Below are 254,413 nucleotides of genomic sequence, written 5' to 3' on the forward strand. Positions count from 1 at the left end.
GATGCTCCTAGCTGAGGCACATATTGGTTTTTATCTTATATCCCACTGTGTCTGTATCTGTTGCAGGGCTCTGTACTGGTCATCAAACCCAGAGCAAACATGCCATGCTGAACAAGCAGATGGAGATGGAGATTCAGTATCCTGAGAGTTGGATAGATACATAAAGTGTAATAAATTTCATCAGTCCACTGGTCTTCTGAAGAGCGTTACGTCATTGCTTATAGAAAGTGTGTGTGGCTTCTTCTGCCACTAGAGGGCAGGATGCACATCTCTATCTGTGGTGAACTGCTGACTGAAACAACTACATGTATTCTCATCTGTCTGGCAGTGATGGAGAGTAACTAACTAGGTTTACTCACTTACTGTGCTTAATGTAAGGACAATTTCAAGTTACCTGAGCAATGGAAATATTGTACTTTTTACTCCTCTACTTTAATTAATCTGTCAGCTGTAGTTACTTTTCATATTTAGATTTGACAAAAACATGAAGAACCTCTAAAATCTTTGTTATAAAACTGCCAACAGTGTGTTATAATTAGTTAAAATTAGCTCCACATCAATCAGCTACAGTAGAATTTGATGTATGAAATGTTTTAAAGTATGTAATATGTAATAAGTATGTTTTATTTAGTGTATAATCACCTGACAATAAAAATTATCTTAGTATGGGCTGCTTATATCTACATAGGGAGCAGGTCCTTGTCCACAAAATCAGCTATATGCACTGCCATGTTATTACAGTGGCTGAGAATGGTCAACCCAAACACTGGCTCTAGATAGGGCCATTCACATTTTCTTGTCGATATCAGCCCCTCCATGACAAGCATCGTCAGAAAAACACTGATATTTAGCATGAAACTGCTTCATTCAGTGTTTGTAGCGGTTTAAATCACCAAGTCTGTTTGTTTTGAAGAGGAGGAGACCTCTGCAGGTAATATGGCTCCCAGTACAACCTACCGAACATCTGGATCTTAATTTGTTAGAGGAAAAAAAACTGAGCACACATAAGCAGATTCTGGGCTAGTCACCCTTCAGTGAGCCCACCAGCTTTTGAGTTTCAGTTTGTTGCAGTTTGCAGTCCTCACCACCAGATGTCACTACACTGCTCCATTTAGTAAAGGGTCTAAATACTTCTGCCACCGGATGTGTCAAAAGAAAAGCTAAAGAAATAAGATTTGGTGCAATGCTGTTTTTAGTTTAGTCATGACAGATGGGAAAATGTCCAGTTACCATCAAATATAAATTTCCCACAAGGCAAATGTGCTTTAGTTTTAACAACACAACACAAGTTGACATGTTCATACTTTTATCCATCACTACCAACACTGATGGTGTGGCAGTTATATACCTAACGTGAACTGTTCTGGTGAGACAATAACATTGATGATGATGATGATGATGATGATGATGATTAGGTTCCTTTGGTCTCTTGTGTGTAGAAACAAACAGGACCGGAAGCTGGGCTGTACTGAAATTGGAAGATGGGGTAACACTGACCTGTGTAAGAAATGTGGCCTTATTACAGCTAGGAGACACCTGGATGGACAGTGCTGGGTGATGGACTGATATAGCCATTGTTCCTCTGGCCTGTGTGAGAGGATACAGCAGGCCAACACAGTCAAGACCTCAGTTGACCACAGGGAGGCAGCAACATGCACTAAATCTCATGCCAGACAACACTAGAGGAAGAGGGCATCCACCTATGTGAGTATATTTAGCATGAATCTGCATTGAACTTTGCCGTTACATTTAGTCACATTGGCACCGTGGCTCAGAGTATATTTGGTTGCCAAAACTAAAGACAAGATCTGCCCAAACAAATCTGAATCATACGTGACAAAGGGGAAGTGCCTGTATTGCAAAACAGTTTTTTTTTTAATTTTTAAAGAGAATGTGACACTGCAGTCATACTGTATATTTGCCAACATATTGATTGTTAAGAGTGGGCCCTCAAAGCCAAACGCCTCGCCCAAAACCCTCTGATGTCATAGTCAGCCATTGTGGACTGGTCAACAGTGAATGTCAGTCAGATTGAAAGTCATTGAGCATTACACAACAGATTCTCTTTACTCTTTTGTACTCTGAGCAGCATGACCCGAGAACACCTCTACACTCCGGACCTTTGATGATGATTGTTTTTTTCTGAAGTGACCCAAAAAAGCAACAATTACGTCTCTTAACGATTGTATACTTTGTTTCTCCTTCAGAAAAGGAGCGGCAGGCTACACCTGGGTGCTTCAGGTCAATGTGACTTCCACTCCAGTCTCTCTAAACACAAAAGTGCACAGGCACAAGGGTGCAAGTGCACTCACAAGATCACATGTTCAGGTGCATATGAAACCCTCTCTGTCACCCACACCTACAGTCTGAAGTGACAAAAGTTATCAGATCAATCATAATTAAATTATTGATTACATAAATAAATATATTTCCCCCCCTTTTTCTTCCACCAATTGGAAAAATAAGTTTTTTTTACACAACACATCCACGCCTTGCCACTACTGGGTGTCAAAACAAACTGGTTGCTATGAATGCAGAGAGGTGGATACCAGGAGGAAAATACACTAAAATTTACAACTTAAAAAAATAAAACCCATCTCCATCAACAACAGTCTGACATACCAGACAGTCGGCGGTCTGTGGAGGATGAAATGTTGTTACATGGTGAATATTTTGTGATACAAACAGATGTTTTTTGTTTTAATTGAAGTGATTACTGTGGGGATGCTGGCAGCAGTGAGAGGGGAGGTACATGCATAGAACATTCTGTATGTAGCTCCTCTCTCTGTCCTTAAGTTACACCAGTGAAGAAAATATGAAGTCTGAAGGAGTAAAAACATTCAAAACACCAATTACAGGTAGATACACCAAAATATGTTTTATTAATTTAACACAACAATTTGAAGCACAGGGGGAAATGCACATGTATACATTCCTTTAACATTTAATAATCACTTATTAAAGGGGCAATCCAGCATGACGATGGTTAGAAAAAGATCATGCTCTGGCTTTAAATGCCTAGTGTTGGGGCCAAAATCCCTGCTGGAGTGGCAGGAATCTGTAAAAAACTATCATTTTTCATGCCACTATCTCAACAGGAAAAGCAATGTTTTTCCACTAAAATAACAACCGTGTTTTGTGGTAGTTTCCTTGTTGGAAGCACAGCAATAGGTTGCTACAAAACAACGTGTTTGGTGCCTAGAAAGCCGCTGGAAACACAGCAATGACTCGCTAAATCACAACCAGCTTGGTTGTTTATTTTGGTCTCAAACATTGGTCTGCAGCTTGGCAAGATCTCACCCAGGTCATCCATCCGCCCCTCAACCTCACAGTGACAAAGTCAGATCAAACACTACATCCCTTTAGAAATGTTGATGTGATACAATGTGCAAATTAAACATAGTCATGGTTCGCAGAAATGTACAATGCTATCATTTTCTTCTGGCGACTGAGCTGGTTGTCAGTGTCTTTTTTGACTCATGAAGAGTTTTGTTAGTCTGAGAAAATAACCCAGTTGATATCATCTGAGTTTGGAGCTTGAAAGAAGCGGACTTGCACCAGGCAAGAAAGCTCTAATGAAGGGATGCAAGATAGTTGCATTACAGGACACGCAGTATACAATGTGTTGAAGCTTGAGAATATCTGAAACTCTGCTTTTTCTTTTGTGACCTTTCTTTTTAAATCTGTTTCTTGCGAGTCATTTTGAAAATGATCATCAGAGTAACTCATTAACTCAATGTCGTACTTGTTTATGTTTTGATTATCAGCCTGAAATTTATTCCTGATTCAGTGTGAATAAGCCCTGGCTGATTGTACACCGAATTTTGGTCACTGCTTTATGTTTTTGAGTAAACAATTTTTCACCGAAACATCACCTGGCAGCTTCCCCACCCGTAATTACAGCCTCACATAGATAACATGCAGAGAAAATGCATACTGATAAAACCAAGCTGTGCTAATCTCACTTATTATCAGGTCAAAATGATCAAATCATTCAGTAGAGATTTGTGCAGTAAAGTATATAAATTAGATCCTATTTCACTTTCCAGATGACTGCATTAGCATGATGATGACCCACATTGCTCACAGTGTTGGTAGTGTTTAATTGTACGCATTAAGCTGCAGAGTAATTTCACTTAGAGTGAAACCACATGAATGATAGTAAAGCTTGTGCCCTCTAACACCCACTACATTAGACAGACTGTAGCACGCAGTCATGTTACTGAAGGACTCTCTGCTACAGAATGTTTCACTTCTTAATAATTACATAGTTGCTAAGAACCTCCTGTTTCGTTCTGATAACTGCAAGGCAACAGACTGTAACTGCAGTTGGTGGTTCCAGGTACAAGACGGAGATGTCAGATGACTCAGGCACAGTCTGCTCAAGAGGGCAACACCCCACACCAGTGCAGTAACTGCCTTCTGCTGGAAAAGCACAGCAGCACCCATCCTGAGTACAAAAGGGGCTCATGGCTGATAGAGAGATAACACACATCATCAAAGATTACCACTGCAGGAATGAAGAATTCACATAATGAACAATCCCAGCCAGGGCCATATCTGAAGTCATGAGTCCAGGTCCAGACCAGGCAGGGGACAATGTGAAAATATCATGCCCTGATTATCCTGGCCAAGATAATAACAATAAATTATATTATCACGATCGTCATCACAATATGCTTAAAACTGAAACATACTGGAATCACTTTACCTTACATTCTGTTAAGAAACAAATATTTTATTGCATCATCGATAGAACACACATCTTTTTTAGTGAACATCCTTTTCAATGAAACAAACTCAAACAGTCTTAGAGATCCAGGCTTTGCAGTAATTGCATCATATTTTTCAATATGAAACATCCCAAAGCTTGATTAAGATCTTTGCATTGCTTTAGGTTAGTGCCCACACATTTTCACCTTGACCTTGTCACATATCACCACGTAGTTGTGGACTTTCCACGTCAACATGTAACGTGCAAGGTAGCCTGAGTGCATCTGTTGTTGACGTTCTTGGACGTCGTGTCAACTTAAGCCTATTACATGCATTGTGCTTTATCAAAATACTCTTCCGTTTTTACAGGAAATGTACAGTTTGGATACAGTCTCTTTCAAAATAAATGTACTACATGCTGCAACACTACGAATTAATGTGTTTTTTCTTCAACAAGTGCATGTAGTTATCATTTAGCCAACACACACATGGTTACATTTAAAAAAAAGTCACAGTTTGTGAACACCAGCCTCCTGGGTGAAAGTCTATTATTGTTGGACCCATCCAGCCTTCCCACCTGCCCTACTTGGACTTTTTTACCCCTTAATTTACATTGTTCCCTGGTAGTGTTGCACGGTATACTGGTACTAAAATAGTACCGCGGTACTAGAGTATTCCAAACGGTACTATACTGCATTTGGAAAATACCGGTACTTTGAAATTGATTCAATTCATTAATTTAGTTAATTTATTTTACTCATTTATGCACACAAACACCTTTCTTGTTCCTATTGGAGCACAGATTGCACAAGTGGTGTGTATCACAACACCGTATCAACATCCGCAGCTGGCACACGTGAAAAAAGACAAGAGAAAGTCTGCCTCGCAAAGGGAGACAACACGAGACAACACAAACTTGGTGGAACATTTGAGTTACCAAACCATGACGTCCATACCGAGGTACTTACCGAACCATGATTTTTTTGGTACCGTTACACTCCTACTATTTATTGTTATACAACAGTTAGTTCCGGCCCTGCAATCTGATTGGTCGAGAGACAGTAAAACCGTGACAATATTGGAGTACAACATCACGGTTATTTCACTGTGTATGTATCACTCTGCCTCACAGCTGATTGCAATCAACAATCAAATCAAAACTGACGGTTAGTGTCAGTTAGGTCAGCAGTTGTGTTGTAGGCTAATTAATTTATCCACTGTCAAACAGCCAAAAATATGGATTTATTTCCTAAAATAAGTTTTTAATGGAACTATAAAAGGTCATCAGAGGAAGATGAGGGAGAGGAGAAGCTGAATCCATCTGAGCACACATCCAGGTTTGTCAGTGTTTCATCAGCGGAGCTCAATGACTTGGAGAAAAGCAACATACTGTCAGATCAGAAGGCAGAGTCGGCTGTGCCTGTGAAGCGACAGTCCACCATGCAGTCACCAGAGACTTATTTCACCGGCTGCACAATTAATGGAAACGTGCAGATAAATGTGTATAGACAGTAAGTGCCTGGCGCACCATGTCTGCATTACATAGCAACGGTGACAGCGGAGTCCTGAGGGAACTATTTTTGTTGGCGGAAGACAAATAAAATGCTTAAATTATCTATTTTGTCCTCATTTTTCAACATTTCTTAATCAGCCTTGCTTATTTAACTGTTGAACTGTTGTATAAAAGCAATGTCACACTCGAGCTCGTGATGTTGTACTGTGATATCATCACGTGTGTGATATTGCTTAATTCTAAAGGTTTGTATCCAAAAGGACTTTTCCTTAGGAAAAGTACCAAAGAGTACCGAAAAGTATCGAAATTCATATTGGTATTGGTACCGAAACAAAGATTTTGGTATCGTGACAACACTATTCCCTGGCCACATTTCCCCCTGACAGCGATGGCACCCAGGGGCATCTCATGCCGATGAAAAAAGGTCGGCTATTTTCGTTGGTGTCTGACGCAGAAGTCACTGCCCAAGCACTGGTATTCGATGACCTTGGAATGAGACCCGGTTGGTGCGTACCTGTCTTGTTCCTTTCCTGTTAGTTGCCCAGCAGTCTCTTTGGGTGCCGCTATTCATGATTATCTTGGTGATGGAAATCCACTATGCTCAAGTCCCTGTGAGTGCTGTTTGTATCACAATCGACAATAAAATTGTATATCATCCCATCCCTGGTCCAGACTGAAATACCCTAACAACTATAGGATGAGGTGCTGTGTAATTTGGACAATTTTTGATGCAGCATGATTGCAAGTGGCTGCAATAACACGGACAACATCAATGGTAGTTATTGCCTTGATCCAAAATGTTGTCTGTTTTCACAGTAAGTCATGTGCTCTTGAGTCAACTGTAATGCCATATTTTTAGTATAAACACACAAACAATCAAAGAAACATCACTGCACATACACACATGACAATATACATTACACAACACAGATTGACTCTAGAGTTACTGAGAATGGCATTTCTCTTTTTAACTCATTTTGTAAGTTAACCTTCAAATTCTTGTCTTGACTGACGTCTGAATCACAAGCTACTGTGGATTAAAGGTAAAACAGTTGACTTTAGCATCTGTGAGAGGTAACGCAAATGATAATCACACGAATACTTATACTAATACTATAATATTATACCATATACTTAATACTGTACTATGCTAAAAGGTATTCATGTGTGTTTAAGGTTCCACCATATAGGCCTTGTTGGCATACCAACAATATAATCACTAAACACATTACTGTTAACACATGAAGCCATAATGTTTGGATGTTTGTTTTTGTGTGTCCTTTCATTATTTCACTTTGGAGGCTGGTATAGACATCAGTTATTAACTCATTATGCAGCAATAATGTCATTGTCAATCACGTTTCCAACAAAAACATATTTGAGAACGAAAAAGCTGAATTTAATATTCGTCTCTAAATATTTGAATAAAACACCACATAAAACATTTTAGAGGCTTTTAACATAACATTCAAAACTATTTGAATGTGAATTTTTCCTTTCCCTTTCACTTCCTCATCTGCTCCACTATATTCTTTAACTGAGTAAAGTGGTATAACAGTATTTCTTGAATGCAAACTATATGAAGAGTTTGTCATTGGAAGAATCTGTGTATAAAACAGCTCAATAGCAAGATCTGCTAACAGTTTAAAAAACCTGCTGTAATTCTCCTTCAGTGAACGATGTCTTGCTGGTGGAGAAGACACAATGTGAGGACTGACTGGGATCTGCGAGTCTTATAAAGCACTTGTGGAGCATCTAAATATAGTCAGACATGACTCAACGCTGAACTTGTCATTTAATGGGCACATTGCTTGTTTTTTTTCCACTGGGCTGCTCAGTTGCTAAGGCAACCAATGATGCATTGTCACAAGCGTTATGGCAGGAAATGTAAACTCCAAAGATGTGAAATTGTATCTGTTTTTCTTTTTTTTTCTTGGTTGAGTCTAGATTTGAAGACTGTCCCTTTTCTGTATGGTGCGTCTAATGTTTTCGCTTCTTTGGATCCCGACTCAAAATCAATCAATTTCATAATGGGTGATAGCAAACAGAGAGGAGTGCCTGTGAGGTTAAAAACATTATTAAGGTCTACGTCAGAAAAGCTCCTTCAGCAGATCTCACTGTTGACAGAGCCATTAATCGCTCCTTTCTTTCAGAGATGTGTGTGTGGAAGGTGTCATTCCTTTTCTTTGGCCATCACTTTGTACTGTACAAGCATCACAATACTAGGAAGCAATCATGGCAAAGTATTTGCTTGTTAAGTTTGAATTTGTAATAATTTGAAAACACATTTCGGACACTGTATATAGGCTGTTAAAAAAGCTGTTATCATGTCAACAATTTCTAAAGTAGAGTTGGCGAATATTTGTGTTTATCTTCCTCAGGTGCATTTGTCAAGTGCTGTATCTCAGGCAGAAATTATCTGGGTTTGATTAAAACCAAGTAATGTGTAAAAAACTGCCCCATTCTGCCATTTCTTATTACCCTGAGTGGCATTAGGACATCTCTCTGTTTATCAGACAGTGCCAGAGGTTTAGGTAATATCTCATCAGTGCAATGAATTCACAAATTTTGAAAATTACACATTCACCCCAAAGGGTGGCGAACTTAATCGTTTTTTCCCTAATCTTAATTTCATAAAATATTTCAGGCACTGACACATTTTCATTTGCCTGAAACCAGACAGAACTGTCAGCTCGTTACACCCCATTTCCATCTTCAGTCTGACGTTCACTTTAACCAATTTCCGTGGGGGAGGGTGATTTTGATTTTTTCACTACAAACCAAATCTGCCTAAATCTAACGTCATTTTAAGTCCACATCGATGTGAAGCTATGGAAGTAAAAACAAATTATACTGTCGGGAGATGTTGAGAAGACGTGCCGATTTAGAACGGCCTCTGTAGCAGTGTTTATCTTGTCTGTCCTCCTGAGACCCAAACTTTTGTTTGGCATGCTTTTTTTAATTTCTTCTAGGTATTTGGGATCAGCAAGACCCGTTAAATATAGAAAACTAAACATTGTCAATGATAACTAAGTCCTAATGTCTTGAAACGAGTACTTACTAAATAGCAGTGTCTTAGCTTGTTACTGTTGCTAAAATTGGTCAAATTTGTTGCCAGATCAGGGTGTTGGTGGCTTAGTGGATAGAGCGGGTATGGCAAGCCGTTTGAGCATTTATTCCATATCCTTGATATCAGGTGTCAGTGTCGTTCACTAGTTCGATCATTGTCAGCACTAGATGGACATCTGGTCACACTAGTTAGACATTTTGTCCAACTAGTTGAACAAAGAGTCTTACTAGTCACTCTTTTTCAGCAACTAGTGACACTTCTGTCAAACTAGTAACAACTTAAGCCTGACTAGTGAAGCCACAGAGCCATACTAGTGGCACCAAAATCCAAACTAGTCAGCTTTTGGCCCACTGGGCTGAACTAGTAATGCTTAAAGTCTTACTAGTGAACTAGTGAGCTGCAAAAGCTCTGACTTGTTAACTAGTAGCAGCTATTCACCTCACTAGTTTGCTAGTAACCTCAAGTTTTTTACACTAGTTACACATGTAAGAGCCAAAATCATCACTAGTGTGACTAATAAGGATTTACACCTTACTAGTTAAACTAGAAAAAGTCTCATTGACCTTACTAGCTAACTAGTGGGGCTTAAAATGTTTACTAGTTGAACTAGTGGAAGCTGAAATACTCACTAGTTATACTAGTAACACCTTATTGAGCTCACTAGTTAACTAGTGAGATCTAAAATGTTTACTAGTTGAACTAGTGACGCTGACATGCTTACTAGTTGAAGTGTATTTTGACTTTTCTAGTTAACTAGTGAGGCAAAACACGTTACTAGTTATACTAGTGGAAGCCAAAATGTGCACTAGTCACACTAGTGACACCAAATGCTAATTAGGGGGCAGAATAGGATTATAAATGGATTCATCTTATTGGTTCTCCAACAAGAATATCACCCAGGGGAACTTAACCCTTTAAAGCCTGGGGAACTTTTAAGTGTAATTGCCAGCTCCTTGGTAACTATAAATGCAGAGTAAAGCGAACTATCAGGGACAATGAAACCAAAACAGTGAAACCTCAGACGTATGTCTTTGTTTCCTATTGTGAATGAGTATAAAAATAAAAAAGCAACTCTGCTTCTTTCCTTTCATGGTCACACAAGTATTTTATCAATAAAAATCCAAGAAACATTCGATCATAGTCTCATTAAAAAAATAAATAAATAAAAGCCCACTGGTAATTAAATATTCTTGATGAACTACTGCACTGCACACACACACACACACACACACACACACACACACACGCACACACACACACACACACCGTCCTGCAGTGCTGGACATGAAACGAAACGAGGATTCCCACTAGTGTTAGTAGTAACACTAGTTTACTAGTTGCAGTGGTGCTACTAGTAGAACTAGTGACACAAGTAGTATTACTGCAACTGGTAAACTAGTGTCACTAGTGCTACTAGTGCTACTAGTAGCACTAGTGACACTAGTGCTACTTGTGCTACTAGTAGCACTAGTGGCACTAGTAGTATTACTGCAACTGGTAAAACTAGTACCACTAGTGCTACTAGTAGCAGTAGTAACACTAGTTTGCAGTTGCGGTGGTGCTACTAGTAGCACTAGTGGCACTAGTAGTATTACTGCAACTGGTAAACTAGTGCCATTAGTGCTACTAGTAGCAGTAGTAACACTAGTTTGCAGTTTGTGGTGCTACTAGTAGCACTAGTGACACTAGCACTAGTGTAACAAGAAGTATTACTGCAACTGGTAAACTAGTGTTACAATACACAGAAGACACAGACCACAAAAGAATACAGGGGAAAAAAGACCTGATATGCTACATAAAATGACACAAATAGACAATGGACAGCACAGACATAAAACAGAAACACAGTTTCCACATTTAATAGCCTATGTCCTCCTGGATGTAGACTAAGGGACCCTGTTGGGGTTTATTTCTCCACAACAACCGACTGACATTATCCCGCTTATCAAACGGCCTACGAGTGAAATAATTAATTTGATACATAATGGTGATCAAAACAGGACTTTTATCGATTTATAAATTGCATAGCCTAGGCTACAATTGTATTCATTTAGCGTAACTGCAGGTCCGGTCACTTTTCCGCTGTTCTGATCCTGGCTGTTTTGAGATAGCACGTAGGCCTACCCTAATGCTGTCAATGTTCACAGTGTGACACCTGCTGGGCTTTTTTTTTAAAATCTCCACTTTTGATATAACATTGAAGTTTCTCATAATTGAGAGCAGGCTCCACAGTGCACGGTAACTGAAGAAAACTTTCTTTTTCAAAATAGTCATGGTGCGTTATGATATCAGCTGCATATTAATATTTCTTCTTTTTTGAATTTATTTATTTATTTAGGCTATTATTTATTTGTTTATTTTTAAATCAAACTGTTAAAGATCTGTTTGATTTTCATCTGTGCACTATATTTACAGCATGAACTCATTAAATTAATTGCATTTTATAATAACACAATAAAATAAATGTACACATCTCCTGCAACCACTGCTGCTCAAAGTCAATATCCAGAGCTGGCACTTTAAGGCTTTTCAGCACTCATTTGAATACTGACCAATAAAAGTCTTTATCCTGCCTATTTAATTTGCATGCAGTTTACTAGTGGAACATGTTGACTTCTAAGTGGCACCTGCAACTCTACTGGCTGTGTGTTGCATTTAACATGTTAACTAGTGATGGTAGTGACAACATTTTAAACTTCATCTGTAAACTAGTGGGGTTCAAAAAGTTCCACTAGTTGACTAGTAAGATGCATAATGTCTACTAGTTATGCTAGTGGGTGTCTTTTTCCTAACTTGTCAACTAGTGAAGTTCAAAAACTGCCACTAGTCGACTAGTAAGACCCAAATTGGCCACTAGTAACACTAGTTGGTGTCTTTTCGACTTCACTAGTCAACTAGTTACACATGTCCTCTTACTAGTTAACATGTTAGGTCCAAAAAGATTCACTAGTTGACTAGTGACACTCTTTCCGTGGCTCACTAGTTAACTAGTGGATGCTATTTGTTGTCACTAGTCAGATTCTGCACTGAATATGTAAAGACTTTGACCAAACCTGTTGGAAGTTTTTCTTACATGTAAGGCTATTCCTTGAACTAGTAACGGTTTCCTCAGCACTAGTGGGCAACTGTGCACAGCAAGTGAGACATTTCTTTTACATGTGAGACTTTTTGTCGCACTAGTTGACATCTTCACCACACAAGTAGATATCCTCATCTTACTAGTACAACAAAGCTGCTTACTAGTTAACATGTGCATGTCACTAGTTAACTAGTGAATGCTGCTACTGCCATACATGTTAAACAAGTGAAATTTTATCACAGTACTAGTTGTACTAGTTGGATGAACATGATGACTAGTAAGCAGCTTTGTTGAACTAGTAATATGAACATGCCAACTAGTGTGATGAAGATGTCAACTAGTGCGACAAAAAGTCCAACATGTTAAAAAAATGCCTCACTTGCTGTGCGCAGTTGTTCACTAGTACTGAGCAAGGCTTTACTAGTTCAAGGAAAGGCATCACGTCTAAGAAGAATGTCCAACATGTTTGGTCAAAGCCTTTACATGTTCTGTGCAGAATCTGACTAGTGACAACAAATAGCATCCACTAGTTAACTAGTGAGCCACGGAAAGAGTGTCACTAGTTAACTAGTGAATCTTTTTGGACCTAACTTGTTAACTAGTAAGAGGACATGTGTAACTAGTTGACTAGTGAAGTCGAAAAGACACAAACTAGTGTTACTAGTGGCCAATTTTGTCTTACTAGTCGACTAGTGGCAGGTTTTGAACCACAATAGTCGACTAGTAAGGTCAAATTGTCTTCTACTTGTGTAACTAGAAAACGTTTTGGATTCTACTAGTCACCTAGTGAGCACTTTTAGCATCACTAGTTTGTTAGTAGAGTCTAACGAGACCTCAGCTAGTTGACTAGTCACAGTTTTGCCTTGACAAGTTAACATGTAAGATGAAGCATGCTGCCACTAGTTAACTAGTTGCATTCCTCAGCTCAACATGTTAACTAGTTAAAAGAAGTGGGTGGAGTAACGACAAAATCCTGTGTCCTGATTCGTAGGTATCTTTTATTTTGAACTGGAGAGCAAATAGGAAGCCTGTCACTAGTGTGACTAGTGCACATTTTGGCTTCCACTAGTACAACTAGTAACGTGTTTTGCCTCACTAGTTAACTAGAAAAGTCAAAATACACTTCAACTAGTAAGCATGTCAGCGTCACTAGTTCAACTAGTAAACATTTTAGATCTCACTAGTTAACTAGTGAGCTCAATAAGGTGTTACTAGTATAACTAGTGAGTATTTCAGCTTCCACTAGTTCAACTAGTAAACATTTTAAGCCCCACTAGTTAACTAGTAAGGTCAATGAGACTTTTTCTAGTTTAACTAGTAAGGTATAAATCCTTACTAGTCACACTAGTGATGATTTTGGCTCTTACATGTGTAACTGGTGTAAAAAACTTGAGGTTACTAGCAAACTAGTGAGGTGAATAGCTGCTACTAGTTAACAAGTCAGAGCTTTTGCAGCTCACTAGTTCACTAGTAAGACTTTAAGCATTACTAGTTCAGCCCAGTGGGCCACTAGTCTGTCAAAAAGCTGACTAGTTTGGATTTTGGTGCCACTAGTATGGCTCTGTGGCTTCACTAGTCAGGCTTAAGTTGTTACTAGTTTGACAAAAGTGTCACTAGTTGCTGAAAAAGAGTGACTAGTAAGACTCTTTGTTCAACTAGTTGGACAAAATGTCTAACTAGTGTGACCAGATGTCCAACTAGTGCTGACAATGATCGAACTAGTGAACGACACTGACACCTGATATCAAGGATATGGAATAAATGCTCAAACGGCTTGCCATGTGCAAAGGCTCAGTCCTTGCTGCAGCGGCCGCGGATTTGGTTCTGGCCTGTAGCCCTTTGCTGCGTCTCGTTCCCTCTCTCTCTCCCCAACTTCACACTATGTTGTCCTATCATTAAAGGCAAGAAAAGCCCAAACAATAATATAACAAAAACAATTTGTTGCCACATAAAACTAAGAACATTATTAATCATAAATAAACAAGTTTCAACCATAAAATTTTATCACCTTTTGGACCTTGTCCACTTTTGTGTTGGGATCGGCTGCAGCAGCTGACTGACCTGGCAGAGATGGCTGCCATCTTGTTTCTATATGGATTAGTAAATTGTGGTTTTTACTACCACTGGATGGCACAAGAAAGTGTCCATGAAGGAGGACAACAGGTCTAGGTCAAGTAGAATAAAGTATAAGGTCAAGTAAACCCAAAATGTGATGTCCTCATATGACCGCTCAGGGTGTCAGGAGGATATAATGCTGCCATTGTTGTTATTACTCAATTACTCAATACTTGACAACAATTTCACAACAGTGTTAGTCCCGCCCATGGCGCTGATTGGCTATCATTAGTCCCCCTGAGGCGCTTTTTGGTCGTTTTCTTAATTTTAAATGAGAAACTGCTGTTTCATGTGACAATTCCAGACTAATCCGTCAACTTAAACTCAGTGGGGTTTGGTGGATTCAAAGGTTTGGACCCAGGCAAACAATTTTTGGGAAATTAAGCTCATTGTTGTGACATTCCGGCATAAAAAATGACTGACGATCCCACGGGGGGAACTACAGTTTAGGCACGAAAACAGTGTGACATTTTCGTCACAGATTGCTCCAGACAGTTACTTCAAAAAGTTTGGGAGAAGTTGTGGGCTCTGATTGGTGTCCGCTGGTATGCAGCTTCACGCTATGTGTTTTTGCGCAAGTTCCAGTAAATGACAGCAGCTCCACCAGTATGAGTGTGCATGCTGCAGCTGACCCTGAGGTCGTCAGATGAAAGCTGCCTCTGCAGACGGGGGGAACACCCTCAGTTTCATTAGTCCGAATACTGTGTGCCAAAAATAACTCAATGACCTAAAGGAGTTCTCTGTTCTTATTCTGTTTATCACTTCATTCTCTCATCTCAACCCCATTTTTTTTTCAGTACAGAAAGGAGTAAAAGAAAAATAATACATTGTACACCACTGAAAATATTGAAGTGGTAATGTCAACCACAAGCCACACAAACAGGAAAGTGACAACAAACTTGTAGGATGTTGTTTTATTATGTTGTTGTGTTGAGCAAAAACATGTTATTATCTAAAATGATACATTATACACATTATAATGATAATGTTGTGCTTATTTATGTATCATCTTGTATTAATTATGACATATTAAGTCATAATCACAACCACTCTGGTGGTTTTCACATGCTCTGGAGGAGCTACTACAGCAAAAGATGTAAATTACAGTTTCCTCCAAGACACAGTGAACTCCTCAGATGGAATGAGACCAGAAGCGTTTAGTGCTGAAGGTGACACAACACTTTGTGGTCCATACTTCTCCTTCCCATTCGTAAACGTGAGCCCCAACATGTGTGCCAGCTCAATCTGTTCCTCCTTCCTGATGTCAAAGATGGAGGCCCAGACAGGGTGGGGGAGGACAGGCTAATTGAAAACAGATGAGGGGAAGTGATGTTTGTCTTCGTCAGACTCTTGGTTTTCCTCCCAACTTTTTTGTTTTTTAATCTCCTTTCCCTGACTCATTAAGGCGCTGTTACTGTACAAAAACTGTTTTTTTTCGCAGTAAATCACCCTCAGAGCTCTGAGAGCCCCATTGGCTGGTTTACAGTTTGGGTAAAATATCCGTGGCAAAGACGTTGCTATGAGTGACCAAACACGGGATATCGCTGTGAAATCTGATGAGTAATGTCAATGCTGTCTTTGAGGAAATCCAGACACTTTTACTCATGTGAGAAAATGCCCATGTCTGCCAAGCTACAGTTGTTTTAGCCACTGTTAGAGGTCTTGACTCACTGACTATCAGGCAGATAGTCAGGCAGATAGTGTCTGCTGCTTATATAGGAAATGTTTCCTGATGATTACAATGGTCTTGTGGTCATGTAGTCAAAGTCTACGGTTGCCCAACCGCAGCTGAGTGGCAGCGGAGACAAGAGATTGTCATTATCATGGATGGCAAAGTCAGCTCATACACCATGCCACTTTAGATACCTTAATATGATACATATGAAACATGCAGATTTAAGGTATTAGTGACTTGCCGAAATGTACAAACTTTTTCTTCTGAAGACTGGGCTGCTATTCTAGCATTGGCAACAAATAAAACTTGGCATAAGTTCAGTCTGGAAAGACTTTCTTTATGCTATATCCATTCACAATTCTCTCCATATCCCACTCCCACCACTCCCACCACTTCCACCAATCAGCTGACTTTGGGTGTTCCCAATCAAACTTTGCCACGATCTCCTTCAGCCATTCATGCTGCTGCTGCCAAACTTTAAATCTGTTCTCCTCTCTGCTCCTGTCAGCTGTCATTTCAGGTGGAATCGTCGGGATACTCCTCCACCCCATTCACCTCCAGTCACCTTATCCAAAGCCCAGGACAAGTTCATAGAAGCCCACTCCTTTTCATGGCCAGATCCTCAGCTCCCTCTTCATCTCATCTCTTCACCACAATTACCAACCCCCAGCTTCCAGACTCCATAGGAAGGGAACCCTAATCTACTATGTCTTTCCCACCCTCCTGGAATAGATGACATCACAATGGGGACTTTTCACATTTCTCATACTTATGTGCCAGTGGCGGCTGCTGGTCTTTCAAACAGCAGAAGCTCACTTTAAGTTTACATCATAACATTTGTCATATTTTAACGAGGCAGTAACTTATAAAAGGAACATTTAATTGAAGCTGTTTTTCAACCACACTCATGCCATAGAACCACAGCAAAACACACCTCAAAGATTTTCAGATGGGTCTGAAAATGAGCTATATATTTCCATAAGCCATAGCTCACACTCACAATTATCCGCATGGGACTGAGCTCGAAATGTGACGATGCTGGTATGTATTTCAAAAGCGCTGTCAATCACAAAGGGGTTCAGCCTTTTAGACAATTCCTCCAATCATCATGCAGACACTTAGCGTCCTCTCCTGCCTACCGCTCCATTAGGTCCCATGGAAGCTGAGCCTCCCTGGAAGTGACGATTGCGTCGCATTTATCCAATGACTGTCTCGCTTTGCTGCATGAAAAAAACCTGCTCAGCGCTGTCTCATAGGAATGCTTGGAGGCTCCGCGTCCACCGTGTTGACACGAGAATGTATGACAGGGGGTCGCGTTTGAAAACTGGTGATAAACAGCTGACGTTTGAACATCATAGTCATGATGTTAAACGCATCCTAGTGCACGTTTAATGCAATGTAAATTGCTATTTTAATGTAAATTCAATAATGCATATTTGACCATTTCTTCTATGAAATTTTAGGGGAAGTTCAGCCTCCCTTGTTGTCTCAGAGCAATCGCCCCTGTTATGTGCACATGTTAATAAATATTCTTTTCTCTTAGAACAAGTCTCTCCTGATTGAATTGCCTACACTGCAGAGCATCCCAAAAAAGGAAGATAATAAACACAATAAAACATGTTTCACTGTCAGCGAAGCATTTCAGAGATGAAGATGAAATGTTGCTAAAAGTTTAGCCCTCGGCTAACCATAACTTAAGGCTCACTGCTGTGGCTACATGTTCACATTCATTTAGTTAATGTTAGCTAGAGCTTTGAATCACAGTGGGTCCACCTAGTCTCTATATACAGACTCTACATTCAGTGAATGTAGAGTCTGTAGGCTAAGCCGGAGATCTTGCCTCTGGAAGAAGAGCGGAAGAGCCCTGGTTTTCGTTTGTAGGCTGTTTGTAGTCCGCGTGATATTGACCAATCACATTTGAGCTGGCTGCAGTTGTTGCCAGGTTAAACGGTCCGTGCAGTGAAATAACGAGGCGGAACATAATTGACTCTGAATCCATCGCAATGTTTCAGCATATTTACTTACATATAAACGGAAGTCGGAAATGGAAATTCACCTCCTCCGCCCAAATCAAACCGGAATGCCAAAAAATCGGGGGTCTGCCCCCGAGGCCGTATCACCGTCTGCCGGAAGTCAGACGCCGAATACAGCCGATGGGTTCTGAGAATGCAGACCACCTAGCCGGGAGGAGAGCAGGCAGCAACTCCGGAAACATATTTTGACTTCCTACCTCTTACATGTATTGACTGATGGCATGCATAAATGGACTGCAGAAGCGCTTTTCTAGTCTTCTGACCACTCAAAGCACTTTTACACTACATGTCACATTCACCCATTCACACACACATTCACACACTGGTGGCCGAGGCTACCATACATGGTGCCACCTGCTACTCAGTAACCATTCACACACACTCACACACCGATAGAACAGCCATCAGGAGCAATTTGGGGTTCAGTATCTTGCTCAAGGATACTTCAACATGCGGACTGGAAGAGCAGGAAATTGAGCCTCCAATCTTCCATTTAGTGGACGATCTGCTTTGCCTCTGAGCCACAGCCGTCCACTTACACACTCTCTTTTTTTTTCTTCTAAAAAAGTTTATCAGTGTTTTTAGCGTTATTATTTTTGAGACACATTTTCGGGTCTAATAAACAGCATCTTGTATATTTAATGACCAGCAGAGAAGTGAAGAACAGACATGAAGTGTCCTTGTGAGTGTGTGTGTCCATGGATAATATTACATAAGAGGTCACATTCATACACATTTCCTCTCCTTGTTTATTTACTCATTATCCACACCTAACATTAGAATGTGTCGAGAGCTCAGAAACATAAAGATGACGGACAAAGCTGCACTTGACATTTAAAAAAATGTTCTTCAGGCGTTAATCTGTGCGGTCAAGGGCCACTTTCATGTTTGTTTAAGTGGGAACACCTTATTTATTTATGATGTTACTTTTGTACTGAACACAAATGCTTGTTTCTTTAGCTCTGCATCCCACTTTTGATTGTCAGGATTGTGACGGCTTTGACAGCTCCACAATTGGCTGAGCGTATTACAAAACAGGGAGTCATTCTCGTTACACTTTTACTGCTCTCTAAAATGCTATAGGTGAGAGCTCCACCCTACATGTGATGCAAAACATTTCCATTTAGGACAAAGATCCTCTCAACGTTATATCATTCACTTGAAGGTGAATAAAAATCTGTTGTTACACCCAGGTCCTATAACTCGTAACAGGTTGGATGTGTTGTAAATAGATGTTCCTTACGTAACTACCTGAGCATCATACTGATAAGTGTCAAACTAAAAAAACACCCTCTTTAAATTGTAAGAGACCTGAGGGTTTTAATTCAAAGTGGAATACTTTTCTGTTGTGTCCTGTTTAAGTTTTATTGTAACACATGGACTTTATGTGGAAGGGTTAGCAAAATGTTTCCATATGTGAAATACTGAACTTTTCCGACATGTGAATTTAGTCAATTCACAACACACAGCATCATAAGTTATATATACAGGATGATCCTTAAACATAAATACTCAAGCAAAATTATCAAGAATTCTTTTTTAAAAAACAGGCCACAAGGCTGCCCGATAAAATAAGAGCGGAGATGAGAAAGGCGCTCAGAAAGGTGGATACACCATATATAGAATGAAATAATAAATCATCCCTGCTCAGTGATAAACATCTTCAAACATGAATTTTTCATAGGCTGAGAAAACAACCCTATTTTCTTTTAACATTATGGGCACTTAGTTTATTAAGCTTTATTAAACTAGTAAACATAGTTTATTAAAGGTACAGTTCACACACACACACACACACACACACCAAAAAGATCGGTACTTCCTCCACCTATGCATTAGCTTAAAACCATGATCAGCTTAGCTTAAAATCATAATTAAAGGTAATTTCTCACCTGGAGAGCCGATCTCCAGAGCTATGACTCACCAGGCAATATCTTTTTGAACATTGTCTTTATAATGAGGGGATTAGGGGTCGTTTATCTCGGGATACAACAGCGAATCTTCCTTCATCCATTTTTTGTCACACAGGAGACAGCAACAGCTACAGAGTTCTCTTTATACATTGGTGGTGAGGAGAGGAGTCAAGCTGCCACAGGAGCAGAGACAAAGAGCTGCTATGGGAGCTGGTGTGTACAAGCAGAGAGCGAGTGAGGGAGAATGCATTTAATTCTGGGGAAGGCGAGGCTAGAAATAGGATAGTGGCATAAAGTGCGTCCAGGAGTGCCAGTGTGGGGTTGTACATTGAAAATAATAGGGGCATATTGTTTTATGCGTGGCATTCACTGCCGGTGTGTTTTGGCCTTTACTGAAGATACTCCACAGACCTTGTTGTGAGCAGTTTCATGTAGGAACTATTTTCTTTCTACCAAACTATATACCAAACACCAGCTGTAACACCACGCAGAAGGAAGCGTGCATCTACTGCTAGCTCACCGAGCACCACTGAGTGAGCTAATGTTACAGTTCGGCCAAGTAGGGTGCCATTAATGTTTACATCTTGCGCTGTCACAGGCATGAGCCTCTTGTCCATGAGTAGATGCACTCTTCCTTCTGTGCAGTTATAGGTTGGCGGGTGTGGTTCAGTAGAAAGAAAATAGTTCCTGCATGAAACTGCTCACAACAAGGTCTGTGGATTATCTTGGGTCATGATTTCTGGAAAGAGACATTGCTTTTTAGTGTGTCAGTTTTTTTTCCTTATTTTTTGTGCTTTTTTTGTGGCACTTTGAGCACCACAAGTTAAGTGCCATCTAGTTCCATTATATTTGAGAGAAGGCAGACATCTGTATGGCCGATATCTCCAACACTGTGCAACACACACCAAAACAGCCTAGATTGATTAATAACACTATAGGTAAGAGGAAAAATATCCATTTTTGACTTGGGGGTGAACTGTCTCTTTAAGAGATGGGACAGTTTTGTCAACCCATAATCACTTTATCCTTTAGTTTTTCTGAATAGTTAAAAATCACATCTTTTTCTTCCCCACAAATTTCTGTTAGTTGTTATTCAGGTGTGACCTGACATATTGTCAGCAACAACATTGCACTGTTTTTCTACTAACATTTATCATTTGTGTTTAGTTACCTGGAATGTTCAGTTTGATATACTGTATTTCATTTAAACTTCATATTCAGTGATAACTATAAATAAGCCCAAGTTCACACCGCTTAACACTTATTCTGTGAGTCTGTATCCTGCAAGAAAACCATGTGGGAAAAACAGTGCAATTTGCCCTCAAATTAGATGAACTATCCAAAAGCCTCCAACAACTCAGGGAGAGCTTTCACTCTCACTTTCACAGTGACACATTCTTTTATAATTTCACTTTTACCCTTTTAGATATCAGTGTTTTGTTGACATCAACATCCTCCCAACCCTGTTTCATCTCCGATGAGATGAGAGTAATACTGGTCATCTTTACGTTGTAGACAGTCAGAACTCTGCTAATCTGTGGAAACAGATTGCAAACTGTCAAGCTGTACATGAAAACTTCTTCTGTCTTCTGATTTATGAGGATTTATTTTGCACCCAAATCTGTGATTATGGTTCTAGAAGATTCCCACAACTTAGCCCAACCCCTGCCTTCGGGTATCTCACATTTTTTCTTATCAGTTTAGTCGAGACTGTAACTGCAGCTGTACAACTTTGACATTTACTGCCACTCCCACTGATGTTAGCAACGATGCTAATGCTAACCCGGAAGAAGGATGCTGGTATGTAGTGTGAAGCCTAATTTCAAGTCATATTGGTAATCAGTTCACCTGTATACGGTATTATGTAACTGTGTAACTGTGCCTTGATTTACCAAGTCCATGTTTTGGTTGTGCCCTGAAAATAATGTGATTTTGATCCAAAGAAAACAGAACAGTGCACATTAGAAAAATATTTTATTTTTTCACTTCAATACAAGTTCCCAAAATCATCAAAATGTTCACATTTTCAGACATTTCAACAGGTATATTGCTTAGAATATATACATGAAACACTACATGTTTGTGTCCACTTTTTCTCTTAAATATTATATTACACAAAGTGCATCTTACACAGTACGCCCATACTGTCAAGAGAGTAACTTTACAGCAACTGGATGAAATTCAGCATGTGAACAAACATCAGTCCCCACTGTTTCAGGTTTCAGTAAGTGTCTCCATCCTTGATCCTCGGCCACAGCATCATGGTCCAGTTTTACCATAGAGATACAGTTTATTTTTTCTCTGCTGTACATTTTCCCCACTGCATAATACTATAACTGTAGTTTTCTTTAGTGGATTTTCAAGTGGCTCTGCAACTCAGCAAATGTGCCATCCAGGATCCAGTGCAATACCAACAGTGGTGAAGTAATGGTGACACAGTCAAGCAAGTGGAGTTCACTGTGTTGTTAAAGTAATCTACATACACATATGTGGACATATCGTCATATTTCTAAAAGTTATTTAACCCAAGATCCACTGCCCACACCCTTAAATATATATTAAAAGTTATCTACACAGAATTTTCCAGTCTTTAGATACTGTGAATAAATTATCTGATGGGAGGCCACCTCTCCCATCATAATCCGACAAAGAGAAACCTGAGAAGTTTGTGAGCCCGAAGGCCCTCAGTAGAGTTTCATTACAACGTGCAACAACATCTCCATATGAATCAGACATTTGTACTTATATATATTATTTATATTTTTGTTACTTAGTTAAAAAGTCTCTGGTAATATCAACATTATCCACTGGATCCATACTGACCATGTCCATCAGTTACTGAAATGTGAGACACAATAAATAAATGAAACCAAGTGAAGAAAATAAGGTCAATGGTTGATTTTGAATAAATTATCTTCCTTCTCCTAGTTCTTCACTGGACATCTTGAACCTACACATTCAATGCGTAACTCTGGAAACGTTTCCTACATATCTGGCGGAACCACACCCAGTAGAGGAGCATCATGAGCAGCCAGTAGCATATGTATGCTACGCAGCCAAAGACAAGAAACCTGGTCTCCATTATCTTAGCTGGACTAGACCAATCCAGTTTACTCTCCTTGTAGATTGTGTAAAAAAGCCCACCCAATAAAATGGCCGACCACACTGACAGAGGCAGGAGGGGCATGTAGTTCCCTACAATCTTACGCCTGCCTGACGTCCCCCAGCTGCTCTTGTTCATGGTGATTATGGCAAAGTACTTGGCAGGCAGCAGGCTGGTCATGTACAAAGCAGAGTACAGGGACATAAACACCATCACCATGTCTCTGCGCAGGATGCAGGCGTAAGCCGCTTTCACCAGCCCGATCAGCTGGATGCAGCACAGGATCCAGAGGATGTCCCACAGCGTGCCCGTCCAAAACAGCTGGATGATGGTAGCGGTGACAAAGAAGGGGAAAATACCTGAGACGATGGACTCGTAGGTCATCCAGAGGTGGTGCTTGTGCCACCACATTGCATTGTAGAGCCACTCGCGGAAGTAGGACTTCGTCCAGCGGGTCTGCTGGTTGAGCCAGCGCAGGAACTGAGCGGGTGTCTCTGTGTAGCATTTGGAGCGTGCTGTGTATCTGAAGGGGAAAAATAAGATCTATGAAACCTTTGTCATTATAGCAAAGATGACATCACTAAAAGTATTGTGTCTGATGCCATTCCTGTGCACAATATAATGACAATAACGTTGCACTAAGGTTTAATGATGTATGGTTAAACATTTTGATCCGAACTATCTGACATTTCCACTGTGCTTATTTCATGTTCTGTGCTGCTTTGCTTGCATCTTTGATACACCACATCTACTAGCACAAAAGCTAAGCAATGTACTGCTTTATGTACTAGATGTGGGAGGTTTCTACCCGGAAGCTATTGTAAACAAACATTATGATTTGGTCTGTTGATAAGCTTCTTACTTTGTAGCGTAGCCCATGCTCAGCATTCGGTTGGTTAGATGTCTGTCGTCCCCAAATGTGCAGTGAGTTCCCAAAAACTTCTGATTATACCAGGACTCCAGAAACTGCTGCAGCAGGTCGTTCCTGTACAGACCTTCACAGAGTAAGAAAGAAATCTTAGTTACAATGAGCTCCAGCAGTGCAGGAGAGCCATGACAACCACTGCTTGACCTGCTTTGACCCGTATCATTGAAAAAAGTCTTTCTCCTTACCCAGTGGACCACTTATGCAGGACACGCAGTTGAAGAAGGACTGGCAGGACCTTTCGATGTTGAAAGCCATCCAGTACCTCAGACTGCTCATGAAGCTGATGTAAGAGTCTTTTAGGTTGAGGATCATCACATCTCCTCCCACGGCACCATACTTGTGGTTACTCTCCAGCACTTTACACAGCTCCTCCGTGGCCAGAGGGTCCAGCTTGGTGTCTGAGTCACACACCTGAGGGGGAAGGAGAGTAACATCATTAAAAATGTGCACATTTCCATAAAATCATGTTAACTGACAGAAGCATGAGGAATATGAGCACCTGAAGAAAAATAAATACCTGTATATAGTCAACTGATGGCCCGAGTGCTTTAAACGCTGTGTACATCACTTCTCGCTTGCCGCCCCACTTCTGCATGATGCACACGCACCTCCTGTTCTGGATCAGGTGCTCTACCTCTTTTCGCTGTGGATCTTCACCCACAGGATAATCAGCATCCCCTCCTGGGCCCATAGCCATCTCCACATCCTGCTGGGCCTGGGTGGGGTCCCATGTATGGTAGTTTTTCTTCCACACATAACAGCCAGGGTCTTGGTCTGCAAACACCTCCCTGAACATTTCCATCATATATCGGTCATCATCTGAGTTCCCGTCTATCACCATGATGATGCGCAGCAGCTCAGGAGGATACTTGAGGGCCCTGATGGAGTTGAGGCACTCCCTCAGGTACTCAGGGTCCTCCTGGTAGGCTGATATGGTGAAGCCGATGGTTTTGGTAAAGGAGCAGGGCTTTGTGCGAGATTTCATTCGCCGGTGCTCGATGAAGGCGAAGAAGCTCTGGACCAACACGTGGAGTGAGAGGAGCAGTCCATAAAAGCCAAAGGAGATGATCCCATACATGGATGTCGCCAGCTGGAAACCATCAACGTAGGCCCACACCATCACGCCCAGGACCACCAGAGCAAAGGTGAAAGTGAAGATGGCACGGACTACTGTGCCCAGCTTCTTTAATAAAGGCTTCAGCTCCATTGTGTTTATTTACCTAAGAGACACAAAGACAGCACATACATGGTTTATACATACATAAAGAAGTTTCCACACAGACACAGACACTCACTGCGGTTTAGGGTGTATTAAATGCAGTTAGTTGTTTTATGTGAACTGTTGTAAGACATGTTAACAAGCTATAGAAGCTGGAAAATAATACAGCTACCAGGCATACGCTATTAGTCTAAAATCCTCTGTGCCAAGACAGTTAAACCCAGCGCCCCATTGTATAGAAACACATGTACAGTACAGGTGATATAATAACAGTAGGCTAATACAGAGGCTATAATATAAGATTGAATACGTAAACATAATTTAAAAATTAAATTTAAAGTTATTAATGTACATATTCTAATGTATTCAGTGATATCCATATTATATCATTATTTAAAACATGTAAGAATATTAAATAATCTTTTATAAATGCTTGTACATGTACAAATGACAAAATGATACATATGATAAAAAAAATAAGTTAGCTGACCAAAACAGTTATTATATAAAGCAAGAAGAAAACTGGGGTTAATCAATTGACTAAATTAAGCATAAATAATAAATAAACAGCCTTAAAGAGTAAATATAATGTGGAAAAGCATCAGTCATCTTACTACCAGCAACATCTGACATCTGTTTTAATTCAAATATATTATTTAAATCATATCCTCTTCCATGACTTGCTATGATTCTACAGAAATGATTTTGTTTATATTTAAATTACAGCCTATCAGTAGTAATTACGATGTAACTGTGCTTTATTTATGAGTAATTATCCAGCAAAACAACTAAAAAAAGAACACATGACAGTTATTTTTAACATTACCTGATGTCAGCTTCTCCTGGCTTTAAATCTGCGATACATCCACTCGGCGTTCCTCCTGTGTGGCAACTTGGCGTGGAGTTTGTTGGCTTTTTAAGCTACTAGGTTTGAACTCGGGATGGAGCCATGTGCGCGCTTTTATGTCCTGTGGATTTATCAATTACGCGCGCCCCCGCTGACTCAGTCGTGCGTCAGGAGGAGGAAGGCGGTGGTCCCGCTGTCTGAGGAGAACATCTGTACGGCTGCTTTGTTTTCTCTTTACCATAGAGATGTTAGGTGTGTGACCTCTAGCAAGGCTGTTCCCTAAAAAAACAGGAGGTTCCCAAACTTAGCGGTGGCTCATGACTGTGTGAGCTTCAGATAGACTCAGTGGAGACGGAGCGACACACATTTGTGTTGGGACCTCTCGGAGGACTTCTGGGGTTAAGTACTGTGAGGTTCGCTCTTATCTTGACCACAGTTTCCCTTTTACAGGCAACTTAAATTACTTCAGATATGTTAGTTACGCCATTTTATTATCATTTTAGTGTCCAGCCAGCTGCAGCTTAGAGATGTATGGGTGCACAAAACTGTAAAAATCGCAGTAGTTGTTGACGACAGCAAGTACATTTACGTATGTGCTGCACTGAGGGACTCAACTTCTTACTTGAATCAGTCAAACAATCAGTTTTATTTATAAAGCCCAATATCACAAATCACAATTTGCCTCACAGAGCTTTACAGCATACGACATCCCTCTGTCCTTAGGACCGTCCTGAGTACCTGAGTATCTCCACTTTATACTTCCACTTCAGTTTAGAGGGCAATATAGTACTTTTTACTCTACTGCGGATTATTAATACAAAATATAATCAACTTATACATTGTAATATGATATGATAATATGATATATCATAGGTCAAGTGGTCCAGTAGTGGGGCCCCTGGGGTGGAGGGGCCCATAGAGAGAACAGGAAATATAGGAAATATACCCGTGTTCAAAGATAAATGATAACAAAAAGCATATTGTTAGTGTAAAAGCGGTGCCATTTGCTATACATGTACTCAAATAGGCACTCCCATCTGCATCATGGTTTCTTTTTTCTTTCTTTTTTTTGTTGAAGTATGCTTTTTCTATGAAAGCTATAAAATCTATAAATATGCTATGAAACTATCCAATTAAATGATTCATTTCTTATTGTCTTTGATATTTTTTTCAGATATGCAGTGATGATTGCTGGGTAATATGTATGTTGATGTTGTCCGATGTCTATTTGTGTCAAGATAATACATGCGCAATAGTGTGCACTGGGGCCCGTCGTAACTTCCGTACACCACTGATTTAGCACCACTTTTATCGGCTGCAACATTCAGTTCAATTCAATTCAAACTTAATTTCAGACTCACCTGAGGGTCTTTAGCAAAAACAGGACATACAAGATAAAAGCACCACAATTTATTATTCAGTCAATGAACACATTAAAGTCATGATTAATGCATCACTAATTATCTTTCAATAAAACAATGTATATATTGTTCTGAAATGGATCATTCTGCTTATTTAGTACTTGTGTTTTGTTCTGACCTTTTTGTACTTTTACCTCTGAATGCAGGGCAATGACCTCACTATTTTTTTCACTGAGGTGTGGCCATGTTTATTAAATAATTAAAGCTCTAAATACTTCCTCCACCTCTGGCATTGGAAGTGTTGAAGTTATTCTGTTTTGCCACAAACTGTGCAGGCACTGAACAGAATGTCAGGTATTCAGTCACATTACCCTTGAGAGAGAAAAGATAAATAACCTCAGAGGCTGCGATCAAGCCTCCACACAAGTGGGATGCTGCCCTCTGCTGGCTCTTGTCTGACACTGCAGAAGCCAAAAAAAATAGTAATAAAGTAGGGAAAAGTGGGTCTTTTTACTTGGGAAATCTAACTAGAGTCAAAGCTGCTGTCACAGAGTCTTGTGTCTGTTATATACGACTAATCTGTGACTGATGAAGACTAAAGCTGCCCCCTTTCTGGTTCACTGAGTTGCTGCCACTGTCCTAACTTAACCATGATTACATCCCTGGAGACTTACTTTACAGGGAAATCTGTTGACCGCTCATGAGGGTCCACACCCTTAGCCACAGGAGCTGGTCCCAGCCGTCAACACGCTTCATGTCAGACCCAAATAGAAGCCACCAGGCAGCTGATGTCATGTGTGGGGGCTGAGCCAGTCAGTGTGTTCAGGGACGGTAAACTGCATGTGTTCTTATATGTGGGCTTTCTGCGTGACATCTGTGTGTTCTCATTAATGTGCTTTACAGCAGTGTATGCTTTTGTGCCACTTCAATTCATCATCTCCAATAAGTTCTCATCATTTATTATTAGCAGATAGCGTAAGGTGTTTAAATTGAATCTTTTTATATACCATTATTATTTATTTGTTACTCTGTCAATCAGCATGTCAGCTGTTTTCCTTTGTTTTCCGTTTTAAAGCTCCATCTTTATGAAAAGGTCGTGGCTAAGCTGCTGGTTTCTTCCGACGCGTCACCGGCTAATCATGGCAGTCGCTGAGGGATAAACTGGATTGGTTTGTGGCCACATGAAGAACACGTACTGTAAAGGACCCTTTTACCAAACTGCTATAACTTCTAAGTAGCTCATAAACACAGTTTGTGGAATTCTGTAGGATTCAAAACATGCAGATCTGTGTTGCCAGAGTCAACATCTTGTCCAAGGCCATGTTTTCAAAAATAAGAAAGTGCAACATCCAGCTTCATGGCAATAAGAGCTATTTTTTGCACACGGGCTATGAGTCCTCGTTAGGCCTCTTTATTCGGTGGTCAAGTGAATGCCTAGTGACTCACCCCGCCGCTCCGTGCCACACCCAAGCGACCAAAATCCACTTAAATCACTTGAACATTTTGTGATCGAGTATTCTTGTATGTGCACCTGATACTCTTGCTAATTGCCAGTTTGTGACCCTGAGAGGTTACAGAGCAGGCAGGGAGTCAGTGTCTTACAGTACGTACACTTCCTCCTCAAAACTCACAGCTCTGGTTGTTGATGTCAAACTGTGCCAACATGCAGGCTGAGCTACAGCTAAAAAAAGTAGTAGGATAGTCAACTGTCTAAGTACCACATTTGTTGCAGACAGTGCTCCATAATCAGAGATTATGGAGTGTGGCCAGAGTGTGCAACATGCTTTACAGTTTCAACCCACAGAGAGCAGTGTAGCAGCTTTTTTTTTTTTTTTTTTTTTGCCCTTTGTGATTTACGGTTGGCTGACGGTAAATGTCAGGTTTGTTCCTCAACTGCTCTGTGTTCTGCCGAGGCATCTATGAGCAAGAAACATGTCTGCCTATTCATTTTAAAGTCATTCTGACTCAGAGCTCGTAGAGTCAAACACTGTGACAGCATGGGAGGTAGCTAGCTCTGTATATTACACCCTGAGATACTGAGATAGATGCCATTTGATTTACAGCCACGCTCACCAAAGCTCTGAATTATGGTGCTGAGCACAAGTGGCTTTCAGACACACTTGTTTCAGACACCTGCAGAGCAAAACACCTGTCTGGCACTCTACTGTAATGTAAAGTCTGAATGTGGAAGAAGAAATGGGCAGAATTTTAAAGGAATGTGTTTAAAATAGATATTAAAGTATGTATTGAGCAATTTGTAATTTCTATTTTACTGGATTTAATTTGTAACAAAATAAGAGCTTGTATTTGCATATTTGAAATATTAAAAATTCATTGTTTCAAGCTGGGTAGGCAGTTTAATTTGGGAGTCACTGGGCAAAAATCTGATGGTAAACCTCAGGCATTTTGTAATTCAAGTGGTCTGAGAGAGCACTGTATCATGTCTCTGTGTTTGGAAACAGTGACAACCTGAGGTACTTATATCTGTAGGGGCAATGCTTCAGCTGCTAGGAGGTAGGTGCAAAGATTAATTAAAATGTATCCGGATACTTGTGTTTACACCTCAGATCCATGCATCACCATAGCAAGTGCATGAAATCTAGTTACTAAACCAGCAGAGAGTTAGCTTAAGGTCACTGATGGATGGTTTAAAAGGTTAGCTAAGAGATGATATAACATTTGAAGAACTGGCCACACGTAATGGGTAACTGTTTCAAAAAATAACCTATAATTAAAGCTGGAGTAGGCAGTTTTATTTTGGAGTCATTGTACAAAAAACCATAATAAACTTTGAGAGTATTGTAATTCATGTGGGGAGAAAACTAGATTCCTGCAGCTCCTCTTGGCTCTGTTTTCAGGCTTTTGAAAACCTACCTTGTGACAGGAGAATGGCCAATCACGGGTCATTTTCAGAAAACAGCTGTCAATCATGTCAATGACTGCTCATGAACTGCAGTCAAACTATAAAACTAGGCAGCGTTGATCAAATATGACTCAAGATTCTGTTCCTGCATTGCCTCAAATGTTTTTAGAAACATATTTTAGTGTACTCTTTAGCTGCAAGGTAAGGTTTATGACCTGGCTGCCATGTTGAAAACAGTCAAAGAGGAATGTGGCTTGTAAATGATTCTGTTTGCCACCTCAGAACTACACCTGAGTTCAAAGAAGAACTCACATTAAATTAAAAATGGTGCCATTTGCTACAGGCTATATGCCCTCATTTTCTTTTCTTCTTCACAAAATAGTGAGCAGCAATCTAAGAAAATGTATGCTTATAAAATAAGATACACCTTTATTGATCCCACAACTGAGAAATTCTACATGAACTAGAAAAAACATGAATAAACTATATATACATATACATACGTAGTACAAGTCCAGCAAGCAGTCATGCCTTTTAAACATAAAAGCAGCAGTAAGAAAGGACAAGAGTGAAATAAACAAGTGGAAAAAGTAGCAGAGCTCCCTAAATTAGATTCCCTTGGCTTTTTTTTTATGAACAGGTGCCAGTGGTGTGTGTGGGCGCCTTATAACTAGTAACTAGTGTGCACTAGGGCCCGTGGTAACAACCTTATGCTACTGCAGAGGAGCATGTTTTGTTCCTGACTCATGTACTGTCAGGATGCAGTGACAGGAATAAATACAATAACTTCTTGGTCATATGTGCTTAAAAAGTTTCCTGCTGTAGCTTTAATGTGTCATTTTATTCTCCAGTAAGACACATTTTTATCCCCAGGTTTAAACTGTAGAAAAAAACTGTACAACAACAAGACTAATCACAGTCTTTGGCTAAATGAATCACATGACATGTCCTGTCAGGTCCAAAACACAGTTATTGTGTTCCCTTAGATGAAGGGTCAGCAACCTTTACTATCAAAAGAGCCATCTTTGGCCAAAAAAGCTTTCAAATAATCTGCCTGGAGACGCAAAACATATCTAAGCCTTATACAGTAGGTCTAAATTCACCCATCAACGTTACTCGTAAGTTTAAATGAGCATTTATTAATATGTTTTACCACAAGGTGGCAACTCTGCAGTGGGCTATATATGATTGTTGGGTACTTTAACTTTGCAGGGTTGGCAGTAAAAGCAAACACATATATCCACACACTGTTAAATAGTTTTCTGCCAAAGTCACAGGGAGCCACTGAAGAGGGGCAAAAGAGCCGCATGTGGGTCTGGAGCCACAGGTTGCCAACCCTGCTCTGACTGCAGTGTTAGCAGGTCGGCTACACAAAGAGGAATACATTTTTTATTTTGTAGTTGGCACTGGGGGGAAGGGAGGGTAATTATTTTGTACTGTTTCATACTCTGCTGTGATAGAACTGTTTGTGTCTTGCATTCGTTCAATTGGTTGCTTGTAAAGTAGTTTTAAGAAATGTATTTTAACTGGCTGTTCACTCAGTCAGTCACTCAGTCAGTCAGTGGTGGCTTTGACTGACAGACACCACCCAGCATGCACCCCTGAATCTGCAGCCTCCCACCTCCCAGATATCCTGATTGGCTACTTGAAATCTATGCTGTAGGGAATAGCAGAGCGTTTCTCATATCAGTATTGTACTTTGATACATTTAATGAGCAAGTATTTGTAATTGCTTTTGTGTCCATCTCTGTGTAGCAGCAGTCACTGTTGTGGATGTGGGAGGCACATGTCTTTCTCCTCACACAGGATGTTATATTCTTAGATAATTGCTGTTATTCTCATTCTAAGGACTCACTTATAGATCTGTAAAAACCACACTGTACACACAACACATCATATAGCTGACTTTACTGCCAGTTCACATATGAATCCTTTGATATCTTCACAGCTCAGCCAGATGCCATAGTGTTCTTGATCCAGGAAATGTAATTGCAAACTTTTGTGTACACCCCGGGCTTCTTTCTCAGAGCGCAGCCATGCCCCCAGGACACAACTCCCTGAAGTTTTCCATCACACACCATGGGACCCCCAGAGTCACCCTGAAGATAAAAAAAGTTAATTATTTTAACTCCTTTATATCAAGACGCAGAAACAGTTTGTGGAACAGCAGCTATCTGTATTACCTGACAGGAGTCCTTCCCTCCCTCCAGGAAGCCAGCACAGATCATGTTTTCAGTGATTTGGAAAGGATATGCATTAAAGCAGGTGTCATCGCTCAGGAGAGGGGCGTCCAGGCACTGCAGCTTAGCAGGGAACCTCGCTGAGAAACAGAAAAAGAGTGTTTTTAGCCCTGGTAGGATGATGCTTTAAGAACAACTGATATCCCAGACCTGGACCTTACTTTCTATTAGAACAAAGTTTGGTCTAACGTACTGCTACAACTTATTTTCATGTGTTTCGGGAACGTCCTCCAATGGCCAGATTCTGGGATAATGGTTGTCTCTAACCTCTCTGGTATATGTGAGATCAGCGTACCTCATTTGTTTGTTTTACTCATTTGAAATGATCTGTTTAAGCTGGACTTGACACTGATCAAAAAGAGGGTGTTAGCCAGGTTTTCAGCAGCACAAAAAGTGGTTGCTATGATAGAGATGTGGAGCTCAGTATTTTGTCCGGAGTTGGTGGACAATCATTTTTGTTTTTTTGTTTCTAAACTTCTGTCTCTGCACTAATATTTCTTTTCTTTTAGACACTTATCATGTGCATCACTGTTACTCATTACAAAAATGACCTTTTTCATTGCTACATGCTGTACAATGAATATCAATTAAAAAAGGATCACAAAAATGAAAAAGCTTTTATGTAAAATAATTGGATGAAATTGCATTTTTGGAGCTTTCCCACACAGTCAGATATCCTCTGACACTCACAGCCGTCATTGCTGGGACGAAGACTCCCCCATCCAGAGATCTGACACATTGTCCCGTCACTGGCACACTTTGTAGGGAGCGTAGCGGGGCGCACGTAGTTGTTCAGAGTGGCAGGCCGACTCAGTTTGATCAGCATGATGTCGCTGTCCTGTGTGCGGGAGTTGTAGTCAGGGTGGCGGATGAACTTGGCGGACATGATGTGCTGCTCGGTCCCCTCAGCTTCCCAGATGTCGTGCTCTCCCAGCCGGATTTCTACATCTGACCTGGAAGGAATAAATCCATCTTTAAGGTGACTTTGTGCTCTTGCTGCTTAAAGGAAAATTTTGGTTTGGGTTATCTTCCTTACTTTGTCTTGCAGTGGGCAGCAGAGAGCACCCACTCATCTGACAGAAGAGTCCCGCCACAGAAGTTGTACCCAGTGAAGAGAGACACTTGGTAGGGCACAGAATGTTTTGGACACTCATACCCTCCGACAATCTTGTTATCGTCCCTCAGGCCAACTGCAGCATAAGAATAAAGAAATGACAGAAACAGGAAAATGATGTGATCAATTTCACACAAGTCTGTGGCACAATTCAATGCCCCAATACAAATTCTGTACAATACCTGCCCCTCCGAGGAGAGCTAGAAGAATGAACAGCTTCATGCCTACTGTCTGTCTGTCAGCCCGGCAGATTAATGTGCCCTCACCCTCTTAGTTTCAGGTATTTTAGTCCTCTTATCTCCTTTCTCTCAAGGTCTTCTATCGTCAGAGGTACACCTCAAACACCAAACATGTGTTACATTACCCAGAGCACTGAGTTTAATGTACAGTAAAACACAGGAAAACAAACTGGGGGGAAAAATGCCTGGATGACAAAACTATCTGAACTGCAAACACTAACATGTGGAATTCCCCTCTGTCAGTATGCGTTCAGTCAGAATGGTTTTAATTAGATTTGAGGTCATAGCTCTCTTGTAAGTTTGAGCTCATTCAGTATGTTTTCCATAAAACTATGTCACTATGGCAATGTTTTTCTTTGCATTAGACAGTCACACATGCGGGACGTGAGACGTGCGCTGCCTTCAAGTGAACTACAAAGTGACACTTGGCTCTTGTGGATGTTGAGTAAGACTTGGTATGTGGGTGTAATCCATGTGGTTTAAGATGCTCCGAGCCAGAGAAAATTCCTGCTATAGCAAATGTGCCAGTTTTTTAACATCCAGGGAGCCAAGAATACCTAAAACAAGAATTCAACTTGTAGTATTTTACTATTGTAATGTTCTGCTTATACAAGACCGGCTGTCTGCTTATCAGCAAGCTGCTGGGAAAATGCAGTTCATGGCTGTGTTGCAATATGTGATATGAAAGTGTTCATATTTTCACCTTTTGCATTGCTCAATCTTTACATCATCCTAACATAGGGGAATCTGAAATGGTTGGAAAATGTTACAGTGTCAGCATTTTCAGTTTCCTCTATGTTGCGGTTCAGAGTCATTTCTTGACACTAAAAGCATTTATATCTTTATTTATTTTAGTTAATTATAACTGACACAGAATGTGATGCTATTTTTGTCTGTTATACAAATGTGCAGGTTTGGGAGCCATGTAAACACTTTCAGTAAGTTAAAAAAAGAAATTCCCTGTATAAAGCAGAACTTTCTCAGACAGGTTGATTTTACAGTCCTGTTTTGAAATTCAGTCTCGTCAACCGCTTGGGAAACCAACGTATCTTTTTCCTCTACCTCACTGGCTCGGGTATGAAACATTCAAAGGAAACCAGCACTCTTACTGTTTCAACACAGTGAAACTGCATATCATTGCTGACTGAGTCAATGGTTCAGAGTGGAGACACGCTGAGAGGTAAGAGGCTCCGTTACTCATGTATGAGCATAGGTGTTTATCAGCACCAGACAGGAAAACATTTAAATGTGAGGGTACATTTAACCAAACCCTGTGATTATACACTTAAGGCTAAAATATAACGCATTCCCATCCAGCTCAGGCAAGTTCTCCCCCCGTCATTACTGTGTGGCACACTCACGTCTGCCTCATTCCTTTAACAACCTGCATATCATTGCTTGTATTCTTTGATTACAATCAAGTGCAACAACTTGGCACATTCTGCCGCGAAACGTATTATGTCTACTCCTGTGTGTAGCTTTCACCAGACCTACAATCATGTTATGTTTTCATTTAACGGGAACACCACCCAAATTAAAATCTCTTTCAAAGCCAGAAACCAGAGAAGGACGTCTCAAGTAAGTCTCTTGTGATGTCATCAAGTATAAAGTCTGACGCTGCTCCATAGACAATAAATGGGAGACATGAGATTTGTGGAGTCACAGAATGTTTTTCTTTTTTATACCCAGATGAGCTTTTTTTGATAGCTTGTTTGCAACCATGTGACTATTATGACGTGCAAAAATCCATATAATGCGTGAACAGGATATAGAGGAAAGTGACTACATAAAAAGGTTGAATGAACCGGCAGGCAGCAGGTATTGTCAGGAAACTAAAACTCATGTTGGATGTGATCCATACAGAACAGAGGAAAGTGATTTTTCTATCAACCTGACCACTTTGCCCAATGTGAACACAATCTTTGTTACAAATTACCTCCATTCTAGCCTCATTCATGAACAAGACCCCAAGATACTAGAACTCCCTCGCTTGGGCCAGTAACTCTCCCCCAACCTGAAGGGAGCAATCCACCATTTCTCAGCAGAGAACCATGGCCTCAGACTTGGAGGTGCTGGCTCTCATCCCGACTGCTTCACACTTGGCTGCAAACCACCACAGTGCATGCTGGAGGTCACGGTGTGATGAAGCCAACAGAACTACATCATATCATTAACAGAGACGAAGCACAGCCCTGGCGAAGACAACGTGTTTGACTTAGTGCAAAGTCTGTGGACACAGCTCTCACTTTGGCTATACAAGAACCAGATAGCTGGACCCTGGATCCTATGCCTTCTCCAAGTTCATAGTGCACATGTAGACTAGATGGGCAACCCCTCCAGCAGCCATGCAGGGGTTAAGAGCTGGTCCACTGTTCCATGACCAGGATGGAATCGGCATTGCTCCTCCTGAATCTGAGGTTCGACAGTCAGTTGGAGCCTCCTCTCCAGCACCCTGGAAAAAACTTCCCCAGGGAGGCTGAGCAGTGTCATACCCCTATAATTGGAGCACAGTGTCCAGAGCCTTCAGCATCTCACCTCAGCGACCTGTGCCAGGGATATGGACGAGAGTTCCCCCAAGTCTTCAGGCTCTGCCTCCTCCATGGGGGATGCTGCAAGCTACATTAGCTACCTTATTAGCTTATTAGCTACTATTGTCTCCCCACTAGCTCAACTTCTCACAGCGGTATAAAGTGCCATTAAAGATTTGGATCATGACTGAAAACATGGAGAAGTTGTCACAGCACATTGTAATTGCATCTGAATTAGGTTATGATTAACACAACTTTAACATTTAAGTTTGACATTAGCTGACTGCGCTCCTCCAGAATGAAGATGTAAGTTTTTGATCCACATCTGCTGCTGTTTCTCAGCAAGTATTTTTTTTTTTTTGCTTCCCCCCTTTATGTCCTACTATATTGTATTTTATTATTATTTATTTTAAAGTGGCCCTTTTTTTCACAGTTGTAAATCTTATGCATTTGTGCAGTGTTAGCAGTCTTTGCCTCCAGTTACCAGTTTCCCTCCATCTGAATATCGCACTGATGAATGACATCATATGCAAAGACACTATAGTAGCGTTCTCAGTCCTGAAGAAGAAAATATACCCATATACTAAGAACATTCTCCTGGCTGCTCTCAATGTCATCTTTAGCACATTTCCCAATTTGTTGTCTATGGAGCAGCTCCAGACTTTATACTCAGTGACATCACAGATTAGACTTTTAGCACTGTAGTTATTGGGTTTGGGAGAGAGTTGTTCGTGTTTAGTAATATTTTTGGACTGTCTTATACTATTGGAACAGCATGTATGAATTTAGAAAATGGGTGTAGACCTCGTTCCCCTTTAAGTTTTCAATTAACACAAGGCTACAGGACATTTCAGTGGGCATTTATTAGAGAAAACTAAATTGCCAAAATCGTTAAAATCTGCAACAAATACCAAAAGTCCCTGAGCTAATTGCTTGGAAACAACTTTGATAGTCTCACATATGATACCCAGATGCCTGTTTTAGTTGCACATGTGCAAAGCAGTATTCGGGATATGATCAGTTGGCTGAATTAAGAATTGAGATAAATGCTTTATTACAATCTAAAAATGCCATTGACCTAAAATAATAGCACAGCTAGTTTCCCCCTCTGCATTTTCACCCTAACCCTTAGTTACAGTATATAAAAAGAGATCAAAACTTCCACTGATTTCACCATCTGGTGCTCCCTGGTTAATAACTTCCGGTTTCCCTAATCCCGTTCCACTGTACCTCAAAATACCCTCTGACAGACAGAGAAAGCTCTGTGTCAAAGCTGTATGACTTATGCACTGCCAGGCTTGTTTGCTGTCAGACACAGCCCAGGCTGATTATTCATATCCCTTAGGTCTGCTGAGGGGGACCAGGCATTGTGGTTGAAAGTAGGGACGAATGTAAGGAAGTGGTTTAGGTTATTGAGGTTCTGCTTTTTTTCACTGTGTGTGGTGTATTTCATGGAAAAAAACGTCACTCAGCCATAGGGGCAAAGCCGTTGGCAGTGGTTTCGGCTTGAAAAACAAAATTCCTGACCTCTCCGCACCCGTGAGACACAGGTTTGATTTCCAGTCAGCACCGCAACAAGATCAACAAACCTTTGAGGTTTGAGGACGCAGCAGATTCCCACTATTTGTGTCTTTGTGACAGTGTTACTGGAGTCTAGAAGTTTCAACACAACAGCTGGTATAACTGCGTTGCACAAAAGGAGTTGTGGATTTAGAAATGTTGTGAGCTCAGTGTTTTGCACTCCTCAGCGACGAAAAATACTGGGTGTATTACAGTGACACTGGGAGCAGGAGTATGTCATTAGTACCACACTGTCCCACACACAGACACAAACAGACATGCATACATTTTAGCTGTGCCTTTCAGGTTGCTCCCCCACCCTCCCAGCTGCTGTAGTGAATAATAAACCCCCAAACTCTAACTGTGTATATCACCCTCTACTAAAACCAAATTCCCTTTAAACCTCCACTAGTTGTTTTACACACCCAAATTGGTATTTGTGCGGCACACACATAATTGCACGTTTGGTTGGTAAATCAAGAACTCTGGCAAGCCCTGGGCTCTGAAGGCTTCCCTCAAACTATAGCCTTGGGATAGCTATTAATATCCCCTACAGACACCAGCAAAATGCTCTGCCTTTAAGTCCTGCTATGAGACTATACAGGAGAAAATTCAAAAAACACATTTACGCACAGAAATAAAAAGCAAAGGATGTATTCCTCAAAACCAAATCAAACAAAGTAGTCATACTGTCTAGACTTCAGTTAAAACAGTAATGCCATTTAGTGTTGCAAATAGAGCTGAACAGTTCACTGCAGATTGAAAGTGAGCAATGAGGAAAGTAAGTGGGTCAGCATATTTTTAAACTGTTTCCTGTAGTTTGAATGAATTGTTTTTAGTCCTGGTGTAAAATATTTCTCAGTGGGGACAAGTATTCAAATGCTGAATATTTATGTATCCAAAAAAAAAGGGGGCAATGATAACAGACACGAGTCCTCCCACACACTCAAATAAGGGTGTTGCTGAACTCATGCAGAGACTGAGAGCGTATACAGAGACACATGCAGTGTCTCTCACTCTTTCACTCTCTCTCTCCTTCCTTCCTCCCCCTCACATCTGGGATATTGGCAGGACATAGTTCCTGTGTGGTGTGTGTGTACATTAGTGGGGGACTCAGCTTTTTAGGGTTGGGTAGGCTTTAGCAGCCCACACGATGTGAATGTGATCAGTTCAAGATTTTTAGCCTCATTGTTTTTCATTGTGGGAAAAACTGTTGTAGTGTAGATCACCAAAGCCTCTGAGATGCTCCTTATTTAGAATCTGATTTACCTGTTTTTAAGTAAATTATTCAAAGGGATCACTCTCTGTTTTTTCTATTGTGCACTCAAGGAAATAACTATCAAACTATTAATGTTAAAGATTCACTATGCAGGATTTCCCAAGGAAACAATGTATAAACTCATACAGACATAATTCCTCCAAGTCATCACTTATGACCCACAAGAAGTGTGTATATTCTTATTTTCTTCTTATTTTCTGTGTTTGGTTTTTTATGGCTGTGTCCCCATCAGCTCTCAGGTGAGCTTGGGCAACTTGGTTTCAATCCAGAGTTGTCAAATACTGGCACTTGGGCAGTGATAAGCCGTCCTTTCACATCAGCATGACCTGCAGCCAGTTGCCGTTATTGTGTGGTGGCACCCAGCGGCGTCAGGGGGAAACATGACAGGACACCAATGCCAGTTAAGGGGGCGAAAAGTTCAAGTGGGGCAAGTGGGAGGGGTGGTGGATGGATCCAACAACCATTGACTTTCATCTGGGAGGCCAGTATTCACTTCCTGTAAGATTGTTAAGCCAAACCTTGGTTTTTTTTTCCAAAACCTAACCACGTGCTTTTGTTGCCTAAACCCAACCACATGCGTATGTTGGCTAAATGTAACTATGTGCATTTGCTGTTGAAGGAAAATACGTCTAACTGTCACAGTGCATATTTTTTGATAGAGACCATATACAACCTGTACATTTCCCATAAAAATAGAGGTGTATTTTGAAAACAGACAATGCATGTTAGAGGCTGAAGTTGACACGGCCCCAAGAATGTCAACGACCAACACACCCAGGGTACCTTGCATGTCATATGTCGATGTGGAAAGTCAATGACCAAACGTCGATATGTGGGCTTTAAAAAAAGGTTGCAACCAGGTGCCAAACCGTAAGCAGCAGGCATCTCACAGGCACAGCACCAAAAAACGCAAGTATAGTGAGGTGAATTGCCACAAGAGAGTGAATCTGGGGTTGGCTCTTACTTTCACTTTCATTGGCGACCTCTTTACAAACAGTACCTGACAATCCTGCATAGTATACCTTTAAAAATGGCTCTTATCCGTGGGTAGATTACTAAACGAGCCTACTAGCCACAGGCTGAGGGGAGCAGAGTGTCAGAGGGCCTCCCTGGCCTTCATTTGCAAAATGCCACTCAAAACAATACGCCTTGATACCAACCGGAAAGAGACTCAAAATAACCACAAGGAGATACAAAGAGACCACAAAGAGATAAGGAACTGCAAAGACTTGCAAAACAACTACAAAAATGGGCAAAACAACCAAAAAGAGACACTAAACAACCACAAGGAGACAAAAAATTACTATAATGCTACATAAAATTACCCAAAATTGTGTTAAAGAGACACAAAGTTACCTCAGTAAGACACAAAATTATATCAGTAAGACACAAATGACTATAAAAAGAAGCACAGAACATCAACAAGGAGACACAAAATTACCTCAAACAGACACAACAAAACCACAAAGAGATGCAAAACTACCATTAAGTCTGTATGTCCTGCTCCTATGCAGGAGAGATGGTGGGGCCCCTTGCATATCTGTGCCCAGGGGCCCATTGTCTCACAATACGCCTATGCTTTTATCTGGTTTTTGCAACTTAACTTTGTATTTTTGGAAGGCAGTTTTGATTTGGCATATATTTTTTTGTGAATAGATTTATACTCTTACTGGAAAAAAATCTTTTAGTTTAACTTCCAGCAATTTTTTTGCCAACACATTCATGTCAGTGCCGACAAGTTTGCTTCTGTTGGCCAACCACTTATCAACATCTGTTTAAATACCTGTTGATAAAGTTTGCTTATCGAGATGCTGTACAAGGAGTCAAACTGAGTCACATACACTTAACAAGAACTCATCTTGCACACTGGTATTCTTGTCTCAGTGTCAACGTGTTCGCACGTGAAATGTGTGGAAACACAGATTGTGGAAACTGTCCATTCATCATGTTTTACAATTTTCCACTTAAAACTTCTGAAACAAAAAAAAAAAAAGAAGGAAAAGAAAAAAATTAGCTCAGGACCGTGTCATACAGATGTACGAATGTGTGGGTAGTGGATCAGAAAACCAACAGTAAAGAGGAACCATGTGGGAGGAAATATGACCATGAAGTCAATCTCAGATGAAACATTTCTTCCCCACTGAAAGGTAGGGCTGCACTCTGGGGACTCAGGGGGAAAATGATTTTCAGCCTCTCAAGCCAACACTCCCTCTTGTCCATGCTGCCATGTAAAGCCTGTTTAAACTGCATGAACTTACAGCAAGTTAGGATGTTTTTCAATTCCCTCAAATCTTCTGGTTTGGCTTGTTATTTGTTCAAAATAAAGTTTTTAACTCTTGTAATTATTCAGCTAATCTATAGGTTCATGTTGTTGTAAGGGATATCAGTTTCAGGGCTCTAAGAACTAGACTGGGATATATCTGGAGTACAAAAGCAGCAGGAATGTGCCAGGCAGGTTTTCAAAGACGAAATTGCTCAGATTTACAGCTCAGATATTGCTGAAGGGTGGGTACATAAATTCCCTTTTGTCTTAAGGTTGCAATCAGGTCTGCGGTTGTTTGCCTGTCCTGTTCTGTTGTGATACCTACACTTATGCACCTTTAGGCACATTCTGCCTGTAAATGTTAGATGTTTCAGGAATGCATGCTTCAGTGTAATGATGAGTGACCAAAAATATCCCATCCAATCCCAAGAAGTTCCTCTTTTAACTTCATGCAGCAATTTTGTTTCAAGTTACTACAGAAAATGACTAAGCTGCAAAAGTGGGAGACTCTGTAGTATATTTACGGTTTGACTACTGCCAGTCGTGTTTTGGCTTACTTTATTTCCATGTATGATAGCACCTGCACTTCAAACATGTTTCCAAATTTCAAAAGAGATCAGATTAATAGTGCAAAATATGATGCTGACAAATAAATGACAAAATACTCAGGGCTCTAGTTTTGCAGACCGGGCACGGCAGAGGCGCAGCGCACCTGCACTTCGCCAACTGGGTGTGGCCAGGCAGATTTTGCAAGTTTGGCACACTGTGCGCCCTATCGCAGCTACTCCTCTTTCCCACCTCCGTCCCTCCTACCGGCGCAAGTCGGAAAGAGGGAGGAGAAAAGGCATGGAGTGGATTTTACACACATCACACCAATCAAATGAGCCCCTCTCCTCGCCCTTAAATGTGCTGCACGAAGGCGTAATGAGAGTTTACTCAATTCGCCATTGCAGAAGAGAGCAGCAGTGTCGGATGGCCAAACTTCTCCCAGGAGGAAACTGATGCTTTGGCTGATGATGCAAAGGTAGCCTGGGAGGAGGTCACCACAATTGTAAATCAATGTTGCGTTTCTCTCGTGCGCACACGCTCTCTCTTTCTCTCTCGCAGTCTCACTCAGTTTCTTTTCTTTTGACTTTTCTAAGATGACAGATGCTGAATATATACTCCCTATCTGATGCTGTGGCTGTTTGTGGTTGGCTGAGAGGGATGTGAACTCATTAGTTTGCAGCTGTGTGTTGGGTTTCCATTACGCGTGCCAAACGTGCCAAACAGTGCCAATCCCCTTTGATCTGACATCAGATGTGACAGGACAGTCAATATAGAGATACATTTATGTAATGATTGCAGATAGTTGCATTGAATAGTGGTTTTTGGGTATTTATTGCATTGTAAATGTGCCTGATATTCTGGAAACCTGCCTGTGAGGTTTTGGTGATGTGTGCGCACTGTCTGCTGGTCAGCTAAACTTCGGCTTACACCGGCTGCGCTCCCCCTGCGCTGACAGTAGACATGGTTTCAGTTGGCGAGCTTTTAACCCACCTTCAGCGAAGCCTTTTGGCACGAAACTGTCACTGCACCAAGCTGGATCTGCTGGACACCTCCCCCTGCTGCGGCGCCACACCCATATCAGCGCACCTCGGTCTGCCAAACTACCAAACTGAGCGCGCCTCGGGTTGCGCTGCTCAAAACTAGCTCTGCGCGGGAACTAGAGCCCTCACTCTCTATCAGTCTGGTTTTAGGCCTATGCACAGTACAATATCTGCAACCTCCCTGGATCTAAATGATACTAAATGCACGAGCCCTTGATAGCAAAATATCTTGTGCTGTTCTGTTTATAGACTTGTCTAGGGTTTTTCACACCATTCGTTACTTTTAAAGAAGCATTCCCGTACTGGTTTTGATTCAGCTGCCTGTGGTTTGAAAACTACCTTTCTAACAGACTGAAAATGTGTAAGGATTGTTGATGTTCATTCCAATTATTTGAATATTACTAAAGGTGTCCCACAGGGCTCAATGTTAGGGCCAATATTGTTTTCAATTTACATAAATGATATTGCTTGTAAATTGCGTCTCTATGTATATGGCAGAGTTTTATATTGCTCTGCAACAACTGCACAATTGAATGTCTATGATTGTTGATTAATTTGCTCCAACTTCAATAACATAACCATAAGTTAGTACTTAACTCAGATAAAACCAAATGGATTCTGTTCACCAAAGCTACACATTCTGAATCTTTCAATATTCATTCTGCAAATGGCACATCCACTGAGAGAGTCCCACAGTGTAAATACCTTGGTACCTGGCTGGAAGTCAGTCTTAATTTTAACCACCATATTGAAATTCTGACTGCTAATTTGAGGACAATACTTGGCTTCTGTACAGAAGTAAGAACTATTTTTCAAACTATTTGTCAATAGAAAAATAATTCCAGAATCTGTGTTTTTGGATTATGGGGATGTTATATAAGGAAAAGCTACGGCCTCTCCACTGAAATCTCTGCCTGTTGTCTACGACTCAGCCCTGAGGTTCACAACAGGTGATTCTTATAGCACCAGTCACTGCCACCTTTACTGAAAGGTTGGCTGGCCACATTTGGCTGAGGCGAAAACAGCATTGGTATTTGTTCATTTATAAAGCTTTGATGCAGATGCCTCCACCCTATATTTCATCCTTTTAACTCTGACCTCACATAATCTGTGTACTCGCTCACAGAATAGGTTGTTGCTTCACATTCTCTTAATCAGAACTGAACTAGGAAGAATGTCATTCTCTTACAGTGCTCCTTATACATGGAATAATTTGCAAAAGATCTTAAACTTGGACACTCTGCCACCCTTAAGGCTGTTTAAATACCTTATTTCTGATCTTGTTTTAACTGAGTGTAAATGCTTTTAACTATACATCTTCACCACAACATGTTTATCACTCTGTATTTCTACTTTTAGTGATCATTTATTGCTGTTGTTGTTACTTGTTTTGTATGAGTTTATCTGTTTTAATTGATATGCATGAAGGTTCTTTGTTTGCTTATTGGTTGTTTTTAATGTCTTTGTTCATGCTTGGCATCACTGAAAATGAGGGGCTCCCTAATTTTTTTCCTGAGTGTTAATAAAGGTTTGAATGAATGAACCCAGCCAGCAATGCCACGTGGGGCCCATATGGGGTCATCATGGGTGGCAAATGTGGGCCCCATCATGGGCTTGCACCCAGGATCCACATGGGGGCCAACCGTGGATGCCCAGATGGGCTTTAAGTGGGATCTGTAAGGGTCTTATGTGGGTCCTAACTGGGCAATTCATGCAAGACCCATCTAGGCCCCACCTGCCCAAATGGGGTTAAAGTGGGATTGCACCCGGGATCCACATGGGGGCCAACCGTGGATGCCCAGATGGGTAATGTGTAAATAATTTAGTCATCTGACATTACCCCTATACAAATTCCAATAATGTGCTTCAAACAGATGAACTCTGACTGCAGGTTTGATTTGTTTGCAGGTTTGACTCTACAGAGGCACCGCTGTTTATGTGTCCAGCTTCAAGTGGACAGAGGCACAGAGGGAGTAGCCTGCTATTTTATGAAACTGCACGGCAACCCTAAATTATCGACAGATGCTTCTGTGCCTTTCTTATAGTGCCGCAGGGTGAAGGCATGGGACATTAAAAATATGTAACCTACTTGCTCAGATGTCGATTCAACACAGTGCAATCACGCTTAACCTCAAGCAAACGTGAGGTCAACCCACACAGTGAAAAACACATTACGCAGCAGGATCACTACTGCACATGAGAAGTCACAGCTCCACTCTTTCTCAAGTACTCATCTCAACAACCCACAATTTATGCATTTAGTTGTTTGGTTACTCTGTGTTTTCACTTTTGGACTTTCCCAAAGGACAAAGGCTCTATCGCTTGGAGAAGGCATGTCTCGGCAGGAGTTTTGCGTCAGACCTCAGATTAGGGATAAAAGCTGCTATTGAGACAGAAGCATGTATCACTCTGTATAACTAAATGTCTGTACATTATATACACATCCACAGTATGCATTTATGTAACCCACGCATATGTAACCCATCAATGAAGCCAGATCTGTGTTTTGATTTGGATTTACTTGAACTGCATTGCATATGGAGCCAAACTACAGACTACAGGCCTAGTACAAGAGGTTTAATAGTCTTCAAAGGAGGAGGGTGCGAGCATCTTGAGGTCCCGCCTCGATGCGAGCGATGACGTCACATATTTAAGGAGTCAGGGATCAGATCTCCACGGTTTCCACAGACTACTCAGACAGGTCCGGTGTAGCTTTTTGCAGCGGACGCATCCTCGCAGGACTGGCCCTTTTTAGGAAGGTACTGTACTTCTGTTATCCTCTGAAAACTTTTCACTCAGGGAAAAAAAGACAATAAAAGCATGTGATGAGGCTGCAGTTACATTGTATGTTCTGGCAAACATCTCAGTCTGGAATTTGAACCGCATCGTCTGAGAGCTGCTGCGCTTTGAAGTCTACAAAGGTCTTTGTGAGCAATTAACAATGCAAATACTGTCAACCTTTAATTAAGCCTAGATACGCAATATACAGCCCATATTCTGTATCTACAGAGTGTGGGAACACTTTCTGTTGTTCAGTAGTGGTTATAGTGTGGTTTCTAGAGTTCCCGTTTCATATGTGCGCTAAATTTCAGTCATTGTGAAAATTGGTGCGCTGTTTGCATGTATGTTTTTCAGCCTTAATATTAAGTTTCAAAGACACAGGCAGTTGGGAAACTTTCCTCTAAATGTTATTATTATTATGATCTGACTGTTGCCAGTCATGTCTGTGTGGACAGCATCTTCTATGAGGCTTTTTGCAGAATTGACATAAGTGAAGGGGGGGGTTGAAAAATTCACGGTTTGGCACATACAATTTCCATGTAATTACATATGAAATAAAGAAAAAGATATAAATCGAAAACATTGTGTTAGTTGGTGACAGTTTGCCAGCCATTTCCTCAAAGCCTGCTTAAAATTTGTCTGTGCTTCAATCAGTTTTAGAGATATGACTTTATTCCATTCAATTGCAGCCATATATGAAAGAGATTTTTTGCCCATTGAACTTATGGATCTAAAAAGAATAACATCTGTTGAGTTGGGTCTTGTTGAGTAGCTGTGATTGTCTCTGAAGCAGTAGTTGGGGATGGTTTTCAAGAGTGGACTTTAATGAAAGTGATTTAGGAAATCATTAATCTCATGCATCATTAGGGAGTGCTATTGACCTCTAGGTTAAATGTAAAAAGGTAATTTTATTTATTTTTTTTTATTGCAGCTCTCAAGACAATGATGGATCTAATGACCGCTACCCCTTTCTACCACATCAATGCAACAGATGCCACTGGAAGAAATGGCTCCTTGTATGAGGACGACGATGAGTATGACTATAAGGATGAGCATGCTGAGCTGAGACAGTCTCTCAACATCATGTCTCTCATTGTTTACTGCCTGGCCTTTGTTCTTGGTGTGCTCGGGAATGGAGTGGTTATCTGGGTGACCGGGTTCAAGATGAAGAAAACAGTGAACACAGTTTGGTTCCTCAACCTCGCTGTGGCCGACTTCCTCTTCACGGCATTCCTGCCCCTGAGTGTGACCTACACAGCTATGGATTTTCACTGGCCTTTCGGCAGATTCATGTGCAAACTGAACAGCACTATAAGCTTCCTGAACATGTTTGCCAGTGTCTACATTCTGGTGGTGATCAGTGTGGACAGATATGTGTCTGTGGTGTGGCCCGTCTGGGCCCAGAACCACCGAAGTGTGCAGAAGGCGTCCGGTGTGAGTCTGGGTGTTTGGATACTGGCTCTGATTCTCAGCGCTCCATACTTCATCTTCAGGGATACAGGACCATCGTATAACAATGACGACATCATCAACTGCTTCAACAACTTTGCCTTTTCTGATGACTATGAAACACCGTCTGTGAATCAGCTGCGACAGTTTCGTCATCAGGCCATGACCATCACCCGCTTCCTCCTGGGATTTGTTGTCCCCTTCACTGTCATTGTCTCCTGCTATGCTGTGATAATCCATCGTCTCAGAAGAAACCGCACCCTGGCCAGCCAGTCAAGTCGCCCCTTTAAGATCATCGCTGCAGTTATCACCACTTTTTTCCTGTGCTGGGCTCCTTATCACATCATGGCTTTAATTGAGTTGGTAAATCACATGGCTAATCATGCAAGCGAAACATTAGACCATGTCACTACTATTGGAGTCCCCATTGCAACCAGTCTGGCCTTTCTCAACAGTTGCCTGAACCCACTGCTGTATGTCTTCATGGGACAAGATTTCAAGGATAAAGTCCGCAAATCTATCCTGAATGTTTTGGAGACTGCCTTCCAGGAGGAGGTTTCTCGCTCTTATACCTACACAAACTCAATGGTGACCAGTCGGAGCAAAGAAAAGTCTGTTTCTGATGCTGAGGTATAAGGTCATCTATGACTTGATTAAACACATACTGTAACTGTACATAGCAAATGTAACTGTATATAACAAATAGCTTTCATTGTTTTTTATTCAGGAATCCTCACGATGATCTGTATACATTATCTGAAACTGAAACTTTTCAACTGTTACCATTTGACTGATATGAGTTTTTAATGATGACAACTTCAGCGATAGTAATTACAATCTGGCAGAGCAGACAGATGGTGATAATACACAATAATCTGTAGATCCATTTGTGACTTATTTGTGGGATAAAGCATTTTGGAACCAGGAAAGGTGAAACGTTGTCATTCATTATAATAAAGCTTATTAATGTTGTGCTTCACAAGGAAAAAAAACAGTAGAGAAAAACATAAATACACACATGCAGACAAATTCACCCATAATGAATAACCTGTAGAGCCAGTGGCTACACTTATATTTTGAGTAACAGTGATGCCTCTCCACTTCACAGTCCTGTTTTTGACTGCACTTTTACTCAAAGCAGGACCTTCAGTCTGTAACATACTACACCTAGTGGATGTGTGCCATGTTTTTTTGACAGGAGAAACCAATCATGTGCAACACAAGCAACAGAAATATAAGATTTGGTTGGCAAAAGGAATTTAAAGCTTTCATGACAAATGTTGATTACTACAGTACATCCCCACCTGTATGGGACAGCAAAGAAAAAAACACCTAAACAAGTCTTAGTTGTTACCAGCCTGTGATTGTAGACTATATTAATAGTTAAAGAGGCCGGCACATTCCCTAAATAACTTAGTAATAGAGCTAGTTTGCCTTTCTTGCCATGGAATATTAAAGGCTGTAAACTAACATACTGAAGAGTAATGATAAAGACTTTACAGTGTGAAATAGTATCACTGAACCACTGCACGAACAGGCTTAATTCAACCCAACCACTGATCCCATTATGTCTGTACATGACAAACCCAGGCACATGACAGTGACCACAAAGGCCATCTCTGGGTGCATACGAAGAAAAAGTGAAGTGAGCAGTTACACCATCCACCTACCACCTCATTTTGTCTGAAATCACCCTGTAATCTTTTTTCTTATGCCGCCTGTCATGAGGTTACACCATAGAAACTAATTTAACTGTCTTTATACTGCTACATGTCAACTGCATGCTTTGGTATACATGAGCTTTTTACATTTGTTATTCAGCAAAAGGGCAGGCTAATGTAAGCCTAATACATACCTTTATAGTGACGGTAAGATTATTATGTGTAAAGCTGCATTGTATACTTGGCTTCGTTTGTGATTGCTGTTGTTTGTTGTTTGTTTGTTTTTATGAGTACACGCATAATGCTGTGCCATAATCAGAGAATTTTAATTTTAATCATGTTTCTACAGTTTTTTGCTTGTGTGTTCATTTGTTTGTTGATTAATCTTCCAGCTTCCTTTTCAATTTTCACTCAATTGGGCACATGTTCTATTTAAAAAAAATACTTTACACAACTTTACAAATGCCCAAGGTGACAAAGTGTCTTGTTTTGGCTGAGAAATGGAAACAAAAACCAAAGATACTCGGTTTACTGTTAAAAAAACACCAAACATTTACATTTTAGAAGCTAGAATCTGTAAATATTTGTTACTTACGCTCGAAAAATAATTAAAAGATCAGTCAGTTATCGATAAACTCTATAAGTAGAGACAAATGGCACAGTTATTCCATGTCCTGTATGACTTTGGTGTATGTGATATATTGTGATATAAAATGAAACTCTCTATAAAAGCTTTATTCTTATGTAAACAATGTAAATGATGTGATTGTTTCGATCTTTTTTTCGAGCCAGAGTCAATAAATGATGATATTATGATGGTGCTGACTGTTATTGTGGTTCTTGCCGTTACCATAACTTCCTTATTCAAATCATTTTTGGACTTTTTTCCCACTCGTGATGCACATTTCATAATCACCACATACTTTCACAAAAAAACTGTGCCTGGAATCTCCCTCTCTTGTATATATACAGTATATACAGAAAGACAGACACATACACAGCTCATCTGGTGTTACACGTAGCTAACAAGTAGTAAATACAGACTTGGCCAGCAGAGAGAGCTGTTTTACACATCAGCTGCTTCTCAGATGGAGACAGAAAACTTCAGAGGGAGAAAAAAAACCTGCAGCTCACTGTGAATGATTTGTAGCCATAAATAGTGCAAACAGATTTGTAGCACTGTTTGCAGCATTAAATGCATTCCAGACAGTAGACAGGAAGTGTGTAAATCATTTGTGATTATGTGTAAATATTTTGAATAGGCTTTTAGTGCCAGAGTCAGTAATTATCAGTAGCTTTATATCATATTATTCTTATAAATTCAGTTGGGTTTATATTTAAAACGTTTACACTCTTTATATATGAAGAAAACATAAAATGTTTAGACCCCTCTGTATCCTCTCACAATGTAATTCTAATGGTGTGAGTCACTGTCAGCTTTTGATAGGATCTTTAAGACATTTGTGGAACAATACTCTGAAGAACAGTCAACTTCTACTGTGGGAATGTTTTATTCAAGGCCATAATGAATACACCTCCTCTTGGCTTTGTTTTCAGGCTTTAGAAAATCTTGCCTATCACAGGAGTCTTTGGTCAAACACAGATCATTTTAAAGACGTGGCATTTAAATTGGCTATTCTACAAATGCAGAGGCGCATGCACGTCCCTTTATATGGTGAAAGCTTGATCCAATGATGCAGAATCCTGCAGAAAAAGTTGCTATTTCAGCATTGGCAGCAACTGCTTACACTGCAAGGCAACCTAGAAAAAGTAAGACAGATTTATCAAAAAGTCTAAAAGACAGTCTGACAGTAAGCAAAACAAAAAACATGTCAATATTGCTTAAGCATTTCATGTTGCTGATAGTTTAGCCTACTGTTAACAGCAGCCAAAAGCTCATAGCTGCAGTGCGGAGTTCATGTTTATGTAGCAGATGTTAGCGAGAGCCTCAAATCATAGTGTGTCCTCTGCCTCATTTCCCATCACTACAGACCCACCTTGCTGGGAGGTAAGAGGGCAGCTCTGGAGAATGAACCCCAGTCAGCAACTACAGCAACACAAATCCAGCCAGCGCAAACCACAGCTCCAGTGGACCAAACAGCCCTGACACCCGATCAGCCAACAGGTTAGGCCCGGCTTTACTGTCGGCCACCTGGTTGCTGTGACACCGTGTGCTGGGGCTTTTGTGTTGGCCGAATTTGAGCCGCAACAGCAACAGACTGGAGGTCTGTCTTCGGAGCTGCCGTCTGCTCTCCTCCTGGGGAAGCAGTTCACAGTAACGGGGAGCAAGGCGGAGAGACTGTGGGGCAGCTAGCTTGCTTTTTCTTGTCTCACTTGTGGGCTGATAAACAGAGACAGAGAGGAAGCGGGGCTGGAGGGGCTGAGTGAATGCCCTGTGCACAGCTCTACAATGAAATAAGATGAAATGAATCAATGTATGGGAAACACTGGGTTACTGTAAGAAGCACCTGCATATGTCCATGGTTGTCTGGTGTGAGGGACTAAGGACAGAGAGGGGAGGGAGGTGAGCTGCAGGCAGAGGGTGTTTAGAAATTCTGGTTAGTCTGTTTGCTTGTGTTTAGGTTTTTGCTTTTCTAGATTTCTGTCCGTCCCAGCTTCAAAACTCCAGTAATATTTGGAAAAACGTCCACTTTTTGTCAGGGTTTTGGCTTTGCCTCTCCTTTGTGTTTCCTGTCTCATATTTGTTTTCAGTCTGTCTGTGTGTGTTTGCTGGGCGTGGCCTCCTGGTTTCCTCCTCCTGCCAGTCCTCCTGAGTGCCAGCAGCTGCTGAATCTGCACACCTGAACTCATCAACAATCAAGCCACTGCAGTATGAAACCTCCGGCTGAGACATCCAGACTCTGCCATATCATTCAGTCTCCTCTGTGGTACAGGCGTCAAGGCCGACTTCTAAGTTTTTGGACACCTTGTCTTATTGTGCTTTTTTGGGACCTCAATTCACACTTTGCTCTGTGTCTCAGATTCACCACGCCAGCTTCAACTATCAGCAGCCACGTCCAGCTTCGTCCTTGTCTTCTGCCTCTGGATGTGTACTGCTCTGTCTTTAGTTCTTCTGCCTGTTCTACTTGTTGCCATTATTTTCATTACTGAAATAATATTTGGACTTGTTTTCCACTCATAAAGTACATTTCATTATCACCACATAACTTCACTAAACTGTGCCTGAAATCTCCCTCTCTTGTATATAAAGAGGGACATGTGTGTCTATCACATACACAGCTCATCTGATATAAATAACTAACAATACTTGGCCAGCAGAGAGAGCTGTTTTACACATCAGCTGCTTCTCAGATCGAGACAGAAAACATCAGAGGGAGAAAACCTGCAGCTCACTGTGAATGATTTGCAGCCTTTAATGGTGTAAACAGATTCGTAGCACTGTTTGCAGTATTAAATGCATTCCAGACAGTAGTGAGGAAGTGTGTAAAACATCACTCGTGTGATTATGTATTAATATTAGAGCAGGTATTCAGTGCCAGAGGCAGTAATTATCAGTAGTTTTTATGTTCCGTTATTCTTATAAACTCAGTCGGGTAACATTTAAGTTGGATTTCTTAATGTTTTCAGTGAAATAGTATTTATGATTACTTATTTTTTAATTGTAATTCTAATTTTACTCTATTTATATGTGAAGGGAAAATGTTAAACACTTAATTCCAGATTAGATCCTTGATTTTTGAGCAGTTCAACCTTTTAATCATTTTTGGTGTGGCCCAAGAGAGGAGTGACTTTAGCTCCTCTCACGTTGTTTTCTCAATGATCTCACTTACTTTTAATGGGATTTTTTACACAGTTTTTTCATAAAAACAGCGAGGCAGATCTCTGAAAGCAGTCCTAGCAATCCATTCCCGATCATTCCACGTCTTGATGTATTTTTTGCCTATGTGTTGGCAACATTGCAAGACGAGTTTATGGCAAAACCTACGTACTACTTAATCATAACTTTTAGTGTACTTTATATACATAAAAGTATGAATTAAGTTTAACTAGTTTCCTAAAATGCACAATACATTTCTAAGTGTGTTAAAATACATTTAAATAATCCCAACAGGTAAAAACATTTACAATTATTCGCCAAAATGAATTAATAGAATCAGGAATAAGCTCAGAAAATCAGTACTTGTAAACCAGTCTCTTTTCAGTGTATTTTAAACAAGTATTGTTTTGCTATTTTGTCCTCAACACATTTAAGTCAAGGTTCAGCATATACTGCAGACCCATCCAGTTCACAAAAGGTACACCACCCAAGTGACATATGACAATCCTTTCCTTAATCAAGAGGGTGACTTTGTTGAAAGAAGCCAGAAGAGGTCCTCCAATGACTAAAAGGATTCCAGTCACCATTTCCTCGATGACGTTATCTTCAGGATTTATTGGCTTCATGCAAAAACACAAAAAAATCAATGAGCCCTGCTTACTGTGAACTAGTTTTCTTTGGATCATGTTAAATGATATGTGAAATTACCTTACACATCTTCATATATGCAGAAGCATTCTCCCTCATGTACCATGCCCTCCTCTCTTCCTTTGCTGCGATGCTGCCTAAACACATAAGCCGATAAACTTTAAAACACAGCAGTACCTCACCTTTAATTTTACAAAAATTTGAGCAAACATGTTTTTTTTTTTACTAGAGTGAACAAGGGTGAGCTGACCTTTCAGTCAAATGGCAGCCCAAAAAGCGAGTGCTTGAAACCACAAGATAGCAGCACATCCAGTAAAGAGACACGTTCATGTAACCTCTATCAGGCACATCATGCTCAGTAAAAGTACAGCGTGTACTCTTCCCCTCTATTCAAAAGCAGCTGCTATCTGCTGCCGAGTTTCCTCTCAGACAGACCCCAGTCAGTCAGAGTTTGAAACCATACATCAGGTATAAAAACTGTAAGCACAGGGACCCCCCAGGGCTGGGTGCTGAGCCCCCTGCTATAAGCACCCTTCACCTGTGACTGTGTGGCCTCCCAGACCAACACCAGCGTTATAAAATTTGCAGATGACACCGCAGTTATTGGGCTGGTTACTGGTGGGATAGAAACATTGTACAGAAGACAGGGGGCAGAACTGGTGGCCTGGTGTCAGGTAAATAATCCCTCCCTAACTGCAGATAAAACCAAGGAGATGACTGTTGATCTTAGGAGGAGGAAAGAGCAGCACATGCCACCACACAACACTGAGACAGAGGGAGAAAGGGTGAAATCCTTTGAATTCCTTGGCACCCACATCAAAAGGATCTCACCTGGTCTCACAACACACAACAGATCATCAAGAAATCCCAGCAGTGACTGTGCTTCTTAAGAAAGCTGAGGAAATTTGGCATGCCAACCCATATCCTCTGCAACTTTTACAGATGCACAGTTGAGAGTGTTCAGTCACTGTCTGGTGTGGAAACTGCACTGCTCAGGACAGAGGGACCCTCCAGCGTGTGATAAAAACTACACAGCTCATCTCAGGAGCAGCCTTTCCATTCATTCAGGACATTTACAACACCATGGTCATCAGGAGGGCCCACACCACCATCAAGGACAGCGCACACCCCAACCACAGTCTCATCACACTTCTGCCATCAGTCAGACGCTACAGGAGTGTGAAATCCAGGACAATATCCCATCACTCTCTCTGACTGCTCTCTTTTTTTTCTTTGCTCATTTCATTTTTTAAATCCAACTTTAATTCTAATTTTTTATTGTTTTGTGTGGACTCATTGTAAGGTGTACACTGCTGCTTTTACCGTGCATATGACAATAAACTTGTTCTTAACTTATCTATGTACAAGAAGCTCCTGATATAGAAGTCCATTCAACAAAAGAAATTCAGTGTTGTTGGAGTGTCAGCAAGTGAGCGTCAACCCGGTATGTTTAAAAAAATGGCTTCTAAATGAGTCGCTGTCAGAGGTAGAGTGTAAGTGCTAATGAAGTGGAGATTATGAGGGGAAAAACTCCTCTCGAGAACATTACCTTTAAAGATATGTCGGCCTACTGTAAAGTTCCATACATTTTTTGACAAAAAAATGAGGCTCTGTAGTTGAACAGGGTAAGCATTTTAACTCATAGATATCATGAAACTTCCACATTTGATTATGTATGTTAAGCCAATATTTTATTTGGATGCAAGTTTTCTGAGATTTTATCCTTAAATATGGAAATGAGCCATTGTCTAATTAAATATGCACTTTTTTCACACATTTCCAGGGCAGAAAGATGAAATAAAATAAATTTAAATGTGTACCTTTTCATTGGCCCCCCCTTGGCCTTGGGACGGGGTAATCTGTACCCTTTGACCTCCTCTGACGGGGTGCCTGTGCAATAACATAGCAACTTTTTATGTCGGGGCTCCAAGACACTTGGATCACTACGTATGAGCATGTTGGAGATATTTTGTGGTTTCAATTTTATGTTCTTGGACGTTAGTCTCGGGCGCCGTCAGCCGATCTCCGCAAGGGATGTGAGGACTCTAAAACTTCACCAGGGCCTCCGTCGGCATATGGGTGAGTAGATAATGGCTGAATTGTCATTTTTGGGTGCACTATCCCTTTAAGCACGCATCAGTGATAACTAACCACAGTGGTGTCTTTCGAAATTTCAGAGGAAATAAGGTTAAATGTGAACAGGATGTACCAATACTTGTGCAACTGTCCTGACTGTTTGTCATATATAATATTTAATAATATGACCAAAAAAGATAAAATCTCACTCTAGAGACATCATCGTTCACCTGTCTTCAAGTGGATTGTGTTATGACAGAGGCTGATGTGACTTTCATGCAGGGGGAGGAGAAGGGACATTAGAATATGTAACCTACATGTTGTTGTTGTTGCATGCCAGACAAGGAAGCCAGGACCCAGTTGCAGAGTTAAGTTCAAAACAGTTTATTTACAAAGTAGCAACAAAAAAAATCAGTTCACAGAAAAATACGAGCAAACGAAGTATCAACCAAAAACTCTTTCTGAGGGAAAGTAACAACAGAAAAGGCTAAACAGAAAATCACCATTAACATGGGAAAAAGAGCAAGAACAAACGGGATTCAGTCTGGAGGGGGAGGTCTCGGGAGGAAAGCCACACTTGCTGGCCCACCTGGTAGTTGGGCACGGGAACCCGATGTCGGTCCGCTATGCGTCGGTTGCGCTCAGCCGTTCTCTAACGCTGCTCTGGTTTCCCGCCACACGCGTCTGACACGGCGGAACTGGGCTTGGACGGAGGGAACTGCTGCGTCGGATTCTTGGCTCGGAAACAAAGGGGGTTGGTAGCCGGTGTTGATCATGAAGGGTTAGCCCGTTCAGTCTGCCCATTGGACTGTGGGTGATAGCCGGAAGAGAGGCTGGAGATGGTTCCCAGGGCCTGACAGAAAGCCTTCCACACTTGCGAGGTGAACTGAGGTCCGCGGTCCGACACGATGTCCTGGGGGATTCCATGCAACCTGAAGACATGTGTGACTAACAAGTTAGCGGTTTCCAAGGCGGTGGGGAGTATAGGGAGGGGGACAAAATGTACCGCCTTGGAGAAACGGTCAACCACCGTAAGTATGGCATTGTTACCTTCAGAGGGGAGCAGTCCGGTAACGAAGTCCACTGTGATGTGTGACCAGGGACGTGGAGGGATGGGCAAGGGTTGCAGGAGCCCCACTGGGGGTCGGTGCGAGGGCTTGCTGCGCGCGCACACTGTGCACGCAGTGATGAAGATCCGGACGTCAGAAGCCATGGACGGCCACCAGAAACGCTGCTGGATGAGGGCCAGAGTGCGGTGGACCCCCGGATGGCAGGCTATCTTGGACGTGTGCCCCCAGGAGAGCACTGATGACCTGGCAGACTGTGGCACCAACAACCGACCCGGTGGACATCCGCCAGGAACCATCTGTCCCTGAAGGGCTTCCTGAACTTCCTGTTCGACCCGCCAGTGGACCTCCCCCAGCACACACTCGGGATCCAGGATGGTCTCCTTAGAGGGCTCCCTCCCCTCCAGGGCGAACTGATGGGAGAGTGCGTCCGGCTTGATGTTCCGAGACCCAGGGCGGTAGGTGATCGTGAACTGGAACCTGCCCAGGAACAGGGCCCAGCGGGCCTGCCGTGAGTTCAGGCGGCGGGCAGTGCGGAGGTAGGCGAGATCCGTCCATACAATGAAGGGTTGAGCAGTCCCCTCCAGCCATTGTCGCCATTCCTGCAATGCCAGCACCACCGCGAGGAGTTCTCGGTTCCCCGCGTCGTAGTTGCGTTCAGCGGGAGTGAGGCGGTGTGAGAAGAAGACGCAGGGGTGGAGCTTGTTGTCTGAGGGTAGGCGTTGGGAGAGGACGGCCCTGAGCCCGGAGTCCGAGGCATCAACCTCGACCACGAACTGCCGCTCAGGATCTGGGTGCACAAGAACAGGGGCATTAACAAACACGTTCTTAAGATTCTCAAAAGCAGACTGTTCAACAGGAGACCAGGCAAAACTGAGTTTGGATGACGTGAGGCAAGTGAGTGGGGCCGCCAGGTGGCTGTAGTTCCTTACGAATCTGCGGTAGAAATTTGCAAACCCCAGGAAGCGCCGCAGCTGCTTGCGGGTGGTGGGAGCCGGCCAGTCCTTCACAGCCTCCACCTTGGAGGGATCCGCCTGCAGCTGCCCCCTCTCGACCACAAAACCCAAAAAACTTACAGATGGTACATGAAATACATACTTTTCTGCTTTGACATACAACTTGTTTTCTAACAATCTTTTCAAAACATCTCGTACATGGGACACGTGTTCTTCCATAGAGCTTGAGAAAATCAGGATATCGTCTAAGTAAACAAAAACAGTTTTGTTGAGTAGATCTCGTAGTACATCGTTAACTGGGCATTGGAAAACGGCAGGAGCGTTTGTGAGTCCGAAAGGCATGACTAGGTATTCAAAGTGACCTAAGTGGGTGTTAAATGCTGTTTTCCATTCATCCCCTTCTCTAATCCTGATGAGGTGATAGGCGTTTCTGAGATCCAGTTTGGAGAAGACGCAGGCGGTGTGTAGGGGGCTGAAGGCGGAGTCAATCAGGGGGAGTGGATACTTGTTTTTGACTGTGATTTCGTTTAGACCAGTGTAATCTATGCATGGACGCAGGGATTTGTCTAAGGCCAGCTGCCACGGACTCTGTAATGTATTTTTCCATGGCCTCACGCTTGGGTTTGGACAGATGAAAAAGTCTTTTGGTGAGGAGAGAGGCACCAGGAAGCAAATCTATGGCGCAGTCGTGAGGTCTAGGGGGGGGCAGTGAGGAGGCAGAGGTTTTGCTGAAAACTTGTTGTAGGTCATGGTAGTCAGGGGGTACATTAGATAGATCGATTACCTCAAGTGCTGGGGATGGGTCTGTAGGTCTGGCTGGCAGGGTGGAGTGGAGGCAGTGGGCGTGGAAGTGGAGACTCCAGTTACGGATGGTGGCAGTGGACCAATCAACGTGGGGGTTGTGAAGCTTGAGCCAAGGGATTCCCAGAATGACAGAGTTCAGAGGTGATGAGATAACATACAGTTCTAGGTGCTCATGATGGTTGCTGGAGAGTACTAATTTCAGTGGTTCAGTTTTATGTGTAACCAGTTCTAATAGCTGGCCGTCTACGGCGTGTACCTCCTTGGGGGAGGACAGTTCATATATGGGAATGTCATAAGTCTTCACAAAGTTACTGTCAATAAAACTATCGTCAGCACCAGAGTCCACCAGCACCTGGACTGGAACCGAGTGTTTGAGTCCGTGAATCATACCTGGTACTTGGATTCTCGAGGCAGAGGAGGAAGAGATGCGGCTCACCAGAGTCCGCCCCTTCTACTGGTGAGCCTTGTCTTTTGGTACCTCTGGGCAGCGGGAGACGAAGTGGCCCCCTTGGCTGCAGTAGAGACACAGCTTGTCTCGCATCCTGCGTTGTCTCTCTGCCGGGGTGAGGCGGGCCCGTCCCAGTTGCATGGGCTCGTCGGCAGGTGGCAGACGTGGCTCGTGAGCGTAGTAGGTGGTGTCAGGAAGTCCCGGGGTGGAGTCTGGTGAGCTGGGTTGGGTGCCGGAGGGAAGCCGCCTCTTCTTCATTTCCTGACGTTCTCTAGCCCTTTCTCTTATCCTATTATCAAGGCGGATGGCTAGATCAATAAGGGAGTTGAGTGAATTACACTCCTCCCAAACCGCCAGTTCGTCCTTTAATTCCCCTGCCAACCCCTTAAGAAAAATGGCCTGAAGAGCCAAATCTCCCCCACCCGCTCTCAGCCGCTAAAACGCAGAAATTTACAGCATATTCTGACACTGAAAGACGACCCTGTTGCAGATCAAGTAACTGGCTTACAGCCTGTCTACCCTTTACCGGGTGATCGAAAACTCGTTTCATCTCATCTGTGAATTGGTGGTAATCATTGATTAGCTCGTGCTGTTGTGAGGAGACAGCTAAGGACCAAGCTGCTGCCTGTCCGGTGAGCAAACTCATAACAAAGGCTACTTTAGCTTGAGGAGTGGCATAAGTGTGGGGTTGTTGATTAAATACCAAATTACACTGGTGTAGAAATTGTGAGCAGGTCCCTAAATCTCCGGAATACCTGGCTGGTATGGGGATATATGGCTCGCGAGCTTGAGCTACTGGGCCGGTTGGCTGGTCGTCGGCTGGGTGGTGAGCAGCAGAACCAGGAGAGGGAGCGAGTCGGTCTTTCAGTGCTGCCATCTGACCGTGGTGGCGAGCTGCTGCAGGTGTTCCATCACCTGCCTCAGGGACGACTCATGTTGATTCACCATGGCAGCTTGTGATGAGAGTACATGTACAAACTGTCCGACTCTGCTGGGTCCATGCTGGCTGGATTATTCTGTTGCATGCCAGACAAGGAAGCCAGGACCCAGTTGCAGAATTAAGTTCAAAAACAGTTTATTTACAAAGTAGCAACAAAAAAATCAGTTCACAGAAAAATACGAGCAAACAAAGTATCAACCAAAAACTCTTTCTGAGGGAAAAGTAACAACAGAAAAGGCTAAACAGAAAATCACCATTAACATGGGAAAAAGAGCAAGAACAAAAGTGCAACAAAAAGAGTGACAAGGCACAAAAACTCACTAAACCTGGAGACCAACACTGGAGCATAAACACGTGGCGGGAGGCAGGAGATCACTGAGAGCACGAGCGTAATGCTAGGGCAAAGAGAATAATCCAGCACTGGAGACAAAGAGAGTGTGGCTTAAGAAGCCGGCTAATTAGGCAGAACGAGCTGCAGGTGTGCCGGGAGCCCAGTGCTCCCGGAGATCGCCCCGCCCCTCGGCACTCACTCTGCAGGGAGAGGGAGAGAAGGATCAGATAGGAGCAAACACAATTGCACAGAAAATCAGGACCACAACAGCTGTTGTTGATTCACACATTCAACGCATACCAACAACACTGGCAAACTGTTATTGTACAGCAGGCACTGCTCCAAAGATTGTCATGTAGTACTGTAGCCTACTGTACGTATGCATTAATATTCTAAATGTCGGTGTACCAAATAAAATTCAAGAGAAAAAATAAAATAAAATTCTGTGCATGCTGCCTGTAGCTCCGTCTCAGTGTGGGCGGTGACGTCATAACTGCCAGCAGATTACCCTATATTAATCTGTCAATTTCATGACTGCTGCTGCTACAGATTCATCCTTAACTGATTGGAGAGATTTGTGAATGGTATGTGGCCTTTGTTATTACTTCTTTTTTTTTTTTCAAGATTAATCCAAGGCAGTTGTTTAAAACAATGACGATGATACAATTATCTGATTTTGGGAAAAGAGACATTTTCCCCTGGATTTAAATAATAAAGCAATTTATTAAAATTAATTAAATTACATAAACCAGGTTGTTTTAGAGAGCTTGTTGCTTTTCTGATGAAATAATGACTTTTAAAAAGAAAACCCAGTTAGGTTTCCGTTAATTGAAACCTTTGATAAAGCTTTTGGTTCTTAAATTGTATTCCTTTTTTACACTTGAGTCTAATTTGATGGGCATTTTTATTATATTATATGGCAATGCCCTGTCAATAGTTTGATAGAATGATATAGAAACAAAATAAGTTCAGAAGTTAAAAAATAAGACTGAGAACTGACAGTAAACAAGGTTCAGAGTCATTTCATTTAAATGCTAGTTCAGACAGTTAAGTCCGGCATAAAATAAGTCTAAACAAGCACTGTTTATAAGGGTAACAGCACCACCAGACACATATTTGCAGAATGGTCACATCATAATTGTTTCTGTGGATTTTGTTGTTTTTTTAGCAGGCACTGAACCAAGAAGTAATCACATCTGAGCTGACAACAGTGCTCTCAGTCACCACTGAGGAACTCCACTGCTAAAACCCACTGATACGGTCAGTAAGAACTGTGATTTAGTGTCAGTTATTCAGTTTGAATAGACTGTGTTTAATATTCGTTCATAAATGTACTACAAATTTAAGTATTTATTTAAGGTTAATGAGTGCATCTTGCAGTGCATTAAGTGAGCGACAGAGTCAGCAACAAATTACTGGTGTACAAACATTAATTATACTCTCAGACAGGAGAGATTATATAGAGATGTTGCTGAAAATGTAAAACTTTCCAATTTGAATTATGTCTTTGTGAGCAGCATCTTCCTCACTCTATTCTAGTCTATTGCATCATCATATCATTAGGTAATGTTCAGAGGAAAAAAGGGAAAATCCTTCATTGTCATCATTGTTTCCTTGTGGTGTCATTGCAGATCTAAAGACAATGATGGAGTTGACTGCTATCCCTTCGTATCACTATAACCCAACAGATGTACAGTATCTGGAGACAATGGCTCCATCTATTACAGTGACGATGAGTATGACTTTAAGGACGAGCATGCTGAGCTGAAACAGTCTCTCCTCACCATGATTGCCGTTGTTCACAGTCTGGTCTTTGTTCTTGGTGTGCTCGGGAATGGAGTGGTTATCTGGGTGACCGGGTTCAAGATGAAGAAAACAGTTAACACAGTTTGGCTCCTCAACCTCGCTGTGGCCGACTTCCTCTTCACAGCATTCCTGCCTCTGGGTGTGGTGACCATAGCTTTGGACCTCCACTGGCCTTTTGGCAAGTTCATGTGCAAACTGAACGGCGCCTTATACTATCTAAATATGTTTGCCAGTGTCTACATTCTGATGGTGATCAGTGTGGACAGATGTGTGTTAATTGTGTGGCCCGTCTGGGCCCGGAACCACAGAAGTGTACGTAAGGCGTACTGTGTGATTCTGGGTGTTTGGATACTGGCTCTGATTTTCAGCACTCCATACTTCATCTTCAAGGACACTCTATCATTCAACAATATAGGCGTCACTATCTGCTTTCATAGCTATGCCCTCTCTGATGACTATGAAACACCATCTGTGAATCAGCTGCAACATTTTCGTCATCAGGCCATGATCACCAGCCAATTCCTCCTGGGATTTGTTGTCCCCTTCACTGTCATAGTCTCCTGTTATGCTGTGATGATCCATTGAATCAGAAGAAACCACACCCTGGCCAGCCAGTCAAGTCGCCCTTTTAAGATCATCGCTGCAGTTATCACCACTTTTTTCTTGTGCTGGGCTCCTTATTACACCATGCTTTTAATTGTGATGGATCAATCCATATCTTCTCATCAAAGTGAAACATCCAGTGTTATCACAGTCTGGGCCCCTGTATTTACCTGCCTGGCTGTTCTCAACAGTTGCTTGAACCCTGTGCTGTATGTGTGCATGGGCCAAAATTTCAAAGATGATGTCCGTAAATCCATCCCAAAAACATTGGAGACAGCCTTTCAGGAAGAGGTTTCTAGCCCTCGCACTGACACAAAGTCAGTGCACACCAGTCAGAGCAAAGAGATGACAACTTGTGATACTGCAGTATAAGGCTGTCCGTGACATGACGAAACAAATACTGAAACTGTACATAGCAAATAATTTTGATACACATGTACATGTATACATCAAAATACTTCTTTTGCTTTTGTTTTGTTCGTAGAAGGACCTTCAATCTGAGCTGTAAACATCTCAGATTGAAGTATTTCAACCTGACTTTAGTTTGATGTAGTTTTACTGTATGGTTGGCTAACTGGTAGCAAAGAGTACAGCCTTTACACTGTATACCCAGAGCTCGCAGTCTGATAGAAGAAACTGGTGGTACATTAAGTTGTGATGCCTTTTGTGAGCTTTTGTGAGCTAAACCTTTGTTTGATAATATTTTAAACATTGTTAGTTTTCTTTTGTGTGTGTGTGTGTGTGTGTGTGTGTGTGTGTGTGGATATGTCTGATATGTCAGTGAACACATATTGTGCCATAATCAGAGAATTGTAATGTATAATATTCCTTGTTTTTCTACAGATGTTCACTGTCTATTAATCTGCCCTTTTTGTTTTGCTTATTAAAAAGTTCCTTATTGCATCACTTTGAGTCAAGTCAATTTTGTTTATATTGCCCATTATTACAAATTTGTCTCATGGGACTTTACAATCTGTAAAGTTTACGACATCCTACTTATGACCCTCTCTTTAAGTAGGTAACAAGCTTTGAATGAACCTGTTTCTTAGACCATATCTGTATAATAATACCAATATAAAAGATCCCAAGATGGCGCCTATTCAGTCCTATGGAATTGCACTTGGCACATACCCCAGAAAAGTTTCTAGCTCTATGTGGTATGTGGCCCACTGAATACGTAGCGTCTCTCCCACTGGCCTCATATGTGAGTTCCAGCTCGGCTCATAGACTTTACATTGTGATGACGACATGGATTTTTAACTTGCTTTTCCTGGCTTAAGTAAAGTTTTGTGAATATAAAACCTCCATGAATCAAAAATTAATATCAGAAAGAATCCTAACAGACCTTGTTTGCAGTTTAAGGTTTCCTGTCAACAATTTAACAAACGTTTCTTTTGTAATGATGGTCTATGGTGAAAATGCCTTTTGCAATACAGTGAGTGGCCACTGGGAAAAAGTTTATTGGGGCCTGTTTTAGAGTTGGGCTGAATTTTAGCTGCGCCATGCATTGTTTTGCCCAGAAGTGTACAGGGGGGAGCGAGGCCTGATCATAGCCCGATCAGCTGCTCCTGAGTGATAGCGGTGGAAATGAACTCCATGACTGTGCTTTATTTAGCCAAGAGGTGAGATGTACTGAGCGATGAGTAGGAGGCTGGGAACAAAGCCCTGAGGTACTCCATATTTCAAGACATGTTATTATCATTGGAGAATTTTAGTGGCCTGTACACGTGACAGCATGGTGATACAGCTATAATTTCCTCTTAATAATTCTCAAACTGGCAACTTTGACATTGGCTGTGGGGTCCCACAATGCTCAGTTTTAGGTCCTTGTTATTAAACCTACAGTACAGGCCAAAAGTTTGGACACACCTTCTCATTCAATGCGTTTTCTTTATTTTCATGACTATTTACATTGTAGATTCTCACTGAAGGCATCAAAACTATGAATGAACACATGTGGAGTTATGTACTTAACAAAAAAAGGTGAAATAACTGAAAACATGTTTTATATTCTAGTTTCTTCAAAATAGCCACCCTTTGCTCTGATTACTGCTTTGCACACTCTTGGCATTCTCTCCATGAGCTTCAAGAGGTAGTCACCTGAAATGGTTTCCACTTCACAGGTGTGCCTTATCAGGGTTAATTAGTGGAATTTCTTGCTTTATCAATGGGGTTGGGACCATCAGTTGTGTTGTGCAGAAGTCAGGTTAATACACAGCCGACAGCCCTATTGGACAACTGTTAAAATTCATATTATGGCAAGAACCAATCAGCTAACTAAAGAAAAACGAGTGGCCATCATTACTTTAAGAAATGAAGGTCAGTCAGTCCGGAAAATTGCAAAAACTTTAAATGTGTCCCCAAGTGGAGTCGCAAAAACCATCAAGCGCTACAACGAAACTGGCACACATGAGGACCGACCCAGGAAAGGAAGACCAAGAGTCACCTCTGCTTCTGAGGATAAGTTCATCCGAGTCACCAGCCTCAGAAATGGCAAGTTAACAGCAGCTCAGATCAGAGACCAGATGAATGCCACACAGAGTTCTAGCAGGAGACCCATCTCTAGAACAACTGTTAAGAGGAGACTGCGCCAATCAGGCCTTCATGGTCAAATAGCTGCTAGGAAACCACTGCTAAGGAGAGGCAACAAGCAGAAGAGATTTGTTTGGGCCAAGAAACACAAGGAATGGACATTAGACCAGTGGAAATCTGTGCTTTGGTCTGATGAGTCCAAATTTGAGATCTTTGGTTCCAACCGCCGTGTCTTTGTGAGACGCAGAAAAGGTGAACGGATGGATTCCACATGCCTGGTTCCCACTGTGAAGCATGGAGGAGGAGGTGTGATGGTGCTGGGGTGTTTTGCTGGTGACACTGTTGGGGATTTATTCAAAATTGAAGGCACACTGAACCAGCATGGCTACCACAGCATCCTGCAGCGACATGCCATCCCATCCGGTTTGCGTTTAGTTGGACGATCATTTATTTTTCAACAGGACAATGACCCCAAACACACCTCCAGGCTGTGTAAGGGCTATTTGACCAAGAAGGAGAGTGATGGAGTGCTGCGGCAGATGACCTGGCCTCCACAGTCACCGGACCTGAACCCAATCCAGATGGTTTGGGGTGAGCTGGACCGCAGAGTGAAGGCAAAGGGGCCAACAAGTGCTAAACACCTCTGGGAACTCCTTCAAGACTGTTGGAAAACCATTTCAGGTGACTACCTCTTGAAGCTCATGGAGAGAATGCCAAGAGTGTGCAAAGCAGTAATCAGAGCAAAGGGTGGCTATTTTGAAGAAACTAGAATATAAAACATGTTTTCAGTTATTTCACCTTTTTTTGTTAAGTACATAACTCCACATGTGTTCATTCATAGTTTTGATGCCTTCAGTGAGAATCTACAATGTAAATAGTCATGAAAATAAAGAAAACGCATTGAATGAGAAGGTGTGTCCAAACTTTTGGCCTGTACTGTATATATGCTGCCACATAGCTCCATCATACAGGCATACAATGTGGTTAACCATTATTATATGCTGATGATACCCAGTTATATATTTCACTTTGACATGATAATCTCAGCCCTATGAATGACCTTGTTAACTGTATCAGTGATATTTAATCAGATTAATTAGCTCATTACCAAAGTTAATTTCAACATTTCCTTTTAAAGGAAGTAGATTGTCATTTATCATGCATAATGCAGTAAGGTTAGTTTGAGAAGTTGATGTTATTTTGTTTCCCTGTTGTAATTGCGCTTAAAATAGATATATATATTACATAAAATTGAGTTTAGATTTTGTATGATTTTTTGGGGGCTTTTTTTTCACACAATGCCACATTAACTGTCTGATGTAATTGCCAAGTAAACTTTCTCCTGTCATTGCTTACACTTTATTTTGCATCCTCAACAAGCTTCCAACTTTTCTAACTATTTCTTCAGCTGCTTCTTCATACAAAGTTAAGCCAGCATTATTTGATGTTTTTGAGTAATACTAAAATGGTGTCAGGATTGTTTGTTGAAACTCTTTGCGCTTGCTCAAACATATTTCTCCATTTATGAGCAATAGCCATGTGCAATGGCATGATGGTAAAAAAAAACAGGATGCTGACAGACCGTAGACTATTTGTATGTTGTTAGTGAATTAAGAAGCTCATATCAACAAAGAAACATTTTTGTTTTGAAAAATGAGAAACATTTTTTACTCAAATACATGAATAGTCTAAATGTAAGTGTACACACAAGATGCAAAAGGAAAAGAAAGGAAAGAAAAACGAGTTTTATGTGTGCCCCCTGTGGCTCCACCTCAACGTGGGTGGTGACGTGACATAACTGCCCACAGATTAGCCTGCTTTTATCTCTCAGTTTCATTACTTTTCCCACATATTTATCCTTAGCCAGTTGGAGAGCTTTGAGAAAGGTATGTAACCTTTGTTATTCTTAGAGTTTGATATTTCTTATGTGAGATTAATCCATCAAGGTTTTGGGTCCATAATGATTTTTTAAAAAGAAAACACAATTTGTCAAATTTAAAAGCTTTTGTTCATCAAATTGCATTCTACTATTACGCATGTGTCAGACAACTTGGTGAAGTGAAGGCAGCAACTTATCAATATATGACACCGTGATAGTTCAGAACTATCTGAACAAACATCTTTCTGCAGTCCAGAGGAAGCCGCTTGCTGCTGCAAGCCAAGCTTGAGTTGTAGTTTATCAACAAGGTCTCCTACATACTAATTAAATATATTTCTCAACAAGCACATGATTAGATATTTGTATTTATATTGACCTGGCCAATCTCATGTATTATTGTTATTGTTGTCATTAGATCTGGAGAAGTGCATGAATTTTGTTTTATATTCCAGAGCTGCAAATTACTTTCATCACTTTGCTCATTCAAATAATTTTTTTAGTTCATTTCAAACAGTTGTCCTCACTTATGGATTCAAAATGTGCTGAAAATTAAGTATTAATTTAAGATTAATGAGTGCAACTTTCAGTGCATTAAATTAGAGACAGTAACACTCTAGATGAAGAAAAAATAATAATAATAACGCTTGCTTCAACTATGTTTGATTTTGTTAAACTTTAAATCAAGACTTGCAGAACTTAGAAACATTTTTTCAAAAACTTGGCAAGATAAATCTGTGATGTGAAAAATTATTCAGCAGAGGGGCATATATAGGATAGAATGGTAAAAAAGTAATACTGTATATTGCTTCTTCATGTTGCCTTTGCAGGTCTGAGGACAATGATGGAAAAGAACACTCCCCCTTCCTATCACATCAATACAACAGATGTGTCTGGAAAAAATGGCTCTAATTCTATCAACAAGTATGCTGAGCTGGGAAGCTCTCTCCACACTATGTCTCTCATTGTTTACTGCCTGGCCTTTGTTCTTGGTGTGCTCGGGAATGGAGTGGTTATCTGGGTGACCGGATTCAAGATGAAGAAAACAGTGAACACAGTTTGGTTCCTCAACCTCGCTGTGGCCGACTTCCTCTTCACAGCGTTTCTGCCCCTGAATGTGGCGTACCTGGTTTTGGATTTCCAAGGTTCTTTTGGTGAGTTCATATGCAAACTGAACAGCACATTAATCTCCCTGAACATGTTTGCCAGTGTCTACATTCTGATGGTGATCAGTGTGGACAGATATGTATCTGTGGTGTGGCCCATCTGGACCCAGATCCATCGAAATGTACACAAGGCATCGTTTGTCAGTCTGGGTGTTTGGATACTGGCTCTGATTCTCAGCACTCCATACTTCATCTTCAGGGACACTGAACCTTCACAAAACAATAAAGACATTATCCACTGCTTATACAGCCTTTTCCTCTGTAAAGATGATGAAACACTGTCTGTGAATCAGCTGCGACAGTTTCGTCATCAGGCCTTGACCATCACCCGCTTCCTAATGGGATTTGTTGTCCCCTTCACTGTCATTGTCTCCTGCTATGCTGTGGTAATCCATCGAATCAGAGAACACCCCATCCTGGCCAGGCAGTCAAATCGCCCCTTTAAGATCATCACTGCAGTTATCACCACTTTTTTCCTGTGCTGGGCTCCCTTTCACATCATGGCTTTAATTGAGTTAGTAAACTTCATACCTGCTTATCAAAGTGAAACATTATTCAATGTCACCACTATTGGGATCCCACTAACCACCGGCATGGCCTATATCAACAGCTGCTTGAACCCAGTGCTGTATGTGTTCATGGCCCAAGATTTCAAGGATAAAGTCCGCAAATCCATCATGAAAATATTAGAGACTGCATTTCAGGAAGAGGTTTCTGGCTCTCAAACTGACGCAAAGTCAGCGGACACCAGTCAGAGCAAAGAGACATCAGCTCATAATACTGCAGTATAAGACAGTCCATGACGTGAAAAAACAAATATTTAAACCATGCAACTACAGCCTGAGTATTTACAATCTCATGGAATTAGTCGATGGTTATATTAGACAATAAACTGTAATGCCTTTTGTGAGCTAAACCTTTGTTGGATAAGGTGGTAGTGGGATGTTTTTAATCATACAGAACAAATGGCCACAAGAGATCTGCACAGTGCTGTTGTTATTTGCTCCTTGAATTACAACAGTGCCTTCAGTCTGTACCATAACAGAGCTAAAGATGATTGTAAAATGTCATTTCCTAAACAAAAGGACTCAGCAGCTATTTCAAAATAGGTATTACGTGAGTTTAAGTTCAAATTTGTGTAACACAAGCTACAAAAATAGGGTTTTGTTGACAACGGGAGCTTTGTGTTTTTTTCCATCTGTCCCTTGCACAACAGATTTCAGTCACCATTTCCTTGCTTGTATGTGACAGCAAAGAAAACACGCAAACAGTACAAGCCCCATGTTATTTATATCTGTTCCAACTGTGAACAGATATAAAGATAGATCTTGTATTTTAATATTGGCACTATTTTTCATTTGGAGCTGAACTGTTAGTGTACGGAGCACCTGGAGCCCGTCAATCTACATTTTGTGTACCAATACCATGAGAAGTTAAGATGGACTGCTGGTTGATGAACATAATTGTTTTAATGTTTTGTGAGAGGAGGCTAATATATTCTAATCAGTCAATATGGAAGTCACTATGCACTTACAGTTTATGTTTATAATGTGGCATTCTTATAGTTTCCTTGTCTTAGGTAGGTAGAAAATTGTGAGATGTAGCAACCTGTCTGTAAAAGCTTTACTTAATATATTTGATTTTGTTTTTATTTGAATCATAGTTGAATATGATGATGCAATTTTTTCTTGTTCTAATTATTTTCCATTAAAAAAATGTACTTTGACTTCACTGTTTTCTGTCTGTGATGTTTATAATCACATCATAATGTCACAAAAGACTATTGGTGTGTCTCAAATCACATACTTCTGTTAGTACACTTCTATGTAGAATACAATGTGCACTATGTAGTCATTGGCGTAGTGCTCGAATTTCGACAGGGTAGTGTTGTCTCAAACCAAACACGGCCGTTGTGCACTCACCGGAAATGATGACCGCAAATTAGCTAGTTAGCAAACAAGCATTCGCATTATCATTTGTGGTACCAAATCATTACAGACTGCTAAATTAACCCAATAAATATACTGCTGGCTTATACCTGTCAACAGTATAGTGGTGATTAGTGCAAAAAACACATGTATTTGTACAATGTTCACGGTCGCACAGTCCTCAGACGCTATTTCTAGTTTGAAAAGTGGTCCCTCCCCTTTCGCTGCGTAGCCAAGATGGCGACCATTGAGGGTGAGAAGTGTCCATAGTTCCACACTCAACTTCTTGACCGTTTTGAGTGCACCATCCAGGTGCTCATAGTGCACTGCATTTTCTGTACTTCTCAGGGTGAAAGGACTTATGCACTCAAAATATTAAGTCTAAGTACAGAAGTAGGCGACAAAGCATTTGCCTGAAATCTCTTTCTCCAGTATTATGATGCATACTTTAGATACATGCAGTGTTGGGGAAACTACTTTGAAAGCAATGCTTTGCAAGCTGCTGATTAGTTTATCTTGAAAGAAGTTGATCTACAGCAAATCTAGTTTGGTTACAAAACAAATTGACAATGTATTTGTGATACAGTTTTCTAGCAAATTATTATGCAAAAAGCCACACACCAGCATAAATTGCCACTCTACTGAGTTAGTTTCAAAAAGCGCCCACTTGTTCACAGGTCATAAAACAAAAAAGTAAAATACATCAGGAAGCTGTCTGACTGACTGTGTGACACACATTTGACATTTAACCTGGCGAATTGTGAGTTCACTGAGGCTACTTTCACCTCCCTTGGTATGGTAGTGGGGCAGGGGCAGGTAAGGCCGGTACAGGCAAAGGTGGCCGCCATTCAGCAGTATCCAGTGCCCATAACCAAGATGGCGCTCATGTGGTTTTTAGAGCTGGTGGGGTATTATCTCAGTTTCTGTCTGAATTTTTCAACTGTGGTAGCTCCCCTGACAGATCTGTTGGAAGCTAGAGCACATTAGTGCATTAATGTACATTTAGTCAGAGTCGCAAGCAAGCTTTTGAAATTTTATATCTGTGTTGTGCTCTCCTCCTCCTGTCCTTATAGCGCCTTGCATGGATCTTCTATTCGAGCTACAGGTGGATGCCAGCGATGCAGGTGCAGGGGCTATGTTGCCTCAGTCTGATGAAAACTGTTGAGCATTCTGTGAATTTTCTCTCTAGGAAATTTAATTCGTAGCAGTTATATTTTTCTGTCATACAGAAGGAGACTCTTGCTCTTGTGGGGGCAACAATTTGGAGTTTAAGTTGACTCTGGTGTTCCTCTTGTTGTCTGCACAGACCATAACCCACTGACATTCTTTCACTCCTTGTGTTGCGCAAACCACCAATTAATGCGTTGGTTCCTCTTTTTGCAATCATACTAAGCTCGTAAACTGGTTGTAAAACAAGGAAATAATGATTAAAAGTAAATTGTACATAACCTACAGCTGAATAGCACCCTGTTACATTGTATACAGTAGTCGTAATCATTGTTGTTTGGTCATCTGTCGGGATTCACTAAAGGAACACAGTTTTTATGTGTGTGTGTGTGTGTGGGGGGGGGGGGGGGCGGGGGGCAGACTCCCATGCACTACATGGCTGTGTTGCTGGTGCTTCATCTTTTGTGTTGCAAGAGCTGAGAGGATGGCGTCAACTGATTGGGCCACAAGTGAACCTGGTGTGTGTGTGTGCTGGGGTAAATACCCCCTCCTTTGTCAGTATCACTCTGTCACGATCTGAGGACTGTGCCTGTTTTTTGTCTCTGTTATTCACATACACTGACACACATTCACACATGCTTTCATTACTGACTTACTGATGGTATACGTTGTATTATTAAATTCATGTTTTTGTTAATAAGGTATTATTCTTGGCAGCCAGCTCGTTTTGTCTCCTGTTTTTATCACAGCTTTTGAGCCAGGCTGTGACACAATTCTTGGAAAGTGCAAGGAATGTCACCTTTGGTTTTGTATACAATGTCCATCAGTCAGACACCTGCTTTCCAGAAACTAAAGACCAGGTGGGGGTACTGCACAGGTGATGCCTGCAGAGGTGGTTTACCAGCCGTCTCTTGGATGCCAAGAAGCACGAGCAACACTTGGTTCCCATTCCGCCCTCAGCACAAGACGACCTGACAAACTGAGAGTTCCCACAACACCTGTTGCAAGGAACACTACTGGGACAAGTGATCTCCCACATTGCGGTGCTCACAGAAGCATCCCTGAAAGGGTAGGGAGGGACCTGCCCGGGTAGAGCAGTAGGTGGCACGTGGCCTATAATGGACGTCCAACACATCAACCTCACCTCCTCAGTGACAGCTTACCGTCTCCGAACCATCGTTGGAAACGTGTTGGCTTATTAATATAAATTTTAGCTTGGGTCATTATTAGGTGGTAACCAGCTTCTAGCAGTGTGGACCACTCTGCAGAAGGAAGAATGGCAAGGCGTTCGGGTGTTGTTCACCAACAGTGGCTTTATTGCAGTCTTCACCACAAAACAATAAACACAGCCTTCTCATGAGGTTAAAACCTAGCCCTGAGCTCATCTACACACTTTATTCTGCTGACTATTATCACTCTTTGCCACCTGCCATCTTCACCATGACACCCCAAGACAGCCACTTCCCTTCATATACACAAAGCACACGTCACACCCTGTGCATTCACACCGGGCGTGAGTGAAGCGAATTACTCGCGCGTAAGGCACTTAACGAGTGCGAGTTTGGACGCTAGACCATTTTGTTAATTCGCGTTATCGCGTCATTCGCACGAGTAGCGGGGAAGCCGGCTGTCCTAACTGGAGTTAAGCTAGTGCTAACATTCATAGTACAACCATTCTGCAAACTAATTAAAGACACATATTTACAGAACTTACCAAGTAGACCAGTCTCCTCGGCGACTTTCACCCAAGCCTGCTCCTTTTTGTTGCGGTCTCTGTAGAGTAGACACGTAATATCATATAGCTCCGGGTAGCCGCACACCGCAGTGATAAGTTTCTCCTCCATCTCGGCATCAACAACTGGACGTCAGGTCATCAAGATGTCAGTGACGACCATGGCTGAGATAACCACCAACGCTGCTTTGTACCTGCTCTGGAAGTCCCAGATGCGTCGGAGGGCCAAACGTCGTCATTTTTGGGTTCACCCTATCCTGCAGAAGTGCATCCAACTCGGCAAGTTTCACCACCTCCTCCAGGAACTCAGTCTGGATGATAGCCGCTTTCAGCGGTACTTCAGGCTGACTGGGGCCCAGTTTGAGGACCTGTTGGCGAGGGTTGGCGCCACGATCTCCCGGCAGGACACCAACTACAGGCGCTCCATTTCAGCTGCGGAGCACCTGTCTATCTGTCTCCGGTGAGTAGCAGTTTATTGTTGTGTCAACAACTGGACGTCAGGCCGTCAAGACGTCACTGGCATCGGGAGAATCTCAACGCTGATTGGCTTTCGTGGCTCAGCATCACGCGAATTCGCCTCAAAAGTTCAATATTTTCAACTTGAGCGATGAGGCGATGGACGCGAATTTCGCGGATATTGCGCCGCGCCTACGCGTCTATTGCGTCCATCGCGTCGCACTAGACGTGTCTTTGCATTGACTTTGTACGTCATCTCGACGCTCGGTGTGAAAGCAGAGTTACAGGTTACCCACAAGGCCAACGCCCGTAAAGGGTACAAAGGGTGAGCTGGTAACACTTGGTTGCTTTGTGGCTGATAAAATAATTTGCGAACCAGCCCCGGGGGTTTAAATGAATTAGCCGACGCTATCTACTAAAGACAGTATTTTTTGCTAGCCAGCAATACGTCCGTGTTACAAAGCAAGCCAACCTCAGCTAACATTAGCCAGCTGAAACCACAATATCACAATATATTTCACATGCTAGTGTTTCCTCTAGCATTTAATTTGTGATATGAGGCACTGAATTTGATGTATTTACTGTTTATCAAACCCCAAATGAGACAAAATTTAGGTAGACGACGGCAGCTCCGGACCTTCAGTCAGGGTCTGTAACAGCTCAAATTAAGCCAGTGCAAACCTCAACAGTAAGTGAAGGTCCCTCCCCGGGCTGCAGCTGCAAAAATTTTATAACAGAAACACAGCATGTGTGGGCTCTGTGTTGTGGTGGGTGTTGGTCGTTTGTTGACATTGGCGGACTCCATCTCTTAGCTTATGTTACTGTTGCACACTGTGGCTGAGCTGAAAAGTGATGCAGCACATTGTTGGGAGAAGTTTGCCCCGAGGGCTTTCTGGGTTACTGAAGGTTATATTTCATCCCATTGTTTGGGAAATTAGACCCAGGTCCTAAACATTGAAGCTAATCCACAGGCTGCAGGCGACGGGGTAGAGAGTCGGGGTAGGTCTCAGTTCTTAAGTTATGTAACAATCCATTCACCCATTAGCAATAAAAAAGGATAAAGACATGAAAAATGTAACAGTACCTTAAACATATATCTCAGAGTCCTGTCTCATATTTATTACTGATTAAAATGGGTTTTTTTTTTGCAGATTTAATGTGATAAAATTACCAGTTTAATTAGCCTACTCACCAGAACTGGATACGCAATATACTTTTTGTTGTTGATGATCTTTATTATCATTGTTGTAGTCTGTCTTGATAAAATTAACAGAGGGAAGTGTTTTACATTTAAGTGTAGGCCAGGTCAAACAGAGATTCTCCATGCAATGTCCTGTAATGTGCAGAATTTGCAGAATCAGGTGCTTCTCAGACCGAGGACAGCAAACTTTTTGTGCTTTTAAAGGCTGGAAATTAATTTGAAATTAAAATAATAAAGTGTGCGGCAGTGCATTCTAGTTAGCAAAGTGGGTACCTCATTAGTCAGTTATGATTTTATTTGAATATTTCGAGAACAACTCAGTTACTGCCAATAGCTTTTCACACCCTGAATAGATAGTGTTCTGATAATCTCAGTTAGGTAACCTTTACAATAGATGTGTTGGTCTTATTAGTGGAACTGTTTGGACAGTTTGGGGGGAAACTAATGAAAATATTTAGATCCTCCTGTACAATTTAACAATGTAATCTTTAATGTGAAAAGTATTATTTAAATCCTCTGTCACCGTTAAATAAAAAAGAAGAGCCATTCAAAACTGTGAGTGAATTGTGCGAACATTTTAGCCAAGGCCATACTGTTGTGTAATTTGATTTGTTTGCCTGATATAAACTATCAGTCTTGTTTGGAGGGAAGGTTTTGTGCTTGACTAAACTTATGAGTAGTTTCTAAAGATATGTGTGTTTCTAAGTTTCAGAGGAAATAAGATAAACGGAGATGCTGACAGGAAGAAACTGTTCATAACCTAGACTTGTGAAATTCCCCTAATGCTTCTATTGATTCTAATAATTTCTCAGATATGCATATATTCTTACCTCAGATCTCTTTTGCTTGCAGGGATGGATTAACATTGGAAACGGTTATGTGAAGGGTAGCAAAAAGAGAGTGTCAAACTGCTTGGCAGCCCTCAATTAATGGGAAGTGCTGCAAATTCAAACAAGTTCAAACAGTAACATGGTGCAATTACACTCCACATCAAGCAAGTATAATCCACATCAATCCATGGTTGTCTAACAACCCATAATTTTAAGCATTGAAATTGTTTGGTTACTTGTTAATTTCTCTTTTAGGGATTCCCAAAGGACGGAGGCTCTACTGTGTGCTGTTTGAAAAAGGCAGAAAACTCAGAGCAAGAAATGTACTGTAATATATCTTGAAGCAAAGCAGCACTTACATTAGTTAGACATGGCGCAGGACTGAAGCTGACATTGGGGACACCGATGCCCTCAGTATTATCTCTGGAAATTTGAGGGCTGTAGCATTGTGGGGCAACACATTCTCACTCCAACCTCATCACATATCGATGTTTGGTCATGGACTTTCCACATCCAGATCTGATTTGCAAGGTACCACGAGTGTGTTGGTTGCTGACGTAGTGGGACGCCGTGTCAGCTTTGGCTTGTTACTTGCATTGTCTGTTCAAAATACATAGTTTTCACAGGAAATGTAGAGATTGCATACAGTCTCTTTCAAAATTAATGCGCTATGTTGGTACAACTTCCCGAATTGACACTTTTCTCCTTCAACAACAAACACACATGGTTACGTTTAGCCAACATTAGGCATGTGGTTGGGTTTAGGAAAAATGAACAAGGTCTGGCTGTACAGTTACAGGAAGCAAACACCAGCCTCCTGGGTGAAAGCCAGTGGCTGTTGGACCCATCCACCACCCCTCCCACCTGCCCACTTTGGACTTCGGCTGCCTTATTTTTGTTCTCGTCTCGTTCTTGTGTGTCTGACGCCGCAAGTCACTGCCCAAGTGTTGGATTTCAACAACTTCGGAGTGAGATGGGATTGTGTGAAAAAGTTTACATTCTGCAATTAGAAACACACGTGTGGTATTTTATTGATATATTTCAATTAAATTACTTTAGGCAAAATAAAATAAGATAAAACTTTATTTAGGCCTAGAAGGAAAATTTGGCAAATTGTAATAAAAATGGCTGAACAGTATTTATATCAGCCATGGTGGAGAAGAGGTTGACACAGCAACACAGTATCTAGAAAATGAAGATAACTGATCAGCTGACCAAGTTAATAATCTCTAACAAAATAAAAAGCTCATTGCACTCATGACCTCAGTGTTGCTAAAATCTTGGCTACGGCTCTGCTGAATGTCTGTACATTGGCCTACACTAAAATAGATGTTACCTAAATGTAACTCCAGTTCTATGAGTTCAAACTCACCATCATATTACTTTATTCCACTGAGGCACTGCCTTGGCACCCTATGACTGATTACTCGAGGCAATTCAGGTGGTAGCGTGCACAACCAAAGCACGTGCATGTGCTGCGTGAAGAGGGCTAAGAGGAGCATGGTCTTGATGACAAAACACCCAGGCCCACATGCTCCAGGGGCTCAGAGATGGTCCGGAGAGACCACCCAAAACCATCTTCTAAAACTGAGTCATTTTCTTGTTTTGCATCTGTCCAATGTAGTTGTTGCCCCACCATTTCCCACCTACCGATTACAGATCCTTACAGTACGTGTCTAATTCACAAAATATAAATAGGCCAATTCAAGAAAGACATAAATGACAACACACAAAAGAATTAACATTACAGAAATACACTGTATAGATAACCAGCAAATATTCATAATAATAATCACTGAAGAAAGTGGATTTGCCAAACAAATGGAATTTTTCATGAGAACGTTTGAGAATACATAATTTTTTGTTTTTTATGAATCATTACGTGTTACATGTGGACCAGTCTAAATGTGACGACAACATCACTGAGTATTCTTATCAGGAGCATGCTTTCATTATCCTGTCAGAGTTTTACTAGGGTTACGGCTGCTGCAGACATATCCTCATCCAACCGGCGAACTCTGAGAAAGGTAATGTTATCAATGTAAACCGGACTTTAAATTGAAGATGAAGCTATACCATGACAAACCCCTTACCTCTGAATTATATTTTTAAAAAATGCTTTTTATTTCAGAGAACTTAATGCTTTTCCTGTTTATTTTGTTTGTTTGTTTTGGTTTTTGTTGATGGAGATGGATTCTTATAGACCTAAAGGATGTTGAGTTACTGTTAAACTGATAATTAGGTCCATATACTTCATATACTGTACAGTAGTTTATATTAGCCTTTGTTTTGTTTAAGAAGGGGAAAGTGGTTTAATGTGAATAGATTCTGATGACCCATCTTTTCCAAAACTTGTATTCATTTCATGCATGTGTGTGTGTGTGTGTGTGTGTGTGTGTGTGTGTGTGTGTGTGAAAACAAACAAGTAATTTTTTTCATGCTGTCATTGCAGCTCTAAAGACAAAAATGGAGAAAATTACTGGTACCCCTTTCTATTACATCGATGCCATTGATGTATCCGATGCAAATGACTCTCTGTATGAAGACGACGGGTATGCTGAGCTCAGAAAGTCTCTCCACTCCATGTCTCTCGTTGTTTACTGCCTGGCCTTTGTTCTTGGTGTTCCTGGGAATGGAGTGGTTATCTGGGTGACCGGGTTCAAGATGAAGAAAACAGTGAACACAGTTTGGTTCCTCAACCTCGCTGTGGCCGACTTCCTCTTCACAGCATTCCTGCCCCTGAGTGTGGCGTACACAGCTTTGGATTTTCACTGGCCTTTCGGCAGCTTCATGTGCAAACTTCATGGTACTGTAAGCTCCCTGAACATGTTTGCCAGTGTCTACATTCTGGTGGTGATCAGTGTGGACAGATGTGTGTCTGTGGTGTGGCCCGTCTGGGCCCAGAACCACCGAAATGTGCAGAAGGCGTCATTTGTGAGTCTGGGTGTTTGGATACTGGCTCTGATTCTCAGCACTCCATACTTCATCTTCAGGGACACTGGTTCCTCAATGTACGATGACAACATCATCAACTGCTTCAACAACTTTGCATTTTCTGATGACTATGAAACACCGTCTGTGAATCAGCTGCAACAATTTCGTCATCAGGCCATGATCATCAGCCACTTCTTCCTGGGATTTGTTGTCCCCTTCACTGTCATTGTCTCCTGCTATGCTGTGATAATCCATCGAATCAGAAGAAACCGCACCCTGGCCAGCCAGTCAAGTCGCCCTTTTAAGATCATCGCTGCAGTTATCACCACTTTTTTCCTGTGCTGGACTCCTTATCACATCATGGCTTTAATTGAGGCAGTGAAATACATGCCTAACCATGCGAGTGAAACATTAGACCATGTTATCGTTATTGGTACTCCTTTTGCAAAGAGTCTGGCCTTTCTCAACAGCTGCCTGAACCCACTGCTGTATGTCTTCATGGGCCGAGATTTCAAAGACAGAGTTCATAAATCCATCCTGAATGTTTTGGAGATTGCCTTCCAGGAGGACATGTCTCGCGCTAACACCTACAAAAAGTCTGCGGTCACCAGTCGAAGCAAGTCAGTGCATGATGCTGTGGTATAAGATTATCAATAAATAAACAAATACTGTACAATTGAATAGCACGTAATTTTCACACATATGTAATTGTCAATAACATGCATGTTTTAGGGGTGTGAGTACCTACGTGGTATGAGCTAACAGTGATCTTATGGTAGCAGTTGTACAGTTTTCATTAGTTAGTTTGCCATTATTCCTCAACCCTTAGACAACATACAGTAAAACCACAGGAAATGAATGGCCCACTTATTCTTTGTTGAATGTGCAAATCAATACTGTGATATGTGACATACTTGTCTATAAAACTTAATTCTAATGTCTTTGATTGGTTATGGTTTAGTATAATCATTCATTTAACATAATGTATCACTGATACATAGGCCACTGTGGACACAGAGCGAGGGATGTTTGTATGTATCACACACACAACTCATCTATAACACCTCAGGAGTATTTACGGACTTGCCGGTCACAATATGTACATTTTGTTAGTGTTAGATTTTCTTTTTATCATTAAAGCCTTTTTCCAGTATATTCACTGATCAGCAGAGGGACATGTTTTACATCCTAAAGTTCAAGTCAGAGAGGTTCTGCATTCACACTCAAGCAATGTATGGCTGAAATATCAGTTGTGTGTGCTCCAGTTTTCTCTCCTTGTTTTTAAAAATGTAATTTCCGGCGGTGCCGGTGAACACATTTTTCTGAGCATGTGGGGGGAGTGATTTTGCTAAGTGCCAGGCTCATAAAATACATGGTTTGCTTATACTGATATGTTTGTTACAAAATGTTATGAGTATTTGTAAATATACAGGTAAATTTTGTCTGTAGCACGTACAGCTCTTGATTGTAATGAACGCAGTTGGGTGGATGGGGCGATGGCGCAGCCGAAAGAAACATGACGCTCACCTTTTAGGACTATGAGTGGACATTTAACAGCGGTACGGTTGGAATCTGACAAATTACATGTCATGTTAATACTGTTATTTTTGATTTACCCTAGTTTATTGTTTATATTACTATGGTTTATTTGCTTTTATTTTATCTGTTAGTATAAGTCAGCCCTTACCTTTTTTATTATTATTCTGTATGGTTTTATTCAGGGAGCTTCTACTTCTTTTCTTTTTCCATCTGATGTTGTTTGGTGTTGTTGGAACATTTGTATTCCAATAAACTTTAAGTCATGAAAAAATGTAATTTCCAGAATAGATATACATTTTACACTCTTTATTCATGGAGAAAAGAAGAACATGAAAACATTTTGATCTTCACAGTGTAGAGTATGAGATGTATTTTTGGACTAATGGCCCTTCTTAAACACACTAAAGATAGCAGCTGCGCTTCAGGTGCTTTTCTGTATTTTCAGAGGAGATCTGAGTAAAGTGTGAAACAGGATGCTGACAGAAAGGAACATGCAGGTAACCTAGATGTGTGCAAAATTACAAAATAAATTCGAATAAATTGCTAGGAAAAGATATAGTCTTACTTTACATCTATTTTGTTTGCAGGCATTGATCTTGATATGCAGCATAGTTTATACCTCGAGTAAGCGTGAGCTCGACCAACAAAGAGAAGAATATATTATGGTAGACATGAGGACGTGTCGCTGCTTTCACAGTTTTATTGAACAATGAATTTCCAGACAACGAGGCATGACATCACAGATCCTGTATGTCTTTGTAACAAAGGAAAACATTTAAGAATTAATGTACAGAAGAAGTTCAATTAATAACTAATCACATTTTAGGCTAAATAACAGCCTAATTATAATTGCAAAAAGTAAAAAGTGGACTTTTTACTTTTTTGCAAGTTTCTGACACTTGCAACACGAGGAATTTGTTAGAGGAAGTATTAAAGAAAAAAAACTTATAAATGTGGGAGGCATGTTACACGTGATCCAGCCTCGTGACGTGACATATCTCTGCAGTCTTATAAACCTGTCAGATCTTGACCACAGCTAAAAGTGCTGCACATCCTCATTCCACTTAAGAACTTTACGAAAGGTAAGGAAAGCTGCTGTTGTTATGTGTTATGCTCTGAATTTGAATCTGTGCAAGATTAATTAAAATAATAAAATAAAACAGACAAATAAAGGCATCTAATGTTTGCTATAGTTACCCTCATAAACACAAAACTGAAATTTAATATCATTGGCACTCACTCTAATGATTAATAAAGTCAGCTGACAGGAAATTAGTTGCTTTTCTACATGAACAAAGAATGTTGAAGATCAGTTTGTCAGGGAAGCTGCTGTCAAACTGATAAATAAAGGCTGTATCTACAAATCACAGGCCTACAATATCATCGCATTTTCTTCCTTTATGTACATTGAATTTCCTTTTTCATTTCCAGAAGCATGTGCTATGAATGAATGAAAGATTTTTTTTTTTCGAACACATGCAAAAAAACAACAAAACAAACAAACAAAACTAACAAAATTAAATTAAAAACATGCAAAAATGACCTTAAAGCACCATAAGCAATAAACCTAAACAATGTGTTACATGTCCGAAAAGGAGCCGGAAGAAGTTTACACAATAGGCAATTAAGCTTTATGCAGAGAGTTGTTAAATGTGAAATGAAATGAACCAAAAATACACACATACATATGCATATAACTAATGCATATGATTCATGATGATTTCATGCATGGGCTAATAAGGGATGCATGCATCACGATCAGTGGCGTATCAGCCAAAAGCCACTGGAATATGTGAGGGAGATAATATCCACTTCCTCCTCCTTAACCTATCTACCTGAAAATGAAATGTTAACATGAAGTTACCGCCTAGGACTGAAATTGCTATAAGATTAGTTTAAGTCATGTATAGATCTTATCTATCTGTTACCATTGCAGGTCTCAGGACAACGATGGCGATGAACGCTACTGCTTTCAATCACTCCTATCACATCAATGCAACACATGTGTCTGGAAAAAATGTTCCTATGTCTTCAGACAACTATGCTGAGCTGAGAAAGTCTCTCAACATCATGTCTGTCATTGTTTACTCCCTGGCCTGTGTTCTTGGTGTGCTCGGGAATGGAGTAGTTATCTGGGTGACCGGATTCAAGATGAAGAAAACAGTTAACACAGTTTGGTTTCTCAACCTCGCTGTGGCCGACTTCCTCTTCACAGCATTTCTGCCTCTGAGTATTGCGTACACAGCTTTGAAATTTCACTGGGCTTTCGGCAAGTTCATGTGCAAACTGGGCGGCGGATTGAACTTACTGAACATCTTTGCCAGTGTCTACATTCTGGTGGTGATCAGTGTGGACAGATGTGTGTCTGTGGTGTGGCCCGTCTGGGCCCAGAACCATCGCAATGTACGCAAGGCGTCATTTGTGAGTCTGGGTGTTTGGATACTGGCTCTGATTCTCAGCGCTCCATACTTCATCTTCAGGGACACTCTGTCATTCAGGAATGGCGTCACTATCTGCATCTACAACTTTGCCCTCTCTGATGACTATAAAACACCATCTGTGAATCAGCTGCGACAGTTTCGTCATCAGGCTGTGATCATTACACGCTTCATCCTGGGATTTGTTGTCCCCTTCACTGTCATTGTCTTCTGTTATGCTGTGATAATCCATCGAATCAGAAGAAACCGCACCCTGGCCAGCCAGTCAAGTCGCCCCTTTAAGATCATCGCTGCAGTGATCATCACTTTTTTCCTGTGCTGGGCTCCCTATCACATCATGGCTTTAATTGAGATGGTCTATCCCAATCCTGCTTCTCGCACTGAAACAATGGTCTATGCCTTTACTGTCGGTACTCCCCTAGTAACCAACCTGGCTTTTATCAACAGTTGCCTGAACCCACTGCTGTATGTGTTCATGGGCCAAGATTACAAGGATAAGGTCTGCAAATCCATCCTGAGTGTATTTGAAAGGGCCTTCCAGGAAGACGTTTCTTGCTCTCACACTGATTCAAAGTCAATGGACACCAGGCAGAGCGCTGAGATGTCAGCTCTTAATACCGAAGTATAAGGCTGTCAGTGACAGCCTTGAAGAAACAAATACTGAAAATGAGCAAATGATCTTCACAAATGTGACAGAATATAAAAAACTTATTTTGTTATAGAATATATCAGACTGTAAATTACCTTACAGAACAGATTTTACTGAATATAGATTTTACACAGTCAAGCTGATAGCAAGTTCATTTGTACAGCATTGTCCCCACCTCAAGCTACCCAACGTCCTTTACCACCAGGATGTGAGCAACATGGTACCCCCCACAGAAACCACCTCTTGGCTGATCTGCACTTTTTTGGGGGGGTGAGGTTTTGTATTGTCATTTCCTCTTTTAGTCTTTATGGTAATTTTCCCACTGTATATCTCCCTTTGTATCTCATGGTGCACCCTGGGTGCTTTTATAAACATTTTATTGCATATTTTTTATTTTTACTCAAGGACAATCAAATGCAAGTCTAATAAATACTCACTCTAGCTGCTTTGAGCTTAATATATTCATAAAGCAGCAATCGCTTGTTGGCTTAGTCTGGTCTTTTGGTTTTTGTTTGGCCCTAACTGGGTCAAAACTGAAAAGTCGGTTATTGATGCTGTGGTATGAAGTTATCCATGACATGAATAAACAAATGCTGTAAATGTACATAGCAAATAATTTTCACACATGTGCCTGTAAATACCAGATATGTGTTAGTGGAGTAATACCTCTATTGTTACTGTGACCAATCCCATGGTAGTAGCTGTAAGGTTTTCATGACATTGCTACATGAGTTTACCATCATTCCTGACCTCTTAGACAGCATACAGTAACACCACAGGAAAGGAATTGCCCACCTTTTCGTTGAATGACTGTGGATATGAATATTGGGATATGTAACATGAAGTTATCTGTAAAAGCTTATTCTCATGTATTTTATTGTATTTCTATTTGAATTATGAATGATGATAATGATTGTCATTGTAGTTTTTCTTGCTCTCATTATTTTCCATCATTAAAATATGATTTAAACATGTCTGTTTCCCATCCATGACACCTGATCTGATAACACCTCAAGAAAATTTATTCTAACTACCAAGTTGCCGATCACAGAATATACATGTTGTTATTGATCATCTGTCTTTCTTTATAATAATAACTGACCAGCAGAGAGACCTGTTTTACATCTCAAAGTGTATTTCAACTCAAAGGAAGTTCTCTATGCACCTTTAAGAAATGTGTGACTGACTTAGCTGCGTTATTCTTTCTGATGGTAAATGCTGCTGTGACTTTCTTGTAACATGATGCAGAGCAGTGACATTAAGGTAGTTACAATGGGCCCCAGTGCACCCTATTATGAAGGGCCCTAGTGCGCACTAGTTACAAGTTATGCACCTAAACTAGCTACCATATTTTCTTATCGTCTGGTCACATGATCAAATAGAGACTTGACAACTGATAAAGTCAACATACTGCACATATGACCCTGTAATCATGATCCCATATATGCAAATGACAAAAATATAGAAGAAAATAAGGAAGTATTCATTGAATTGAATAGTTTTATAGTTTATCTAGTGTGAGTGAGCATTTATTTTGTAACATATTTTGTTATATTCCTACTGACTATTTTACAAGACAAAAAACATAGAAAACATGATGGAGATAGATTTGCATCTCAGAGGCGTATCATCTTTAATTTAATGTGAGCTTTGCTTTGAGCACAGGCATATTTTTGAGGTGGCATTATTAATTACTCAATTGCCCCACTGCAACTGCCTCACTTGCACTGTCTATATTTATGCTCCTGATGCAAGGTGGAGAGAGGGGACATTAAATGATGTAGCCTACATGTTCAGGTGTTAATTTAAACAGGAAACCAAATAATCACACTAACCTCAAGCAAACATGAACTCAACCCACAAAGGAAAAACCCATTATGCAACACTGGTAAACATGAGACGTCACCACTTTCCACTGCTCAGTTATTTATCTCAACAACTGACAGATTTCTCTTTTCCAAAATGCAGATGCCCTTTAATGTGGCATTTGGAGATGTGGTCTACTCAGATGAGCTTGTTTTAAATACTGGGGCACCACAGGGCTGTGTGCTGGCACCACTGCTGTTTTCCATTCATACAAATAAAATGACTGCCCACAGCAATAATGTCAAGCTGTTTAAATATGCAGATGATACGGCTCTGGTTGTTCCTCTCCTGGAAGATAATGCCATGTATGAAGAGACTCACTTCAGCCAGGTCACTGCTCCTCAGGACTGGTGTCATGTAAGTAAACTGGAGATGAATGCAGTCGAAACAAAAGAACTTATGATTCAAATAGAACCAGATGAAACCAGTCATATCCTCCCTGTCATACTCAAAAATCAGCCTGTAGACAAAGTGGAACAATTTAAGTGCTTGGGCACAATTATTGATTAGACATTAAATTTTAATGGAAACTCAACTGGTGCCTGTTTTTAATCAGGAAGCTGGGGAGCTTCAGTGTTAGCCAGCACATACTTGAAATAGCATACAGAAGTCTGGTTAGCATTGTATTGTTAAACATTACAGCATGGTACAGCAACCTGAGTGCAAGGAGCAAAAACAAGCACTCCACTGTCGACATAAACACCTTTATTCCCTGCCATACAGGCAATGAACACAGAATGACTGTACTCTATCTATCTATCTATCTATCTATCTATCTATCTATCTATGAATCTATCTATCTATCTATCTATCTATCTATCTATCCATCTTAGCACGCTTCTACGTTTAAAGACTCAGTTGCCATTTTATTGGTAGCCTGTATTCAAATTTTGGGGCAATGAATAAATAAGATGAATCTTTATTGGTCATCAGGAGGGAAGTTTAGCAAATTGAATAACAATATTTAAGTATTAAATATTTCAGCCACTGTGGAGAAGGTTTTATACACAGCAAAACAGCATTTAGTCCTTCATGTTGCAAAATAAAATGTACAGAACAGTTAACCAAATGAAATAAAATAAATCAAATATGAAATAAAAGTGTTAAGATTTTATATTAATAGTCCTGTGTGTGCTTCTGATTAAAGCTGAGATGTATTCTATAGGCTATATAGATAGTTTATAAACCCACAGTCTAAACGAGGTCCTCCTTATTTATATTTTAAATGCTTTAGCAACAAATTCCCAAATAACATGGCATGACTTTAAAGATAAAAGACAGTTTAAATATTAAATTGATTAAGTTTATAATAATATTGTAGATAAAGTGATTTTAAAAGGTAAAAATTGAACTTCAGTTGAAGTTTATGATCAAACTCGTTGATTTGATTGTTTCAGCTGTTTTGTAGATTTTTATTTCAACGTTTCTGAAACTTGCAGCACAGTTTGTACTTGTTATAAAAGGCATTAAAAGAGGAACATTAAACGTGTTGGAGGTTTTCAGTGAGCTGCTGCGTGCGGCATATTGTTATGCCTCGATGGGACGGTGACGTCACCTACAGTACATCAGGAGTCTCACAGGTGCACGTGGCTCTCAGTCACCTGTCAGAGCCTGAGGGTTACTGTGCTACATCTTTATCTGGCTGACCAACTCTGAGAAGGGTACTGTTGCTCTATGTTATCCTTTCAGTTTGCACCAGATGAATCCGATGAGACTGTATAAGAAGAGAATAACACAATAAACTGGTGATTATAATAACTATCATTATTGTTATTACAATTTTATATTTTATTTTAAACTTTGTTTTTAGCTGATGAGTGAGAGGCTATCACTGTACAACGGCTCTGGTTTCCTGGTTCTGATGTGTTTGCGGTGCAAACACAGACTGTGTGTGTTACTGGGTTAGCTGCTGAGGGGCTGATGCTGCAGAGTGACTCATTCTTCAGTTTGGGTTGTTTGTGTGCTTTGTGCTACTGATTTAGCTGCTAACGAGAGTTTGACACTTCACAGCAGCTTGTTCTCTAGCTCAGGGGTCAAATATGTTACTGTGCTGCAGGCTTAGCTCCTAACAAGAGTCTGTGGCTTAACAGAGATCTTCAGGTCAGCTCCAGCTGCAAGAAATTAAACGATTTTGAAACCTAATATTATATTCTAAGCGTTTTTTTTCCAATTATTAAAAATCAGCTTGGTGGTTAATAACACATTTTTCTGTGGCGTGACTTTAATTTCCTGCAGTCTTGTGTGAATTTTTAGGCATCAATTTGTCTTATATTTAGATGTCTTTAATTAAATGTCTTTAATTTTGTCAAAATAAAACCTACACCTATGTTAACATGAAGTTACCACTTGGGACTGAACTTGCTGTAAGGTCAAAAAGCTGAATTCACATCTCTGCAGCATCTTTTTTAAACAAGCTAAAATACACAGTTTTAAGTGTGTAGTCATTGTTGTTGTTGTTTTTGTTGTTGTTGTTGTTGTTGTTGTTGACCTGTTGTTGTTCACCTTCTCTGGCAGGTCTCAAGACAAAGATGGAGAATGTTAATACAACAGATACATATGGGTCTTGGCATTATTACGATTACAGTGACTATATAATATTTGACACACATGCTGAGCTGAGATGGTCTGTCAGAATTATGTTTCTCATTGTTTACACCCTGGCCTTTGTTCTTGGTGTGCTCGGGAATGGAGTGGTTATCTGGGTGACCGGGTTCAAGATGAAGAAAACAGTTCACACAGTTTGGTTCCTCAACCTCGCTGTGGCCGACTTCCTCTTCACAGGATTTCTGCCCCTGAATGCGGCGTACCTGGCTTTGGATTTTCACTGGCCTTTCGGCGAGTTCATGTGCAAACTGAGCAGCACGTTAATCTCCCTGAACATGTTTGCCAGTGTCTACATTCTGATGATGATCAGTGTGGACAGATGTGTGTCTGTATTGTGGCCAGTCTGGGCCCAGAACCACAGAAGTGTGCAGAAGGCATCTTATGTGAGTCTGAGTGTGTGGATACTGGCTCTGATTCTCAGCTCTCGAATTTTCATCTTCAACTGCACTGGGTCATCATATCTCCATGATGACAGCATCACCAGCCGCAAACACTTTGCCCTCTATAATTACTATACAACACCTTCTGTGAATCAGCTGCAGGCGATGACCATCACCTTCCTCCTGGCCATTTTCAGGAGTTGCCTGAACCCACTGCTGTATGTGCTTGTGGGCCAAGATTGTAAGAACAGGGTCTGTAAATCCATCCTGAGTGCAATGGAGACAGCCTTCCAGGAAGATGTTTCTGACTCTCACACTGAGTCAGTGGACACCAGGCAGAGTACTGAGATGTCACCTCTTAATACTGACGTATAAGGCTGTCAGTGACACGAAGAAACAAATAAATGGTCCAAGTGACTTTCACAAATATAACTGAATGTAAAATATTTTCTTTTAGTTTTTCTTCTTCTTTTTTTTTTTAAAACATTTTCTCCTTCATATTATCTGAGATTGAAACATTTCAACCTGAGACAGTTTGACTGATGTGAACTGATGTTTTAATCTAAATGGAGGATTTCATGAATGGCTACGTGTCTGTATTTAATCCTGTAAAGCAAATGCTACTCTAGATCTATGTGGTCTGGAGTCTTAGACTAAGAAGATATTTAAAATGACATTTTCAAAGAGAACCCAGCAATAATTTTAAAACAGGTGTGACATTACATGGTTTAATATGTGCAACACAAGCAACAAAAAATTAAATGGTTGTCAAAGAGAACTTTTAATCTGTCACGTACACAACAAATTTCGATATTTTTTTTTCCTTCTTGTATGTGACTGCTGAGAAAAGAGAATCTACAGTGTGAAATATTATTTCTGAACCACTGCACAAACAGGCTGGTAGTATGTTCGTTTTGTACCGCATCGTCCCCACCTCAGCCCAACTTCCTCTATCAAGATGTGAGAAAGCTTGGGTACATGACAGTCCGCACAGAAACCGTGATCGAGCTGCTTGGTTGTGCAGCTGTAATTTTAACACAGTAAATCCCCCTGAGGTGTTTATTTCTCATGGTGAACTGAGTACCTGGATGCCACTGATTCACATTGATCTACGCAACATGTGGCAGCACCATAGAAACTAATTCAACTGTTTGCTACTGATGGACTAGGGGCTCATCCTACTCTCCAATGTGCTATGTGTGAGCTCAGTCCTGCATGTTCTTTAATGAAGCAATAGGAGAAGATATTCGGTCTCAGTTAATGTAGTTTATTAAGCAGTAAAGGAATAAAATTACAGAGCTCTGGGTCTGAACTTCACGTCCCTGACGAACAACAAAGGTGTGTCAGTTCACGAAGTCTGACCTCCTGTCCTTTCCCTGACCCAGTATATTTGAGCATAACAGCGTTGTCCTCTTCTCATTGGCAGTTCCACTTCCTCCTTCACCACACCACGCCCCTGCCTCGTGTTAATCTGACTCCTTCCCGCTGGCGGTGGGGGCGTGGTTCCTGTTTTGAAAGACAAGAGAACAACACAACTCCCTACACGTGCTGTACCTTACTATCTGTATATCACTTTTTATTCTTTTTACCATATATGAAACTAATTATCTAAGCATTGCGGTATGTGCTCCTCAGACTTCATGTCTCTTCCTCTCCTGTACTTCTCCACTTCTGCAAAGCAAACACATTCAGATCAGCTGAAATCATCTCAGTATTCTCATTGTTCACACATCTAAAACTTATATAGTGAAACACAACTTATAGTAAAACACATAAAATCATTCTATTCCCAACACTACATACCAATCACATTGTTTTATAAACATTTTATAGTGATTTCTTTTTACTGTAAGGACAGGCTAATGTTAGCCTCATAAAACAGCTACTAATGGTGTTTGCTATGAGCTTATTATGTTCCTGAAGCAGCAGCCACATTTACTTGGCTCAGTTTGGTCTTTAGTTTTCAGTTGGCCTGAACTGCTTCAAAGGTTTTCAGAGGTTTCACGCTCTCACGCCTACAAAAACTCCACAGTTACCAGCTGAAGCAAAGAGGAGTCAGTGTGTGATGCTGTGAGGTTATTCATGACATGAAGAAACAAATGCTGTTAATGTACATAGTGAATTATTTGTATAAACATGTTACTGTAAAATACAGATATGTGTCAGTGTAATAATACCTCTGTTGTTACTGTGAGCTATTTGATTGTATTTTTATTTGAAACATAAATGATGATGTTGATTGACATTGTAGTTTTTCTTGCCATCATTATTTACCATTATTGAAATATTATTTGGACATATCTGTTTCCCATTCTTAATATTTATTGGATAATCGCTGCATATACTTTCTGGTATCATACACTGATATATACTGCAGAGACAAAGCAATAAGTGTTTGTGTGCATCATGCAGACAACTCATCTGACAACACGTCATGATAATTTAACTTCTAAGTTGCCAATCACAGGATGTAGCCTCCATTTGTTATTGATGGTATTTCTTTTTATAATTTAAGGCTTATTTTCATGATATTAATTGACCAGCAGGGGGAACTGTTTTAAATCTTAATATATATTTCAACTCAAAGGAGCTTCTTCATTCATCTTCAAGAAATGTGAGGCTGATTCAGTTTATTTTATAGCACCTGTTTGCACTGAAGAGCCTCCTTTTTCCTTGTTTCTTCCTGTTTAATATTCAAAAATATTGACTTATAATAGTCCTGCATTTAATGTGGCGTTTGAAATAGATGTACATTTTACACTCTTTATTCATGGATAAAAATCCTGTGGTACTATAGTCTTACTATAGTTTGGATATAAATAGTAATGAGCAATGAACAAGCAAGGAGAAATCAGCTCTTAATACTTCCTGTTGTCCATGACATGAAGAAACAAAATGTACAAATGATTTTCACAAATGTAACTGAATGCAAAATATTTATGTTTTGTAGCATTTATTCTATGTTTTCTATACAATTTCCCTTCAGCTCAGACTGAAATTTGTATATGTATATGTTTTTTACTGAATCTGACAACATCAGAGCAAATGAAGGCCTCAAATAGACTTTGAGGATATATATAAAATGCCATTTTCTGAGAAGACACAGCAATACTTTTGAAATAGGAATTACAGTATTTATAGTTCAGTGTGTGCAGCACAAGAAACAAACCAAAAAATGTGGTCAACAAAGAGAACTTTTCATCCGTCATGTACACTACAGTTTGTGAGCACTTTCCCTGTCTTTATGTGATCACAATTAAAAGAAAAAAAAATACAGAGGTGTCTATAGTCTATAGCCATAAATGAAAAGGCTGGCACATAACCTAAATTAAATACTGATAACAGTAGTCAAGTGACAAAGACCGTTGTGGCTTTCTTGCTATACATTATAGTAGACTGTGAATGACCTTATGCAACAGATTTTACTGAATATAGAATCTGCAGGGTGAAGAATTATTTCTGAACGTCTGCACAAACAAGCTTGGTATTAGGTGCATTCATTTATTATCACAGACAGTCTTCTTGATATAACTTGACAACACATATTCATTCATTTATTTAAGTATTCTCCAGACAGGATGTGGGAACTCCCTCAGTCATTTGTGATTATGTATAGTTTTTTTTCTCCATAGAACTAGTAGTAGCTTTTATGTCTTGTGTGTAATTCTGATAATTTAGGCAGCATTGATTTTTTGTTCTTTTGTCTGTATCCTTTTGCAAGAGCTTTTAATTTTGATGGTATATGCAATGTACTTTTATGATTTTTTTTATCAGTGCTGTGATGGTGTTTCACATAAGCCTATAATAAAGATATATTCATGGAAAAACTAGGCTTCAGTCAACAAGAATTGTTGAATCAAAGTTAAATTATGGGACAGTTTCATCCATTACTACTGAGTAAAGCAATAAAGTCTGTAAATTAATATACAGTAATACACCTTCGTTCAGTTTAACTCTGCATGCAGTGGTTAGTTAAAATATTCGTCGTCTAAGGGTCTTAAAATGAAATATAAAGTTACATGTGGTGCATGGGGACATTTTACTGCAGGCAGTCTTTGTTGTGTGTAGGGAAAACGTCACATACGTATGCAGCGTGCGTCATGACGTCGTGAACCCTTAGACAGCATACAGTAACACCACAGGAAAGGAATGGTCCACCTATTCTTTGAATGACTGTTGTTATGAATATTGGGATATGTAGCATGGAGTTGTCTGTAAAAGCTTTGTTCTAATGTATTTTATTATATTTCTATTTGAATTATGAATGATGATGATCTGTTTATCATCCATGACACCTGATCTGATAACACCTCAGGATAATTTATTCTAACTACCAAGTTGCCGATCACAGAATATACATGTTGTTATTGATCATCTGTCTTTCTTTATAATAATAACTGACCAGCAGAGAGACCTGTTTTACATCTCAAAGTGTATTTCAACTCAAAGGAAGTTCTCCATGCACCTTTAAGAAATGTGTGACTGACTTAGCTGCGTTATTCTTTCTGATGGTAAATGCTGCTGTGACTTTCTTGTAACATGATGCAGAGCAGTGACATTAAGGTAGTTACAACGGGCCCCAGTGCACCCTATTATGAAGGGCCCTGCTGCGCACTAGTTACAAGTTATGCACCTAAACTAGCTACCATATTTTCTTATCGTCTGGTCACATGATCAAATAGAGACTTGACAACTGATAAAGTCAACATACTGCACATATGACCCTGTAATCATGATCCCATATATGCAAATGACAAAAATATAGAAGAAAATAAGGAAGTATTCATTGAATTGAATAGTTTTATAGTTTATCTAATGTGAGTGAGCATTTATTTTATAACATATTTTGTTATATTCCTACTGACTATTTTACAAGACAAAAAACATAGAAAACATGATGGAGATAGATTTGCATCTCAGAGGTGTATCATCTTTAATTTAATGTGAGCTTTGCTTTGAGCACAGGCATATTTTTAAGGTGGCAATCTGAATTACTCACATGGGCCTGTTTTTCTGCTCAACATATTGTTGGAGGGCCCACACTCACTGGGCCCCCTCACCCCATGGGCCCCACTGCAACTGCCTTGCTTGCACTGTCTATATTTATGCTCCTGATGCAGGGTGGAGAGAGGGGACATTAAATGATGTAGCCTACATGTTCAGGTGTTAATTTAAACAGGAAACCAAATAATCACACTAACCTCAAGCAAACATGAACTCAACCCACAAAGGAAAAACCCATTATGCAGCACTGGTAAACATGAGACGTCACCACTTTCCACTGCTCAGTTATTTATCTCAACAACTGACAGATTTCTCTTTTCCAAAATGCAGATGCCCTTTAATGTGGCATTTGGAGATGTGGTCTACTCAGATGAGCTTGTTTTAAATACTGGGGCACCACAGGGCTGTGTGCTGGCACCACTGCTGTTTTCCATTCATACAAATAAAATGACTGCCCACAGCAATAATGTCAAGCTGTTTAAATATGCAGATGATACGGCTCTGGTTGTTCCTCTCCTGGAAGATAATGCCATGTATGAAGAGACTCGCTTCAGCCAGGTCACTGCTCCTCAGGACTGGTGCCATGTAAGTAAACTGGAGATGAATGCAGTCGAAACAAAAGAACTTATGATTCAAATAGAACCAGATGAAACCAGTCATATCCTCCCTGTCATACTCAAAAATCAGCCTGTAGACAAAGTGGAACAATTTAAGTGCTTGGGCACAATTATTGATTAGACATTAAATTTTAATGGAAACTCAACTGGTGCCTGTTTTTAATCAGGAAGCTGGGGAGCTTCAGTGTTAGCCAGCACATACTTGAAATAGCATACAGAAGTCTGGTTAGCATTGTATTGTTAAACATTACAGCATGGTACAGCAACCTGAGTGCAAGGAGCAAAAACAAGCACTCCACTGTCGACATAAACACCTTTATTCCCTGCCATACAGGCAATGAACACAGAATGACTGTACTCTATCTATCTATCTATCTATCTATCTATCTATCTATGAATCTATCTATCTATCTATCTATCTATCTATCTATCCATCTTAGCACGCTTCTACGTTTAAAGACTCGGTTGCCATTTTATTGGTAGCCTATATTCAAATTTTGGGGCAATGAATAAATAAGATGAATCTTTATTGGTCATCAGGAGGGAAATTTAGCAAACTGAATAACAATATAAAGTATTAAATATTTCAGCCACTGTGGAGAAGCTTTTATACACAGCAAAACAGCATTTAGTCCTTCATGTTGCAAAATAAAATGTACAGAACAGTTAACCAAATGAAATAAAATAAATCAAATATGAAATAAAAGTGTTAAGATTTTATATTAATAGTCCTGTGTGTGCTTCTGATTTAAGCTGAGATGTATTCTATAGGCTATATAGATAGTTTATAAACCCACAGTCTAAACGAGGTCCTCCTTATTTATATTTTAAATGCTTTAGCATCAAATTCCCAAATAACATGGCATGACTTTAAAGATAAAAGACAGTTTAAATATTAAATTGATTAAGTTTATAATAATATTGTAGATAAAGTGATTTTAAAAGGTAAAAATTGAACTTCAGTTGAAGTTTATGATCAAACTCGTTGATTTGATTGTTTCAGCTGTTTTGTAGATTTTTATTTCAACGTTTCTGAAACTTGCAGCACAGTTTGTACTTGTTATAAAAGGCATTAAAAGAGGAACGTTAAACGTGTCTGAGGTTTTCAGTGAGCTGCTGCGTGCGGCATGTTGTTATGCCTCGATGGGACGGTGACGTCACCTACAGTACATCAGGAGTCTCACAGGTGCACGTGGCTCTCAGTCACCTGTCAGAGCCTGAGGGTTACTGTGCTGCAGACACATCTTTATCCGGCTGACCAACTCTGAGAAAGGTACTGTTGCTCTGTGTTATCCTTTCAGTTTGCACCAGATGAATCTGATGAGACTGTATAAGAAGAGAATAACACAATAAACTGGTGATTATAATAACTATCATTATTGTTATTACAATTTTATATTTTATTTTAAACTTTGTTTTTAGCTGATGAGTGAGAGGCTATCACTGTGTAACGGCTCTGGTTTCCTGGTTCTGATGTGTTTGCGGTGCAAACACAGACTGTGTGTGTTACTGGGTTAGCTGCTGAGGGGCTGATGCTGCAGAGTGACTCATTCTTCAGTTTGGGTTGTTTGTGTGCTTTGTGCTACTGATTTAGCTGCTAACGAGAGTTTGACACTTCACAGCAGCTTGTTCTCTAGCTCAGGGATCAAATATGTTACTGTGCTGCAGGCTTAGCTCCTAACAAGAGTCTGTGGCTTAGCAGAGATCTTCAGGTCAGCTCCAGCTGCAAGAAATTAAACGATTTTGAAACCTAATATTAATTCTAAGCATTTTTTTCCAATCATTAAAAATCAGCTTGGTGGTTAATAACACATTTTTCTGTGGTGTGACTTTAATTTCCTGCATTCTTGTGTGAATTTTTAGGCATCAATTTGTCTTATATTTAAATGTCTTTAATTAAATGTCTTTAATTTTGTCAAAATAAAACCTACACCTATGTTAACATGAAGTTACCACTTGGGACTGAACTTGCTGTAAGGTCAAAAAGCTGAATTCACATCTCTGCAGCATCTTTTTTAAATAAGCTAAAATACACAGTTTTAAGTGTGTAGTTGTTGTTGTTGTTGTTTTTGTTTTTGTTGTTGTTGTTGTTGTTGACCTGTTGTTGTTCACCTTCTCTGGCAGGTCTCAAGACAAAGATGGAGAATGTTAATACAACAGATACATATAGGTCTTGGCATTATTATGATTACAGTGACTATATAATATTTGACACACATGCTGAGCTGAGATGGTCTGTCAGAATTATGTTTCTCATTGTTTACACCCTGGCCTTTCCTCTTGGTGTGCTCGGGAATGAAGTGGTTATCTGGGTGACCGGGTTCAAGATGAAGAAAACAGTTCACACAGTTTGGTTCCTCAACCTCGCTGTGGCCGACTTCCTCTTCATAGGATTTCTGCCCCTGAATGCGGCGTACCTGGCTTTGGATTTTCACTGGCCTTTCGGCGAATTCATGTGCAAACTGAGCAGCACGTTAATCTCCCTGAACATGTTTGCCAGTGTCTACATTCTGATGATGATCAGTGTGGACAGATGTGTGTCTGTATTGTGGCCAGTCTGGGCCCAGAACCACAGAAGTGTGCAGAAGGCATCTTATGTGAGTCTGAGTGTGTGGATACTGGCTCTGATTCTCAGCTCTCGAATTTTCATCTTCAACTGCACTGGGTCATCATATCTCCATGATGACAGCATCACCAGCCGCAAACACTTTGCCCTCTATAATTACTATACAACACCTTCGGTGAATCAGCTGCAGGCGATGACCATCACCTTCCTCCTGGCCATTTTCAGGAGTTGCCTGAACCCACTGCTGTATGTGCTTGTGGGCCAAGATTGTAAGAACAGGGTCTGTAAATCCATCCTGAGTGCAATGGAGACAGCCTTCCAGGAAGATGTTTCTGACTCTCACACTGAGTCAGTGGACACCAGGCAGAGCACTGAGATGTCAGCTCTTAATACTGACGTATAAGGCTGTCAGTGACACGAAGAAACAAATAAACGGTCCAAGTGACTTTCACAAATATAACTGAATGTAAAATATTTTCTTTTAGTTTTTCTTCTTCTTTTTTTTTAATACATTTTCTCCTTCATATTATCTGAGATTGAAACATTTCAACCTGAGACAGTTTGACTGATGTGAACTGATGTTTTAATCTAAATGGAAGATTTCATGAATGGCTACGTGTCTGTATTTAATCCTGTAAAGCAAATGCTACTCTAGATCTATGTGGTCTGGAGTCTTAGACTAAGAAGACATTTAAAATGACATTTTCAAAGAGAACCCAGCAATAATTTTAAAACAGGTGTGACATTACATGGTTTAATATGTGCAACACAAGCAACAAAAAATTAAATGGTTGTCAAAGAGAACTTTTAATCTGTCACGTACACAACAGATTTCGATATTTTTTTTTCCTTCCTGTATGTGACTGCTGAGAAAAGAGAATCTACAGTGTGAAATATTATTTCTGAACCACTGCACAAACAGGCTGGTAGTATGTTCGTTTTGTACAGCATCGTCCCCACCTCAGCCCAACTTCCTCTATCAAGATGTGAGAAAGCTTGGGTACATGACAGTCCGCACAGAAACCGTGATCGAGCTGCTTGGTTGTGCAGCTGTAATTTTAACACAGTAAATCCCCCTGAGGTGTTTATTTCTCATGGTGAACTGAGTACCTGGATACCACTGATTCACATTGATCTACGCAACATGTGGCAGCACCATAGAAACTAATTCAACTGATTGCTACATACCAATCACATTGTTTTATAAACATTTTATAGTGACTTCTTTTTACTGTAAGGACAGGCTAATGTTAGCCTCATAAAACAGCTACTAATGGTGTTTGCTATGAGCTTATTATGTTCCTGAAGCAGCAGCCACATTTACTTGGCTCAGTTTGGTCTTTAGTTTTCATTTGGCCTGAACTGCTTCAAAGGTTTTCAGAGGTTTCACGCTCTCACGCCTACAAAAACTCCACAGTTACCAGCTGAAGCAAAGAGGAGTCAGTGTGTGATGCTGTGAGGTTATTCATGACATGAAGAAACAAATGCTGTTAATGTACATAGCAAATTATTTGTATAAACATGTTACTGTAAAATACAGATATGTTTCAGTGTAATAATACCTCTGTTGTTACTGTGAGCTAATTGAGATTCTATGGCAGCAGCTGTATTGTTTTCATTTCTTAGTTTTCATATTATTCTTTAACCCCTGATTACTGAAGGAATGTGTAACATGAACTTGTCTATAAAAAGTAAATTGTAGTGTATTTGATTGTATTTTTATTTGAAACATAAATGATGATGTTGATTGACATTGTAGTTTTTCTTGCCATCATTATTTACCATTATTGAAATATTATTTGGACATATCTGTTTCCCATTCTTAATGTTTATTGGATAATCGCTGCATATATTTTCTCGTATCATACACTGATATATACTGCAGAGACAAAGCAATAAATGTTTGTGTGCATCATGCAGACAACTCATCTGACAACACGTCATGATAATTTAACTTCTAAGTTGCCAATCACAGGATGTAGCCTCCATTTGTTATTGATGGTATTTCTTTTTTATAATTTAAGGCTTATTTTCATGATATTAATTGACCAGCAGGGGGAACTGTTTTACATCTTGAAGTATATTTCAACTCAAAGGAGCTTCTTCATTCATCTTCAAGAAATGTGAGGCTGATTCAGTTTATTTTATAGCACCTGTTTGCACTGAAGAGCCTCCTTTTTCCTTGTTTCTTCCTGTTTAATATTCAGAAAACTATTGTTTTATAATAGTCTGTGATCACTGATCCTGCCTGTATGTGACCGCAAGTAAAACAAACTGCTGAAGTGTTTAAAGTCTATAGTCATAAACTAAAAGACCACTGTGGAAAAGACTTTGAAACAACAAAACAACATTTAGTCCTTCATGTTGCAAAATAAAATGTACAGAATTAACCAAATGAAATAAGATCAATCAAATATGAAATGAAAACAAGTTAAGATTTATATTAATATTCCTGTGTGTGCTTCTGATTAAAGCTGAGATGTATTCTATAGGCTATATAGATAGTTTATAAACCCACAGTCTAAACGAGGTCCTCCTTATTTATATTTTAAATGCTTTAGCAACGAATTCCCAAATAACATGGCATGACTTTAAAGGTAAAAGACAGTTTAAATATTAAATTGATTAGGTTTATAATAATATTGTAGATAAAGTGATTTAAAAGGTAAAAATTGAACTTCAGTTGAAGTTTATGATCAAACTCGTTGATTTGATTGTTTCAGCTGTTTTGTAGATTTTTATTTCAACGTTTCTGAAACTTGCAGCACAGTTTGTACTTGTTATAAAAGGCATTAAAAGAGAAACATTAAACGTGTCTGAGGTTTTCAGTGAGCTGCTGCGTGCGGCATGTTGTTATGCCTCGATGGGACGGTGACGTCACCGAAAGTACATCTCACAGGTGCACGTGGCTCTCAGTCACCTGTCAAAGCCTGAGGGTTACGGTGCTGCAGACACATCTTTATCCGGCTGACCAACTCTGAGAAAGGTACTGTTGCTCTATGTTATCCTTTCAGTTTGCACCAGATGAATCTGATGAGAATGTATAAGAAGAGAATAACACAATAAACTGATGATAATGATGTTAACTGTAGCGACCCCAACTAACACCTCACCTAGAATTTAACAGGGGCATTTTCTGCGTCCAGGACTTTTTGGGCGGGACAAAAAGCCTGTTCAATTATGCAATGGAAAAACAATTATCATAACTCCTCCATTACTACATAAATACTGTCACTATAAATGTTAACTTTGAGCACATAGCATCAGTCAGTGTGTTTCAGTCAGCCCCTTTGTGAGTGGCGAGTTTGCGATGTTGAGCGGGTTCTCTGAGCTCTTTCAGTCTGATGAATACATAAATCAACGTCTCTGTTAAATGTCATAATCATATAAGTATAGTTTATCAATGTAGTCTATCAGCCCAAATCAGCTGGCCTGCTGTTACTACCTACTGCTGTGGATGTGTGCTTTGTGCTAATGTTAGCTGCTGTGAGCTGATGATTTCTTTTTAATTATCATTATTATTATAATTTTGTATTTTATATTTTATATTTTATTTTAAACTTTGTTTTTAGCTGATGAGTGAGAGGCTATCACTGTACAACGGCTCTGGTTTCCTGGTTCTGATGTGTGTGCGGTGCAAACACAAACTGTGTGTGTTACTGGGTTAGCTGCTGAGGGGCTGATGCTGCAGAGTGACTCATTCTTCAGTTTGGGGCGTTTTTGTGTTTGTGCTACTGATTTAGCTGCTAATGAGGGGCGTTGATGGCTTAGTGGTAGAGCGGGCGCCCCATGTACCAGGCTGTTGCCGCAGCGGCCTGGGTTCGACTCAACCCTGTGTCCCTTTGCTGCATGTCACTTCCTCTCTCTCTCTCTCTCTCCCCCCCTTTCACGCTTGATTGTGATTGTCCTATTAAATAAAGGTTAAAAATGCACTTAAAAATATCTTAAAAAAAAATTAGCTGCTAACGAGAGTCTGACACTTCACAGCAGCTTGTTCTCTAGCTCAGAGGTCAAATATGTTACTGTGCTGCAGGCTTAGCTCCTAACAAGAGTCCGTGGCTTAACAGAGATCTTCAGGTCAGCTCCTAAAGCGTATCAGAGCAGAGCATACTGCAAGAAATTTCACGATTTTGAAACCTTATATTATATTCTGGGCGTTTTTTTCCCCAATCATTAAAATTCAGCTTGGTGGTTAATAACACACTTTTTTTGTGGTGTGATGTTAATTTCCTGCAGTCTTGTGAATTTTAAGGCATCAATTTGTGCACTGATTAAATGTCTTTAACCTTGTCAAAATAAAATCAGCACCTATACATGCACATAACTAACACATATGACACATAAAGGCTGTATGCATGAGCTAAGTTAACTATGTTAACATGAAGTTACCACTTGGGACTGAACTTGCTGTAAGGTCGAACATTGAATTCACATCTCTGCAGCATCTTTTTTAAACAAGCTAAAATACACAGTTTTAAGTGTGTAGTCGTTGTTGTTGTTGTTGTTGTTGTTGTTGTTGTTGTTGACGACCTGTTGTTGTTCACCTTCTCTGGCAGGTCTCAAGACAAAGATGGAGAATGTTAATACAACAGATACATATGGTGGAAATATGTCTTGGTATTATGATTATGATTACAGTGGCGATATAATATTTGACACGCATGCTGAGCTGAGACGGTCTCTGAATACTATGTCTCTCATTAGTTACTCCCTGGCCTTTGTTCTTGGTGTGCTCGGGAATGGAGTGGTTATCTGTGTGACCGGGTTCAAGATGAAGAAAACAGTTCACACAGTTTGGTTCCTCAACCTCGCTGTGGCCGACTTCCTCTTCACAGGATTTCTGCCCCTGAATGCGGCGTACCTGGCTTTGGATTTTCACTGGCCTTTCGGCGAGTTCATGTGCAAACTGAGCAACACATTAATCTCCCTGAACATGTTTGCCAGTGTCTACATTCTGATGATGATCAGTGTGGACAGATGTGTGTCTGTGGTGTGGCCAGTCTGGGCCCAGAACTACAGAAGCGTACTCAGCGCATTCTGTGTGAGTCTGAGTGTGTGGATACTGGCTCTGATTCTCAGCACTCGAATTTTCATCTTCAAGAGCACTGGGTCATCATATCTCCATGACAACATCATCACCAGCTACAACAACTTTGCCCTCTATAATGACTATACAAGACCATCTGTGAATCAGCAGCTGCAGGCCATGACCATCACCTTCCTCCTCCTGGGATTTGTTGTCCCCTTCACCGTCATTTTCTCCTGTTATGCTGTGATAATCCATCATCGCAGAAGAAACCGCACCCTGGCCAGCCAGTCAAGTCGCCCCTTTAAGATCCTCACTGCAGTGATCATAACTTTCTTCCTGTGCTTGGCTCCTTATCACATCATAGCTCTAACTGAGATGATCAATGACATGCCTGCTCATCGCAGTGAAACATTAGTCTACATAATTACCATTGGTGCCCCGATAGCAACCAGCCTGGCCATTTTCAAAAGTTGCCTGAACCCACTGCTGTATGTGCTTGTGGGCCAAGATTGTAACAAAAAGGTAATTACATCCATCCTGAGTGCAATGGAGACAGCCTTCCAGGAAGATGTTTCTGACTCTCACACTGAGTCAGTGGACACCAGGAAGAGTACTGAGATGTCAGCTCTTAATACTGACGTATAAGGCTGTCAGTGACACGAAGAAACAAATAAACGGTCCAAGTGACTTTCACAAATATAACTGAATGTAAAAAAAATACTTTAGTTAGTATTCTTCTTTTTTTTAAAACATTTTCTCCTTCATATTATCTGAGATTGAAACATTTCAACCTGAGACAGTTTGACTGATGTGAACTGATGTTTTAATCTAAATGGAGGATTTCATGAATGGCTACGTGTCTGTATTTAATCCTGTAAAGCAAATGCTACTCTAGATCTATGTGGTCTGGAGTCTTAGACTAAGAGAAAAGAGAATCTACAGTGTGAAATATTATTTCTGAACCACTGCACAAACAGGCTGGTAGTATGTTCGTTTTGTACCGCATCGTCCCCACCTCAGCCCAACTTCCTCTATCAAGATGTGAGAAAGCTTGGGTACATGATAGTCCGCACAGAAACCATGTCGTGATCGAGCTGCTTGGTTGTGCAGCTGTAATTTTAACACAGTAAATCCCCCTGAGGTGTTTATTTCTCATGGTGAACTGAGTACCTGGATGCCACTGATTCACATTGATCTACGCAACATGTGGCAGCACCATAGAAACTAATTCAACTGATTGCTACATACCAATCACATTGTTTTATAAACATTTTATAGTGATTTCTTTTTACTGTAAGGACAGGCTAATGTTAGCCTCATAAAACAGCTACTAATGGTGTTTGCTATGAGCTTATTATGTTCCTGAAGCAGCAGCCACATTTACTTGGCTCAGTTTGGTCTTTAGTTTTCATTTGGCCTGAACTGCTTCAAAGGTTTTCAGAGGTTTCACGCTCTCACGCCTACAAAAACTCCACAGTTACCAGCTGAAGCAAAGAGGAGTCAGTGTGTGATGCTGTGAGGTTATTCATGACATGAAGAAACAAATGCTGTTAATGTACATAGTGAATTATTTGTATAAACATGTTACTGTAAAATACAGATATATGTCAGTGTAATAATACATCTGTTGTTACTGTGAGCTAATTGAGATTCTATGGCAGCAGCTGTATTGTTTTCATTTCTTAGTTTTCATATTATTCTTTAACCCCTGATTACTTAAGGAATGTGTAACATGAACTTGTCTATAAAAAGTAAATTGTAGTGTATTTGATTGTATTTTTATTTGAAACATAAATGATGATGTTGATTGACATTGTAGTTTTTCTTGCCATCATTATTTACCATTATTGAAATATTATTTGGACATATCTGTTTCCCATTCTTAATGTTTATTGGATAATCGCTGCATATACTTTCTGGTATCATACACTGATATATACTGCAGAGACAAAGCAATAAGTGTTTGTGTGCATCATGCAGACAGCTCATCTGACAACACGTCATGATAATTTAACTTCTAAGTTGCCAATCACAGGATGTAGCCTCCATTTGTTATTGATGGTATTTCTTTTTATAATTTAAGGCTTATTTTCATGATATTAATTGACCAGCAGGGGGAACTGTTTTAAATCTTAATATATATTTCAACTCAAAGGAGCTTCTTCATTCATCTTCAAGAAATGTGAGGCTGATTCAGTTTATTTTATAGCACCTGTTTGCACTGAAGAGCCTCCTTTTTCCTTGTTTCTTCCTGTTTAATATTCAAAAATATTGACTTATAATAGTCCTGCATTTAATGTGGCGTTTGAAATAGATGTACATTTTACACTCTTTATTCATGGATAAAAATCCTGTGGTACTATAGTCTTACTATAGTTTGGATATAAATAGTAATGAGCAATGATCAAGCAAGGAGAAATCAGCTCTTAATACTTCCTGTTGTCCATGACATGAAGAAACAAAATGTACAAATGATTTTCACAAATGTAACTGAATGCAAAATATTTATGTTTTGTAGCATTTATTCTATGTTTTCTATACAATTTCCCTTCAGCTCAGACTGAAATTTGTATATGTATATGTTTTTTACTGAATCTGACAACATCAGAGCAAATGAAGGCCTCAAATAGACTTTGAGGATATATATAAAATGCCATTTTCTGAGAAGACACAGCAATACTTTTGAAATAGGAATTACAGTATTTATAGTTCAGTGTGTGCAGCACAAGAAACAAACCAAAAAATGTGGTCAACAAAGAGAACTTTTCATCCGTCATGTACACTACAGTTTGTGAGCACTTTCCCTGTCTTTATGTGATCACAATTAAAAGAAAAAAAAATACAGAGGTGTCTATAGTCTATAGCCATAAATGAAAAGGCTGGCACATAACCTAAATTAAATACTGATAACAGTAGTCAAGTGACAAAGACCGTTGTGGCTTTCTTGCTATACATTATAGTAGACTGTGAATGACCTTATGCAACAGATTTTACTGAATATAGAATCTGCAGGGTGAAGAATTATTTCTGAACGTCTGCACAAACAAGCTTGGTATTAGGTGCATTCATTTATTATCACAGACAGTCTTCTTGATATAACTTGACAACACATATTCATTCATTTATTTAAGTATTCTCCAGACAGGATGTGGGAACTCCCTCAGTCATTTGTGATTATGTATAGTTTTTTTTCTCCATAGAACTAGTAGTAGCTTTTATGTCTTGTGTGTAATTCTGATAATTTAGGCAGCATTGATTTTTTGTTCTTTTGTCTGTATCCTTTTGCAAGAGCTTTTAATTTTGATGGTATATGCAATGTACTTTTATGATTTTTTTTTATCAGTGCTGTGATGGTGTTTCACATAAGCCTATAATAAAGATATATTCATGGAAAAACTAGGCTTCAGTCAACAAGAATTGTTGAATCAAAGTTAAATTATGGGACAGTTTCATCCATTACTACTGAGTAAAGCAATAAAGTCTGTAAATTAATATACAGTAATACACCTTCGTTCAGTTTAACTCTGCATGCAGTGGTTAGTTAAAATATTCGTCGTCTAAGGGTCTTAAAATGAAATATAAAGTTACATGTGGTGCATGGGGACATTTTACTGCAGGCAGTCTTTGTTGTGTGTAGGGAAAACGTCACATACGTATGCAGCGTGCGTCATGACGTCGTGAACCCTTAGACAGCATACAGTAACACCACAGGAAAGGAATGGTCCACCTATTCTTTGAATGACTGTTGTTATGAATATTGGGATATGTAGCATGGAGTTGTCTGTAAAAGCTTTGTTCTAATGTATTTTATTATATTTCTATTTGAATTATGAATGATGATGATCTGTTTATCATCCATGACACCTGATCTGATAACACCTCAGGATAATTTATTCTAACTACCAAGTTGCCGATCACAGAATATACATGTTGTTATTGATCATCTGTCTTTCTTTATAATAATAACTGACCAGCAGAGAGACCTGTTTTACATCTCAAAGTGTATTTCAACTCAAAGGAAGTTCTCTATGCACCTTTAAGAAATGTGTGACTGACTTAGCTGCGTTATTCTTTCTGATGGTAAATGCTGCTGTGACTTTCTTGTAACATGATGCAGAGCAGTGACATTAAGGTAGTTACAACGGGCCCCAGTGCACCCTATTATGAAGGGCCCTAGTGCGCACTAGTTACAAGTTATACACCTAAACTAGCTACCATATTTTCTTATCGTCTGGTCACATGATCAAATAGAGACTTGACAACTGATAAAGTCAACATACTGCACATATGACCCTGTAATCATGATCCCATATATGCAAATGACAAAAATATAGAAGAAAATAAGGAAGTATTCATTGAATTGAATAGTTTTATAGTTTATCTAATGTGAGTGAGCATTTATTTTATAACATATTTTGTTATATTCCTACTGACTATTTTACAAGACAAAAAACATAGAAAACATGATGGAGATAGATTTGCATCTCAGAGGTGTATCATCTTTAATTTAATGTGAGCTTTGCTTTGAGCACAGGCATATTTTTAAGGTGGCAATCTGAATTACTCACATGGGCCTGTTTTTCTGCTCAACATATTGTTGGAGGGCCCACACTCACTGGGCCCCCTCACCCCATGGGCCCCACTGCAACTGCCTTGCTTGCACTGTCTATATTTATGCTCCTGATGCAGGGTGGAGAGAGGGGACATTAAATGATGTAGCCTACATGTTCAGGTGTTAATTTAAACAGGAAACCAAATAATCACACTAACCTCAAGCAAACATGAACTCAACCCACAAAGGAAAAACCCATTATGCAACACTGGTAAACATGAGACGTCACCACTTTCCACTGCTCAGTTATTTATCTCAACAACTGACAGATTTCTCTTTTCCAAAATGCAGATGCCCTTTAATGTGGCATTTGGAGATGTGGTCTACTCAGATGAGCTTGTTTTAAATACTGGGGCACCACAGGGCTGTGTGCTGGCACCACTGCTGTTTTCCATTCATACAAATAAAATGACTGCCCACAGCAATAATGACAAGCTGTTTAAATATGCAGATGAAACAGCTCTGGTTGTTCCTCTCCTGGAAGATAATGCCATGTATGAAGAGACTCGCTTCAGCCAGGTCACTGCTCCTCAGGACTGGTGTCAAGTAAGTAAACTGGAGATGAATGTGGCCGAAACAAAAGAACTTATGAATCCAACAGAACCAGATGAAACCAGTCATATCCTCCCTGTCATACTCAAAAATCAGCCTGTAGAGAAAGTGGAACAATTTAAGTGCTTGGGCACAATTATTGATCAGACATTAATGAATGACTGTACTCTATCTAGCTATCTAGCTATTGCAGCCACTGTGGAGAAGGCTTTGAAACAGCAATACAGCATTTAGTCCTTCATGTTGCAAAATAAAATGTACAGAATTAACCAAATGAAATAAAATAAATCAAATATGAAATGAAAATGTGTTAAGATTTTATATTAATAGTCCTGTGTGTGCTTCTGATTTAAGCTGAGATGTATTCTATAGGCTATATAGATAGTTTATAAACCCACAGTCTAAACGAGGTCCTCCTTATTTATATTTTAAATGCTTTAGCAACAAATTTCCAAGTAACATGGCATGGCTTTAAAGATAAAAGACAGTATAAATATTAAATTGATTAGGTTTATAGTAATACTGTAGATAAATTGATTTTTACAGATAAAAGTTGAACTTCAGTTGAAGTTTATGATCAAACTCGTTGATTTGATTGTTTCAGTTGTTTTTTATTTTTATTTCAACGTTTCTGAAACTTGCAGCACAGTTTCTACTTGTTATAAAAGGCATTAAAAGAGAAACATTAAACATGTTGGAGGTTTTCAGTGAGCTGCTGCGTGCGGCATGTTGTTATGCCGCGCAGGGACGGTGACGTCACCGAAAGTACATCTCACAGGTGCACGCGGCTCTCAGTAACCTGTCAGAGCCTGAGGGTTACGGTGCTGCAGACACATCTTTATCCGGCTGACCAACTCTGAGAAAGGTACTGTTGCTCTATGTTATCCTTTCAGTTTGCACCAGATGAATCTGATGAGACTGTATAAGAAGAGAATAACACAATAAACTGATGATGTTGACTGTAGCGACCCCAACTAACACCTAGAATTTAACAGGGGCACTTATTAAATAAAGTCAACTGATAGGCTGTATTTCAGAGAGGTTGCTGCTTTTCTGGTGGACAAAGAGTTTTATACAGAGGAGCAGTTTGGCTGCTGTCCTACTAATAATTTAACGGTGTAAGGGTACAAAACAAATGCTTGATAAATCTATATGTACACAAGGGTGCAGGTTTTGTTTCAACATCTGGGGGGACACATATGAAATGGGGGGGGTCCTCTGCCAGAAAATTCATAGTGCCAAACACTTAAAGTTCAGGTAAAGTAAAATTAGTGATTTCTTTCTAAACACAATATACATGTTAGAAACACTTGTTGAAAACATGCAAAGACTGTGTGGTGCTGAAGTGTGGAGTTAGACCGTTAAACTGTTTGTACCATTTCTGTGTCCAGGATTTTTTGGGCGGGACAAAAAGCCTGTTCAATTATGCAATGGAAAACAATTATCATAACTCCTCCATTACTACATAAATACTGTCACTATAAATGTTAACTTTGAGCACATAGCATCAGTCAGTGTGTTTCAGTCAGCCCCTTTGTGTGAGTGGCGAGTTTGCGATGTTGAGCGGGTTCTCTGAGCTCTTTCAGTCTGATGAATACATAAATCAACGTCTCTGTTAAATGTCATAATCATATAAGTATAGTTTATCAATGTAGTCTATCAGCCCAAATCAGCTGGCCTGCTGTTACTACCTACTGCTGTGGATGTGTGCTTTGTGCTAATGTTAGCTGCTGTGAGCTGATGATTTCTTTTTAATTATCATTATTATTATAATTTTGTATTTTATATTTTATATTTTATTTTAAACTTTGTTTTTAGCTGATGAATGAGAGGCTATCACTGTACAACGGCTCTGGTTTCCTGGTTCTGATGTGTGTGCGGTGCAAACACAGACTGTGTGTGTTACTGGGTTAGCTGCTGAGGGGCTGATGCTGCAGAGTGACTCATTCTTCAGTTTGGGGCGTTTTTGTGCTTTGTGCTACTGATTTAGCTGCTAGCGAGAGTCTGACACTTCACAGCAGCTTGTTCTCTAGCTCAGGGGTCAAATATGTTACTGTGCTGCAGGCTTAGCTCCTAACAAGAGTCTGTGGCTTAGCAGAGATCTTCATGTCAGCTCCTTCAGCGTATCAGAGCAGAGTATACTGCTAAAAAGTTACAGATTTCGAAACCTAATATTATATTCTAGGCATTTTCCCGATCATTAAAATTCAGCTTGGTGGTTAATAACATTTTTGTGTGGTGTGACTTTAATTTCCTGCAGTCTTGTGAATTTATAGGCATCAATTTGTGCACTGATTAAATGTCTTTAACCTTGTCAAAATAAAACCTACACCTATGCATGCACATAACTAACACATATGACACATGAAGGCTTAATGCATGAGCTAAGTTAACTATGTTAACATGAAGTTACCACTTGGAACTGAACTTGCTGTAAGATCATACAATTGAATTCACATCTCTGCAGCATCTTTTTTAAGGAGCTAAAGTACACAGTTTTAAGTGTGTAATCATTGTTGTTGTTGTTGTTGTTGTTGTTGATCTGTAGGAAATAATTTCACTTTCTCTGGCAGGTCTGAAGACAAGGATGGAGACTATTAGTACAACAGAAACATATGTTGGACATAACTATTCAACATGTGACATGACACCATCTCTCAGAAGCATGTCTTTCATTGTTTACTGCCTGGCCTTTCCTCTTGGTGTGCTCGGGAATGAAGTGGTTATCTGTGTGACCGGGTTCAAGATGAAGAAAACAGTTCACACAGTTTGGTTCCTCAACCTCGCTGTGGCCGACTTCCTCTTCACAGGATTTATGCCCCTAAATGCGGCGTACCTGGCTTTGGATTTTCACTGGCCTCTTGGCGAGTTCATGTGCAAACTGAGCAGCACGTTAATCTCCCTGAACATGTTTGCCAGTGTCTACATTCTGATGATGATCAGTGTGGACAGATGTGTGTCTGTGGTGTGGCCAGTCTGGGCCCAGAACCACAGAAGTGTGCAGAAGGCATCTTATGTGAGTCTGAGTGTGTGGATACTGGCTCTGATTCTCAGCTCTCGAATTTTCATCTTCAACAGCACTGGGTCATCATATCTCCATGATGACATCATCACCAGCTGCAAAAACTTTGCCCTCTATAATGACTATACAAGAACATCTGTGAATCAGCAGCTGCAGGCCATGACCATCACCTTCCTCCTGGGATTTGTTGTCCCCTTCACCGTCATTTTCTCCTGTTATGCTGTGATAATCCATTGTCGCAGAAGAAACCGCACCCTGGCCAGCCAGTCAAGTCGCCCCTTTAAGATCCTCACTGCAGTGATCATAACTTTCTTCCTGTGCTTGGCTCCTTATCACATCATGGCTCTAACTGAGATGATCAATGACATGCCTGCTCATCACAGTCAAACACTAACCTGCATCATTACCATTGGTGCCCCGATAGCAACCAGCCTGGCCATTTTCAGGAGTTGCCTGAACCCACTGCTGTATGTGCTTGTCGGCCAAGATTGTAAGAAAAGGGTCTGTAAATCCATCCTGAGTGCAATGGAGACAGCCTTCCAGGAAGATGTTTCTGACTCTCACACTGAGTCAGTGGACACCAGGCAGAGCACTGAGATGTCAGCTCTTAATACTGACGTATAAGGCTGTCAGTGACACGAAGAAACAAATAAACGGTCCAAGTGACTTTCACAAATATAACTGAATGTAAAATATTTTCTTTTAGTTTTTCTTCTTCTTTTTTTTTAATACATTTTCTCCTTCATATTATCTGAGACTGAAACATTTCAACCTGAGACAGTTTGACTGATGTGAACTGATGTTTTAATCTAAATGGAGGATTTCATGAATGGCTACGTGTCTGTATTTAATCCTGTAAAGCAAATGCTACTCTAGATCTATGTGGTCTGGAGTCTTAGACTAAGAAGATATTTAAAATGACATTTTCAAAGAGAACCCAGCAATAATTTTAAAACAGGTGTGACATTACATGGTTTAATATGTGCAACACAAGCAACAAAAAATTAAATGGTTGTCAGAGAGAACTTTTAATCTGTCACGTACACAACAGATTTCGATCTTTTTTTTTCCTTCCTGTATGTGACCACTGAGAAAAGAGAGAACTTCCTCTACCATCAATATGTAAGAAAGCTTGGGTACATGACAGTCCGCACAGAAACCATGTCGTGATCGATTATTTGTATAAACATCTTACTTAAACATATAGATATGTGTCAGTGTAATAATACATCTGTTGTTACTGTGAGCTAATTGAGATTCTATGGCAGCAGCTGTATTGTTTTCATTACTTAGTTTTCATATTATTCTTTAACCCCTGATTGCTGAAGGAATATGTAACATGAACTTGTCTATAAAAAGTAAATTGTAGTGTATTTGATTGTATTTTTATTTGAAACATAAATGATGATGATAAAATAATCGCTGCATATACTTTCTGGTATCATACACTGATATATACTGCAGAGACAAAGCAATAAATGTTTGTGTGCATCATGCAGACAGCTCATCTGACAACACATGATAATTTAACTTCTAAGTTGCCAATCACAGGATGTAGCCTCCACTTGTTATTGATAGTATTTCTTTTTATAATTTAAGGCGTATTTTTATGATATTAATTGACCAGCAGAGGGAACTGTTTTAAATCTTAATATATATTTCAACTCAAAGGAGCTTCTTCATTCATCTTCGAGAAATGTGAGGCTGACAGTTTATTTTATAGCACCTGTTTGCATTGAAAAGCCTCCTTTTTCCTTGTTTCTTCCTGTTTAATATTCAGAAAACTATTGTCTTATAATAGTCCTGAATTTAATGTGGCATTTGAAATAGATGTACATTTTACACTCTTTATTCATGGATAAAAATCCTGTGGTACCATAGTCTTACTATAGTTTGGATATAAATAGTAATGAGCAATGAACAAGCAAGGAGAAATCAGCTCTTAATACTTCACGTTGTCCATGACATGAAGAAACAAAATGTACAAATGATTTTCACAAATGTAACTGAATGCAAAATATTTATGTTTTGTAGCATTTATTCTATGTTTTCTATACAATTTCCCTTCAGCTCAGACTGAAATTTGTATATGTATATGTTTTTACTGAATCTGACAACATCAGAGCAAATGAAGGCCTCAAATAGACTTGAGGATATATATAAAATGCCATTTTCTGAGAAGACACAGCAATACTTTTGAAATAGGAATTACAGTATTTATAGTTCAGTGTGTGCAGCACAAGAAACAAACCAAAAAATGTGGTCAACAAAGAGAACTTTTCATCCGTCATGTACACTACAGTTTGTGAGCACTTTCCCTGTCTTTATGTGATCACAATTAAAAGAAAAAAAAAATACAGAGGTGTCTATAGTCTATAGCTTGGTATTAGGTGCATTCATTTATTATCACAGACAATCTTCTTGATATAACTTGACAACACGTATTCATTTATTTATTGAAGTATTCTCCAGACAGGATGTGGGAACTCCCTCAGTCATTTGTGATTATGTATAGTTTTTTTTTTTTTTTTCATAGAACTAGTAGTAGCTTTTATGTCTTGTGTGTAATTCTGATAATTTAGGCAGCTTTGATTTTTTGTTCTTTTGTCTGTATCCTTTTGCAAGATCTTTTAATTTTGATGGTATATGCAATGTACTTTTATGATTTTTTTTTTATCAGTGCTATGATGGTGTTTCACATAAGCCTATGATAAAGATATATTCATGGAAAAACTAGGCTTCAGTCAACAAGAATTGTAAGTTAAATTATTTTAACTTTTACTGCATTTTACTGCAGGGCGTCTTTGTTGTGTGTCGGGAAAACGTCACATACGTATGCAGCGTGCGTCATGACGTCACGGCCGTTACCATCCTGAAGAGGGAAAGAACGCTCCGGCCTGCTGCAGCAGTAAACAGTCATCGGACACAGAGCAGTATTAACGGGTTGCTTCACATGAAAATCACTGTATTCTGGGATGTATCGGATGGCGTGGTAAGTTATGTCTACACTAAGATAACTGACTGACCCCCAAATATGTGATTATATATAAATCCGTGTGCTTTTCTCCCTTTGCTAAGTAGCGTTAGCTAGCAGCAGCTAACGTTAGCTATCGTCTGACCACTACATTAATGTTGAGCCCTCAGCTTCACGTTTAGGTAAAATACTCTGTGGGCTGAAATCACATCATGCCTGTCTGTGGTTTTATATCTTTAAAGAAGCCCTTGCAGGTGCGATGTTATATTATATTTAACATTAGCTTTTAAAGCAGGCTAACGTTCAGCAGCTGCTTGTCTACAATAGCTGTCTGTTAGGGAAGGATTCAGTCGCCCCCTGGCTGCTCACGAGAATTGTGGAATCCTGCACATGGACATTAGTCTAGACCAAGTCTTTCGGCATAATGGTTACTGACAGCGTTACATAGCTCCAGACGCTTTGACACAGTCTCACCTGTTCGCACCAGTGTTGTCAGTGTTTTGATTTTGGCAATAACCCCATCCCCAAAACGGATGTGCTCGTTTACAAACGATCACATGCTAGTTTTTCGTTTTGCTGAGGCGTGTCTTTGAGATTTGTTTGAGTATTTCAATTGCAGTGTTAATAAATACATGTAATTGAAGTAAATGTACCAGTTTTATCTTTTACAATGCAAGATGAGCTAACTATTTAACTCCAGATGGGAGATTGTCTGCAGTAAATAGTAAACGACTGAACCTTCAGAAAAAATAAGAAACACAATATTTATATTGTTTGTAAAATAAGTTTATTTTTTGTAACCAAAATAAGTTATTGCCCTTACACACTATTGCACTTCTTGTCTGTAAAATTGTCCTACAACGAAAGAAAGCAAGCATAAGGACTATGTTAAACATCATTTATTAAAGGTGTTGCATTTGACATTCAGAACATTAATATGGCAGCAAACATCTATTTGCTATGTAAATATATAGTAAAGTAATGGCTTCCTGAGCAGAGAGTGAAGTATGCTCCCTCTTTGTGTGCTGTAATCCGGTCTTCTCTGTGCTTTGCTGTGGAAGTTGGTCCAGCTGTGTGTGTATGTTAGTGCATGTAAGTTCCTGTGGCAGATTTGTGCTTCCTGGGATAGCAAAGGCATGACCCGCCCTGCTCTCCCTCAGAGTTGTACTTGTTGCCTTTGTTGGATGGGTTGGTAGGGTTTAGGCAAAAAGTGTGTGATTGTTAAGGGTTATGGTAAGAATGTCATGGTAAGCCAGTCAGAGGAAGGGTAGGGCAGGTCGTCGTTTGCTGTCTTATGAAACGCACTTTCGCGTCCCTGTGTGTATCCTGTTGGCCTTTTTTTCCCAAGCACACTCTGTCTAGTCCAAAACACACTTGGGAGAAAAATTGCAACCTCCCTGGCTAGCTATTCAAAGCTGAACGTCAACCTTTGGCTGGATATTTGACAGAAGTTCACTGATCATGAAGGTCTCAGCTGCTTCACTGTGGTGAATTATGCAAGTTAGCCGGTTTGATAGCTAACAATCCCATCCCATGTGTCAACTCATCCAGTTGCTGGTAGGGCTGTAGTCAACCAAAGAAAATCTTGGTCGACTAAAGTTGCACATAATCTTCAACTAATCGATTAGTCGTGGGGGGGAAAAAAATCTGCACGTTATTTTTACTTCTGCAGTGGTGTGTCTGTGTCACTCTGCAGTTACATCTCCAAAACACTAGTCAGCGGTGGAGGACTGCGTTAAGTGCTGTAAAGTTTAATTCAAATCAAACTTTATTTATAGTTGATTCAAGACACACATTAAATATGGCTTAATAGAGACAATTTCAAACACAAGTACGCAAATCAGCTTCACTATAGAGTGTGCCAGGGCTGACGTCAAAACCCCAAAGTTTAGCATTGCGCTGGTTCCCGGAAGAGAAAGTGAATGTGATTTTTGCATTGCGTTTTGGATTATGTCAGAAAATAAGCTCTGTGGCTAACACAAGTTTATGATAGTTGCAGGTTTTGTTCAGCAAGATAATCTTCACATATGAACATCTTTCATACCGCATTTGAAGCTTAAATGCGATCGCCAGAAGTAAAAAGCTAACGTTACGCGTTAATGGACTACATGACTACTCCACGGTCGCATGACTCTTGGCGTCACCGCCACTGAGCTTTCAACTGATTTCAGCCGCTTTATTTTAAAAACATTGTATAATGGGGAAATCGGACTGTTTAAGCTAAATAAGTAGCTGTAATGGCGGACTGCCAGCACTCTTGTCTGTTCAGGGATGATGACGTTTAATGTCCCTAACAGGGTTTGTAGTCGTATTGAGCAACTTGTTAGCAACCGCCTTTTTTACGACACATTAAAGCTTCAGAATTCACAAGTAGGGTATTTACTGACGTGTTTTATGTTGTAGAACAAAACCTGAAACTCGCTTAAGCTTTTGTTAACCACAGACCTTATTTGAGGCATTTTACCAAAATCCCATTCAAAAAACGTATTGACTTTTAGACGAGAGAACCGGAAGTGCTAAAAGCGCTAACGGAGTTCCGGGTTTACTGGCACACTCTATAACTCGCAGCATTCACAGACAAACACTTGTCTTTATCTGGACACATTTCCCCACCAATACAACATGCTAACGTTATTAGCACAAGTCTATGGCGGTTTACATTATATAAATTAGCCTAGAATCTAGCGATCTTTTCCACTTCTCATATGAAGCCAGGGACAACAGCAACATGTAACAAAGGTAACGATACATAATTTGGCTCCATTACAACTCACAACACTCACCGACAAAACAACTGTCTTATAGGGCTGTCCCGAATACCATTTTTAACCTTCCGGGGTTTTTTCGGACCTAATTGTATTGCGGAGTTTTGCACAGCGGTGACCGGATCTTTGCTCTCAAACCACAAAAAAATGTGATGGCTATCTATGCTTTCTTTTGATTTTCACATTGGCTAGTTATCCTGTTTAATTTGTCTTCTGATTAAATCGGAAATGTTGAAACAAGTTGTAGGAAGCCTCTAAAAGTAATTGGTTGCTGGCAGACACTCTGTGCTGCAATAAAATGGTTAATCAGCAGTGCCGTGCACTGTAGAGCCGGTGCACTGCTGGTTCTGCCAGCCTGAATAGAATATAATGTCTATAGCCTTACTGTTATGTACAGCCTTATAGTCTGAGCTGAGTAGTGATGCACGGGTCGACCCGTAACCTGTGGGACCCTCAAATGGACCTGCGGGTCAGGCAGCAGTGATCGTCTGTTAAATCAGTCTGTAAATGATATTTTGACATTATTGGCTATTACTGTCATGGCATCCGAAGGTACTGATGTGTTGAGCAGGTGACAGGCCGCGGTCGTTTTCAAAACACACATGTGTCACGCGCTCCAAAAGAAACTTGTTGAAACTTTAAACAGTAATTTATTGTACAAAACGGGGGAAACAAACGTTGACAAAAACGGTTCCATAATTCATATTGAATTCAAAAGATAATGAAAAAACAGCTACAAGTTAGAGGGAATAGTGATAAAGTGGTAAAACTTGGCATTGATCCACAGCCTCAGAGGGATGCGCTCAAGCGTGCCGTGCACACAAGCTCAGTAGGCTATACTACAGTGGTGGAAAAAAGTTTTCGGACACCCTTAAAATTTTACACAATCTCAAATATTATCATGAAATATTTGTGGAAAAATCTTTTTTGTGTTTCAAAAGGTGTGGCTGCATTAGACAGATACAAACAAATACAAATTATATTGTTTTGTTTATTGTTTACAAGAAAAACTAACAAAACTAAATTTTTGACCGTTTCAATATGTCAGTTCTCAACATTGTCGGTATCAAAGTTAACAAATAACAGAGAATGTGTTCAAAACTGAACAAAAAATAAATAAACCATCACATCATCAAATTAATATTTAGTAGTCCTGCCATTGGCACGTAGTGGAGCTCTAATCCTGGCTGGCATGCTCCCCACGAGCCTTTCACACTGTTGAGGGGTAATCTTGTCCCATTCTTCTTGAATTACTGCTTTTAATTCTTCTAAATTCTTTGGTTTATGCTTTGAAACAGACCTTTTGATAATCCACCACAGATTTTCAATGGGGCTCATGTCTGGGGATTGAGCTGGCCACTCTAAGACCTGGATACTGTGCTCCTGCAGCCAAGTTCTACTAGCCTTGGATGTGTGGCAAGGGGCATTATCTTGTTGAAACATCCAGTTTTTACCTCGACGAAACAGAGAATGGTACAATACTTGGTAGAGTTCAATGTGCCATCACAGACAGTGAGATGACCAACACCAGCAGCACTCATGCATCCCCAAACCATGATACTGCCTCCACCATGCTTGACAGTAGGTACTGTACATGCTGGAGATAATGCTTCGCCTGGCCTTCTGCGTACCCTCACATTAGTAGGAGGAAGATAAAGCTGGAAACTGGACTCATCTGACCACAAAATCTTCTTCCAATTCCTGGCTGTCCAGTTCTTGTGTGCCTGGGCCCAATGATGCCGGGCTAACCTCTGTCTCTCATTGATCAGGGGCTTCTTGATAGCCTTGTAGGACCTTAAGCCATGATCCAAAAGTCGGCCACGTACAGTGCGGGTGGAACACTGGACACCAGTTTGGTTTGACCACTGCTGCTGAAGCTCCTGTGATGTCATTTGGCGGTTTTGCCTGCACATGCGGATCAGGATGCGGTCATTTCTTGCTGAAGAAACCCTTGGACGCCCAGATCTTGGTTTGTCTTCCAAGCTGTTGGTTTGTCTGTATTTCTGCAGAGTGTATCCAACTGCTGAAGGACTGCATCTGCACTTCCTGGCTATCTAGCGGCAGCTGTACCCTTCCTGGCTGAGAATCTTTATCTTCAGGCGTGTTTCCTGCGTTAGGTTCCTTGTTTTAGCCATTTTTGTGTCTGAAGAACTTTCAAATGTGCTGGCTTTATGTAGACACGAAGCTTGGCAACAAAAATTGTGTCTTTAAATAAAAAGAATAACCTTCATCACTGGTACCAAAATGACCCAATACTCAAAATTTCTTATGTATTTTTATGGAACCAATCAATTTTAAGTTTATAATGGCTTTTTTAGGATTTATTTAGTATTTTGGCTGTGACTGTACTAAAAGAAATTGCACTTGAAGACCTAAGAGTGATTCTTAATGCAATATTTCACAAATGCATGGGGTGTCCGAAAACTTTTTTCCACCACTGTATATTTTAACATTTTTAACAATGCAATTTAAAAGTTTTGATTTTTATTGATAACCTACATTTACCAACAACAAAAACACTACATTTAGCACCAAAAAAAGTTAAAAAAAAAAAAAAAAAGTATACCAAATTTTCATAACGAATACCTATCCATAGAAACGAATATTTGAATATCCAAATATTTGGGTACAGCCCTACTGTCTTATACTGAACGCATTTTCCAAGCAAATACAACATGCTAATGTTATTAGTGCCAGCCTATGGCATTTTACATGGTATACATTAGCCTAGCGATGAGCAGAGATTTCCTCTGCTCATGTGAAGCCAGGATAAATCCCGAAGTATAAATGCCTGAAGGATAAATCACACACATGACTTAAAATGCTATTTTAGTGGAGGCTTTACTGTCTTCGCAATTTATTGTTTCTTATCTGTGAAATACAAGTAAATACAAGCTTGGTTTCCACTGAGGGAAATGGAGTCAGCTTACAGAAACAGACAGGAGGTCTGCGTCACCGCGACGCTGAGCGTGAGGGTGGGCGAGTTCAACTTTCTGTCAACAACAGGGTGTTTTGAAAACATCCCCATTTTCACAGGTAACTTAGCCTGTCCCCCCACAGCAGGGAATAATGGATTAATCCTGGAAAGCTGTTGATGTAGCACTTTTCTCCTTATGAAAGTAACACAGCGATTATTTGACTAATGAGAATTTGGTCGGACGAGAGCATAGCGACCAAATAATCGACTAGTCGACTACAGCCCTAGTTGCTGGCCACATTGTTTTTATGTTCATACAACTAAGGCACTACACCTAAGTTATGTAACTGCAGGGAAGACTCCAAATAGCCCTGGTGGACCTAATCGCCAATCAGAAAAGCTAAAAACTAGGCTTGTGTCTGCCTCCCACGTAACTGTGGCCAAAGATTGGAAACTCTTGGTAGTACTCAACCAGAGCTCACAAATAGCTTTGCGGCTAATTTGATTGCTAGAGTGCTAGTAAAGTAAAGTTTCAGAAATAGTCTGTCACCCTTGAAGTGCATTTGTGCGTTCTGCTGCAGGGACAGATTATGAGCACTTTATAAAATATGCAACTCTCGAAGTTTGGTTGAATTATTGTCCTTCAGAGAAGAGATTGTGTCCATGCCTGAATCAAGCTTGTGAACTTTTACCCATTAATTGTGCAACCCAAGTGCATACCTTGACCACAAAAAGCCTACATTAAAATTAATGAAGCAATTTGGATGTATGTGAAAATATAACCTACATCAAAGCTATTTCTTGGATGGGAAGTAGTGTCCTGTTGTGTTTTATATGATTTGTGGAGAGAAGCATCTGGCTGTATTTGTCGTTGCAGGATTGAGCAGGTGTTACGGCCAATTTCCACCAGATGCGTGTTGGTTGTGTCTCCGGTCCGGCATGGCAGCGGAGCCGATAGGATTCAATTCTAGTCAATGTGTGTGTTTCCACCGGCTGCAGCTGTGCTGCGTTCCGGCTCCGTCTCAGCTCCGGCACTCCGGAGCCCTCCGCAACAGATACGCAGGACTTCTATTTTTGCCAGACGCCAGAGCACAACGCAGCAATTCAGCACAGAGCAGATCGGGAGGGGAAGGAAGTCGTGCACAGAAACACAATAAAACATCCGGTTAATTTTCAAAATAAAATGCACAGTGTTCACGGCGGATCATATTTCCCTGCACTACACCTTAAAAACGACATAATGGGCAGAGGCAGGCCTGAAGTCAACAGGTCAGAGGTTTTCAGACGTCATTTCACCCCGTGAACACCATGGACGAGGAGCTATTAATCATGGCAGTGCACCAAGATGTCTTCCGGCAGAGCTGCACCGCTCCGCGCAGCAAACGCAGCCGGTGGGTATTGACGGACGGCGGAGCAAGCAGCGGATAACCAGCGCTGCCGTTCCGCAACGGACACACATCGAGTGGAAATCCGGCTTTAGACAGTTTTTGGGGCAGCCTCAGTCAGTTAGTACTAGTCAATAATCACTCAAGTGCAAACTGCAAACATGGCTGAAGGAGGCGAAGCTGAACTTTTCCGACCCGCAAAAAGGACAAAGCCAGTGGTGTGGGACCATTTTGGCTATTGGAAGAACCCACTTTGTCCCAACTTTAGAGAGCATCAGAAAAATGAGTGGTCGTGGAAAGACTGGAGGAAAAGCCAGAGCCAAGGGAAAGACCTGCTCCTCCCGTGCTGGGCTCCAGTTCCCAGTCGCCGGTGTTCACAGGCTGCTGCACAAAGGAAACTATGCGGAGCGTGTCGGTGCCAGCGCCCCCGTCTACCTGGCGGCTGTGTTGGAGTATCTGACCGCTGAGATCGTGGAATTGGCTGGAAACGCTGCCCGCAACAACAAGAAGACCCGTATCATCCCCTGTCACCTGCAGCTGGCTGTCGCAACGGCGAGGAGCTCAACAAGCTGTTGGACTGAGTCACCATTGTGAAGTTAAGAAACGGCTCTATTAAACTTCTAACGGGTCTATATTAGCCTACACATTTAAACAACTGGTGTGATGATGCGTTGCACTGACAGGAGATGCCTGATATGTGCTGTCACTCATGAACGGTCAAACAAATATTTGCCTACCGTTTTAAAGTCTATAGTGCGAAAATAGGACAACGCCTGTTTTATTATGATGATGGTGATTAGTATTATTACTGCTGTAATACCGGTTACCGTTCATCTACGCTGATGACATCTGTGTGGCAACCCAGGCTACTGACCTGGCCTCTTTGGAGCAAGTGCTCAATGAGGACCTTGCAAAACTGGACCAGTACTGCAAAGGCTGGCGCCTACAACCAAGCCTAGCAAAAACAGTCTTTAGTGTTTTACATCTTCGAAACTCAGAAGCTGCCGAACAATTGGACATCAGACTGAGTGGACATCATCTCAGACATGTCCCTAATCCAACATACCTAGGAATAACTCTGGACAGGACACTGTCATTCAAGGAACACCTTAAAAGAGCGGCAGCAAAGGTGAAATCCAGACACAACCTCCTCTGCAAACTTGCAGGTGCAAAATGGTGCGCAGCAGCCCCCACACTGCGCACCTCAGCTTTGGCCCTGTCATATTCTGTAGCAGAATACTTGTGCCCCTGTCTGGTCTAGGTCACCCCACACACACCACAGAGACACCCAACTTAACTCCACTATGTGAATCATAACTGGGACTATTTGTTCAACACCGCTCACCTGGCTGCCTGGTACCACCCCCCCCCCCCCCCCCACCCCCCCCCCCCCCCCAACATCAGATGAACTGAACTCACTTATAGGATGCTCCAAAAGGTCAAAGACTTCCCCCATTTACCAATCCATGCCAACATCTTCAACCCACCAATTGCTCGTCTCCGATCTAGATGTCCAATTTGGAAGGACCCCCCACCCACTGACTTTGATGCCCTGTCTGCCTGGGTGACTGAATGGGAATCCAAAGACATCCCAAACAAACATCTAGGCCTCTAGTTTCCCGACGCGGCATAGGGTGGCGCAGGGTGGTGAACCCCGCGCAGAGCTAGTTTCGAGCAGCGCAACCCAAGGCGCGCTCAGTTTGGTAGTTTGGCAGACCGAGGTGCGCTGAGATGGGTGTGGTGGCGCAGCAGAGGGAGGTGTCGACAGATCCAGCTTGCCGCAGTGACAGTTTCGTGCCAAAAGGCTTCGCCGAAGGTGCGCTAAAAGCTCGCCAGCTGAAACCAGGTCTACTGTCAGCGTAGGCGGAGTGCAGCCGGTGTAAGTGGAAGTTTGGCTGACCAGCGGGCAGTGAGCACACGTCACCAAAACCTCACAGGCAGGTTTCCAGAATGTCAGGCACATTAACAATAAAATAAATACCCACAAAAACCACTATTCAATGCAACTATCTGCAGTCAGCACATAAATGTGTCTTTATATCGACTGTCCTGTTGCATCTGATGTCAGATCAAAGGTTTGGCACGCGTAATGGAAACCCAACCTGATTTGATTAACACAGCTGCAAACTAATGAGTTCACATCCCTCTCATCCCGCCAACCACAAACAGCCACAGCATCAGATAGGGAATATTCAGCATCTGTCATCTTAGAAAAGTCAAAAGAAAAGAAACAGAGTGAGACTGCGAGAGAGAGAAAGAGAGAGCGCGCACGCACAAGAGAAACGCTGTCAACACATTGAAAGTTATGTTCGGTGTCTTAAGGGTTTACGTGCTTCATGTGATTGCCTATACAAATGTTAAAATGTTCTTGCTTAACATGATCCACAAAGATGGAGTACGTTCTTGCGAGGAGGAGGACACTGCTGCTCTCTTCTGCCATGGCGAATTGAGTAAACTCTCATTACGCCTTCGCGCAGCACATTTAAGGGCGAGGAGAGGGGCTCATTTGGGGCTGTGTAAAACCCACTCCACGCCTTCTCTCCTCCCTCTTTCCGACTTGCGCAGGTAGGAGGAACGGAGGTGGGAAAGAGGAGTAGCTGCGCCAGCGTGCACGGTGTGCCAAACTTGCAAAATCCACCTGGCCACACCCAGTTGGCGAAGCGCAGGTGCGCTGCGCCTCCGCCTCACCCGGTCTGCGAAACTGGAGCCCCTAGTGTCAGACCCGACTCAACCAATCTCTGACACCAAACTCCCAAGGAGACAGTGATCCAGCTTGAACAGATTTAGGACTGGTCAAGGTCCCTGCTTGGCCAGCCTTCACAGATGGGGGAGCAGCTTGAGCCCAATGTGTGCGAGAGGAGTAAACCATGGAGCATAGTATTGAAGCCTGTCCTCTCCAAAGACTGAAAGGAGGTCTAGTTTCCCTCCACAATATAGATCAAGAGGCTACTGCTTGGCTTGAGAAATTTGCATTCACTAAATAAATAAATAAATAAATAAATAAATAAATATTATAGAGAAGTGGAACTAGACCTCAACAGCAAATGTGGGGATCATTTTATTCCAACTACCGGCTGCCCAGGAGTACAATGACAGACATCTGACACCCTTGACTAGTTTGCATTGTTGGGGTTGTGTGTAGGTCTAGGCAGTATCTATTTTTTCATACCTTAATACCCTCTTGACATTTCACCAGGGTATAACATATATGACGTAACGACGGTACGGTGTTGCTCTCCATCCCCACACCAATACAGACCCTCCTTTCAAATTTAATAGAAAGATGAGCACCTGTATTTTTGATGATATTGAAAATCACACCGTCAGGACTTCTAAATACTGTGGTTTACCATTAAAATTGCCCAAGCCTGGTTGTGTGATTTGCTGCAACATCATCTTCAGTTTATCAAAATGTGTTTGGTTGATTTGTCACATAATGCTTGTCACGTGTTATGCTTGTTTTCCTGGCATATCAAATTGTGTCAATAACTTCCAAGGGAAAAGAACGGGACTGTCACACCCTGATTGATTTATCGCCTTTAATTGTGCAACTAGGCACTATCACCGTAAGTGTTTGTTGATCTGATGCACTTATTCCAGCTAGAAAATTTAAGCTCCTTTCCTTTCTCCAGTTTATTCTTTAAGGCAGCATTAATCCATACATTTGTAATAACAATGAATCAAATGACAACTTAAAAACAATTCCAGTGTAAAAGGGGTTGCACCTTAAGAGCCTGTTAACACCTGGTATTATGTATTTCGGTGATCTGCACACAAGTAGACATCCAAGACACACCGTTGTTCACACAGGTGTCTATCATGTGTCTCCATCTAGAGTTGTACTGATACCGATACCAGTATCGAAATGCCTCCGATACTGCCTAAAATGCGGTATCGGGTATCGGCGAGTACAGCCTATGACCAGTCCAATACCATGTAATGCCTCACGTCATTACACATACGCACGCTACAAACAAACGAAACGGAAGTGGAGTTTAAAAAGCCTTCTACTACTGTCTTGATCTGTGTCAACACTGGATAATAATAATTAAAAAAAAGTTTTACGGCCTTCATTTTATTTCTTAATATTTTACATAGAGTTTTAGGAGTTGAGACATACAACAAATCATATCCCATCCATTTTTTTTTTACGCGCTGGTATTGAATCAGTACTCTGTATTGGCAGATACCTGAGGTTCAGGGATCGGAATCAGTATCAGGAAGGAAAATTGGTATCAGTACATCTCTATACGCCATCTGACCACCTGTGTTATGATTTTGTTACTGCCTATGTCACTTAGCCAGAAGGTCAAAGAGCCCCAGGCACAGCTATGTCCAGACTCTCACTTGCATGTGCACCAGTCACATTAGTGGTTGGGTCAGTGCAGCTGGAGATATCACTGTCAGCAGAATGCAACAGTCTCCTTTCAAAGGGTAAAACAATTGACAGTAGTGCAACACTCTGTCCAACTTGTTGTAAAATAGTTCAGTCAAAGAGTGTTAGCACACTGTTATCAAAACAACCACCAAGTCCTGCATTTGTGACACAGCCCTTGTTGGGGATGCATCAGGATGCATTAGCATTTAGACGACAAAAGATAAGTGGTCAAATACATCCCAGACCACTTCTGCAGTGGTTGGAGTGATTGGATCACAATGTGCCTTGTTGGTCATTAACACTTGTATTGAGCACTGTCCACTTGTGATAGGATCACCCAAATGCATGTCCATACCAGCTATAAGCAGGGGACAAGAGAGTCCACTATCCCACCCCACAAGAAGGTGCACATGAGGAATTCACCAAGCCTATCATGATTAATGTTTAGAGCACACAGAGGCAACTCTGAAATACACACTTGATAATTGAATTTGTCATGAAGTCAGAAGCCTGAGAAAAATCATGCAACACTGCCTGATTGATTCACTTGTACAGCAGTGAAATTGAAGCAAGCCAACAATCTTTGCACAAAGACACAAAATGTCACTGTCCAGTTACTTAAAGACCGCACTGTATAACTAATTGATTGCATATGTATTCACTTTAAGGCAAGTAAGTAGTGGCACCATGACAGCCTTGAGTTTGTGGGTATGTCTGTATCAGTTTTTCATCAGTGTTCTTTTTTCCTTCTCACATCGCAAAGTTGTGATTAGTGAACCTGGTGGACAGCAGTGGGTATGCACAATGTTTTCATCTAAGTCATGGTGTCCAGCATCTCCTTGAGAATTACTAGAGGCCTCTTGATAGCCTCCCCTACTCAAGTTTTTCTCACTTGAACATTCTACCCAGAGAAAAGCCTTTCAGTGCCTTGGAAGTTTTTCTGCATTCTCCCTTGCTAAACCACAGAATTACAAAATATTACATTTCTAACATTGCTCTGTACAAAACAAGTCTGTCAGTTGCATCTTCTGTTTTTCTCTCCATGACATTTTTTGGAGTAGCATAGTAGTTGCTTACATAACTTTTTAAAACGTCAGGATCTAATAGGATACCTCTAATAAAAAGGACAGTTTACCAAAGGCAGACAGGTTCCAATAGGCTTGGGCGACATCAGTTTGTATTATGTTCAGTAGTGTGCAGAGCTACCAACGCCCACCCGAGGTTATATTCTTACATTGATTTCCTCTATAAAACAGAGAATACAGCAGTTTTCAGTTTGGTTAAAGTCTCTTTCACCGAACTGAGACTAACTTGTTTGTTAACGTATCATGAAACACACCTGATTCAACTCGACAGAAACAAAATAAAACTCCCAAAACCATCTTAGTTAGTCTTGTTAGTTGTCTAGTTAGTTAGTCCATTGTTCCAAAAATCACCAATTCAGGTTTGGTTTAAACCTTTAATTTGGGGCGTCGGTAGCGTAGTGGATAGTGCCAGCGCCCCATGTACAGAGGCGATGCCTCGCTGCAGTGGTCGCAGGTTCAACTCCGGCTTGCAACCCTTTGCTGCATGTCAACCCCCACTCTCTCTCTCTCACCCCATTTCAATCTGTCCTGTCCATTAAAGGGCCAGTGTGTAATATTTGGCATGATTTATTGTCAATCTGAATCTCAATCTGAATATTCTACCCATTAATATGTTTATACAAGTGTATAATCGCTATAAAATAAAATTCATTTGGTTTTCGTAGCCTTATAATTATGCTTTTATATATATATACGTAGCAACGGCCTTGCTTTAGAGAGGTCGTCATCTTGCGCCGCCATGTATGTACGGCAGACCGAGCGGACAATCCAGCCAGAGAACGTGTTTTGCATGTATAAATGAACCAACGAAGACAGCAGAAGGAAGGAAGAAGGAGGAGGAAACAGCAGAGAGTGTTAGTAGTTCGTCGATAGAGAGTAGTGAAAGGTTTTTTTAGTTATAAAGTTTGCGAATGGACCACACTTACCACGCAACAGGAGAGAATGAACCCGAACCGTCATCTGCGAGGAAAAGAAGACGCAACTTCACTCCTTGTGATGCACTCTCTGTGGCGCTTTTCCTCCTGATGATATATCTCCCCAACGATGGTAGCAGTAGCACCGAATCCCATTCTGTGCATTCAGCCTCTCTTCTCGCCCGCTCAGCATCAAACACATGGAGTTCCTCATCTGTATGCTCTAGCTCAAACAGGTATGGCTCTGGATCTGTGTCCGCTACAAGAAACCCTTCAAAGTCGCGTTCAGAGTCGTCCATTGCAGCTACTATAGTCCGGAGATATTGCTACGCTAAATAAACAGCTGAGCTCTGTTTACCGGATACGCTGTCAGTCAGTGTGCGGGCTGAAGATTGGTGGAGCAGAGAGGGGAGGGGGTCCCCACTTAGTATGGTAAGCGAGTATGTGTGTATGAAGTGTGTCTGTTACGCTAGAAGAGTCAGAGTTTGGAACGGAGTGTTTTACCCCCTGCAGTGTTACCGGAGTTTTTGGAGTGCTCAAATAAACTGGCCTTTTACCCGAACGCTCCTCTGGTCTCCTGCTCGTGAGGGATTCATTACAATATCGTAACATGGTTCAGATTTCTAAATAAATATTCACCTCGTCGCTAGATAGACCTACTCCTGAAAAACTCGTGTGCAAGGCTTTTTGTCCCTACGAGGCCACCGTCATTTACCCGACGGGAGGGGTGAGCGAGTGAGCCCTGCAATCTAGAATTTGACCACTGATGTCACTGTTTTCAATCCATTTTACACACTGGCCCTTTAAAGGCAGAAAGCCTAAAAAATAATCTTTAAATAAACCTTTAATTGGCAGAATTAGATGTGAAAATATGCTGTTTGTCCAAGTGGTCTCTCTCTGCTCTGGTGGCTTTTTACAGTCCTGTAACGTTACCCCCACCACTCACAGTTGCTGTGTCTGTCAGCTTAGCTGCCTGTTCCAATAGTAGAGACTGGCCTCTGGTGGTGCATGCTGTGCACTGCATACTATGAGTTAAGTACGAGGAGTGTCTATTTTGGACGGTACTGAAAGTCATGCCGTTGAGATTTCTAAATATCCTGGTTAACTGTAGTACTGCCCAAGCCTAGAATCCAACGTTGAATTCAACCCAGCTTTTGGTTATAAAGTCAGGTTGGATAATGTCTGTTGACTCTTTTAGACTGATCAGAAATTTGAGTCACCATATTGGTCCAAAAGGGCCATAAGAGACTTTGGCGTGCTGGAGACTGGTAGTGCAGAAGGCTTCTCTCAGGCACCCCTCACTGCACATAATATCCTTTTGTGGATTGTAGAGCACTCCGTGATGAGTTTGGCTGCTAAAGAGCATCCCAACACTAGGGTTGGGTTGGTATGAGAAAAAAAAAAACGGTCCGGTTTTTGTGAAAAACCGCATCAAGTCGGCAATACCAGATTTTCGCGACTTGGGGGCGCAATTGACTCATTTAAAATAAAAAACAACCACAGGACAACAGAGTGACAGTAACACGTTTCTTTTATTCCTTACAAATAAATTTTGCAGCTTACGCAATCAGTGCAAACAAGGGTTGCCTCCTTCGTCTGGCTCAAAGCCAAAGTGTTGCCATAGTGGCGCATTCTTTGATTTCTTCGAGACTAAATTGTCCGCCATTATCGACTCCCCAGGCTGCAGTAGAGGCCTCGGCGCATGCGCCCTCGCACGCCCTAGCTTAGTCCCCACCCCACCCCCCTCTCTCTCCTGCTCGCTGTGCGCTTGGCGAAGTCGAAGAGGCAGACACAGGTGCTCACAGACTCCGTGAGGAATGTCCGCAGTCATGCCGGCTTCCATAGTCGAGTGCACTTCCGTGTTGTAGTTTCCTGTAAAAATGTCTGTGAAAAATCCCCGCGATGTGAAAAATACATGCTGAGCAGTCCTTTGTGTGACACTGTTGCGCAGAGCGGAGTCCGCGCAGTCATGCTCTGCGCGCACAGGGCTTGCGGACGTCCACTTTTACCTGGCGGACCTCCACGGAGTCTGCTCCGTGTATGTTCCGCCCGAGTAGGCGGTCCGGTCGGTCTCAAAAACAAAAACATGGTCCAAGATGGAGTACCGAACCGAATTGGTATTACCGAGAACCGACCCAACCCTACCCAACACCTTGTTTTAGTTTGACCCTTTTTTAGGTTTAGAGGACAGAACTGTGCCTTTCACAGTAGGGTCTTGGGGTAGTATATCTGAACCATGTGAAATCACATCCATGCAAGACGCATTGGCACAGCATGAATTGTTTTCCATAGGACAGCAAGGCAAAGTTAAAGAAGCTGGTTGCCTCTATGACATTTTTGACATGTGTCTGTTCAGATACACTGCAGTAAGAGCCTGCAGTGGGGCCTGCAGCTACTCATCTAACCACCTCACTGTGGCTCTTCTTTCCCCCCCACATTGTCTGTGTCTCTTTTTTTTGGGGGGGGGGTGTGTAACAGATTTGGGATTGTAAGAACATTTTCTCTGTGTTGATAGTCTCAAACTAAAAGTCCACTTGTAAGCTCAGGCTGAGATCTGCATCAGCTAGTTGTTTTTGTTTTGTTTTTGAACAGTAATGGCCACTCCCTGCAGTGATTGTTTTGGTGTGCCATTGTGAGACAATGGGTAGGGCCCAAGTACTTCCGAAATTCCTATTTTCCACATTACTCCTTCTGTCTTTCTGTTCATATTCACTGCTGCAACACCTAGATCCCCTCTGTGTCTGAGCACTGAAGTGGCTGTTTGCTGTCAGAGAAGACATGGGGAAGTAGGATCAAAACCTGGATTCTGCAGTGCACCATAGTGCTCGGTTAAGCCTCTTCCCTCCTGGCTGTCTCACTGATATGGATCAAACTGATGACTGTAAACTTTTAAGACCATATGCTTTTGGGCAGGCAATTCCCAAATGAATCATAGTCATCAGTTTAGACTGACTAAGCTCTGAGGCAGTTGTCAATCCAGTTTTAGACAGACACGGCATTCACCGCCCTGCCCTAATGTCCAAATAGGTCTGGACACCATGACCTGTCTGACAGTGTGTATTGGGATGATGAATACCTCTTGAACATATCTGAATAGCAAATGAATGATTCCCCAATCGTAACATGTGGGCACAGATTCAATCAGTCATTTCAATCATTAAGCAGCCCTTTTGAAGCAGAAGTTGGAGACATCTCTTGCACAGATTATGATGGAAGTCCAGTATTCCATGTAGCTAATAGAGGATAAGGCAAAGTGGAGAATGTCTTGTAAATCATGTTAAAAAGGCAGTACCCTTTTTCCCAAAAACCAATGGCAGGTAGAGATGAACCAATCCAACTTTATCTCTCCTGATTACTGTACCTCAACACAGAGTATGGTGATACAGAGTACTGTGCTCTCCTTTTCCCAAATTAAAATGTGTTTACAAAGCTGCATAGAATTAATTTGAATAATTGTGGTAAGGAATGTTGTGGCACTAAAAAATGAGTTGGTGGCTTACCGTGACTGAATGAATGCACCTGATAGCAGAACTACTGAGTTTAATGACATTGATAAGGAAACGGCATTTACTGTGGATCAATCACGTCATGACCAATACCAAATCAGCATATGAGATCTGTGTCTCCCCAATGGTAAGGCAAGGCACTATGATCCAGCACCACAAGGACAGGAATAGGGCCAACAGAATTCAAAGACCTGCAAATAAGTAGAAGACTACGTGGGAAACTCTGATGTATGCAACCTTTGAAAAGATGGGAATCTGTACGGGACAAATCCTTCTGCTCTAAGCAGTCATCATGCTGAATATGTGGTTAAAGGGACAGTCACTGGTGCACTGGGATTAAGCAGGGAAAAGGCATGCATGCTCACTAATGCAATACTTGTACTAATCATAGATTTTATGAAGATAGAGGGCATGGCAGCTCTCCTTAATTGCCCCCTGGTAGCAGCCCTCAGTATAGGTCGTAAACCCTGCCCCCTCCATGCTAGCAGATGGCACATGGGCCAAAGTAAAAAATCAAAGTACATATCATTTTTTTTTTCCTTTTACTTTTTCATTTTAGGTAGTTCGTGTCACGCTGATACTCAAGGGTCCATTTTTCTGATAAGTTTGGTTTTAATTTATTTTTTGATGCTATTAAAAGGGGATGTGACATTATGATTGACAGCTTTGTGTGTCAAGAGTGCTTGCAGTCAGTGGTGTTGCTCTGATATGGTCGGACAGGCTTATGGGCGGAACTCAATAAAATGGCTCCACCTCCCTGATCACTACTGCTCAGACTCCAGTTCCAAATTATGTCTCCAGCACAAGATGGTAGCACCCAGAGCCGGGATGTTTTGGCTTCATTTTTATACAGTGGGAGGAAGTGGATTCGCATTGTCCATCTTTATGTACAGTTAATGGTCCTAACTTAAACTTAAAAATCTGTAACAGTGGGAAAGCATGGATCAGAAATTAAGTGCTTGATAACAATTAGCAAATTCCCACAAGGTCACCATGGGTCAAAGAATTTAGCAATATCTCTTGTTTCTGGTTGTGTTGAAAACAATTTCACAAGGAATGTTTTTTGGGGTCCTATAAATTGGAAGCTTCATCAGGTGATATGCCACAAAGAGTAAACATTGTATACCACAAGCTAGCTTACTACCAAACATTTATTCTTCCATTGCATGTGACCGCATGAACACATCATTTCAACAGACAATAGATTGGGGCAAATGAAGTGCATTGCCCCTTAAAATTCATTGTCAAAGACACACAATGTATTGCTAACTTAAATGTGGTGGCACATGCCTTTGGTAGGTCTTTCTTTGTCAAACAGCTTCATCCAATGACCGCTAGTGAACACAATAAAGCTAAAACCCCTTTCCAACTTCAGCGAGGCAGATCAAGCCTATGTTAATCAAATTAAGGCATCAGTAGTTTCATTGTTTTGTTTTTGTTTTTTTCCCCTAGGTGCTGATACAACAACAAAACCTTACCCGAGGGATGAACATTTGGCTTTTTAGAATCAGTCTGAGAGAGTGGACATACTGATTTCCACATGGAAACCAATTTTGTGGATGGATAGAGTTTTACTCATACTCAGAGATTGAAAAGTGATGCCATCAGCATATCGCCAGAATAATCCCATCATGGAAAAGCAGAAATCATTGAATGCTGTTGCTTCAACACAGTATGGAGGGGAATCAAGTACCTTCATCTGCACTGAGTGTGGTGATGGGTTCAGTCAGTACTCTCATGTGTTGACCCACATGGCCATTCATGGACCTTTGGAGTCATTTTCCTTTGATGGCTCATCCAATGGATTTGAAGTCCCTCGAGAATATGTGCTACAAGAAAATGGTACGCTGACAGTTGTTAATGGATTGGAGTCACATCCTTCTGTAAAACCAGCATCTCCTGGAATCCTGCCATCACATTTCCCAACACCTGTCAAACCAGTATCTCCAACTCTGAGGCCACAGCCCTCTCCTTATAGAGATGTATTCAGACCAAAGCCATCAGACTTGAACTTGGACAAGTCTCGCCAGGGCCATTACCGTTGTGAAATATGTAGCAGATCATTTAATACACTGCAGAGTTTACATCGCCACCAACAGTATCGAAACACAGAGAGAGGTTATAAGTGTACTTTGTGCTGTAAGATCTTTGAAGGTAGACAGGACCTTAAGAAACACCTCCAAGACCATGCCAATGAAAGGTTTCTCTGTTGTAGTCACTGTGGTAAGCGATTCCTTAAAGTGGATGCACTTAATGCTCATCAAAAAGAAAATCACCCCTCCCCCAAGGCTACAGCTTTGGGTAAATCTGTGAATAAGCAGGAAAAAAAGATAGAGAAAACGTATCCCTGTAGGAAGTGCAAGTTGAATTTTTTCTGGATGTCAGATTTTCAGACACATTCGTTGCACCATTGCAAAGGAAAAGAGCGTAATGCTACTTTAGCAAATGAAATCGAACTTGAAGTGAACTCTAAAAACATAGAAGACACCCCACTTGAAAACTGCTACCGTAATGGCACATCTGTTGACGTTAAGAATGGAGATAGTAAAATCTTTAGCGATACTGGCAATGAGATTGATACCGCCTCCTCTTTTACACCATACAGATGTGGTTTATGTGGGGATCGTTTCCAAAAGCTAACCGCTCTGAAAGAGCATCATCTCACACATCAAACTCAGGAGGAAATAGATAAGCTGAACCAAGAATCACAAAAAACATTTAAGCGAAGAATGCCACCTAAAGCTAGACGTAGGAGAGGGGGTAATCCAAATGGCAAGTTGCATCCCTGCAAGCACTGTCATCGTGTCTTTAATCATTCTAGTAGTTTATCTCGCCACATGAGATACCATAAGGGTACGATGCACACGTGTTCATTTTGTGGAAGACATTTTCCACAGCGCTGTGATTTGAGAAGGCATGTAGCCATGTATCACAAATCTGAAATGGAAAAGAAACCAGGTTTAAAACACTTGCACACAAACCCACAAAATGGGTCTGCCCCCAGTTCTCTCAATGGTGAGAAAACTCCAGGCTCTCCTGACGAGAAAAATAAGAGCTCCTCTGACAATGAACAAACAGGATCACCAGAGCAGTCAAGAGGGAAACCCGGAAAAGCAGGCCGAGTTAACTACAAGTGCCAGGAATGTGGAAAGAGATTTGGGCTGTTGTGTGTATACCAACGGCACTTGCGCTATCACAAAAAGGAACCTAGTAAGTGCCCCAAGTGTCCAGCTCAATTCAGGAACCCCTCATCCCTTGAGCTTCACCTTCAGAATCACCCAAACACAGGGGAAACAAATGATGTTGGACAAACATCTCAAGGCACTGGTTCCAGTGAGGACCCTGTCTTAGAAAAGGGTAATGCAGAGGACATAGAGGATGACTATATGGACCATACTGCAGATGATAAAGAAAAGTCTTCAGAGGATCTTTACGAATGCACTGAGTGCACTGAGACATTCTCATGCTTGGACACGTTTCTTCAGCACCAGACCTCTCATGGCTCAGAAAACAATGGGTAACTATCCTTTTAGACCCATTAATTATTGTTATTGCCAACAATCAAGCTCCTCAGGAGTTGAGTGTTTTTGACTCTACTGAATGCAAACTTCGGAAAAACTATAGACTGATGTAAAGTTTCTTATGTAACATTATTTTGAATTACTATTTGAATTGCTGAACTACTTTTATACACTTTTTTTCTTTGGCATGAAAAGAAAAATTCTGTTTATTGGTGAATTTTAAAAAAAACCCAATGGGAAACAGTAAGTAAGGCTTGGGTGGTGAGGATACCAAATACTTCTTTGCATAAAATTGAAAATTAAAAAAAAAAAGCAAATGTCTGACATCTGTAAATTGCAAGTTTAAATCTAGTATTCTCCCACAGGCTACAAGTGTAGTTAACTTAGTAGCCCACCAGTTGTTGTCTAGCTAGGATGATTTTGTTGCTTTTCATTGTATTTTTAGTGGATACCATTGCTGTTATTGTCAATCATATTACTGCATTTTCCATTGTTTTACTTGCAAATATGTGATTTTGAGATTGTCTTTAAAATATGGTATGTGTATGTCTTCCTTTTTAAAGGGCAGCATTGTCACGGAATGGATTTTTAAAAATTGTGCCATTAAAGTTGTACAGAGAAATTTCTTGATGTGCTGTCAGTTTTGCTTTCACTCCCTTTTGCTGCTATTTCCCAGTAAGAAAACCACACTCTCTATATATTTCTGTTCCTTCTACGTGTAGTTTTGGTGTCTTATTTCACATTTTTACTGAATTGTAGTTCAGAAAATTAATGGCAACTGCACAGAGAGAAGTCCTTGTGTTGGTTGTGGATAGAACTGTGTAAGCTACCCAATTTCAAAGACACTTGACACAGTGTTTGTGATCTTGTGACACTTCGTGCAGTCAATAACCATTCCTGTGATTGGTCTAATATTGGTTGTTGCGACCAGTGTTGGGAAGTTTACGTAAAAGTCTTCTGTGGCCAAAAAACATTATTCTCACAGGCTTCCCATTATTAAGATGCCTCTTTTCAGAACACAAATTTTAAATTATACTATCTTATTTAACAGTTACTTCTGATCAAGCAATTTGATTGGACAAGAGGCATTCTATGACTGCTGATAGAGTATAAAGCACTGGCACTATTAACTGCGTTTTTTAGGGTGTTCTGAATCATTAATTACTTCAACCGTTAATTTGCCTACATTAAGGGTCATCTTAACAAACTTCACTGCAAAGATGAACATGTTTCCACAAATAACATTTAAGTTAAATAATGAACGGCCGTCAGGAGGGCGAAAGGAAGTAAAGAAGCCTGGATACTTCACTGCAGATTTCCAGGTATGCTCACATGACATCAGAGGATGTTGCAGTGTACTGTCTGATCAAGTTGTTCACTCATTGGCACCACACATTTGCCCCTATTTCAGCAGACTCCTATTTCACTGGTTACACAGTAAATGGCAACACATAGTAATGTGTAGACCTAGCTTACTCAGAGTGGCATGTTAGTGTGCAGAAATATTTATGTGTTGCTTGGGTAACAATACAGTCCTAGTCCCTTTGCAGAATGATTTGTGTTAGCAAGTGATATTGATCATCTTCGCCCAAACCACATCCATGCTGCTATTCAGTACAACAGCACTTCCTCTTGTGTGATATTGCTTACACAAACTACAGTGTTATTAACAGAGATGTCGGTTTCTGTTTCCTGCCCAGGGAGTACCGATTTAAATTAGCTAATATCTACCTCTGGTACAGCTAAGAAGCTGTGCATTGTCCCTATTAGATAAACCATAAACAAAGGTTATATATTTTTTAAATTATTATTCTCACCTTTACAGAGAGGCTGCAGTGTAGATTAGACAAGAAAATGCTTGCTTTAACCTAGAGGTAATCTCTGGCGCTGACATTGAAGCCAACACGGAAGTACTAAAAACTGCAGTTCCTCTAATGGCCACCTGAGGCTGGCTCCATAAGCAACTTGCCTGTTTAAATGTTTTTAAGGTTTAAAGTTATGCAAAATGAAAGCATGGCCACAGGATGGGTCGGTGCTGTCCATTGACAAGTTGCTACCACTGCAACAGTATTGATTAGATAGCGTAACTATGGCATTACCCCAGATTTAGAATGAAATCAGTCTTTGATTGGCAGTTGAGCTAAGTGCGAGAAGAGAAGCGGATGTGAGCAAAGTAAACTAATGGCCAGACTACTGCTGTCTGCAGCTATGGAGAGTCCTTTCCTCCCAAGAAGGTGCAAAACATATGTGGTAGTTGGCTGTTGGCAGTAGTCTTTGTGATGGGTTCAGTGCAGGTTTTTGGCCGAGACATAGGCAACATGAAACGATGCAAAAGTTGGCTTTTGTTGCAGCTACTTTTTTTTATGTCAGTTTGGCGGGGGGGGGGGGGGGGGCTCCAATGCACTTGTTAGTCATTCATTCATTTTCTGTAATCACCTATCCTGTCGAACGTCGTGGGGGGGCCGGAGCCTATCCCAGCTGACACTGGGCGAGAGGCAGGGTACATCCTGGACAGGTCGCCAGACTATCGCAGGGTTGATACATAGAGACAGACAACCATTCACGCTCACATGGGCAATTTAAAGACACCATTAACCTAACCTGCATGTCTTTGGACTGTGGAAGGAAGCTTTAGGTTAAAGAAAAGATCATGGTTTGGGTTGGTATTAGTATGCTTGTTATGTAACGTCATGTACCTTTGGTAAAAGAACAACATCAACTTCTGGTTCCACACGGGGTTCCTGTGTTTGTTTGACCCATCCATCCATTCAACCTCATTCTACAAGGACCTTGTTGCTCTTCATATTGTGTTGCCTAACTTCCTCTTTTGCTTCCATTGTTATGACTGCGGCCACTAGACGTTGCCACCTAACAATAAATGTAAATATGGGTTTTAATCATGGATATATAAAGAGAACTGGATGCCGCTTTGGAGGTAGGCCTTATCATTGCCATTAAAGTTGCTCAGTGGTGCATGAAGCCAAAAACGTTTAACCGCCATGTATACAATTACCCCATAGGTACTGCATCCACACTGTGGCCCACTGAGCAGGCACACTAGAGACTTCCACCATCTACCTCCAAACCTGTTTGTATAAAATTATCTGGTCGATCGGTACTGCTTCCGCACTGTGTGGCCCACAGAGCAGGTTCAGTAGGGACTTCCACCAACTGAGTCGGACCAACTTAAACGGGGATAAAAATATTAAATCGTGCAGCTCCTTTAGATTTTCGGATGTTATCAGACCATTCATTTGTTCATTCATTTTCCATAGCCGCTTATCCTGTTGGGGGTCATGGGGGCTGGAGCCTATCCCAGCTGACACTGAGCGAGAGGCAGGGTACACCCTGGACAGGTCGCCAGAGAGGGCAGACACAGACAACCATTCATGCTCACATTCATACCTACGACCAATTTAGAGTCACCAGTTAACCTGAACTGCATGTCTTTGGACTGTGAGAGGAAGCCGGAGTACCTGGAGAGAACCCAAGCTGACACGGGGAGAACATGCAAACTCCACACAGAGGGGCTCCCCCACCCCTGAATTTGAACCCTCCGCCCTGGGTTTGAACCAGGAACCCTCTTCCTGCAAGGCAACAATGCTTCGCAGGGGTTGTGACGCTCCAAAAAACATGTATCCACTGATTTACAGGTGTTTCTTTCACCACACAAGTATATGGGGAAAAGCATTTTTGGGCCACATTGCATCATGTGACAGATGTAATGCCACTGTTTGACCACTACAAAAATTGACTTCAAAACCCGGGGCACTTCCTGGGGGCCTGGTTGTAATAAGCTGCTTACAAACAACCTATGTGTTCATATTTTGGAGGAGGACAATTTCCATTCTGTGGAGCAACCCATGGGTATCTTCTTGGTCACCAAATTGGCAAGACATCTGTAGGGAATTCAAATTGCAGTTCTGCTGCAGTGGGTGTTTTCTGTGTACAACCCAAACATCAATTCTATTTTTTATTATTGCTAGATTTTGGTAACCTGCCATGTGGACTCAACATTACAGAAGGTAATACTACAAAAACTAGGACACAAAGAGGAAGCAGTGATGAATGAGTGAAGGTACATCTGAGGGCCACTCATAAGATTCCTGACTTTGTTGAACACAGGTTTCGGCAATTGGCAATACACTCTTTGGGCTTAATATCAGCTGTGAAGAAAGCACTGGGCTGAATAATCAAGGGGACATTGAACAAAAGCACTCAGTCTGAGTCATCATTACATAATGTACTTAAAGCACCATGATAGACAAAAAGGTGACTTTCCATTCATACCAATGGATGTATTAAGGTATCATACTACTACCAAGTTGGTGCCTCATTCATTTCTTGGAAAGTTGCTCACTGGGCACATACACTAAAAAAGTCTCCAGGGCTTTAGAACATGCACACTAGTTTCCTTCTCAAGCCTGGCCTGGTGATAGCATTCGTGGTTGAAACTTCCTTGGGCTGAGTCAGCCTATGTCCTGTGGGGTCCCTGTACATTAGAGCATTAGAGGTAGGCTTCTTTATAATCCTTTAATGGGAAAAATTGCATTGTTACTCATTACACATGAAGGCTCAACATGCACACACTCTTACGCACAGGGCCTATAGACATGCATTAGTGGAGAGATGTCAGAGTTGACAGGCTGCCACATAGTCGATGCTTCAAGCAGTTGGAGGTATGTTGGTTTGCTCAAGGGCATCTCTGCAGTACCTCTGAAACTACCAAGATCCATACTTCAGTCTGTGCGTGACTTCAGCTGGCCACTCTCTGGTTCCTTAGTCAAGCCCCTACAGACTGATATACTATGTGACCCTATCACGCTTTTTAAATGTTAATGGGCCCAGTGGATCAAATTCTAAAAATGCAAAGTCATTTTGGCAGGTTTTGACACTCCTTTTCTAATGATTGTGTATGGGAAAAAAGTATTTCTGGGCCAGTGTGCATCATATGATGCTGCAATACCAAGCAGGGCCACTATGCCAAAACTGCCTCACAATCTACCACTGTTCCCGGGGGCTTTCTTCACCAACCTACACTAAAACTTTTACTTAGTTTTTGAGGGTTTGGGCTTAAGGCATTGGTATGCTTGTTAGATTGTAAAGGAACACCCCCCAACACACAAATACAGACACAAACTTTTCCAGTGTTGGAATTGTGAAAGTGGCGTCCCCCAGTCTTTGGAACTTTCACAGCCACTTCATGCAACAATTGGTCAAGTGGGGTGAGTTGAGAGAGGCAGGATTCGAGCTTCTCTCCCAAGCTCTCTTTTTTCATTTTCACACAATTACTTCCATCACCTTTTGTGTGTACAAACTAAACTAAACTTCACACCCTGTGAAGGCCTTTCAGGAGAGTCTGAAAGTGCGTGGTTATCTCCATTTAAACAATTGTAGCATGTTGCCCCTCTCTGTTTTCACCAAACTGTGCGCATATATGTGGGGGTTTTTTAATGCGGGAAAATACGCTAAAAATAAACACTAGAGTCCTTAATGCCATGTACACGGCTCTGCAGTAGATACGTTTGCCTTTCTGTTCTTTTATTGGTCTGTCACATTCAACATCAGGAACATGCCAGAAAACAGATAAGTAGACAGTAAGAAGCAGCATGGAGGCCAGTGAACGATGTTTGAGTGCTGCTTGCATAGAAAAAAATGGAATTTGTGGCAGCGCGTCATTGCAACATGCCAGAAAAGGTGCAAAAATTAGCACATCCACCGGGGTATCATATTTCCAATACTGCTGATCAGAGCCGATAGGTGCTGGAGCCAATAAATACCTGTGACTACTCAGGGGTCATTTGTCCCGGAAATGAATGTCGATTGTAACCTTCCCTGCTAAAGACAAAAGCCAGATGTTAGTGGGTGTTACTGTTTTGTTTATGGTCCAATGGGAACAAGGCTTATGACAGCAGGGTTTTTGTCTTGCCTACAAGTGTGGCTATTCGGAACAACATTTTCTGTTTTTCCAAATGTCCTACAAACAAGTTTGCTTCAAGCATACCGTGGCCTTTAACATATGACCCTGCAGAGACCTCTTCTTTCAGGTAGGCTAGCTTTGGTGACATGTTGGAAGTGCAGCCACAGTTGAGGGGTTATTTAGTTGTTTTGTATTGTTTACTGTTTGAGGTAGTGCGGGGGCACTACTGCATTGCGGGGTCATTAGAACTTTTGAAATGTGTGGTGGGGGGAGGGGGCCTTCTTCAGCCTTATGTCTGTGCTTGGTTTTGACTGTAGTGAGTAACTACACATGAGGTAATAAGTCATGTATTCATACACATTAAAGGGATATTTTGGGAGTCAGCCCTGATATCAAGAATACAGGCTGAGTGTGTCAGATGGTCCAGACTTTTTTTTTTTATTGAAAGTTGCAGTAAGTACACTGACTCCCACAAGACAGACAGCTATCTACCCAGTTCTTTTATATGTGTGGGTCCTTTTTTCTCCTCTAGGTGGCAGGTTGAGAGGTTTACATGGTCTGACTTGGTCAGAAAGGTGTTTCACATTCATTTGCACACTTTTGTTGTGACCACTTATATACATTCAATTACTTTATGATCTGCACGTGCTGAGGTAAAACCAAAGTGATGGGTGCATGCACCTGTTGGATAAAGTAATTGCCTGGTCACAGATTGTAAGACATATTCAGAGGATCCTGTTCACCAATTATGTCAAAGTATAGGTTTTGAGTTTTTCTTCTTTTGTAAAACATTTTTTTTCCTACATGAGAATTGGTTCTCATGTGCAACCCCCTCCCCACCCCAGCCAAAGGGGTTTTGTCATAGACCAGCACAAGGAGGGGTGGCGCCATTTCGTAGCAAGTCTTGCACACAAAATGGTGGTATGGAACTTGTTAACCCTTTAAAGACCAACCACATCTAGTCCAGCAGACAAGTAGTTCCCCGGTAACCTGGCTCATCGTGCTCATTTAAAATCAGCAGTGAGGTACTGAAGCTCCACAGGGGAGCACTGAAGTCCCACTGAGGACTTCAGTGATCAGCTCAGTCACTGCCAGCGCAAGAATTACTGCCTGTCTGCCTCAGCACGTAGGGGAGTGCAGGGGCAGCTGCAGCAGCAAGGAGGCAACCGTGGTGCGGTCGCCCGGAAGGAGTCGTGCTGCCGCCTCGTCAGGCTCTGGCTGTGTCAGCCATACAATATGCAGGGGGCGGGCTCTCTCGGAGACCCCGTACCTTGTTATTGGTTGTAATAAGTCCGTTGTGTAACGTACGCACAATTTCGGGCACATTGTCTGAAAATGCGCAAATAGAGATAATGGAGGCGGATTTGGGTCTAGCGCCGCTACCAGAGGCACAACAAGCCACATAGCCCGCGCCGTGAAGGAAAACACTTGGCTTAGGATTCAGCTCTCTCCATTGACTCAGTCCACAAAGAAAAAAGATCTCCTGACGGTGTTTCCCAGGGAAGGCGGAAGCCATCGGCAAGGAGGACAGCCGCTTTTTCCGCGTCCTGGCAGAGAAAGCCGACATGTAATGTCTGTGGATAAAGTCTGTTATTACAGTAACGTTACATCACAGTACAGACGATGTAGTCGGTGAACCACAAAGGAATCTGCGGTGAAGCACACAGGAGCAACACGGAGCTGTGTTCTGGTAAGGAATCCTGCTTACAGACAGCTGCAGACGAGTCATTAGCTCTTGGTTATCAGTGCTAGCTAGCATCGTGCTAGTGATTGAGGAAGCTAGCTAGCTTCCCTCAGACCATCAACTAGCGTCAGTGTAACATTAAACTAACACGTGGCTCGACTCACAAACCTGACCGCAGCTGAGGATGGTTTTGTTTAACTGATTGCATCTCACCGTTTCCTTTTTGTCTGCTGTCCTCAGTCCAGGCTGGCTTAAAGTAACGTTACAGCTCATAATACAATCAAGACAAGAGCAGCACACAACTTCCAGATGATGTTTCCTATTAACCACAACATGAGATTATTTATGATGCTCATCTCTGTTCAGATTATCACCACAAAACATATGTTTACAACAAAGTTTTGAGTAATGTTTCATAAACCTGCTGATAATCACTTACAAGGCTTGAGGCAGCTGTGTTGTTGTGTGGCTTAGCTGCTTCAAAGAGATTATAATATAAGGGATTATAATATGACCTATATCAAATCAGATAAACATGATTTGTATTGGGTCATGTATTACTGATATCAATTCAGTAGTCCCTAGTTCTCAGGGGAAATCCCACTTGACCGTGTTGTTGCATGGAAACACATTTACATCCACCTGTGACAGAGGTCCCCTCAGGCTTTGTAGGTAGAGAGGGACAACATGTCAGAGCAAAGTCCAAAAGTTCCTTACTCTGCTTTTGGGTAGTTTCTGATACAGAAAGCATCACCCACACTCTGAACTTTGTTGCAGTGTCTTTCCATCTGTTTGTAAGAAAAAAAAGTTAAGAATATAAGTGAAGTGTTTACTCCTGTGTATACTGAAATTGACAAGTGCCTGCAACTGCACCCCATAAAGTTTTAGCAGAGAACTTCATTATTTTATCCCTGGTCCCTTAGCAAGAGAAGCTCCATCAACCATATACACTCCATGGTCACTTTAATTAGGTACACCTATACAATCTTATGTACAGCTCTGCCACATTTCTACCTGACGAAGCTTGTAATGGACAGTTTTTGTTTGGAGAGGTGGTAATTCAGCTATATGTTAATTCCTGAGGTCACAGTGAGTTGGGGTGTTGCACTGGACTGCATTACATTGAAGTGTGTTTTATTTATAGTTATGTTAATACCTCACTGACAGTGTCAATCAACATCAAAACAGGACATTATTATCTTAATAAATGTAGAAATTATGAGCTGTTGTATTGCGTTGCATTCAATTAAGTGGCCACTGCATGTAGTAATTAAATTTTAACAGAATAATGTTCAAAGTTTACTGACAGGTGGTAGTAGAGTAGTAGTAGAGTAACAGCCATTTTGTTTTGTGAATACTTCCCGAATTACTTTCAAAAAATTATCTAATTAAAGGGACCAATAAAAAGTAGGAAACAGCAAGCATATCACTGTCAAATAAGACACCAAACAAGTAAGTCATAATCAAAAGCAATGTGCACAACATTATTTTTTATAATATGTGGATGTTGGCACCTGTCTGTTAATTTATTTTTTGCCATAATAATCACCATTTAGTAGGTAATCTGTGTGTGATGTGATTTTCCTGGATTAGGCTGATTTCAGGCTAGGTTGCATTTGCTGTGTTGTCCTCGCCTTTGTTCATTTTTCTTAAAAAAATGTGTCAATCTGGGAAGTTGTACTTTGCATTTTTGCTCCTTCCAGAAAAAAGACACCTGCACCACTGTCACATGGCTACGCAGCTTGTCAAAGGCTTTGTAATTCACTGCAGTTTGGTAAACGCAATTCACAGTGGTGTGCATGTCACAGTAGCTGTCTAACCTTCCCCTCACGGTGATGAGATCTACTCTTCCTGCTAGTTGATGGTGATGGTAGCTAGTAAATCCTGACTGTCAATAGTATAATTTCTCATCTGTCTGTTAGCATTATTTTTTACATCACCATGGTCTTAAGGGTGAGTCACTTCTATCGAACAATTGTGCAGCTATTTGAAGTTTATGTTGACGCTCTGTATAAATGGCTTTGAATCAGTTTGATTTACCTTCCCCTGGACTCTGAGGCCTGTCTCCAAGCAGATTTTGCTGAAGCAGTCGCATCCTAACAATGGAGGTGGATTTCATTAGCAGTACATATCAAAAAAGGCCATGACATAGTGGGCGCTAACTGACCTGCTTCAATTGTAGCAGTCAAGACCAGAGCTTGCACAGAGGGAAAGCAGCATGCCACTGTTCAAAAGCAAAGAGCAAGGGCATAGAGGAGGACACACTACTCCTCTGTGTCTACCCAAGAGATAACCTTGGTGAGGGATCATGCTCTCTGCAAGACACTGGCAGCTTGTAATGTATTTCTGTTCTTGTGTGTGGTACACAACGTATGCATAGTAGCTCAACTAAAAAACTCTGTAAATTGTCAAATCAAAGTGAAGCATATTTTGGGGATTAGAAATATTAGATGTGTCCCGACACAATGTTTCCCCACACTGGTGGTAGCTGAGGGTTTGCAATGGCTGGGGTTTGCTCTTGCTGAATTTGAGTTGTTACAACTGAGCTGAAGGTCCGTCTCCAGAGCTGCGACCTGCTCTCTCCCTGGCAAAGTCCTCTCCTTTGCAGGGAGAGACTGCAGGATGTGCTTGCTAGCTTGTCTCATTTGTAGTCTAATAAACAGAGGGAGAGTGAGGGGAGCAGGCAGGGTCTGAGCAAATGAATGTGCTGCACGCAGCTCTACAATGGAACAAGATTTTACCGATTACTAAATAGTGAAAACAACTATAGAAAGTCAATATGTGGCGTTCAATGTTGATATTGAGGCAGACCGCCACAGACAAATCAGTGCAAGGGAACACTGCTCTATTATCTTACATATTTTTCTGCTGTTGAGCATGTTACACACAGCTACCAGGTGTCATTGGCACTCTTTAAGCAGCTGCCCACGCCACTCAATAAGTGGGATGGAGATGTGTAAATTGCATGATGCTCATGCCACTTGCAACAGGAAGCAGGAACCTCTGCCACCATGGCAACCAGTACTCACCTTACCCAGTCAGCTGTTGTGTTGTGCTGAAGCCCCCTCACTTAACTGTCCTTTGAACCACACAACATGGGCGAGACATGTTAAGAGGGCATGTTTTTATTATGTTGTGCTTAAATTGATTTGTGCACAAAGTCAGGTGAAACCGGGGGCAGTGGAAAAAATTCTACGGCTCAACCACATCATTTATACCTTTCTGTACAGTCCCTGTTGAAAAAGAACAGAGAATGCAACACAGATTTATGTGCATGACACCTGCAACACACACTGTGCAGTGCTAAATTTCCTCCAATGCAGCTCAGCAAGGAAACATTGTGGAAACATGAAGGAATTTAGCACTAAAAAGAGTGTAACCTTGAAAGATACTGTCTTGACTTGCCTTGATTAAAAGAGCATATGCCTCATGTAGCCTGTGGTGCCAGAGAATCTCAGGGTTTTCACACATCCTCTGTCCTCTGGGCTCAGTTTTAATGTAACTCACCACAACATCTTTAAGACTTCCATGTTGCACTGGCACCATGTCCTTGTCTACTAAGGACTCAAAAAGCAGTGGTTCCATTTTGCATGCCTTTCCTTTTTCCAGAATATTCCTCACCAGCCACAGATTATTGTCATGTCAGTAACACAGGCTGCGCCACCACTTCCATTGCAACACACTTATTCCACATCGTTCCTACTGAATCCAAGCATGAATCTGTATTACTGAAAACTCTGTTGATGTTGGGGACAGTGGCTCACTGGAGAGAAACTGCTCTTAAAATGTCACTTTCCTGCTAACCAGTAAAATGGCACAATTCACTACATCCTTGGATGCTGCTGGAGTGTGTATTAGCCATTTGCCTTGATGCAAGCTCTGGGCAGTTGTTGTTTGTCATCAGACATTTTGTGTACCCCCCACTGAATGATATTATCAGGCAGTTATATGATTTTTGATTCAGGAACATGCCAAGAGCTATTTGTACAATAAGACAACAGTGTGACATGCTTAAGTGGTTTGATAATCTGCACAGAGTGCCTGCTCTTTTCTTTCTTCTTGACAAAACTCCAGTGGTTTTGATGCATTTGTTGAGAGTGGGCTGGAGGAGTGTATCATTTCTAAATGCAACTTAAGTTTGAATTAACTCATTGTTGAACAGTTCTTGACTGCATAGAACAGTGGTTACCAACCGGTCTGGCCATGAGGTCCAGATTTCTCCTTAGTCGCTAGTTCAAGGTCCACACCGTTTAATACATTCGGCTGAGTCTTTTGTTTGGCCATGTTGTTAAGCTAGTTTTTTGTCTCTGTCAAGAAGCCGTTCATTAGTCACTCATTCCACAGCAAGAAACAGTACTTCAAAATAAAAAGTCTGTGCTGTAAATAAAATGCACTTAAAAATAGTGTGTGTGTTTTTTCTTAAACTTGACATGTTTGCAAGTCACTTGTGGTCCATTCAGAATGGACCCACGACCCACTTCTGCACCACAACCCACCAGTTGGGAACCACTGGCATAGAACATCTTGCTTAATCAGAATCAGAATCAGCTTTATTCGCCAAGTACGTGTGTATACAAAGAATTTGACTCCGGTAGACTGGCTCTCAGTGTACCGGAATTGACATAAGTAATCAAACGTACTTGTGCATGGCCATGTTATTGAGCGAACTAGTTTGCCTTATATTTTGGCTGCTAGCAGGCACCCGTAAGACACTGTGCAGTACACACTCAATGCTCAGGGGTTTAAGGTGCAGAGGATTGCTGCATTCACACCAAATCTGGCGTCGCGGCAAAAACGCCATTCCTCCCATTTATTTGAATGTGTGTGTGTGTGGTGCGTCTAGGCCGTGGATGTATAAAGAAAACTGGAAACAGCGTTGGAGGCGGGGCCGCATTCATTCCTATGAAAATTGCTCTGTGGCGTTTGAAGCTAAAAAAGTCCAACTGTCACATATAAAATTACCTGGATGATTGGCACTGTTTCTGCACTGTGTAGTCCATAGAGTAGGTGCACTAGAGACTTGCGCTGGCTGAGCCAGCTGCAGCTGATGTAGTGCTCCACTAATTTGAATAGGGGTAAAAGGATTCCATCATGTGGCTATAGACTTTATAAATCATATTAGACCAAGTGGATCAAAGCCTGCTAGTGAAACGAGTCATTTCATGGGGGTTTGTGAGGCTCAAAAAAGTATTCACTGATTTACAGATGTCACTTTCGCCATGAAAGTCAATGGAAAAGTATTTGTGACAGTGAAACATTACTGATGGTGGGCTGTCGGACTTATTACTGGAAACCAAGATGTGGATCTGTTGGAGTTTTGGTTGTGTTGCTAGTATATTTGCAGGTTACAGGTGCAGTGATGTGAAGATGGACATGATTTTCCAGTGCAGGGGTCAGAAAAAGGAAGAGATGCTTGTGGTAGATGTGGAAGATAAATGCAAAGTCTGTTCCATTTTAACATGCTGTTAAGCTATTCCACTGACCCAGCATGCACAGTAACCTGCCTGGTACACCACCATATGTCAAAGGCCATAGTTACACTTGTCTTTTCGAAGTGACTTTTTGTGATCGCATGCACCAGATTGGAACTTGGCTATGTCTGCATGTGTCCACATTTGACACTTAAATACGACTTGCTTGATCAGATCGTGATGAGATATATTTTTGCATGTCTGTATCATCTGGTCTTTGTCCACAAAGTCACTAGTAGGCTGTGATGTCAAGTACACAGCTGATACTGTGCTTTGTGATGTGTTTACATGAGCGCTGATGTGTGGTTGTCCATGTTTGCACCTTTGGATATTTGCCATATTGTCCTGTTTGTTTGCTTTCAGCTGTATGAGTTCTGTAAAAACAAAATACTTAAGGACTTTTATTGTGAGGAACTTAAAGGAAATTAAATGTGTTTATACCCAAATTAGTGGTACTTTGTTAGCGTTTTTCTTTCAGTAAAAACAAGTCTGCTAATACCGAAGAGCACAAGCAAAGACAGTCTGTGACGCCAGGGAGACGCACGCCGAGGCCCCGCCCCTGCCTGCAGAGGGTCTTGTTCATGAGTGAGGGTAGAATGGAGCATGAGATGGTTCGGCGGTTTGGGGGGGGGGCTTCTGCGCCAGACCGTCATGCTGGAAATTGAGCTGAGCTGGAAGGCGAAGCTTTCGATTTACTGGTCAATCTACGTCCTAACCCTCACCTATGGGCATGAGCTTTGGGTAATGATCGAAAGAATGAGATTGCTCATACATACAGCCGAAATGAGTTTCCTCAGAAGGGTGGCTGGGCTCAGCCTAAGAGATAGGGTAAGGTGCTCGGACATCTGGAGGGAGCTTGGAGTAGAGCTGCTGGTCCTTTGTGTCAAAAGGGGTCAGTTGAGGTAGTTTGGGCATCTGATCAGGATACCTCCTGGGCGCCTCCCGTTAGAGGTGTTCCGGGCACGTTCCACTGGTAGGAGGCCTTGGGGCAGACCTAGGACATGTTGGAGGGATGACAAATCTTATCTGGCCTGGGAATGCCTTGGGGTCCCCCAGGAGGAGCTGGAAAGCATTGCTGGGGAGAGGGACATCTTGGGTGCTTTGCTTGGCCTGCTGCCCCTGTTACTAGTTCCCAGATAAGCAGATGAAAATGGATGGATTGATAGATGGACAAGCAAAAACAGCCATGGTGAGATGTCAGATGAAGGGCTGCAGACAACAGGTCCTTAACTGTGCCTCTATAAACTGCTTACCTCCAACCGGAAAACTTACTTTAACTGCCATGCAATCGTGATGGAAAAAATAACGGGGGAAACCATGGATCAGCCTGCCGCATTTAAACATCATTGACTCAAGACAGGCCGTCATCAGTTAAAGACGCACCTTCAAGCGGGTAGCCCTGCTGTAATGGAGACGCAAATCCCTGCGGTGTTAGGTTACCGCACCAAGTCAAACCACGTCAAGCCAAGCCAGAACATGTGTATGGAAAAACCCTGTAAGACAAAAGGTCTGACCTGTGCTCCAGCTTCACTCTTCCTTTTGCACTCACTCTGGAGAGGAACTCCCGTGTGGTGGGATCATGATGCCAGGCCTATGTCTGATAAATTTTCCAGAGCGTGACCACATGCCGTCCACGCCTTACTCATATCTGAACTTAGGCCCAATCCCAATACCCCCCATGTCCACTACCCCTTAGCCCTTGGCCCTACCCTTAGCCCTGCCAACTACCCCATGGCCCTCAAAATGAAGCAACGAGGGGTAGGGGTAGGGGTAGAAATCTTTCCCTAGGAATTGGGACACCACTCACTACATCACCACGTCGGTTACGTTCACGCATACGTAACTATTTTAAATAGGAAGCTGCGAGCCATCTATATTTCCAACCCGCATCTACAATGGAGTCTCATTCATCCTACCGATCGCATTTGCCACATTCATAATGCTTCGTTTGATAAATGACAGACAACAGAGGACTTCTGCTAGCTAGTTAACCAGCTAACATTACGAGGCAGCATAGTTATACTAGCTGGCGTGTTATCGTAATGTGAAAAGTCCGACAATTTTGCAGAACAGGACAGATGACGGACGCCAGATAGTGCGAGCTAGCTAAAAAGCAACCTGGCGACGGTAACGTTAGCTATGTATGAACTTTTTTCCCCGTCTCTTGCTCGGTGGTAGCCATGGCGACGTCTACCCCTCGCTGGCAAGTCAGTATCTGAACTCTTTCGCTACGAAGAGTTAGTTTCATACCCACTACCCCTCGTTATGAAGCTGAGTGAAGTGGAGACTGTGGAGGAAACACCGGGACCGTCTGAATGTAATAGTCCGTGGAGGTGCTGCGGTGCTCGGCTGCACAGATAGGTAACGCTTCAGCTGTCAGGATGTACCGCTCTGTCACTCCACTCTCTCTCACGCAGGCGCAGAACGTACGTGCCACTTGGCCGTCGGATGTAGTCCGTGTAGTGTGTCCAAACCAACTGACACAGGGCAACCTGAGGCGATGTAGACGACGCAACAGTTGGCTTTTGTTGCCGCTAGTTCTTTGATGTCGGTTTGGTGTGTCCGCACCTTTAGTGTGAGCAAGATCCAGTCTCGGAGCGTACTTGACAGTTAATGCATCTTGGCATCATCAGATGACAAAAGTTGCATTGAAAAGTATAACCACGGCCAGAATGCCTGTGAGAAAGGGCTTTTGGACTTTACACCAATGATCAGGGTCAGGGAAGGGTTACCTGACCAGTGTTCAACCCATCTTTTGTCAGTGCAAATCAAGCAGGCCAGCATGTGTTAATCCTTGGTCATGATAGTTTTGATACGACTTGGGTCACAATCCGAGAGAAATGCATACCAATAACCTCATGTGCTGAAAATGGGCAAAGGGATTTGGACATATATTCTGAACTAGTGTTTTGTACTTGAATTCCTATACTGTACATTAGTACATCACAGTAATAAACCCAGCTAATTTAACAGATTTGGCCTGTAATATTAAGATTACTTCAGGTTTACTGCTTTTTCAGCGCCTTTAATTTATTTGTGACCTGTGTCTGTGTACAGTGAAGGCCTCTCTCAATCAGCAGTGTCATTATGTCTGCATACATTAGGTTGTCCCTCACCATCCTGGCCAACTCCAATTTAATTTCTACCTCACCTCGGTCGGCCAAGAGCTCCCGCATCTCGAAGTCTTGCCACATCTCCATGTTGTTCAAACCGTAGAAGTAGCTGACACCATTCCTGCTGTCATTGCTCCATTTGTTTATGAGCTGCATTAACCTGCAACAATTGCGCCACCACTGTGCGCCTTCAATTGCCACCATTGGTATAAATTGTCCTTCCATGGTTGTTAGCAACTTAGGTGGTGTGCCATTCACAATAAAATCAAGTCTTGTGTAACCCACTTCTTGACCTGGGTCACAAAGCCCATTCAGACACATAGTCAGTGCTGGTTCAGCCCTGGTTGAGCACTTAATGTTAAAGGGGTACTAGATGACCTTTATCCTTATTCACCTGTAAGGTTAGTTGTAATAGTAGTAGTTGTAGTAGCCCCAGTGCTTCTGTTCTCCCACTTTTGTGTACTGTGACACCCCTAGTTAACAATTTACGAGTGTGTATGGAAACTGACAAAAGGGTGCATTTTAATAATAATAATATTGTGGCATCAAAAGGCGTGTTGTAAGTTTTGGAAGCACCTAAATTATGTGCTGATCCACCTAAATGAAAAAGTTAAGTGCACCCATGTAAAAAGTCAGTCTGGAGCTCTGCCTTGTAGCTGCTGTAAAGGCCCCAGGTACAGTGGGAATGTTTCATTGATTTGTTGCGAAAGTATGGATGGTCTAATTATTAATTATGGGTGAATCTGTTGCCAAATTAGCAAGCATTGGCTTGTGTGGTGAAAGAGTCTGCCAATACTTGAAACTTTGGCAGATGGTTTGGTGTGCAGGTACCTGCTTCCTCCCTTAGGGCTTACAGAGTGTGGCCTCCCTTTTGTTTCTCTGCTGTCGCTAGTAATGGCAGTAATATAAATTTGATGAAAAGATAAATTCCTGTAAGGTAGACTGACTCACCAGATGTGGACAGTGGTTATTAGCCTGCTACTGGCTGGCATTCTCCCCCCTTCCCACTTCTTACTGTTTCCAAATTCCTTTTGCTGTGGAAGACAACAGCAGGAACCTCTGAGCAAGTAACCTACACACTGAAAATGGCAAGTTCTGACAAAGATTTGGAACATGCAGTAAAGCATGCCTGCTTTGTTTTTTTGGTGAATTGTTGTAAAGGGCTAGTCTGGAAATCCAGACCCAAATCTAGAAAGATTTAGGGTCTGGCTATGAGTAATGCAAATGGCCCAACTCGAGGGGCGGCACCAAGCATGCATTTGAAAATATCACTGCACGCAATTGGATAACACTACGACCAATCAGAACAATACACGGGGTGACATATCCAGAGCGCTACCAGTGGGGCTAACTGGTAGATTAGACTCTTGTTGTATCCGGTCGGCAAAACAGCAAAAACATCCTTCTTGCAAAAGAAAGATTGGAGCGCCATCTTCTGTTCCTCTTTTAGGGAAAAAGCCAAGTCTAACTCGTTCATTGTAGCGGCCAAAGCTGTTTCAAATAACTGGTGTTCATCCGTAGCCATCTTGCAATGTTTACTGACTGATTCCGGACTTCGTCGTCGCAGCGCTGTCGTCATCTGTTTAGCTCGCCTCTGGCCCGCCTATATCAGCTACACCAATGTGATTGGTGCAGCTCAGCTCCAAGGGCATGGGTAATGAGCATCATTACTGATTGCCAGAGTGACTCGCTGAGCAAATTCAAATTGTGCTCCAGCGAGAACTCTGGATTTCCAGGGTAGTAAAGGGCTACAACAAATAAAACAATGTGTGAATGCTCCTCGGAAAGGCTCAGACTCTGTCTTGCAAAAGTTGAATCACACAGTTGACAAATGTCTGTTACTGTTTTTTATGGTGTCGTCTTTTGCATGGCCACTTCAATGACAGTGTTTGCCTCCCTATGTGCAAATATTTCACCAAAACAAGTTACCCCCAGACACTATATTCAAGAGGGTTTAGCACCACCCAAGATGATTGTCATTTGTTTAATGAAAGAAAAACAAGCCAGAGCATTTATCCCACTATAGCAGAATGATAATATCATGGTCCTCCAGCCCTTTCTCTAGCACTGAGTTTTTGGACATATTTCTGTCTAGACAAAACTATCTGCAAGGGGATTTGGGGATAGAGGTTGGCCCACTCATAGAAACTCCTAATTATCTTCTTGGTGTTGTTGTAGTTCTATCATTATTGTGGCTTAGGTTTGAAGATTTTGGATTGTTGTCCTGCTCGAGCAGGATTTTCCTGGTCAGTGTTGATCAGATCCCATGCTGCTGGATCCTCAGCTTGACAAAGTTATGTTTTGAAGTTTGAGTTCCGCCAGCAGCTTGTCATCCAGCTACTTTACGGGAGTTGCAGATCCTGAAAGTTGTACAGTGTTAACATTTAACCCTTTGTTGTTTGGCCCAGTGTGAAGAGAAAATCAAAGCACTTCTTTTAGATCAGCTAAATAGGATGATGTAGTGAGGACTCGGAGTAAAGGCAAGGATGGATGGTGAGTATCAGGTCTATTTATCTAACATCTCCAACAACTAGCAAAATACCATCAAATACCATCAAATATTGTGAAACCAATATGATTTTTTTAAAAAAAAGGTGATAAGAAAATTTTGTCGTACCACCCAGCCCTACCAACAACATCATTTATTAAAAACATGCACCTAGCAATGTACGTGATGCTGGTGAGAAAGCATCCCCCCTCTAAATTACCTTTTGAAAAGACCAGTGTTAAAAAGGTTAGGTAAATAATTGCAAGCTCCTCCCATGTACTGTATTCAGAATACAAACTGCTCCCATCAGGTATATGCTATAGAGTTTGTCAAACTGACGTCATTGTAATGTTAGCCCTATGAGGGTCTACTGAGTAGCCCCTCAGATTTTTCGGGGATTTTTTTTAACCATGACCCATGGGCTGGCTTGTTGCTGTTGTTACTTTTTGTAGGTCAGTGGCCCACTCGGAATATCTGGCTGTCTGTGATGAAGAGGGTAATTTTTGTAGCAGGACAAGAACTTTTCCTGAGCATTATTCCAGGATTGACAGTTTCATATCATTCATGTTCATTCTCAGGTTAGTGTGTGGGTAGATTGTCAAGATATACAATCCAAGCAAGCATGGGTAGATGTGTGGCACACTGAGAGCAGTCTTGCCCATTTCACAGGCACAAGCCTTGATTTCTGCCACAGGCACAGGCCTTGATTTCTGTTACAGGCACAAGCTTTTATTTGTCACAGGTACAAGTGTTGATTTCTGTCTTCTCTCGAGCAATAGCCATGAAATGATTTTTTTATCTTGCAAAAACAAAACGCAAAACAAGTGATAATAGTAATTGCCTTTCTTTCCCTTTTACAGGCAGCCAGGATTGATGTCTTTCAAGATTTAGAGGCCAGCAGATATTTAACACCAGGTACAAAAGGTTTTGTAATATTAAGTTTGTGAGTGTGCTCTCAGTTTGTCTTTAGAAAATGCTTGTTTGAAAGGAAATTGCTATCTAAAAGGTTCAGTAGTCCATGAGACAGTTGATCTCAGAAAAAATCATGTTCCCCTGGCTATTCCTGGTGCTCTTGCTGGCATTTGCAAGAATCCACCACACTTTAACAGAAATAACTTACCAGAGCCGGGAGGAGTCTCAAAGGCATGTTAGTCAGTCATTCTTGGTGCACACACTTCACTGCCAACGACAGTGTACACAGCTAAATCAAGTAAACAAGAAGACCTGTAAAGGTGAAAGCAAACTTTTCTTCATCTGTCGGCTTTAGTAAAAGTGAAAGCTTGCTTTTTGTCATTGGCCTTCTTCTGTTTTTCTTTGCCATGTACGCTGTGGCTGGCAAAACAGGGATTGGCAGTTTTTCGTTAATGGTGGTTGTTTCTCAGGAACTGTGTTTGCAGAGCTTCTCCTGAAGATATTGAGCTTGACTGAGAGGATGCGCAGGGGAGGAGGATTGTGCAGCCTGTGCACAAGTAGTGATTGACACTGCATTTGAGATTCTTCTTGTTGACACAATGTTGGAGACTTCTCTTGGGTCTTATTAGTTGTTTTTGTTATGACACGGTGCATTCTTGCAAATGCCATTAGGAGCACTAGGAGGAGCCTGAGAAACATGATTTTTTTTTAGAGATCTGTCTTGTGTTCTACTGTCAGGATTCACTTTCAGCAAATGTGTGAAAACCTATTTTTTAAAAGTTACCTGCTGAACTGAAGGACTCCATTCCATTAGATTAATATCTGAAATGCATGATTGTCATTACTTTTGCTTTAAGTACTCCTGAAAAGTTTTGTGAAATCTCTTGCAAAGGTTTAATGAAGCAGCTCTCTGAAATAAAGAGCAGCATCTGCATCCAAGAGAAAAAGCCAGATAAACAAGGAATAAGTGAATTCAGTGTGTACACCCACAGAAGCAAACTAAAGGCATAGCGTATATTAAAATTTCTGTTGAAAAGTTCACATTATTTCTGCTCATAATCATCAGCCCAAAGTGTTAGTTAGCCTAATCAGGTGGGTATTTTCAAGAGTTAGCTTAGTGGGTTTTTTTTAGTATGAAATATCTATGTGTTTCCTTGGACTATACCCAGCTCTACCTTTGCCAAATCAAGTGGCCGTTTTCCAAACTCGTACTACTTTAGTCTGCCAGAGAGAGAAAACGGGAGATGGGCACAACTCTCCAGAGTCCTCCAGCACTGTCCCATCCACAGAGGACTGTGGAGGCACCCCCACTGTTCCATCAGTCTCATCCCATGAATGTAGACTGATTCACTGTCTGAAAACAACCTGGGCTAACCCCTGCCGCCTTTCTGAGTTCAGAATCTCTTTGAGGCCTACAAAAGTTCTTGGGTTACAGATGTGACAGCCACTGATGTCCTTCTGGCCACAACTTCAAGAATCCATATCCACATTGTAGGCTCTGAACATGGCCTACTTTTATGAGATGTCCCCAACCTCCCTTGGGATATGGAAAATGTCAGGTTTTTCCAGCTTAACCTCTACAACACCTTTGGGTTTGCCAGGTCTGTCCATTAGTCCTGGATCTCCTGGATCCCACCCCGACACTCCAAGAACCCCACGTATAAGTGCCTGTTTGGTTCATGGACAAAGACAGTCAAAGCCTGCTTCCCTCTGACATGCAATCACAAAAATCAACCCCTGTCATTTTTCAGGGAAAAGTTATACAGCCAAACTCAACCAGAGCTTGTAAAGATCCCTACATCTGTCCAGCTCACCCTGGGCAACCCTGAAAAAACAGCTGCAACAGTAGAGCTGCAACAAACAGTTACTTTCGTTATATATTTAAATCTATTGATTTTAACATTTGCTGTCAAAAAAGAGGAAAAAAGCCATAAAATGTAGTAAAGGGGATCTCTTCAGATTGTTTGTTTTGTCCAAACAACAGTTCAAACCCTGTGCCATGCAGCAAATCCTTACTTTTGACAAGCTGGCACAAGAAAATATTTGGTATGTTGGATGATAAATTACTCAAGCAACCATTTTTTTCAGCTGCTATCAAGCACTGTATGGAGGTGAGCGAACCAATATCTAGTTGGTATTGCACCACCTTTTGCACGAGCCCAGGCTTCTTCCTTTGCTTGTCATGCATCAAAAGTGAATTCCCATAGCTATGTGTCACCAATGTGCCTATGAGGCAAGAGTAGCAGTATACTGTTGCTCCCTTGCATCCTTCTTTTTTGGTAGTGATCCCACATGGTAGCGACCCTATGTTGTTTTTTTGTCAAGGCTTAGCCTGACCAGATACCCATGGCTTAGCCTGACCAGATCCCCTGGAGGCAAACTCTTATAGGACTGAATTTTGATAGCATTTGTGGATTATGTTTTTTAGTGGCTTGTGAAATGTTCACAGTAATAATATTCATTTATATCCTCCAGGTTCCCACACAGATGTAATCCACATCATCCTGGATAGTCCTAGTCCTTGTGTGACCAAGAAAAGGTCAGAATTTTTTTTCCAAAAATTGGATCATTTTTCTTATGATAATAGTTGCAGTTTCTTTTTGTAATCCTATGCTCCTTTGTGTTTTCAGGATTGGACAAAATAAGCCCCAGCTTCCAGTCCTTGCAAAGAATGGCTCAGGGGTGGGATTCATACTACCATGATCTTCCACCTCTATCATCAGATCCAAGCACTTTGAGAAGGACATCAGAGCCAGAGGGAAGTCTTTCCCAGCATATAGAGAACTACATTGGAAATCATGACTTTCCTGGCGCAGTGGCTTCACATGAAGCCTCTGCAACAAACTCAAACTTCAATACAAACTATTACTCAAATCCCAGTATTGAAAATTCCAGTTCAGACTGTCTTTATCAAAGATACTGCAAGGAAACATGGCAAGCTGATGGAGAACAAATGGAAAAAGATTACTTGCAAAGATGTGGAAATAGTGACATTTCAGATTTTGCCACAGATGGATTACCAACATCGGGATCTTTTCCTTCATCTTTTGCAAATGATTTACATGATCTAAAGCAAGACTGTGGAATGCTAGCTACATCATTTCTTGACGATTACTCAGATGTCAGTAGCTGCTCGGAAGCAGATGTGGGTGAAACGAGGCCCTCTTGTAAATTCATGGCAAATAATTCAGTTCCAAAACCTAAAACTGATTATGTTACAAAACATAGCTCATCAGAATGGCTTTTCACTGATACTGGGAATGTGATGCTTCCAACTGAGAGTCTGTGTCCTAATAAATCAGAGACTACTGTAATTTTGCCAACTACATCAAATGCGTCAGCAGGAGAAAACATAGTTGAATGTGCACAAGACAAGGAGGAAAGTTCAGAAAAAGCTGTCACATCCTGTGCAGGACAAGAACAGTCCTTTAGTACTTCTAACATGGTGACAACGACAGTGAGTGAGACTGTTGGGGATGGACGTGAATATGGTAATTGTCCAGAAAGAAGAGGAAAGGAGCATATGAAGATTAATCTCACTCAAGAAAAAAATCCAAGCATCTCAACAAGTGGCCATGAAAACTTGGCTGGTGATGGAATTGAGGAGTACCCAGATGGCGGTGAGGAGGAGCAGGTTGCTGCAGCTGCTCCAAATATGACAACAATGAACAATGAGCATGGTCTCCCAGATGACCTAAGAAAGGAAATGAAAGAATCATTCAACCAAGAAAATGAGGGATTTGATAATCCCAACTCCAGAGATAGTCAAGATAGAAATAGTAAAGAGGACATGCAGGACAAAAGTGAAGACCTAAAAAAGGAAAGAAAACAATCAGGTTCATCTGAAAAAGAGACATTTGATGATAAGAAGTCTCCAAATCCCAATTTCGGTATTGGCCAAGATGAAAATCCGGAAACTGACTGCCGGGACAATGAAATTCAGTCAGATACCTGCCAGTCTTCAAATCTCCCTGGTATAAAGGTGTCCAATTCTAAAGCTGTCACTCATGAACTGAGGGAATTCACAAGTACCTCGAAGAGTATCAGTCAGGATCAGAAATCATGCTTGCGGTTATCTGAGCACCAGTCCCATGAAAGTGTAGCTCAGGATATTTGTCAGAGTACTGCTGTAATGAGTGATGGTGATTTCAGCAATGCCAATGACAAGAATGAGCAAAGTGTTGCAAGTCTTTCAGAAACCTGCTTACAGCCAAAGAGCTCCAGCACATACATGAGTGCCTGTCCAGAAAAAGAATGGACAAGTGCAGCAGAGAAGCCAGATACCACATATTCTTCAGATCCAGATTGCAGTGATGATCCTGTTGTCACTAAAGGTAGTCCTCCTTTTGATACTAGTGACAAGGATGAGCAAGGCTTTGCTAGTCAAGTAGAGTCCTGCTTACTGCCAAACAGCTCAAGCATAGACCTGAATTCCTGTCTAGAAAAGGAAATGACAAGTCAACTAGAGAGGAAAACCCCAACCTCTCCTACAGAAACTGTTTGTACTGACCCTCCTGTGACTAGTATTATGGATGATTTAGAGTCCTGTTCACAGTTTAACACATCAAGCACAGACATAAACCCCTGTCTAGAAAAGGAATGGACAAGTTCCACAGAGAATACAAATGCAACCTCTTCTTCAGATCAGCAACAGCCACTACACCAATGTCCAGTGGCCCTACAACCAGGAGGTTTTCATGGAGATGTTGCTGAAGATACAAGAGAGTCGTTAGAAAAGTTGGACACATCAGCAGAGGAGCCGTCAGTGCTTTGCGAGCTGTATGGGGAACCTCTGTCAAGAGAAGATTCTTCATGTGATGCTGATGAAATAAACCTTGATACAAGTCACTATCAAGACACTTCTGTGGCCAGACCTGACAGTAACACCATGAACTATTCAGGGCAAACACCTCAACTCATATCCTCTCTACAAATGAGGAAATGTCTGCAGCCTGTCGTAATAATGAAGACCTTAGAGTTAGTAGATGGAATGAGTAACTCTTATCATTGCGCAGATTGCCAATACACAACCCACAATGTAGATCATCTAATAGAACACCACCATTGTTTCCATTCCGTGCACAGTTTCCAGTTTTGCAAGACTTGTAACCTCTACCTGCTAAGTGATGAACAAGCAGAAAAACATGTGTGTTGTGTAACCAAAGTAAGCCCTCAGCTCTCTTCAGATTCCAGCAAACCGAAGATCAGAAAACGTCGCGGGGGCCACAGGTGCATGAAGTGCAGACTCATATTTTCAAAAATACTTCACTATATCAAGCATATGAGGACTCACACTGGCAAAACACCTTTTAAGTGTAATGGGTGTGGGTTATATTTTGCACAGGCTGGTACCCTGCAAAGACACATGCGTACACCTGGTAGATGCAAGCAGCCAAAACTTCCAGTCACAGATTCTGATGCCATTATCAAAGAAACCGAAACACCACCACAAGAGGACGTGGCACAGAACCAAACATATCTAAATCTGCCCGAATGTTACATTAAGCTAGATGACATCTCCAGAACCCATCTGTGTCGTTTTTGTGGTAAATGCTTCCTAACTGCAGCCAAGGCCAAAAAGCACTACTACAACATACACAAGGGAAAGAGTTTGGCAGTTTCAGTGCAGCAGTGTCAGTCGACCACAAAACTCAGTAGTGAGCACCCCAAAAAACTGGACAATGAAACAACAGGGAAATATAAATGTCCCCTTTGTCCACGCCTTTTCAAATATTCCTACAACAGGGCTCGACATTTACGTGACTGTGTCAGAAATTCAGTGTGTGGTGGCAAGGAAAAAGTTTCCGGTAAATATCGGTGTCCCTTGTGCCACGTGACCTTCACTTTATCATCTAACCGATATAGACATATTAAGACATTTTGCCTTAGAGAATGTCTGAATCGGCTCGCAAAGGAGAGGGCAAAATCAAAGGAACAGGCTGAACAGAAAAAAACTAAGGAAATTGAGCCGAAATTGCAGTCGAAGAAAAATGAACAGAAAAAACAAGCACCCCCAGCTTTGACAGCCCCCGGCGTTGTACCACGCTACAGATGCAATCTTTGTCCAGCAGTTTTTTGTCATGCATCTGGAAAATACAGACATATGAAGAAGCATGAGCTGTTTAAACTCACTGGCAAAATGTTCAAGTACAGGAATTCAGTCTTCTCTACCTTGTCTAAACCCACAACTTTAAGTAGTACAAAGACTGAAGAGAATAAGGATACCCCAGAATCCACTGAAGCAAATGCCAGTCCTGCCTTGAGCTGCCGTTTTTGTGACAGTCGTTTCGCCACACCACAGTCACTGATGAAACATGTGCGTAGTCACCGAGGTGAAAGACCATACCGCTGTGTGGAATGTGGAAAAGGTTTCAAGAAACGTGCCTATCTAATTGGTCATAAAAGCATTCACCAGAGGAGGATACAGTGTACTGTCTGCAGAAAGATTCTTCCAACTATTGGAGAACTGATTCAGCACAGAAGTTCACATCTGAAAAGGGGAATGCTTCAGTGCCCAGACTGTCATCTTCAGTTCCAGTATCCTGCACATCTCCTGAGGCATCTACCCACCCACAAACCCAAAGAAAACAAGGCAAGTAAGCCTGAAGAGAGACCACCATTAAAACCACAGCAGTCCTTGGAATCCATGAAAGAGCAGAGTGAACCAAATCAGCTTCAGTGTTCCTTATGCAAAGAGGTATTTAATGATGCCCATGTGCTAAGAAAACATTGTCTTGCGCATATAACTGGGTCTTCAACAAACCAATGTCCATTTTGCAAACGTGATTTTAATAATCGCCGCTATTTGCTGCGCCACATGCTCATACACACTGGAGACAAACCCTTCTCCTGCACAAACTGTGGAAAACAGTTTTATCGTGACTTGTATCTTAAACTTCACAGTGAGAAGTGTGTGCCTGCTCAAACCATTCAACAACAACTGGTCACAACTGAGTCCAACACTAAGCCAAAGGGGCCACATCGGTGTACCTACTGTCCAAGGAGGTTTTTTAAGAGAATGCGCCTCAAAAATCATCTCAGTGGCCACAAGGCAAACACTCTGCTTCTATGCTCAAAATGTGGGCAGTACTTTGGATTTCAGAAATTTAAACAACATCAGAGCAACTGCGGAGAGACTACACAACTCAACACTGGCTTATCATCTCCAAACGGCGATGACTGTAAAAGCACTTCACAGACAAGCCAGGTCTCTGTAATGCCTTTAAAGTCCAATGCATCCAAGATACTTCCCTTGAAATGCTCTCACTGTACACAGAGGTTCAGGTACAGATCATTACTCTTGAGACATCTGGTTTCACATACTGGTGTGCAACCCTATGCATGTATGCACTGTGGACACCGTTATGGAAGTCAGACAATGTGTTTGCAGCATGAAGCTTTCTGTGATGGTGTTTACAAAGAGGGGCAGTCAAAGGTCAAAGGTGATACTGCACCTCAATTGTCAAAGACGCCTACTCTCAGAGAGGCAGCACAAAAGCCCCAAGCAGAAGGTGCAGCTGAGTATAAATGCAAGTTCTGCACGAAGACTTTCATGAAATCACGAAGCCTGAGACGTCACATTTTGACACATAACGAAGTAAAGCCTTATCGCTGTAAAGCATGTGACAGCTGCTTTTCAAGGTATGATCATCTGAAAGTGCATCAGGCTCGCTGTAAAGGCAAAAAAACACGACTGGAAATCCGTATTCCCAAAATCAGTTTAGAGGATGTTGGCAGGGGTTGGCAAAATAAGTTTGGCATTGAGCCTGCTGAAAAGCAGGAGACGTTTGAGTGTGAAGTCTGTTCAAGGAGCTTTCCATCTCAGTCTAAACTTTCCCGCCATGTCACCTTGTTCCATCTACCAAAATTATTCAAGTGCACAGGCTGTGGCTCGTCATTCTCTCACGAAAAAACTCTAAAAAAACACAGGAAGATGAGAAAGTGCAGAAGGAGCTCCAATGAAACAAAGGCTGCCTTACCACAGAATACTAATCCACCTACAGAAAATGCAGCAAACTCACTTAGAGGGATGAGAAAAAGAATTCTACAGCGTATCCAACCCTACTTCAACAAAAAGCACAAGTATGCATGTAGTTATTGCCCCCGTGCTTTTGGAAACAGCTGGCAATTGAGCGTGCACAACCGCCTACACACAGGAGAGCGGCCATATGCTTGTGACTATTGTGAACAGAGATTTATAAGGAAGGATTATATGCAGCGTCATGCCACAAAGTGCACCAAAAAAACAAGCATTTTGACAGAAAAGGTGACAAAACCCACTGTTCCCGAAAGCCAGCAGTCAGCCTCTAAAAGCCCACCAAAAGGCTTTTCTTGTGCATACTGTAGCTCCCGTTTCTTGCTATTTTCACAGCTTCAGGAGCATTTTCTAAATGCACACCAGCTGGAAACAAAGGCTCCGCCACTGTCCTCTGCTCCCCTACAACAACATCTGTCAAATATACCAAAAATCAAAGAAGAGGTTTTGGATGAGAGCTGTGACAAAAAGCCTAGTGATGTAGGTACTAATTTAACCTGTAAACTCAATACAGCTCTTGAGAGCGAGGTCGCCAAAACATTTTCCTGCCCAGAGTGCAATATGACCTTTACAAATAAAGCTGGACTAACTGGTCATCTGCGTGTACATGCAGCAGGGTTTCCTTTTAACTGTAAAACATGCAAGAAGGGCTTCTGGAATAAAAGTCTTCTCCGTAATCACAACAGGAAATGTAGATTTGGCCACATTTCCGGAAGAAGTTCAACCCAAGAGCTGGAAGTCCCTTTAAAAGCAGAGATTGATCTGGTGCTGAATGACTCTGTTCTGGTGTTCAAAGAAGCCTCCAAGTCAACTGGCACTGGGGTTTTGCAGACCAGCTTTTCCTGCAAAGATGAGGTAATGGATGAATCCCAACAAAATTCAGAGGAAAATGAGGGGCAAAGCAGCTCAATTAAAGAGAAGAAAACTGTGCAGTACCAATGTTCAGAGTGTGATCAGAGCTTCACAGATGGCCTATTGCTTATAAGTCACCTTGAAGCCCATGGAAGAGAGGAACAAGCAAAAAAGCGCAATGCATGTATTAAGTGTGGGAACGTGTTTTCCAGTCCAGGAAATCTTGAAAAACACATGAGGATGCATGGAATTAATAAAAAATACTCTTGCCCTGACTGCTCCAAGGTACTGCCCACCATGTCTGAACTTGAAATCCACAGAACATGTCATGACCCAAATAGGCCTTTTATTTGCAAACTGTGTAAACACAGGTTTTGGACAAGACCATCTCTATGTAATCACTACAGCGAAGCGCATCCAGATGATGTTTTTAGGTGTCAGTTCTGTAACAAGGCCTACGCGAGCAAAAAATCTGTGTCAAGACATTATAAAAAATGGCATCAAAAAGAGCAGAGGGACCTTTTGAAGACTGTACAGGATAAGAGCAGCGCTGAACAACGATCCAGCAGTCAAGTCAGTACAGCTGGTGAAAGCGATGGGGATGAAAATAACGGCAGTGAGGACAGCGACTCAGACTCTGCACCATACTTCCCATGCCATGTGTGTGGTAAGACATTCCCAACATCAGAAAGTCTTGAGGATCATCAGAGGTGTCACCTGGGTGAAAAACCACATGAATGTGCAGAATGTGGAAAATGTTTTTTCCAGGCATCCCAGTTGCAGCAGCACCAACGAATGCACAAGTCTGAATTTCAGTGTCAGGCATGCGGAAGGGGTTTTGTCTCACTCTTTGCTCTGCGCAAACACAAGCATACCCATGGAAAGAGCCGTCCATACCGTTGTTCCAAGTGTGACTTCAGTTTTACAGGACCCACACAGTTGGCAGAACACATGTCTAACCACCGTGAAGAGAACTTCCCATGTGATATTTGCAATCTTGTGTTTCTCTCCAAGACCAGTAGAGCTGAGCATCGGAAAAGCCACTCTAAGTCAGGTGACTTCCCTGCACCAATTTTAAAGGAAGAACGTGAGAAGTCTGCTTCACCTTCTGAGAGTTCATCAGTGTCCCCCAGAGAACTGAAATATCGCTGCGGTGTCTGTGGTGAGCGATTTAAAGACCCAGAGGAGCTCTCAGAGCATGGTTGCAATGCAGTCAAAGAGCGAGCATACTCCTGTTCAGACTGCGATAAACATTTTCTGCATGCATCTCACCTGAAAAAGCACAGGACCACCCATCATCTATCGTGGTCTAATAGTGAATATCCATGCTCTCATTGCAACAGTAGCTTTTCCTCCTCTGAGCGCTTCCTCAGCCATCTGAAGAGCCATGTGGATACTGCCGCAGAAACCAAACGTAACACTGAGGGTAAAGATGGAGGTGTGTCACACAGTTTCATGTGTCCAGTTTGCCACCAGTGTTTTGCCAGTGCCACTGAACTGATTGGTCATTTTCCCACGCATCCTGGTGGTACCTTTGAATGCAAAATTTGTAAAAAGACATTTCCCTCTGGAAGTAAGCTTGAAGAACATGAGCGCAGTCATGTGACATCAGCTGCTGAATTTGAATGCATAGTGTGTGAGTGTGGCCAGAGCTTTTTAGGAAGAGATGCTTTCCGTCAGCACCACTGTTCCCATCAAGAGCAAGCAACAACAGAGGCTGAGTACTCAAACCCATCAGCTAAGACATCCCCTCCAACTTATCAAGCAGGAGAGGAGGAGGAGATTGATGTTACCGGAGAGGACTTGTACTATTGCCCTGTTTGCTCAATGCAGTTCAGCTCAAAAAGTGGTCTTCTGGAGCATCAAAATAAAGAGCACCGAAATGAGAAGCCATTTAAATGCAAGCTTTGTGGAAAAGTGTTTGCCAGGAGGCGCTACCTCAGAGAGCACGAGCGAAGGCATCGTCAAAAAAATACGACTCAGCTGGCTGAAAACAAGTTCAAATGTACCCAGTGCAACGCCGAATTAAACACGGCAAATGATTTGTCTTTGCATATGAGATTGCATGCTGAAAATGAAGTCGGAGAGTTCCGCTGTGATATGTGCTACAAGTCATTCAACCAGTGGTCCCGTCTTAAGCAGCACCAAGAAAGTCATGTCGGCCAAATTGTATATGAATGCACAGAATGTGACAAAGCCTTCGCCTTTCCTCACCTACTGGAGGAACATCAACAGACTCATGCTGAGTCGTCTCAGTAATGGTTGTTGCATCCCATCTACCTTATCTCCCTTTTGAATAACTAGCTAATGTAACTTGAAGTTCCTTTCATGCCTTACATCTGACTGTGTACCTCCCGTTATCACAATTTAGATCCTATTTCTATTTTTGGCCCTTGTTACATATTAACAAAGCTCTTGGCTAATGTCAGAATGACAGGGCATCTCCTCCCGCGTTTCTATTTACATTGTATATATTTTTAGTTCTAATATTGGAATTTGTATACAGTTAATTAGCCAGATAGTTTCTTGACAGTGTTTGTAAATCTCTGACAAAATTGTGTAAAGCTGTTAACATTAAATGTGATGAAAACAGACAATGCATGATGGGATGAGATGTTTATGAAAAGTCTTGGATAAAGGCTGAAATTTTTTATCAAACATTATGATGTTTAGATGTTTGACATCAATTTTCAAACAGTGGTAAGTCAGTTTTGCTGATATGAAAAATAGACTTCAAACTGGTCATTATAATCTTGGTATTTTCTATGACCTCATGTACAATAGATAATTTTGTAATTTTCAGTTTAGCATTTCTCTGTATTTATCATGGGTTGCATTTTTCAAGTTAATAGTTTGCCATTTTCTTGTATATACTTTTTGAAATATGTTCTAATTGAATATTCTTTTCGCAACCCAAGGATGTTACTTTCTTAAGAAATTTAAGTTGATGCATTCAATTAAGGAGTAAAGTCAACTTGAAAATCCATTTGAGGGTCTGTCTTTCTTTGTATTTCTGTGTTCTTTGTGGGAAGCCAACAGAAAGGAAGATGGCCATGAAAAGCCACACTTTATTCCAGCAACACCAAATTGCTGTATTGACACCACAGAACAAACAATGGTCAGCACATGTATTTCAAAAGAGATGCGTAGGAGAGGGACGAATACAATGTAATTTGCAGACCAACTCCCACACCCTGTTTAACTTTTAAAGAGAATTAATGTATCACAACTTTTGGTAACTAGACCTTCATCAGCCAAGTTACCAAATGTTGCAATACACTTTTTTGCAAGGTAGACAGTTGTGCAGTAGTTTGTCAGCATTTGTGACACACAGAGCACCAAATTTATGTACTCAACATGAGGAATGAGGAAACTGTATTGTACAAACAAAACAGTGATAATAGCAAATTCTTTGTGTAATGCTGTAGCCTACATCAGCAGGATGGAATATGGTGCAACTGTAAACAACATTTAAGGAGGAGCTTTAATTGCCAATATGGATTTTTTTTCTTTACTTTTGATATAAAATAAACATAAATTAGAGTATACTACTTGGTAGGTGACAAAATAGTCACCATACATCAGCAGTGTGGCTTAGTTAGTGCTGGTTTGAATCAAGCGGATACCTGCAGCCCTTTTGTGTAGAATTTGTGTATTCTTCCTTTGTCTTTGTGGGTTTCGTCTGATTTCCTCCTGCAATTTAAAGACATCTAGATTAGACAAACTTTAAACTGGTTGTCTATCCCTCAAATTGGTTTTCTGCCTCAATTTTCTTTATTGTATTAAATGCAATGGCATTTTTTCTTATATCTATCTAATTTACTGTATTTGAAAGAAGAGTCAGTGGTGGAAACGACCACAGCCATGTTCTGAGATTGTATGCATGATTCTATGAAAATGAATAAAATGTATCTTATTGGATGTAAATTTAAAGTACCTTGCAAAGATTAAAACTGAGCTTTATGTAAGTAGGATGTCCTAACCATATCTAGCTGTGCTCATTTTAGTTATATATTCTGATTTATGGCCATAGCATAATGAGTTGAAGGACTGCAGGTGCAGAATGCACTGTCTCAATCTGGATGGATGATCCAGACTGAGGCACCGGCTCAGCCCCACAGAGCTGTGTGCCATAGCAGGTTAGTTCCAGGCCATTAGTTGTCATAGTAACATACAGTAATCCTGGGCCATGGCCATTTCTGTGAGCCCTGTTCCTGGACCAAAAAATCTAATTTGGTACTGAATTTTCATGTAAAGGGTCTGGTTAACTGGCTGAGACTTCTTTCTGGAGAACCCCTCACAGGTGTTGCATAACCATAGTAATATGAAATAGTTTGCTGCAGTCACCCTATCATGTACTTTTGCTTATAAACTTGGCATGGAAGGATGTTGAGAGTCAGTATCTCTATCCTGCTACTGAATTTTACAAAGACATTTACTGTTGTTAGCGTACCTTACATTGCCTGAGGCCAGATGTATTTGTTGATTTGAGTAAATTAAGGGAAATCACAAGATCAAAGGCCAACCAGATGTCTTCAGTGCTAATCCATTAGTGCCTGCCACAAATGCACTGGACTACATCAAGAAACAAAAACCTGAGAGCAGCCCTGTGATCTCCCCAAGCAGGAGGAAAACTGTCAGTCCACTTACTGAACAGCTACTGATTGACTGTCAGCTTCTTTGCAAGATGTTCCTTTATGAGGAGAGATTTTATTGGTTGAGGATTGCCCTGTGTGACACACCATTATGTGTGTTTAAGTGTCTAACTCTGAAAATATGGTCCTAAACTTTAAATGTCTCAATACCAGCCAAATCAAACGAGCCCTAAAGATGCTACATACAATGTGGGAGTAGCCTGGGAAAGTAGACAATATGACTGCCATCTCCATATCCAAAATACAATTCATAAACCCGTTCAGCCTGGGTGAGGTGCTGTGAGTCTTGGGGATGTGGCTCAGCCTTCACCAGATCAAGCAAAACAAGTTATGTGGCATACTAGATCCATATTTCAGAGACAGAGCAGGCAGAAATTGCAGAAGTATTTCTTCATCTGAGTTGATTAATTCGAGAGATTGAGGAAGGCAGTGAGGCCATGTGAAGCAGTAGGTGCTCTATCGGCAGAATGAGACACAGTTTGACTTGTAACACTTTTGTAATGTTAGAAATCAACTGTTCCCCATGCTGAGGAGCAACAGTAGCTGGAGACAGTGTGGTTACTGGATGTGACTGGACTGACCATACCTCAGGTTAGAGAAGCAGACCAATGTTATTATAGTACCATGACAATTTGACTTTGGGAATTGCCTGGCCATTCAGTGAATTTGTGCTTTCTGGGAAGAAATTGAACCACATGATTGTTACTGATTACTCCACCAACTCAAAGCCCACATCAAATTCAAATCTCAGGACAGCAGGTCCAGTTAAGTGCTGGGCTGTAGTCACTGTCCCCAGTAAGGCTCTGAGTATGGTGTAGTTCTACTGTAGTTGGCAGCACTGAAGACTGCTGACTGGTCAAACACAAGCCTTGAGACCGCAGCACTATATATAGAAACTGCAGTAGTTCCTCCTTTCCATGGTCGTGGACATACTAAAACATTTCCTCTGTTAATATGTGGACCTACGCTGGGCTTAAGTCTTTAATGCAGAATCTTTCTGCATATATTCTACCTGTCTGTGTCCGACTGCGCTGCCTTTCAAAGCTGATTTGTGAAGGTCATGCTACAGGCTATTAGCAATTATGAAACATGCAGCATATCCCAACTACTTCATTGCTCTCTAATCAGCCAGAAGAGGGCTTTTAGTCAAGGGGTTTCAGGAACAGGTTTAATTCATTCGGTCACATCTCCTCTCCGTTCCTGGAGAGAGGAGTTACACAGTCTCTGTACATTGTTATGTTGTTTTTTCTAACTCAATAAGCATTATAGTTATGCCTGACATGCTGGTATTATGTAATTAATCATAGTTGTGTATATGTCAACAACTTCACCTGGTTCCTCTACATAAAGATTAACAACACTGGAGTCTAGCTCTGGTCTCACCTCACCACCGCAGGGAATTATACAATAACTGCAGAACTGAACCCGCTGCTGAATGACAGTGACTTATCCTCAGTCATGGATTACACTTCAAGATACCCAAACTCCTCCTCTGCTTGGCTGCAGCATATCCATTTTTATCTTAGAAGACCAGCTAAGGAGTGGAGGAGGAGTGACTCCAGGTTTGCCTAGTGACAGTTGGTCTGTGGTAATTTAATGCACTGTAAATTTGTATTGTCACGGTGTGCACCACTAAAGCATATTGTACTCTGAAATTATAGGAGCCTAACCTGAACTGGGGCTCCCATCTTGAGAGTGGCCCTAGTTAAAAGCTAATTTAATCAATTAATTACTAACTAGGGTAAAATCAGGTCATTTGAGACATCAGGTAAAATGAGACAAATGAGGTTTTACATCTTGAGCTCTGTAAATATTAGCCAAACATGTTATTGCATTGCTTCTACTCATGTGCTTTACATGAAACAAGCATTTTTATTGGTCTGAGATGAATAGGATGGCAGGGTAGAGATAAAAAAAAAAATCACTGCTCCCAGAACTTGCAAGGAACGCATGCTGATTTTCTCTTCTTGGCAATAAGAGCACTGTGGCTTAACCAGTAAGGGATACAGTTGTAGAATGTTGCATTTTATTAAATGTTTGCTTTAAAATCAAGATATTTTCACACTATACTTTTTATGTGAAAGTGCGTTGAGTGTTTACTGAAAGCAACCATGTAAAATGGGATTTCTTTTCTGAAGTGAAATTGGCAGTTCTCTATCATATCAAGATACATAGAAGACTATGGGAATTATCCCCATCTGCGGTCATCGATGTGGAAATTAATAATCTTTAAGAGACACCACTTTACGTGGCCGACATGCACCCAACTATAAAAGCCCCACCTTGCGCATGCACCCACTGATTCATTGATTTCTAGTCGATGTGAGAGCAGAAAGAAAAGAGAGAGGAATTTAGCATTTTGTCCACTTAGATTCGTTTAGGTTGGAGAGCTGGCCCTCACGGGTAGTTCTCAAGGATAGCTAAACGCAGTTTCCTTTTCTTGACAATAAGGAGTAAAACAGTTGAGAGGGCTGCCATATCCATGTATTGCAGCTGTCTTTTTACGCACGGTGGAGGCATAGCAGCTCGCTTGAGTCTGACTCAGTCGGGGGGCAGTATGCTGCCCCCCTGTAGGAGGTCGTTCAAATCCAGCAGAGTCGTGGGGCAGTTCGCAATATTCCTTAGGGGTTTAGTTGCTTGCTCAAACTCAATAGAGTCGGGGGGGCAGTTTGCAACGTTCCTCTGGGCTTTAGTTGCCCGCTCTCGATAGAGTTGGGGGTGGCGAGCGGCTTACCACCACAGTTGTAGCTGGTGTAGCTGGTTTTCCAGTTCGCACCTGCAAAGGGCTTCCCATTTCCTCATTAAAACACTGAATCTCACCTCTAGTAGAAGTGTCCCGCTGTTCGGTGTCAAAGAAAACACAGTGACGTCACTCCAAAAAAAAGAAAAAAGAAAAAGAAAAGAAAAATAGAGAGAGACGATGGCAAGCCGGCATGGCCCTTCTTGTGTGGGTTGCAATGTTAAAAAGAAAAAGAAACATGACTACTATGTGTCATGTTTGGGAATAGAGCATGCAGTGCTACTCGTGATAATCCACCTTCATGCATGAACTGCTTCTGCCTGTTGCCATTCATTGGCAGACGTCCACCAGCCCCTTCTCAGGGCCTGCAGCCAGCTAAGCGTTCTAGGTTGGCGGGTCTGGTAGTGGGGGACGGGGGCCCATCAGGGTGCTCCATTGCCTCCATTATTACAGTTTTAGTAGGGGGTGAGCGGACTGTGTCACATAGGAATTTCCCTGCTCCTGGGCCCTCTGCTGGGTTGGATAGGAGCCTCTCCTGCCCTGGGTCAGAGGAGGAGATAGACATTCTTGGCCTTGGGCCCTTAGAGAATGATGAGTTGGCCTCAGAGGGGCAGCAGGTGCCTGTAAAGGAGCATGACCAGCAGTCACCTCTCCTTAAGGAATTGTTGGCTGGGCTGCTTCAGCTCTGGGGCTTGACCTGCCAGCTGATCAGGGTCCCAGCCCTTCCCATTTCGATGATGAAACGGGGGTGACCCACATGGTTCCTTTTGCCTCTCCTTTCTGATTTCAAGGAGGTGGTCAGGAGCTGGTTTACAACACCCATGGCAGTTGCACGCTGGTCAGGGCTCTGTTGTCGTATGGCTGCAGTTGAAAATCGGGGGAGGATAGGCTGTGGGCCATTGCCCCCCATGGATCAGGTTTGGGCTGCCTTGGTGGCTCCGCCAAAGTCCCTCCTGGGCAAGGCGAATTGCCCAAGTAGAAACTGCAAGGTATAAATGTCTTGTTGGGAAAAATGCAAGGAGCCATGGCAGTCCAGATACAGCTGGCAAACAGGGGTGCCATTCGGTCCCTGTACCAGCGCCATCTGGTTGGCCAGCTGGACGAGGAGTGCAGTACACGTCTAATAGCCGAACTACAACGTGTCTCCTCACTTCTTCCAAAGCTCATGAGAGATCAAGGTGAAGCAGCTGGCAGGGCTATGGCAAGTTTTTGGGTGGCCAGGCGCCATCTCTGGCTTTCACAGTTCATGCTGTGGCCAGAGGATAGGGCATGTCTGCTTAAACTGCCTGCTGAGCCATCTGCCTCATGTGGGCCTGATGCATCCATGATGATTCAGCAGGGCCAGGAACCCTGTCACTCTGCAGAGGAGGTGCCAGGCGCCTTGGAGCGAGGTCAGGGCTGGCAGCAGCCTCAAACAGAACAAGAGAAAGAGAAGAGAATAAGAAAAAGAAAAGATATGAGAGAGAGAAGAGAAGAAAAGAAGGGGCTGCTTGAGGTGGGAAAATCACCATCAACCCTTAGAGGCATGGTGGCAGCTATCAAGGCTGCTCGTACAGGGGATTATAGGCTTGCAGATGGTGACTGCAGCCTCATCTCTCAGTTCCTGAAGGGTGCACAGAGGCTTGCACCTCGCACCAGAAGGCCGGCCATTCCACTGTGGGACCTGGGTCAGTTGTTGGCTGACCCAGGTCCCAGCAGGAACCTTTTGAGCCTCTGGAGTCAGTCAGCATTAAGTGATTCCTGCTTTCCTGCTGGATGACACTGGTGTCATGGTGCGTCCAAACCCTGCATTCCTGCCAAAAATACTCACAGACTTTCAGTCAGTGCACCGAATCAGCTGGTGGAGTTCCGACCCTACAACCCCTCCATGGAGGGTAGTGAGGGTCAAAAAGACTCAATCTCTGTCCTGTTGGACCCCTGAAGGTCTATGTCTGTCACACTGCAGCGTTTAGAAAGACAGACCAACTCTTTGTCTGCTTTTAAGGCCCAGTACCAGGGCCAGCCAGTGTTGAAGGCTATAGGCTGTCTCATTGGGTCTTGGAGACAATTCAGCAGGCTTACAGAGGGATGGGCATGCCAGTACCAGTTGATGTGCTTTGGAGATCCAACTGAAAATCAGTCCAGAGGATAGTCACATGTACATGTTGAAAGAATAAGTGTTCTAATGTTTCTATCATATTGTTACAGAAGGTGCATTTGTCAGTCATATCAAGAATGTATCTATGAATAATAGAAGTCACTGGATAGCACTGAAAGCTATAATGGACAAGAGCAGACACCCTCTCCACAGCCTCCTGGAGTGACAGGGCAGCTGCAGCAGTCGGCTCATCTCACTGCATTGCAGAATGGAGCGTTGCAGGAGATCGTTCGTCCCCACAGCAATAAGACTGTTTAACACCTCCTGAATCCAGTCATAGACACACTCATACACATCACATTAGCCACAACTGGACAGGACTGTCGAATGGGCAATTTTATTTTTGTCAGGATTTTTTTTCCCCTGTGTTTTTCCCTCCCCTTGTGTTTGTGTTTGGTTGTCTTGTTCTCCCTGTCTGTCATCTCCAGGGCTGGGCGGGGCCACCAGTCTCCTGTTCTCACTCTCCTACGCACCTGCAATGCATCAGCCTAATTACCTCTGATCTCCACTTCATGCAGTATAAAACCCAGCTTCACATTCCACTCTTCACACCTCCCTGCCCCCAGCCTTGCCTCGCCCAGCCCAATCATGATGTCTTCGCTCACCCGGACTCCTTCACCTGCCCTGGATCCCCATCTTCCTCTTTGTTTTAGTCAATGATCTGCATTGTGGGTCCCATCTCGTTCCTTTAGGTATTTAAGTCCTGACAGAACGAACTGGCCGTAATCATGGACCCCCCAGATTCAGTTCACTAGGCACTGGCTAATCAGGGAGCACAAATTGGACAATTAAATCAAGTTTTACATGCACTTTTTGAGAGCAACCAAGCTATGTCAGCTTCTATTACTGAAATGTCTAAACACTTGTCTAATTTAGCATTCATGTAAGTGACCCAGAACCGTTTGATGGGGATCTGAATAAATGTTGAGGATTTTTACTGCAGTGTAAACTTGTTTCTAAGATTTGTTATGTTTTGCGATTGCTGAGGGGCAGAGCTCTGGCTTGGGCAGAAGCGGTACGTTCACAGACGGACTTTTGTACATAACATTTTTCTTTCTTTGAAGAAAATTTAAAGGCTGTCATCGATCATCCTAACTATGTAATGCTTCAGAATGGTTACTTCGGCTGAGACGGGAGCAGATCTGTGGGGGATTATGCTGTTGAATTTTGGACTCTTAGGCCTCTAGTTTCCCAGCGCGGTGCAGGGTGGCGACCTGAGGCGCGCTCAGTTTGGTAGTTTGGCAGACCGAGGTGTGCTGAGATGGGTGTGGCCGTGCAGCAGGGGGAGGTGTCGACAGCTCTAGCTTGGGGCAGTGACAGTTTCATGCCAAAAGGCTTCGCCAAAGGTGCGCTAAAAGCTCGCCAGCTGAAACCAGGTCTACTGTCAGCGCAGGTGGAACGCAGCCGGTGTAGTGGAAGTTTGGCTGACCGGCGGACAGTGCACACACATCACCAAAACCTTATAGGCAGGTTTCCAGAATGTCAGGCACATTAACAATGCAATAAATACCCACAAAAACCACTATTCAATGCAACTATCTACAATCAGCACATAAATGTATCTCTATATCGACTGTCCCGTCACATCTGATGTCAGATCAAAGGGGACTGGCACTGTCTGGCCCTTCTTCTAACATCATTGAACCGTTTTTTGCACTGGGCAACGGTTCTCAGTGTATCTGGGCCACACTGATTTACAGTTGTGGTGACCTCCTCCTAGGCTACCTTTGCATCATCAGCCCATGGAGGTCTGCTCGCAGTTCCGTATATTCGGACACTGCGAGCTCGGACCTCCCAGACCAAAGCATCATTTTCCTCCTGGGAGAAGTTTGGCTGTCTGACGCTGCTGTTCTCTTCTGCCATGGCGAATTGAGTAAACTCTCATTACGCCTTCGCGCGGCGCATTTAAGGGCGAGGAGAGAGGCTCATTTGATTGGTGTGATGTGAATCGGTTGTGTAAAACCCACTCCACGCCCTCTCTCCTTCCTCTTTCCGACTTGTGCAGGTAGGAGGGACGGAGGTGGGAAAGAGGAGTAGCTGCGCCAGCACGCACGGTGTGCCATACTTGCAAAATCTAAAGACATTTTGCATCCGCAGCTGTTAACTCAGCCCGGGCTACTGGAGCCAGGAGTTAGAATACGGACACGGCGCCTCATGGTTCTGCTGCTGCTCACCTATTCCTGGGTCGACAAATGAGGAGCCGATGCAACTGGGTCGTGCCAAGTTGTCTCCAGAGGAACGTCGTTGCCGGTTAAAGGCGGGTGAGTCTCTGTACTGCTGAACGTCTGGTCATCTGGTTGCCACCTGTCCTGTTCGGCCAAAAGAGAGTGCTTGTCAGTAGGTTTGGGGGTAGTGATGAGCCATTCCCAACCTTCCCAACCTATGAACCATCTCGTCTCCTGGTTGCTGCCTCAGTGACTTTTAGACAAACTGTGCTTCCTTTGCTGGCTCTCATTGACTCTGGGGCTGAGGATAATCTTCTGAACATTGAAGTAGCGAAAGAGCTGTGGTGCAAGCTGAGCACACTAGCTGAACCCATTCCTGTGGTGGCCTCGGACAGTAACGTGTTCACACAAATAACTCAATGTTACAGTGGCCGCATGTCTCCCGGTTCGCTTGCAACCTTGGTCACACATCACTTTGGACTTTGTAACAGGTTTGCATGCATCACACGGTAATTCAGTCATACTCACCATAGTCGATAGGTTTTCTAAAGCAGCACACTTCATTGCTCTAGCTAAGCTTCCCTCCGCTTTCACCATAGCAGAACTACTAGTTGAACATGTTTTCAGATTCCATGGCATTCCTCATGACATAGTTTCAGATCAGGGTCCACAATTCATTTCTCAAGTTTGGAAAGCTTTTTGCAAAGCTATTGGAGCTACTACTAGTTTGTCTTCTGGTTATCAACCCCAGTCAAATGGACAGTCTGAAAGAGCCAGTCAAGTGCTGGAATCTTCTCTTTGCTGCATGGCAGAAAAGGAACCAGAGTCCTGGAGCACCTTCCTCCCATGGATTGAGTACGCCCACAACAGCCTTCCAAATGCTTCAACCAGGAGAACCCCATTTGAAGTCACCCTGGGTTATCAACCCCCCTTGTTCCCTTCATGTGAAAGGGAAGTTGCAGTCCCCTCTGTTCAGGAATATATGGACCATTGTCATCAGATTTGGAAGGACACTCAGACCACCCTGGAGCGCACCCAGGAGGACCATTAGGATCATCTTTGTCAGGATACGCCCAAGCCTTTGTTTTTTTTGTTTGTTTGTTTGTTTTTTTCCCTGTGTTTTCTCCTCCCCCTGTGTTTGTGTGTGTTTGGTTGTTTTGTTCTCCCTGTCTGTCATCCCGGGCTAGGCGGGGCCACCAGTCTCCCGTTCTCACTCTTCTACGCACCTGCAATTCATCAGCCTGATTACCTCTCATCTCCACTGCTGTATAAAACCCGGCTTTACGTTCCACTCTTTGCAGGTTCGTTGTTTCAACCTCAGCGCCCTGCCCTCGCTTCGCCTCGCCCAGCCCCGTCGTGTTGTCTTTCCTCACCCGGACTCCTTGCCCCGTCATTGTCTTTGTTCTAGTCACTTCCCGGCACATTTTGAGCATGCACCTTTTGTAAATAAAAGCACATTTAACTGATTTGCATTGTGGGTCCCATCCCGTGCCTTCAGGCACTTAAGTCCTGACAATTTTAATTTAATTTTAATTTGATTTTTAATTTCTATTTATATGCTTATTTTAACTTATTTTATTTTATATCTATTTTAATACCACTGTTGTTGTTGTAGATGAGGGGTATTGTGTGGCTGTTGTTTTTGTCTTTTATGAGCTACTGGACAGTTGAATTCTGAAAGTTCTTTCTACTCAATTCAACCCTATTCTAATTTTAAAAAGCAACTCTCTGATTTTGTTAGGCAGTGCATATTTGTAAGGAAGAGTAAATACAGTAGTCTGTGTCTCACCATCAATAGTCTGGGTCTATTTACAGTAAGCAGGTGGTTGCAGTGGACCTTCATAGAGCCTGGTGCTCTCTGGAAAAAATAAGATGACGATTTTTATGTTGGACTGCTGGCAAAAATTATGATGCAAAATAAAACATGGCTGAACTTGTAGGCCTAATGTAAAAATCTGAATTGTTTACATCCACTTATATTCCATTGGTATATGTTTATCAGGGACAGAGCGCCTCACATGACTTGCAGTTTCCACTGTGGCCACAGCGCCATTCCGCGGCGCAGCCAGGTCGCACTGTCGCCTGGAGGGCTTGGGTTAATGCGCATGCGCTGTAAGCCCACCGTGTCTTTCCGCTCCGCGCCTGCTGCAGCTGCAGCTCTCAGCTCGGCGCTCGTCCTCCTGGCACAGCATCACATTTGTTCACCACGGAGCCGAGCAGAGCTGCGTTTCCCTTGAGAGTTTTCTGGCCTCAGCTTGAACAGATGTCTGCGGAACCATTTCGTCTCCGCCCGCCCAGTCATTGTGGTTCCGCTTTGAGGAATAACGCAAACGCTCCTGAAGCTGGTGAGTACGTGAAGATGAAAAAACGGTTGGTTATTGTGCAGAAGCTGCTCCATAGGTCATGGTAGCTAGCAAGCTAGCGTTAGTTATTCGCTCCTTCGGCCTTCCCCAGGAACGTGTCCGACCACCTCCCCCTGGTTAGCTTTCACTAGCAGCCCCTCTGAGATACGTGAAGACAACACAACGTATAGGGCTATGTATGGAGGGGTCATATACCGAGCTAGCATATTGCTAATCGCTCATATTGCTGATGTGAGCATCTCTTTAGCTTAATATTAGAGCTTGTTAAAACGGTACCGTGTGGTAGTAGAGTGTTTTATCAGTAAAACAACATCCCTATATTCATTAGCAGTGAGTGCAGCATTAGCAAAGCTAGCGTAGCTTCAGATCTCCAGTGATATGGTGGTGACTTTATTTTCATACCATTCGTTATCTTTTGTGGTTTGTTGGGTAGGCTAGCTCAGTGTCATTTGTTTATTCAGATGCAATCTGCAAATAAATCTCCCCGTTCATGTTACCTCCAGGTGTTCAGATTTATGAGTTTCAGTTCATGCTGTGGTCTTGTTTGTTATCTATTATTATTACTATTATTTTAATCCTAATTAAACACAGTAGTAGCTGCACATCCCTAGAATATATTGTGTGCACATTCCTGTTTTCAGCTGCATTGTATCAAGTAATAATATTTAATAGTTATATTATTTTCTCTATTACATATATGTGTCTTTTCTGTGCACCAAAACACCAAAGCAAATTCTGAAAAGAGGGTCCAAGCATGCCCTCAAATGACTGAGATTTTCAAGATGTAAATTTTCCACAAGTGTGACTGTAACTATATTACCTAAAATCTGCTATAATTAATAGCCGGACATGAATATATTGACATTCCTCCTCAAACTATCTTGAAGGAATGCAGTCTGCAAATATATCTCCTCCCCGTTCATGTCACCTCCAGGTGTTCAGATTTATGAGTTTCAGTTCATGCTGTGGTCTTGTTTGTTTTTTAATTATAATCAGACAAGGATTTTATAATTCCATGACCTGCATAGCAGCTCGTCCCCGAGAATATGTTTTGTGCACATTACTCTTTAAATATTTAATTTTAAACAGTTGCATTGTATTAAATAATGTCTTTTAATAGCGATATTAATTTCTCTATTACATTTACATATCTTTTTTTATGCACCAAAACACCAAAGCAAATTCTAAAGAGAGGAGTTCAAACATGCCCTCAAATGATTTATATTTTCAAGATGTAAATGTTCTGCAAGTTTGACTACATAATAACTACATTACCTAAAATCTGCCATAATAATTAGTCACACATGAACATAATATTTACATTCACAATTTACCCACTGTGGTACATGATGCATGAGTGCAACAGATTGTTGACATTCATCCTCAAACTGGTGATTATTATAGAGCATCTTGAAGTAATGCCAACACTGGACACAGGTGGAGTGATCTTAACACTCAAAACAAATTGAATCATTAGTTTTACTGTCTTTTTGTAGAGTTTGTCCTTCATGTTTTTGACATTGTGGTTCTAAAAATTAGTCCAATATTCATTTGTATTATTTGGACTTTGTATATTACTAGGATTATTGGGGGACGTTTTGGATAGGAAAAACTTTCATGAGACTGTGGGGGCTTTTTGATTATTAGAGAAACTGCTAAGTTCACTGGATGATTGGAGATATATACTATCTATCTATCTATCTATCTATCTATTCATTAGTGTGTTTTAAACAGCAATCTGTTCAGTGAGTTGGTGAAGTGATGGATGTCAAAAATGCTTCAAAAAAGCACTTTGTTGCCCCTTTAGCAGAGCAAGGGGAAAAGTTAGATTACAAGCCCTTATTTAGTCTGACATTATGGTTTAAAATGCCAACTAGGTTTGATCTCACAGGGTTTTCAAAAGAGCAGAATTTACAAAAACATCCATTTTACACCTAATGATACTCTCTGTAAAGACAATACACTGTCAGGAAACATTGCACCATGCAATGAAATGAACCCAAAATACAAAGATAACTGTAAGAAGATAAGTATTATCACAAAAGCAGTGGAAACTGTTTATAGTGCTAATTGCTCATATGGATCTAGAGGCTTGCAAAAGAATCAAATACCGTAACGCACCTAGAGTAATCAAGTCGTTAATGAATGCTTACAGGTTTCAATTTGGGTCTTTTCATATATGAGAGAGTGAGGAAAAAATCTTAAAACTAAGGAAATTCTTCTCCTCTTTTACTTTTACTTCCACCATGATACTTTTCCTCGCAGTAATCCATCTGCTTCCAGCTTGCTACCTGAGGCTGGTGCTCCATGCACATTGAAATCATGATGGGAAAGGAGTAATTTTCTCTGAATGAAAAACGTAGTCTCCTCGAAGCATATTGCTGCTAGTCATGGCAGCTAGTGATGGAGACAGAAAACAAATGCTCACAGGGAAAGCACCAGTGACTGAATCCACCTCCGTCAAGTGGATTGATAATTCCCGGTCTCGTAAAGCCCCCTCGAGTGAGGGGAAAGCGAGAAGAATTGGCAGCAAGCTTGAGAGAGCACAGTTTTTGAAGTTTCCAATGGCTGGTTTGATCGACAACACAGCTTGGTTTAGACAGTCATGGTTTTTCCCTACTCAGAATAAAGAGCTCTGTATCACAGGTCTGAATGATTTCTCCCTGCTGTAAGGATCAAGTAGAAATGCATGTGTTCATTGTGAGGCTGAAGCATGCTATACAAAGCCAGTGGAAATAGGGCGTACATCTGCAGCCAGGCAGGGCTGTGTCTTTTCAGGTTGCAATCCAGGGCATCTCTCAGGTGCTCTGTGGAGATGGATGCTGCGATGAAATGCAGGCCAAGACAGCCCTGACTAAGCATGGGTTTTTCTTCATGCTGTTTACAGGCCTATGTTTAGGGCTCTTTGAGAGGGACCTGGGTAAGCGTCGTTCCAGCTGGATCATGTTTGCTAAAACCCCACCTAACAGTGTGTCATAGGAAAAGCAAATTGCAATGCCTTATTACACAAAATATATTGCTTGTCATTTAGTTTCATAGAAACTGACAATTTTCTGTAAAAAAAAAAAAAAAACACACACACCATGTGACATTAATTTTCACTTGTTTGCATTATTTTTGTTTTCCAATGCTAAACATCAGACCATGTTTAAAACAAGTAACCAGATTTAACAGTGAAATGAATAAGAAGGTATTTTGGCGTATACATCAGTGCTGCATAATTAATCAAAATAATATCCAAATCGTAGTATGACCAAGTGCAATATCCAAAATGCAGGAGCTGTGTGTGTCACAAAGTCCCATTTTAGATGAGGCATTGTCGTGCTACAGAGATGCCTCAGCCTACAAATCATATTCCAGATGTAAGAGAACATACTTGATTAGTACAAACCCCAGTAAATATCAAATCATCTTTTTTTTTTTTAAATTCCAGCGAAAAAGAAATGTAAAAACTACAATTCCCAAAAAAGTTGCAACTCATATCGCAATCACATATCCATCAAAATAATTGCAATATGATTTTTTCTTCTTTATTTTTTTTTACGCATCGTGCAGCCCTAGTATACATGTATGCCGATAGAATTAGTGTAAATATATTTGGGTTGAAAAATTGATTTTTGCAAACAATGTGCAAAGTAAGATTGTCCATTTTGACATCATTTTTTTTTTGTGTATGTTGTGTGTATGTGATTTACAGGAGGCTTCCTTGCATGACCACAACACCTGGATTGACTTGCATGTGTGGCTGCCGCGATGCTTGGATTACAGGGAACCACTTCGTCTCCCAAAGTGTATCGTTGCGTGGCGTGTTCAGCCACCTTCAGCGGATTGGCCTCCTTGCTAGTACATCAGGCCACTCACGCTGGTGGACTTTCCAAGGGCTCTGCTCCTCCACAGCCCAGCACCAGCCCACATGAAACACTGTTTGCAAGTATGGACTCATCCAGCGAGCACCCTGGTCCACACACACTCTTGCCTGAGTGCCCATCACCTGCTTTTTATATTTGTGATTGTGGAGAGGAGTTTCAGGACTTTAGTCTTATGCTGGAGCATAAGCAATCACATATCCCTGAAATACAGCTACTAGGTAGTAGCAGTGTTCTCTCCAGTGAAGCAGGGTGTGATAAAGGTTTTCCCAACCAGCATGTATCATTCATTCCAACTGTCACCCAGCCTGGTTTGGTCCTTAGTTGCCCCTCTACCTCAAGGTTTTCAGCTGCCGAACTACCCACATTAACAGACCATAAAGCAGATGTAAGCCTGGAGGACGGCATTGCCATAGTAACCACTCCTCAAGGCAAGTGTACACCCCCTCAGAATGACAGTGTGAAACAACTTGAGAGTCTTGTTGGGGAGATGTCAGCCACAACAGAGAACATACCAGAGACTGTAGAGGACATGCATTCACAGGACAATATAAATTCTGTTCTCAGTAGCAAAAAGGGTGAGAATTTGGCTGGAAATAACTCACTAATGAAGTTGGTGGCATCAGCATACATGAAGCACTTTCCACATCCTCTGTCTCAGGCTCAAAATGAGAACACAGTAACCCCCAAACAAGAAGTCGTCCCTGTTGATATAACACCAGTAGCCAAACCAGAGGTGACCCCAATTAATGACCTCTCTATTGCACAGTTGAGGCGGCTGCTTGCAAAACCTGGTATAAAGACTAAAGCTCCGTCCATCAGCAGAATTCTTGAGTCCAGTAAGAAGAAGGTTGTCTCCCTGACTAAGACTTTATCACCTGTCGTGGTTCTTGAAACCCGTCAAAAGCTGATGGATGCTGGCAGCAATGGCACATATGGGAGATACCAGTGCGGCCGCTGTCGAAGGGTATTTCAAAACTTGGACAAACTGACAGAGCATCATTTCTTGCACAAAAAAGAGAGGATTAAATGTTGTCGTCGCTGCAAACAGCTGATCATTGGGCGGCTGCCTTTACCTGACAATCACGTTTGCCCTCAGTTAGGAAACAAGACCTTACAGCCATCAAGCTCTTACAAGAAAAAGTTACAGTTTGCTCAAAAAATAGTGCCATTCCATAGTCTAAACAATTCAAAAAAAGTTTTCTTTTGTCCATTGTGCAAGCACAGCTACGCACGGAGGTGGAACCTCAAAATGCACAGGTGCCAGGGCCCGAGGTCAGGCCCCCCTCTGCAGGCCGATCCCTCCGTTCAGAAAATGCTAGAATTTAGATCAAACCATGAAATCAAAACAGATGCAGGGTTTAAAGCTGGAGCTCACATTTCCAAGAGTGTTGGCGTGGGCACTGAAGTTACTGGTCGTATCAAGGTAGAGGTGACCTCGCCAAATTCAGAAGTGTCACAGTTGGCCTGGACCCATCCAGCAAAAAAATTCTCACCATTCTACCCCAAATCGTCCATGATGGAGCCACACACGGACACCTCTCTGTCTGGGATATCGCCCCAGCAAGGAGAAGAAAACAGTAGCTGGGATGAAGCAGCAGTTGATGATGATGATGATGATGATGATGATGATGACGGTAATGAAGGGCAGTGGACAATGCCCTTGGATGATGAAATGGAGGTGCTTAGCTCCATAGAGAAAACTGGTAATGACAGCGAGGTGAAGAAGACTATGTCAGGCGAACATGCAGGGACAGCGCTCCCTAGCCTGCGCTATTTTGTTAGAGATGGTGTAAAACGCTACCCTTGCAACAGGTGTCAGAAAACCTACAGCCGGCCATCTACTTTGAGGCGCCATCTACGGCTGTGCGGATTTAGGCCACGTGGACTTGGAACTGTAGCACAGGGTGGTGGTCAGGGTGCTAGTCTTCTAACTGCCAACAATATAAAGCCCATGTTTGCTTGTTTTGTCTGTGGGAAGACCTTCAACCGCAAAGATAACATGATGGTCCACAGAAAGAAATGTCAGTTGCAGCGAACAATGACAGATGGCGGACAGGTGGAGAGAGGGACTGTGCAGCAGAGTATGTCAGGCAATGCAACAGACAGTCAGACCAAGGAGGATGACGGGGGCAACTGGGGCATCATGTCACTGCCCTCGGTACTTCCAAGGAGGGTGACGTGTGAGTGTGGGGTTGGATTTACATCCCCAAGGCTTCTCCTGGAGCATCTGCAGAAGCATGCGCAGGAATCCTACACGTGTCCGACATGTGGAGAGACTGTTAGTTCCTGGGCAGACTACGAAGTTCATCTGCAGATCCACATGCATCCTCATCACCAGCTGCTGAAGGGACTACAGCCACAGCGATCACAGCCATTATTACTTCGATTTCAGCAGCAGCCGCCTCCGCAGCAGCCCCCTCCTCCGGTGCATCAGCCTCCACAGAAGCAACCACACACAGAGCCGCCGCCAAATCCAGCAAAGAAGCAGCAGCGGATAGTGTGCTCACGATGTGGCAACACTTTCTCAACTCGCTGTTCCCTCCGAAGGCACATATCCTGGAATCGATGCAAAGGTGTACGTGCTACAAATCCCGCAAACCCACCCAAAACCTATCACTGTTCCCACTGCAACTCTGACTTCCCAAACACAATCAGTCTTATGTTTCACCAGAGGAGTGGGGCTTGCAAGCCTGCCATCAAGCCTGTGCGTTGCCCCGTGTGTCTCCGCTGGTTTGGCACCATGGACGGATTGCAGAAACACCTGCTTACTCATAAACAGTCCGAGTCATATCGCTGTGACGTCTGTCAGGGTACATACCCAAACCTGAAATCACTCAAGAACCACCGCAGGAGGATTCATCGCATCATGGCTGGAGACACTAAGCCAAAAACACCAGAACAGCTGATTTCTTAATGACACTTAAAATTTTCTGGAAAAACAAAAAACAAAACGCTAACATGCGAGTGGCACACAGACCACATTTTGTTAAAGTTTGTTCTTTCCATATGTGCCAATTGTACTTAACTTGTGTTTTCTTTTTCCTACCCCTCCAGACGTTATTTAGACACTGTACAGCCACGTTTTTTATTTTATTTTTAAAGCTACTCTGAGAGAGTGTTATAGTAGTTTGCCACTGTAAGAAAAAAAAAAAAAAAAAAAAGCGTTGGTATAATGTACATTTTTTGTTCTCAAGTTAATCCTTTTATTGCATATGGGAGCGTAATGTATTTACTTGAGAAAATCCTGCTTTGTTTTTTTTTAATTAAAGAGATTATGAGTTAACGAGATTATCAGAAATTAGCGAGATAATAATCTCATGAATTGATAAAGTGAATGCATTACGTTTCGGTAATTACATAGCCTCATTAGCCTGTAAATGTAGTATTTGGTAATCCAACTTTTATCACAGAGTTTGTGATGTAGCTTGTTGTTGTTCCTGGTGTTAATAAACATACCAGTATGTGAAACATGTACGCTATATCATTTTTGTGTGGTTTGGTACGGGTAATTAAAAATCTTTCTTAGCGAGATGGGCATTTTTATTTGATACAAGTATCTTATCCATAAGAAGATTGTCTATGTAAAATGAAAGACCATGTTGGACACAAGTCCAAGCGGAAGTGTACAGGGGATCACATATGTATACGTTGTCAGCAGTGCAGTAGCATTCAAGTATCCACAGTGAAATCCAAAAACTAGGCCCACATCTTTTGATTATTGGGCATTTGTTACATCATTCATACACAAATAACTGTAGGTTTTGTGTCTTCCCTTTAGATGACCCACTGGAGAGACTGTATACATTGTTAAGTAAGTCGTTTGCTATGTTCACAATATTTAAGTGTGCAGTTGCTTAGTGAAGGATTTAATTTAGATGTACGTCTTTACAAGTTCATGTGTGTGTTTGCCTCCTCATTGTGTACAGACAGTATCAGTAAAATATAATTCATGGTCAAGGCTGGATCACCAACTTGGTAAAACAGGCAACAGCCCCGTGGCTCCAAAACACAGGACGCCTAAAAGTTCCAGGATTACTTTGTTTCAACTTTGTGCTCATCTGTGAATATTAAGGAGGATTATACGTTTACATCATAAGTGTACTGCTATGTAAGATATTTGTATTAAACTAATTTCATTAGGTTTCAACATATGAAATTAAATGTAATGTCATCCCTCTAGACCTCAGTCCATGCCTCTCTAATGGGATACACACCAAGTATGCTTTACTAAAACTGATTACAAGGATAGTTCCTGCCTAGTTTATGTACAGTGGGGGAAAGTATAGACTGCACTGCCAGAGAGGTCAGTGACTAGATAGGAAGAATGGATTTGTTTGAACTTAGATCCAAATGTGGCTGTGTGATTTATAAAAGCCTTTGTGACTCATTTAGTAGGCCTGTGGAAATACAGTACAATCAGCAAACACCAGCATAACCACTGACTTCCTATTTACATTTATAGACATCTATATGAATATTCTTAACACAATGCAAGCTGTGTTCATTTGCTTTTAGTTTGAGTGTCAAATTGACATTAATTCAAGTTAATAAATGTAATAAAGGTTTCTTACCTGTGAATTTACATTTATAGATATTAAATTTGTCCATTATAATAAGATTAATTGTGTATACAAGAGTGTTTTTCTGTATATCGTTTTCCAGGAGACCAAACAACACATTCCTCCACAGCAAGACAAAAGTCATCAGTATTCTCAGTGATAAAAGCACAAACGTTTCTGGATGTCCATCATTAAAACAACAAATCACACCATTGTCACTCTTTAAAAAAAACACATATCAAATTTTAGCTGGATAGAATTCATTCATTCATTCATCTTCTAACTGCTTCATCCTCTTGAGGGTCGCAGGGGGGCTGGAGCCTATCCCAGCTGACATCGGGCGAGAGGCAGGGTACACCCTGGACAGGTCGCCAGACTATCACAGGGCTGACACATAGAGACAGACAATCATTCACACTCACATTCACACCTACGGACAATTTAGAGTTATCAATTAACCTAGTCCCCAATCTGCATGTCTTTGGACTGTGGGAGGAAGCTGGAGTGCCTGGACACGTGCCCGGACACGGGAGAACATGCAAACTCCGCCCAGAAGGGCTCCCACAACCGGGATTGAACCGGCAACCCTCTTGCTGTGAGGCGACAGTGCTAACCACCACACCACCGTGCTGCCCCTGGATAGAATTCATGAATGAGTTAAAAATAAATTTCATTATTGGTGATTGGTGATGGTGATTAACTAACGATATCAGGGAGAGGCCAGGCCTTCTGTACCATATCATCCACAAATTAATTCCAATATGAAGTCACATATGGAAATGTAGGATCTCTGGTACAGATCTTAGAGACCAGATGTTACCTGGAAAACTGAAAAAACAAATTTTGCCTGTGGGATTGTATGTTGACAGGAAGAAGGCCAATTGTTGGCTGAGATTTACATAGCATACAAACTCCAGGATATTGCACCAAAGACTTTGCGTTATCCCCAGATGTTACATCAATATTATATTCTAATAGAAACTATTCATAATTAGAGAGAAGACCATCCCTGTTAAACAACTGATCTTCCAATGTAAAACCAGTATTTCATGAAGATGGATTTGTGTATATATAAAATGTCCTTGTTATTCCATATAAAGAAGGTTTGAAGTGAAAAAAAGTGTTTGTAGATGAGAGACCATGACAAAAAAGCCTGGTACTAAAAAACATTTTTACAGGGATTTAATAAATATCATAGTTACAAACAACAAAGTTTCAGCCACCCAGCTTAGGTAATGTATGAGAGATATAATGAGATGTAATATTCCAAATAAAGGGAGGGTTGCTGAAAATTTGCTCCTGCCAGTTCATCTTAAACGTATTATTAAATGTATGGAGAAAAAAAAAAGCCCACCATTTTTGTAAGTGAATCAGGAGCTTCTTTTTCACTTTATTGTGCACAAATTCATTTATTTATTTACAGAAATACAAGCAGATACACAAAATAAGAAGACAAAAAATAAACAAAAGAATAATACATTTGCATTTTATAATGCCAGAGTTTTTGTTATATGCATCATATTATAATAATTTAAAAGACTTAATAGCTTTTTTATTCTTAACATGGTGTGATATTGAAATTCATTTATAAAGTGCAGGAAAGTCAGTTTGGTTTCTGACCACTTTTTCAATAAATATTGAATCTTCTGAAAATAAAGAGTTGTATGATACATGTGTGGTACAACATTGTATTTCCAATCTTATATTGACTAAAATATAGCATTACATCAAAGATATTTATTTCAACATTTATCCTAAGCTTCTTTTGTTAGACAGCTGGCATCATTCTGCTGTATATAGAGTGAAAAAAACAGATGAAGGATAACCTACTCTCCTTTTCCAGTCCACAGACATCACACTTATAATCCATATTCAACTCAAATCTTTAAAATGCAAGCTTTCCTGGCTAAATTCTATGTAATAAATTATTAAATTTAAATTGTGTATATAACACAAATTTTCCATTCGTCCTCCCACTGTATATCATTGAATAAGGAAGACCAGAAACATCTAGAGGAAGGGACAGTAACATAACTTTTTGTGCATCTAATATTTTTGTTAGAGCACTTCTATTGTATATATTAGTTCCACCAACATAAATATTTTCCACACAATCTTCAAAATTAGCAGGTAGATACATGTAAAACACCAGAGTTTTGTCCAAGTATAAGGACACTTTCTGGTATACAGTAGTATCAAAAACAATAGCATAGTTATTTAGAATTCATCCAGAATTTCTTTGTAGGTCAGTAAGTAACCATATTTATAAAGTAATTGGTCAAACTGTCAGTATCCCATTTTTGAACCATGTGTGATAGAAGATCGTCTTATTTTTATATTGGATGTCTTTATTGTTCAATACAAAGTAGGCCACCTATGGGGCAGAGAAGTTACGTTTGTAAGCTAATAACCAAGCTGTCAGTGCTGGTCTACGAAAATTAGCTAATTTATAAGGAATTTTATCAACAAAGAAATCACATTTTAGTTCAAACATGATACCACCAACTGGATGAAACTGGTAACTGGAAAAATATTTCAAATACTATCCTTTTTAAACATTCAGTAATCTGCTTAATCTTAAATGCTGACTCAAGAACATTTTTTAAATTTCAAAATACTTTATTTCTAAAGTAAAGAGTTATGAAACAGGTATTAAAAGTCCATTCATACTTTTAGTCCTTTACATTAAAAAATATATGCCCTTTAAAATATTGAAAGTCTTTGTTGCTTTTTATTCTTCTTCACATCGTCTAGCAAGGTGCCGTACTGCTCGGGTTCAACAATAAACCAGTTAATGCAGGGTTTGAAGTCAGACCATTTCAATTTGTGGATATAGAGTTTATCAAGAATGATCAGAAACATAATGATATAGGTAATATAGCTTTACATTTGGCATAAACAACACAAAAGCATGGATCCATCCTGCCTTGTATCAACGGTTCAGGTTGTTGTTGGTGGCGGTGGTGTAATGATGTGTCTTGCCACACTTTGGGCCCCTTAGTACCAACTGAGCATGGTTTAAACACCACAGCCGACCTGAGTATTGTTGCTGACCGTGTCCATCCCTGCTCAGTAGCTCAGTGGGGCGGCAGTAGCTCAGTCCATAGGGACTTGGGTTGGGAACCGGAGGGTCGCCTGCTCAAGTCCCTGTCCGGACCAAAATATGGAGCGTGGACTGGTGGCTGGAGAGGTGCCAGTTCACCTCCTGGGTGAGGTGCCCTTGAGCAAGGCACCGAACCCCCCAACTGCTTGGGGTGCCTCACCAAGGGCAGCCCTCTCACTCTGACATGTCTCCACTTTGTGCATGTATAGGTCCTGTTTGTGCATGTGTGTGTCTTTTGGACCTGTGTGTGTAATTGACAAGCAAGAGTGAAAACCTTGAATTTCCCCTCAGGGGGATTCATAAAGTAAATAGTAAAGTAAATAAACTTAAACTTATGACCACAGTGTACCCATCTTCTGATGGCTACTTCCAGCAGGATAACGCACCATGTCACAAAGCTCAAATCATCTCAACATGACAATGAGTTCACTGTACTCCAAAGGCCTCCACCGTTACCAGATCTCAATCCAATAGAGCACCTTTGGGATGTGGTGGAACTGGAGATCCACATCATGGACGTGCAGCCAACAAATCTGCAGCAACTGTGTGATGCTATCATGTCAATATGGACCAAAATCTCTGACACAGTGGCACTGGTGATGTCACGAAGAGTTAAGGCAGTTCTGAAGGCAGTGCTAGCAAGGTGTCCCTAATAAAGTGGCTGCTGATTGTCAAATAGTGCTCATTTTCCTATTTATAGTCTTGCACATCTGTCCAAAATAAAAGGTGACTGTGGAGCTCCAGTCGGTAGGTGTCAGTATAGTGACGCAACACCCGGAAGTTTAGCTGTCGAAGCGCGCCATCCGTAGAAGAAGAGCGGCCTGTGCTCCGCTTTTCGGTGTGGCTAACAAGCTAACTGCCACCCACTCCTGTAAAATACCGGCAAATCAGTCTACTCGTGAATGTCTATCAAAACGTCAATCGACAAGCTGTTTGCAGTTTATTGCAAGGATATAATATTACCTGAATATTTATACGGCGAAACTCTGATATTCATGTGAAGGTAAGCTAACGTTATTGTTCGTTAGCTAGCTGAGGCTAACGTTAGCATGGTAACGTTAGGTTTTTATGGCAAGGCAAAGGCGCGTTCAGCAAAATATCAGCGTTGTAAATACGCTAACGTATTTTTGCAAATGGTAAGCACTATTGAAGAATAGTATTGTGCCACCACATGAATTAGATGGATGACGCTAACGTTACAGTATGTATGTCAAAACCTGTACTGTAACGTTACAGTAAAAAATTATATTGGGAAGAGTTTATTTGCTCATGTCAGAAGGTTAGACTTCCTTTTTAGAGACGAGCAAATGTTCAAAGAATGCTGTGAGTGATTTTTATAAATTACAGTCGTCTCTGCTTTGGTTAGCACACCATTTCATGTAGCGTTTAGCGTAACTAGCTCGTGAGTCACTATTAAATGATGAGGTATAACCGGATTTAACATATGGCCATTTTAGCCATATTCTCTATATGACTGCATTAATCCTAACACCTGTCTCCAACAGGAAAGGTGCTGCAGAGGACTCTACAGTGAACAACAGTGAACACGTCCATGACCGGCCTGATGATGGAGAGAGGAATGCAAAAACTGCACAGTGTCCTGGAGGACGGTCTAGGCAGAGACTTGATGAACGCCGGACGGTTTTGCTTCAGCTGTGAGCAGATATTTGCAAATCGGAAATGCCTGGAGGAACACTTTTGTTCTGCTGCAAGTCACATCTGCTCCTGTGGAACTGAGTTCACTGAATACAAAGACATGCTGGAGCACAGCACTACCCATGAACCAGGGCACCAAGTGCTTGATCATGGAACAATAAGGAAGCGCAGAATTGAGAAGCGCATTGAAGAGGAGGCGCAGCTGAAAAGACTACAGACTGGTGAAGTCGTCTGGCAGACACCTAAATTGAACAATGCATCATCAGTCTCTTTGCCAATGAAGCCAACGCTGCAAGGATCCATTACATCAGCCTATACGCCACAAGTTCCCATGCAGTCTGCGCAGATTACACAAGTGCCTCAGTTGTACCACCCCGGGTCACAATCATCTTTGCTCCCAAATCCTGTCCGCAATGAACAAGACATGCAGAATATTTTTGCAGGTGTAGGTGCACCAACAGTAGATCTTTGGACACTTTACCAGCCTGTCGTGTTGTTGCAAACGGTGCGGAAATTTAACAAGTCCAAGCCTTACACTTGCGGCAAATGTGGGCAGGGATTTATGACAAAGACTGATCTCGTCCACCACCACAGCTCTCATGTCACAGACAAAGTTTCTGGCTGTATAGGATGTGGGCTGCTGCTCTCCAGCAAGAAGATGGTGCCTCGCTTCCATGTTTGTAAGGGACCCAACCCTGTTACCAAATTCAGACTCATCACTGCGAAGCCACTGAAGATGAAGACACAAAATGACGCCAGTACATCAAGGAGTCCGCGTATCCTAGGGCCTAGGTTTCGGGGGGAAAAACAGAGTCCCAGTGCAGCCAGTAATGGCAGTCGCGCACCTCTTATTATTCCCAACCTGCAGCTGAAAAATCAGAAATTCATTGCATACAGTAAAAACAATCAGGGCTTTCGTGCCTCTCCGAATCTGCAAGTGAAGAGTCCCAGTGCATCCAAGCCTTATATCATCGCCCCCTTTCCATCGATGAGTCAGAGTCCAAATCCCAGTGCATCCAACAGAAGCAGTCAGGGGCTTCTTGTCACTTCCTCCATGCAGTTCAAGATGCTCTCAAACTCTGCATCAGGTATGTCGAGCAGAGCATTGCAGACATCCTCTGCATCAAGTGGGTTCCCATGTCGTGTCTGTCATCTTCCTTTTGAAACTGCTCAGCTGCTACAGAGGCACAAGTGTATCAAAGCACAGGAGTTTATGGCACACCACGTGCGAGGTGGCAAACAGCGTTACAGAATAAAGAGGGTGACACCAGTGGCGAGCTCAGTTCCTGCCCAGATGAATGGCGAGCGAAAACTTGGGATTCCTTCACCTGGTAATGTAATGAAAAACCAAGTCATGGCTGTCGGTCAAGGAGTGATTCCTGTAAATGGGAAAACAGAAGTAGATATGGAGGATGATTGCTACATAGTTGAAAGCGGACCAGACAAACCTGCTGAGATGATTTACCAAGTAACCTCATCTGTCCCTATTAAGACTTGACCAAACAAGAGCTGCACATCCAGTTTGCATGTCACGTTTTATGTTTATAAAGGACCAAGTGCATAAAGTCAGTCCTGTTTGAACAGCATCAACTTGTTAGGTTAACTGCGCAGGAACACGATGCTTTCTGGCTTTCTCCAAACTATTAAAGATAAGAAAGTGTCAGATGAATAGCGACAATAAACACGCTTCCTTATCAAGCTGGATTTTTTTGTCAGTTCTGTAAACAGTTCCAATAATGGTGCCCCTGCAATCATAATAGAAAATGTAAATCAGTAAAGTTCATTAATGAAAATGTATGTGCATGGTTTACCCATGTTTGGTGGGATAACCAGGTATGGTCTTATAGTTTGTTTTTCTTTTTTAATTATGTTTTTAGTATGATCAGAATGTGTTGTGAGGCTGTGGGAATTGACCACAATACCTTGTGTGTTCTTACCAGCTTTGTCAGACTTTAAGATTACAGTATATGTTGTATTAAACTATATTTTCAAACTCTGTGTGTGTGTGTGTTCATGGGATCCTGCAGCACGTTGTATCATTCACATGATAAATGGACTGAATGTAAAGTGCTTTTCACCTGACAGCAGTGCAAATACTTCAGTTAATGACAGTGTATAATATGTAATGCTTTTAACAGCTGTGTGCAGTTAACAATGCTTTACAACTACAGTAATGAAGTAAGAATATGGTGATGGTGTGACAGTAAAATAAGTGACAAAGAATCATGAAATGAAGACAGAATTTTAAAAAAATAACAGATTTGGCAATAATGCCATTGTGTCTATTACATATTGGTATTTTGTGGAGTGTTTGATTTGGTGTCAGAAAAATAAAACTATGATGAATCAACATTTTGTTTTTACAGCTCAACAAACAACTATTATTTAAACCAACAATCCTCCACAATGCTATGTTTAATTTACTTTGTTTCCATTATCTAATGATTTAGTGCCTAATTTCTTAATTTTTCCTGCATCTTAATTCTCACTTAATGACAGTGAAAGCATCTTTTCCTCAGTGATGCATTCAGGAGCCATTGTCTGTCTCGCGGCTCTAATCTCCAGCAGGGGAGGCCATTTCAAAGCAGGAACAAAGTGCTGTTGTCTGTCCATTTGTGATGAGGTAAATATTCAAAAACGTGGATGCGGCGTTCAAGTGTTGTTTGAGTGCTTGTAATCTCTAAATCTAACGTGATAATTGAAAACCAGGCACCTAACGGTAGAAGAAACAAGATAACTGCACAGAAATACGTTTGGGTGGTTGATATTTGTAGGTGTTGAACTAAATAAGGAGCAGTGTTAGGCACATTGCTGGGAGTTTGTCTACCTGTCACCTCCAGTTTCCAAGCTTCCTGTCCTTAAATGATATATTTCTCACAACAGACATATCCAGTGGTGGGTGAAGTAGTTAGAGCCAAGTAAAATTAGTAATGCCACAATATACAAATACTACATTACAAGTAAAAGTCCTGCATTCAAAATCTTACTTATGTAGAGAATTATTAGCATCAAATATATTTAAGTATCAAAAGTAGAGGTACCCCTGATGTAATTTAGCCCCACTCAATAGTATTAAACTGAATGTATATTATTAGAATAATATTATTAATGCATTTATGTATAAGCAGCATTTTAATGTTAGCAATGTAAAGCTAATTAAAGACCTTTTTTTAATCTGGCTTTTAATTTGGAGTAATATTACAGCCTTAATTCTAAGTTTTAATCATTGTATTTCTTTTACTTTATTTCTGGTGTTTATTTTAATTGTATAGACTTTATTTATTTAAAAAAAATTTTTTGCCAACATTCATAGTTGTTTATTTTTATTTGATTTTTATTCATTTATTTATTCACTTATTTATTATTTTGCCTGTGTTGTGTCAGTTTTGTATGTGAAGCACTTTGTGGTTAATGCTTGTATGAAAGCTGCTAAATAAATACAGTTGAGTAGGGTAAATCCTGATCTGAAAAGTAACTAGAACCTCAGCTGTCAGACAAGAGTAATGGATTAAAAATTACTCCATTGTAAATGCCTCTTAAATGTAGTGGAGTAAAAATGACTATTATATATGCCACTTAAAAGTAATGGAGTAAAAATTACTCCATTATATATACCACTTAAATGTAGTGCAGTAGAAGTAAAAAGTACCAGATAACTGAAATACTCAAGTAAAGTACAAGTAGCTCAAAACTGTAATTGAGTATAGTACTTGAGAGTAAATATACTTAATATAATTTATTTTCCACCACTGCACATATCACCAAAACACTCACCTGTCATCTTATCCACTTTTGTCAACTACTTTGAACAACTCAAGATCGACAATTTTCCCACAGCACTTGAAGTACCCACTGTGTACGCTCGCCGTGATTGACACTTTTTCGGTTGGCTTTGTGCGTGGATATCGAGTGGCTCACTGCTGCAAACTGCTCTGAAAGGAGGAGAAAGCCAGGTCCACATTAACAGATCAACTCCCAGACCAATGCACGCGTGTAAAAAGTGCCAAACAGCCACGCAACGACAGCGCATATGTTAGCTTTGAGCTAGCCACTGCTAGCTAGTTGAGCAGCGGTCAGTGAATGGCTACGCAGAGACCAGTCTTGACTCTCTCCCACGCAGGCAAGCAGTTTGTGTTTACTACCACCCATCACATTTGGTTACCGCTGTTGAGAAATGTCCTACACAGGCGTTTGTAGCTATAAAGACAGTCACACGAGCTGACATTGCAGTTAGCGGTTAGCGTTAGGTTGGTGTGGCCTGTAACGTTTAATGAGCAGAGCTAGCAATGTGGCCTACCTAAAGATAACGCCTACATTGTTAGTCATGCTGCTGGTGGCTTTTGATGATAGTTGAACTGGTAGCTGCATGCTCAGGCTGACTCTTCGGTCATATGTGTTATAAATACATGTTGTGTGACCTGTTAGGACGCGGTTATGTCTCAGTGGGTTTGTGTGTGACTGAAATCAAAAGCCATTAGCTGCTGTGAGCATCAGAGAGACTCCATCACATGAAGTGTGTCTGCAGGGGAGATGAGAGACGGGCTGACATTAGCATCAGCCACTGCACATCCACACAAGACACTGTGGATTTCTTTGCATTAGCTGTTACATGCACCTAAAGCAACAACCAGGTGCTTTGCAAACTTATTGACACCATACTTTGAGTCTAGAGTGTGTCCCACAGGTTCAGGAGTGACTAGATGTAAAGTCAGTGCAACGTGTGGTCTGTTATGAACAGAGCAAACATGCACTTGTTTTACTTGAATATAGAAAAAAGGCAGATTTCATTAACTGCTTTCCAGAGCTGCAACGATTAATCGATTAATTGTTAACTGTTAAATTAATCAGCAACTATTTTGGTAATCGATATATCAGTTTGAGTCATTTTTAAAGAAAAAACTATCTAATTCAAGCCTCTTAAATGTGAATATGTTCTGGTTTGTTTACTCCTCAGTGAATATCTTTGGGTTTTGAACAAATTAGATCTGCAACGATTAATTGATTAGTTGTTAACTACTTAATTAATCGCCAACAAAAATTTGATAGTCCATTAAACGGTTTGAATGATATTTTTAAAGAGGAGAAAAGCCCAAATTCTCTGATTTCAGCTTTTTAAATTGGAATATTTTCTGGTTTCTGTACTGCTCTATGACAGTAAACTGTATAGATTTCTGTATAGACCTAACAACTAATCGATTGATGGAGAAAATAGTTGATAGATAAAACGACAATGAAAATGACAGTTAGCTGCAGCCTTTAAACAAAACAAGATATTTGAGGATGTCATCTTGGGCGTTGGGAAACACTGATCGTCATTTGTCAATATTTTCTGACATTATATAAACCAAACAACTAATTTAGTTATCAAGAAAATAAACGACAGATTAATTAAGAATGAAAATAATTGTTAATTGCATTCTTATCCATTACAAGAAATGCAAAACTATTATCAGCAAAATATTTCAAAAATTAACGTGCACATTGAACAGAAGAGTCCTTTCCTTGAGTGTTATGTTACTTTAATATATTCTGTGTGAGGTATTATTGGATTATTATGTCATGCCTTAATGTGTAAGCAACATTTTAATGCTGTAGCTGGTTGTGATGGAGCTCATTTTCTATCATTAAAAAAAACAGTCGGGCAGATTATTCTGATATTATGAATCATAATTTATAAGATGGCTGCGCGTTTTTAGGAGAATGTTTATGTGCTAACGAGGGATGGGACGATACATTTTATTTTACATTTTATCACGGATCACAATAAAAACTCTCGCAGTTGATCGTGGTGATTTTCTATTATCAGGACGAACATAAAAATCCTCATGTCCTATCTGTGATGCAATTAAGATGTCTGTTTCTTTATTAAAGTTAAAATGATTCCCATATGTTTTAACACAATTTTAAATTTCAGTAATATTTTTTGTAATGATGTGGAAAATATCATGAATTGCAATCATTTTGACAAGGATAATTGTGACATGAAATTTCCGTATCATCCCATTGCCTACAGCTAAACGTTCATGTGAAAATGTAGAAGAGAATAGTACAGTGTCCCTCTTTGAAAACTTGTGAGGCATTTGGTAACCTGAAGTGCAAAGTCCCTCAGAACTCTATTTAAGTAGAGTTTTTAAATTAATGTTCTGAATTACTTTCCACCACAGGTTATGAAAGTCTTTCCCAACTCACCAATTTTCCATCACATTAATCCCAAATCGGCTCAGCATCTATCCTTTTGGACAAGTTTTGATAAGGCGATCACAAATTTATCTGGTTTCTGTGTGAAACACAAAGCAGCACATGTTAATAGAGCAGAAATCTGCACCAGTGAATTATATGCTGGTCAAGTGATTGCTGTCAGCAGTCCTCTCTCTGATCCAGATTTTCATCATACTTTGCCATAAACACCTGTGCTTGAATCCCTGAGTGAGTTGGTGAGCTTTGTTACCTCTGAACAATCGTAATGCAGCCAACCACTTCTAAATTATCACAGCAAATAGGCGGAGCATGCAGTGAGTGTACACACTACTGTAAGATTACACATTGCTGTTGTTATGAGTTACAGCCTCCATGTGACTGTTTTGTCCACAGACTCTTGACATGGGGAGTAAAATGTCCTTCAGCAGAGGAAGCAGTGACCAAAATACAGTCTCTGAGTTAACTTCTGTGGCGTCGCATCCTCGCAGTTCCATTCATGCTCCTTCGGACTGCAAGCAGGTAGTTAGTGAGAGATAAAAATAGACGAGTCACCCCAAAATGATGCTTTGTGTTACAGTACACCGCACGATTCCTGGAGCAGCCTGCTAGTGGAATAGTGATGCGTTTTTTTTTTTTTTTTGTGTAAAAACTTTTAAACTTGAGGGCTTGTATAAGGACTATTGTTTTCCGTTTTTTTTTGTTTGATAGTTTGTTATTCAGACTGAATTATATAGTTTGATATGTCTGTCAGTCAAGATATGTAATATTCTAATTCTGCATGCATTTACATTCGCATGTGGTTGTCTGTCGTGCACCTGTTAAAGGATTTTACTACATAGATATAGACATTAACAACGTACAACGAATTATAAAGGCAATAAGGTTTTCGTTGATGCAGTTTGGGTTCTTTTGTTTGTTTGCTTTTTTTGGTTTTTGCATGCCTTTTATCGTCTTACTATTTTAGGAGACTTGTGCTACAGTACCACGACTACATTTGTGACACATGCAGTTTCCTTTCTCCCACAGATACCTGAAGAAAAGGTATGCAGTGAGGAAGACCTGGACTCCAGGTGGGGAGAAGAAATGAAAGCAACAGAACCGACTCAACCTGCACCTGAATCCCACCCATCGGGGCACGTGGAGTCTGATGGCCTTGTTAACTCTGAAACCGCAGACGGAGCAAATTGCCAACACAGTGAGAATATATCGACTCAGATAGGGATGGAAGAAAAGTCTGAAATGGCACCTGCAAGTTTGTGCAGCTCTACAACAGACAGTCATGGACAGCCTGTGGAGGTCCGCAGGAGACCCGGGCGCCCACGTAAAGTGAAACCACTGCTAACTGAAAACCGAAATGATCCAGGCTGTGCTGGGTTTGATGCAGTTCAGCATAAGGAGATCAGCACGACAATACCGCTGCCAACATGCTTGGAGAACCACAACAGCGATGTGCCTAATGATGATAAAGTAGAAAACAATGTCCCCGTGCTGCCCAAGAGAAAAAGAGGAAGACCAACAAAAGTAGAAGTTGAAGCTTACAGGGCTTTGGTTGCTAAGGCTGCTGCTGCCTCTCCTGCGTCTTTTGCTAAAGCTAAACGTGTTAGCACCCCTGCATGGAGCCTGAGGAGTCGAGTTGAAAATCACAGTGTGATACAGGATGGAAAGCCTGAATCTGAAAGCAAGGTAGACCCGAAGCAGACTGAAGGGACTCCCACAGAAAATCGTAATGCGTTAAACTTTCAAGGCGTTAAAAGAAGAAGAACTAGACTGGCTGATCAGCAAGTCCCAGCTAAGGTGTCCAGACTGGATGTTTCCCAGGAGGCCTCGTCACTGTTGAGCAACGATACAGGCTGTCGAGAGACAGATAAGCAGGTGGAACTTAACACTGACAAACAAGAGACTGATACAGATGGAAAGAGCTGCCAACTCTCCCAGCAGACAGGACAAATGGAAAGTGCATCACCACAAAGAAAATTGAGTTCCCAGCCAGCCGCTGAGCCTGAAGTTATTCCTTCTGATGGTGTGAGCAGTATAAACTTGGTAAGCCCCACTCAGAGTGATGACCCTAAAATAAAACAGTCAGCCAACATGAATGGCAGCGAGGAGTCACAATCAAAAAGCAGTCTTGACTCTACGAAGAATGCAGACTTTAGCACGGATGCTGTAACATCCTCCGAACAACCACCTAAATCTGCTGGAGCCCCCCCTGCTGTAAAAGCTGAGAATATCGAGATAGAGCTGGATCATTTGAATCCTGAGTTAAATAATCCTAAATCTTTACAGTGCAATGCCAACGCCACAGGTAAAGCTGGGGGTCCAAACAGTCAGCGAAGCACTTTCAGGCGCAAGAGGGGCGGCAAGAGAAGGAGGAGAATAAGCAATGTTGTGTTACAGGAAGAGCAGCTTGCCGAGAGCCATGTTGACACTCAACCAAATACAGACTGTGGTGACGGGGATGAGGAGGCCAACGCAAATGTCAGCCACACTAAAAGACGGGGGAAAACTCACTTGAAATGTAGTTACTGTGGTCATATATCTAAATTTCTCTCTCAGTTCATCATCCATCAACGCATTCATACAGGAGAACGACCTTTCAAATGCCCTGAGTGTGGGAGAGGTTTTAGTAAAAACTCCAACTTAAATCTTCATCTCAAGACGCACAAAAAGAGCCACATGTATCAGAAATGTCCGTATTGCAAGATCAAATTCTCTTGCTCGGAGTACGCAGCTCATATGAAGATGCATTTGATGGACCAGGACTCCGAGAACAACAAATCTAAAAAACACAGCAGAGAGAACGACCATGGAAATAATCAGGGACTTCATAGACCTGTCTCTCCGGAGAAGAGAGAAAGAAAAGTGTGCCAGTACTGTGGTAAAACATTCCGGTTTCAGTCTGCCCTTATTAGACATGTGCGTGTCCACACTGGGGAGAAGCCTTATAAATGTGATATATGTGGCAAAGCTTTCGGTCAGGCCTATTTCCTGCGGGTTCACGAGCTGACTCACTGGTCTGTAAAGCGTTACAACTGCACACGCTGTGAAAAATCATTCACTCACTATAGCAATGCAAAAAATCACACTTGTAGACCTTCAGGAAGCAGCGACGATTTGCACCCTAACAATCGTGTAAAGCCTTCACTAACGTACACGTGCCACATCTGCAAGAATGTTTTCGACCATCTGCAGGAGTTCAACAGCCACATGAGAGACCACACCGGTGCAAAGCTTTATCGCTGCTTGTATTGTGACAAGCTTTTTGCTTCGATGTCGGAATTTAGCGCCCATCGCACTCAGTGTGGAGGAGAGCGACACGCCTCCGGTTCTAGGATAGAAGAGGATGAGACAGTGTCGTTAATAAAGTACACAGTGCCTGCACTTAGGTGTTCAACTGGAATCAATTCAGCTGCTCCTCTCATAGGCGCTAATTGTGAACCACAGAAAAAAACACCACAGACCAACCGCAAAAAACGCACCGCAAACCTAAAGAAACCATTCCAGTCCACAGTCATACCGGCTCACAACCTCTCGCACTTTGTGTCAAAGTTAAACAAACTAGATAACCGCTCGGACCCCAGGAAATATTTATGTCCGAGCTGTGGGCGACTCTTCAGACACATGGGCAGACTCCGAGCCCACATGCTCACTCACCCCCCGGGTCAGAGTTACACCTGTGCCTGTTGTGGCAAGACTCTAGACGACTGGAAAAAGCTGTGGCATCATCAGAGAGTCCATCGACAGAGACGCGGCCGCTTCAGTTGTCCTCAGTGCGGCAAAGGTTTCCGCTTCGTGGAGCCGTACAAAAAACACATGAGCGAGCACCCAGATTTCCAGTGGATTCAGGTCAGGCCCAAGAAAGTGTTTCTGCCTTATCAGTGTGAGCAGTGCAGGTGCAGCTTCAAGACTCTAGATTTGCTGTTCAGTCACCAGCTCTGCCATTCCTCAACACACAAGGACTCAGATTTCGATTTATCCGTAGATGAACACGCTACACAGTCCAACAAGAAAACGTTAAGCCCTCCCACAAACAAACACCTAGCTACATCTTGTCCAGATCCTGAAGAAAACGACTCTCTTCTAAGCCCCTTATCCAAATATCCAGACCCAGTAACTCAAGGTTTGTCCAACAGTCAGGGTCTTGATTGGGGTAAAACTTCCCAGCGTCCCAGCACCACACATTCAAGATTTTCATTTATCCAAGACAGTGAAACCAGTCATGACAGAGTAGATGAAAATGCATTTGGAAAACCTGTAACTCCTTTGAGAACTGTGAAAAGACACGTAAGCCAAAATGCCAGCATATCAAATGACGGGTCTGCAGGTGGTGTTAAGTGTGCCGTGTGTGGTGATGCATATCCTGCCATTTCAGACCTTTATCACCATTATTTGCAGCATGCCAGAGGCCAGTTGTAATAACCTAGATGGAGACACATTGCCCCGTATTTGTTCATTAACTCTTTTTTTTTTCTGTCATATATATATATCGTGTTTCACACAGGGGGGTTCTGTAGTCCTAGATTAGAACATGTAGAAACATTGTCTGTTACATACCTGCTACAGTACGAGGATTTGTTTACAATCATGTATTCAACCTGTCATGCCTGACAGTTTTCAATCTCTGAATATAGACACTGAATGTGCAAAATAATAGGGACACTTTCTGTTTTTCGTGTAGTTTATCACCCTCAGATAGAAGCCACTAGCCTTTCTTTAGTTTGTGTAATTACATTTCTGTCCATCAGGAAGAACAGAGGAGATGCAGATAGAGAGAAACTGTCAGAAAGATGCCCCAAGTATTTTGTGCATTCACTTGATTATTGGTAAGAACCAGCCCTGGCGCAATATAATCAGCAACAAAACAAGCATTTGAAAGCATTAATTGTGTGTAAATGGCTGATAATGGAAAATAAGTTTGATTAAAAAATATTTATACAAGTGAAACAACCACTGAAACATTTTGAGCCCTGTAACTTCCTGCCATCATTATTTTATAACGTGGAAAAGTACCCTGACCTGATGAGAGGGGTGGACGTCACACTGAATTCATTTCCTTCTTATTGCTGTGAAAATTTATTTTGGCAGACATGACGAAGAACTTGTCTCATTTTATTTTTACAACATGTCTGTCGATGAATAGTATGACCACTTAATTGAATAGTCGCTGTATATTTTGACCAATTGTATCCTTATCATGATACGTGCATTTGCTTTATGACCATTGTGAATTTTATATCAAACGTGCGCAATCCAAATCTTGCAGGTCCTTTCTTGACGTATTAAAGTGAAACTGTTCAGAATGTTTCAGAGGAAGTGTTGTACTGATTTCACATTTGTTTCGTTCTGGTATCCAACAAGGACATGTATCGGCATTTTGTATTTACCTTTTAAAGTGAATATCAGCTTTACTCATGCACGTTTGTCAAAGACTTTGCTCTATCATGGACTTGTGAACTGATGGCTGAAACCAAGTGATGCTAAATTTTTCTTGAAAATACACCAACAAATGCACATCGAACATCCATTGTTACTTTTTACTGCCTTTGAAATATTACATTGTCATGCTTCAGTGTCAGGCTGGATTTTGTTGGAATCATGAAAAAGAAAAAACCTTTAAAAATATGTTTCCCAGATGGACACCCTGCTCTGTTGTATATGAGTTTATGCTATAATTTGTCTTAAAACCAATAAAGGTCATTTTTGTATTGATATGTGATTATGTCTGTCATTTTAGGTCAGAATTTATGCACACTTACTCTATACGTAAGATAACCATGAGATCCTTAAAGTAACTTGTGAATAAAGATAGTGAATCCTGACAGATACAGTAGGTCATGTGTATTCCTAAACAGCTGTGTTTGGGGCTTCTTTACCTCAAAGCCAGTGAAAGAGCTGTTGCAGAGTATTGAATATTTCAGACCAACGTGATGAGTTTGAGTACAATCTGCAATGCTCAGCCAAGAAGTCAAATACATGAGGTGTCTTTGATTTTTCCATTTATTAAAGGGTCATACAGTTTTCTGTCCTGTAAGAAGGGACCGTAAAGCAACTTTAGTTGGAGGCCATGGTGTTGCGAATCCAGGAGTTGTAGTTGCAGACCTTGGCGTAGACTCCAGGCTTGTTCCTTTGGGCGCAGCCATAACCCCAGGACACCACACCCTGCAGCTGACCGTTGCACACCACGGGGCCACCAGAGTCACCCTGATAGGACGCAGACAGAGAGGACAACATGTGAGCAGAGGTGTTGTGACATTTGGTGTATCCACTGTAAGAAACAGTGATAATGACTTTAGTTCGTACCTGGCAGGAGTCCTTGCCTCCCTCCAGGAATCCAGCACAGAACATGTTGGAGGTGATCTGTCCAGGGTAGGAGGACCTGCAGCTGCTGTCGCTCAGGATGGGGGCATCCAGACACCTCAGGCGATCAGGGTAGTTGTCTGGAGAGGAAGACAGACCACACATGTAAATATTCATACCCAGCATGTAGTAAGAAAATATTTTCCAGATGTGACTGCAGTGTGTTACTGACTTCCAGAGCTGCTGGTGTTGCCCCATCCAGAGATCAGGCAGCGGGTGCCAGAGCCGGCACAGCTGGAGGGCAGGGACACGGTGCGGACGTAGTTGTTGAGGGTGGCGGGCTTGCTGAGCTTGATCAGCATGATGTCATTGTCCAGGTTGCGGCTGTTGTAGCTGGGGTGACGGATGACCCTAGCAGAGTTGATGAACTGCTCGGTGCCCTCATTGACAGCAATGTTGTGCTCACCGAGACGCACCTGGACGCGGCTGCAGAGAGAGACATGAGGGTTAGGTTACATGTGACACCTGTAATGAGGCAACTCGTCTGTTTACCAGCAGCTTTATGCTGTAACAGCACAGTCAGTCGAACCTAAACTGAAATACACTTACGACTTGTAGCAGTGAGCAGCAGACACCACCCAGGTGCTGGAGATCAGAGAGCCTCCACAGAAGTGGTAGCCAGAGTTCAGAGAGACCTGGTAGGCCACAGAGTTCTTCCTGCACTCATAGCCTCCAACAATCTTGTCATCCTCAATGGGAGCAGCATCTGATGGAGAATTTATGACCAGATTTTATGTTTGCAGAACTGCAGTTTTCAAATAAATCTTAAAGCAACTAATCCTTCTGTCACAAAATCCTCTAATGACTTAGGAAAGGAAATGAGGAGTAAAGTAAGTAAGACCTGTTTAGTTATTATACTCACATGCCACTGCGAACAGAGCCAGAAGAATGAAAGCCTTCATGATGGAGTCAGTCTCAGCCTCGGTGTCAGCTCAGCTGCACTGCAGCTCCTTTTAAACCCACTCTGTCCCTCTGCTATCTGATTGGCCAAGGACACGCATTTCAGTTTTTTTACCTTTATCTGATAGGGTAACGTGTGTGAAAACACACCTGGAAGACGAGAGCCAACATGTTACATACGTGTCTTTTGGTTCCAACATGCCAAGCACATGCATAAACAGATTTTGTGTATTTCTATGGGTCCTTGAAATCCTTAAGGTTTTGTCAGTCTGAGGGAAATAATCAAGGCCTTTAAAAGTTTTTGAAAATAGACACAAATACTCATGTTTCATTAAAAGTGCTGAGAGGCAGTTATTGCAGTTATCCCCAATCAGGGAAAAGATAGGCTGGACTGTTCAAATTATAGACCTGTGAGCCTTTTAAATCAGGACTACAAAATATTTGCATCTATATTAGCTAAACGACTGGAACAAATTCTGCCTGAAATCGTACACCTGGATCAAACAGGCTTTATTAAACAGCGGCAAACTCAAGAAAACAGACGTACATTACATGTACATTACATGTGATCCATCAGATAAACCAGGAACAAAATGAAGCAATCATATTTGGCTTGGATGCCGAAAAAGCGTTTGACTCTGTAAGTTGGTCTTTTTTATACAACACTTTGCATAAATTTCAATTTCATAGAACGTTTATTCGGACAATCCAGAGTCTCTATAACAAGCCAACAGCAAGAATTAAAATAAACGGTTCCCTTTCAGCATCCTTTGAGTTGGAGCGTGGCTGTCGACAAGGATGTCCTATTAGTCCTCTCCTCTTTGCCCTCTCCATAGAGCCTTTAAGTCAAATGATCAAACAAAATGATAATATACATGGTATCTCATTGGCTGGTGAACATAAGATAGCGCTTTTTGCGGACAACGTCCTGATGTTCTTTGTAGCAATATCAGGCTACAAATTAAACTCACATAAATCTCAGATGCTACCATTCAAATACACGACAAGTCAACAGTTCAGAGATAAGTATGTCATTAATGAAGTGAACAAATTGAATTACCTGGGTGTGAAAATACCAAAGGACCTTACAAGTCTAACCTCTGAAAACTATGACCCTCTGCTTTCCAACATTAGAAAGGATTTGGACAGGTGGGACCTGTTACCCTTCCTGGGGCTGATTCAACGAGTAGAAATAATTAAATTGAACGTGCTCTCGAGGCTGCTTTATTTGTTTCAGTCACTTCCAGTGGAGATCCCTGAAAATAAATTTTGCTGAGTGGGATAAGTGGATTTCGAGATTTCTGTGGCAGGGAAAGAAACCTAGAGTTAGATACAAGACACTCCAGGTTCCAAGGTGTAAAGGAGGCCTTGCTCTCCCCTGCCTAAAAACTTATTATCAAGCTGCCCAGATTAAACCCTTGATCCATATTTGTGACCCAAGCTGTTCAGCTATATGGAAAACCATTGAATGCCATTGCTCGGGCAAGATCCCATTACAGGCCATCATTGGGGACAGTGAATTAAAACACCATCTTGAGGCAAAGCCTAACCCATGGCTAGAGGTATCACTTAAAACCTGGTTTAAAATTGTGAAGTTATACGGGCAGAAGGAGCCTTTTTCACTGATTAGGTGGGTGGCTTAAGACCCAGCCTTCACTCCGAACAGACTGGATGCAACCTTTAAGTTGTGGCAGCAGCGAGGGATCGATATTTATTTGGACCTCTTTGAAAAAACCTCTCTTAAAAGTTTTCTAAACTTGAAGGATCAATATAGAATAATCAACCAGGACCTCTTTAGATATTTGCAGTTAAGACACGATACAGAAAGAATAATTAATAAAGATGATCTGGGAAAATCTACATCTGGAGCCGGGGTGTTAAGAATCTTTATTGTTGCATACAGAGCAGACCTAGGTGCAGGGACGGTTTCCAAATTATATAAAGGCCTTCAGGAATTAGGTGGGACCAATACATCTTACATAAAAGAAAGATGGGAAAATGAAGAAAACTTTGTACTATCACTAGAGGAGTGGGAAAATTTAAATGACATGCAATGGAAATCAACTAACTCTTTGTCATGGAGAGAGTTTAATTGGAAAAACAGGGTCAGATATTTTTTAACACCTGCACTCAAGCACCCTGGGGGGAGGCAGACAACATGCTGGAGAGGCTGTGGGACAGACAGAGCAAATCACTTTCATGTGTTTTGGGAATGCACTGTGATTCATCAATATTGGATTGAAATTAGAGACAGTATGAAAAATGTATTAAGATGTGACATTGATTTTTGTTTTCAAGTTATGTATTTGGGTAAAAAGCCACACCAACTTTTAGGTTTCTCAAAATTATATATGTTCAACATAATGCTGGTCGCCAGTAAAAAAGCGATCACAAAAAATGGCTAAATCAAAGAGCACCCACACTAGTAGACTGGTTCAATGTGATGCATGAAATTTACGTCATGGAAAAACTAACATTCGCTCTAAGACTCAAGATGGACCAACTCGAAAAATGCTGGAAAGGATGGATTGATTTCATTAGCCCACATAGATCAGACTTCAGGTTATAATGGAACATCATTTGTAATGTAACCCCCATGTTTTTTCTATGCTACACGCCCCCCTTTTATTTATTTATTTATTTTACTTTACCTCTATTTTTAATTCTCTTACTTTCTTTTTCTGTTTGTCCAATTTGAACTGTTTCAATTGTTAAAAAAGTGTACAAAGTATAACACTCTGTATATGTTGACTTTAAACATAATAAAAAGGTAATTTAAAAAAATAAAAAAAAAGTGCTGAAATGTATATATTTTGTGCAAAAGAGAGATTTTTTGCTTCACATTAGTAATGTAATTGTTGTCTGGGAGGTTATGTAAGGCCTGCTTGTTCTCATTGTAAGAAAAAATGAGTATTGTAACAGTAGCTTAATCTCTGTCTCAAACTCTGCCATATTGGGTCCTTGAATTTGAAGGACTCAGGCTTGGAAAGTCCTTGAAAGTAATTGAATTCGATATATAAGAAGGTGTAGAAACCCTGACAAATACATTTCGCTAACACTGTTTCTCATCTTTTTTATTATTATTCAAAGCAAAATATTTTTTTTCTTTAATGTCTGTTTCTTTCTTAATAGATTTTTCTAAATCATAGTCAGGCGCAATAGATGTTTCTTATTCACGGAGCAACAATAGCTCACAAAGAAATTTGATCCAACAATTGTCTGTATTGTAATATTTTGATAAACACCAGGAATCCACGTTCCCATAACTTTGTTTTCATTCATTCATTCATTTTCTGTAACTGCTTACTGGTACAGGTTCGTGGGTATGTTGGAGCCTATCCCAGCTGACACTGGGTGAGAGGCAGGGTACACCCTGGTCAGGTCACCAGACTATCACAGGGCTGACACATAGAGACAGACAACCATTCACACTCACATTCACACCAACGGGCAATTTAGAGACATCAATTAACCTGCATGTCTTTGGACTGTAGGAGGAAGCCGAGGTACCCGGAGGAAACCCACGCTGACAACATGCAAACTCCACATAGAAGGGCCCCAGCTGGCTGGTGGATTGCAACCCAGAGCATCTTGCTGTGAGGCAACAGAGCTGTGTTGTCCATATATTAGAATCCACAGGAGCAGCAGATGGCATCGAAATGACAATCAGAATTAACATGAAGGTGGTTATATAGTGGGAGACACGTTTTGGAGAGTTACTGTTTTCAAAGCTAAAATTTGACTTTACAAGTTGTTTCTTTGATCAGATGTTCCTTTCACTACAATGAGTGGGACATGGTTTATATTTGGAGTGGCATCTGTGCCGCACACTTAAAAGGGAGCGCCACCCAAATTAAAAATTCCAATATATTATTTCCATGGCCTGGGAAAGTTCAGTCAGTATTTGTGAACACGAGCTACTCTCTCTAAAAACCAGAAACAACAGCAGTAAGTCTCAAACTTGTGATGTCATAGGCTATAAAGTCAGGAGCTGCTCCACAGACAATGAATGGGAGACTGATTTTATGGACACAGCATGTTTGTTTTCTTTTTTATACCCAAATGATCTTTAGTCTATTGTAGTAGTACTACTACTACTGCTGTAGTAGTAGTAGTAGTAGTGTCATCTAAAACATCTTTCCCAGTTCACTTTCTATTCAGCAGCTCTACATTTTATACTTGATGACATCACAAATTTGAGTTTTAACACACTAGTTTTTGGATTTGGGAGAGAGTTGTTCATGTTTACTAATATTTTTGGACTGTCTTAGACCACATTAGTAACATGTATGACTTTTGAAAATGAAAGTAACGTTCATGTACCAAAACAATCTCAAAATATTACTCCCTATGTTCTTTAGATAGAATGGAAAAATCTAACATGCAACCTCAAGTACAGTTTCATGTGTCTTAAAATAGATTTTTTTTTTAACTTACATTAGTCTTTCATCATAAAGTTTGTGTCAGTAAAAGTGTGATTAAAATTATGATTGAGATTGATTCTGGTTTTGCCTTCTGAGATTTAATGTGTCTGTCAAACTTTGCAAGACAAATTACCAGTGACAAACGGAAACAAATCACATCAGCATTGTAAATGTTTGTCTTTTAAGATATTTATGTTGAATATCTTTTATGGTAACAAAGATACAGACGGTGTTATATTCTACTTCCACATTTGTGAATCAGCCATTTCTTTGTGCTGTAATTCATGTCAATGAAAATTAGAAAGTCGAAGAGCAGTTCTCCTAAAGCTGAGAAATCAGCCTTCTCTTTTTTTTTTTTTTAAAGATATTTTTTGGGCATTTTTAAGCCTTTAATGGACAGGACAGACAAGCGTGAAAGGGGGAGAAAGAGAGGGAGTGACATGCAGCAAAGGGCCACAGGCTGGACTTGAACCTGGGCCACTGCGGCAACAGCCTTGTATACGGGGCGCCTGCTCTACCACTAAGCCACTGACGCCCCAAAATCAGCCTTCTCTTCATGTTAATGTTGTGTGTTGTGTTGTATTTCACATTTGCAGTGAGCAACATCCTTAACAATACATTTTAAATACAGAATATAGCTTCATTTTATTGAGTTGTGTTAGCCCTGCCAAAAATGGCAATAAGTAAATGCATTTATGTTCAAGTATTACCATAAATCTTTATTTTATTCTAAATGCTTTAAGCTTTGTGTGACACACAGAAATAAACAAGTATCTTCCCTAACTTGTCATTGTAAGGTAAACATTGATTGCACACTGTAATGGCTATACGATAATGACACTATCTGTGATTAGATTGGTCCCTGTAAGGCTCGCTTTCACTGTGCAATTCTGTCTGCCACTGGGTACGACCTTCCAGGAAAATGAAGGCTTGATTTACAGCGCAAAGGAAGTGTGTGAACTATTGTGCATCCACAACAGGAAGAGGACAGTGCCTTTGTTTGCCCCGGTAGCTGTCAGTCATAACCTCAAGTTACCAAAAAGTATCAGTCTAAGTTCTTTGCAGTTAACTGTCCTCAGGAGCAGGAATGGCGGATGGTAGAACAACCAAAGTGACTGGGTAAAACAAAGTGCAGTGTGTCCTGTGTTGTTGGTGGTTGCTAGGCTCTGAGGAAAATGGAAAACAATGCAGTTGTCTACTTCGAGAGGCTAGAGGTTGAGGGGGGTGAAAGTTGTCTGTTTCCTGTTTCCCCACTCCTACACTCAGACGTTTGCCTGGTACCTGCATTACCATGATAAACTTTCTGTTCATTCTATAGGTCTCAAAACCAGGCATTCATGGAAACGTCAAAAAAAATTATGGAAAATATGTTTTATTACACACAACTCAACTTTACAGTGTGAACAGAGTGACTTTGGGCACTAATGTTGGTGTTAAAAGCCTATTTGTCATCCATGTGGGACGTGGGACACGCTGCCCATTTGGCGATTCATCCATTTAGTTGGAGGCCATGGTGTTGCGAATCCAGGAGTTGTAGTTGCAGACCTTGGCGTAGACTCCAGGCTTGTTCCTCTGAGCGCAGCCATAACCCCAGGACACCACACCCTGCAGCTGACCGTTGCACACCACGGGGCCACCAGAGTCACCCTGATAGGACGCAGACAGAGAGGACAACATGTGAGCAGAGGTGTTGTGACGTTTGGTGTGTCCACTGTAAGAAACAGTGATAATGACTTTAGCTCGTACCTGGCAGGAGTCCTTGCCTCCCTCCAGGAATCCAGCACAGAACATGTTGGAGGTGATCTGTCCAGGGTAGGAGGACCTGCAGCTGCTGTCGCTCAGGATGGGGGCATCCAGGCACCTCAGACGATCAGGGTAGTTGTCTGGAGAGGAAGACAGACAATACATGTAAATATTCATACCCAGCATGTAGTAAGAAAATATTTTCCAGATGTGACTGCAGTGTGTTACTGACTTCCAGAGCTGCTGGTGTTGCCCCATCCAGAGATCAGGCAGCGGGTGCCAGAGCCGGCACAGCTGGAGGGCAGGGACACGGTGCGGACGTAGTTGTTGAGGGTGGCAGGCTTGCTGAGCTTGATCAGCATGATGTCATTGTCCAGGTTGCGGCTGTTGTAGCTGGGGTGACGGATGACCCTAGCAGAGTTGATGAACTGCTCGGTGCCCTCATTGACAGCAATGTTGTGCTCACCAAGACGCACCTGGACACGGCTACAGAGAGAGACATGAGGGTTAGATTACATGTGACGCTGCACCTGTAACGATGCAGTCAGTGTTTCTGATTTCACTGCACTTTGAAAGAGAATAATGTTGATTTGAACCAACAAAAGTGGTTTTAGTTTGGCTGTGGACCTGATATATGTATGTCGAATCAAATGTCTGCACTTACGACTTGTAGCAGTGAGCAGCAGACACCACCCAGGTGCTGGAGATCAGAGAGCCTCCACAGAAGTGGTAGCCAGAGTTCAGAGAGACCTGGTAGGCCACAGAGTTCTTCCTGCACTCATAGCCTCCAACAATCTTGTCATCCTCAATGGGAGCAGCATCTGATGGAAATAAAAAATGTACCTAAATATGAGTTTACAGGACAGCAAATTTCAAAGAAAATGTAAATAACCTTTCACTCTTACACAGTATGTTCAAAATGACATTAAAAAGTAAGACCTGTATGGTCTTCATACTCACATGCCACTGCGAACAGAGCCAGAAGAATGAAAGCCTTCATGATGGAGTCAGTCTCAGCCTTGGTGTCAGCTCAGCTGCACTGCAGCTCCTTTTAAACCCACTCTGTCCCTCTGCTATCTGATTGGCCAAGGACACACATTTCAATTTTTTACCTTTATCTCACAGAGTAACATGTGTGAAAACACACCTGGAAGACGAGAGCCAACATGTTGATAATGTGAGCTTTAGTCCAACCAACAGTCACGTACACTGAGTTTGGGAATGTATGCATTATTGATGTGTTTAAAATGACTGGAGAAATCATGCTGCAGTTTATAACATCCTTAAAATGTCTGTTTATTTGTCAATGGCTTGTCCATTACTTCCACATATTATGTGTAGCCATGTGCAAAACATATCATCATTTGGATAAAAAAAACAAAACAAAACTTTAATATCAACAGTTTCTGTAAGCCGTCTTTATTTCATTTATGATGATTGTATTTTCACTCAGACTTCCAGTTAAAGATATTTATTTTCCTGGCTCCTGTTAATCCTCCTGTATCATGTCAGATTGACAAAAACTGTCTATTTTAATGCAGTAAAATTGCAAAAATACAACTAATTACTTCTGTGTTGATACTATCAAATGTTATTAATCATGTGGTTCATTTCTATATGTTGTTAAGGAGTAAAATACTTGGGCTCAAATATTTTTTGGTTGTTGTTTCCAATGTTTTTTAAATAGCTGGTAATGTTGTGGTGACACATGAACTGAATCTACATGTACAGTTCTGTTTTTTCATATTTATTATTAACCTCTTTTGTCACGCTGGTGTACAGAAGCAAACACATGCAGCAGGGCTGGTACGATATCAGGCTTCAATACACAGTTATTGTGACCAAAAGAATTCAGGATAACAATATTATCGTGATACCTACAGAAAAATGTAAAAAAAAAAAACAATAATGCTATCGGACATGTTCATCATTAAGTTTGTTTATTGTGTGTTATATCTCTTTTTTGGCAGAAAAATTACACTCAAAACCCTAGTGCAGGGAGGTGGAGAGAGAGTCTTCAACCATAACTGTACAAAATTGTATTTAAAAAAAAAAAAAAGAGATTACACTTAATGGATGGAAAAATGCAACCAGGTGGTGCTGAGGTAGGGAGATAAAGGGAGAACGGAAAGAAACAAATGATAAGAAGTGCTGGATTATTTACACTGCGTCATCATAGGTGTATTATTAGCATGAGATCAGTATTCCATTTTTAAATATCACTGTTATTGGCAATGCCAGTATATCCCAACATTCCTAACATTTCTGAATAACAGTTTTATTTTGTTGTAAATGTACATCCAGTGCATGATGAAATAAAGGTGTATTTATCATTCAAGGTGGCCAGTAACTTTCGGTTGTTATGTAGAATTCTACTGATGTGAGCAACATCTATAGAGCCTTTATTGTCACTGCATAGGAACATGATGAAATTAGCTGTGACACTCAAGTGATGCATCCCAACAAAGAACATAAAACAAAAGACACAGGACATTCAGTGAGGATAAAATTGCAATACATAGATAAATATAAAGTGCAGCAAAGTGCTTCGTGGATGACAAAATGTCAGTAGTAAACATTATTTGATATTTGATTTATTTAGTGTGCTGATGGCTGTGGGAAAGTAACTATCTGAGTCAGGTGGATCGTGTTTTGGCAGCTCTGCAGCGGCTGCCACACGGCAACACTTCAAAGAGTTGGTGACTAGGTGAGAGGGGTCTGTAATGATGATTTTGCTCTGCTGATGTAGCGTGAAGTGGCACGTTCTTCTTAGGTACATAAAAAATGTACCTTTATTTATGAAATAATACATTTTCAGTTGTCGTTTCTCTCAAAATCTGATGTTTAACTGTTTTGTACAACCTAAATATAAATGGCAAGTACTGAACTCTGCATTTTAGTTGTGAAAGTACAGAAACATATATAATTTCATTTTTATTTCATTAGCTTTTTTTTTTTTTTTTTTTAAATATATATATATATATATATATATATATTTGTGGAAAAGTAATCATTTTGTGGCAGTTTTTTTTTTGGTGAGTAAATTTATTACTTTTTATATTGATGTAGGATTTTTCCATTTTAATTTAATTTAATTTAATTTAGTTTGATTTAATTTTATTTAGTTTAATTAATTTTATTTTATTTTTTATATATTTATTTTCTATTAATTTTAGATAGAGATTACTGTTTCTTTTCTTTTCCTTCCTGCTGATTTTCTACATATGTAAATCTGTTTTATCCAACACACAAAAAAAGGAACAACAGAGAGTGACGTTAATGTTATAGTTTATTTTCCTGAAGCAGTTGTCATAGAAAGAGACGCCTCAGATTAAAATTCCATCTAGTAAAGCGACTTTAGTTGGAGGCCATGGTGTTGCGAATCCAGGAGTTGTAGTTGCAGACCTTGGCGTAGACTCCAGGCTTGTTCCTCTGGGCGCAGCCATAACCCCAGGACACCACACCCTGCAGCTGACCGTTGCACACCACGGGGCCACCAGAGTCACCCTGATAGGACGCAGACAGAGAGGACAACATGTGAGCAGAGGTGTTGTGACGTTTGGTGTGTCCACTGTAAGAAACAGTGATAATGACTTTAGCTCGTACCTGGCAGGAGTCCTTGCCTCCCTCCAGGAATCCAGCACAGAACATGTTGGAGGTGATCTGTCCAGGGTAGGAGGACCTGCAGCTGCTGTCGCTCAGGATGGGGGCATCCAGGCACCTCAGACGATCAGGGTAGTTGTCTGGAGAGGAAGACAGACAATACATGTAAATATTCATACCCAGCATGTAGTAAGAAAATATTTTCCAGATGTGACTGCAGTGTGTTACTGACTTCCAGAGCTGCTGGTGTTGCCCCATCCAGAGATCAGGCAGCGGGTGCCAGAGCCGGCACAGCTGGAGGGCAGGGACACGGTGCGGACGTAGTTGTTGAGGGTGGCGGGCTTGCTGAGCTTGATCAGCATGATGTCATTGTCCAGGTTGCGGCTGTTGTAGCTGGGGTGACGGATGACCCTAGCAGAGTTGATGAACTGCTCGGTGCCCTCATTGACAGCAATGTTGTGCTCACCAAGACGCACCTGGACACGGCTACAGAGAGAGACATGAGGGTTAGATTACATGTGACACTGCACCTGTAACGATGCAGTCAGTGTTTCTGATTTCACTGCACTTTGAAAGAGAATAATGTTGATTTGAACTAACAAAAGTGGTTTTAGTTTGGCTGTGGACCTGATATATGTATGTCAAATCAAATGTCTGCACTTACGACTTGTAGCAGTGAGCAGCAGACACCACCCAGGTGCTGGAGATCAGAGAGCCTCCACAGAAGTGGTAGCCAGAGTTCAGAGAGACCTGGTAGGCCACAGAGTTCTTCCTGCACTCATAGCCTCCAACAATCTTGTCATCCTCAATGGGAGCAGCATCTGTAACACACACAGTGAGCTGTAACTATTTCTAGCGCTTTCAAACCTTCCCACCTCTTAAACTCATGAACACACAAGCAAAAAAATCAGTTTTTATCACCACAAACAAAATATTCAAGAACTTACAGGCTGCAGCGAACAGGGCGAGAAGAATGAAGTACTTCATGATGCACCTTGTGAGTCCACACACAACAGGAGCAGGTGCGGTGGGTTTATATACAGGCAGACTGCACTTTATCTGACTCTCTCTCAAGGATTTTTCCATGCTCCTTGCACAATGATTAAATATTATCCCACCTGGGAAAGAGCAGCATGGTCAAAAAGAAAAACACATGGATTTCCATGAGTCAGTCAGTTTTAAGATGACAGATACATAAACCCGCCTCAGCCCTGCTTCCTTTATATTACTACCTATGTTTAAAATAGAAGTAATGATCCATATATATATATATCAAATACTGATTAAGAAATAGACACAGGTGGAGGGGACACATACAAATCATCATAATTTGTAATATTTAAGGTTACGCTTAAATTAATTTTAGGCTGTATTTTTATTACATTCATTAAAATTATAACATTGCAGTGACATTAAACATAAACAGATGAGTATCAGAGGTGTCCAAGTCACATGACTCGGACTTGATTCAGACTTGAGTCAAAAATTTGATGACTTTAGACTCAATTTAACAAAATCAAAAAAGACTGCCACTTTGACTTGGACCTTAACACCTATGACTCGTGATTTTACATGGACTGGAGATTTAAAAGTCTGTTTGGTAGTGATGCATACGAACCTCTCCAGCATGCTGTCTGTTTCAACTTAGACTGTCTGATTGCTGGTGTTATAAAGTATCTGACCATATTTTTCCAGTTAAACTCTCACCAAGACAATGAGTTGGCAGATTTCCATAGCTTGTCATTTACGTTTTCCCTCTCCTCTTTTGATATTTCAAAGTTTCCCTCACTTTCCCACTTTTCTTTTACATAAAATGTGTTATCCCACTTACATCTTGTATAATCTAGATATTGTTTTACGACCTGAATCAGCTCTATATGCTGAGATAAAAACTTAGTGTGCCAGATTTAAAACAACACAATTATTTATACCTTTCCTGACAGAGGTGTTTCATTCTGTATTTTATCATGTGACAATATTATAAAATATGCAGTTGCTGTTTCGATGCAAAGTCTGACACTGGGGCCCGTCATAATAGTGTGTACTGGGGCCCATCCTTGCTACCATATCCTCCTGAGACCTGAACTTTTGTTTGCATTTTTAATTTCTCCTTGCTATTTGGGATCAGCAGGATCTGATAAGTATTAAAAAAAAACGACACCTTGTCAACGATAAGTCTCAATGTCCTCAAACAGACGATAATAATTTCCCAATGTCCTCAAACGACTACTTCCTAATTAACAGCATCTTAGCTTGTTACTGTTGCTAAAATTGGTTAAGAAAATGTTGCCATGTCAAACTACAAACATTATTAATCATAAATAAACAAGTTTCAACCATAAAAGGTGATCAGGTTTTGTACCTTGTCCACTTTTGTGTTAGGATCGGCTGATGACTGACTTGGCCGAGATGGCTGCCATCTTGTTTTTGCATGGATTAGTGTATTGTGCTTTTACTACCATTAGATGACACAAAAAAGTGTCCATGTACGAGGACAACAGGTCTAAGTTAAGCAAAATGAAGTACAAGGTGCAGGGAACCAAAAATGCGATGTCCTCATATGAGGACACGGGTCTCAGAAAGATATGCCGCTGACCAAAACTAACAATTGTCTTGTTTTCATAACAATCTGAAGCCAAAATCTTGATTAAAGAAATTAAGTCTGACAGTGACAGAGGTGTTTCATTTAATGAAATGATCCCAGGGTTTAAAGTCTGCTGAGTTTACAAAATAAAAGTTGGATTGAGTTTGTAGTTGATCACCAGTCATTCATTTCAAACCAAACAAGTAGTAATTCATAATCTGAGACTTTATTCTCTATGTGTTCAATTACCTTGAGACAAATGTCATATTTGTGCATGCTCAGCTGATTGAAGACCCTAGTTTTAATTTGAATTAATTAATTTGAGTGCAATGCAGCAATAAGACAGTTATCAATATCCTTCCAGGCTCCTTCCTATGAATCTTCTGTTCAGCCTACATATCAGTTCCTCTGTATTAACCGTGATAAAATGTAGGACCTGTATCATAAAGATTTATCTGCTCAACGTCTCGCAACTCTGATTGGTCCTGAACATAGTCCCCTCGGTGACGTCAATACTGCGCGACGCTCTTCGGTTTGTGTATCGGCTGCTGAGCTAACAGCTGCACCAATTGTGTTTTGGTTTTGTTTTGCCTCCCATGTGCAGCTATCATGAGGTAAGAAACACAACAGCTTCTGCTTTCTCGTCGTGTCTGCTCAGTTGTCGCCGGCGGCTCAGGCGGCAGCTTCACCTCAGACTGTGGTAGCCTGTTAGCTAGCAGCTAGCTCCAATGCAAGATCAGCACCTAATGTATGCGGAATGCGCAACCATTGCGGATGTGGTGCAGAAAAAAATGCGCATCGATGCGACAGAATATAGAAGTCAAGCTGTGTGATAGAAACAGACACAGCTACTTTATAATGCTTCACGGTTGTAAGCAGTGTTGTGTTTTGTTGTTGTATTTCAGCTCTGGAGGCGATTCTCTGCCTTGATGGTGCATCTCACTGTGTAACAGCTGGACGTGTAGATGTAGCTCTTAGCCTGCTCCAGGTGTGTTTACACCGTGTGTATATGTTCTCAGTAACATATCAGTGTGAATAAAGATGACAGAAATGGATTTAAGTGGCTGTAGCTAGCCATACATGTCTCTAATTGTGAGGCTCTAATCAGACATTATGATTGTATCTCTTAATAAGCTGCAACAATGACTTGATTAATTTTAATCATACTGTTAAAAACAGTATTTAAGGAAACTTTAGCTCTATACTTCCTAAGAAATCAGTGTGGCAGCTGTAGCCAAAGCAGGTTCATAATCATCTGATACAGTATACTGAAAAGTTGCAATGCCTGTAGCAGTAGGTTCAGCTACACCTTGAACTTGTGTTAATGGGGCAGCAGCTGCCAGTATCAGAATTGGCCCGCCAGTCAGTTCTGCTGTAAATCAGATCTGACCCATGACTGAGTACTACGAGGAGGGGGGGCTGCTGTACGAGCAATCACCTCCCATGCACATCAAAGTGGAGTCTCCGGAGGGACCCTTTGGAGGGGGAGCCTCAGAAAACGGCTTCCCCAGGGAGGATGAGGACTCGGAGGGTAGCTGTGACCAGAGCAGCGGGCTACCAGGGGGACTCCCCTTCAACGTGGTAGTGGTGCATCCGAACATCATGGCACCCGGCATGTCCTCAGACGACCTCCTGTCCATTGAACAAAGTAAGGCTGAATGAGATTAAGATCATTATGAGATATCGGATTGTGTATTTTCTTGTTCAGTTGTACATTTCTGCTCCGAATGGTAGCAGCACACACAGAATTATTTCATTAATGATTTTATCAGCAGCGTGGAAAAGCAGAGCCAGGATATGCACCAATATATATCATATTTATGCCAACAGCTACACTATTTTTTTTTTCCTAAGAGAACACTTAATCCTCCAATATAATCACAAGACTAACCTAAATTAAAATAACTTTTGCTCTTAATGCTCCATGCCTCTCCAAAAGTAGTAATAGTTGAATATGTTGTGGCTTAGCAGAGTGGCAACAAGACACATTTCTCCTCCTCACACATTATATTTAGCTTCACTTGATATTTTTCCTTTCCCTTTTTGTTCTTTCACCTCTCTCTCTACAGACAGAGCTATGTCAGCTGCACTGGCTGCTGGCGGTGCAGGAAAAAGAAAGAGTCGTTTCAGTGGAGCAGAGCTGGAGGTGTTAGTGTCAGAAGTCACTCGGTGTGAAGGAGAACTCTTTGGTCCTGCGGGGAGGCTGCGGCGGCGGGAGAGAGAGCGCATCTGGGCAGGAATCCTAGAGAGAGTCAATGCCGTGTCCAGGGTCCCACGCACCCTCCGAGAGGTGAAGAAGCGCTGGGATGACCTGAAGAGACGCAACGGGGGCAGGCTAGCGGACGCTCGCCATCGCAGCTGTTACCTGCCATCCAGCAGGGGAGCCTCGATGCTTGGCCGTCCATCCCAGACTAGCCCCAGGCTCCAACAAGCCAGGCAGAAGCAAAGCAACAGACCAAAGCCCAGTTTTCCATGTTTCCCTGACTCTGATACAGGTAAAAAAAATATTTGTCCAATTGGCTATTTCTTTATAGATTCTATAGATGTAGCTTATATCTATTTGTGGCTGCTTACATCTTTTTTTTTGCAGGTGTAGGAGTGGAAGGATCAGAGAGAGATGGTCTGGAAAAAGATGAGGACAATCCTGAGCGTGAGAGAGAGATGGGAGAATCTGAGTGCGAGCCAGTAGAAAACAGCATGGAAGACAAATTGGGTTTAGGACTTGGTCTTGGCATAGGACCACCCCCTCCATCAGAGCGATGGCTGCCTCCTTCCCCACTCTACAGTGCACCTTTCCTCAATGGCAGCCCTCAGCCCAGTAGTCCTCAGCCTTCACTTGGAGCGCAGCAGGGTCCTCTTGAAGCCCCTCCGCGCAGCTCCTGGCTTGAAGATGAGCTACGAGGGCTAGGGGAAGCAGCAATTCAACTGGGAAATCGGGTAGAAAAGAGCCTGCGGGAGTTTGGGGAAGGTTTCAGGCAGGACATGAGAACACTTGTCGCTTCACAAGAGGCGTTAGCAGTCAGTCTACAACAAAACAATGTCCTCTTACAAAGGCTGTTAGGAGTGCTTGAAGCCCAGCAACAACCTCAGCCACAGCAACACCGTGTACAACAAGCACACCAGTCACAAACATCTCAACAGCACTTACAGCCACAGCCAGCTCAGCAGCAGCAGCAGCAGCAGCAGCAGCTACAAAACACAGAACCAGTGCAGCAGCCGCAACAACAGCGGATTGAAGCGCCACTGCAAACACACCTACAGCAGCAGCAGCAGCAGCAGCAGCCACATGTAGTACAGCCACAGTCACAGCAGCACCAAACACAAATACAGCAGCAGCCACAAGTCACCCAGCATTCGAATAATCAATCAGCTGTGGCGGTGGCTCCTGCACCATCGTCCCCGGACGTACATGGCACTTTTCCCTCTGATCCACCCCCAAACACAAACGGCAGTGTGCAGAGGCCACGGCGAGGAAGGGCTGTCGATCACAGGCGCAGGAGACGGCGCTGAGGAGAAAGCACTTAGAAGCTCAAAGTGCACATCATGCATATTTGGTGTTTCAAAACGTGACATGAAATTATGCTTTTTTTCTATTGGCAGTGTTTCTGTAAAAATAATGTTACTTGGAGTTTTACATCGCACTTGAAATCAGAAAATCATCTCGCACTTAAGTTTGTCTTCAGAGAGGACTGAAGCAGATAAGAAAATGAGATAATCAGGTGGCCTTAACATTAGCTTGGTTCCTCAGACATACGCTTAAAGACTTCCTGGAAAAACAGTTGCTCTATGGAGTGACAGCTCCACTCATGAGACTTTCAATACCTGGACAAAAACATACTGTAGGTGCTGATGTTTAATATGCATGTCACTGTACATGCTTTGCAGCCGAGCTGTGAAGCTCATGATGCTCTTACTAGTTCAGTACTGTCTAAATTCTCCTGATACACTAACCACATTGTCATAAAGTACTTGTAATCTGCAGTTGTTACCATATATTGTAGTTATACAGCTATTGTAATTTCCTGCTAATGTATGCTTGTGCTTTTTAACAGTTTCATGGAGAAGTATGACTTTTCCAGCTTTGGTCGGACAATAAAGTTAGACTGTGTTCTGTTCAGTGAGTTTTGAGACAACAGTGTTACAGATTTTGATGAAAAACAAAAATACCTTCCGGCATAAACATCACAGTAGGCTTCAAACTTTAATTCATATGTTTCTGGTGGAATTAAAAAGCATACATAAGTATGTAGGGGCTATTTATTCTAATCTGCATGCAGTATGATGGATGTGTTTGTAGATAGTTGCAAAGAAACAGCATATGGCCATCATCTACGTAGTTTTGCACAATCTATATTTTGTAGATAGCGAAATGTTCCGATGAAATGTAACTAAACTTTAATAAAAGTCAGACATGGACTGCAAATAAATCCAGCTGATCACTTGTGGATTTGTCACATAGCGTGTAAAAAGTAGCTCTGATGGTTATGAAGTTTACTCAGGTTGTAAAGAGATTGTTTGGTGTGTAGAACAACAAAGTCTCAGCAGTGGCAGAAAAGGGAATTTATAATTTAAGACTTGGAATTATATTCTCTTAAATGATGAATCACAGCTGGTTGTTGGTGATAGGTGTTTTATTTTGAAAGCGCCGACCGGAAATGTCATTCCTTGTTCAGGCTGGCTAGCATGATCCTAGTGTGTTCTGGACAAGGGGGTGCATGGGTGAAACATGGCCGCCGTAGACCCATCGGAGTCTCCAAAACGACAGAAATCCCCTGCGGAGGAGGTGGAAACATCTGGGGAGAAAGGCGAGGCGGTGGAGTCGGGATGCAGCTCAAATCAGAAGGATGAAACGACAGATAATAAAACCGCGGCGAGCCCCGACGATGAGCGGAGAGCCAGTGTTGGTAACGACGGCGGTGGTATTGCCAGCCATTCTGAGGTTAGTGTAGAGTCCGGTGCTGGAGCCGAAAAAACGACATGTAATTCAACGGAGGACCTAACATCGGCTGAAAAAATGGCCGAGGCTCCTGCTGGCGACCAGCGCTCCTTCGACTGGTCCGAAACCGAAGACGACGATGAAGAGGCGAAAACACACAGGGTGGAAAATGATAAGTGTGGTATGCTAACGTTGTTAATGTATTTTACAGTTAGCTTTAGCCCCCAGGCTAACCTGGGCTATTGCTCTCACTACCGGCTAAATGCACACTACAAACTCTGCTAATGTAATCACCATAACAAAATCAGCTAGCATCCTGCACTGTGGGTTGAGATTTGCACTTGAGATGGATGGCTGTGATAGTTGGGGATTGTTTGTTAGGTAAACAACACATAGGTTGTTTACTGGTTGTTTCTGTTTGCTAAGTTATTATTATGGTGTGCTTTTCTCTTGCAGACCCCAGTAATGTTACAGAGAGTACAGGAGGGGTGCAGCAGGATGCAGATGTTGATGATGACAGTACAGATGATGCAGATGAGATTCAAGAGGAGTTGACCTCATATCCTGATGAGAGGAGCACAGAGAAGAAGCCGGCTGAGGAGCCGGTGGGAGAGGTGGACGGGATAGAGGAGGTGGTTGAAGGAGATGAAGAGGCAGACCGAGCAGAGGACGCCAAGCCCAAAAAGTGCCGCTTGGTGTGCAAGGAGTGTGGGAAGAGGTTCACCCGCCGCGAGACGTTCAACCTTCACCGCCACTTCCACGCACACGAGGACGAGCTCACGCCCCTCACCTGTAAAGAATGCGGCCTTACCTTCCAGCACCGCAGCAGCCTCATTAAACACAGAAACGAACATAAAGAAAAAGAGGAACAGCTCGCTGCGTCGAAGCAGGAGGGATGTTTTGAGTGTGCAGAATGTGAGAGGATCTTCTCCACAGTGGATAAGCTGAGGGACCACAACTGCTGCAACACAGTAGAAAAGCCTTACCACTGCCCCCTGTGCCGCCAAGAGTTCCAGTTCAAGGTGTCCATCACTAAGCACATGATGATCCACTCCCATGAGAGCAGCATGGTGCAACGCTACCAGCAGCGGTGTCACAGCGCCCTGAAACCCTACGAATGCCCCGAGTGCGGCTTGGTTTTCAAACACTACTCCGTCATGGAAGACCACCGTCGCAAGCACACAGACAACACACGCTCCCACCTGTGCAACATCTGCGGTAAGACCTTCAAGTACAGCAGCCTCCTCCATCAGCATCAGTATCTGCACACAGGCCAGAAGCCCTTCCGCTGCCCTGAGTGTGGCAAAAAATTTGCCTTTGCCCAGAACATGAAGGCACACTGCCGCCAGCATAGACTGCGTGAAACCTCAGCTGAGCAGCCCAGCAGCAAGCAGGCCCCTGGGTCTGCACAGGAGGCTGTTAGAGGGGCGGGGAAAGAGAACACACACCAGAGTGAGGAACCTAAGCGCTCATTCAACTGCCCCCTTTGTCCTCAGACCTACGGGGCACCGGCTAACCTGAGAGCCCACATGCTTATTCACGAAGCCGAGTATGAGATGCAGGAGAGGAACCCCAGACCCCCGAAAGAGATTAGCAAGACCTGGGAGAAAGGACACTCCTGTCCCCACTGCCCATGTGTTTATCGTGATGAAAACAGTTTAAATATGCACCTGTCAAGTGTCCACAAATCTGTAGCACAATACTCAGAAACGGTGGCACCACCACCTAAAAATAAATTCACTCCATTAAGCAGTGATAATGTGCAGGGGAAATGGAAAAGCGATGGCGTAAGCGTTAAGTCGTACAAGTGTTCAGAGTGTGGGAAAACCTTCCGCCACCGCTCAGTGTTAGAGCTGCATATGCGCATACATTCCAAGGACAAGCCTTACCAGTGCAAAGTGTGCGGCAAAGGCTTTAGATTCGGTAGCTACTTACAGCAGCATCTCATCATCCATACAGGCAAAAAGCCATACAAATGTCCTGACTGCGGGAAGGACTTTGCCTTCCTGCAAAACATGAGAACACATCAAAAGCTGCATCAGGAAAAGCCCTTCCGCTGCACCAACTGTCGCAAAGGTTACAGCGACGAAATCCAACTGCAGCACCATATGCTATCACACAACGGTGACAAACCTCACAAGTGTGACCTGTGTGACAAGAGCTTTGGATTAGCCTATCTGCTGCGTGATCACATGAACACACACACAGGCGAGAGGCCTCATCGCTGTGATGAGTGTAACAAAACTTTTTCTTGGTTCAGCAGCCTGCTAGTGCACCAGAAGATCCACGCTCGCAAGCGCCAGGGTTTCAGCCAGTTTAATTCTTTCCCAATAGGTGCTAGGATGAGAGGCAGGGGTAGCAGGGGGAGGAGAGGGGCGAGACCCGTATGGAGCTTAGCTAGACCATTAGGAACCTCTGGGATGGTTAGCGCTCAGCCGTCTCCATATCCACTTTCTGTACTGAGAGATGCTGAGCACAGAAGGGTGGCCCAGCCACAGCCCTCGCTGCTCTCACCTCGCATGGATTTACAGGGTAGACAGCAGAAGGAGCCGTGGCTGTCCGAGCGACACCCTCAGCCGGTGCAGTGGAAGGTGGACGGTGGCGAGGTGATGCCTGTCCCATCGTCGCAGCAGCAACACGCGGCTCCACAGCAGACGCAGTTTGACAGCGTGCCGCAGCTGGGCCTGCAGCAGCACCATCAGAGAAGTCCAGGCTGGGCAGATAGCCCTTTGATAACTCAGTCAGGCCCCGCATCTGCTCAGAGTTCAGAGTCATCACACATGAAAGAGAGCGCAGCTGCCATCGTCAGCTCAGTCACGGCAGCTGTGCCAAAAAAATCCAGCCCATTGTTAGTGAGTGAGATGGAGCAGCACAGGCAGCCCAAGCCTGTTGCTTGGAGTAACGCACCCACATCGACTGTGCTAGCTTCCACAAGCTCGTTGCATCATGATTTTTCTACTTCCTCGTCTTACCCAGATGGGGCAGCTCTGTGGAGCGTCAGACCCGCTCTGCTAACAAATTCACAGAGCTCTCCAAATAAGCTCGGTCAAGAGCTTCAGCTGCCAAGATGGGCGAGTGCCCCAGTGTCAATGCAAAAGGAGCGATCCACACCTCCTAAAAAAGAGGACACTAGAGTGTGGGATATGAGTAATCCTCAAGTAATACCGTCGACTGTTAGCCAGCCAGAGAAGTCATGGAACGGCTGCGAGCTGCAAAACCAGTGGGTCTCAGGCTTAGCAGGTGCATCCACCTCAGCTCAAATAGACCAAAGCAGTGCTATGCCAATTTCAACTCCAGTTTCTCACGGGGTAGGTAGCACCTTGTGGGACATACAAACACCACCAGGAATTCCAAAGACTATAAACTCCTCTGAGAATTTAGTAAATACTCAAGATTTTCAGCTGCAGCAAAAGCAGGTGTCATCTGGCTGGGCCAGCGTACAGAGTCAGACAACAACACAGAAGGTTCCCATCTCCATTCAATACGAGCCTCATCGTTTTGGCCAGGGGTTGGGATCACCAGTGTGGGGCTTCCAAAGTAATCAAACACTGCTCACTGGGCAGCTCAAACCAGGGAGTGGGCAGGAGCTGCAGCAACAGCCAATGGTAACAGGCACTCAAATAATCATAAACCAGCCTTCTCCATTTTTCTCACCTCCACTCGCCCCCCTCCCTCCTCTTGCTCTGCCTGGCCCACACCCTCTTCACTCTGTCGCAGTTGGCCCACTTCCAAGACCTCCACCCCCAAATATTTTTTTCACTCCACAGGCAGTTATGAGCGAGAGGCCACACATGACACAGACCCTGCCCCTACCTCAGCTCGCCCCGCGGACAGAACCTCACAAACTCGGACCCCGTTTGCCTTTTGCCCCAGAACGGCTTCTCCAGTGCATGATATGCGGGTGTTCTCTTCCCCGGGAGCTGGATCTACAAATGCATTACTTGCAACATGCACAAGGAGAGATTTGACATTTCTACACTAGCGACTAGACTTAGTTATGTTTTTTATAATTTTTACCTAGTGGAACCTCATTTATTTGACCCTCACTTGGGCAGTTTGACCAGTTGAGTGGATGGGCATTAGACACAAAAAAAAAGATGAAAAATAAAACTTGATTTTAGTCTGCACACTTGATGCACATTTAAACTTTGTAAGCTCCTAATTAGACCACGTTCTTTGTAATAGAGGGTGTACTCACGTGCCATTTCAATTAGTTTCATCGTCTTTTTAAATGCATTTAAGTTATCCAAATACTTAACTGGTTGTAACAACGTTTGAGGGGTGCAGATTAATGTGGTTCTACGGCCTACATTTCATTTATTGCCAATGACATATAGATTTAGATAATATTAGTACTTTTTTTAGTACCATTTGAACTGTGTTTCTTCATGTACAGTATACTGTGTGCCTTTTATGAGTACAGTCTGCATGTCTGCTGTCTTGGTATTCTAGGCCTAGTTTGTGCTTAAGGTAGACTCAACAATGTGACCTCACTCCCAAAACACAGAGCAAGTCTTTCTGAGATACCGTAAAGAAATGTTAAGATTTTGTTTTTGAGGAGGAGAGGATGGGGTTGTTGTGCTCATAGAAAACATGTGTCAGAATATAAAATGGACAGCTGACTACATACGTGATGACCCTGTTGGGATTAGTTATAATCACAGGGCTATTGGCTGCGTCCAAATATCTCACCGGTAAAGTTCTCATCTTGGTAATTTGGTCAGAGTATCTGTAAACAGATTGTGACGGTTACATGTAAAGGTCATTTCACAGTGAGAGTTCTCTGTAAATTTAACTCTTGAGTGATCATTGGGAACAGGGAGAAAGTAGCGTCATAACACAATAATCGACGACACTGTTGTCAAATAGTGAATTTTGTAATAAATTAAACTTGGATTTGTGTGATGTTTTGTCATTAATATTTATAACAATGGCAAGACAAACATGAAACTGACTATATAAAATGTATGTATTCCTCCAAACAGCCCAGTCAGATTTACCAAATTTGCGGCAACGTGTCAATACTGATACACTGTATAATTAGACTTTAAACCTATTCTGGGTGGCAACACTTAGCACCTTCTGTAAGCGAACAATACTACGTAAAGTGTATCTCTTACCAAAATGACTATTTCAGATTGGAATGTAGCCATGTTTATAAAATTAGGTCCACTTTTGAGTACAATGCAATGTATCTTTTGTGAATACTGAATGATTTCATTCCATACCGTAGATTTAGCTGAGTACAGAATCCCATCTCCTCTGTTATGATAATGGGCATTTGAGTAGCTTTGGTGGCCCAGTAAGTGACTGAAAACCTTCATTACTACTGTAAAATAAACACACGGTCCATTTGTACAAAAAAAAAAGGAAGGAAAAAAAAAAGAACCGTCCCTGTGCGTCTTAACATTTAGCGTCTTAAGTTTCAAAAACGTGCCCTTCTACCTCTATCCACTGTTTTAGCATGGAAAGAACTAGAATTTTCCCATGATGTCTACATATTGGATTAAATAAAACCTTGCCTTTGATTACAATGTTGTGGTGCGCAGTACTTGTTAGGTAAACCTGCTTCAAGGGTTAATCCTCAACATTTAAACATCTGTAATGCAAAAACAAAAGGTTTAATTTCTGGTTTGGAGAGTTTCTGTTATTTGGAGAGTGTTTCCCCCTCCACATTTTTGTAAGAGAATTGTCGTAAAACAGAATTGACACAGAGGGTATCATCATGTATTAAAAGGCTTTGGGGTCGTTTTGAATTTGTGAAAAATTAAAAGTGCAGAAAGTATGCACTGAGGTTGCAGAAGTCAAATAGAAATTTTTTCTTTGTAATTTAAGAGAAGAGCACAAGTGTTCTGTTAGGAGATATATTTATTAATCTGGTAAAGTGGGACTGTAATGGCCCTTACAAAATCTTATAACACCCAATATAATATGCTATTATTTCAGTGTATTTCACTCATTAGGGACAAAAGAATGGCCTGAAAATAAGTGGAATAAAGTTCATTGTTAACCTAATCAGAATAATGTTTATTGCCAAGTAGGTTTTCACTTTAAAGGAATTTGCCTTGGTGTTTGGTGCATACAAGAAACATATTAAGAGAGGGAAAAAAAGTCAAAGCACTGCAGAAGTCAAGACCGTAAATATAGAATTGATAAAAATCAACAGAAACATTAAAAAGAAGCAAACAAAAAATAGTATTACAAATATGTATAATGTAACCAATGTTGGGAATGTTACTTTCGAAATGTACTAGGTCACAGATTACTAGTTACCCTGTTAAAAATGTAGCTGTTTTGTAGCTGTAACTATTTAAATCACTTCATTCAAAGTAATATAACTAATTTCATTTGATTACTTTTCTAACAAATGTTTTGAATTGGGCAAGAAAGCTGAAAAAAAAAATGCTGGAAATAGGCTGTGTCAAAAGAAGGCATTCCTGTCAAGTCAAGAAAACTATCATTTTATTTTTTTAAAAAATATAATACAAAATGAAGTAATATAATGTCGCACATTAAAGCATCTTACAGGAAAGAATAAATTTGGATATAATCACCAACATTTTCATTATTAAATGTAGTTTATTAAGTATTTTTGTCATTAAGGATTGTATTTCTTTTTTAATTTAATAACATGTAATAAGTTACTTTCAACACTGAGTATGAAATAAATAATAATAATGACGTGCAGTGTACAGGAATAATAATAATCTAAGAAGACTCCAGTCGTTTTTTTCCCTCACAGTAAACCCCCACTGACAATTATTAAGTATAATAATATTAAGTCTTAATATATATATATATATATATATATATATATATATATGTATATGTATTAAGACTTTAATCAGTGGATTCACTGGAGGTCCGTCGCTGACAGACAACAAAACAGAAGAAGAAGAATCCACTTCCGCCTCAGGATGCACCGCCACAGCCACACACAGCTAGCTGTGCTGCTCATCACGTTCACATCACCACAGGCTGTATCATCACCTGCTAAAAATATAACAAGATGCAGCCTCTTAATGTGGTGACAGACTAGATTAGCATACACTTTTTTTTTACTTTCTCACCTTGGTTCTTTGTTGAGTGACCGCTGATAAGAAAAAACAAATTAAAAAACAACTGTGGCGCTGTAAAGCTAACGAGCATTAGCTAGAGGAAGCTAGCAAACAGACACGCCAAGATGGACGAAGCTGCTGCTGCCGCTGCGATCAATGAGGACGGAGCTGCTAACAACCCCCGCAATGGAGACACAGTGTCTGAAAACAACGTCGGTTCGTCGGCTGAGGACACCGCCCAGGACACCGCTGATGGTAAGTATCCAAAAGTGGTCACTTGGCTAAATGCTCACGTTGTTAGCATTGTCAGTGCACCATCAGTGTGTTCAGGCGTGGTGACCTCCTACACCAACTTCACCACCGCAGAGACATGACAATATAACACTGCAGCTTTGTGGCTTGTCGCTGAACGCTTACAATTAGCATGGAGGCGCATTAATTTTCACTATTTTATATCCACCCCTGGTCTTTTTGCTATTTCATGTTCATTTGGATGATCAACAAGAGTCCTAAGCCAAGCTGCTACTCAACCACAGTATGGTAATGCATTGTAAAGTGTTAGTGTAAGCATGATATAAGACATGCACAACAAGCAGTAACCTGTAGTAATGATAATATGAATATGAATAATAATAAAAATCAGATAACCAGACCTCAGAGCACAAATATCAAACAGTGCTGAGCCCATACATGGACAGATGGAGGTGCAAGTGCAAAATAAAAGTCCAGTTTCATTTATAAATAGGTAAAACATGAAAGAGAAATAAGCTCACATAAGCAGGTACAATTTAAGTAAAAGAAATAACCATGTATATCAACAAATAAGATGCAAATATAAGAGATTATCTTATGTAAAGCAGATAGATTGCCAATAAAAGAACAAACAAAAGTGGAGAAAATATGGAGGTGCATGTAAAGTAGTGACATGGTGATACTAAAACAAGCACACTATAAAAATGGAGCGACAATAAAGTAAAAATAAAACCCTATAAAATTGTTTTATTAAGCGTAGGTTTTCTTGTATAAGTGAGTATAAGGCACTTGAAAGCTGCAGTGGAGTCTGCTGATCTCACACTGAGGGGAAGGCTGTTCGAGAGATGAGAGGCCGTCACAAAAAACGCCTGGTCACCCTTGATTCTCAATCTAGTCAGTGACACAGCTAAAATGTTTTGATCAGCTGATCTGAACTCATGTAGTGATGTAAAAAAGGGTTAGGAGGTTGTCACTGTAGTACTATTGAACAAAATTTATCATGTGGCCAGGCCACACAGAAATGAAAAGCTAACCTCCCAGTTATTGGTACTTTACGAGCCATAAAACATTGAGCAAATTCAATTTGTGATGTGATTCGTTCAAGCACAGTGTTGTTTTCTATTACAGAGCTAAAATTAATGCACGTACAGAAGCACTGCATTGTTGGGCTTTATTATACATTTACATACAATTAATAATATTTGTATAGGATGGAGTTCAGTGGTAGAGGGCATGGTTTGTATGTGGCTGTGAGTTCGATCTAAGGCATTTCCACTTTTGATTTACACATCTTATGCTTTTCTGTGGTATATGTTTTATCAGTGTTAACCATCTTGAAAAAACGCACAAGCTTTACCTTGAATTTTTAATTGAGACTGGTTGGTTTGGTGATAGGGGTTTTGGGGCTGTTCCTGGTTATGCAAAAATGATTTTACTATTTAACAAAAGGTCTGTCTCTGAAGGGTTGCTTTCCATAAATTGTCAGACACTTAAAAAATAATCTGAGCATGCCTGGGGAAAAAAAACCAAAACAGTACTTTAGTGGATGTATACTGATGGTGCGAACGTGCCCTGAATGGTTACCCTGCTTTGCTGCTGGCTGCAGCGGTCTGGCTTAATACTGGACCAGTATCAAAAATTATTGTTCCCATTAGTCATGAAGACACAAAAACATGTGGAAATAGGGTGCAATTACTAAACTTAGCCTCTAACTTTATGTGCCAAAAACATGACTGTCAAGTGCCAGTTAAAGGCGCTTGCTGCTGTCATCTCAGGCTAGATTTTAGCTTTTCAGATGTGCAGTTCATCACTAGGTACTTCTGCCAATAAAAACAGCTCCACTGAGAATAAATCTGGTATTTTAAGCCAGATGTTTCACCTATCAGACTTTACAGTTCAGTGCAACTCCAGCTTTGATCAACGGAGGTGCTTTTAATTCTCTGATCTCTGATTCAGTTGTCAGGATTTAGTCAGTTCAGATATAACCATTCATTTATTCAAGATATTCTGTCGTGTTATTAATAGGGCCAGTGTTTGCTGTTAGATTTGATTGTGAAAGTAGCATCAGGCTTGCCATGAAGAAAATCAGTGTTTTCCTTTCACAACCCTCTGTTGCAGCACCACAGTCTATTGCAATGTGGTAACGTTTGCCTGTTTAAAAATGCAACACGTTCTGCAGCAGTCATATCAAATAACTCCGTGATTTAACGTCACAAAGGTCATTTGGTGAAAGCACTGTATGTTTTAACCCCTCTGTAATAAAAACTGAGTATTTTTATGGGTAATGTTACATTTCCAGAACCAAATTTTGATAATCTAACTTGGAAAGCCTTGTCTTTGTGATTATACTGTAAATTCCAATCAGCTTTAAAATAAAGATATGTTTGCACCTGTGTTTTTGTGATTTGTGTCTTTTTTTTTTTCATCTTTCTTTCTTTCTCTGGAAACAGGAGTGGCTTTGACCTCCTATTTTCCCCTTTCTATTTCTAGGGGTTTTCTGCTGTCGGGATTGCGGGGAAGCCTTCAGAGAGGAGGCAGCCTACTTGGAGCATCGCCATCAGCACTCGCAAGAAAACGTGTATTTAGACGACCAGTTGGATGATTTACATGATGCAGAAAAGGACAATGAAACAGCTAATTTCTGTACTTTATGTTCACTCTCATTTGTTGAACCGAGTGAATTCCACTTGCATATGGAGAACAGCCATGGTCGAACCTCTCAAAAGGAGCCTGGTATTCAAATAAATTCTGGGATAACAAAGCACCACACCTATGAATGTCCAGACTGTGGGAAATGTTATGGTGTGATCGGACACTTTCTCAACCATCAACGGTCACACAGACAAGCCTCGAAATCTGTTTTTCATGACCTTGAACATTTGAAAAAGAAGTCGTTTCAGTGTGAGTCTTGTGGGCGGAATTATTCTCGCGCTTCAGCTCTGGATGCGCACCGTCGCTGTCATGAGGAGAAGTTAGTAAAGTCACGAAACAGGAGTTCGGGAGATGCATGTCCCACTGAGGAGTCAATAGTTGAAGCCAAGCCTGTTGAAAACCAGGCGAATGACACTCCTGAAAAAACTTTTAAGTGTTCATGTGGGAAAGCTTTTACTGCTCTGATGCGCCTTAAAACACATCAAAGATTTAGCCGCAACAGTCAGTGCTCTCCAGAGGAAAAGCAAGAAAAACCAAAGAAAGGCCTCAACGAGTTTTACTGTAGTGAGTGTAAGAAGGCTTTCAGCGGCCATATCGCCCTCTTTAACCATCAGCGATGGCATGAGAATCACTCACATGATTCTGCGAAAAGATACCCATGTGAGGAATGTGGGAAAGTATTTATGACTCTAACGTTCTACTACAGACATCAGCGCATGGCACACAGTGACGAGACCCCGGCAAAGTCGTTTCTTCATCAGGTGTGTCAGCTGCAGAAGAAGGCATTTGAATGTAAAGATTGTGGGCTAAAGTTTTCCAGGGCCTCAGCACTTCACTCCCATCAGCTTCATCACACGGATGTTTTCAGAGAAACGGAGAAGGAGGCTCAGACGGGCACCTCTCTGCTACCTCAACAGAAAACTCTGGAAAGCAAAACAAAAGACACTGAGCAGGAAGAAGTGAAATCGGAGAACATGCTTCCCACCAGTATAACTGAAGAAGACTCACATGCAAATGAGACTGATGAAGAGTTGGAGAGTTATGAACCTGGGGACTTTAATGTACAGGTGATCAGTGCGAGTGAATCTGAGGACGAGCCCGTCCAAGACCTCAATCCTGATCTTGAGCTGCTGTGTGAATCAGATCAGGAAGTAAGAGATGACGGCAGCGCTGGAGTTTCCTCTGGTATCCCTGTTTCAAAACCAGGGCTGGATTTGAAAATTGTACAAATTGACTTTGGGGAAGCTGACGAGCCGTGTGCACTGGTAGCGAGGGAAGCCGGGAGTAAAACAACAGGAGAAAGATTTGATTGTCCAGAGTGTTACCGTTGGTTTTCTAGTGCTTCATCACTGCGTGTTCACAGAATGTGGCATGGCGTTCGTAAGAGGAAACAGCAGACTCAAGGTCAGTCAGTGGCAGCTCACACATGTGACACATCTGGACACGAAACCAGTAGCTATGCAGCACACTGCAGTGACATACAACAACACAAGAATCAAAACACTAGCAATGATGATGATGAGGCAGAGGGACTGGAGAAGAAAAATTTGACATGTAATGAGTGTGGTAAATGCTTCTCACGTTTATCTGCTTTAGTCTCCCATCAGCTGCATCATCCCAAAAGAAAACAGTTTCAATGCCCACATTGCATGATGTCTTATTCGTATGCAGCCAGCCTGTTTAATCATATGAAAAACTGCTCCACACAGAAAAAGGAGAATATTTCAGCCACTAAGAAAGAATACAATCCAAAGAAAACCCTCCTAGGCCCAAAGATTTATCATTGCGAACAATGCGGGAAAGGTTTTTGGTCTCTAGGAGCTTACTCCCACCACAAGCAAAGTCAGACTCAGTGTGTAGATTTGAGGCTAAGAAAAGGGGTCACAGGGTCTTTGCACTCTGTTAATGGACACCCGCGCTTCAAGGTTGCATGTCCAGTGTGTGGTAGAAAGTTTCGTCACAAAGGCATTATGGCACTGCACATGCGAAAACACGAAAACGGGAATCACAAGTGTGAACTCTGCAACAGATCGTTCCGTCTCTTCTCCAGCCTCCTCAGACACCAGGTTGTGCATAATGACCAGTTACTCCCACCGCCCATTAAGTCTTTTCAGCATCAGGTGGAGCAGCTGAAAAAGAACACCTACAGCTGTCCTGACTGCGGGAAGCTGTTTTCACGGGCAAAAGCACTTCAGTTTCACATGAAAAGCCATGGGTACGAGACTGGGCACTCGCCATCATCGCCAAGATCTGCTGTCACGCTTGAGGATCTGCAGTGTGCAACGTGCCTCGCACATTTCAGCAACAAGGCCTCTTTGAGGGCTCATCAGAAACTTTGCATTAAAAGAGAACCCTCAGAAAATAATGATTCCTTGACATGGCACAAAGATAGTGTGGATGTCAGCAGACAGAAAAGCTCTGAGCAAATAACAGTACATACTGAAGTAAAGAGTGAAATAGACAGTGGGGAGCTAAAGATGGAAATTCAAACAGACGAAGGCAACTTAGAAAACCCAGGCACAACCAATTTGAAATACAAATGCAAAAAGTGTGACAGAAGCTTTTCAGTAGTCGGAGCTTTAAATTTTCATAAAAGAATTCATGCTGAAGGTTACAAATCTGTAGAAAAAGCTAACTTGGGCATGCCCATAATGCTTAAGAAACCTAAGCAGGAAGAGCCGAGTAAAGGACTATTTCACTGTTCAGACTGTGGGAGGAGATTCATGTCCAACTCTGCCCTAGGCTCCCACAAAAGATGGCACAAAGAAAAGAAATTTTCACGATCCTTGCTTAAAGATGATGATTTGAAATCCGTTAGCCACAAGACAGAGGACGGACCTTTTCAGTGCCACAAATGTGGCAAACAGTTTTTTAACCATCTTGTTCTCCAGCGCCACCAGACGTTTAATCCTCAGTGTCAAACCAAAACTGAGCCTGAGTCCGGTTCTGGCAAGAGTGTCGAGAGCAACAGCACACTGGAAAATTCAGAGTTTTCGTGTCCAGAATGTCACAAAACATTTGAGCAAGGCTCAATTCTGGCTGCCCACTATGAAAATGAACACACTAACACTTTGACAGCTGGAGATCATCAAGGAGACGGGCTCGGCGTGGTTGAACAAGTCCCAGAACACGTTAAAGTCAACTTGAATGGGAGTAAGCCCGTATCATCAACACTGATGCCAAAAGCTCACCAGTGTCCTTTCTGCTCTTTGGTTTTTGCTAAAGCAAGGGGTCTGCGTGCCCACAAATGGCAGGCCCACTCAAAGAGGACAAAAGGTAAAAAGCCGGATATTTTGAGAATGAAACCGGTGCCCATTGCCCCAAAGTGTGAAGTCAAACAGACGCACGACATCAGTACAGTGGCGGTGAAAAATAGCCCTGTTGCCAGAGGAAAGAAGAAAATCCCATCAGACCCCACACCACATGTGAACTCTGTCCTATGTCTCGACTGTGGGAAGCAGTGCAGTTCTCCCAACACCCTCCTTGACCATAAGAAGGAGTGCCCGGTGATAAAGCATGAGTCTAAACAGGTGATCCAAACTCCTGAAACCATGGCAGACGTTTCCCCACCCCTGAGCCGCCTGTCTGAGCATACAGCCAAATGCCTCTTCAAGTGTGATAAGTGTGGGAAAGCTTTCCAAACAGAGGAACAACTGGGAAGCCATAAAACCAAGGCGAAAAGCCGACCTTATTGTTGCGCCCTGTGCTGCCACGGCTTTTGGACTGAGAACCAGCTGCAGCAACACCTCGCCTGGCACGATGAAGTCCGCTGTCGTCTCCCCAACGAGGTTCGCTACAGGCTCAGCGCTGCTATGACCTCAAAGCCTTTAAAACCCAACATCCCCTCTGCTGACGCCACAGGGACGTCCTTTCCATCCCCAGACAGCAAGTCACAAAGTAGCCATAAGTGCCAGCATTGTGGCAAAGCCTTTCTCTCACCGACTGCGTTACAAAAACACGAAACTCAGCACTGTAACAACGACTCGTATCATTGCTCTATCTGCCCCAGGACCTTCAGTGAGATACAGGACCTTATCGATCATCATCAGGAATGTATCGGTGATTACAAAAGGCAGAGTGATGCCCCCGCTGCTGTCTCCTCAGGAGATACCAATGGCCTTACTTGCCTCGAATGTGGAACTACTTTTTGTCAAGAAACTGATTTGCACCAGCACTACATTGAACATGCCCGCAGAGTGTATTAAGACTATACAACCTGAAAAGGACTGAAGTGAAGACACTGTAGATTGTGGATTTTTGTTTCTTTTGGCGGTTGCCGAACTACTTAAATATGTTAAGCTATAAATTTGCTTAGGCTAATTAGAAACATGCTGTCACTATTTGTTTCTGTATTTTTTGAGATTCTTCATATTTTGAAAAGCAGTTCCTTAGGTTTTTTTTTTCCAATCTCAGGCTTTCCTTTACACTGGATTAGTATGTGTACAAATGTTTAGGAATAACCCCTTTTATAAACTTGTGTTGCGATGTCTCAAATGTGTAGTTTTGAGCCACCATTTGATTTGCCCCTGTTTTGAGTAGACCTGTAATCAGTTGAACCTCATGAGCCAATTACTGGCTGGAGTATGGTAGTTCATAACTAGATATATCCACAAAAAAAAAAAAAAAGAATTAGAAACATTTATGCATGTAAATGTTTTTCCTCATTCTTTTAAAATCATCTCAAAATTGAAAAGTGGAGCTAAGACACTACTTTTTTATGAGTCTATGAGAACATTGAAATATTTCTGCTAACATACTAATTTTGCTTGTGTCCTTTTAAATAGGTTACGCAGAGTTAAATGAAGTTCAACAATGTACATTGTGTGAATTGGTTAAAAAAAGTCCTGATGTTGAACACTGCAGCCATTTACTACTATAAATCAAATTTACCAGTCAAAGAATTGTTTGTTACCTACAACATGTTTTGCATTAATTGATGTGAAAGCTCCCATGTTCTTTGCTTTTCAGTGTTATATTTCTATGTTGTGGAGAGACTATTCAGTACTTAAACTAAAATGCGATTATGTTCTTGTAGAATAGTTGTTAGTTTACTGTACCACTTATGTAGTGGAGAAAAAAAGTATTTGTATTGTATAAGAGATGTTACTTTGCTATATTAATTTAAAAACTTTCTTTTCCTTATTTGATCAATATACCCTTTGACTACTTGTTTAACTTGCTGTTTCTGAACAAAGAAGAAAAAGTGCTCTAAAAAGTTAAAAATAAATAGATTTTTTTTGCGTGAATTACTGGGTTGTGTGATTCATTCAGCCTTAGATAAGTCATGCATGTTTGTGGGATCAGCTGTCTGGTTTGTTATATTTCTTTTTTGTGATTGACACTCATCTTGTGATGAATTAGCACCGGCCATGTATTGGGTTGTTATCAGAAACATTTTTTAAAAATCATGCGAAGACCAAAGTTACAAGGAAAAGTAATGATTTCAAACACACCGCATTATGGATACGGAGCCTGGAGTGTGCCACCTGAATTAGACCTACCACCTAAATTAGACTTTTGTAGTGTTAACTGCAGTATTGTAGTCAAGAGCACCTCAACTGAGATCAAGTCATGACCAAGACGAGTGTAACAAGACCGACACAAGACTTGACCAAGGCAAGGCATGTCCCGCACTGCAAGATGGACTTACAATAAAATGTGGAACATGCAAACTACAGGCACTTCTGACAGCTGCTTCTTGTATCTCTCACGTGACGGTACCAGTAAAGGGAGAAGGGAGGGGTGACAGCCCTTAATAGTAACAAGGGTTTAAAATCAGAAATGAATCGTTATTGGTTGCATATGAAACACGAAGTTTTACATCCAAATACCGTAATGATGCCAATAAATACATCACACAATGCACAGGTAATTCAGTGATATCCTTGCAGTTGTGGCCCTCACCGGTCTTGTAATAAAATCCTGAGTCCTCGACCAATCTCAAGTACTACAACATTGGTTTACTAATGCATTATAAAAAGGTTTTAAAAAAGAAAAAATATTGCATTTGCCAGGTAATGATTTTGTTCATTTTTTTCTGTCTGGAAATTATCAATAAATAATTAAAATTTAAAATGGAATATAAAAAGAATTCTAAAAAGACTTACTAATTAATATTTTGACCCTGAATCATCATACATCTGTTTCCTACTTAAATATTTAAAATGTCGATTTTATGATTGCTTTAATTGGTAGACGTATTTTCTTAAAGATACTTAAGCAATTATCCACCAACAAATAAGTCAGAGCAGTTGTGGTACTGTAAGACTTTGAGTGGCACATTGCAGGTTCTGTAGATAGGTCACAGATAATCTACTTGCTTTACAGGCATGTTTTGTTTTAATGCACAAGCTCTGAGATTTTAATGATTTTATGAAGCGTTAAACCTGACTCAACACTTTTAATTGCACCCCTCATCTGTGAACAAAGAGAAGAGCCACAACTCAGTCTTCTAAGTTTTACCTGCTATAATTAAAAAGCTTTGCCATTGAGAGCAGGCTTTTTAGCAGGCGGCTACATTTCAGCTGAGCCATCACAGAAAAATTAGTTTATTAATAAAATCATAAGATCTCTATTGGTTTATTTAATATACTATATAATAAATTGAAGTTCAACTGAAGTATGTAAAATGACTATTTGTACATATAAAATATCTAAATTGGTTCTTCTTCTTCTTTTCTAGTCAAACAGAGCAGCATTACATGTGAGGATTGTGGACTGGAGTTTACACACTGGGACGTCTTCAAGACACACCTGCACCAGCATGCCCTGGAAGAGGAGGAGGAGGAGGAGGAGGAGGACGCCCAGACGGGAGACAACATGAATTCTGCAGCAGAACTGGATTCTGGGAAAGCAGGCGAAAACAAAGGTGAAAAAACGGGCGGTGATGCAGATGGGTGTGACATGAGCAGTTCATCGCAAACACAACCCTCAGACTTGACACAAGGTGTCAAGTTTACCTGCTCGGTCTGTGGGAAGGTTTACAAATATTGGTCTCCATACTTAAAACACCAAAAGGTGTGTGGAAAGCCCACAAAAAAACCCCCACAGAGTGTCCAGAATCTACGTGATTATCAGTGTCCAGACTGCGGGATGTCTTTTATCAGGCGAGCGCGGCTGCTTGGTCACCTGAGAGTTCACAGGTCGTTTAACTCGAAGCCTCCCAGATGTGATCAGTGTAACAAAGACTTCAGCTCTCTAAAGGCATGGATGGCTCACATCGATCTCCACAAACAGAGACCGTTTTGGTGTTTAAGTTGTGCCAAAGGCTTTAATGACGAGGCATCACTAGATGAACACCTGCGGTTTCACAGTCTGAAGGAACACAAGTGCGATATTTGCAGCAAGAGCTTCAACTTGCCCATACAGCTCAGGAACCACTACAGATCCCACACTAGGGCAAAACCTTACCTGTGCAAAATCTGTGGCAAAAGCTTCATCAGTCCTGGAAAACTAATTTTTCACAGAAGAAAGCATCTTAGAGCTCATGTTGCGTCCAGCGGGATCCCTCTAGGGATCAAGAATTCTGCGATTATTGCAAAGAAGCAAGTGATTAAAAAACAGAGACTTATGCTAGCTACTGTCAGAGAGGTGCCAGAGATGTATGCAAACATGGAAAGGCTGCCAGGAAATAAAGAACGTATGAGAGAAGAATTTGCAAAGCTGTTTGAGGATGCAGACTCTGAGGATGCAGACTCTGAGGACTCAGATTCTGAGGACTCAGATTGTGGAGATCCTGCGCATCACTACAGGCTTTCAAAACCACCCCGCTCGGCTGGATCTGATGCACCTGACGAGCTGCAATCAGAAACTGTGCAGCCCCAAACAGGACAGGAGGTGGACGAGAGTGAGTCCCAGGAAACAGACATGTACACGGAGCATAAGTATTGGGAATGGGAGTGTATTGACTGTGATATGGGCTTTGATAAAGTGGAGGAGCTGCATTTGCACTACATACAACATGCTACTGGAGAGCTGCCGATACCACAGGATGATATGTAGGGTTGAAACACACAGATGCAATAATTTCCTCGTACTTGTGTCTTTCTTTACCTTTGCCTTTTTTTAAACTTTTCTTATTGTAAAGATGCATAGTTAGGATTAAGAAACAAAGGGGCTAACGATTAAGGGTTAAGGATTGACAGTCATTGTTGACGACTTTGCTAAAACAGTTCCTTATAGCTAGTCCACCACTGTCACACTACAGGAAGCATAATAACCTTGGAATGAATGATAATATGTACAACATAGTAAACCTCAACCATCCATGCCTGATGCTTTGAAATTATACTGCAGGTTTTCAATGTATGTTATAAACTGAGGTGAATGTTAGGTGTTGCAAAACACCGTCATGAACCAAAGGGAAAAATAAACTCAGAAAATGTAAGTAAAGCTACCTCTCTCTACTTGTAAAATGAAATGAAATAAAATGCATTCAAAATGTTTTTAGTGTTTGTCTTTATGTGCAGCGGTAAACTCTGCAAAATGCAATGTATGCACAGAGATGACCCTCTTACCAACACTGCCAATAATAGATTGCCAAAGCCTCACAAGGCCTTCTTGATTGTAAAGGGTGTAAATGGACCTGCACTTGTATAGCACCTTTCTCATCCTCTGACCACTCAAAGCACTTTTTACACTACAAGTCACATTCACCCATTCACACACACAGTCACACACCGGTGGCCGAGGCTACCATACAAGGTGCCGCCTGCTACAGCCACCAGGGGCAAGTTGGGGTTCAGTATATTGCTCAAGGACGCTTCGACATGCAGACTGGAGGAGCCGGGGATCGAAACGCTGATCTTCTGATTAGTGGACGACCCGCTCTACCTTCCTTCTGAGCCACAGGAGAGAGATAAGATAAGTTAAGATAAAACTTTATTATCCACCGTAGTGGGAATTTGTCTTCGGCCTCTCCAGACACCAAACTACACAAGACAAAATCAGGACACTCATCAAGACACACAACAGAAAGGAAAAGAAAAGTAAAGTTGTTGTGCAAATAGGCAAAAAAGAGCAACAGCAGGTACAATCATGTTATGTTCACAGCATGTATGGCATGTGGAATGAAAGATTTCTTATATATGTTCCGGTTCGCCCTCAGGACTCTGAATTTGCGGCCGGATGGAAGCAGTTCAAACTAAGGGGTGTTAAGTATTCCCAGATATCTGTCTGGCCTTCCTGACAACTGCCCCATTGAACAACTCACCAAGTTGAAGTTGTGGCTTACCAACCACCTTCCCTGCAATTTTCACAATTGAGGAAAGCTTGTTTTTCTGCTTCACATTCAGATTCCCATACGAAGCAGCTATATTAAACTGCAAGATGCTTTCCACAAGACCTCTGTATGCCATTTCCAATATGTGACTGCTTACAACAAAGCTCTTCAATTTCCTAATTAAAAACAGTCGCTGATTTGCTCTCTTAAAAATGCTATCTGAGTGCTCATTAAAACTCAAGGTGCGATCAATGATTGTACCCAAACACTTAAAATGATCCACAACCTCCACAGGCTGGTTGTTAAGCACAACAGGGGTAACATTAGTAACTCCCTTAGTGTGTACTACAAGTTCTTTTGTTTTGGCCACATTCATTTCCAAATAACTGGCCTGGCACCAGTCCTGCAATACTGAAACATATCTAAATAAGCTTCCTTGGTGTTGGGTTGAGCACCAGGTGTAAGACAACATTTAAAAGAGGATATTTAGTGCCTTTATCTCAGCATTTCATTCATTTCTGTTAAGAAAACTAAAGTTTGGAATATTATTTAAGATATGTACTTTAAAAATCCCTCAAGATAAGGCACTATGAAGACCTGAACACAATATTCACAGAGCCTTTATGAATAGCCTTGTTCTGCATGAGAATAGTGCGCAGTTAACCAACAACCAAAGAGATAACAGACCAAGTGCCATGTAGGAGAAAACACAGAATTCATCAAAAAAGAAGCCTTGTATGTATATTTAAAAAAGAAAAGAAGAACAATACAGACTTGTTGAGTTGTATTAAAAGTTAATAAAATTAAAGGAAACTCATCTCTGAGGTGATATTCACAGGAAATAATCTGCTTAAAATTCCTAATTTTACATAAACTTCCTGCAGTTATTTTGTTCACCATTTGGGTTAATTGTACAATTCATCAGTTGTCTTGTATGTTATTATTATGCATTTAATATAATATCAGCTATTTATATCACTCACTCAAGGATTGTCAGTTTACTCAGTGATAGAAAAGGGATACCCTAAGGGAAAAGGTTGGGAACCGCTGGTTTAAACAACTGAAAGATTTGGAATAATTTTGAGTAAACAGTCTGAATTTAGAAGCCCCCAGGCACTATTTTTCCCAGTATGTTTTACCAACATTACTTATGCCAGGGGGCGTTTTAAAATATGTTATGTGTACTGTGGGGTTTTATGTATGTAGTACTGTGTTGTTGTTTTTTTAAAGTAATTTATGGTTTTATAGTTACGCCACAGCAACACATTTTTTATGGATGTTACACCTATAATATAACCTTTTCCAAAAGTGTCAAAACTAAATTGAAACAAAGGCAAAATCTTGCGTGTTATAAAAGGTGCAGTGTTGTTAGGAGTTAAAGCAGCGTGTTTAAAAATAGCAAGGATTGAGATATTTGAGCAGAACCAACGGTGCGGGGCATCCGTGTATTTGATCACTCATAAAAACCATTACTACAAGATTATATATGGTCGATTGATCATCAGTCTGCCACAATCAGCCTGCCACAATCAGCAGTTTGAAGTTTTAATGGTTTGTACCGTAAGTAATGGCTGAGTTATTAATACAGTGAGAGCTAATGGAGCTCAAGAGACTTCGACATAATCTCATTAATTATAAATCCTGTCATTATGAGTTTATGCATGGCTGATCAGCTTGCCATACTGAGCACTTTCTAATTCTAATGCGGTTTCTACAGTGCTGTGCAATGTATGGGATATGAATAATACGCATTATGGCTGTAGCTACAGAGTTTTAAAATACATCATTAACAACTAGAGGACATAACAGAGAAGGCTACAAATCATATTTTAGCTATAAAGTATTTCATTAAATATGTAAATGTTAAAAATATTGAGATATGAGCAGTCATAGCATTAATGATGCAGCATAGTGCACTGATGGACTTTTTTATTAGTATATGAGGTTTTCAGGGACTGTAATAATTGGGTTTCACAGTGGGTGCATCCCTGTGACGATCCGACATCACATGCTGCAGTGCTGTTTATTCAGTCTTATTTTGCTGTGTCTCAGGGACAATTCCCCCCCCCTAGAATTTTTGAGTAAGGATGTTATGTAATTTGACCAAAACTTACAGTGCCAGTAGTAACTGCAGTGCCATTTTCCTATTACTTGCAGCGCTATTTCTCAGTCTAGATTATTTTGGTGTGAGTTGCCGAGTGTTAGAGATCATGGGTAGAGATGTCTGCATCCTCTCCCACTAGATGGCACTCAGCTTGTGGTACTCAAAGCGCCAAAAAATACATTTGAAAAACTCAAAAGCGATGTCTTTTTTTCAGAAATCATGACCCAGTTACTCAAATAATCCACAGACCTTGTTGTGAGCAGTTTCATGTAGGAACTGCTTTCTTTCTACCAAACTACACCTGCCAAATGCATCACCATGCAGGAGGAAGTGTGCATCTGCTGCAAGCTCACCTAGCACCACTGACTTTTTTTTAGCACCACAAGCTGAGTTTTGCACATTGTAGTTTCTGTAACGGTGTGTTTTTTATGGGGTGACGTTTTTAATGTCAGCCCAACCCCTAGGCCTGGAGAGCCAGTGTGCTGACTTTTGTCCTGCTCCTCTCCTCAGACCAATCTGGTAAAGTTGATGAGAGTGGAAGCCTTTCACAATGGATGCCTCAGATAAATATGCCAAACAAAATCTCCAACCTTCACAAACAGAATGAAGAAATCACACACAGACGTTAGAGATGGCTAGGCCATGTCCTAAGATTAGAGCAGGGCTGGATCACAAGAGTCACCTCAAGATGGACACCACCAGGCAAAAGAAAACCCGGAAGGCCCAAAACCACCCGGCACAGAACTGTGACACCGGAGTTGGAAAACATGAACCTATCATGGGGAGAGGCGCAACATAATGCCAAGGATCGAGTGCAGTGGAAAGAGCTCATTGAGGCCTTATGTCGCATAGGGGGTGACGAGGAGTAAGAGAGAGAGTTCTCTTATATTCAAGAGACCATATCTCCAACACTGCAACTCATACCAGAACATTGATAGATAGCACTAACACAGGTGAGAGAAAGAAAATGCGTTTTTCATTTGGGTGTTAACTATCTCTGTTAAGTTTGACTTAGATGGCTGTTTTTCAGTCCTACATTCATAAGACTCAAGTGAGGGAGAATTTGTGGATGAAAAAAAAATACAAAAAAGTTTTACCAACACCTCTATATTTTGTATATGTGTAAAGATATAATGTCCTCAACTGTTTTAAGCTGCTTAAATCAAGTTTTGGTATAAAAACTGCTGTGTTCTAGTGTTTAAGTAGCATGGACAATACTCCTGTATGGATTGGGGGCTGATTGTGGGGAAAAACTATGATTCCCATGACTCCCCTGCGGCTTTTGTCAGACGTGACGTCACGGTGTCTGCAGCTGTCTGTGTTGGCTTTGTGCGGAACGACGCGGAGATGTTTGGGCGGACGAGCTAGCCTCGGTATCCTTAAATCTGCATCCTCCAGCATCCATACAGATACACGGGTGTCTATGTGAAAGAGGGGACGTGAAGTGAGTGAATATTTAGCATCTTTGGCGCCGTAACGGCTCGGAAATGCTAACATTTCGTCCCGAATTATACCGTAAATTAGTGTATTTAAGCTAACTGGCTACCGTTATTTGTGTATAACGTTGGTGGTTAGGATGAAGAGGTTTCTCAAGACAATATGAGCATGTTAAAACACTGTTCATCCACATTCATACAAATTAAAGTGTTGAATTTGGGTTAATACTTAAGCCTCCAGCGGCTGCCCTCCATACCCGTCCGTCTCCCCTTTGTAATACAAATGTTTAAAACCCATTCATTCTCTGGTCTCCCAGCTGTCGCCTTGTAGATAACAAAGATGCTGTTCACTGCTTTTAAAAATCAAATTGTGCCAAGCTTGCTTTTTTACAGAGCATGTGAATGATACAAAACATTTTATTTTGTTTCCCTATCTCAGAGATTTTTCCCAATTTTGTTTTGCATCCCAAGTATAGCCTGCTGTTTCACTTAAATACACATAAATGCAAAACACTGCATTGTTTGTTTGGTACCTTCAGCAAGTGTTCATGTATGTGCTGGTGTATCTGTGTAATTAACAGTCATTCTGTGTTTCTGTCTGGGACCTGTTTCACAGAAACGTATGAACAAGTGCATTTGAGAGGCCAGGAGGCAGGGAGCCATGCAGAGCCCGACCCAGTCCAACAGCGGGCCAAACCCTGTGACCACAGCAACCACAGAGCAACCACTGGACACCAATACTGAAACTCAGCCAGCACAGAGTGAACCAGATGTACAAGAAGAAGAGAATAAATCAGCTGCTCCTGCTGGGACTGAAACAGTTGTCACGCCACAGGAAAATGGGACAGGGGTGCAAGCAGCAGAAACACCTGCAAATGTGGTAGTCACAAAAGCGGTGGAGAATGAGCCCGCTGTTCAGCCACTGACAGAGCCATCAGTTAACACTGCAGGGATGGAGACGGACTCTGCTTCGAAGCCAAGTGCCCCAACAGAACCGGTACCTGACACAAATACAAATCCTGGGTGTGACAAGCAAAAGGCAAAGAAACAGGACAAAGGTGTACGTGATGGGAGGAAATACGTTCCTTCCAAGAAGGCCATGATAGATCCTCTGAAGATGGACATGTCCAAACCACTAGTTATGCCTCTCACATGTGAGTATCTTACCTTGTATGTGCGTTGTTATGTGTTATTCTTTTATGAGCCAGGCATGGATTGAAAGATCTGGTGGTGTTTGATATTAATTTAAGACTAAACATGTGCCACTATGAAAATTAAAATTTAGGAGCACTTAAAGTCACATTTTGTAGTTGGGAGGTTTGTGTTGTCTTAAAAGGTTTTTGAACCAGGTCAGGTTATACTGCAGGTGTCCGTGTTTTTTCCCACTGTAATAAGTCCAATATACAGAGGACAATAATGAGGTGTTTCTGATTTGCACTTCCTGTGCATGACAATAAATGAAGGCAGCATTATCTTGCCATTAAGGGGAAGTTGTTAAAAGGTAGGCTCTCCTTCCAGTATGTATATATAATTTTTTTTGCACAGAAAAACATTTATTTGCAGTATGTTTACTACATGAAGGTGCATTATATACCCACCAGAGGCACTTTTTTCCTTTGAAAGCCTTTATACTTTCTATAGATACTTGCCTCTATATGGATGTGTGTTATATGTACTGTAACCTGTCACGCCCTCCTGCCCTGTTTCCCTACAGCATCTCAGCTCTCCCTACAGTGCATGGATTGTCACATTATCTTCAGTGATCACAAGAGCAAAGAGCGTCACCTGAAGCTGAGCCACCCAGCAGAATATGAGCAGTGCATACTGAGGAATGCTCTTTTCGCCTGTTACGTTTGTGACCGCCACTTCACAAACTCCACAGAGCTCATGGTGCATCAGAAAGCCCACACAGAGAGGAAACCCTTCAAGTGTCCAATCTGTGGCCAGGCCTTCAACAAGTCTTCAGAGCTCACCCATCACAAAAAAATTCATTTTGGCCAGGATGGTTATGCGTGCACTGACTGTGGGAAACCTTGCAAAACGATGACACTGCTGAAGTATCACCGCCGCACACACACTGGAGAGAGGCCGTATGTCTGCAAGGAGTGTGGAAAGAGGTTCACCATGTCCAAAGCTCTGCAGAAACACATGGTGTCACACTTGTCAGAGGGAGCTAAAGTTGATGGGGAAGACACCACAGCTAAAGCACAACTGAAGAAAGATGATGGTAAGAAAAATGTTTGGTATGTATGACGATATCAGTTTGTCTGTCAGTCTGTCCACCATTTTTGTCCAGACTGAAATAACCCAACAACCAGTGGATTGATTTCCATCAAAGTTTGTACAAACATTCATGGTTCCCAAAGGATGTATCCTACCAACTTTGGTGAACCTCTTACTTTCCTCTAATGCCACCATGAGGTTCACATTTGTGACTGTGAAGTAAATGTCTCCAAAACTATTAAATGGAATGCCACACAACTTGGTACAGACTTTCATGTCCTCCTCAGGATGAATTGTGAGCTTGTTGTTAATCCCGTAACTTGGCATGCGGCGCCATCATTAGGTCAAAATTGAATTTATCCAGGAATCTGGTAAAACTAATGACATTCCCATCAACCTCAGATAGACGTGTTGTGTTTTGTGCTAATTAGCAGATGCAAGCATCCTAACACACTGAACTAAGAGTGTGATCGTGATAAACATTATACCCACTGACTATAGCATTTAGTTTAAAGCACCACGGTGCCTATGTGCAGTCTCACAGAACGGCTAGCATGATCCAAAATTATAAAATGATTTGGGATGCATGATATATCAGGGGCCAATATGTTATTGGCCTTTGCAGCTGGTCTCAACAGTGGAGTCAAGGGCTTTAGCTAACAGTTAATTAGTACAAGAATATGTAAAGTTATTTGAATGGTTTTTGTAGCCTTTACATGCCTATAAAAAAAGGATATAAGGTCTGGCATGAATTATGTTATTTAGCCAAGTTTACAACAAATGTATGTCTTTAATATAAATATTGGTCTGGTGGTCGAAAAACAAACTTGTCAAAAATATATATAATTATTGTCCTCTTTACATTTTTGCCTTTGTAAGATTTAAATATTGATAGTGGCCACAACAAACAAACAAAACAAAATTATCAGTTATAGTTATCAGGCCTGAAATCCTTTAGGGGTGCATCTCTAAATAATACATATAACAAGCTGTGTCTATCCGATTGCAGAAAAAATGTTGTGCTTTTCATAGTATTCCACAGTGTATCACAACCTCCTTTCTTTATTATCTTCAGGTGCTCCTACAATAAAGTACCCTTGTTCTGTATGCAAGGCCACTTTCAAGAGTACCAAGACACGGCTACATCACATGAAAACTAAGCACAATCTGTTGCCTGCTGCAGCTGGTAAGGCTCTCCCAGCTGGACATCAGGGGAAACAAAGCACACCCATCATAACTCCAATATCTATTTGCCAGCCAGCACTATTACAGGTGGAGCCAAATGGACCTCTGCAAAAAGTCGATGCCAATATTGACACAGAGCAGATTCGCAGACTTATTGAATCCTTGGGGAATGTGCAGAAAGTAAACCAAGTTGTCATATTGGGGCAGGTGCCACCTCACGCCCCACCTCTTGAAGTACAGCAGATACCACCTCCGGCAGAAACTGTGAATTTGAATCCACCACAGATAGATTTTATAGGGCTGAAACAGACAGAGTCTAAGACAGTTGAATTGAACTCTTTAAACAACCCATGTGATTCAATGGAGCAAACAATTATACTGGAACCTATCACACCAGATGGACAGCTGGAAAACCCCTCTTTCTCAGAGCTAGGTTCCCACATGGCAGCAGGTGAAAATATAGAGCTAACACTCGTTCAGACTGAACATACAGAAAGACCTGAGGGACAGATGCATCAGATCCTTCAACAGCAGGGTATTAGTGCAATTCAGTCTGATCCTATGGATCAGATGGTTTGTCAGAATGGGGTTGAGCAAAACCTTGAGCAAACAGTCATACTAGAACTTATACCAACGGAGGAACTAGAACAATCCCAAACAGTGCCCCAAAATGAATTCCCATCTTCCTCTCTTGTACCAATCACTGACCTGGAGAAGACTACAGATCAGACCGTATTAGATGAGCAGGAGGCCAGCCTGTCAGCCCCACCACATGTGACCACAGTTGAGTTGGAGCTGACACCTTTACAAACAGAGCAACAGGGCCTTCCTGCTTGCCCTTTTGTTCCACCAGATACACTTACACAAACTCCAAGTGAATCTGAAAGTAATCTCAACAGAGAGGTTGATTCACAGGTGCAAACAGTGAGTCAAGATCAGGGCAACCTTGTGGATCATGCTGCACCACAAGGGACACAGGAAGAAGCCCAACAAGAACCATCTGAGAAATTGCTGGTACATGGCAAGCAAGGTCGGGAGCAGGTGGAGAACCTGTCTGAAGTAGATGATCCACCTGCTAAAGAAGAGGTTCCATCACACTTGGAGACCAAGCAGGTGCCACAGATATCAGAGTTACCTGTAAATGTAATGTCAGCTCAAGAACTGGTGAAAGTGCGGAAAAGAAAGCCAGCCAGGGCATTTATCTTTCAAGGATATATGCAAGAACTGGTTGGATCCCTAGACAAGGATGATTATCAAATTGATGCCATACCTGCCAAACGGCAAAGAAGGAAAAAGTCCCACCTTGTTGTTAAATTTGGTCCGCAAAGCAAAGATAAGAAAAACAAAAAACAGAAGAAGCCATCACAGCAGTGTCAGCCAATGCAGGAAGAGGTGATAAGAGGTAAAAAAACAACACATCTCTCAGAGAAAAAGGTACCATCACAAAAGAAAGGAAGAAAGGGGAAAAGGGACAAGAAAGAGGAGCATTTGGTATCTACTGCTGAAAGTAAATCGCCTTCATCAAACCAGGATCCACCAGTGCAACAAATCAAAGAGGATACCAGAAGAAATAAAATGAAAAAGCAAAAAGAAGTGGCCAAAAAGGGTGTGATGCACATAAGTGAGCAAGAAACTGTAGCCTCACCTGTATTTAAAAAGAAAAAACAAGCAAAAATAATGCAAAAAAATCAGCCCAAGAATGCAAAGGTTGGGAAGCAGAAGAAAAACTTGGCAAAACAGGAAAAGGTCAGTACAAAAACAAGCGTAGCTTCAGCGGACACACCTGGCCCACATGTCACGCAAGATGCTCTACTTCTACTGAAAGGTCATAAACAGCCTCAACTGAAAGTTTACAAGTTAGACCCTTCAAAAACATCAGGCCAGACAAAGGAGGCTTCGCCACAGGAGGCCCAAAAAAGGTCCAAACAAGGCAAAGACAACAAACCCAAACATTCTACAAGTGAATCTACAAAAAGTCTCACAGCGAAAGGTGCAAAAAAAGGTGGAAGACCCAAAAAGACCCAGAAAGCTCTTTCGCTGTTGTCTTCGCTTCAGGTTTCCCATCAAGCACCTGAGACGCTGCAAACCACGCCAAAGACCACCAGGAAACGTAAAGCCTCCTCAAAAGTGGAAACTGAAGGAGTAATAACTTCTCATTCCAAGCGTGCCTTAGAGTGTAAGGACTGTGGGGAGAGATTTAGCGAAGTCTCATCCCTTCAGAAACACAAGACGACAGTGCATATCGTAGAGAGTCCCGGTCTCACTTACACTAATGGGAATATCTTTGAAGGTGTCTCCAGGTTGGATCTTTACCAGCTCCCAAAACAGCACGATAAGGTTGTTGGGATGATAAATACTGCTGCAGACTGGGATACAGAGCCTGAGATGGCAGAGATGGCATTAGAGGACAGAGAGCGAAGTGTCTCTTTCCCAGCTTTGATTCCATCCCCATCTTTACCTGTTCCTCCTTCAGATGTTGAAGTGAGTGCCTATGAAAATAAGGCTGGAAGTAAAACACAAACTGATGATCAATATCATACCTCTTCAGAAGTTTACTCAGCATCTAATAAAATGCAAACCAGTGAGACCCCTCCAGACTTTACATCTGAATCTCCTTTAAATACCCCTACTCAGACAAAGAGTTTGGAGACAGGAGAGCCTTTGGCATCAGATGAAGACAAGAAGGAAGAAGGTTCCTTGAGGATTCCCAGCTCAGAATCTGAAGTCCAGGGTACCACAGATGAAGACATTAAGGATGATTTACTTCTCGAGGTAGATTTAGTTACTGTTGGGGAGCAGACTGAGAAAGATGAACCAACCTCTCCCGAAGACACTGTTCCCCAAAATGAATCAAATGAAACCTGCAATTCTGAGAGTGGAAGCAATGACAAACTTCCTGTGCAAGTTAGTGATGGAACAGCAACTGGGAAAAATTTAACTTTGCAGACTGTGTCATGCTCCACTCACCACGTGGAGATCAAAGAAGAGGAGGAAGAAATGTTAGTGCAGAAGAAAAAAGAAGGTGGGAAAGGAGCTGTTTTCAGGAATACTACTAGGGGCAGGAGAAAAGGAATAGGACGTCTAAAACGGGATGCAATATCAAAGAGAGTTTCCGGTGGAGATACGATCAGAGAAACAGAATCAGAGAAAGAACAAGATGAATGTCAGGTAGTTTATGAAAAACGTCCCATTAGCTCCGATTCAGAAATGAATGATGCAGGCAAGGCAGGCGCAAAGACTTCACAACCAGAGACTAGTCCTGAGGCCAACAAAGCTACTGCTCCTGCCACATCTTTGCCTTCCATGCGCTCTACATTAGAGGAATCTCCTGAAGAGCAAGTTTCATTTGAGCTGGAGTCGGTTCCCACTAGCGCTGAGGAGGTAAGAGGACAGCAGGGAGGAGAGGAACACGACAGGGAGTCTGACCGGTCTCCGGGCATCATATTTGAGAAGTTCCTGACCTCTACACAGAGAGAGACTGCTGACATGGAACCGTGCCTGATGACAGCGAGTAACAATCAAAGACAGGTGCAAAACATACCAACAATTACCATACATTAACAAAAAATAATTAATTCAACATTGCAAACTTACATTTGTTGTCGTTTCAGGGTTTGGGCAGCTTTGCTGAGAATGTAGCCCTTGGGCGCCAAGAAATCAAGGTTGAAGACAGTAACTTAGATCCAGGACTGGTTGCACCCACATGTCCAAACAGACAGAGCGCATGTGTTCAGCCACAGCACCATCGTGATATAAGGACTGTTCTGGTAAAGGAGGAGAGCAGTCTCATGCTGAATGAGGCCCAGGCTACAGAGGACAGTGGACACATCCGATGGAATGTGGAGCCAGTCAGCAATGAAAACACCTCCAGCCCATGTAAGTATTAGGCCACACTGAAAGCACATTGTAGTATGAGTTCTGCATTTTGGACAATATGATTATTTTCTTTCTTTAAGACAACAATACCACTCATGTCTAAGCATTAGGTATTGAGTTCTAGGAGACTATTAGCTTAGCTTCGTTTAGCATTAAGACTGAAAGGTTAGTTAAGTTTATTAAATTTGTAAATTTTGTACAAAAAGGAATCTCATAAAAAATAAAATTATTGTACCAGATTTAGCTATTAGCTATTTTTTCAGCTAAGCTAATCACCTCCCAGCTCTCTAGCTTTGAAAGGTGAAGATTAAATAACCCTATGTGGTGGTAAACCCACTTTGTGCACTGCGTTGCCAGTCTGTATTTGCCTGATAACAGACAGAATTGTCAACTGGTTACACTCTGTTTCCATCTTCAGTCTGATATTGCGTCCACTCTAACTGATGTCTGTGGGGAATGGGATTGATTTTCTCTAACCAATCACTAGAGACCAATGTATCTTCCTGGATCTAATGTAATTTTAAGTCCACACTGATGTGTAGCCATGCCAACATACCGCTTTTGCGGGTGTTTTAAGAGTGGAGTGCAGTATAGTAAAACAAACTACTATGTTGAGCTGTAGAAGAAGACATGTTGACTTAGAACAGCCTCAATAGCAGCATCTGTCTTGGTGCTCGCCATTGTTGTTATTACTCCTCATTTATTCCGGTGCACCGCTTGACAACACTGAAAAACAGCTTGACAACACTGTTAGTCCCACCGCAGCACTCATTGGTCATTTTTAATTTAGACTGTGACATCGCTGTTTCATGTCACAATGCCAGATGAATCAGTCAGCTCAGTGGAGTGAGCGGATTCCAGGGTCTGGACTCAGGCAAAGTCTGTAAGCCTCTGCGGGCTTTATCTCTTCAGAGACGGATGTTTTTGGCTTTTTGCTTTCAGTAATGGAGAGTGGAGAGATGGCGAGCGACTGTCACATCACCCCTGAATTCAGTACCAACCAGTGCATCTTCTACCCAGTGAAGGAGGAGGAGAGGGAAGTTCTGCTGGGAGCTGCTCAGGCCAACAGTGGGAATTTAACAACGGGGGCGTCCAGCGATGCCCAGCAGACAGAACATCAAGCAACAGGTAGTCATTTAAGTGAGTCATTTCCTTTTCCAGTGTGTTTACCAAAGGTTATAGGAGGATTTTAATGCTGAATCTGTTAACAGGGAGCCATTCTGCACCAGACTACCAGGACATGAGAGTGAGGGGACTATTGTCAGAACCAGGGGTCAGTGACTTTGCAGATGGACAAGGTATGTTTTCTATTTCACAATTACCTGTATTTGTATCTACTTGTTAAATGTCCTTTAGCTGTTTATTAAAAATGTTGATCATACTTTATATAACTCGTCTGCATGTAATCTGGTCCTACAGCTGAAGCAGACACTGAGTGGCAGCATCCAACAGACCTCAGGGACTTTCTCCTCCAGAGTTCTGATGAAGAGGACGTTGGTGGTTTTGAATTGCCTGACCCTCCGCTTGACTCAGAAGCAGAAGTAATGGCTTATTTCTCCAGAAACCAGAAAAACAGCCCTCGGCAGCCAGATGAAATGTCACAAAGGTACAGTACATCTTCATTTTTTGTCCTCAAACCTTCACAGAGCACTGCTTAAAAAAAGAATTCTCCTATTTTTTTAAGATAAAATAACGCTGTCATATTGTGTGGAAATTGTTTCATTGTAACCTAAGACTTTCTGAAATTGGAAAATTAAATTAACTCAGGCTTTGGAGATGATTATGTTTAAACATGTTGTTTTTCTTCCTTAGTTTGCAAACGTCAGGGAGCCAGCTCCAAGCACTAGCAGAGGAAAAAAGGACCAGAGAGCCCATTGACTACTTCTCCAAGTATTTTGGTTGGGATACCTGGGGAGAAATTGCCAATTGCACAAACAAACTGTCCAACATGTCCGAACCTGTCACAGCCAGAGAGGTTGCACAGTTTGTTGGGATACACATTGCCATGGGAACTTTAAAGGTCTGGGCTCCATTGTTTTTTTTGTTAATGTTTACTTCACTCTGTTAGTTAGACCATGAGATGACTAAAATTATACTTGGTCTCTTGCTATTTTTCAGTTTCCCAGTCCAAAGCTGTATTGGGAGGACTTGACTAAGGTGCCCTTGATTGCTGAAGCCATGCCACTTTCACGTTTCCTCGAGCTGTCTCGCATGTTGAAGCTTGCCACTGCGAAAGATCCAGACAATGGTAATATGCAGGAAGGAAGATATGGTAGTGACTGTCAAAGTGCACAGCAAGGTAAAACTGTCTTAAGCAGACAAAGTGAAATTTGTCAGCGTAGTGACGGGCAGAGGGAAAGGGACACGCCAGATGACCCGAACAGTTCAAGGACACAGATTGATCCCCTGTGGAAGGCTCGGCCATTATTGTGCCGCTTCAAAGCAGGGTGCCAGTCACTGAAGCGAGAGGGTGATTATGCAGTTGACCAGTATCCACTCCCTTTGACTGGAAAGATGCACAATAAGAAACTGTCTCTTTACTGTACTACATTAATTGGATTTGGCGGTCTGCTCCTACATGTGGATTTGAAGGTGGGTCTGTCCAGCAAAGAGGATGCCGTAGAAAAAATGGTCCCTAAAGGTAGCATGGTGTTTCTTTGCAGACAGGAGCTCTCCACACCTGCTATGCTGGAGCGTCTCTTAGTAGCTGGGGTTCATGGTGCAGGAAGGGTCGGAGGAGCCCGAGGACAGATCGGAGATGAGTTTGTAAGCTCAGACGGGAAGCTGATGTTACGCAGATCACACTGTGGCTTCATACTTTCTACCGCAGGCAATAGCCAGAGGAACATGGTGTCACTCATTGACAACTTTGAGAAGGCCCAGATGTCCGCTCAACTCAACAGAGACTTGCAGAATCTTTACTCTATCCCTCTCACTGCCTCAGCTCCAACCCGCTGGCCTCAAGCGGTGCTCTGGTACCTAACAGATCTGGCTTTGGTCAACTCCTGGCTCCTGTACAGACAGGACCACAGGGCAGCATCTGCACCTTTGACTCTCATGGCCTTCAGATTGGAGGTGTCCAAGGCTTTGATTCTCTCTAGTGGCTCTGACACCCAGGACTCAGTTCCCCCTCAACCCCCCATGGAGAAGGGTCATGCAGCAAATGAAACCCCCAATCCCAGCCTGGTGGAGGAGAGTCCTCTGCCGGATGCAGCCACGCGGTACGATGGTTCAGGCCACTGGCCAGAGCAGCTTGGGGAGGGAGAAGGCGGCAGATGTCGCTTTGGGGACTGTCAGAGAACATCTCGAGTGCTATGCCTTAAGTGCTGTGTCTTTCTTTGTATCTCACGCCACCACAACTGCTTCTTGAATTTTCATAATCAAGGGAGTTTGGGAAAAGAGTAGTGTCCTCTACAGAACTGACCCTTTTATTTTTCACAACTTTGCCCTCTGATTTAGAATGTACTTGTGCTTTTGGTGTACGAAAACCCAGCTAATCAAAAACGGTATTAAATCCTATGTCCTCACAACTTTTCCATGATGCCTTTTACTGGCAGTGGCATTCTTTTGAAGGATTTTTTGTGCTGCAATGTAAGAATCAAATGCTATGTGGTGTGGCTTATTATGTTATTGAGCAAGTGTAAAAATGTATTTGCCTTCAGAAGGAAATGTAAAAAATATTCATAGCCATAAACTTTGTTCTGCAAAAGAAGGGCAAAATATTTTTCCTCATGCAGTTACCATGACTTTTTTTTACTATTTATTTTAACCTGACCGAGTTTACATTCCATCATGAGCTTGTTTTTGGCTCATTGAATTTAAACATTATTTATTTGAATTTCAGAAAAGAATAAAAGACAGATGAACAAATACATTAATTGTTGCATTTTTTTAAGACACCCGACAAATGTTTGCACAGTACACCTTTTTCACGGCAGACATTTTGACTTGTCACAGTAGAAAACACACAGGTGTTGCTAGTATCATCAACGGTGGCTCTGTTCTAGTCAACTGTCCCTGTAAGCCATGACAATGTGACATTTCTTACACAATACCAGGACCCTGAAACTGAAGCAGGTAAACTGAATTCAGCCAACAATAATTTCATTATTAACACGTTTTCCCCACTGTGACATATCAAAATGTCTTGACAAAAAGCATTCAAAATAAGACCATACAATTCAATATGTATCAATACTGTGTAGTAGTAGTGAAAATCACTAAGATCATTTTAATATTGAAATAACTGTAAATCGAGTATACTATACACATACATCTATACTTACTACAGGGCAGCGGTGTCTTAGTGGGAAAAGTGGGACTGATGACCCAGGGCCCCAGTAGAAGGTGGCCCCATGATAAGCTTGGAATGAAACGTCTAGTTTTGTTTGCAATGGCTTTATTCTGTAGTAATTAGTGCCATAACTCAATTAAAACTGGCTGACTAAATTGGTTGAAAGACAGAACTTTGTGCTGAGTGAGACAGTTAATGCTGCTGGAGCACCAATGTACACGGTCATGCCTGGGAAATTGGAAAGAAAGAAAATAAATTGATGTAGCAATCCTGAGCGACAGCAACATCAGGAACAAGGAACACGAGAAGCTCGAAAAATACCAAGGGCTGAAACAGGAGCTAGAATAGATGTGGGGAGGAAAGGCAACAGTGGTTCCAGTGGTAATCGGAGCACTTGGAGCTGTGACCCCCAAACTGGGAGAGTGGCTCCAGCAGATTCTAGGTACAACATCTGAGGTCTCTGTCCAGAAGAGTGCAGTCAGCTAAGATACTGCGCAGAACCCTCAAACTCCCAGGCCTCTGGTACTGGACCCGAGCTTGTGGAAGACACACCACCACTCCCATGGGGGGGTGTGGTGAGGGGGATTTTTTAATATATATATTCAAAAGATGTGTGAGAGAGAGACATGGATCAAGAGAGGAAGGGCGGGGGGCCCACGGATGGAGACTGCTCATGCACAGGGCCCAGACTTTGGTTCTACGCCCATTGCCCCAGAGCTGGTGCGACGCAAGTCACCTAAGCAGCTGCTTAGGGCCCCCAAGTGCGCTTGAAGTGTCCCTCAAACAACCGAACAGCCGTACACTCATTACGCAAGTTGCATAGGCTCCGTAATTTACGCAAGGCCCCCTCCTCCCCTTCGTATCAAAGCGGGTGTCAATGTCTACAACTTTAATGAGAGGATGAAACAGAAC

General features: G+C 41.5%; 23 protein-coding genes and 1 pseudogene across 26 annotated transcripts in view; 19 read left to right on the plus strand and 5 right to left on the minus strand.

The window, feature by feature from the left end:
* The window catches only part of spaca6 (sperm acrosome associated 6), a 5,192-nt gene extending 5,025 nt beyond the window's left edge, over positions 1-167 (plus strand). The window contains exon 9 of the mRNA XM_078171856.1: positions 67-167. Within this exon, the coding sequence (XP_078027982.1) occupies positions 67-145 (79 nt within the window). The 3' untranslated portion in view covers positions 146-167. The remainder of the gene's footprint in view (positions 1-66) is intronic.
* A 21,901-nt stretch (positions 168-22,068) lies between these two features.
* On the minus strand, positions 22,069-26,332 carry has1 (hyaluronan synthase 1). Its single transcript, XM_033641329.2, is given in 6 exon segments — positions 22,069-23,196; positions 23,199-23,737; positions 24,077-24,209; positions 24,328-24,553; positions 24,660-25,362; positions 26,188-26,332. Coding segments are annotated over 5 exon segments (1,689 nt in total). The 5' UTR covers positions 25,350-25,362; positions 26,188-26,332; the 3' UTR covers positions 22,069-23,095.
* Positions 26,333-32,325: 5,993 nt separating this feature from the next.
* On the minus strand, positions 32,326-34,104 carry LOC117265269 (trypsin-3-like). Its single transcript, XM_033639666.2, has 5 exons — positions 33,969-34,104; positions 33,709-33,862; positions 33,363-33,625; positions 32,616-32,752; positions 32,326-32,531 (listed from the first exon to the last, which is right to left on the minus strand). Exons 1-5 carry the CDS (start codon positions 34,006-34,008, stop codon positions 32,382-32,384), a joined length of 744 nt encoding a protein of 247 aa, XP_033495557.2. The 5' UTR covers positions 34,009-34,104; the 3' UTR covers positions 32,326-32,381.
* An 11,681-nt stretch (positions 34,105-45,785) lies between these two features.
* Positions 45,786-49,951, plus strand: fpr1 (formyl peptide receptor 1). The gene is made up of 2 exons (XM_033640212.2): positions 45,786-46,003; positions 46,957-49,951. The coding sequence occupies exon 2, from the start codon at positions 46,968-46,970 to the stop codon at positions 48,108-48,110; it is 1,143 nt and encodes a 380-aa protein (XP_033496103.1). The 5' UTR covers positions 45,786-46,003; positions 46,957-46,967; the 3' UTR covers positions 48,111-49,951.
* A 9,735-nt stretch (positions 49,952-59,686) lies between these two features.
* Positions 59,687-62,964, plus strand: LOC117266126 (chemerin-like receptor 1; annotated as a pseudogene).
* A 3,983-nt stretch (positions 62,965-66,947) lies between these two features.
* LOC117266127 (C3a anaphylatoxin chemotactic receptor-like) lies at positions 66,948-69,840 on the plus strand. Its single transcript, XM_033641082.2, has 2 exons — positions 66,948-67,010; positions 67,831-69,840. Exon 2 carries the CDS (start codon positions 67,842-67,844, stop codon positions 68,955-68,957), a length of 1,116 nt encoding a protein of 371 aa, XP_033496973.2. The 5' UTR covers positions 66,948-67,010; positions 67,831-67,841; the 3' UTR covers positions 68,958-69,840.
* A 7,627-nt stretch (positions 69,841-77,467) lies between these two features.
* LOC117266451 (chemerin-like receptor 1) lies at positions 77,468-80,461 on the plus strand. The gene is made up of 2 exons (XM_078171848.1): positions 77,468-77,507; positions 77,933-80,461. Exon 2 carries the CDS (start codon positions 77,947-77,949, stop codon positions 79,057-79,059), a length of 1,113 nt encoding a protein of 370 aa, XP_078027974.1. The 5' UTR covers positions 77,468-77,507; positions 77,933-77,946; the 3' UTR covers positions 79,060-80,461.
* Positions 80,462-80,958: 497 nt separating this feature from the next.
* LOC117266128 (chemerin-like receptor 1) lies at positions 80,959-84,012 on the plus strand. Its single transcript, XM_033641083.2, has 2 exons — positions 80,959-81,035; positions 81,890-84,012. Exon 2 carries the CDS (start codon positions 81,904-81,906, stop codon positions 83,017-83,019), a length of 1,116 nt encoding a protein of 371 aa, XP_033496974.1. The 5' UTR covers positions 80,959-81,035; positions 81,890-81,903; the 3' UTR covers positions 83,020-84,012.
* A 3,409-nt stretch (positions 84,013-87,421) lies between these two features.
* Positions 87,422-88,265, plus strand: LOC144458272 (chemerin-like receptor 1). The gene has a single exon (XM_078171224.1). The coding sequence runs from the start codon at positions 87,435-87,437 to the stop codon at positions 88,263-88,265; it is 831 nt and encodes a 276-aa protein (XP_078027350.1). The 5' UTR covers positions 87,422-87,434.
* A 6,455-nt stretch (positions 88,266-94,720) lies between these two features.
* On the plus strand, positions 94,721-97,828 carry LOC117266130 (chemerin-like receptor 1). Its single transcript, XM_078171859.1, has 2 exons — positions 94,721-94,784; positions 95,636-97,828. The coding sequence occupies exon 2, from the start codon at positions 95,650-95,652 to the stop codon at positions 96,478-96,480; it is 831 nt and encodes a 276-aa protein (XP_078027985.1). The 5' UTR covers positions 94,721-94,784; positions 95,636-95,649; the 3' UTR covers positions 96,481-97,828.
* Positions 97,829-100,598: 2,770 nt separating this feature from the next.
* On the plus strand, positions 100,599-102,873 carry LOC117266129 (chemerin-like receptor 1). The gene has a single exon (XM_078171849.1). It carries the CDS (start codon positions 100,648-100,650, stop codon positions 101,749-101,751), a length of 1,104 nt encoding a protein of 367 aa, XP_078027975.1. The 5' UTR covers positions 100,599-100,647; the 3' UTR covers positions 101,752-102,873.
* Positions 102,874-107,068: 4,195 nt separating this feature from the next.
* Positions 107,069-111,946, plus strand: LOC117266131 (chemerin-like receptor 1). The gene is made up of 2 exons (XM_078171850.1): positions 107,069-107,135; positions 108,844-111,946. The coding sequence occupies exon 2, from the start codon at positions 108,858-108,860 to the stop codon at positions 109,914-109,916; it is 1,059 nt and encodes a 352-aa protein (XP_078027976.1). The 5' UTR covers positions 107,069-107,135; positions 108,844-108,857; the 3' UTR covers positions 109,917-111,946.
* Positions 111,947-112,133: 187 nt separating this feature from the next.
* On the plus strand, positions 112,134-133,359 carry LOC117266465 (uncharacterized). The gene is made up of 2 exons (XM_033641691.2): positions 112,134-112,284; positions 130,669-133,359. Exon 2 carries the CDS (start codon positions 130,815-130,817, stop codon positions 132,735-132,737), a length of 1,923 nt encoding a protein of 640 aa, XP_033497582.1. The 5' UTR covers positions 112,134-112,284; positions 130,669-130,814; the 3' UTR covers positions 132,738-133,359.
* Positions 133,360-139,736: 6,377 nt separating this feature from the next.
* znf1035 (zinc finger protein 1035) lies at positions 139,737-164,198 on the plus strand. 2 transcript variants are annotated; one of them, XM_033640480.2, is made up of 4 exons: positions 139,737-140,347; positions 152,274-152,328; positions 154,801-154,864; positions 154,956-164,198. In XM_033640480.2, the coding sequence occupies exon 4, from the start codon at positions 154,997-154,999 to the stop codon at positions 163,469-163,471; it is 8,475 nt and encodes a 2,824-aa protein (XP_033496371.1). In that variant the 5' UTR covers positions 139,737-140,347; positions 152,274-152,328; positions 154,801-154,864; positions 154,956-154,996; the 3' UTR covers positions 163,472-164,198. The 2 variants fall into 2 exon arrangements, with proteins under 2 accessions (XP_033496371.1, XP_078027966.1); XM_078171840.1 differs by lacking the exon at positions 152,274-152,328.
* Positions 164,199-175,027: 10,829 nt separating this feature from the next.
* On the plus strand, positions 175,028-182,609 carry LOC117266297 (uncharacterized). Its single transcript, XM_033641415.2, has 2 exons — positions 175,028-175,254; positions 178,970-182,609. The coding sequence occupies exon 2, from the start codon at positions 179,026-179,028 to the stop codon at positions 182,053-182,055; it is 3,030 nt and encodes a 1,009-aa protein (XP_033497306.1). The 5' UTR covers positions 175,028-175,254; positions 178,970-179,025; the 3' UTR covers positions 182,056-182,609.
* Positions 182,610-187,594: 4,985 nt separating this feature from the next.
* Positions 187,595-190,452, plus strand: LOC117265407 (uncharacterized). Its single transcript, XM_033639877.2, has 2 exons — positions 187,595-187,806; positions 188,309-190,452. Exon 2 carries the CDS (start codon positions 188,356-188,358, stop codon positions 189,955-189,957), a length of 1,602 nt encoding a protein of 533 aa, XP_033495768.2. The 5' UTR covers positions 187,595-187,806; positions 188,309-188,355; the 3' UTR covers positions 189,958-190,452.
* Positions 190,453-192,304: 1,852 nt separating this feature from the next.
* Positions 192,305-200,363, plus strand: LOC117266508 (uncharacterized). 2 transcript variants are annotated; one of them, XM_033641751.2, is made up of 3 exons: positions 192,305-192,579; positions 195,051-195,176; positions 195,684-200,363. In XM_033641751.2, the coding sequence occupies exons 2-3, from the start codon at positions 195,060-195,062 to the stop codon at positions 199,068-199,070; spliced, it is 3,504 nt and encodes a 1,167-aa protein (XP_033497642.1). In that variant the 5' UTR covers positions 192,305-192,579; positions 195,051-195,059; the 3' UTR covers positions 199,071-200,363. The 2 variants fall into 2 exon arrangements, with proteins under 2 accessions (XP_033497642.1, XP_033497643.1); XM_033641752.2 differs by lacking the exon at positions 195,051-195,176.
* A 270-nt stretch (positions 200,364-200,633) lies between these two features.
* Positions 200,634-201,968, minus strand: LOC117266510 (trypsin-3). The gene is made up of 5 exons (XM_033641756.2): positions 201,874-201,968; positions 201,561-201,717; positions 201,184-201,437; positions 200,955-201,091; positions 200,634-200,855 (listed from the first exon to the last, which is right to left on the minus strand). Exons 1-5 carry the CDS (start codon positions 201,911-201,913, stop codon positions 200,706-200,708), a joined length of 738 nt encoding a protein of 245 aa, XP_033497647.1. The 5' UTR covers positions 201,914-201,968; the 3' UTR covers positions 200,634-200,705.
* A 5,723-nt stretch (positions 201,969-207,691) lies between these two features.
* Positions 207,692-209,146, minus strand: LOC117266133 (trypsin-3). The gene is made up of 5 exons (XM_078171860.1): positions 209,039-209,146; positions 208,743-208,899; positions 208,311-208,564; positions 208,082-208,218; positions 207,692-207,982 (listed from the first exon to the last, which is right to left on the minus strand). Exons 1-5 carry the CDS (start codon positions 209,076-209,078, stop codon positions 207,833-207,835), a joined length of 738 nt encoding a protein of 245 aa, XP_078027986.1. The 5' UTR covers positions 209,079-209,146; the 3' UTR covers positions 207,692-207,832.
* A 2,203-nt stretch (positions 209,147-211,349) lies between these two features.
* On the minus strand, positions 211,350-212,760 carry LOC117266674 (trypsin-3-like). The gene is made up of 5 exons (XM_078171857.1): positions 212,629-212,760; positions 212,346-212,502; positions 211,914-212,167; positions 211,685-211,821; positions 211,350-211,585 (listed from the first exon to the last, which is right to left on the minus strand). The coding sequence occupies exons 1-5, from the start codon at positions 212,666-212,668 to the stop codon at positions 211,436-211,438; spliced, it is 738 nt and encodes a 245-aa protein (XP_078027983.1). The 5' UTR covers positions 212,669-212,760; the 3' UTR covers positions 211,350-211,435.
* A 2,007-nt stretch (positions 212,761-214,767) lies between these two features.
* LOC117266509 (uncharacterized) lies at positions 214,768-218,692 on the plus strand. Its single transcript, XM_033641753.2, has 4 exons — positions 214,768-214,879; positions 215,171-215,913; positions 216,335-216,760; positions 216,856-218,692. The coding sequence occupies exons 2-4, from the start codon at positions 215,658-215,660 to the stop codon at positions 217,773-217,775; spliced, it is 1,602 nt and encodes a 533-aa protein (XP_033497644.1). The 5' UTR covers positions 214,768-214,879; positions 215,171-215,657; the 3' UTR covers positions 217,776-218,692.
* Positions 218,693-218,928: 236 nt separating this feature from the next.
* On the plus strand, positions 218,929-224,735 carry LOC117266507 (uncharacterized). Its single transcript, XM_033641750.2, has 2 exons — positions 218,929-219,382; positions 219,658-224,735. The coding sequence occupies exons 1-2, from the start codon at positions 218,992-218,994 to the stop codon at positions 223,167-223,169; spliced, it is 3,903 nt and encodes a 1,300-aa protein (XP_033497641.1). The 5' UTR covers positions 218,929-218,991; the 3' UTR covers positions 223,170-224,735.
* Positions 224,736-226,119: 1,384 nt separating this feature from the next.
* LOC117266506 (uncharacterized) lies at positions 226,120-237,607 on the plus strand. 2 transcript variants are annotated; one of them, XM_033641749.2, is made up of 3 exons: positions 226,120-226,514; positions 229,002-230,567; positions 235,846-237,607. In XM_033641749.2, the coding sequence occupies exons 1-3, from the start codon at positions 226,385-226,387 to the stop codon at positions 237,162-237,164; spliced, it is 3,015 nt and encodes a 1,004-aa protein (XP_033497640.1). In that variant the 5' UTR covers positions 226,120-226,384; the 3' UTR covers positions 237,165-237,607. The 2 variants fall into 2 exon arrangements, with proteins under 2 accessions (XP_033497640.1, XP_033497639.2); XM_033641748.2 differs by lacking the exon at positions 235,846-237,607 and having other exon boundaries at positions 229,002-234,409.
* A 4,189-nt stretch (positions 237,608-241,796) lies between these two features.
* znf576.1 (zinc finger protein 576, tandem duplicate 1) lies at positions 241,797-253,077 on the plus strand. The gene is made up of 10 exons (XM_033641747.2): positions 241,797-241,931; positions 242,540-243,077; positions 243,638-244,150; positions 245,222-248,859; positions 248,943-249,207; positions 250,150-250,335; positions 250,419-250,505; positions 250,627-250,813; positions 251,020-251,227; positions 251,326-253,077. Exons 2-10 carry the CDS (start codon positions 242,585-242,587, stop codon positions 252,610-252,612), a joined length of 6,864 nt encoding a protein of 2,287 aa, XP_033497638.2. The 5' UTR covers positions 241,797-241,931; positions 242,540-242,584; the 3' UTR covers positions 252,613-253,077.
* The last annotated feature ends 1,336 nt before the right edge of the window (positions 253,078-254,413 follow it).

This window comes from Epinephelus lanceolatus, chromosome 10 (genome assembly GCF_041903045.1).
Source record: "Epinephelus lanceolatus isolate andai-2023 chromosome 10, ASM4190304v1, whole genome shotgun sequence".
Classification (NCBI taxonomy): domain Eukaryota; kingdom Metazoa; phylum Chordata; class Actinopteri; order Perciformes; family Serranidae; genus Epinephelus; species Epinephelus lanceolatus.

Bases quoted from the DNA above. Each gene is read 5' to 3' on its own strand.
- LOC117266133 (XM_078171860.1), bottom strand. From the start codon at position 209,078: ATGAAGGCTTTCATTCTTCTGGCTCTGTTCGCAGTGGCAT. The intron at 208,900-209,038 runs GTGAGTATGAAG...TATTTCCATCAG, and splicing joins GGCTCTGTTCGCAGTGGCAT to ATGCTGCTCCCATTGAGGAT. The intron at 207,983-208,081 runs GTACGAGCTAAA...GCGTCCTATCAG, and splicing joins GAGGCAAGGACTCCTGCCAG to GGTGACTCTGGTGGCCCCGT.
- LOC117266506 (XM_033641748.2), top strand. From the start codon at position 226,385: ATGGACGAAGCTGCTGCTGCCGCTGCGATCAATGAGGACGGAGCTGCT. The intron at 226,515-229,001 runs GTAAGTATCCAA...TTCTATTTCTAG, and splicing joins CGCCCAGGACACCGCTGATG to GGGTTTTCTGCTGTCGGGAT.
- LOC117265407 (XM_033639877.2), top strand. From the start codon at position 188,356: ATGACCGGCCTGATGATGGAGAGAGGAATGCAAAAACTGCACAGTGTC.
- LOC117266128 (XM_033641083.2), top strand. From the start codon at position 81,904: ATGGCGATGAACGCTACTGCTTTCAATCACTCCTATCACATCAATGCA.
- LOC117266127 (XM_033641082.2), top strand. From the start codon at position 67,842: ATGATGGAAAAGAACACTCCCCCTTCCTATCACATCAATACAACAGAT.
- znf1035 (XM_033640480.2), top strand. From the start codon at position 154,997: ATGGCTCAGGGGTGGGATTCATACTACCATGATCTTCCACCTCTATCA.
- LOC117266129 (XM_078171849.1), top strand. From the start codon at position 100,648: ATGGAGAATGTTAATACAACAGATACATATGGTGGAAATATGTCTTGG.
- LOC117266674 (XM_078171857.1), bottom strand. From the start codon at position 212,668: ATGAAGTACTTCATTCTTCTCGCCCTGTTCGCTGCAGCCT. The intron at 212,168-212,345 runs GTAAGTGCAGAC...CTCTCTCTGTAG, and splicing joins GCTGCTCACTGCTACAAGTC to CCGTGTCCAGGTGCGTCTTG. The intron at 211,586-211,684 runs GTACGAGCTAAA...GCGTCCTATCAG, and splicing joins GAGGCAAGGACTCCTGCCAG to GGTGACTCTGGTGGCCCCGT.
- LOC117266510 (XM_033641756.2), bottom strand. From the start codon at position 201,913: ATGAAGGCTTTCATTCTTCTGGCTCTGTTCGCAGTGGCAT. The intron at 201,718-201,873 runs GTGAGTATAATA...ATTCTCCATCAG, and splicing joins GGCTCTGTTCGCAGTGGCAT to ATGCTGCTCCCATTGAGGAT. The intron at 201,438-201,560 runs GTAAGTGTATTT...CTCTCTCTGCAG, and splicing joins GCTGCTCACTGCTACAAGTC to CCGCGTCCAGGTGCGTCTCG.
- LOC117266465 (XM_033641691.2), top strand. From the start codon at position 130,815: ATGCCATCAGCATATCGCCAGAATAATCCCATCATGGAAAAGCAGAAA.
- LOC117266508 (XM_033641751.2), top strand. From the start codon at position 195,060: ATGGGGAGTAAAATGTCCTTCAGCAGAGGAAGCAGTGACCAAAATACA. The intron at 195,177-195,683 runs GTAGTTAGTGAG...TTTCTCCCACAG, and splicing joins CTCCTTCGGACTGCAAGCAG to ATACCTGAAGAAAAGGTATG.
- LOC117266509 (XM_033641753.2), top strand. From the start codon at position 215,658: ATGACTGAGTACTACGAGGAGGGGGGGCTGCTGTACGAGCAATCACCT. The intron at 215,914-216,334 runs GTAAGGCTGAAT...CTCTCTCTACAG, and splicing joins CCTCCTGTCCATTGAACAAA to ACAGAGCTATGTCAGCTGCA. The intron at 216,761-216,855 runs GTAAAAAAAATA...TTTTTTTTGCAG, and splicing joins TTTCCCTGACTCTGATACAG to GTGTAGGAGTGGAAGGATCA.
- LOC117266130 (XM_078171859.1), top strand. From the start codon at position 95,650: ATGGAGAATGTTAATACAACAGATACATATAGGTCTTGGCATTATTAT.
- LOC117266451 (XM_078171848.1), top strand. From the start codon at position 77,947: ATGGAGAAAATTACTGGTACCCCTTTCTATTACATCGATGCCATTGAT.
- LOC144458272 (XM_078171224.1), top strand. From the start codon at position 87,435: ATGGAGAATGTTAATACAACAGATACATATGGGTCTTGGCATTATTAC.
- LOC117266297 (XM_033641415.2), top strand. From the start codon at position 179,026: ATGCTTGGATTACAGGGAACCACTTCGTCTCCCAAAGTGTATCGTTGC.
- LOC117266507 (XM_033641750.2), top strand. From the start codon at position 218,992: ATGGCCGCCGTAGACCCATCGGAGTCTCCAAAACGACAGAAATCCCCT. The intron at 219,383-219,657 runs GTATGCTAACGT...TTTCTCTTGCAG, and splicing joins GGTGGAAAATGATAAGTGTG to ACCCCAGTAATGTTACAGAG.
- fpr1 (XM_033640212.2), top strand. From the start codon at position 46,968: ATGATGGATCTAATGACCGCTACCCCTTTCTACCACATCAATGCAACA.
- LOC117266131 (XM_078171850.1), top strand. From the start codon at position 108,858: ATGGAGACTATTAGTACAACAGAAACATATGTTGGACATAACTATTCA.
- znf576.1 (XM_033641747.2), top strand. From the start codon at position 242,585: ATGCAGAGCCCGACCCAGTCCAACAGCGGGCCAAACCCTGTGACCACA. The intron at 250,336-250,418 runs GTAGTCATTTAA...ATCTGTTAACAG, and splicing joins GACAGAACATCAAGCAACAG to GGAGCCATTCTGCACCAGAC. The intron at 251,228-251,325 runs GTCTGGGCTCCA...GCTATTTTTCAG, and splicing joins TTGCCATGGGAACTTTAAAG to TTTCCCAGTCCAAAGCTGTA.
- LOC117265269 (XM_033639666.2), bottom strand. From the start codon at position 34,008: ATGAAGCTGTTCATTCTTCTAGCTCTCCTCGGAGGGGCAG. The intron at 33,863-33,968 runs GTATTGTACAGA...CTTATGCTGCAG, and splicing joins AGCTCTCCTCGGAGGGGCAG to TTGGCCTGAGGGACGATAAC. The intron at 32,753-33,362 runs GTGAGTGTCAGA...TCTGTTTCTCAG, and splicing joins TCGTCCCAGCAATGACGGCT to CGAGGTTCCCTGCTAAGCTG.